Source organism: Poecilia mexicana, unplaced genomic scaffold, assembly GCF_051168715.1.
Source record: "Poecilia mexicana isolate PSO_F unplaced genomic scaffold, ASM5116871v1 scaffold_18, whole genome shotgun sequence".
Taxonomy (NCBI): domain Eukaryota; kingdom Metazoa; phylum Chordata; class Actinopteri; order Cyprinodontiformes; family Poeciliidae; genus Poecilia; species Poecilia mexicana.
In genome coordinates, this window is record NW_028263387.1 from 20654297 (window position 1) to 20921796 (window position 267500).

A 267500-nucleotide genomic window follows, 5' to 3' on the forward strand; every position below is an offset into this window, starting at 1 on the left:
CTTATTTTGCATGTATTATGAAAAAGAATATCTTAGGGAATGTGGAAAAAATGTAACAGAAGAAAAACCGACTGACAACTTTGAAAGGCAACCACAGAAAAAAAAACAAGAGTTGCCTTTGATTAATATTAACTGGAACATAATTCATTTAGTGTCTATTCCAAGTTTTCATCACTTCCCTTTATTATTCCACTGCAATGCAATGTTTCTTATTTGTCTAGCACTTTAATCATACAAAGTACTTTAAATTGGCTTGTTGCTGAAATGTGCTATACAAATAAATAAAAACTGAATTTACTGCACACATCAAACTGCAGCGACATTCAGGTTTCCTGCTACAGTGTTGGTTGGTGCTGGTGGTCTGAACCCGTCTTTGAACGGATCATGTCGGCCCGTCTGAGGATCCGTCTGCTCTCCAAAGCTACAATGTTGACTTGCATGCAGCCATCTGGGGGAGAAACACTCACTTAACACCAGATCTCTTCATGCCGACGGCTGAATTACTGAAACTGGCACAGAAAACATGAAATCTTTCTTTAGCTAGCGCTTATTAGAAGTGTCTCTTTAAAATGTTCTGACCAAAACTTCTGGAGTTTCATGGGGAAAAATCCAGATAGGGGGGAAAAAATCTCCTGCTGTTTGTTTTAATATTAATTTTCAGAGTTGGGTAGTAACTAGTTACATTTACTTCAGTAACTTGTTTGGAAGAAAATTACTTTTAGGAGTATTTTTACTACGCTGTACTTTTTACTTTTACTATGACGTATTTCTACGCTTACTTGAGTAAAATATCTGGATTTTCTACCCACTGATTGAAGAACAAACATGTTTTAACCAAAACTTCATCAGAAACAGACACACAGCTTCAGGTTTTGTAAAAGTTTCTTAAATTTTCTATTGAAAGAAACTGATTAGGAAATAAAATGTTTGCCTGATTTTGTTAGTTTTTTTTGTTACTTATATGAATTATTGTAATTTCCGTCTTTACAATACCAAAATTTCCACTCAACGTTATATTTTGGTCCATCTGATGACGCAATTTTTAAATATTAAATTATGATCATTGGATTATTTACTCAGTACTTCAGTAAAAAAAAAAACAAATACTTTTTTACTCTTACTTGAATAAGTTCTTGGATGTCTACTTTATATCTTTACATGAGTAAAAATATGTTAAAATAGTAAATTTTTATGTATTTTACCCACTTGTGTTAATTTTAAAGTAATAAATTGTTCACTGCAATATTTAAAGCTGCGTTCACAATCAGTGTTTTCAAATAAATCTATAAATACTTCCTAATGTAGCTTTATAAATTCTTCTTGAACCTGTTTGCAAGCATTTCTCATGGTTGAAATCAAATGATGATGTGATAAGCGTTTATTTACTAGTTGAAGACGTGACCACCGTTTCCAATGGCAACGCAGGTAACAACAAGGTGAGATGCCAAAGCAGGTTAAATTATTTATGCTAAAACATCTGTTTACATCTGTGTTGATGCACAGCAATCTACAAAAACCTGAACAGATCAGAGAAAGATCAAAGCATCTGACGGCAGACATTTTGAGGGCGCCGTGGAAACCCAAACAGCCTCTTTTATCACCCCGCTCCAGCATCTGTATTGGTCCAGCTTTGCTTTATCGATATAATCCCACCTCACAACTGGCTCTAGATGTCTGATTATTTCCATAATGTGTCTGGATGAAAAGATTTACCTCTTCTACCTCTACTAAGACGGGAAAATAGGAGAATAAAACACAGCCGGAGTGTCACAAATGCTCTCACGTATCCCTCAATACGATAAATGATCTTTTGTTTAGGGTGAGATGGAGCATTAGCCAGATAACTAAAGAGACACGAGCTTCTTGATGTGCTAATTGCTTTCATCGGCTCAATTTGTCCAAGTCCTCCTATCTCCAGATCTGCCCGAACAGGCCTGCGGGAAGTGAGAGGGCTCTTAGGTGCCTAAATGACAAAAATGCAGAAAAACACGAACGGCCCGAGGAAGTGAGTGAGACGGAGACAGAGACCAGGAGACAAGACGCGGGAACAAGCCGAGTTAAATCAGGAGAATGTGGGCTAATGAGAGGACCTGCCACGAGAGGGAAAAAGGCTTCCTGAGTTATTGAGTTTAGAAGTGGGAGCGCAGCAACGTCTCATTAGGAGAGGTTTCATCAAGTTCACAAAGAACCAGGAGCTCAGAACGAGACGGGCCGGCGCTGAAAACACTGGCAACCTTGCAATCACCGAAGATTAGAGAGACCATTCAGGAAACACTTCTGTGGATGCCGAGCGCACGGCTCATCCTCCAAGTCATTACAGGTTGCACTGCCACTCTCGGGACTGCAGGAATAATTAATCTCTAGCTTGTTTAACTTTATTGTGTAAGATTTTGACTTTTCAGAGCCGAATAATAACAATTTTCGCTAAAGTTGGCGAAAGATGGAAGTCCTACAAGTTCAAATGATCTGATTTATGAGGTTTCTGTCTTCATTTCTACAGGTTTGGTCAAGAGCTGTTGCCTTGCAGCAAGAACCCAGCCAGCATGCCTAGGTGGGCCCCATGTGGGGGAAAGGAGGGCTGATATATGGGTCCCATATGGGTTTGTCCGCGGGTTCCACGATGGCCCCACATGGGTTTGCCCATGTAGGGCCACAACCCACATGGGCCCTAAATGGACAAACCCATGTGGGCCACCACCATATAGGGCCCATGTAGGGCCCATGTAGGGCCCTACATGGGCCCTACATGGGCCCTATATGGTGGTGGCCCACATGGGTTTGTCCATGTAGGGCCAGAGCCCATGTGGGCTCTGGCCCTACATGGACCCTACATGGGCAAACCCATTTGGGGCCATCGTGGAACCTGCGGACAAACCCATATGGGACCCATATGGTCTGCCCTCCTTTTCCCCACATGGGGCCCACCTAGGCATGCTGGCTGGGTTCTTGCTGCAAAGCAACAGCTCTTGACCAAACCTGTAGAAATGAAGACAGAAACCTCATAAATCAGATCATTTGAACTTGTAGGACTTCCATCTTTCGCCAACTTTAGCGAAAATTGTTATTATTCGGCTCTGAAAAGTCAAAATCTTACACACCTTTCTGTTAAGTCTGATATTTGAGAGATTTGTGCAGTGATTTGGTAGATTCATCCCAATCATTTTCCTGTTCAGAGATTTTAATTTTACCTAGAAACGTTGACACTGAATTTTATCACAGTATTTTGTGGTAACACTGTGATAATGGTAAAAAATGATGATGAAAGCTAATTGTTATGTCTTTCTTAGGTAACTGCATGGCAGGGTGCAGCAAATACTGCTTTAGAAAAACATTTCCATTTGAAACGGACGCCACCGACTGGAAGAAATGATTTAAATTCACTTTAACTGTATTTAATCATAATTTCAAATTTACTTACATTTATTGATGCTCTTGTGGAACAAAGTAGTGAAAATAGTAAAAATAACATTTCCAGTAATGTCTGGTTGGTTAATATTACCTAAAATTTATCGAAACAACAATAAATCAAATTTCTTATCATAAAAAATTCATGATAAATGAATAAATAACAACCCCAATAAATAACAACCCCAATACAATATATTTTAAAATATTACAAAAATACCAAGAAAACAATATAATCTAAAAAAAATTTATTCCCCCATGTCATTTTCTCAACCTTTACAGAAAAATCCTACAAATTTTACATGTGAAAATCACAGGTATACATGTGGACGTGGCTCATTTAATGATACAAATTATTCCTATGTTTTCACATGTTTCAACATAAATATGTGATCACAAGTTATACGATGTGTGAAACATCAACCAGATGTAAATATGTGAATTTTTCAGTAAGTCAGTTCTTAATAAGTAGCTTTAATAAATTCAGGAGGAAAAAAAAACTCTGAACCTTTTCAGCATTTCCGGTGCCATCTTGCTGCTTTCGCACTGAGTTTACATGGAGAGGCAGAAAAATCGGGACCAAAATGAGGAGAGTGGAAGTGAGAGGAAGTTCATGCCACCTGCCAGTCAGCCAGCCAGGCGCTGGAAAGACTTTATTAATTCATCACTGAATTTTCTGCAATGAACTGTTCGCTGAGGACAAGGGCCAAACAAACTCCTCTCTGAGCGATTTTATTATCATTACTAATAATGTGGGATAATTATAGCTCCCTGCAACGCGCTCCGGGTCCCTCCAGCTCCTCCTCTCTCCCAGTCCTTACTGGTGGCAACCCGGATTAATAAATGGAAAATTAAGAAGTGCTGCTTCTGCAGGCGGCGGCGGCGGCGGCTCAGGAATTCACCGGGTCTATACGCCGCCCGGCCGGATCGACGCCGCCGTTCATCCGGGGCCTGATTCATAATTAATGGAGGTTATAATTGTGAAGCGAGAGCATGAGCGACAGACAGCGAGCAAGACGGAGAGAGAGCGGGAGAGAAAAAGAGCAATAATAAAGATTGAAAACACACGCACACACACATGTCTGACATTTTACACGGCTTTCATTTAGCCATCCCTCTATTCCTCATGTCATTAACATTTACACACACATGCACACAAACATGCACACTGAATGGCTAATGAAATCAGTGTCCTCTGCTTGCCGGTTTGAAGGTCTCTCAGACAACGAGGAAGGAGGTCGGGCGCCAACTTCCCGTATTAAAAGGGAAAGTTTCACGGAAAATGAAAGCAAATGAACAAATTCCTCTCTGAGAAACGACACTGAACACATTAATAATGTAACAATGTAAACTGTTGGTTCAGTTTAGAGCCGAACGGGGCTCTGCTTCGTCTGTCAGAGTCATTAGCAGACCTGTGATCCGTACGCAGGGACTGATACTGAAAACGGGGGGATTGGAGTTTATTACAAGCCATTAGCTGTTGCCATGGTGAGACCCATTCTTCCCTGGATCCACCGGCGGAAAAGGTCATGAAATAAATATTCCTAATATATTCGAACCGGAGAGTGTGACCCCATTCCTCTGAAGACACATTGTGTTAAAATGTCAAGATTCGAAACGAGTAATATGGACGAGGCTGTGAGGCCGAATCACCTCAAATTCATGTAATCAAGCAGAGAGTTTGATGCAAATGAACAGATAATCAGTTCTAGTTTAGGGCTAACCGGCTAGTTGAAGCTTTTATTTCCAAAGCTGCTCGTTCTTGTCGTTCCTTACATGTTAACATGTCTAAACACTCATTTTATCACAGTCTAAACATGACAAAACAAAGAGCATTTCTCATAATATGTCTTGGTTTGCATGTAAGCATGTGTGTTTCTTGTTATTTATGTTTAATGATTTACTGTGCGCTAGTGACACAGAACCAACAGTACTGGAATCATTTGGATCTTTTTTATCTTCTTCCATAATTAACAATCGACTGAACGGTGAAGTAAACAGAAAATAGTTCAGACTTCCCTGCCGTTGGAGCCACTTCAAGCATCCTGCTTGCTGAATTGAGGGAATCTTGATGAGTGCAGACCGAGCGTCTGCATAGCGTAGCATGAGATTAACTTACATGAATATGGGACAGCTTCCGCTTTTCCAAATTGGGATTCATCTAGTTTCATGTTTCAAATTTGATCTAACTAAATATTTCAAAGGTGCATAGCTGTGCAGGAGCATTACTGATTTGTAGAAACAAGTTTTGATGTGACGTAGAAACAGTGTGATGGGGTATCATGACTGCAATAAATACAAACTCAGTCATGTAGCATCCATTTAGAAGAAGGTGGTTATTTATGTAGAACAGAAAATTAAGAACTAACAAGATGATCTCCATTTGTACCTCTAACCTTTTAGTTTTCACTCAACACTAAATAAAAAGCATCAAAGAACGTAATGTTTTTGATGAATTTACAGGCTAAAATATGCGATAAAAGTAATGATCAGATGGTCAGTAAAGGGAAACTGAGGAATCAATGGATGCTTTATTAATTTAGAGATGATGAAGCTCTTTTATGGCGTACAATAAAACATACGCTCTTCATTTCATTTCGCTTTCACAGCCCATGATTTGACATAATTTAATTTAATATTCCATGGTGTGCTGTTAGTAAATATCTGCTAACTTGATTATTATCCATTATTCTCTCAACTGGTCCAGACATGAATCTGAACCACAATTATAAACATGTCAGAAAGAAATGTGTCTCTAAGATAAATAACAGCTGAGACTGGAGCCTCATAAACTAACAAAATAATTCTGTTGTACTAAAATGTTTGTTTATGGTAGCGATTGAACATAAAAGAAGAACATTAAGTCAGTTTTTAGGTAATTTTCAGTAAATGGAGCACCCGAGTGCCATAGTTTCAGTTTTCTTTGTTTGTTTTTAGGTGATTTATCACCAGAGAGCTCTGAGTGCAAAACATGTTAAAACAAGAAATGTTTAATCATCGCCACTGAAAAGGTGTTCAGTAGGCATAGAGAACCTTTTTGTCCTATTCTCATCTGAAAGTTGCTCAGTTTTCCCTCAGAAACTCATAAACAAGCTTCTTTTCGAGGACAAAACTTCATTCAGGTTTAAAAGCGGATCGCTCAGTTTTCTGCATCGTTATTTATAATGAATGCCATCGCCGAGAAACAACGAGAAAAGAGGCACTTCTCCTTGATTCCTTTCTTCTCAATAAAGGTAAAGCAGAACACTATCAGCTGACGAAATCTCCACCGTTTGCCATCGACCTTGAGAAGAGGCAGCGCCGGGGATGGAAGGATGGCAACGGCAGCAAACAAACACAGCAGCAGACAGAGGCTACAGGACGCTGATTTCCTTCATGTCGCGATCAGCAGAAGCTGCCTTCGCAGCCCGGCTGTTGTGACTGGAAATCAAAGGCTGAGCGAGGAACCAGAGATGGGAATGTTTCTCCCTCACAGGCGCCGTGACAGGGATGGTGTCTGAGCGCTCGCCTCCAAGACGAGGTAATCAGCAGGTACGTAATTGGGTCAATCTTCGCTCTCGAGTGCACCAACTCTTAAAACGGATAAATGGACGTTGATTCAGAAGCACCTGGCTGCCTTTTTTTACAAACACAACAGACTTCATCAAATTCTGCGACTTTATTTCTCTTCTATTAAAGCTCCTGACTTTATTTCTACATGAACGAAAGAGGTGACTGCATTGCATGCGTGCGCTTCACGGCAGCCGCTCAAGGCGGTCATGCGACAGCACGCATATTTACTGAAACAGCTCCCTAACCTGCTCTTTCAGCCTTTATAATTTCATGGCGGTTGCAGGATGATGGGATTTGACTTCGTCTCAGACCGAGCGTACAAACGTGTCCCTCATTGCGCCTGTGTGGTTCGTGAAGTTTGATTTTCTGACCCAGTGTGCCTCCTCAGCAAAGGAAGCTTTCACTTCTCTGTGAAGCTGCAGAAACTGGTCCTACTGGGTCACTGTTGCAACAAATCAATTTATCAGATGATGAGTTAAAACGAGCTCAATCGTTTCCATTTGGATCATTTATACTTTGTCTCATTTTCTACCAAAAACTGGTTGATAAAATTCTTCATCTGGTGTTTTGGTTTCAACTTAATCTTTTTTTTTTAAAAGGATAATTTTGTTTACAAAACTAATTTCATTTGTTTATTGTGGATATTTAAAATGCCTTTTGGTTCATTATAATTTAAAGTTTATTGATCTCTGAAAACATGTTTGCATCATTATGCCGTTACCATTATATTACTGGAAAATGGTCTCGAAACAACGATATTATCATTTATCGCGATAACTTCTGGGACAATTTATCGTCCAGCAAAACTTGTTATGGTGACAGATCCAGTCTCAACCAGGATGGAAAGAACCACAACAAGAAATCTGAAACACTAAATGAAGCCATTCAACCATGTAATTATAATAAATATGGTAATTTGTATCTTGATAAAAGTTGTAGTTTCTAACAATGATTTAATTCTGATGGGTCTGTTTGTAAAGTTTTAAAGTATTTCTGGATTTGTTTCATATTCTGACTGAAGAACTTCACAGATTTTTGGATCCTGTAGTAAACTAGCATAACTTTTTCTGTGTTTGTGATCTTTATTGTTCTTGCAAAGTAGAGATATTTTACAAAACATTTTGTTTTTGCCATGATGGTAGATTTAACAGAAACTGAGTCACAAAAAATATTAATCTACTTGTTTGCTTGTTTTTCTCATATCAAACATTTGGGGATTAAATATTTGATTCAATAGTCTACTTAATAAACATTTTGACCATAAAAGACCAATTTTTACCACGGCAACATTGGAAACATTTTCCATGGTTATTTTTGTCTTAATACTTTTTTGAGAAATTACACATATATGCACATATATATCTTTTTCATATCCATATAACTGGTTTTATTATAACTGGTTGGTTTCTTCACCATTTATCTTCTTCTAGTTTCTGTCTGAATAAAGATATTTATTTAAAACTAAGAAAATTCCACTTCTTAAAACCACACTAATGCCTAAAATGTCTATTTTTTTTACTACTGGATATTAATTTAGATCAAACCTCAGATAAAACAAAACTTTAATCGAGTTGTGAAGGAAAAAATAAAATCATTCTCTGTTTTATTCCTTTGGTAGATTTCAGTTATTGCTGTAAGGTCTGTTCTTTTATCCAGCATTTGTTTCCCGTTCTGTTAAAATGTTCTTGTTTCAGTAATCCTATCTGCTGATTTCTCTGCCTTTGTTCTTCAAACATCCCTGTCATTTTCTCATCCTGTCTTTAAGGCCGTCATTCATTCGACCTTAGTTTCTCCCTTTCTGAGCCTTATCTGTGTTCTCCAGAACATGCCAGCGGTTAAAACCTCCACATAATTTCTTCGTGGTCATGCAGCAGACATTAGTGTGAGCCAAGGTCATCCTGTCTTCATCCACGATGACCTTGGCTCCGATGATGAAGTATTTGTACCTGAGCCAGTAGGTTTTGTTAAATGCCGGCTTCAGAATTACGTTTGTGATTGAAAATGTGATGAGTTGATGAATGTGATGAAATGATGTTCTGGATTTGTAAAAAAAAAGGAAAATATTGGCTGATTTACCAGAAAAAGAGGTTAGAAAACAATTCCCTCTAATGACCCACGATCTGATTCTTCTGTCTCTTTGCTTCATATTTTGAGCTATATTTAGCTTAGCTAATGACTACACAGCTAAATGATTGATAGTGGGACAGATTGATTCTTGCATGATGAACATCACAACATGCATTCACTGTCAGGAAGTGAACAAAGCTAAACATCAGACCCTGGCGCCGTCCCGGCCCACTCCCCCGAGCGGCCGGCAGTCGATGAGCTGACAGAGGATGTGACACTCCTCTCTGTTCTTTGACGAGTGTCGGAGCAGTTATCTTTCTTTTCCTGCTTCCCGTCTTTCCTTTTCGCCTCCCTATAGATTGCTCTCACCCCTTGGGACACCTGCGGCAATCAAGAGGTGTTGATTGGTGTCTCTTTCACTTGGTTGATCTGTCTTTTCGAGTGGTGTCAGCTCAGATCCTTTGCACGCACTTTCTTGTTTTTTCAGCTCCCCTGCTCTCAGTGCCGCCCCTCATCAATGCTCATTCCCTCTGCAATCACTCTCACTGATAACTTACTCCAACACTCTCCTCTCTTTGTATTGCCACACCGTCTCTCTTTGCCACATTACTGTGGACTCCTAATGTCTTGAGCTGCTCAAGGACCACCGAGCTACTCAAACTTATAGAGTTTCTCGAGAGTGCTCCAAATCGTTCACATCTTCTGTGTTTTTGTGAAAATCTTTATTCGAAACTCAGTTTATCTGCAACTCTACACTCGGTTTGAAATCTCCGTTTAGCTGGTAATCGCTCAGTGATTATGAGCCGAGTTTTGACCATAAAAATAGATTAAATTGTAATTTGGAGATAAATCTGCTTAATGGAAACATGACAATTTAGAAACAACTCACGGTTTTTCAGCTGTGTCGAAATTAGAGTAGCTCACAAAAATGCAATGGAAACATGTTTTTGCATCAACAACCTGATGTTACTTCTGCTGAAAACAACAAAGAAGACGACAGGAAGTGGTAGGAGGAGGATGTTTTTAACGACTTATCGTATGAACAAACTTATCCGCTTGCGATTTTAATTGTGTGTCTTATATAATGGAAACAGCACAATTTTGAAATTGTGTTTTTTCTTCATTAGCAGAATATCGACAAAGTTTTGTACACGTTTGTAATGGAAATGCAGCTATAGATGCCACTCATCTATTCAGAACCTGTAAAAGGACATTTGACTGCAAAAACACAAAATATTACTAAATATTTCAGTCTAGTTTCTGGTGTAAAAGAAGACAAAACCAACTTACATGTAACATTTCAGCAAGATATAAGGGCCTGTTTTCAGTAAATAATTCTTCAACATGTGATTAAAAAGTTCTAGTTCACTTACAACAAGACATTTTTTCCATAATATAAATGAAATAATCTCCCAGTGGAACTAGTAGTTTTTAGCAATAATCAAGAATTACTGACTTAAACAAGCTCCCATATCTTTCTCCTATATTTTGCTGAAAAGTTACTTGTGAGTTAGTTTTGTCGTATCAAGTGTGCAAATATATTTGTACTAGAAACTGGACCACAAATACTTGGTAACAATTTGTGTTAATGTCCAACAAATACATTTACAGATCAATATCCTACCAATCAAAATGTGTAAAATAGCACCAGAACATTAGAAACCATATAAAGAAAACCACATGTATTTAATACGACACTCGCTCCATTTTAGCTTCAGGAATACAAAACAACCCCCCAGAAAAACCGAGCACCACAGTCACATAAAACAATGCGAGTCTTTTAATCCCGACTGCAGTGAGGTGGATTCACAAGAGCGCTCAGTCTGGCAGCCACTACATCACGACCCGGAGACCAGAGACATGACCCAGAAACAGCAGATAAAAGATACACTCTGCCAGATTCAAACGCTCCTTTGCTTGGTATCGATCCGGAGGGAGTTTCAATGTGAATGTTCCTGCCTGATAGTGTTGGCTGTCAGTAACCACGAGACTTTATCTGGGGGATCATTTGGTGTTTTCCTTAATGGTTGTTAGACAAAACCATCTGTAAAAACACCAAACAGCTAAAACCTTTTTATTAACTTCAGGTACAGAAGCTACACTGCAAATTGCTTGGTCTAGTTTCTGGTGTAAACATCTTACAATACCTGAAATAAGACAAAACTAACTTACAAGCAACTTTTCAGACATAAATATGAACTTTAAGTCAATAATTTCTTAATAAAATTTATATCTCCTAATATTGGAACAATATTATAAATTGGTTCCAATAATATGGGCCTTGTTATCCATATTATAAGTTACAATGTGGCAAAATGTCTTGTTCCACTGATTGTTTCACTTACAAGAGATATGAAACAAGCTCATATCTCTTGCTGAAAAGTTATTTATGTCTTATTTCAGTTGAAAGAAGATTAAAAACACTTGGTAAGATTTTGTGTTTTGCAGTGTAAATGCATTCAGTCATAGTGTTTCTGGCACGGTTTCTTCTGTAGTTTCTGCATTTATTAGTATGTATGTTTGCTGAAATATCTAAAACTATCAACAGTAACTGGATGACTCCTGTAAAATTTCCTGTAAAAAAAAAGGAGAAGATTTTTGGTGACTGTAAGACTTTAGAGAGACAAACTGGATGTAAAGCAGGAAAATGAAGGAGAATGATTCCCAGGCCATGAATGGATCTTTTCATTTGGAAAATAAGTAGAAGAAACAGAGAGATGAGCAGCAGAAGCAGCTCTTACTGTTTGTTCACAGGGACAATTGGCAGAAACTGAGATCTCCATCAGTTGAAATTATTAGTATTTGAATACAGAACCGATTCTTTAATGTAAATGCACACAAGTCACCAACAAACTGGCTTCTTTTGCCATAACTTAAAACTTCCACTTTCCACTTTCATTATTTTCAGTCTTCAAACCTTCTTTTCTGACACAAACGTCTCAGATTAATTTTGCCTGACACGGCGTTGCTGTGGGTGTGTGTTTGTTTTACGGCTTCGTACGAGGTGTAAAATGTGCTCTGGCCCGTCGTCCTGACTCTGCTGCCCAGCTGCGCCGTCAGTCACGGTAACAGGAAGAGAAAGCTGCTCCTAAATGGCTGCTAATGGGATACGACTCTGCAAACCTCAACACCGACCTCACTAACCGCTAATGTGAGTCAGTGCAGAGCAGAACAACTTCAAACTTCCCTGACTGTGCCTAACAGCTAGCATCACCAAAATGAAGCGGTTACCTTAGTAACAACGACAGAAGGTGTCAAAAATAGAGAAATAACTATTTCAGGATGAATGCAGACGTTATTTTACAGTATCTGCTTTTTTGAGCCCAGGAAATGGAAGGATAATAGAAGCATTATGTCAAATAAAAACCGGAGCAGCGATCAGCAGCGTGATGTGTTACAGAGTCATTGCAACAAGCTCGCTCTTAACAAGGACTCCAGATGTGTTTCGCTTTTTCTTTCTTCCTCTGTTACAGTTCTGCAGTGAACATTTTCATCATCATCTCTGCTTATGAAGTAGACGACGCTCCCTGCTGCTGCTGCTGCTTGTGTAAAGCCTCTGTCATGTTGGGTTGCAAAATGCTTCTCAGAACTTCTTTAAAACTGGATAACAACACATTTTGCTTTGGTTCTTTAGTAGAATATTTAGAAATGTTAAACTGGGGACAATTAAACAAGATACAATCAGAACAGACTGCATAACAAAAGCCCCCCAGAAAGCCGATGTTTGAGCAGGTTCTCGTCTAAGTCTCACGTCTTTCCACACGAGTTTAGAAACAAAGCTCAAGAAAAGGCATGAAAGTCTTCAAATCCAAGACATGCTGATCTCAAAGTGGCTCTTAACCGGGATCAAATTTATCAAGAACTTTGCAATTTTGAAAAAGAAAATGTAAAGGTAGTAAATAAATAAATGCTCGCCTTAGCAGATTCTCAAATGTATTTTATGAACTGACTGTTTTTGTGGTCATTTTCTCTAGGCTGCAAAATATATATATATATATATTTTTTTGTTTGTCTTTATGAAATTATGAAACATTTGAAGGTTCAATTATAGAAAATGTATTCATGCCCTTTTTTTTGGAAAAGTTTGATGATTTTTGAACAAGTTAAATATTTTTTCTTCAGTTTAAAAATAATGACTAAAACAAATCTATAAAAGATATTGTAAAAAAAAAAAATTCTTGAAGGTATTGTTGCTTTTGTGGCTCCAAATAACTTTGCTGAGACGGACAGTGGGCAAACATGACTCCAAACGTTTAATTTTAGGTCTTAAACAAGTCATTTGAAGAGGATAAGGAACAACTGAATCAGATATTTACATATATATATTTTTTCTTCCATTCCCCAGGGAAGACATTTCGGTTGCTCTGTGTTTTAGAAAAAAATTGCGATGGATCCAACACTCAACAAAATGGCAACACATTTATGGCACCTCTGGCGTTCCATACATAAGTCAATATTGGCAGCACGTCTGTATCCAGGGTTGCAATTAAGTATTTTCCAGAGGCATTTGATTATGTCTAGTTTTATACAAACTTTAGTAAGTTTAAAGTCCAAAGTCAATAAATTAGCGACTCACTCAGTTCTAAGTCACATGATTTGAGTCCAAACCTCTGTGACGTTTAAGGTCATTTAATTAAGAACTCTGCATCTTACTGCATTTAAAAATCAATTAGAAAGCCTCAATAGGGAAAATGTTCTTTGGCTATACTGCAGACTGAACTGAATGAAGATCAACAATCACTTTCCAATATAAAACCAACCTCATTATTGGGTTTAATTGCATGTGGGCTAATGCTAGCATTATGCTAATGCCAGCTGGTAGGAGCTTCTAGACTGCATTAGTCCAAATGAACATGCATAGGTGAATTTAGTGGGGAAAACATTTCGGATCGGAAGGAATTAATCTGAGAACGAGTTTCAAAATTATGTGGGAGCTGGATGCAGAGACAGATAGATGATAGACAAAAGAGAAAAAGACAAGACGAGAGCCAAAGATTAATGAACAGCCGGACTGCATGGAACGCAAGAAAATGAAGATGAATGATTCCCAGGCTATGAATGGATCTTTTCATTTGGGAAATATGTAGAAAAAACAGAGAGAGATGGAGTAAAAAAAAGAGGAGAGTGGTAGAGATGGATGGGGGACAGAGGAAGGGTGATAGTGATGGGCTGCATGGCACGAGGGAAGAAAGAAAGAGACAGATGAACCGTTAGAGACACAGACAGAGGGACAGCTTTTAGGTCCTGAGACATACGCATGGCAATGAGAGAAGACAGGAGGAACCCGTGATGGATGGAGGGCCAACACAGGGTTACAGCGGGAGGAAGAGGAGCTGACAACGGCCGGACCGAAGAACGGGGTGGAGGAGGAAGAGGAGGAAGTCACGGAGGTGGACCACAGCTGGAGGAAAGGCCGCGGCAAAGTGGAGGGAGGATACGGCGAAGAGAGGAAGGTGTATTCACACAGACAAGCTGTCAAAACAGGAGCTGACTGTTCAGCTTGAAGGGCTGAACCCACCTGACCCAAACACGGCACGATGCAGAGGACGGGAAGAGAGGGAGCGCAGGAAGAAGGTGGAGAAAGATAAGAAGAACCGGCTGGGTGGATTCATTTATTTAGCAGGTTAGACACTGAAAAAACACAAAATATTAGGACTTTACGTCCAGTTTCCAGTCATAAGAAGATTAAACTAACTTACAAGTAACTTTTGAGCAAGATAAATGGCCTTGTTTTAAGTCAATAATTATTGAATATAAATAAAAACTTTTCCACTTATTGGAGAAAAATCTGCCAGTGGAACAAGTACCTTTTTCTTTTGATCGATATTCATAAATTATTGACCTTAAACAAGCTCCTACACTGCAAAAACACAAAATCTCACCAAGTAGTTTGGTGCAGCTTTTAATGCAAATATCTTATTACACTTGAAATAAAAAAGTAACTTTGCAAATAACTTTTCAGCAAGAAATACAAGCTTATGTTTTCCTTCTTATTAATAAATAAGTGAAACAATCTGATTGGAGCAAGTCCTTATTCAATAATATTAAGGAAGCATTGACTTAAAACAAGCTACAGTTTTGACGAAAAGTTTCTTCTAAATTAGTTTTGTCTTATTGCAGGTGTATGAAGATATTTACACCACCAAATTCCTGTGCTAAATCAAATGTGAATAAACAGAATCCATCTTGTCAGAGTCAGAAGGTAAAAACACAAAACATGTGGATAAAAAATATGTTATTGAGAAGCTAGCGCTCTGTTTACCCTCTATGATGCAATACTCAAAGCACCTGTTGTTACAACCAGGTGATTAATATGCATCTGCTATTACAAGAGAGAGTTAAAGGTGGATTTCCTTAAAGCCGAGTATATTTGCATGCAAATAAAACACCGAGGCAGATAAACAACAAGGTTTGAATGGTTTTCCAGTAAATCTATTCACCCAAAGTCTGACCTGCGTGACCCGGAACGTCCCAAAGAGAGACAGAAACTCTTGACTGAGCTTCTCATATATTTTGGCAAGTAGAGAGATCGATGGCTGCACTGAGAGCGAGAAAAGAAAAGCCTGAATGGCCTGCAGAGCAGAGTGACCTGACTGCAACCAGATTCACACATCACACCGAGTTACATCAAATATGCACCTCTGGGAACTGAGCATGTTGGTTTGTTTTAAAACATTTAAAAAAAATGACCACTCATTCTCATAAGAGGACTCGAAGCTGTCCCTGATGGACAAAACTCGCTTTCAGGGATTTATTAAACCGTTTCCAGTAACAACGACCAACCGTGACGCCGCCAAACTCTGCTTCTGTAAACTATTCAGGGTTTTTAAAGACGTTGCAAATGAAGGGACTTAAATCAACATCGACGATGGGAAGGAGAACTCAGTAATCTAAATAAAAGTGGCAGCTGATTCAAGGACGTGCTTGTTGGATATATTAAATTTAATATGATATTCAAGGGGGTGGATGACTACAACTTGTTTTTTTTTTCTTTTTTGATTAGAAGTTCTGAGTGAAGTAGTAATTAGACACCGAGGAATAAAAATTGCCAAATTTATTTCCTCCCTCGGCAGACAAAACATTTGTCTGTGAAATTCATTAAACTTGCTGCACACTTAAGAGGGAAATAAATGTAAGAGGAACGCTGATTTACAGCGACAGGTAGAGAGAGCAGAGAGTCCTCCAGATGGTAAACATGTGCCAAAAAAAAAGATTCATGTTTTAATTTTAGCACATTTCATCTCTAGCCAATAAAGAAAACATGTTTGGGAATACTTATTTATTTATTAACAGATTATATGAAACAATGTAAAATAATGTAACTTCTCTAGTCTCTATTAACTCCTAGTTACCACAACGTTCTGTTTCTCGCGGGTATAAACATGATGCGACACAAATTGGAGCAGAGGGACATTTTCCCCACGTTGCCGTAGCAACCATTAGTCACTATCTATAGAAAATGTCACCCAGCTGAAAAAGGAAGAACTGAAAAAAGTATTTTCAGGCCAACTATGAAAAGCTTGAACACATAGAGTTCAAACAACGTGACTAAGATCTTAAATTTGTTAATTAACTAATTTGAAATTAGTGAATTTTACATTTTGTTTCTACAAACAACCCAAGCGCTTAAAGAAACACCCAGCAGTTTTTAAGCAGTAAGTTAATATTTATTGCTGTTTCAAAAACCTCCCAAATAAAAGTCACATTTGGCGAGTGTGCCGTCACCAAGCAACCCACGGCGGAGTTCCAGCATATTTGGTCAGCTGGTTTTACTGCTGTATCACTGTAAAATGGCTGCTGGAAAAGAAAAGTGTTTTGTGGTGGACTTAACATCCTGAAACCAGTGGAAATGGTTGAATGACCTCCTTAGTGCGCAGTAAACATCTCCAGAGTCCCGTTAATGACCCGACTATTTGATTCAGGGGTGTAGAAACAGACACATCTAAAGGTTGCCTGGAGTTGAAGATCTCGCAAGAAACAGAGGATTAATGTTTACGACAATCGTAAAGATGGTGGAGGACCTACTGCCTCTCCTAGAAAACTAAAAATTGGTTCTCACTTGGGGCTTTCAGCAAGATCATAACCTGAATTAACATAGAAATGGATCAACTTTCCTCTGTGGTCAGTTTTCAGACCTAAAGCCAATAGAAAACCCCAAAGCTGGGCTGAAGAGGTGACAGAAGAAGGAAAGACTCAGATCTAAGGGTATCACCCAAAGAGGATGATGTGCAAAGTCTTAACAACAAGAGCACAAAACAAATATTTGAACCCAATGAATAAATGTGCTGAAAGTAAAGTTGGGACTTTTCTATTATTATTACTTATTTTAACGTTGAGATTAAAAATCTTTTCTAGGAGAGAATCCTGTCAAAGACTGGCAGCAGCACAGAGTTTTCAAATCATTTACAGCAAAACAGAAAAAGTTAATTTCATAAATGAATTAGCTAAAAGACTCACAGACAGATTAATCTTTCTGAAAGTCCGCTTCATAAACATTTGGGTTCATTTATTTCTGCAAATGGCTCTAAGAATAAGATGGAGCAAAAAATGCAGTTCCTGATTATGCTCCAGCAAAAATGGACTTTTTAAACTTCACACAGGTGTGCCAACAGAGGTGAGACATTTTCAAGCAGAACAAAAACAAAGGTCAAGCTGGCAGGCGCCAGGCTTTAAGGGGTGAGTCTGACTAAAGCCTGGAACTTCAGGCATAAGCTGCAGAGATCTCTGAAGAGGAAAAGGAGAATAGACTGTAATATCATCCTCCAGTGCACATCATCTCAACCAGAAAATCACCCACAAGGAAAAGTTGTTTAAGTTTGCGAATTGGTATTTTTGACTCGCGAGTCCCTGTAAACGACGGAGAGGACACACGATCATTGTCTTAGCTGCGGAGGCGACACTCTCGGAGTTTCCTCTGAGGTACGAAGGGACGACTCGCAGCTCCCCTGCTGCAAAACCCGTTTTTGGAGTCGAGATTTTCTCTTGGAACGCTTGTGAATTCATGCACACACGCTGGGTTCGCACACTATATGAATAATACCGGAGGAGCTCCTCGGAGTCAGCTGTATTCGTGTCATGCATTAACCATGGCACCTCTAATGCATTTCTGAACACTGTCTCCTCCACGCCTCGTGCAAAGAAGCGAAAATGTGCGAAACATGACACATAAATGGTTCGCGTCATGTTCGCTTTGTAGGTATCATGAATTCGCATGATGTAAAAAAAAAAAAAAAGATGAGGCGGTTTGGAGGCTAACGCGGACGATAAAACGCTTTGTCTCCATTTGGCTGTCAATAACAAATTCTTGCGGCTCTTATTCAACGATGAAAATCTGAAAGCCAGCCAAAAAGGAGGCAGAAAAGAAAAACAGGAAAAAAAACAACAAATCCCCTCATCTTATTCCCATATCGGGCTGCACTCAATTTAACACACTCATATTGAGAATGGAGGAGAGGGTGAAAGCTCTGCCAAGTTGTAAGATCAGTTGCCAATTCCAATTTACATTTTCCACCACCCTCATCTGCTCAAAGCCCACTTAGAGTCAGCTCGTTTCTGCAAAGTCACCCAGACGTTTCGTGTTTACATTTGTTCGGCAACTCCCCTCCTTTTGATCACATTCTACTTCCTGCAGAAGCGCAGCGAGCGGTCTCCAGACTTTTATCTGTACAATAATGTCATCTGGATCCGAGCTCACCGGCTGAGGAAGAAATATTTTATTCCTTTTGCTCCTTTTGTCAGAGTTTTTGTTGGCTTTTTCGCAGCTACAGTAATCTTTTTTCCTTTGTTTCTCCAGAGCCAAATTAACTTGTTTCTTTCCAATTAAAATACAGCAAATTGAGGAGAGGAAACATTCGGGTTCCAAAAACAGGGTCAGAAGATAAGGAGTAGGAGGAAACAAATGAAGAGAAATAAGATAAAAAGGACACTTTGTGAGCACAATTACAAGGAGCAGCATGTATCCTGAAGGCAAGTAATAAAAAAGAATAGCAATTTATTAATTTTTTTTTTTTTTGTGGTGCCAGTAAACAAGAAAACAGCTTCCAGTGTGCAACAAAATCAAAGACTGAACCTGGTTTAAAGTTCATTTCACGACCACTGGCGTGGAGCCCTACAGGGAATTTGAGCGTTTTTAGCTAAAAATAAAAGATCGACGTGAACTGTAGGGTTAACTTTCCCTCTAAAACTCTGGAGGTTTGCTTTGTTTGGACTTCAGGGACGCGGCTTGTACTGTATGTGTTTCATTTGCATGCAAAGCATCACTGCCATGAATATTACATCAGTTTGATTATGCAACAGCGATCATAAACAAACTGTTTGCCTCAAAACTGGAGACATACCTCATACGGAGGGTTACAAGAGACACGCAAAGGTTTTAAGAGCTAACATTGTATAACAGCATATTGCATTTAAGCTCGGTTTAAATACATGATGTTCACAGAACAGATCGGCCTTCAAACTTCCACTAGGAAGAAAAACGGGGCAGCCGTTGGGTCGTCCATCATGCAATTTCCTTGTGGGTTGGACCCCAGGGTGCCGTAGTGCTAATGCTTAAGACTGCAATGTATGTGAATAGCCTCATAGCTGCAGGCTAGAATACATAACAGACTGCCTCTGTGTAAACCAAGGCATAGACGAGCATATACACTCATTGAAGCATGGTTTGGACCCAGATTAGCTCCATTAGAGTAGGAGACAGGTTCTGCCTGGTCTGTTGGCTCTCTCTCATGGCTGCTCACTGAGTAATAACTCTCTTTAGAAACGCTCCTAAGCCCATCAAGCGAGACATTTCAACTTGGTAAATGATGAAAAGTGAATTTACCAGTTAAAAATGGGGCTTTTCCGTTTCACATAAAGGAATAAAAGAGATGTAGGCTCAATTGTTCACAGCAAGAAACCAATCACGTCGAAGCAATTTAGAAAAAACAAAAACGTAACCTTAAACTTTAACTATAAACTTAACTTCTAATTTGTGAGTTTTCAAATAAAAGTTGGTAGAAACTTACAATAATCAAGTTTAACCTTTAATACTGTGGTATTATTGCTCCTATTCAATGGAAATATGAATCATAACATCACTTTAGGCCATCAAAGTGTGTCACTGTAGTATAACAGAAGGTTTATTAATAATACTATGTAATCTAGCACACCTGGAAACTACGCGTACAAAATGCTGAACCCTGTTATAGGCCTGCAGCGTGATGCAGCTGGCAGCACTGCTGCCTTGCAGCAAGAAGGTCGTGGGTTTGAATCCTGGCCTACATTGGGTCTTTCTGCTTGAAGTTTGGATTTTCTCCTCATTCCCACAGCCAACGAATATGACAGAAGGTTAATCGGTCTGTAAACTGCCAGAGATAGGCACCAACCGTAGACTATACATAATGGATGAATGGTTTCAACCCTGATATGAATGTAAAACATTGATTAAGCACTTCAAATAATCCAGAACATGGCAGTTTCCCATTCTCTTATAGCACATGTGTCAAACTAAAGGCCCGCGGGCCACATGTGGCCCACTATGTCATTTTATGTGCCCCCCCCAGCATTTTATAGGCTGATGATTGATGTAAAATAGGTTTTGAGCACGAATTGACTACAAACTACATCTCCCACAATGCATTCCGATTGTTACCAGCCAACATTACGGCTTCTCGCCACTAGAGAGCAGCAGAGTCACCTCAAGCTGCTTATTGATTTTCCCAGCGAATAAAACTGAGACATCGACAAGCTAACATCAAAACGTCCAAGAAAAGAAAAATCGATTTACAAGTAAGACTGTGAATGAAGATGTGTGAGTTGGTGTCAGGGCGGCAGGTCGCGCTAGACTTTTTTTGTTATCCGTTATCTTGACTGACAAAATAAAAAAAAATTGGTCATGTACTATTTTCATCCGTGAAATTACAATCATATTAACATCGGCTATTTAGCCGCATTTTATGCGGTTTAGTTAAACCGCATAAAATGTTACTGGTTGATTTTATTTTTGAACCATTTTTAATTTTGAAGAATTGATTTTATTTTTGAACCATTTTTTAATTGTAAAGTGTTGATTTTATTTTTGAACCATTTTTTAATTTTGAAGTATTGATTTTATTTTTGAACCCTTATTTATTTTGAGGTGTTGATTGTCTGAAAGACCTTAGACATGAAGTGACCAGTATGGGGTTTGAACCAACAACCTCAGCATTGCCAGCACGGTGCTCTAACCTGCTGAGCTAACTCACCTACCTTACAAACTGTTGAGTTTCCATGGATTTAAGAAGAACTTACATGATCTTACCACAATGAAGATTTGATAAAAGTGCTTATATTCCAATGTTTTTCAAAAACAACATACATAATATTTTATTTTCCAGAGATTTTGTATTTTGAAGTGTTGATATTATTTTTGTTGATTGTATTTCAGAGATATTTTTTAATGTGTTGATTTTATTTTATAGCAATTTAGCCAAGTCTCTGTAGAACCATTTGTCTCTGCTAATGACATTTTCTATATATTTTTTGATCCCAGGCTTAGTTTATTGACTGTAATGTGAAATTAGGCACAAGTATAAGTCTGCTAGTTTGTTCACCAAGTTACTGTGCTCTCTGAGAGGATCTGTGGCGTAAGTATTTGACATTGTTCCATGCTAATGGTTGACATTAGTCTCTAACAAAATGTGGATCATCTACCAGGAACACTGCAAAGAGCATGAGTTTCTGTAGTGTAGTGGTTATCACGCTTGCTTAACACGCAAAAGGTCTCTGGTTCGAAACCAGACAGAAACAGATTTAGTCTGTTTTATTCATTTACTAAAGGTCAACAAGGTTCTGTGGTGTCATGGTCTGTACTCTGAGTGCAAGCCTCAGTTGAAATTTTCATGCATTGTATCTCACATCATCAACTTTGGAACCTCAAACTGAAACAAAGCAGAGAAGTTCAGTTTCTGTAGTGTAGTGGTTATCATGTTTGCTTTACATGCTAAAGGTCTCTGGTTCAAAACCAGACAGAAACAGATTTTGCATGTTCTATTCATCACAGGTGTTTACTAAAGGTCAACAAGGGTGCACCATTTGTTAAATCTGCTGGATGAGTTACTCGCAGTGCTTGAGCAGCGGACTGCGCATGTTACAGTCTAATTAACTTTTGCATCATCATTTATTTCCTCAAGATAAACTACCGGCTCCTCAAATGGATTAACACAACGTTGCATTCTCTTTAGTTTTCTCTGGCCTGGAATGGAGACTTGAATTTAACACGCCATTTCAACCAAAGGTTTGTAATGCACTTCCTAACCAGACGCTCCAAAGCATCTGGTCCATAACTCTTCAACACGCTGTCAGCTCCCGGTCAGAAAGACACATTTAGTTCAGAGACCATGAGATGATATTCAGAAAGGATTTTTTTAATTAATTGATTTCAGTTGCCTCTGAGACTAAATCTTTGCGTAAAGTCTACAATGTCTGCCCATGTGACTTGTTTTTATTATTTGTTTGCCATTGACTCATAAGCCTCTACAGAACTGAATGAGGGAAGTCAACCTTTTGTCTGGGAGTGTTTTAGCAGGGATGCTCTCCTGATTTGTACCGTCAATGTGGCCCGTTGAGGGGGGCCAATATGCTGAAGTGGCCCTCAGTGAAATTGAGTTTGACACCCCTGTTTTATAGCATGCCAGAATTTTGTTTTGTACAGAGTGAAATCCACAGAGATGATAAAAATCATTGCAAATGAATTTTAAAGTTTGCAACACATAATCATGCATAGTTTCTTATGCATGCAAACCTGTAGAGGGTAAATGGATTGAAGCTACACTGTGATTTTCCAATCATACTGGCCATTTAAAGTGCTTTCACTACAGCTATATTTAGCCATTCGCACACATTCATACACCAACACAAAGATCGACAGGCAAATTAAGGTTAAGTGCATTGGCCATGAGCACGTCAACATGTTTTAGGCAGAAGCTGAAGTAAAAAAAATCCTAAACTTTTCGTTTGCCAGTCCCCTCCAAAGGCAGAAAGGATGTTGGTTCACTTGCACTGCTGTTAGCAGGTGCCTAAAAAGTCCCACTGCTCTTAAACGCCCCATGGAAGCTAAAAACCTACTTCTTGAATTAGCACCACCTACTGGTAGCTGTGGGTTAGTACAAGGAGTATTAAGTATTTTTTTTAAATAAACTTCTTTATATTTTCTTTACATTATCTTGTGCCTGTCCTTAATTGCAGAGGCATATAGAGACTCTGTCTAAACTGATTAAAGTGTGATATCTTCACATCTGGTAATGTTGCATGTATGATTGCATCTCCAGCTCAACCAAACTGAAAAAGAGTTTATTTAAGACATGTAGAGAATTATCTAGCATGTTTTTACAAACTCCCCACTGCCACACAGCCTAGATAAATGTCATGTGAATGCTGCAACAGACAAGACGAGGCGAGAAAGACGAGGCGAGAAAGACGAGGCGGGTCCAAAAAGGCCAGTGAGAATCACAGAGAACCACAACCCATTCGTTCAATGGACTGAATTGCTAAATTAATGATTTTATCAAAATGTAAGACATGGTGCATGTGTTAATGGTTTAATCAATAATTAAACAAGGGTTGTTTGCAAAACAGTTAGCTGTTTGCTGCAAGGCTTTACCTGGCTGATTGGATCTGCAGCTCCTTGATTTTGTGTCAGAGGATAAAGTATCCTCCATGGTCATTTCTAATTCAAAAGTCTGCTTTTATAGAGAAATGCTTGTAAGTAAAGTTCAAACATTAAAGTATAACAAGCAGAGGCTACATCATAGGGTGTAAAATGCCTTTGAGGGGTATGCAGGCAAATGTGCAACTGTATGCACAGGAATAGCAGACATTCTCTCTCCCTCATTCCTTCATGTTGTCCTCCAGTTTGAAAGCATTGAATTTTAATTAGTCCAGTAAATTTAAGCTTGTAATGTGAGATCTTAAAAGAGACTGGTATCTATGCTGTAGCTGTAAGACCTGTGAATCGTATCATGTGCTTTGAGGGTGTTGCATTCAACAAGTGTGACGGCAGAAACGCACCATGCAGGGGAAAATAAAAAAAAAAAAGGGCTCATTCTGACACAGGAGCTCAGCTCAGGCTTGTTGTGGCACCACTTTAGACGCACCATCTGCTGCACTCCACAGCTGAGCAGACTGCAGCGGCGGAGCAAAGGAAAATATTAACTACGTTCGGCGTGTCTGTGCCTGTGCACCCGCATGCATCCATCCACCACGGCGGCGTTTGAGGAACAAATAAACGCTCATTATCATCAGCTGCCTTTGTTTTAGTTCAGACATGTGCGTGTCAGGCCTGCAGAAAAGAAGCGCTGCCTTCCCTGTGGGCTAGTGAGCGCGGCTCGTTTGAGTCCGGCTGATTGGTGCCGGGGGTTGGTGCCTCTGCATAGGCTGATTAATTTGTTAATTAGCTCCAGCAGCTCTTAATGAGATGCCCATACCTCTTCATCCTCCGTCAGGGGAGGAGAGCTGGAGGAGCGCAGGTGGATAACACTTAGACCCCCTACACACACCTATACATACACATCCGAAGTGCTTAGCAGGGAAATGAGTGCAATTCCTCCGACGTGTGAGGCTGTCAATTAAAACTGCAGGTGCTTCGAGGAGCTGGAAGAGGAAAGTAGATGTTCACAACAGTTCAGCAGGGCTAGAGAAAGAATTCAGGCTCATAGGAAATCCACTTCATGTACGAAAGGTAGAGCGTAAAATAGCTGGTAATTCATGTACAAAAGGCAAAATCTGTGTCACTGTATTTGGCTTCAAACACTCAGGCTTCCTTGTAATGTCATTTAATGCTTTTAGTATAACTGCTGCTGTTTATTCAGCATTTAGTCTGCTTATAGACACAGACAGTATAGGGTCACTTGCTTTTTGCACACGCATGGACTTTAATTACATCCCAATCTCAGTATGACGGCTCTTATATAATAGCTTAATACCATTTGAGGAAACAGCAGCTTCAACTCTTCTGGAAAGGATTTCCACATGGTTTGGTGCTAGAGGGAATGTTTGACCATCCGACCAGAAGTGAATATCTGAGGTTAGACACTATAGGCTGCTGCATTCTCAGGAGTAATGCTCAGACTCTGATCGCATCCTCCTACTGCCTACATTTCTCATGATTATTCCTTAATCTCAATCTGAATGGAAACTACCAAGACTGAAGACCCCGTTTGGTGCCTGGTCCTGATTCTTCTCCACCCATCACTGCTCATCCTTGCACCTCTTTGAGCTGAGTCTCAACTTTATCATCCTTACCACCTCGAGTCTGCCTCAGATCATCGCAGCGTGAAGTACGCCAGATTATGTTGGGGCTTTAGCAACAAATTCAGCCAAAAGGTGTCCCATCCACTCAAGGTCCACACCTAGTCATCCAGGTTTGTAGGTTTTGCATGAAGTCTTGGGTCAGTCAGCAAACTGTTCCCACAGAGTCGGACACATAACACGTCTTGGTATCCTGACGGATTTAACGTTCAGGTCACTGAAACAATAGACCAGACCACAAGTCCTTAAAAACAGACCCAGTCTGTAATCTCCTCTTTATAAAACTTTTGACTCAATGCCTTGAGGCAACGCCGTTCTTCTGGCAACTTCCAACCTCACACTCGTCTACTGAAAGGTCAGGAAATATTTACCAAACCATTTGTCTGAACCAATCCAAAGTCCAGCGTGTTTTAAAAACCTCAGATACTCTTTGTCCTCTGTTCTTATCTTCATCTGAAGACTACATGAAGCTTGGAGGTTCGTAACTAGTCACTTTACAGACAGTGGCAAAATCTCAATCCTATGAGTCTGAGCGTCCGCTGACCCCGCTCTCTGATTTTACGTGCCCTACATCTTCCTTGTAGTACAAAAAAGACTTCCTTGAAATGCTTTAAAGTGGTCTTGATAACAGTTCCTCACGCTTCATGACGTGACCTTTGTGCTTCTCTGTGTGCAGAGAAAGTGGATTTTCTGGCCGTGAAGTGATCTGGCTGTGTGAGGAGGGAAGAAGCAGAAGCTGCGTGTGTTTTGGAGGTAAAGGAGCAGCAGGCGGAGGAGAGCAGGTGTAGCCTGGCTCCCACTCCGCTTGCAGCATCTGCTGCAGGGCCAGCCAGTTACTATAATCGGCCCATGTTTGGCACTTATGTGTGCGTGGAGGAGAGCAACGTCCACAGATGAGTGACTACCTTTTCTCACTTCTCTCCCAGGGCTCCCTGTTTGTTGTTTGATCCGTCCAGCTCCCCCTCCTGAAGTCCTGTGCTGTCTCATTTTATTATGTGTGCGACAGCCAGTTGTCCTTTCACCTTATCCGCCCCTGTCCCGTCAATCAGAGCTGCATGGACCAACAATGCCCTCGACATAAAGCAGCCCTGTCCTTGACCCCATCATTCGTCAAATGCAAATGATTTGCATTACTATTCAGATCGCCGGCAGGAATCTCACATGACTCACTCTCTCTCTCTCTCTCTCTCGCTGTGCTGGCCTCAGGTGTAGAGGCAGGTAGATTTGATAGGTTAATGCAGCAGTAATGTCGAGGTAAAAGCCTGAAACAGTCAGGGTTAGCAGAGATCGGCGTCCAGCTGTGTCCCAGGTTAAAATCCATGGAAAGTGGAGGTAAAATAATCCTGTTTTGCTCTGGGGAATATTTTTGCCTCGTAGTTTTTTTGTTCTCTACATTCTGTCGTGTTTTCACAGGTGAGGCTTGTAAAGCAAAGTGTATTGGAGAGGATTAGCAAATACTGGAATATCAGCGCTATGAGGCAAACATCCCCACTTTTCCTCATAATTATACACTTGTGAAAATCAGCTCCATTGTTCCCACTTCACATCTGTCTGTGGCCCATTGATAAATATGGGGGAAATGGTATAAAAAAAGCTTGTAACAGACGGGGTCATTACAGTCTGAAGGCTGAAATTTGATTAGATTGTTTGGTAACACTTTATTTGACTGTGATAAACATGACACCTGTCATGAACATGAAGAAGTCTTTATGAATGTTTATGACTCATGAAGTGTCATTCGGTAAATAATGACACTTTTAATGCAAAGTTGCTCTAAAAGTTGCATTAAAAGTGATTAATTTTAATCAGGATATCTGCAGGTTTCACCAAGTGAAATTTTAGATTTTTAAGACCTTTTTGATTCCTGTTTAAATGAAATTTAAGACTGAAAAAACTACAACTATAGGGGGGTGGCTCATATGGACAGAAGCAATCCAGTGACAAAAATGAACATCACCCACCCAACAAGTGATTCATTTGCAGTTACCCATGACAGATGCAAAGAAAAGCTAGCTAGCAATGGTATATTAGCAGTTAGCTACAGACCGTCTCAAGTCACAAAAACCAGTGAAGATGTCTGCATTAACTTTTGTCTGACTAAAACGTCCTACAAGAAAAAAAAATACCAGCTAAAGATTGAATGGTCCTGCCACAATTAGATTTAAGATCTATGATTAGTCTATTTAAGGCCTACTTACATTTTAAATATGAATTTATGGCATTTTAAGGCCTTAAAACTTAGATAAATCAATTTCAGACCTTTTAAGGATACATGAACACCCTGTTGATTTTCTGATTCAGAAAAAAAATCTGTTGTGTGTCTAGACTTTGCTCCCGCTGTTTTCAGAATAAGTGTATGAAAAATAAACCTGAGCTGCTCCATCCAGTCTGCTCTACAGATTAGTGTCAGACTGGAGGGCGACACACTAAAAGTTTTCAAATAAATGATCAGACGTGAAGATAGGCTTTATATTTTTGATTCCAATTTATTAGGATCAGATAACAAAAAGCAGGGAACAAGACTGGAGGCCTGATCACGCTGCAGGGACGATTAGCTGCTTTTACAAAAAGAAAATGTTGCAGGATTTCTACGCTATTTGCACACTTAAATTCTCCATCCATCCTTCAACTGCAGTGCCATGCCTACTTGAGATGAAAGTCAAGTTTCATCTCAAACAAATGATCCAATATGAATATTTTGGACAACAAGAAGCGGAGAAACAAGACTTTATCGAATCATAAAACACGGTGGAGGTAAGATGATGCTGTGGGGATGATTGGATGACTCTAGAATAAGAAGAAGGTTGTTATTTTCGGATCATCCATAAATCCATCTGCAGGAATATCTAAGTTCATATTATACTTTGACATTCTTACTTTAAAAATGGAAACAAATAACCTACAACTATAAAATAAAATACTAAATTGTGTAATTTTGTGTAAGGATCAACGTCTAATAGCAACAATATTCAACTTTAAATATTCATGCTGCGTAATTATAGCAAACGGCATGAAAACAATCCAGTACATTAGGCTTGAAAGGGAAAAAGAAAACACAAATTGTACAAAGTGCCTCGCTGCTGTTTTGTTCACCAATATGTTTGTCGCTTTAGGAGAAGCCGAACAAATTAAACAATTTGCAGAAAAAATGAACTCAGACTTCCCTTCCTTTTGTTCATTCGGGGCATTTCTTTCAGGAATACTGAGATCCGCCGGGAGGAAAAGCAAGAAAATCACTCAAGTAGCACAAAACTCAAATCAAAAGGGATTTATCTGCTGCTGCCGTCCAAGCAAATGTTCCCGTTTGAATAGAGCATCAGAGAAACCAACACGGCGCTAACAGAGCAGAGAAACATAAATGTAGAATCATGCCATATGTTAATTATTACGTCTTTATGTTGGCTGATCCAAACGGAGCTCAAAGGCGAACACAAACAGCACCGAGCGTCGCGGCAGACCTCGCATACTAATTCCAACTGCTTTCCCGTCTTTTCCTGCAGTGTGTGCGCTCGCTGACAGCCTGTCCTTATGGGTGCCAGTACGAACGTTCAGACACACTGGGGATGCTATTCTGGCTCCCAAAACAACACCGCTGTCCCCCATGGGAGAAGCGAGGCTCCCAGTTCGCCCCGTAGAGCCGAGCCGTGATTCAAACGCCTGTCATCTCGCTGTAATGATGATCCATCCGCAGCCATTACCAGCCCATGGTTTCTCACTTACAAAGCTGATTGTTTGACATGTGAAACATACATCAGCATAATCTGCCCCATTAGTCAGTTTTTTTTATAAGAGCACCCACAGCAAATCAAGTGGAAAGGAGCGGGACAGAGGAAGCTACGACGCACGAAACAGTCAGAGGGAACAAGAGACGTGAACAAACGAGGACAGAAGAGGGAGAATTTTATGGGACTTAATGGTGCGGGCGTGCATAATGTTCACAAACATATTTCCTCTCTACTGGAGAGCAGTTTGGGTTTTGTTGCTTCAGAATGAGACATTTAAATTCATAAATAGTCCTCTTCCACTGAATCCTGCTCCTATTAAGTATTTATATTTGTGCAGCAGCTCAGAGCAGACAAACTTAATCACAGCTCAACAGAAGCTACGTTTTGTTTTCTGTGTGTGTGTGTGTGGGGGTGTGTGTGTGTGTGTGTGTGTGTGTGTTATATACTTTACCACAAGATCTGACTGCTTACTTTAAAAAAAAAACTAACATAAACCATGTTTTCAGTCTGCTTTGATTTCCATTTATTAAAACTTTTATGTTATAAATAGACCTGCTACATCTTCCGTCTGGCTTTGTCTTTTCATTTTACTTTAACTATGAAACTTAAACATCTTTGAATTCAGTTTAATTCGATTCACTTCATCCATCCCACCAAAACGCAGGAGTTCAGCCACCCTGTGGTGAAAAACGGGAAAACTCTGTTTCCGTTTGACTGACTTTAACACCTCTGTATAAAAGTTTAAACAGCGTTTTAATTCTACCAGTAAAATACTCTCTAACTCATGTCTAAATCATCAAAATTTAAAGCTTATTTTGAATTATGCTCTCTTATATCTGCATCCGCCCTACTGGAGAAGAGTCAGCGAGTCGGTCCTGATCTCGGCATGCAACGACGGCGCCTCGATAAAAATACGGCTCTGGAAACAAAACGAAGAGCCAACTGCACTGAAAACCTCCTGATTTCTCCATCAAATATCGATTTCTGATCTCTTCCTGAGTTAAAACATTACTATTGTTGTTTCTAAATCAATATGAACTTGTTTTCTTTGCATTATTTGAGATGTGAAAGCATTGGATCTTTCTTTTTTTCTTATTCTGACCATTTCTCATTTTCTGCTAAAAAATATTAAATTTTTGCTTGAAATTTCAGAGACATGTTGTCATTAGTTTATAGAATAAAAGAACAATGTTCATTTTACTCAAACATAATCCTACAAAGAGTAAAATCTGAGAAACTGGTCATTTTAAGTAGTCTGTGTGTATTTATAGCAACACAAGATACTTTACAAGCAGGTTCGATTTAAATGTAGGTCTATTTAATTCCCTCAGAACCAAAACAAATGTCATTCTTTGCAAAACGGTCCTGTCAGATAAGATAACGATGTCCAGCAGTGACAGGGCAGATTAATCAGGCAGATTAAACCTAAAAGTGAGTAAAATCGATCAGACCAAATAGAGTCGTGAGTAACTACTGCTACAAACTCAAACTCTACGCCATAAAGATCAAGAGGAGAAAGAATCATGTGGACGTTTTAACCGAGTTAAAAATAACATTAAAGGTTACATTTAGGGCATCACTTTCAAAGTAAAAAAGCGCCTCTACAAGGACTTTACAAGCATTTAACCTCGTAAAGATTAGAAGAAAATAAAAACAGAATAAACAACATGATTCAAGAAGAGTTTGAAGACGATCAGCTTTGAATATTCCCGTGTGAAGGGTTTTGTCCATCCACAGGGACGGGCTGAAACCCTTTCATCCATGTTCTCCTTACATTCAGCATGAAACACTGATGTGAGGGTTTCCTGAGCCAGAGGAGTAAAACTATAGGAGGAAGCAAAGAAGAAACCAGGCTGGTCCAAAGGAGAACGGATGATTTACACAGTTGGATTTTGATCCAGAGAGTCAAACGTATGAAAGAAAAAACAGTCACTGAGCGAGTCGGCGTGTGAACTTCACCTGCTCATGGGATCGCACGTGTGTGACGAAGGCCGGCTGACGTGCTAATCACCTCTCGGGGTGGAGTAGAGCAGCCTGTCCTCGTTCTCAAAGTCACACTCCGCAGCACCCCGCACACACACACACACTCGCTCTCTTAAGACACCGCAGTCCTCCTTCCACCCTCCTCACAATGAGTCAATAGGACTGTGCTCATCAATTCTGTCGAGGGTTGCTATGGAGACTGAGAACAGTGTGTGCGTGTGTGTCTTCGGTGGAGGCGCGCGTGTGTGTGTCGGTGTGTGTCTTAATATCTTCTCTGGTCCCGTCAGGTCACGTTTCATCCTGATTTCCCCTCGCGCGCACATTAGAGACCCCCCACCGAAGCCTTGAGCAGGCATTTCTCACATCCACACTCCTTGAATACCGATAGGAAAATAACAATGTGTGTGTGTGTGTGTGTGTGGGTGTGTGTGCGTGTGTGTGCGTGGGTGTGTGTGTGTGTGGGTGTGTGTGTCATAGTGACGTTGAGGATTCCTGAAGTCACATGTGTGTGTGTGTGTGCAGTCGGTGTTCAAAAGCCGGTTGCATTGCTGCAGAAGATCTCTGCAGCATGCAGTGCAAACGTTACAGAACATGCACGGCTGCTCTGCGTGTGTGTGTGTGTGTGTGTGTGTGTGTCTGCATGTTCAGAAAGCGGCTCTGCAGGTTTTATTTTTAGCATCACAGGCAAACTGAGACCCCCCCCTCCATCCTCCTCCCTCCTCCCCTCCCTCTCCTTTTGCTCTCTGCCCTCGCTCTCGTCTCATCTCTCGTTCCATGCTGTGTGTATCTTGCTTATGATCACAAGCGCTGTATGCCGAAGCTTCAGCGCTCACCGCTAATGTCTGAATGAATGCAAGCTCTCACTTTCATCTCCCGCATCAGAAGAGGCGGCACGTACAAAACCTCGCAGGAGCGGAGGTGACGTCTGAACTGTAAGCCTCCCTGTCGCTACGGCAGCCAAGCCAAGGTCAAGTGCTCAGTGGCCTGGTAAAGCTTTTCATTACATATTTAAATCCACCAAATTCCCCACAGAGACCGCCTGCTGCTCTCCACTTCCTCCCTCCAAACTCGCCTTTTCTCTGTATTTTTCTAAATTCGCATATGGACAGAACGAAGCGGGTCCTGCCGTCTGAGCGTCGCTGTGATGGGTAACATTTGCGTGATGCCAGCAGGGCTGCAGATGCAGCTGTTTGTGAGGATGCCAGCAGAAACAGACAGGCGGGCGAAATACCACCTCCCTCAGTAAGCCAGATGGAAATGAAGACTGGGGTTTAGATTCACGCAAACTCAATTACCGCCACGCGCTTTGGGTCCGTTGGTTGGCCTTAAGTTTTCAAATGCATGCTCCATCAAATACACACACAACTTTCACGCTTGATGAACATCCAGCTCAGTACGACTCACACATTACGTTCATTTTCTGGTTTTTTCTTCTGCTAGAGCAGAAAATGAGTAATAAAAAGTGGGGTTAAAATTGATAGTTAGTCAAAGAAACATGAAGAGAAGGAAAATGTGATTTCTCACACTGTGAGAGCAAAATAACTGCTAAAATAAATCATATAACTCTGTAAAAAAAGCTGTGATCACCAGCCTCGCCTGCTGTTAGTGGCATTCCCCAAGGCTTCTTACTAGGCCCCCTTCTGTTTCTTATTTTTACATATGTCTTTGTCACACTTTTAGGAAATATGACTTTAATTCCCTTTTTTTGATTATTTTATTTATGATTTTATACAGAATAAGACATGCAGTACAATCAACAAGTCAAACAATACCGTTTATAAACTCCAATCCCTTCCCACTAAAAATAATAACTATAATAAAATGAAAGGTTATTAAAAGGGTTTAATGCACAGTGTGACAAATATGAACTGAAAAAGAAACCTGATGTTTAATATTTGAGGCAAGAGACGCATCTAGATGAAGCAGGCAAGGATCCCAAATCTTCAAAAAGATTTTGTATGTTTTTTCTTAGATTATATGTAATTTTTCCAGGGGAAAGCAACTAATATGACTTTAATTGTTGAGTTGTGTGATCAAACAGAGAACAAAATCTGTTTTGGAAAAACTTGTTAAAATGCTCTCGATTTATTGTCAATAAATAAGGTTATGAGTTCGTGCGTCCTTCTTGTTAGCGCCTCAGATTTTGAGAACCAGGAAAGCGCCGTCCTTCCCGTTCTCACTCTCAGTAAAACAAGCAGCTGTAGATGCAGGCGAACATGTTCTGGTTGAACCATTTCCTCCTCCGTCGACCAGACAGACTTCAGCTGGTGCAAAACGCAGCTGCTTGATGCTGCGACTCCCATCCTCCAACAACTTCCCTGTGAAATGCAATATCGATTCCAACTTTCAAGTCTCTCTTCTGTATATTGTTACTGTTCCGCCTGTCGAGTGGCGCCTCGTCTTTGGAAACCTCTGAGATGATATAAGATACTTTAATGTCCATGAAACTTACATGAAATGGAGCATTTTCTGCAAGAAAAGACGATACAGGCGGATTCTGTTAAATTAATCTTCGTCAATGCATCAAATTTACAACCCTGTATTTTTTTTTGCTCCAAAGCAAACATTTTTAATATTGCTTTTAATATTTCATTTTTGTTATTTATTTACACTGTGTTGACTATGTTCATGAGTGCCTGTATTATCAATTTGTCCTTAATTGACTTCCTTGGATGTCTAGAAACGATGAATATAATTAGCATTTATTATCATTCTTGTGCTAATTCGTACTCGTGTTATTATTACTATCATCAAAATGACCCCTAACAGCGATTGTGAACTCTGTCTCCAGCTTGTAAAGATGAAAGATCCAGTCGGGTTCGGAGGCTTGTGAAAGCCTGCAGGCTGCGCTTGGAGGCAGAGCTGTGATGAGGCTGCAGCGCCTTCAAAAAAATACAATTAACGGGAAGAAAGGGGAACTGGAGGACATGTTGGAGCAGCTGCAATCACTGACGCAGCGATCACAACGAGAACAAATCAGCAGGGTAACTGTTTCTGCATGTTTTTATTATCGATAGCTGCATAAAATGTGTCTGTTAAAATGCATGTAAGTGTTTATGAAGTCATAACGTTGTTATTAGATGATAGAGGGAGAAGCCAAAAGCCAAAGGTATATTTTTATTATCTTATGGAACAACCCTGAATATTTAGGCAAAATATTCAAATTCAAATATTAAACTCAGATCTTCCGTATTTAAAAAGGTAATGCAGCTATTCCATCCACACAGAAGCATTTATAAATCCTTTATAACTCGCTTTTTGACTACAGTGTGCAAACTTTGGGTTCCAAATAGTTTAATTACTTTGTGAAAGTACTAAAGGTAAGACGGGAAGGGTAAAGGGGGAAGGTCTGACGATTTCTGGACGAAGATCAAGGAGGATTTTCAAGTAAGTAGGACAAGCCTGAACCCCCGTTGGTAAGAGTGAAAAAAAGAGGATATTTGGAGGTGAAAGTGGAGGAAGAGTTGAGCAGAAATCTGTGGAATGAGAAGCTTTTATTCTGAAGGGTGAAGTCTGAGTGGGGAAGGTTTGGCTGTGGTTTCCCAGTTTTTTATTACTTTTATTAATGCTGCTTTTCGCGTTACAGCTTCCTTCACACTTACTGGCACTCGCACTAAAGATGCAATAAAATCCTTAAGATAAATTTAACGTGAAGCGATGAAGCGTAATTACACAACATCACTGGTACAAGGAATTGACAAGAAAGTTGATGATTCTTTTTAGTTTCAAACCAAGAGCTTTACATATTAAAGAGAGCTACCTAACTTTCCTTATTTATAGAAGTGCATCACTAATTCTGCCTCATTTTTAAAGATTTTAGGACTCCAGTGGCTTTATTGAGCCTTACATGACATAGTAGAGGAGAAGAAAAGTGTCGGGAATTGAACCCAGGATCACCAACTTTCTTCTAAAATCTGACAAATTAAATTATTTGTAGCTTCGTTTTCTTATAAAATCTTGTGTTTTGCTGCTCTAGGCTATTTTTCGTGTAGCTGTGAAGGAAAAAGTGGACTTTAGAATTGAAAATGTTGCTGACTCGTTATCTAGAAACGTTTAAATTTAATCTAAACCTCTAACTTATTCAAGTAAGGAACACAACTGGTTGCCTAAACTTGTCCTTATAGACGCTTAAAGAAATTTAAATTAAAACAAACTGGAAATTTAACAATGAATAAGATGAATAAATGGAGAAATAAACACACAATAGCCGTGTTTGCATTATAAATGTACACAAAACTGTTTTCAATGTTATGCTAATGTAGAAAAAACACAATTTTGCAATTGTGGTGTTTCTATTAAATAAAAAATAAGTTTGAATGAGTTTGTTCATGAGATAACGAATTAGAAAACACACCGCATCGTCTTCCTCGCGGTTTGCACCAACAACATTCGGTTGTTGATCATGTGACTGACAAGGTGTTTCCATTGCAGTTTTTCAAAATAAAACAATTTCAATATGGCCAAAAAAACACTAGGAGTTTTTTCAAAATGTTTGTGTTTCCTTTAAGCAAATGTAGTTTCAAAATGTCAAACTGTGGAGCTGTGTGGTCAGTGGAAATGCTGCTTGTGAAATCATTTCCAGCTGTATTTGTTATGCATATGCAGACGTTTTACCAGTGGCTGAAGAACTTAATGTTGTCAAAATACTGAAATAGTGAAAATCCCATCTTCCTTCTTGTTATCTTTTTAATTCAGAACAACAAAGTTGAAGTAAAGCCCTGCTGTGCATAAATGGTACTGATCAGTGTGTTAATAAAAAGTATTTTCAAGCATATAAATCAAATTTAGATCAACTTTTTTACAGAAATGACACGTGCTGCTCTAGTCAGTGAATCTTTCTCCCTTTGTTTAAGTTGCTGTTGGTTTTCTGGCTGATCCCACTTTGCCCAGCATACAGCTGGGAGAGGAACTGGTTTCATTTGGCTGCATGAACAGGGTGAGGGTCTGCTGAAGGTCTGGTTTGTCTGCTGCTTGGAGACGTGATGCGAAGCGGAGGCGGCTTCCCAGAAACAGATGTTTTGGCAGATTTGTTGTAAATCTGTCCTTGGTGTTTCTGTCAGAAAGGTTAAGTGGGATTTTTAAGAGCATGGTCTTTTCTTTCATTCCAGGTTTTCCTTTCATTTAAAGTTACATAATAATAAAAATAATAGTGTTGACATCTTTGGAGAATTATTACTTAATGGTTATGTGGAAAAAATTACTTTTTTCTTAATTTGAGTTTAATAAAAAAGAAAAAAACATTTTTTCTCTTCACAACAGGATTCAGTTTGTCCAAGTTCACCAAATACACAAACATCGACCGTCTGAATTCATTTGGATTCAGGCCATTGACCTTTGACCTAAAGTCTAGAAATTGTAATAATAAAATAATTTTTATTGACACATTTACAAACACAAACTGTTTCAGATTTAAAACTGTGGTTCCTAAGAAACATTTTTTAAAAACATGAGATTGAAACCAAAAAGTGTTGCAACAAATCACAAACATTATGTAATATATCGATACTTGTGGTATCAAAAGCATCTGTTTTCCTTACTTGTAGAAGTTGGAGTCACGAGTTTCTAACGTAACGTTTTGGGTTTGAAACCAAAGTTTGGGCTGCTATAAAACACATCTTGATATTCAGAGTATCATTAGCAGCACCCTGAGATTTTGTCCAATTAATCATTCTCGTCAATAGAAAATCTGCAGTGAGTTTAAATCTCTAAATTAATGAACTTTACAGACACAGTGATTGCATTCGGTTTAAGACTGATACTCGACGGCCACGACTCTCTAACACAACGTGGTTAGATTTCTGTCTGTCTGTCTCTAAACACTAAATAGCCACTATTCATTTGGTGTGAGTTTTCTCACGCCTGTATCAATAGTTCCTGCCTCGCCTTTCCAAATCGGCATGTCGGATTGCTGAGGCAAGAACGGCAAACAGCAGAAACCGTCACATGGCGTATCTGCAGCGCGGACATTGATATGCATGAGTTCGCGCCGCCACACGTGCTCAAAGAAAACCACAACACACACAAAATGCACATTTCCAACCCCTCACACACTGACTCCTCTGTCTCTGTCAAAGGAAAATGGAATCCATCACATACAGGATGCATGGGGGTGAAAGATTACTCACATTTCTCCCAATCAGAGCCAAATTGCTCTGGATGGCTCTCGTATTTGGAAGATAGAGCTGGCTGTGTCTTTGCATGCAAATAACAAAGTCGGCCTCTCAATTTGCTTTCTCCTTGACTTAAAGAACGTGTTGAAGGACTGTCGCTGAGTCTCTGCTGAAAACGTTAGGAATCTGCAAGGGAAGTAATTCATGCTGCAGATCGTACTGCATAAATCTGCTCATCATGATAAGATGCAGCTGGAAGGTGGGACTCCTGCCTTGCAGCTAAAAGGTTGAGAGTTCAAATCTCTGCATGAAGTCTGAATGTTCTCGGAAAGGCACGTAGAGGAACTGGATGTTTATAGGGTTTTATGTTTTTAAGACGTTTTGCAATCAGTTTCTCTTTTTCTTTAGGATTACTGCAAACCTCATAAAGAGAAACTCTAAAATCTGCATGACTGAGTTCTGTGGAGGAAATCTGTCTCATCAACACATTTAGTGGCAATTAGCGTCAGCCACAAATGGATTAAAGCATCGACAGAACCCTGAAACGAACGATGCCGTCTTCTGACTTCATGCAATAACGTTTCATTCCTGTGGTTTGGGAAGTAATTTCAAAGGAGCAGAAGGCATTAAAGGCGTGTTGGAAGTAAGTTCCTAAAAAAGACAGCAGTCTCTTACTGAAACTGCTGCACGTTTTGACGTAGCAACAACTCCAGGTTTCATTCTGCTCAGGAGGTTTCTCTCTACGTTGAGCAGATCAACCAACAACTGTTACTGTTCCAAAATTCAGAAAGTAAACCAGACATATTACTTTAATTACAACTTTACTTGCTTGGTTTTTAGACCATAATTTGAGTAAGCTTTTGCTCGACATCTTGTAAACATTAAGACAAGTACAAATCATCTAGAATATGTGATTGATAGGAGTGGAGCAGGAGCATTTATCGTGTGCTGCTCCAGTAAACGTCGGCATCTTACTTCCCTTCTTTCCTCTTCAATAAAAGCTGCCAACTCCCCTATTTAGACTGTAATAAGTAGATTAACACAACTTTATGCTGTTTGGCTTTCTGTGCGTTGCATTGCTGGCTTATTAAACGCGCTGCAGAAGCCTGAGCCCGGCCATCAAGCAAATAATGTTGGCCCCATTCTGAATTCCAGGTTTTCTACAGTGATAAAACTGAAACATCCGCAGTTTTAAACAGTAAAATGTGAAAAACGTTCACAACGATCTGGATCTGTTTGCATAAACAAGCAAAATGTGGATGTCATCCAACAAGCATTGAAAACCAACAAAACTGTCTTTAAAAGGAAGAATTAAACTGAAACACTTTGTCACATCTGACTGCGTTTTCATTTCCATTCAGCCCCAGCCAACAATCACAGCCAAAACTTTGGAAGATTTGGCAGAAAATACAACCTTTTGCATGTTTGTTGAGGAAAATCAACAACAGTATCAAACAAAAACCTTCAAATCACTTAAAAATAGACAGAATTATTTATAAGGGGTAATAATAAGTTAGCAGGTTCTGTCTGAAGACGGTTCTGATAGAAATCTCAGCTTGAACAGCCGCAGCTTCCTCCATCACAAACACTGTAAAACATTTCAAAGTGGTTTAACTTGAAAGTGAAAGTCCACCTGCTGCCTTGAAAATGCAATTTGAGAAAATAGTTTTTTGTTTTAACTCAGACATTAAAGTTCATGAAGTTGATTTAACAACAACAGACGAGTCGTCTAAACATTGTTTTTTTAAGTTCATTAATCTTGAATTGTGAGTTTTAACCTAATGCTGCAATTTAAACCAAACAATTATTTCACAAATGGCAAGAAAAAATCTGCCCTCACCTCGTTAAAGAGACGCATTTCTGTATTATTTTACTCACAATATCAAGATAAAAATAACCAATTACTTTCATTTAGAATAATTTAAATTCTTGTTTCAAACTGTATGAAGAAAATTTCTGATCTAACAATGACTTTTATTAAACATCACAACGAATTCAGCTCAGAAGCATTTAGTGTGAAAAGGACATTAAAATAAACATTTAATTTAACAAAACACAAGAGTCAGATCAACAACACACTTCCATCTCAGGATACAAAAACATGGCGCTTATTTTAAGTGTTAACCTGAAAATTAACAAAAAGTTATCACAACTTTATTACTCTAAGTTTGTCTTTCGCAAACTCACGCATTTAGGTTCGAGATCTAAAACTCACTAGATTTATTTGACTTAAAGAGTAAAATATATTAGACACAACTAAATATGACTCAAATGTTTTACAGTGAACAGGGCTGAGAAACGGGTCGATTCTCTGACGGCGTCACCATCTGCACTCATTCGCTAATAATCACATTACACATGGCATTTTCCTTCAAAAAAAAACTTTGAATTCAATAATGAAGGACTGCAAACCAAACACTTTGGATAATTGCATGCAAATGAAAATGTGTCACCGCTATAAAAGCAGAGTAAGTGCTGCAAAAACAATGTAAGAGCAGCACCAAACAAATCAGAGCCTGGCAGCTTCTTTCTTCTCCGCTCTCTGTTTCTTTCTGGAAGCAGCTTCCAGGAGCCCACTCGCTTTGCAGCTAATGAAATATCTAATGCACTTAGTTTCTTTTGCTTCGCACCTGCCTCCTCAGAGGCATGTTCCTCCTCTCAGAGCTAAATTACTTGATCTCAATGGAGCGAGACAGACTGCGGTGAGCAACAAATGGGCGGGGAAGACGAGCACTTCCAGCGAAAAGATGACGAGCTCGCCGAGGAGCCGCTAGACGGATCTTCTCCGGTTTGCATACGGCCGATCTGAGATCGAGCGGCGCAGGCTGCTTGTTGTTTGCAGCGTTTGGCCCGTAAAGCCTCCCTCAACACACGTCCCCAATCCATCAGTTTTCCTCTCTCTACGTCGAGAACAACAAAACCGAGTCCTGAACGACTCTCCGGGGGGTATCCCCGGCTTTCTTTTTAACATCCCTTCTCTTTTTGGAGAGACTTTTACAGCTATTTAGGGATTGGTGTTGTTAAAATTATTTATAAGAAGCATTTCTGTGTCTGATTCACATCCCGTTGACCCGCTTTACATCCCAGCTCACGAAGCAATTCCTGTGACCGGTGCCGTCGAGCAGATAATGCAGCTGCTTCATAGATATCAGAATTAAATCCACTTCATGGAAAGATAGCAGCGGAGGCCAGAGTGTATTTAAGGTCAGGAATATTTGCCCTTCGAGCGCACGGTCGTATTAAACAAATGTCAGCTGGTGACCCTTATTGCATTAAAGCTGAAAGGTCATAACATGAGACGACCACTAAAGGTTAAATATTTAGTGAGTTAGAACTGAACCAGCAGCAACATTGTTACCGACAGAAGCTAACGCTCGCATTTAGAGTGACTGAGTTCTGACTTGTGGATCTAAAACTCAAAACCAAGCAACATTTTTGCCCTTCCTTATTCCCAGACTTATTATAGTACTTTAAAGGCGAAGTATTATGTATTTTCCATGTTATAGCATAATGAAGTGACTATGTTAACCTCAGTTGTTATAAAAACTGAGGTTTTACTTCCTAATTTAACGCCTTGAAATTGGGCCTCTGTCTCTTTAAAAACTCCTGCTCTTTCTGAAACTCCGCCTTCAGGAAGTCATCACAACATGGCTCCTCTGTTAACCCTTTAACAAAGTTTCTACCAGCAGTTCACTGAGCAGTAGCTCCTATGATGAGCTCAGTAGATGCTCAGTTTCACCAGCTGTTTGCTAATTGCTGCTGGCTAGTCTGAAGGAGCCGAGTCACTGGGGAGTGCTGCTTTTTCCACAGCTGTCATGGAGATTAAATGATTTCTCAAAGCTGCATTAAAGAATCACGGCGACACTACAGCTTTGTTTTTGATATAACATTAAAACATGTCAATTTTACATAACACTGCCCCTTTAAAAGGTCCTAATCAAAGGTCATGAAAGACTTTTGGAAGTATTTTAAAAGCTAATTAGAAATGTGGGAGGAATCCCATTCCTTTGAAGACAAAGAGTGTCCAGAAACCACAAGTTTGCTGAAGTGAACCTTCAACAAACTTCTTTAATTACACAATCAGAGCCTTTAGAAAGAAATATTCAGCTGCTGATAGAACAAGCAGTTATGATCAATGTCTGCACTGGCTGTCATTAAACTGATGCATTTTTATTAAAGTCATCCATCATCAGCGTAATCAATGCAGATGAAAGATGTTTGGTCTGCTGTGAGAAACCGTCTGCTGTGTTCTCATACATAACTGATGAGCGAACGGGGAGCAAGCAAGCGAACGAGCGCGTTGGTGTGTGTGTGTGTGTGTGTGTGTGGATTGTTACGGACGGGAACGCCCGCAGGGGGTTTGATGGATCGCTCACCGAGCACGCCCAGTCGGTAGTTCATGGTCACCACGATCACGTTGCCGTAGGCGGCGAGGACGCTGGCGTCAAACATGTTCCCGGTGCCCTCCATGTAGGAGCCGCCGTGGATGAACAGCATGACGGGCTTCTTCCTGCGATCGCGGATATCTGCACACACAAAACACACAAAGGGTGAGCGCCCGAAGAAGCCAATAGATATGTTTGTGCTTCCTGTTTTGATCAAACATGTTGGGCTGTAATAAATTAACAGCAAATCGTTCAGGTGAGCGAACAAATGAATCTTTCCTCCTACTGGATGTCGGTGCTACAAAATGGATCTTTAATGTACTTGGAGCACCTTTTAATGTCACGATGCCTGCAGAAAAACATTTGCTGAAAAGTCCTGACTGACAGTAATGAAAGAGAAATGTTGTCAACAAACCCACGGGGAGAACTAAGTACACCCTAAGGATGGGAAAGAATTTAAAATGAAAAGAAGCAGCCAGCTGCTGCTAATGAAAATCATCAGCAGGTTTGAAAAGCTCTAGAAAAACAAAAGATTTGGGAGTTTTCTACAAAGAAGTTATCGATTAATTAGTTTAGCTTAACGATTAATTAATAAGCGTTCAACTTGTTTAAGATGTTATGGGCCATAATGGGCTAAAGTTATCATATAAGTATTAAATACTTTATGTAACAAAGTAAGTCAACTAAGAGTATTGATCAAATTATCAATCATTTCATTTCATATTTAAAAATTACAAAACCAGATAAACCAAAAGATAAAAGGTAAGTGAAGATTTCTGCATTTTAAGGACAAAAATGACAACAACTCAAAAAAGTAACAAAACCAATAAATCTTTCAATAAAAAAACTTATGAAACTTTAACAAAAGCTCCAGGTGTGTGTCTGCTTCTGGTGAATTTTGGTTAAACATGTTTGTTTTTCATTCAGTTGGAAGAAAATCCAGACATTTTACTCAAGTAAGAGCAGAAATACTTCCTAATAAAATTACTCAAGTAACAGTAAATGGTACAGCGAAGTAAAAATACTCCTTAAAAGTTTTTTTTTTTTTTTTTCAAAAAAAGTTACTCAAGTAAAGTTACTACCCATATAAGACCATGTTCACGTCTGCCTCTCAGACTCCACGGGACTCAGTTAACATTAAAGATGCTGACAGGGAAGATATAGAAAAACTAAACAACTACGGCCTGTGGTCAGGGTGGCCAGAAGACGTGTAGCGTCTGATAGTGCATTAAATCTCAAGGCCTCAGGTGCAAATATATCTAAGACAGAGCCTAAAGCTACGAGTGACCAAGATGGCAACGCATGGATGTCCATCAGCGCTTAAAGACGGTCAAAGCTACAGACTACAGTGTGCAGAGAAGGCAGCTGATGCATAACTGGAGCTGTATGTTTAAAGGTACCGACGTAGAATATGGGAGGAATGTCGGCCTGTAATGAGACGCTGTGTTCAAAGATCCGACTCTTTCTTGAACTGAAACAGATACTAACGTGAGCTTGTTTGAAATAAATCATCCCTCGTTCAAATAAGATTTTGTTGGAATATTCTCACACAGGCTTATTTAAAGGTGAGCAAACCCTCTGTAATACACGTCAAAAGTCTCTTCTTTTGTATAAAAAAACAAGGCAGCATGTCTAAGATTCACAACGTTGCTTCTTAATAAACACTCCTTACACAAACTGTCAAGAATGGTGGCAGAAAAGTGAAGATTTGTTCTGCAGTGAAGTCTGCTGTATGCCAACAGCTGACGTTTGTTTTAAACTGGGCTCACACTGGACAAAGATCCCAAACATAGAACAGAATTACTGGACAAGATCAATGTTTTGTAATGGACCAGTCAAAGTCTAGACCTCAACCTGATTGAAAAGTGTTTTGACCTGAAGGGATCTGTGAAGAAACGGATGTCTTCAAACCTCAACCTTCAGCAGAGTTGTACCGTAAAACACTGATAAAACCACAAACAAAATGGATTAATTAAGGCGTTTCTGACAAAAACCTGCTGTCATGCTGTGTTACATACAGCAATGCAAGCATATAGCATGAGCAGAAACAGAAATTTAAAGAAATAAACTTCCATTTAAGATTAAAAAATTGATTTTTTTTCATTTCTATGTGCCTTAAAAGTCCCAGGTGGAAAATCCAAAAACCCAAAAGCAAACAGGATACAAAAACAAAGCAGAAACATTAACATTTTTTCCATTAAAACCCAACATTATTACTTCATTTTGTAAGCAATCAGGATAACCAGAGAGAAGCCGACACATCCAGTGTCGAATAAATGTTCCGTATTTTGCACCTTAGAGTTTGAAACTCGCCCTCAGCTGCAGAAACAGACGTGTCAAACTTTTCACAGCTCCGTTTCCCTGCAGGGAATCTTCAGAGGACATAATTTTTTATTGTTTTTATTTTTTGACAGTATCAGTTTTACACCAGCACAGCTCGTTAGTGGTTCTAGCTTTGGGGTAAAACATGAAGAGATATTATAAATGTCTCACATATAAATGTCAGGTCAAATCTTGGAAGACCAGAATTAAGAGGAATGATTGATTATCTTCATTTAAAGTGAAGCATGTCACTTCATTAAGAATTCCCTTGATAGAAATGCCATTAGTCTGGTTTTCCTCATACATTTAATTAATCTTTTTCCATAAATCTTCACATCTAAATCCAGACAACTACCTTGGAAAAATGATGATACATAAAGTGAGTACGAACAAACCACATCTGGACATCTTGTACCACAACAACAGCATCCTGAATCTTCAAGACATGAATGAACCAGAGCTATTTATTAATATTATACCAATACATTCTGCCAGGCAAAAAATTAAAACCAGTTTGATCTAAATGTAACGCAGTTTTTTTTTAAACCCAAAAAAGCAGCAAAAAAGCCCCTTTTCTTCAACTCACAATCAATCCTAATATATATCCCTTGATTACATTTATTATTATCTGGGTTTCCCCTGATTGAAGAGCAGTCATGTACTTGAAGCTGAATGCGTCTTAATTTTAGACACATACAGAGCCTCTTCACCTCTGAAAATTCGACATAAAGATCCTTCAAGGTGAAGACAAAGAATCTTTTTCGCGTTAATGTGAGCTGTAGCTGATCTTTTTTATGAAAATGCCACCCAGGCCACTTGGACATCCGACACGTATCCAATCTTTTCAAATGCGACCAGCGTCTGAACGGTCAGGTCGCATTCATCCACCTGACCGTCATTGTTACTCGACAAACGTCAACATCCTGCATCCTGATGCGCACAAGCGGGAAGAAAAACAACAACATTAATGAGGATTAAGCTGTTAATGTGCTGCTCTGGTCAACTCTAAAATGCTACACCATTAGCATCCGTGTTTACTTCCGCAAACACTGAGCACGCGCTCTCTGTGTGACGTCACTGCGCCCTCTACTGCGCATGCGGGACACCTTCAGGTTGTTTACAGTTCACACAGTCGCCTATATTTGGAAATGTGAACGACCACGCAGAAAAAAAAAATAAAAAATCCGATTTCACAAAGCAGTCATATTTGGGTCACTTCAGGCTGCAGTGTGAACGTAGAATCTGTTCATGCTGGTAAAGTGTCTCAACTGCTGCAATGATTTTTGGCTTTTGCCGTTAAAACTACGTAGCTTCAGACTGAACCCAGTTAGCGGTGACGGGAGTTTTCAGCCGGAGCCAGCTCCTGCGGCTCTGTGTGTTTGCGTGCAGGACTGTCCCTGATGGGCCCTCGTTGGCCTTTGAACCGTTTCTCCCAGCTGACCGCGGGACGCTCCTTCCTGCCAGGAGCCGACGGAAGCATATGGCACACGAGACTCCGAACTGTGGCACGGTGACAGCCCCGGATGGCTTCAGTGTGAGCATGTGCTAAGTGTGTGTGTGTGTTTGTCTGCAGGCCTGGGGGTTATGAGGGAGCAGTGGAGCAGATCAACCACATAAATAACCATTACTGCATCTGTTACCGAACGGAAGAGAGATAGAGACGCTCGGAATCCCTTTGAAACCCTCCTTTATGTGCAGAGTAGCTGCTGAAATATGGATTTAATGCTTCAAAGTAATGATAAGCTCGGGTGTTAAAGAGGGAAAACTCTTAAATCACTCCTAAATTGGTTATATTTAACCTCAAATGAGACCAAAGTTATAATCTTTTAAAAGTTTTTTTTTTTTTTTTTTTTTTTACATATTTCATCTCTTAAATAATGAAACCTTTAAACCAGGACTTATTTATAAGTCAGAAAAGTATTCACAACCTTTGAACTTTACCACATATTGTCACTTTATCTCTGCACACTGGGCTGAAAAACCTGTCATGATATAAATGTTTCATATCGGTCAATATTGATAATTATTGATTACGTTTTTGTTTTAAATCTCTGAAACACTGATAAACTGGTGATGTGACATTTCCTGTTTTATCCACAGTTTTCACTCCACACCGTTTATTTTTAAGCAGTTATGAGGCAAAACCTTAAACTGCTGCTGTGCCAGTTACTTAACAAGTTGTTGCTAGGTAACCAAAAGTTACTAAACAAGTTGTTGCTAGGTAACCAAAAGTTGCTAAACAAGTTGTTGCTAGGTAACCAAAGAGTGAGTCAGTAGATTCCACCACCTTTGTTTGGAAAAAAGCCTGTTTTGGGGACACTTGGGATGAGCTGGAGGTTCACCTTCCAGCAGGATAATAACCCTAAACATAGAGTGACAGATTCAGATTACACCGTTAATGTAACATTAGTTTACATCACTCTTAGGTATAGATGTGTTATGAACTTTATCTCTTATGTCTATATTTGTACTATTAATATTTAACACCTTAGATGGAGTAGCTTGTCAGTGAATAACCAATTTCCCCTTGGGGATTAATAAAGTATAAACTATCCTATTCTAAAGCATTGTCATGAGTTACAGTGGTCCAGTTAAAGTCCAGACCTAAATCCAATTGAAGATCTGTGGTAAGACTTTAAATCTGATGCTCAAAGCTGAATCAAAGTGACTGGGTAAATTTACTACTTAAAGCTGCAGAATGTAACTTTTATAAAATATGTTTATTAAAATTATCACTATGTGGTGACAGTAGCCTGCCATTAAAGCTAATGCTAACTAGCTAAGGCTAGTTAGCATTAGTTTTTCTGTAACAGTAAGTTGCTTCTTCACCTATTGCACATTTAGTAGCAAGTACATGAGAGTGATTGACAGCACTAAGACCTTCCTCCTGGCTCTGATTGGTTGTTTCTGACAGGAAGTGGTGGTTTTCTTCAGATGGTCATAGCAGCTCAGGGAGGAGGAGGAGATCGATCTTTTCAAATCGTAATGTTACGACATGGTGACAGTTTTAACAAATATGCAAAAAGAAGCATATTTTTGTAGAAGTTACTAACTTTAGCATTAATCAAATGGGGATCGAAGGTAGAAAAGGTGAAAAAGCCCAGGAAGTACTGCAATGATCAGTGAAAACCTGGTGAACTAACTACCAAAAACCTGTCAGAAGATCACAAACCACGTCCTTGTCTCCAGAAGTAACGTGCAAAGACATCAGCAGAGGTCTAAAACTTTTGCACGACACTTTAAAATGAAACACAACAATCCCTCTGACGGGGAAATAAATTTACAGGCAGCTGCAGCAGAGAGTCACTATGGCAACTGCTTCACGTTGACTCCTTCCTCCCTCTCGCTCTCCTTCCCTCCGCCTCACGTGGCCGAGGTCTCATTGACTGTTGCCTTGGCAACATATTGCTCCAGCGCATCTCCGGCCCTCCGATGCCCTCTGCCCACGTCGCCTACCTCCGTGTCATTTCATTAGCGAGCGACTCCCGGCGTACACACACACCTGCAACACACGAGCGTCTCTGCATCCTGCGAGCTGACAGGCGGCGGCGCGGCGGGGACAGAATGCAGATGCGCTCGTGTCGCCTCCCATACCCGGCTGTGACGCGCACACACACACACACACACACACACACACACACACACACACACACACACACACACACACACACTGAGTGGGCTGTCATGGTTGACCTGTGCACTTTGTGTCCACGGATCACTTACAGGGCGAATGGCTGTGCCACACTGACAGATAGGACTAAAGCCCTCTGGGGGCTACAAGCTCCATCCCTCTTCTCCTCATTTCTTCCCTCCCTCTCTTCCCGCCTCTGGCGTTGTCGTGTTTCTACCTGAACCCACGTTTAGCATGTAGCGCCCGCAGTCAGGAAAACGGTCAGGTTTGCAGTCTTGTGCTCTCTCTCTCTCTTTTTTTTATTTAATGAAATCCTCCCAGAGCAGATTCAAACATTTATAGTTTGAAAGCACATACTATGTTTTTTTAAAACTGAAACTAATCAGCTCCGCAGGGAGAACCTGAGCTGTTGTCTGCAGGCAAACATGACAGCACAACCGAAGGGACAGTTGGTAGAACGGGACTGCAGCACTTTTTCTATTTTTTTTTTTTTTTTTTCATGCAAAGCTCCAGAAAATCCCAGACATTGTATGACTGATTATCAGCAGATGGTCAAAACTTCCACATAAGCATCAACGGATGCTTTGGAAGGTGCAGAGTACAGACTCTCGTTTCTACTATGAAAGTTTTACTGATAATGCCTTCATCATACAAGTATATTTTATCATTACTTTGGCAGCCTTTATTGCCGTTAATATGGGTCATTTTGATGACCTATATTAAGCCGAACATTAAAATTAAACATCATTAAACATCGGCAGATAACGTTTAATGGTGTTTGATTTTTGCGAACGTCGTCTGCTGATGTTTGCCGAAAGTTCACAGCAACGCTAAGGGGGACGTTAGTTCAACTTTTAACGTTAACAACTTGAGTATTTGGATTTTTAAGGCGCTTCTGTTTCTTTCCAATTCAGATTTTGTGAGTTTTGCAAACTGAGCATGCAAACAAGACTTTGATAAATCATTTTATACCAAATAAAGTGACGTTTATCCTGTAAAATTACAAATGTACTACAGTATAAGTATTAAAACAAAAAAGCTGCACTGACTTCGCTTCATGAATTTGCACACCCTTAAATAAATACTTTCGATTTAACCCAGTTTCAGTTAGTTTGAAATTAAAAGATCTACGATCAACCTAAAAGAAAGTTCAGCTGTCCTAGGACTTCTCCATCCATCCAGTTTTTAAAGGGTTGAAACTTTACAAAGGTATCAGTAAGGAGAAGGATGCCAACACAATCCTTAACATTGTCATTCTGTAATGAATTTAAAATAAAATATGGGACAGTAGTGACATTACAGGATATGGAAATATTGAAGAAAATGAATAAAAACTAAGTCTGAATGTGGTCAACAAAACAGAGTAGTGTTCTTCAAAAGAAAACACCGAGGTCTGGTTCCTAAACTACGAGGCAGAAAGTGTTTGATGAAAACAAGCTTGATTTTTGGGCTGCAGTCCATAAGGTTTGTTTGGTACAGAAAATGCTCCAGATGTCACCAAAACAACAGCAAAGCATGGTGGTGGCTGAATCGTGCTCTGGGAGTCTTTACTTTAGAGAAAACTGAGGCTTTAGTCAAAATAGGTAAGTACAAAGTTCTGAATTTTGACGCAAAATAAATTTGATTTGTTTTAAGTATCTGTAAATCAAAATATATATCCAAAATTAAACAGAATGTTATGTTTCGTAATGTTTCCAAATGTTTCCACATTTCTACAATTTGAACCACAGAAGCAGGATGTGCAACCTGACAGATCTTACAAAAACCACATCTGAAGGCAGTGAGTAATTGGGTGGAGGGTTTCAAAAGGTGAAGAAACTTGAATAACCCAGCTCTGCTCTGTAAATAAAGAAAGGAAGCAACGGAAACAAAGCAGGATGGCAGAGAGGAGCGGAGGGTTGGCACCCGGAGGAGCTTAACCCGACTGCTGATCCTCTCAAGCAGAACGGAGACAAAGAGACGATTAGGCCTGGACTTGTGTTGAGTGTTTCAGTTTACTGGCCCACCCAGCGCGGCCCACTGAGGCACTGCCCTCTCATTCCTTCACGTTTGCGAGGCGATTTGGACCTTGCTCTGAAACTGATGCTTAAACGGGCAGAGATATCATCTTCTAATAGGAAGGAAGGCGTTCTAGGCTTTTTATTTCCAAAATTGGTTGTTTATTAAGCAGCATTTTCTTTTCTTGCATGTCCGCCTGTCTTGGTTTTGACCCCGTTTCTATTTTCATTAGTCTCCATACGCCGCTGAGGGAGGTGGAGATAATAACTGACCTTTTGCATGTGCTCTCCACACTGTAATAAGAGGGAAAATTTGCTCCCAGCAAACCAGGAACTGTCATCTGTGTGTAAATACACGGCGGCCCTACGTCTGAGTGCTCCAATTAACAGAAAGGTTACAGAGGAGTGAGATTATTGCAGCGGTTTAATGGTGGGAATATGTTAAAGATTATTTCCAGTTAATCATTTTTCAGCAACAAGGCGCCTACAGATGGTCCGATTCAGCTCGGTCCATAACTGCTGTCCGTTTCTGAAGCAGACCGTGACAAAGCATGAATGCATGAATGAGCAGCCGAAGCAGAAGCTTCTTTCGTTTGTGGCAGAGGTGATAATAAGGAACACGTTAGTTTTGCTCTAACTTGTAAAGAAACTGAAAATAATTTAGATAAATACCTGAAAGACCTGATCCGATATCGTTCCCTGATCCGATATCGTTCCCTGATCCGATCCGATATCGTTCCCTGATCCGATATCGTTCCCCACTCGACTTTTTAGTAACCCAACACAGACACTGGTGACTGTTCACCAACGCTAACCAGAAAACAAACAAACAACACAGCAAAACTACATAAAAAATATTTGTTGGTTTAAAAAAAAACATTGTACATCACTGTACATGACTCTACCTGCAGTTAGTCCTCCAACCACTAGAGGCTCCGTGTTTTTATAGAAACAAAATTAAAAAGATGGCAGTCTCAAAATGAGAAAACAGAAACTTTACAAAACTATATCTATAATCTTCAGATGAAACGTGTGGATTTATTATGATTACCATGTTAAAAATATGAATTTAAGCAGCTTTGTCACAAAAACCCAAACTCTCACTGTTTTGATTTATCAATGCTCTAATTGTTTATCATGGCTAATTATTACAACATCCTTAAATTTAACTGAACTGAATTAAATTGTAGTGAATTGAAATAAACTGAACCAAAATTAACATAATTCAACTGAACAAAAGTGAATTGAACTCAAATGAACTGAACCAAGTTCAACAGAATTTCAATAAAAATATTTTTGACAGTAGAGATGACAGCAACATTCATTCCTAAAGACGGAAATCAAACACAAGAAAGCCAAGAACTTTTCTGTTCACACAACAAAAGACACAACAAAACCAAAACTGAGGGGAAAAAGAGAAAACTTTAAGAAGTAGCGCTTCTAAAGGAAATTAATTTGGAAAAAGAAGAGCAGAATATACAGAATTACACAGAATATTCAAAAGTAACATCCATAACTTATAATATTTTAAACCTCAGGAGGATTTCTTTTGCCTCAACGTTTGTGCAGCTAAATTAAATGCAACTTTTTCAGCTCAACTTGAACTGCTGGTTGTTTTATCAAATGTGAAACTTTATCCCACTGTAAAGCTGAGCTGGACAAGAATCTCCTCTTACCCATAATAAGGTTTTTAATTTGGAGGAGGAAAAAAAGCACTGGTACAATTTTATCAATTTTAAAAGCGGGCGGCATTTTAAGATAGTTCCTGTATTGTGAAGCGGCGTAATTTATCGAAGTGCTCAGAATCGCGACATGCGGCTGGCTTCAGGACGACCCTAATTAATTTACTTTGTTGTACCAAGAATCGGCGGCACAGTCAAAGTGACCCAGCCAGAAAGTGCAAAGCCGAAAACCTCTTTCTGAGTCGGGAAATGAATTATTTAATTTATTTTTATTCAGGCATTTAGAGAAACCTCCTCAGTCAGACACCTCAACACAATCGAGGCTCTTTATCCACTCTGTGCTTTTAATTATACTCTCTCCTCTTCAACTGTAAAACCTAATCTGGTTTTGCTTTGTTTCCATTCACGACCAACTAATCTTGGTTTGTAAAGCCAATAGAAACGTGTCTGTTTTTCATGTGCTGTGTAACTTTGGAGGTGTTGGTCTCTATGTTGGCGACGGCTTGCATTTACCGGAGCGTTCTCGTCCCCAGAGTCTCCGTTTCATGGCCAAACGCACGTCGGAATAAAAAAGATTCATCTTGAAACTGTAAATATTTATCTTCCTTGAGTCCAAACTGAAACCACCAGAGTCCGTGAGAATGTTGTCTTTTTGAATATTCAGAAGAGAAACCTCAAAAGCGTGTGATTTATACATAAAAGATTTCTCGTGATGCCCCAGATCTGGTTTCGAGAAAACAGTCCGCAGTTCTTCATTTTTATAAATTGATTTTGTGCAGCGATGGTCAGCAGAGACAAAAAACAAAACAAAACAAAGGAAAATGTAACGTGAGAAGCTGGAACACAGAAGCTGCGGCGCTAACGGAGGCTAACGGAGCAGAAGAGAGGAGCCTGTTTATGTGTGGGAATCGATGTGAGGTCAGGGGTCAGCTGCTGTGATTCGGGCCGGGCGGTGATGAATGGGACGTGATGAGATGCACAGCAGCAGACCTGACCACCGAGAGAGGCTGAGGCATTCATTAGAGCTCACTGGATCCAGCCAAAGGCCAGACGGATCCTCTGTGTGTGTCCAGGCACCGGGGCGATGGTCCCACTGGGAATCACTGGTTCCCACTGGGAGGCTGGGGAGTTGTTGACTTCCAGTGTGAATCGTTGGTAACGAACCGACCGATGAGAGAAGATCAATTAGTGCTTGAATGAAAATCATTTCATAACAATACAGGACTTTAAAAAAGGCTTAAACTTAATGTGTCTTAAATTAAGGCCTTAAAATCTCTGAAATTAATTTTTAAAAATTGTAAGTCACAAAGCCTTACATTTTGTAATGGCAAGACTATTTAATCTTGCATACAGCTGAAAAGACATATCACAATATCAGTAATTATTGATTAGTCTTTTGTTTTAAATATCTGAAATATTGCCAAACTGGAAGTGTGACCGTTCCTGTTTTATCCCGTTTTTTAAATTTTTGAACAGCTATGAGGCGCGGTGGCAAAACCTTAAACTGCTGCTGCGCCAGTTACTCAACAGACTGTTGCTAGGCAACCACTTGTTACTCAACGGGCTGTTGCTAGGAAACAAAAGAGTGAGGGAGTTAGTAGATTCCACCAACATTGCTTAGCTTCTCTTCTGCCTTCATTCACTTGTTCTTTTATTTGACATTATTGCATTTTATAGATCTCCTTTCATTCAGTCTGATCCTAATAATTTGGTTTGGATTTAATAAACGTAATAAATCAGGCAGCTGGCAGCGCTGGTGCCTTGCAGCAAAAAGGTAAAGCGCCCAACCAACACTCACCCTTTACTCAAATACACCACGGGCAAAATAAACCAAAACGTGCATTAGGACCAATCCCCAGATGGATATGTGTGGGGAATGTGTACAATGGCTGCAGGTAGAGGAGCGGATGTGTTTGGTGCCACTGCCAGTGACAGAACAAATGTCAGGAGAAGGTAAAAACGCAGCGAGAGAACAGAAACACACTGTTCCCTCTGTCAGCTTACGAAGCTGAGGCTGTGGGGACCAGCATGGAGCTGGACGATGCTGGCAGCTCCGCTGTTTGTCCACCAAACCCACCGCCTGCCACAGCAAGCAAACACCCGCCTCTCCGCTCAATATGCTGCTGAAGATCACACCAACAAAGTCCACAGGCCAAACGCAAGCAAACACATCCCATACGTCCCCCGGCATATCAGCAGCAATTACTGCACAGGAAAAATGTTAGCGAGCTAATCGCTAACCTAGAAAACTTTCTGCACCACCCAAAAAAAAAAAAGGAAAATTCTCTACATTTGGAGAAGAAGCCCTCCTGAATTTCTCCCCCCCCCCACAAACCAAACAGCCATGTTTCTTGTTTCCCTCAGCAGATTAAGTGTGGGCGAGGAACAAAGCAGCCGAGTGAGCAGGAACGAGAAGATGAGTCGGGCAACTGGGAATCGGAGTAGCCGGCCCAGACTGGTCTGACAACAACACGGCCTTATTAGACTCAGTAGATCAGAAAACACAAGAGCTCCTCTCTAACTTTCTCCCTCTGTTCATTTATCGCTCTGCCTCCCTCCTTTATTCACTTTTCTACCTCCAGCAAACTCGCCGCTGCTCGCAACCTCAAAGCCTCCTCGCTTTAATTTTCCAGAATCCTCACATTTTCCATCTCCCTCTGTTTTATTCAGCGAGTTTCTCCGGGGGTTTTCATCTGGAATTTCTCTCGGCAATCAGCGGCCGTGTCTCCGTCTCTCCCCTCCTCCGACCTCTGCTCTCTCTCCGTCCTCGCCGTTCGCGGCCTGAGCAGAACCCTGACTCGGGCTGACCTTTTTTGTGTTTTCCTCGGTATTAGAAAGAGGATCAATTCCACAAATTGAGCGAACGGGGAGGAGACAAAAACCCCGCAGATGGCTCCCTCTGTTCTGCAAAATGCCACAGTGACAAAGGCAACACAAAAACCATCCATTGTCCTGTTTTTCCAGAGACTCGACTCGCAGCAGCCCTCTCCTCTTTTTTTTTTATTCCATTTTCTTTTTCAGCCGAAAGCCATCTGAACTTGCGCTGACCCCCTGTCTCCTCTTTCTTCTTTTTCGCCTCTTTCCATTAACTTCTACATTTTTTATGGTTGAAAATACAAACATTTGCTCTGAATTCAGCACTCAAAAATCTAATTGTGTGTCTCGATGTCATATTTCAGTTTTTGTTACCAAACTGGCAATAAAGCACTCAAATATTAACTTTGTCCAAGTCGTTTTTCATGTCAGATTTTCCCAACGTCCCCAAATTTCCAGAAGAGAGGCTCGTTTTTATCCTGTTCGAAAGATAAATACTACATTTTCCAGCAAAGATTCTCTAACAATGTAAAATCTAGAAATACTTTTTTGAACACAATATGCATATTTAATCAAAAATCAAATTTCAACTTCATGACTTTGAGTTCAAGAATAAAACATAAAAGAAATGTTTCCCTTCCTAAAGCATTTTTAATTTAAAAGTCGAGACGTTCTTCTTGCATTCAGACTAAAATTATATTTAAGCTGGAAATATACATTTGAAGCCAAATGTTTATATTCACCATATGAAAAAGACCTACATTCTTTCCCTCACGCTGATATTTTAAATGAGTTTACTTTTTCTGTTCTAGGTCAGTTAAGATTATAATAACTTGAGGATTTTGCTAAATAACAGAATAATTGACCGACATGGCCTGAACAGCCACACAGCAAGGAAAATAAAAAGCAAATGAACTAAATCAGAGGAAAGAAAAAGAAAAGAAATGTTCTCTAAAAAACAAACATGTCCCTGTTCGGCTGTGATTATTTTAAAAAGATGAAGCCAAAATGAAAAAGACTAAAAGAACATAAAAGAGCATCAACTTTCTACTTACGCAGAAAATAATAACTGTTATTAATAGTTATTAGGTTCTGCATCACTGTAACCAAACATGGAGAAGCAGCGCTCAGCTTCCACCAATCTACACCATAAAATGAAACACTTGAACAAATTTAATGTTTTAACTGTTGATTTTTTTGTGTTTTTATGATGCAAAGCACTTTGAACTGCCTTGTTGCTGAAATATGCCATACAAACATCCTTTATTGACTGATTAACTGGTATCAGCCAGGCTTGTTGCATTGTGTGCATCACAGCTGATAAGTAAGTATTTGACTTTTCAACGCTTCGTTTTAGACGCTGTGGAGCTTCTGACTGAGCACACAGGTATAACAGCAACAGCACATCTCAAGTTTTCACTTGCACAAAGTGTCCACAGCATGTCTATAAATAAATTGCAATCAACTGCAGCCCAGTGCTCGTCTGTCCTGATGCAACCTCTCATTATCTCCGCTCCACCTCCCTCCTTCCTGCCCGCCGCAGCGTCCCTCCCTGCTGTAACGATCGGGTCATAACTGGGGCCGCCGCTCCGGCTCAGGTTTCACGAGGCGTCGGGGGTCTAATTGGGGCTGAATGAGTGCGAGTGTGTGTTGCCGTCAGACTTTATTGACTGGGGTTGGCTTGGTCGTTCCGTCCCCAGCGGAGATATACTCTGATTTTATCTTTGCCTATAAACACACGCTTGGGAATGAGGAGTTTTCAGCATCAAACGGGGTTTTTATCTCTTTATTTTGTGCAGAACTAAAATAGATGCACTTAGTTTTGCATTAGAAAACAATGCATATATGTGTTTCCTGACACTTTAGCGCTATGCTAAAGCCAATTGTGATCAAGTCGTGCATGAACTAAATTACATGTGAGCCATCAAAATGCTAAAAATCCCATTTGAAGCGTTGAAGCTTTCTGCTGCTCAACGCCCGATTGTACATTTGCCGGATGTTTGTCTGCTAACAAGGATTATTTATGCATGACATAAAATCCTGGCTCACTTTCACTCGAGCGTACATCTGTGTGTAAACACCTGCATTTGTATGTAAATAAAATAAATTCCTCAGCTTCGAGCAAAACCTTTTAATTAGAGGGCAATTATTTTTACTGATAAATTCAAATGAAGTATTTCACACCCTGAGCTCTTCATTACAGCCACAAACTTCAGCGTATTTGGCAGGAAAATTATTCATGGTTTTCACATTTTACCACAGGACTTTGACTGGACCGTTTTTACAGATGCATATGCTTTTAGTTTAGTTTTGTTGCACCTTTTGGGAAGGTAAAAAATATCCACACCCTTAGACGTTTTGCACAATTTCTTGCTCTTACAAATCAATCATGATCAACAAAATGTGACTTTTTTGATGAATATTTAATGTGAAATAGATCGATTCTCTTAAAATTGTAAATTATGTCAAAATTAAATTGGCATTCGAGGGTTCTGGTCTTTCAAGGACAGATATAATTTGAAATGGAGTTAGCATTTTAGCATTAGCTTCTACTGGTGTTGGTGTCGTTGCTTTAGCGTTAGCACAACAAACGTTTAGTCAGCGGTGGCCACAGGTGGCGCCATCATCTTTCCTTGTTCAGGATGATGGATTGGACTGTTCTCTGTAAGATATTTAAAGATTAGGATGTTGACTTTCAATCTAAACCCTTTAAGATTCTCCACACCTTCAGCCACGACCTCTGATGTCTCTAAATGACTTATTGTTTTTTTTACAAACGTCTGCGATCTTTATAAAACAGCTGAGATTAAATTGCACTAAGGCTCAACCAGTGCAACCATTGCATTTTATTTAAGGGTACAAAGGTAAAGAGGTTTGTTTAAAAAAAGCATGCTGCACTGTCATCCATAAGGAAACTGTTTTCCTTCCACATCCAAATGAAGCTGTAAATAATTTTCCAAGTCGCAGCAGTTGGACTTTAAGAGTTGGAGAAACGCATAATGAAATCCAGCAGAGCTAAAATGTTTTTACAGCTTTTATGTTTTTATTTATGTTCGAGACGTGAAAACTAAAACCAAACCGTGTGACAGAATAATTTTACACAATTTGACTCGTTCACACCTCATTGTTGAAGCTCCAAATTGATTTTCTGTTGCTTCTCCAGATTCCTGCTGTGATTTTGCTTCATTTATAACTGAGCAAATAAAAGCGTACACACTTTACGTTCTGTCATGAACAAAGTGCGTTTCCAGTTTGTGGGTGAGGTGCAGCAGCAGAAACAAAACGTTGGGTGCTGACAGTCTTGGCTGTTGTCTCGGTTTAGACACCAGTGTTCCCATTAAAACCGGCTGTCAGCTCCGTCGCTGCAGACCACTCTCTATTTTACACAAAACAATGCCTCCCTAATTGGGATGCTTATGCAGCAGCACCAAATATCCGAGCACGAACACGCATTGTCAGAAAGAGACAACACACCCTGGAAACTGGTTGCCTTGTTAAAGAGAGAACTTTTCTAAATCAACAAAGCAACTTGACTCAGCGTGCAGCGGCAGAAGTGCGTGTGTGTGAACAGTCGGAGGAAGGATTAATCTTTCCCGCTGTTGGTGTCGGGGCTGGATGTGAAAGCGACTCCCGCAGCGTGAGCCGCAATGTCTGAGATCCGCCTCCTGGCTGGCTACGTCGCTGGCGCTAAGGCAGCAGCTAATCTGTAATCAAACAAATGCGCGAGCTGCGATCCTCCATGTTTGAGCTCCGGCGAGGATGAGGACTGTCAGCGTCGTGTTTGTCCTGACAAACTGACGCTGGGAAAGCGGTTTCTGCTACTACAGCTCCTGTTATCACTCTGATTGGTTTACAAAGGCTCTACTGATTAGACGGCTTGTAAATTCAACTTTTAGCTCTGGGTTTTATTTAAGGGCATCAGGAATGAAAAGTCTGTTGAAATTTACAACAAAAAAATTTGTTTTATTTGGGTTTGACTAATCAAAGTTACTCCAGGAGAAAAAATAAAATACGCCATAGAACTGGTTCTGAACAGATAGAGGTGTTTTTAGGCAAGAGAATTAAGGCCATTGGAAGAAAAACAAAAAAGATCCGATTTTAATCTCAGAAGTCTGACTATAATCAAACTTCAGAATTCTGAAAAAATCAGAATTCCAAGAAAAATGTCTGAATTCTGAGAAAAAAGTCAAAATTCTGAAAAAAAAAAGTCAGAATTGCGAGAGAAGAGTCGAAATTCTGAGGGAAACTGTCTGAATTCTGAGAAAAAAATTAGTAATAATTCTGAGAAGAAAGTCTCAATTCTGAGAAAAATTGTGAAGATAAATTTGACTTTTGCACACGTAGCTATCTTGATCAGGAAGGCAGACGGCCTTCATCACGGCCTTAGATTGAGCTCAGACATTATTTCCTTCCATAGATGGTCAAAGAGAAACATTTTTAACCATCTGTGATTACATGACAAAATATTTCTGAAAGTGAATCATGTTATTGTTCAAGTTTAGGAGTCAGAGAGCTTTTCAAATCAATGCATTGTTGGGTTTTGCTGCTTCGCTGTGAGTTTTAGACCTTGAGCACAAATTGCCTTCAGCCAGTGGATGTTATCTGCTGATTTGAGACCGACTCTCCCTGAACACAAACAATAGATGTTAAAAGAATAGTGGATGTTTTCAAACTCTGTATAAACTTGCATAATCTGCCATAAATACAGTTTTTAATGGCGTTTAAAACAAAAGGTAGGTAGGGGAACTGCAACCTACTCAGTGTAGAGCTGCAAATAACAATTAATCGTTAGAAAAATCGGTCACTAAAATAATCGATTAATCGGATAAAAAATTGGCATATTCTGCAGATTTAAGCCTTTTACCTAATACAAGAAACACATTAAAAGAAGCAAATAATTAAACTCCTTTCTTGAATAAGAAAATAAAAATAATATTGTTTAAAATGCAATAACATAGCATTCATGTATGATTGATCATCTGTAGTAAATGATGCATCTGAAGCTAAAACATGTTGTCTACTAAGATGTTTAATAGTTTTTTGGATAAACTAATTGGATAATAGGGGATTTTGTTTGACAGAATCTGAAGCGTGTAAAGTTAAAATGATACTTGAGGAGTTCTGTGCAGAAAAAACGATACACAAAACATGTATATTTGTACAATTTTGGCTTAACTGCTGTGAGGGTGCTGTTTTTTTGTTGTTGCCGTTTTGATTTGTTTGTTTTTCAAAAATTGTGTCATTTTTAGAGTCTGTATACTCCTGTTAGAGATTAACCAATTACTAAATTAGTTGATAGTAGTTTAAGTAACTGATTAATCATGATTAATTCAATTAATCGATTCAGCCCAATTCAGTTTTGACCCAGAAAAGTGTGTGAAATTGACTGCCAAACACACACAACTATCATCAAAACCTTTGGTGCAATCAAAGCAGCAGCATTATGTGTTTTCCAGTCATTTTATTTCGCAATGAAGAAATTATGTCGCCCTCAGTTTTCATGAAAATGCTCAATATATCAAACAGAAATTAAAAGAAGTTTAACTTTGTAATATGACGCGTGAAATTAGGCCTCTGTCTCTTTAAGAAGCTCCTACTGATGTCATAATTACTGAAATTTGGTACAATATGATGCAACATGATACGATACAATGTGAGTCAATATATTTTGATGTTTTATTGCAGGAGACTGCAACTCTAGTCCTCCAGTGCAGCCGTCCTGCAACTTTTGGATGCATCCCTGCTGCAGCACACCTAAATCAATGGTTAATTACTGCAAAACTTCCTCACCAGCCAGGAAGGTAATTCAGGCTTTTGATTTAGGTGTTGGAGCAGGTATGCATCCAAAAGTTTCAGGACAGTGACTGTCTATGACTGGAGTCGCAGACCTGTCCAGTGCTGCCTCAGTATATTATAGATCTATGAACAACAGAATGGACACGACTGCCTTAAACTCTGTCGCCAAAGTGGCACCGCTTCTAATTTATAAAAAAAAAAGTTAATCTGATACGATCCACTATAAATTTTAATGAATGTCTAATTAGAGATCAAATTCAAATATACTTTATTGATCCCAAAGGGGAATTAAATGTTGTAACTCATTTTAATTCAAATTCTTCAGAGTAATTGATTATTCTGATGATTAATTTATTAAAAAAATGATTGTTTATTTAACTACTTAAGCTGTTTTTATACAATATAAAGATGCAAATAAACAAATAATTAACATTTTATTGCCTAAAATTCAATAAGCGTTCATGTAGTGAAAGCTTTGTCATTTGAATCTGCAGCTAAAAACAATACATTTTATATCAACATGTGAAAAGCTCAGTACTTTCTGCTGAATTTAACATCAATAGTGTAGAGCTAATATGTTGACTATGTTTTAATAAACTGACTCGACAGAAAAATATGATTTTTATTTAAATTACATTTTAGATAAAACTTCATCTTAAGTGCAAAATGTACATATTTTTTGTACAGTTTTGGCTTATTTAGTGTTATTCTTACAGCAAATGATCCTTTTTTGAGTCTGTGTACTCCAGTTAACTATTATTAAATTAGTTGATGGTTATTTAAAAACTCGATTAATCACGACTGAACCGATTAATCGTTTCAGCCCTAATTCGAACGTATTGAAAGGGAAGGTATACTGTGAGAATCCACACAGTATAAAAGCAACTGATGACTCATGAATTTTATTTCCTCTCAGAACTGCAGAATAACCAACCCAGAGTGTTTAATCCTGCCACGCTTCACTGCTAACACCAATCTCAGTGATGCCTGCTGGGAGGTCCTTTCTGCAACACAAGTTGACAATTCTGGGCTTGATTTGTTTCATTGAGTACTTTTAAGTTTATTGATTTGGATTATATAGACCCACAATGGCTGTTTGGGGTATTCACTGAGGTCCAGCAGTGGAGAAGGAACTGAGCCAGAGTCCCTAAATCCCTTATAAGCATCCCACCTGACGCTGAATGCAGCCAAGTGCAAGACCAAAAAAAGATAAAAAGGAAAGTCTTGAGCTTTTTCCCGAGCGCTAAAGGAGCTGACGAGCCTGGAGTTGCCAGGCGGTCGGTTCGCTCTTCCCCAGTTTTCCGTCCAAATCTACCTCCGGGTGGCTTCCGATCCTTTTTCCATCTCTCCCTCCTCTTCACTTTCCTTTGGTTTGTCAAAGGGTTTCAGGCACAATGAAACACTATCCGTCATTGCGCGGCGTAGTAGGTGTGCAGGATGCGGTATCGACATAACCTTGACTCGACGTGGGCCGAGCACAGAGGTAATGGGGGAACCGGGGCGGCTCGGCAGCAAATAGCCGACAGGCCCACCGAGAAGCGCGATGATGGAATGGGAAAAGAAATTGGGTCTCTGTAGTAATGTTAAAATAAAGTTGATTTGACAGTGCTGTTGATCCTCTCCCTGCATCGGATTCAATTTGGTGCCGCGCGGCGCTGCACCGCGCCGCCTCATCCTCCGACACGGGGGAGTTCTCCGCGCCCGGCAGTCCCGGTTTGTTATGAATTTCCTGCTAAAGGGTTCTGCTGGAATATTCATCTCCCTGCCCTTCATTGTTTTCCTTTTCATTCTTCTTTCATCAATTTTTAATACACACCACTACTCAATCTTGTCCCCGTGCCACCTCATTTCATTCAAAATCCTCTTATAAAAAGTCATTTCTGCTCAGCACATAAGGATGCAGGGGGAAAAAAAAATGAATGAAATCAACAATATGATGAATGCAGTCTCTATTTCTCATTTCTTGTCCTTTCTGTTTTTTGTCACAACTTGGAGAGTTGGCGTATTGTCGACTGTCCGCATCGTGAAAATCCACCAAGAAATGTGGAGATTTAGCAGGACAGCATTTCTCAAGATGCACCCAATTATGTGGAAAAGATGAAAGGCGCCGCGCGTCCATGCATGCATGGCGCCGCTTCCCAAAATAAGGTACTGCTAGCAAGATCCAGCGAGGAAACGTTTTGAAGTGGAGAGAGGAGTCCAAGGACCAGAGATCCAGCATAATAAAGAGAGAGAGAGAAGGACCGTGTTTACTCCCTCGCTAACTACACCATGTGAAATAAGTAAACGCAAGCAGAATAAGGAGGAATATATAAGGCTGAACAGCCGAACGCATTGGCTGCCTGTCAAAAATATGCTTCTGTCCCACAGGGCAGCCAGCTTACAGCGTCCCACTGATCCTTCCTCATCTTGAGTCGCTGCCAAGTAAAATTTTCCAAAGACAACAAATGATTAAGTTGAAGAATAATAACACTTTCTGAATGATATCCAAATCCCGTCTGTAGAATAATGAATAAAGAGGCAGTAGTCTGTATTTTCCAGGCACATGGTGTCATTTTATAGCACAAATAATATGTCTGAACTCTTCCTGAGTTAAAACATTAGCATTGTTGTTTCTCAATTAATATGAACTTGTTTTTTTGTTTGTTTTTTTTTTTTGCATTATTTGATGTTTGAAAGCTCTGCATCTTTTCCTCTTTTTGACCATTTCTCATTCAGTTCAATAAGTAAGAATGTTTTAACAACAGATGTAATCTATTAAAAAAAGAGGTAAAAGTCATATTACGTTTCATCTTTCACCATAATATAAAAAACTTATGTACATATAAGCAAAAGCTTGCAAAAGTGTTGTAAAATAGTATTTTTTTACCCATAATACTAACAGAACACAGAAGGCTCTACAGATTTTACAGTAATAAGCCTTTAGTTTCTGTGTGCGTTTCTTTTTCCTGTTTTAAAGCCAGCAGTAGCCATCACTCCCAGGTTTATCTCTGCTGCTCCAGAGCAAAACCGTTCTCAGACAGAAGCAGAAAACATCAAATGTATAAATAACCTCCACAGTGAAAGATTAATGAGACTGAATCCAGCTGCAGAGAGACATGAAAATAAACTTAAAAAAAAAGATCAATACATAAAAAAGCCTGAGTCCGTCCTGTAATATTTATCATCTTGTTTTTCTGTCATAACTTCCCCAGAGGTAAAACCTTTCGCCCTCCTGCTAATAAACACTTACCCCCCATGTGTTCTTTGCTCAGATCAAACTATCAAACAATCATTTGAAATTAACTCCCGAATCCGAACTAATAAAATCAGCAGCCAAATGGCAGGAAGTGACACGTCAATAAAAACATCGAGGACGTTTTCATCTGTTGTGACATCTTTAATTAAGATCCATTATTTCAGTGAACTGCGCTCATTCATGCAAACCGTAGAAAACAACCTTTCATTCTTACAGGCTGTTCAGCATCACACACACACACACACACACACGCACACACACACACACACACACACACGCGCACACACACACACACACACACACACACACACACACACACACACACACTCAGAGCCATTGTCCTGCTCTGAGTTTTCAGCACATTTTACACATAAACTTTTACAAGCATTTTGATGATATTCTCTTTGAACGTAGTAAATACGGCCTCGGATGTTTTCGCCAGGCCGTTGTTTTCCTGTGATCTGCTTCTGTATATCTGGAATAACAGGAAGCATCAAGTTTCGTGTCCAATGATCGTTAGAGCCTCACAGGGTGCAGAGACAATCAGTTTAATGGTGCTCTGCTGTGGCTCCATGCACCATTTTGTGGGGCTGTTATGTAAATCCTGCAGGCTTTTACTGTTGATGCTGGAGACGTTTTTTTACACAATAATTGCCTCTGCTGTGTCTAAATACCGTCTTCTGTGTCTGTGAGTGAAGGATTATTCAAAGTTATAGCCAGTAATAAGCTGTCAAGATGTAGGCGTATGTATATTTTACCTCTGTTTGCATGAATTTTTTTCCCAGTTTGGACGTGAATGTGAGCGTCAGCGTCTTAATTTTTGTTTAGTTTCTCTTGCATTTCGTCCCAGAGAAACCGACATGACTGAATCCTACAAACAGGAATCTGAACAACCGTAAGTTTTCTGCTTTACTATCACTAAGGTCCTCCGTCTCAAAGAAACCTGCAGAAAACTGAAATCTGCTTTTTCACAGCAGGAACCTTTTCCAGGAACCAGAGTTACTTTTTTATTTTTCTACCCATTTCCTGTTATCACCGCGGGAAACGGAGCCGAATCAGAAAACCAGCGTGGGAAACGGGCCTGGCTGGGAGGCAATGCATTCTGGATTAATCCTTATATAACAAAATGGCAGCAAACAAAAGCTTTCCTTCCTCTTTGGTAGCCTCTATCTAAGCTGCGCCCTACAGAAGGCGTTCCCTGACGTAATTTCCTTTCGCTTTAGCTTTGCAACTAGCTAAAAGAGACAGAAGAAAAACACAGAATTATTTATTCTCAACAGTAACAAGTCAGTGTGACTTAATATTTGTAATGTTCTTGAAACTGCTTATTTTTTAGACACCAAAATACAGCTGAGTGTTTTTTTTTTAAAGTGCTTGGGTTGATTTTAGAAGCAGTCGAGATCCAAACGGAAGCACAAAAAACAAACAAGACGTGAATTTAAACCAAACCTCACCTGAAACCGACGGTTTCATTTGGAAGTAGCTTCTGCCTGAGGTGCGAGGATGCAAAGGCGAAGAGCTCAGGTTCGGCTTTTAGACAGATTGACGCAGCAGCCAGCGTGTCGAGCTGCAGCGCGTGAGCACAGAGAGGAAGATGATGGGATTACAGACTAAAGCGAGATTGAACAAAGGGGAGAGCGGAAGCATTCGACTTTTATGTTTTCCTCCGACGATCCGGAACCACCTGAGCCCCGAATTGGGACCTCATCGCTGGCGAGGAGAGCCTCACCTCCTCTCTGATGAGCGCAGACGCTCATGAGCTCGGTGAGACGAGCGCCCGCGTCAGGGCCGAGGCGACAGAACGGATGCAAACTCACAGCGAGCCGAATCAAAAGATACAGAGGGAAATTAAAATGGCATCACACGTCGTTGCACAGTAAAGTGCAGGAATTAAATTTTAAACCTCCTCTCCAACCAAATGCTTGCTTTCAATTACAATCAGCTGGTAGATAAAACTATTTGAACACATAAGGGAGCAATTATTTCTGCACCATTTACATCACAAATACGGCGTTTAGATGTGTGGAGATGATTTTATACATGGAAATCCTCACTGAGACATTCAGAAGAAGTTTGATTTTTATTGTATTTTATGTTGAAAGAGGAGCTCAAACAAAAGAAAATTTCAATATACATCCTTAATCTGAAAGCAAACATTACTTCTTTGGATAAACATTTACTTCCAAGTAGAGAAAAAATTGCTCTGCGCTCTTAGAGCCATTATGATCAAACTGGGAGCTGAAAATCAGACATTTTATCCCTCAAAGAGGAAGTTATAAAACTTATTTCTGATTTGTTCCTGGTTCTGTTCTGTTCAGCGATGAGAACATGATGAACTGGTAGCAATTCAAGCTAATCACAAAGCCTTTTCAGAACATTAAGCGTGTAAAACCAGCAGCACCAAATCCATATTTGATTTTAAGATGAGTTGCTCAAATTTGTCCAAACTTAGAGACGTTTTCCAGTTTATTTTTTCAACTTGGGATCGGAAATGTGTTATTCAAATGTTTTTGGAAGCATCCGTTCGTATTCTGATCAGGAAGAGAGCTCAAATAAAAGCTAACGTCCAAAATTTGTATAGATTTTGTCACTTGATAAAATTCATAATGTTTAATGGAGCTTGCTAAAAGAATTTATGTTCGGTTTAAAGGGATATTATGGCTATTTGTCATGTACTGAACCTTAGGGCTGTGTATTACAGTTGCTAAGTGACACCTGAAGTATTGCATATAGTATTATAAATGTTCATTTCACAGAAGAAGAATAAACCTTCCTGTTAGACGCTAATGGAAGCTCAACGGGTGTCTCATCTTTTCTGTATCACACACTGAGAGGACAAAATTACCTTCATCCCATCCAAGGTTGCCGGGTAACATTAACTAAAAATAAAAGGGAGTGTCTCAAAGTTTAAACTCAGAGAGCCTCTAATGTTTGTTAGCTCCTAAAAGTAGCATGTCAGAATGGACCTTTGTATTTTGGTATCCAATAATCCATGAATTCAACTCACTGACTCTTCTTCAACCTCATACATCAAGAACTTAGCATGGAGAAAAGATAATTCTCCAAATTACTTAGCAACACAAGCGTAATCCAGCATGTTTGGTCAGCTGGTTTTATGTGCTGTATAATGGCTGCTGGATAAAACCTAACACAAGTATTTTGTTGCTCACTTACCATCCAGAAACCACTTGCTGCATTTTGCAGCCATTTTCACGTAAGCGTAAACGTTAAGTTGGGATGCAAGGCCATCTCCAGCTTACCTGAATTTAAAGTGACAGAGTCCCTAAAACAGAACGGACCAGACTAAAGTCTCATCATCTAGGAATGATTTCGTGCAAAAAAAAAAAATAAATAAAATGTTTTGTATCGCCCATACACCTATCCTAACCACAATACATCGACTTTAAAACTGCACCAATTACCCTGTGAGCAGAGTTTCGTCTCCCCTGCGGATTAAAAATATGGTGGAATATTTTTTTTTTTTTTAGAAAATGGACGCAGAAAAGCAGCCTGGACTGAGAGGGTCCAGGTCACAGCAGTGAGTTGGTTTCTAAGCGTTTTCCTTCGGGGAACGACTCAGAGCAACATTTGGATTCTTACACGACGCATCCCGGGTAGCAGAGCCACGTCGGCTCTGTTCCCACGATAATGAAGCACCTTTTCTGCATCCAAACAGGCTGCTGCTTGGAAGGAAAATCTCCTGGGTTTAAACGCATAACGATGCTGTTTTGCTACGCTGATCCCCTTTCACTTTTTCAGACTTTCACAGCGACGATAAGTGGAAACGGTTGACAGCGAGGAACACAAGATCTCAGCAGGTTCCCTGAAACAACGGGGCGTTTCAGCAGCTGTATTTATGTCTGGAATCGTATTATTTTCATAGAAAATTTAGGAAAATATGATTTCAATATGAGACCGCAACAACGATAAATGCTAGTAATGACGTTGTTTTCCAAACTGCTTAGTAATTTAAATTAAAACTGAGTGAAATCTGTTACTTTTGACCTTGAATTTAAATTAATACAATCAAAATAAATTGAGATAAACTGTTAAAGTTATTTGCTTTTTGTACGACAATACGCCGATTGTTGTAAACGGGTCACACTTAAAGAAATCAGAGTTGAAGCAAATTCAATTAGACGGAACTGAACAGGCTTAATTTAACTGAACTGAAAGCAAAGTGAATCAAATAAAAGAACTGATGAAATCAAATGGATTCAATCTGGTTTAACTGAACTGAAGTTAGTTAAACCTGACTGAATCTAATTCAATTCAACTGAAAAGAACTGAACCAATCTCAATGATGAACTGAAGTTATCTCAGTGGAACCGAATTTAATCGAACTAAACTGAAAAAAAAAATTTAATGGAACCAGATTGAAATGAGATAAATAAAGCAGAATCCAAACTAACCAGATTTAAACCAAAATGAACAAATTTAGTGAATTGAAGCTTAAATTGAATCATTTGGAGTCGTGCATAACGTTACTGAACTGAATCAAATATTTTTGATGAAGCAGAAATGAACTGAATTCACAAACTAACTCAAACAGTTCATTCAAAACAAACTGGGCTGAATAAAATTCAATAGACATTTACCAACAAAAAATGATTTAAGTCTAACTGAGCAGAAATGAACTGAACTAAAACTGATTCAGTTCAATCCAAGTCAATTCAGCTCTCCTGTTAAACTGAACATTCAGTTCAGTTCTGTTCAGGTCGCTTCAGTTATTTCAGTTTAGTTTTCCTGAAAAGTAAAAGATTTGTTTCTATCTGCTGTTTTAAGCTGTTTAAATATTTTGAGTTCATGTATTTTTTTTTCTCCTAATAAAGGAAAAAAATCCTAAACCAGTTGTTTGAAGGTGAATCCAGACTAAATTATTATTTCTCTGTTCTTTTTCATGGAAATTATTCAGCAGCAGAAGGACGATTTATCTCCAAATAAAACCTTTATAGTGAGCAAACAACTGAATAAAACATAAACACAGCAAAATAAAATATGTTTTAGCATGAAAAATGGTTTTTATTAGTGGAAAACCTGGTTATTGGTGGAACTAATGATCAGAAATGAAGTTAATGTCACAGGGAAGAGGTTATTCCTCAGTTTCCATCAGGGGTAATTATCATAATCATTAATTTTAAAGCGTCTTTTTAGCTTTAACACCGAAGCGTATGCAGGAGATGGAGCTGTTTAAATAAGTTTTATTCGACCTTTGAAGAGGATTTAGATGCAGGTTTGGGTAAATGGAATCAGAAATTTCCCTTCAAATCTGGTAAAATGTATTTAGGGGAGACGAACGAGGGGCATCTTAGCCGTTTCCCTGCTTTCCCGACTGCGGCAGCCCAAAAAGACGACGCGTCTGCGCCGACTCGTTTGATCACCGAGAAAATCCTCTCGTGTCAAACTTCCCCCGACTTCAAACTTCAAAATAAAAAAAAGGAGAAGAAGAAAAAAAAATCCTTAAATCAAAGAGCATCTTGGAGTGAGGAAAAGAGGAGCACAACCCTTAAAAATAGAATCAAAATACCATCCGTCATCTTTTTTTCCCCTCCATGAAACGAGGAGAACAAAGACGGGAGATGAAAGTGCGGACAGCATTTCCGCTCGGTGCAGCAGGTGGGAGGTAAACTGAAGGCCGGCTGGACGTTTTCCTGCTTCCTCCCAGCAGCAGATTAGACCCGCAGCCTCCAAAGTGGGACACGAGTGTCCTTGGATGTTCCTCTTTTTTAACTCCGCTTGATGTTATCATCCCTGACTCGGACTAAGTACGGCTTAATACTTCGTCCAGTAGCAATTTCAGCCTGGAGAAAGCGGCTGCGGTGAAGTAATGAAGCCTCATTGTTTGCTGCGGCTTCAATGGCGGCTTTGTTGCTCAAAAATCTGCACAATAATTTGCTTTTTTTTTTTTAGATATCTGGACAATGTATTTTCAAGGGCACAGAGCTGATGGTGTTTGTTATTTGAGGGCAAGATAAGCACCTGGAAACAAAGGTGAATGGTTTTATAACGTTTCATTAGACGGGATTGCTCAGCCAAGGTTATATAAGGCTAACGATTAGCATTCAGACGGCAGCGTCTTTAATTGAAGTGGTCAGCAACACATTTGTTCAGCAACACATTGGTATGCATCTGATATGATGAAGGTGTTTGACCCGTGTGTGTGTGTCTGAATGTGAATGCATGTGTGTGTGTGTGGATGCATATGCGTGTATGTGTGTGTGTGTGTGTGCATACATCCCCCAAAAAAAGACTTTCAAAACAAGAAGGAAAAAAAGGAAAAACATGCAACAAAAATACCTTCGTCTCGAGGCTTGTTCATTGAAGATTCATCAGTTTTTTTTGTGAGCGGACCTAGGGTTAAGAAAAAAAGGGGGGAAAAAGAGAAAAGAGAAAATTTCAAAAAAGATTACTGGCAAAAACCGATTAAAAAAAAAAAAAGAATATCAAAAAAAGAAAAGAAGCAAGAGTGAAAAAAGGACAAATCAGTTCAAGAGTTCATGTTTGCTTATTGTGTTTTTTTTCTTTAAAAAGAGCACAAAAACAAAAAAAAGGCATCACAGACACAGATTTATCACAAGAAAAGACACAAGATCAAAGAAGGAATCGGCTGCCATGTTTGTTTGGTTTTATTCTAAACCCTGTTTGCTCTGTTGGTGAAACCTCTGGACGCTGACTGGGTGGTGGTGGGGTTTGAAGAACAGGACCCAAAAACGAACTGACCTCTAAAAAATGTGTAAATAATAAAAAATTAAAAAGAAAAACCCTGAGGAAGAACGACAGGTTTGGGTCCTGATGCTCAAACGGGTCAGAACACGGTTTCTTATGGTGAACGAGTGAGAAAAACACACCGGAGACAAAGACAGCTTTAACAGGACGACACGGAGCCTGTAACGGTAAACAGCATGTTAAACATGTTCCTGATGAAACAGAAAGCAGGTGCTTTGGTTTGGGGTTTTTTATCATGTGTGAGGTATTCGGTGTTTATTCCTCAGGCGGGAAAATAATTACATGGCGCAACAGCAGCAGCTCGTCGGCCCGAAATGACAAGCGAGCGTCAGGCTGATTGCAGAGAGGATTCTGGGTAAGAGGGGAGCGCGGCCTGACCCCCGTCTGCCCACAGGATGTATTTTTACTAAATTAAAAGAGTGGCATGAAGAAAAGTGGAGAAGGGAAATGACCTCCTCTTTTATTTCATCCATCGGTGTAAACAAACATGAGGGAGAGCCGATTTTTCTCTCTCTCATCCTTCGACCAAAAATGTAACAAACGTGTGAAACGTTAAAAACGGTTTTCCGTCTGACGTTTGCTCACTGAAGAAGCTCTCCAGATCATCTTGCACAACTTAACTCCTCCCATTCTGGATGTTTCTTGTGAAAATAGTTTGACCTTTTCTCACCTTAAAACAACAAAATTCAACGAACTTTGTAGGGATTTTAAGTGAAAGTCGAAGTGAAAACTTCTGAGCAATTCTGGTTTTCAGTGGCAACTGTTGAAAGAAATGCAAAAGAAGACACAGCAACCGTGTAGAAGACGATAACATTTGACTTTCTAATCTGAACTCAAATGTTTGGAGGAAAAGAAATGATCCTCTTCACCCCAGAAACACCACCTGCTCAGGCGAGCATGGTAGTGGCAGTGTCATGCTTTGTAGAAGCTTCTGTTTGCCAAGAACAGGGAGACTGGTCACAGTTTGAAGATGGAGCTACAGGGAAGGAAAACTGTAAAATATTTGAGTTTCCAGAAGAAAAACAACCTTAAACATGCAGCTGGATCTACAAAGTGTTCAGAACTAATAATATCCTGGTTTTAGAAAGGCCTAGTCAAAGTTCTGACCTGAATTCAATTGAGAATCTGTAGTAAGACTTGAAAACTGTTGTTCCCAGATGAGCAGCCAAAAATCTCATTCCTGATGCAGAAAAACTGGTAGAGATGTTTCCCAAAGAAAATCAGGAGTGAAAGATGCTTCATTATTTATTACTTGATTTTTTAAGCTAAAAAAAACCCTATTATATTCTTTTCACATCAATTTACTATTTTAATTGGTCCATCACTGAAAATCCCTGTGAAAAACACAAAAACGTGATAAAATGTAGATATTTTTAAGGCGTTTGAATAAAACAGACAGTCTTTGTTTTCATTCTACAAATGGAAACTCTGCGAGTTTTAAATATCGGCTTTTTCCCTGAAATTTTAAAATGATCTGCTGTTCAACAATGAAACAGCTCAGCCTGGAACATTTAATATTCACTAAAGCACAAAACCTTCACATGAAATATTTAATATTTAATATCAGATGTTTGTCTGAACTCAGCTGGAAACCTCTGAGGAAGGAAGTCGGAGTTTATTAGTTGGTTTGACTCTTAAAATGGACCAGCTGGACGGGACTCGGTTATTTTTTCTACTTTTTGGTATTTTTGTGCTGCCACAGCAGTTAAACCAAAGCCTCTCCAATTATGGACATAAAATAAACTCATGAGATCCGAATAATGTCTCTAATTTTTGAATAAACAAGTAGGGAACAGCTTGCTACGTTAAACTTTTACAGACCTTTATGTTGTAAAAATGACCTGATATTTAAATCAGAACCATTTCCTCTGAAAGTTTGATTCTTCAGAAATGGCAGAAAACTCTGATGTAAATGTGCAGAGACTCTGCTGGGTTGATGTATTGATCTCATTAAAAATATATTAAAATAAATTTCACCAGATACCAGAATTAAGGTCCATTTTTTGTAATAACTGTCACAGCCTAAAACGACAGGCTGTCATTTCAACATGAATCACATTAAAATACAGGATTACATTCATATGTGGCAAAACTGGGAAAATTCCTCATTTAACTGGATGGTTTCCGCCTTTTGTGTTCTCTTAATTTGATTTTTTGGGGGTTTTTTCCCCAAGAACAAAAGTGTAAAAATGAGACGAATTTATGCATTAATCTGTTTAGTGTCAGGAAAATTCAGATTTGGAAAAACTTCAGGCAGTTTTCCATCACAACATCTTGCAGAAACATCTTTTTATCCAAGCGCTGAGTCCAAATGTGAATTTCATATGATCCAAAACTGAATGGCAATTTCTTGACTCGGACGTTTCTCAAACGTAAAACAGATTTGTTTTGGTACTCAAAACTCTGAAAAGGGCTACAAATAAAACAAATGTGCCCTTATCTGCAGTCAGAGTTTTATTTTTGTCAACTCAAGGATTTCCTGGCACACCACAAGATGTTCCAGGAAGTTGGTACATTTTGATTTGGCCAAATTGCTCCTCTTAAAACGTCTTGAATCAGGATTTTTCTGCTTTTTTTTTCTCCCAGTAAAGGTCACAAAAAGTCCCTTTGTTGCCATTCATCCTGCAGCGCGGCGCCGACGCTAACCTTCCACCCAATCACATTTAATTTCAGCAGAACCAAAGTGGAGCGCCGCGTTGCGCCTGATAAGTGGACTGGAGACGGTTTTCTGAGTGGCTTCGGCCGAACGCATTAAAACATGCAGCAGCAGAAACGCAGCCAGGAAGTTAATTCACGAGGAGTTTAAATCTGACGAGTCCCGGCGTTTCCTGCAGCCACACAGTGCAAACTGAGCTCATTACAAACTCATTCTGCTCTCTGTTGCTTATTTTAGAGGGACTTTTCTGAATCAAGGTGTCTTCTGGAGTTTCAGGGAAAAAGAGATCAGGATGATGATGATGAGGAGGAAGATTGTTTGGTTTAAAGTCTGGATGTGGATTAGAGGCGAAGAAAAAATATGTTACTCCTACAGAGAATCGTAATTCGTAGTCCTGGGAATTCAGAATCGATTCAAAATGCTTAAAATTACTAGATGTTGAACAATACAATGATATTTTTTCTACAGGAAAAGCCGGGCAGCTAAGTGAACCTAATGCTGATCATTTGAGTTACAGACTTAAACCCAAACCTAATTCTGTTTAAATATAAACTGATGAAATTTGAAACTTTATAGAATCGTTTTAAATGTTCTCTTTGTTTACAGTTTGTTTGTTTTTTCTCTCGTCAGTTTCATAACGTAAACAGCATCCACGAAACGTTTGATATAAAATTCATTTCTGTATCGAATCGTGACATAAAGAAGGTTTTCTTCTCCAACGTGGATCAGCGTGTCGACATTTCAGACCAAACGCACATCTAAACATAAAAAATATTACACAATCTATATTTTCATAATTTGTTGCTGTGCTGGGATCAAACAAAACATTTCCTTGCAAAATACAGAAGCAGGGAAATTTTATCTTATAAGATCCCTCGCAATAAGTTAGCAAACACAAACTGGTTCTTGTTTTTTGTACACAGTCACAGAAACAAGAAATGCTAAATTTAAATTGCAACATATATACACTTTTAAAGATCTTGAGTCAAAACACATTTTATTCTGAACTCTTTGGTGCAGAAAACTGGTTAAAATGCATCTATTAACTGCATGTTCATGTTAGTTTGTGTAAAATGGAGATGAGACTGCACATTTATTAGCTACTCAGACTGAGAGACAACAAAAACTGTTCGATTGTGACATCACCCTGTGAAAATAACTGAAAAAAGTTCCTTATTTTCTTCTTCAAAACGTTTTTGTCATGTTTTATTTGTGGATTAAGGATGAAAATCCCATGTTTGATCGGCTCTCGTCCATTATTTTACAAATCTCCAAAACCAAAAGGCATGAAATAAATAAAAAAACACAAATGAAATATTAACAAACATAGAAAAACATTGCAAAACATTATATTGAAGCAGAAAAACTTTGAGTATTCAAGATGTTGCATGAACTGACCACTAGATATCGCGAGAGAACGCAAAAGACGAAAAATCCCCCATGTCCACTAGGGGGCTCTGTTGAAACGAAACATTTTAGGTTTAAAACAGTGAAAATATCTAAAAACCTGTAACTATTAATCCATGGCTGTTTCCCAGGTGTAAACATGACAGGAGGTCATTTATTTAAGTCACTGGATGTTATGAAAAGTAAAATAGACCTGAAAAACTCACTGATGAAGAACCGAAGACGTGAGGGTTCTTGAGAACCCGTTCAGAATTCAAAATAATGAAACTGGAACAAACATAAATAAGCTTTGAATGTCGACAAAAGATAAAACAGTACTTACGATGTTTCTGTTGTTGAACTGAAACAGTTTGTGCTACAAAATTTAGCACACCTACATAAAAACTAAAAAAAATCAACTTTATTTCATCAGTCAGAGATTAAAGCCATAGAAAACCTGTGAAGGGGTAAAAGTGAAGACCTGATGATATTCAGGTTTTTGCACACAGGAAAAGTGAAAGATTTCTCTCTCTGTAGGACCAAACCTGGAGAAACGTTCTCGGTTTCCCTTCCAGCAAAATCAGAACCAGGATTGGTTTTACTGACCAAGACAACAAATTAGACTTTGGCTTTCAAGCATTCACAACATATAAATATGCAACCTTAGAGGAAGTACAAAACGGATAAAAATAAATTAAGACTGACGAGACGAGAACTTCAGTGGAGATAATATAAGAAAAGTACGGACAACTTTTAAAACTCTTTAAAAAGTTGGATTTGAGCTCCAGGTATTTTTTTTGTAACTTTTTTGTCAAACAACATGATGAAAGCAGCAATTAACACTGGAGCCAATGGAAGCAGAAGCCAATAACAGAGGTAACCGTCTCAACCGTCTTTGTGTTTTATTGATGTGCATCAAAAGCTTTTTGTCAAAAAAAATCTGTAAAGGTCTGAAAAGGTTTGAATATCGAAGTGACTCTGAAATAACTGCAGAAACCCGTTTTTATTTCTTCTTTTTCTCACGTGAGGCGACGACATCGGAAAAGCAGAAATCAAGGAATCATTACCGAAAAGAATCAAGGTGGGGAAAGTGGGAAAAAGAAAGCAAAGCCTGATTGACGTCTTCTGCAACGAGCGGGCGAGGCGGTTCGAATCAAGCCGTGGGGGGGAAAAATAGCTTTTTGTTTTCTTGACATTTTTAAAAATCTTTCATCCAATCAAAGCAGTGATGAGCAGTTTCCCGAAGCCCCCAGGAGCCCCGTAATCGGCTTTCCACACCGCAGCGACCTGCAGACGCCAGAAATATCAGGGCTTGTTATTATAATCGGGACAGAAATGAGCTTTTTCTCGTCTGGTTTAATGAAGGATTAAACGGGGGGGAAAAAACCTGCAAAACACAACTTTATCTTTAACTACCGTGAAAAGCCCAATGAAGCCGAGGAACGTGTTTATTTTCTACGACGTTAAGAAAAATTTAAAAATTTCCTATCGTACGTGTTCATCCGTAAAGCGACGCAGGTTCAGACCTCGAACTGATCTTCTTTACACACAAACAACACAAACACTGGGTAAAAAATTAGAAATGAAAAGTTTTTTAAGCATATTAAAGTCACTTTGTTTGTTTTTGACCAAAATTTTCAGTAAAAGTGGCTGAAAATCAAGTGAAAAAATTGAGGCTCCTTGGAGTTTAACGGCTCTTCATAACTTTGACTAAAAATGATACAGAACCAAAAAATGTATTGAATCATAGTTCCAGGAACAAATGCAGGTTTAAGCTGTAAATGCATTAAATTGCCACAACAGAAAGACTAACAATATTCTTCTAGTTGTATTTTTCTTGTATTTAGGTTGGAAACTATGTTTTCTTTGCCTAAGTTTTCACAGAAGCGAAAAGTTTTATGTCTTTCTTTGGTTCATCTTTATAGATACAATCAAGGAAGTCAATATGTTCACATGCGAGGAAATTTAATGGCTCATTTGAGCAATTTGAGGAGGTCTGACATGATGTATGTGGGCGTAAGATTTAGTCCTGACAGCTTATAAGCGAGTGTTGGCCGTGATGGATGACTTTTTTTTAGAGCTGCACATGTCATCGTATGTCTGCGTGTCACAGAAACCCCAGAATATCCTGTTGGAAATAAAACTTTCTGCTGCAAATGAAACGATTAACTCCAAAAGATCTGAATCTAAATTAGTATGCAAGTGAGAAGAAGATGAGCAACAGGGATGAAGGAGATGCCGTTCCTCCGAGAATCATTCACCCTTATATGCATTCCTCAATTTCTCACAGTGTCATGCTCTAGATACTCTCTCTCTGTGTGTGTGTGTGTGTGTGTGTGTGTGTGTTTAATAATGCAAGACAGTGGGAAGGTGTTCAGACAATGAAGCATGCAGGCAGGCAGGCAGACGTACAACTGCCAATCTTCTGCTTCATTATCACACAGTGCAGCTCCCTCAGCCGCTATAAGCTCTGCATACCGGAGATTTGAGTGAGGATGTCAGACGGGCAGCTTGGCTGCACCAGGAGCAGCCGTGACGTCCGTTTTCAGGTGAATGGCAGCTCGAGTCTGACCTGAGGACAGTTCCTGCAGCCTCTGTCCTGCAAGGCGCTAATAAAGTCTGGCTTTCAAAGACGTAAAGTCTTAGTTCCCATTTTTAAAAAACAACGATATGAGCAATTGTTTGGAAAGGCAGAAAACTGAACAACTTTGGCAGGATACAGACGTGTTGATGTTTGATGACTTCCACTTCCACTATGATTGTTGCAAGAGAAAAAGGAAAATTATAACATCTGTTCATGTTGCTATTATGCTCCTGTTTACCTTCCAACCAGCTAAAATTAACTCAGGAGAAGAAAAAACAAACCAGCTGACTCTCTTCATAGTTACAGGAGGTTATTAGCTGTTGCATTTTGGATTTAAAAATAATTCTGGCAGGAAAACCTAATAAAAAGTAAATATTTTGTTTACTGGAGCCATTTATGCCTCCAGTAATCCGTGTTAGGTGTTTACTTTGTTAAATAAAAACTTATTACTGAAAGTTATAAATGTTTAGTGCTGCTGGCTTTAGCTTGTGTTGGAGCTAAAGGTAAATTTAAAATGTTTACAGTTTAAATTTTAGACAAAATGTAGTTTAAAATGTTAACTGAATCACATTTAAGCTACATTGCAACTTAGACGTGAAAAGTCAGAACTCTGAATCAGTTTAAATGTGGCAACAATGAGCTGTTGATGTTAGCGCTAGCATGCTAATGTTAGCATTAGCCAATTAAGTCGATTAAAAAGCGACTTGGAGTAATTTGGCTTCTTGTATGTTGTTTTTATTATGCATAGTGACAGTTTTATAACAGTGTAGCAGAGAAGGACAGTTTTGGTTTTAGATTTTATCATTTAAATGTGGACTAAAACTAAATTTTGACTAGAAATTGCAATGAGTGATGATGAAAAACATAAAGGCAGGTCCGTTTATATACGATGTATTATGTTGTCCTTTTTTCTATTATTATATACAAATAAAATGTAGAACATTTCACCACAAATCCTTCTTATAGCTATGGCTGTGCAGAAAAAATGATCCCATCTTATCATACGTTGCTTCTTATTACATGCTTGTATGAGGACTATAGGGACCTGTTTTTTTTCTCCTATGTCCATCTCACTTATTACACAGTGACCTTGCCTGTAGCATTGTTCAGTGAATAATAGGCTTTTGGGGGATTTCGAAGAACAGCAGAAAGAGCGATGAGACTGTCAGGACGCTGCCAGAGCGCAGTAAAATCTGGCAGCCTGGTGGTCCACCGAGGGACGACGCAGGTACAGAAGGTTATATGAACTCATACGCTGTGATTTATGGCTTTCTGTGTACTCACATCTTGGGGAGAATTACAAAAACACAAGTGCTGTCTTGATTCTGTGTAATTACTATCATTGTCTGAAGAAGAAAACTGCTAGCAAGGAAATAACGATAGTAAATATAGGATTATATAAAGTACATTCAGAGCCCACCGCACTGAACCCGACTGAAAACCTCCTGGTTTTTCCATCAAATATTGATTCCTGATCAGTTCCTGAGTTAAAACATTAGTATTGTTGTTTCAAAATGAACATGAACTTGTTTTCTTTGATTATTTGAGGTCTGAAAGCGCTGCATCTTTTTAATTATTTTGACCGTTTCTCATTTTCTGCTAATAAATGCAAAATTTTTGCTTTGAATTTCAGAGACATGTTGTCAGCAGTTCATAGAATAAAAGAACAATGTTCATTTTACCCAAATATAAACCTATAAAAAGTAAAATCAGAGAAACTGATAATTTTAAGGGGTCTCTTAATCATTTCCAGAGCTTTATATACAGTAGGAGAATTTTGATAATTAAAAAACTACGAGAACGTTAATTTCAGTAACTCAGTTCACCAAGTTAAACCTATTAAATATGTAACTACAGGATGTTTTCAAGCCTTTATTTCTGTTAACTGAGAACATTTTCTAATGAAAACATGACATATAACATTAGAATATGACACTAAACTAATAAAAATACATTTTTTTAAACAAAAAGTATGTTTGATACCTTCTTACACTGCAAAAAAACTAATATTTTTTGGTCTAGTTTCTAGTGCAATTATTTTAGTTCACTTAAAATAAGACAAAACTAACTTAGAAGTAACTTTTCAGCAAGAAATAGGAGCTTATTTTAAATCAGTTGACTAATATGGATGAAAAAGTACTAGTTCCATATGTCTCCCATGTTATAAGTGAAATAATCAACCAATGGAACAAAAACTTCATCAATATTAAGGAATTATTGACTTAAAACAAGCTGCTATTTCTTGCTTAAAGGTCCTTTGTTGGTTGATTTTGTTTTATTTCAGGCGTGATAAAATATCTGCACTAGAAACGAGACCAGGGATGTCCAAACTTTTTATCACATGGGCCAAAATTGTCAAGTCAGAAGTACTTATGGATCAAGAAAATGAAAAAGAAAAAAGAAAATCAAGCAAATGAAGCAGTGATTCGATGTAATTCAGTTTCGATCCAAACATTTAAACAGGATTCAGGACGTTTGCTGTATTTAAAGAAATGCATCAAGTTGATTTGATTTACTCAGGTTTCATAAATTAGATTAAAGTTGATTTGGATGCAGAAAAGTCACATTTTTATTAACAGACATGGTTATAAAAGCCTGATTACAAAAAGAAAAACTTTGGATTGTTGTAAGAAAATTATGTTGGTTATAATTTTACTTTCATCACAAATAAAAAGTCATCAAGTTTGTGTTGGTGGGCCGCACAAGATAAATTCAGGGGCCACAAATGGCCCCCTTGCCACACTTTGGACACCGCTGAACTAAACATACTTGGTAAGATTTGGCTGAGTAAAGGTTCCGATTTTCAGAATGTCATTTTAATCTGTTCTAATCTGCAGAGATGAACATGTAGGTTGTTTTCATGAGAAAACTGGGATTATTCAGCTTTTGGTGAATAATCCAAAAGCAACGTGACGCAGAAATAAAACATCTATAAACGTCGGATATTCTGAATGATTGTCGACGCGTCCTTGGAGAAAAATCTGAATCTGAACCAGCCAGTCAGTGAGTAAAAGCAGCAAACTGAGTCACATTATGTAGATTTAAATTTAATGTTGAACGAGAAAAGCATAACGATGCTTCGTATGAGTCTGACAAGGTTAAAACTGTGCGGTGCATATTCCCGCGTTTCGTTGTTTTGGTCACAGCTGCAGCTTTTTGATTCAACTTTTCCTTCAAACGGGCTGCAGATTTTCCCCTTCGCATTCATCCATTTAAACCAGCCCGCTACTCTTGTCACTTAAAATCACTCATCAGTTTATATAATTTCACGAAAACGACTGCAGGCCTTGACATTTTCAATATTAGACATTATTTCTCTGTCCTTGGCTCTGAACGCAGAGGGGATACAATAAACAGAAAACAGGCTGCAGCGCATGCAGTCATTTACTATGTTGACGTATAAATCACGAAAAGCCCGCGCAAGATGTCTAGTTACTGCACAAAAAGCAAAAATGTATTCAAATAGCCAGCTCTTTCTGTTATTTATTTCCATATTTTTCCTCTCTAACCTCCCATTTTTCTCTTTCTGTCATCTTTCTTTTGTTTTGTTTTTTTCTCTTCACGTCTCTGGGAGCCTAGTTCCGAATCTCGAGATGGAAAGCTCGAGAAATATCGATCAACGAGTCTATGGGGAGGAAGAGTGTGGCAGGCAGAAAGAAAAGAAAAAAAGAGGAATGGAGGAGGCCAGGAATGAATGGGGTGCTGACACAAGGGTTTCCAACTGGAAAAAAACAGACAGGAATAATAAGACGAAGCAGAAAATAAAAAAGAAGCTGCTATTTGTTCAGATGTGGATTGCTAAAACCGTCCGGTTTGGCTTCATTAACGGACATGAAATGTATCCAGAAAAAGAAGGAGCTACGTTACAAAGCCGGTAATTAAAAACTTTCACCTGAACCGATGAGACGGACAGACCCTGTGAATCACGGAGAGAAAACGGAGACATGCGACGCGGCGGGGGAGGGGGGGGGGCGCACGGAGTGACATTTACAGAGCGCCGCCGACTGAATGAGCATGAAGGTTACAGCCATTTTCTCCCCTCGTGGCAGCGTGGGCTCCACCGTTCAGGCAGCCATGAAAACGCTGCCGGGACAAATATGTGCTTTCCAGCTCCGTCGACATGATCCCAGTTACAGGAGGCAGAAAGCATCTCACAGCGGTGCAGCAATTAGATCCAAGGGTTGCATTTCAGATTGTCTATTAATAATTAACAATGCCGTAAAAACTACAAAAACCAACCAATTTAATGCTTCTTAGCTTCTTTAAAATATCCAACAAAAGTTGAACTTTGCATTTTTTCAAGGTGTTTCAAAGTTTTTGGACTTTGTGTACTAATTTTCTTTTCATGTTTGACTTTGACCAGAAGCTCAAAGGATGATTTTCTGTTGTGTCAAAAAGAATCAATTTAAACTTGAACTTTCCACATTTTGTTTACAAAGACACATTTTGATCCCATTTCTTCAGCTGAAAAACAGCAGCTACTTAGCATCATAAGCTTAATCTTATGCAATGCATCTTTCTTGCATTTCATTGTCCCCAAATGCTCACTTTAAAAAAAACATTCTTCAGCTTCTTCTTCCTGCACGTCTAACAGTGAAGAAGGATGATTCTAGGTCAGAACTCTCAACTAATAAAACATTTAACAAGCAGTTGAATTTCGTCCATCTCAAATGCTGCAGCAGTGACCCAATAATAACGCTGCATAATCTCAAGCTGCGCTGTGCAGACGCTCTGTCTGCACTGATGAAAATTCACTCACTGCAGCATTTTGAAGGTTTGGATAAATCAAACCACACTTTTCTGCTTAATTCAGATCATATATTTCAGCCTAAAAAAGTCGTGAGCCGAGCCTTCAACACGACTAAAGAAATAAAACTGTCAACAAAATAAATAAACAAGCTGTAAACCGTTACAAACCAGTCCAAATAGACACATGCACTATTTAAAGTAACAGCATGTCATAAGCATCACGTTATATTTCACAAAACGCCCAAATGAACCCATTAAATGTCATTTAGTTGAATAAAAACAATCTAAACTTACTGTTTCTGGACTGAAGGAGGAATAACAGTCAGAAAATCTGAGTGTAGAAATATTGTCATTACTTTTTTTTTTTTAATTATCATTTTCAAGCATCCTGTTGCCATAGAAACACATTGGTCTGATTATGACTGGGGGAAATAAATGTGAAGAAAGCCTGTAAAACTGTCGCTCAAAGCTGCTGCCACAGATTTCAGGACAGAACGGCTGCCTGGAGGAAGAATCTGGAAACAGTAGCAGCGATTAAAAACAAAACGTGAGTTTTACTGGTGGAAATCGTGTTTTTCTGTTTCCTCTGAGCAGATCTCCAGCCATTTCCCCCTGTTGCCTCCCTGCTCTCTCCAAGAGGAGCGCCCGCTGTTTACCTGCTCCTGCAGGAGACAGCAGTTGAGTTCGGAAAAGCCCGTATTTTTTACACGTTTTGACATTTTTCTGTTCCGTGAGCACGGCTAAGCGCGCTCCTTATTAAGCCAACCTTTGAAGCCGAGGAGTTCTCATGTTGTCTGACATGGAGGCTGAGGCTGGGGGAGGCGAAAGGGGGAAAAAAAGAATATTTTGGTGAAAGGTTGTTATGTCGAGCGATCAAAATGCCATCAGGCGCAGCGATGCGGCTGCCATTTCATTTAGTATTTCATCTCTGCTGTAATCTCTGCGGGTGTATTGTCTTCCCCTCTCCTACGTCTACGAAAAACAAAAAAGGAATCAATCTGTGTTTGAACAGCCATTCAGGCTCTCGGCTGTTTCTGCTGTAAATAAAGGCACGCTGTTGATCTGTGCAATAACCTTCAAACGCAGTTCAAGATAACTGATGCTATGAGCGGCCGTGAGGTCTTCGACCTCTAATGTCTGCTGCAGCGGAAGGCATTTCCCACCAGGAGCAGCGGAAAGGTTTCTCCTTCAATCGCTTCGGCTGGCCAGTAGCATGTGGCAATTACTGAGCTCCCTAAATACATGAATAATAATGTAATAACAATAAAAGTGACAATAAGAACTATTTTTAACTTCTATTTTAGGTAACTGTAGCTGTGTGTCACAGTAATTATAGCCCCCCAAACACAATTAATGCTCTTTAAAAATGTTCCCATTTGTAGCTTGTTTGTTGAAAACGTCATTTAGATAAAAACAAATCGTAATTTGTGCCACTAAAATGCCTTTCTTTTTGGTATTTATTGATGCTTTCATTGAACAAAGAGTGGAGAAAGTGTCCTCACTATCAGTCTGGATATTAAGGACAGTTACATCATTAACTGGAGTTTATTGTGACAACAATAAATCAAAATTCTTAACATAATCAGCAATTTATCGCGATAAACGATACAATAAATGCTACTTTTAAAGTTCTTACAGTAGTATTAGTTTTATCTTTTCACATTTTGTCACTTTGCAACCACATTTTGTGTGATAGACCAACACAGATTGGTGCATATTGATGAAGTGAAAGAAAAAGGTACATTTTAAACAAATACATTTATATTTTAACGTCAAGAAGCTGAAAAACGGACCCAACTTTCTTTACAAAGCAGCACAACCTCAGCCAGATTATATGGAAAGCTGCTATTCTCCAGTAATTTTCAAGACCTGCCAAACTTTCTCATTGTGCTCGCCTCCGGGCTTTGACTAAACCATTCCAACACATAAAAACACTTTGATTTATACCAACAGTGTCTTGTCCTCAACGCCCCTCTCCAGTCTTTGACAGAGGGGATGATGTTGTCAGAACGTCGCATGGAAGCCAAAACGTTAAAGGCTTCCTCTCTCTGATTTAAAATAAATCACTGAATGGTTCAGTTTAGTCAATGTTCCAGACCTCTCAGGTCTTCTGGATCTGGTTCTGCTCTGAAGAATCAGAACCAGAAGCAAACATGGAGAAGCAGCATTCTGCTTCTGGAAATCTGGAACAAACTTCCAGAAAACTGCAAAACAGCCGAAACCTAGAGTGCTTAGAGCAGCTTTTGAACCAACGGGACATCGATCAATATATTTGATGTGTATTTGCTTGATTATTTTAATTACATTTGGCAAAATATGATGTTTATTTGTGATGTTTTTATAAAGTAAAGAACTTTAAACTGCATTGCTGATGAAATCTGCTTTACAAATAAACTTAAAGAGCCTTTTTCCACAGATTTTTTATTTGTTTCCCTGCATGGCACATCTCTGCAGCAAACTGCAAATTTATCATCAACGACTTTTCTACCCGACACTCTTCCATAAAGCCAAGATGCATGTACACAGGATCCCTGCAGCTCCTCCAGAGTTATTGCCTGCTTCAGATTAAGAGAACAGCCATAAGTAAAACCACATGCTTTTATTCTGAAAAGCAAGCAGCACTCTCAGAGAGTGGAAACATTTCTTCGCCTTGCCTCGTTTCTTTGTTGAACTTCTCTCTTTCCATCCAAATCCATCGCTGCCTCCCAGATGAACCTCGTAAGAGCTTACTCCACATCGGGCTGCAGCAGAGGGACGGTGCTAACCAGTGAGCGGATGAGCTAAAGCTGCTAATGCTGACGGAGTAAAACGCCGAGGGACGGGCCTGAGCAGCTCAGGTCAAAGAAGCAGGAAGGACGGCAGGAAGTCGATGCAGGCCTGCATCTGTTTTCCATTTCACTCTTATTACTCTCTTTCATTATCGCTTCAATCTATTACAAAAAAATTCCACTTTTAAGCCCGTCAATGGTTCCTTTCATTAATATTAACTTGTCTCCTTAAATCTCCTAAAAGGAAAGCCTGTTGGACTTGAAAAATACAGGAGGCGTTGGGGAAATAAACTGGAGCTGACATCAGTGGTGAAGCAGGACGTATGTTGTTCTAATGAGTTAGGACAGTTCAATCGCCGTCGCTCTCTCTCCTCTGAGGCGCCTTATCTCACTGAGCTACAGCAAACCGAAGCTCTAACAGTGTAATCTCTCCTGTTACCTAAAGACTGAACCTGCAGCTGCAGCGTAATGGGCTGTGAGAGCCGAGCAGAATACTGAGGAGAAGAACGGCAGGGTCCGAGAGCAGAAGGAAGAAAAATGAAATATTAAAAAAATTAAATATTCAAAAAAAAAAAAATATAACAAATAAAATATAAAAAAATGAAATAAAATATTTTAAAATAAAATATTTAAAAGAATTAAATATAACAAAATATTTAAAAATAAAAAAGATGGTAAAATAAAATAATATATAGAATAACTTTAAAAACAAAATATTTAAAAATAAAAATAATAAAATCATTTATTAAAATGCAATAAAATATATTAAAATAAAACAAAATAAAAATAAGGAATAAAATATTTATTGAAAAATAAATATATTAAATAATATTGTGGAACAATAAATTAAACCAATTTAAACTATGGAAAAAAATGTTACACTTAATATGATTTAATGCATAAAAAAGTTAATCAAATTTAAAAAAAAATCTAAATCATTGAACATTTAAACAAATTATTTAAATAAAAAAATTAATAAAGAAAATATTTAAATTATTTAAAAATTTAAGTTTAAGAAAAACTTAAATGATTAAAACTAAAAGTAATAATTAAAAAAAATGAAAGGTTGATTAAAAAAGAAAGTCAATGAAATGATGAATTGTAGATGATTAAAGCAAATTAGACAATTCCTGTGAAGCACTTTGTATTGCCTTGTTGCTGAAAATGTGCTTTATAAATAAAATTACCTTTACCTTTTTGCCTTTAAAGAAAAGTCTAGTTTAACAAAAGAACATGTGGTGGATAAACTTCATTCTATACGCGTTCACAGGTTGAGTTTATTTTCCTTTCCTGCTTATTTCATAATTCTTCAGATTTGCATTCAGACACCTCTTGCTGTCGTGCCTCTGAAGCAGAAACCCTGTCAGATCACGGCGGACTCAATGATTTATGACAAGCTGTGTACAAGAAGTCGCCATCTGAAGGCATCGCAGCAGCAGATTGCGCGGTGACAGACACTACGCTGACCTCACAGCTCTAATTGTGCTGCGCGTATCACTGCGAACGGGGAAGTCGCTACACCCACAGGCGAGGCGGAGGAAAAGCTGTGAAATGTTTTCAGCGTCGGTGTTGATCCGCGGCGGCGCTGTCTGTGGTGCTGAATGTTTAACTGGAGCTATGAGTGAGCAGCAATCTGGCCAAATGTTACGCAAACTGCTAATGCAGTCGGCTTTGAGGAAAGAGCAACGATACGGTATGATCTTATTTATTTGCTGCAAACTGCATGGCAACGTATGGATGCACTTTGCTGGACAATAAACTGTCTCAGAAATTTTTGTTGTAAACAAAAATATAGTTTTTTTCTTAACAAGTAACATAAATGATGGTACAATAATGTAGGTTTGCTCTCTCAAACATCAATAAACTAACACTTATTGTTCAAAATCCACATCTTTCACATTTTTGTGTTTCCATTTGTGCCTCAGCTGCTTCTAAAAAAACAACCCAAGCACTTGAAAAACAAACAGTACCTTCATCTTTTTTGGTACCTAAAAAATTAGCCACTTAAAAAAAAAAAAAGATCTCCTGATCATTAAGCACTGCGCAGTTGCCTAGCAACCCCAGCCTTATTACCTAGCAACCGAAGTGGAGCTCCAGCATGTTTGGTCAACTGGATTTTATCGATGTATGAGTTGTACAATGGCTGCTGAAAATGACAAGTGTTTAGTTGTTGACTTATAATCCAGAAACCCATTGATGGATTCCTGTTGGTTGTGCAGAAGGCTCCACTTCTGCTCTTCAAAGGCTTACGGTTGTATGCATCCGTTTGCAGCCAATTTCACATGCGAATGCAAAAAGTGTAATGAACATGTTTATAACACTTAGAGACTGATCCCAACTTGTTCAAGAAAGCATGGCAGGTCACCTTTAAATTTAGCAAAGAATACTTAACACTGGAAAAGATTTTAAATATCCAAAAATACCAAAAACAACAAAATGAAGCAGAAATGAAAACCCACACAAAACAGTATTTCTTTATTCTCAAAAAAAAAAGGCCTTTTAAAAATATTATGAAACTTATTTCAACTCATAATGAGATTAATTGATTTATTGCAACAGTCGTAACGTAGCTGAAATACCAAAACGTCCGACTTTTCCAGCTGTCTGCAAACTTGCATTGAGGCGCAGAGATCCAATGATGGCTGCCTCCACTCCATCCATCCATCCATCCATCCATCCATCCATTACCGCTTCCTGGTTCAAATCCCTCCTCTTCCTCTCTCATTCTCCAGGCACCTTCCATTCAGAGCTGTAGGAGACTCACTGAGCAGCAGGATCATGCAGAGGGAGCCCTTTGTGCGTGTGCGTGTGTGTCTCTGCGTGTGTGTCTCTGCGTGTGTGTGCAGGAAGGGTAATTTGCATGCATTGCTCCTGGCCACCTCAGCCTCAGAAGCCCTGAAGAGATGGCCCTTTGAGCTGCATTGAAAGCGATGGGGTGTATTATTTATGTGGGAGCAAGAGAGAGTTTGGAGGATGAGAGGTAGGAGAGCAAAAAAAAAAAAAAAAAACGTGAGAAAAAGGAGACATGACTTGTACTGTATAATGACGACTACGACCTGTCAGCCCGTCTTCTATCCAGAATGGCGAACATGTGAATGAACGTATGTTTGCAACCATGTAGACCATAAAAAGTCAGCCTTGAGGTGAACTCTGGCCCCTGATTTCCCCTGACAGCTGAGTTTATATTTTGGGTTTGCCTCCCAGGTAGCCGGGCTCTTTGATCCTCTAATAATTTTACTACCACAGCTTACTCAAATAAGAGTCACTGCAAATACAACCCACTTCTGGTTTCCGGTAGAGGAGTCTGAATGAGCTCTAAAACGCCTTATAAAACATAAAAAAAATAATAAAACTTTGTTCTCTGAGTGGTTCCTCTTTCTGTGCAGCATAAAGGATTACAATTAATATCCTTTCATATTTGCAGGGTAGCTATTTAACGTCTTTTTAGCTCATAGATGCATACATAATGAATTAATTCTCTATTTTTGTTCAAGGTTATCTCTGCTTCACAGTATTGCAGGATATTTTCCCGGGGCTGCAGGTTCTGCTAACACAACGCTGCCCAAGCTGCTCTGAAACGGCCGAGTCAGCATTTCAAAATGTGAAGCGTATCAACAAACTGAATGATTAATGACAAAAGATGAGAAAAGTTTATGACTTTTTATTCCTACCCCCATATCACTGCATATGAAATCTAAGTGAAGCTGTGGAAGAATCAGCTGACGTGACGCAACGCTTCCCTGCACCAGACATGGCGAAACTCACAGACTCAGCTGGAAGTTTGGCATCAGATTGTTGTCAATTTCCAAACTGCAACATCAATGTTTGGGCTTCATTCATGTATCAAAACCAATTCATTTACACTTGAACAAAACACTTGACCATTTTTGTATGTGTTAATCTTGAGCGATTTGATGCCATTTAAGTAACACATGTGTGTTTATCTTCATACTTTGTTGGTCAATAAATTATATTTTATTCCATTCATCTCTAAGCAGAATGTTAACCTGCAGCCAGTGTGAGGAAAATCTGCACAATACATTATTTTTACTTTAAATGTTTTGCAAATCGGCACTTAAAGTAAGTTAGAAGTTTAGGTTTATGTATGATCTTCCACATGAAATATGTTTCCAGTACAAATGTTTGCAAAGTTTGATATTCTGATTATGTCCAAAAAAGCCACAATTTTGCAATTGTGGTGTTTCCATTAAATAAAAAAAACAATTAAAATCGTATGTGAATGAGTTTGTTTACGCGATAAATCGTCAAAACAAAATGCTGCGGCATCATCCTCCAGCCACTTCCTGTTGTCTTCTTCATGGTTTCCACCAGTAGTAACAGCCAGTTCTGATGTGAAAGATGCAGTTTTGGAAAATAAACCAATTTTGATTTAGCCAAAGAAAAAAAAATCACCTCCTCCTAGTGCCAAAACTTATCCAAAAACAAGTTTCAAAATTTATATTATATTAGAAATGGCAAATGTAGTCAACGGAAACTACATTTAGCGAAAATTTTTTCTATTCTTAAATGAGTTGCAAGTGAGTTCAAACCAAAACTAAAATGCCATCTGGGGTTCCTGTATACATACAGTATGTATAGCAAGTATTAAATTATATCAAAGTACTCACATTCTCTCAAATACTAGCATCACTTTGACATAAATGTGATAAATGTTGCTTTCTTCCTGCAAAGCTTAACAGGCCAGCAGGTAAGAGTTACCCAGGGACGCTCCAGTCCCCTGTAAGGTCTGTCAGTGTGCGCTGGTTCTTAAATGGGATGCTTAATTGATAGGACAGCCTGTATCAGACTTCATCAAATCCCATTAGATGCACTTCATCAGTCCCAGTGTTAAATAAGATGATATCCCAGATTGCGCTACAGAAGCCGAGCCAGAAGAACACGGGCGGCCAAAGCCTGGGAGCTTATTATCTAAGCACTGTTAAAGTCGGCCCAATTCCCCGCAGGCTAAAAAGATCATTTAAAATGGACTCTGTGGTGCTGGATCCCATTTCTGCCTTCACTGCTCATCCACAGCATACAGAGGTGACTGGGAATCTTTGAGGAAACCAGAGGGGATGTGGGGGACACTCACACGAGAAATGACTGCAGAGAGAGTGGAAGGAGGGAGGACAGGCATGAATGAAGCAAAATGAGACAGAGATTGTTGTGATCATGTGATGCAGGGAACTAAAATCCACCCACGCGTGCATCAACGCTCATATTCTAACCTCGACTTCTCTTTATTCTCCCCGTCTCTCTCTGGCGTTTGGGCTATAAATAGTCTGGAGCTGAGCTGCTGCTGCTGTTAATTCCTTCATTCAGAGAGCAGGAAAGGCAGAACACACCGGGCCTTTCAGGCATTCAGGCCCAGCCCAACAGGAAAACACAAGAACAGACCCGCTAGGCTCCTCCGCAAACACTTCCTGCAGCTTCCTCTCAAAGTGTTTCCTTTCTGAAGATTCCAGTGTGTTCACCGTTGATCCTTCAGATGCAACCAAAGGAGTAAATATTGTTTAAATTAAAGTACTGCTAGGGCTGCAACTACCAATTATTTTATATATCACTTCTATCAATTCTTCTGTCGATTAATCCATTAAATCTGACTTAGTACGCTTCCTTGGACAAGTTAGGATAATTCTATGGTCTACACAAAACATGTTCAGTAATTTTTTTTGCACTAAATCATTCTTGGATAATGAGATTTTAGTCTCAATTTTGAGCTGTTTTAGGGCGTCTTGTCACTTTAAATCCAAATAAGCTGCTGCTGGTCACGCCTCCAACTCAACATTTACACTCACATGTGAAAATGGCTGCAAACAGACGCACAATTATACAACCGTACATCTTTGAAAAGCAGAAGTGGAGCCTCCTGCACAACTAACAACAATGTAGCAAGTGGTTTCTGGATGGTACATCAACAACAAAACACCAGTCGTATCCAGCAGCCATTGTTCAGCGCATACAGCAGTAAATCCAGCTGCAACTTCGCTGGGGTTGCTAGGTAACGGGCGGAACTCTGCTGGGGTTGCTAGGTAATGGGCGGAACTCTGCTGGGGCTACTAGTAACGGGCGGAACTCTGCTGGGGTTGCTAGGTAACAGCCGGTGCCTGCTGAAATGTGATGGTACATTCCAGAGGTTTTTAAAACGGCTCATTTTCCAGGCACCAAAAAACATTAACTTCTTGATAAAAACTAGCCGGGTTGTTTTTTTAAGAGGTTGGGTTGTTGTGTTTAGAAGCAGCAGAAACCCAAATGGATCTCTGCAGACTGTAAATTTTGCATAATATGTCCCCTTTAATTGAATTGAAAAACTGGCACTTTCTGCAGACTTTTTATTCAGCCGCTTCAAGACTTTTTCCAAGTCCATCCATTGTAAAAAGTGAAGAATTTTGATTTGCTTGGCCCACTATTACAACAATAGGATATGTGTATGTTTGGTTCTGAATAAGTCTTTGGACTGTTAAGGCTTACCAGGAAATGGGAGCTATGATTTTCTTTTCATTATTACGAAGATATTAAATGAAAGATTTTTCAGTCTCCAAAATCTGACAGAAAGGAAGTTTTACAACTTAAATGTGATCACTTTAAAACATAAGATATATAATAAATGATATACAGCTGTATCAGATCTTATTTCTTTTATGATATTTAATATCAGTTTGGAGATAGAGCATCATCAAGGCAAGTCCCAAAGAGAGAAACTCAGAGTTAGAGCCAGACATGGAAACTAAAAGCCTTTAAAACCTCTGCCATGTTTTACCATGCATCACTTTTTATCTTTACATCTTAAAGCCACATTCGATTCGTCTGCACAGCTCATGTCTGGATTTAACACCTGCAGCTGATGTCGGACGTGTACGAGTAACGAGGACCAAGGCAGGAAATTCTGACAAACCTCATGTCTCATTTTCTGGCAGGAGGAAGTTGGACTCTCCGCAGTTCAAACGGACTCACTAATGCTTCTGTTCATGCTCAGCCATTCACAACCATTTACCTCACATCAGTTTGATTTTACAGGATAAATCTGCAGAGAAAAATCTCACTTCTTTTAGGGTTACAACCTCCTTCATGGTTATTACCCGATTTGCAAAAGACCAGTAAAAACCCTAAAATTAATATTTCTTCTTAATCCAGTTTTTAATTTCAGGCTGTATTTTCCTTTGCATATTTTACTATCAGCAAAAAGGTAAAATTTTCAAAAATCCACAAATACTGGACCGTGAATCAGCTGATGTATAAAACTGCATTCAATTCACTTTCTTTCCAAAGTCGAGGTACATTTAATATCCACCAGAGGGTAATTTGTATTACAGCCAGCAGAAAAAGCAACAAATAGAGTAAATAAGATAAAAACCATGACAGTAGAGACATAAAAACACAACTACTGATAGCTACAACATTCAAGAAGAACAAAAATTAATACTTAAATCTGTTGCTTCTGCAGATTTTTGTATAAATAAACTGAATAGAATTTCACAGAATGAGTCCCCACATGCTTGATTACACTGATGAATATAAAACTCTGCTGGTTTGTTCAGACAGACAGATTTGTAATTATCATAATATATTTAAAGTTAGAATCAAACATGGAGAACCAACATTTAGTTTTATACTTTTAATATCGGAGCAAGACCGAAAGAAACTCCTATTAGTTTATAAATGATGAACTATTTATTCTTATTAAACATGGGGAGCCAACGTTTAGTTTTATACTTTCACCCTTTGGTTTGTTGTTTTGTTTGTATTTCCTTCTAATTCACTGAACTGCCTCCTTGCTGAAAATGTGCTACACAAATAAAACTACCTTACCTTAGTTAAAGTTAGCAGATTATATTCACTCGGAACAGTTTCCAATGCAACAAACTGAACTAAATGTCACTGAACTTCTCTCCAATGTGATGTGAATACAACTGACTTTTGTACTTTTCCAGAAGTTGCATTGTTTCTATGTGGAATGAACAACTTTCTGAAAGGCAAACAGAAAACGCGGCGTTGCCTCGTATGGCAGGAGAGAATGTCAATAAGCAAAAAAGAAGAACAAGAAGACCACATTCACTTCAGGTGCAAAGACTGAGACGGACTCCATAATTTGACAGGAAGGCTGCAGGTGTTCTGACCTCCAGCCTAATCTCCAGATCCCAAACTTCAATCAGAATCTGCTTCTTGTCATGTCCTTGTCTATTTTATTAAAGACTCAAGTTTGTCTTTCAGTCGTGGAGTGCAGACTTGCATTAATGAAAACTGTAGGGTGTGTGATGAAGGGTCTGTGAGCTGCACCGTTCATTCCTGGCTACAGAAAGATGTATGATCTATATTTTCCCGCCTTTCTCCTATCTTTGCACCGTGACACGTATCCACTGAGCCTGCCTGGAGAGAGTGCTGATACAAAAGAGCTAGAAGAGAATAATCAAGGATTTCTCCGACATGAGAAAGAATGTATTTCATATTTCCACTGCTGCTTGCTGGCATCCTCGTCTCTCTTTCTATTATTTATCTCTTTGTTTTCATTCAACTTCGGCCCTTTTGACGATGCCGCAGCATGGCCCAGCGGACGCCGTGAGCATTATTGTATTAGTATTGAACTCCTCTTGATGAATCTCCACAGAAAATTGAAGTATTGCAGGATGGGGAGACTCGGGAGTTTGAGCTTGATGCATGGAGATAGATGAAGTATTGGATGGAATAATTTATGGGGCGCTCTGCTCGCACCCTGCGGCTCAGCCAAGGAAGCGCATCACTGACAACGCTGAGGTTAGCAGATCAAATCTCCAAGGGCTATCTGGCAAAACCAATGCGACGCCTTCTTGAGGCGACTAATTGAAGAGAGCGAACATCTTAAAAGGCGCCTTTGTAGCAGTTTATTGGTATGAAACCCAAGCTTACCACACATTAGGCTGGTTAAAAACGTGGTAAGTGGCTGATTTGGCTCCAGACAATGAATCTGCTGATCAGCAGTTTTAGAAATGAGCTGAAAAAACGATACGGTCATCACAACAATGGTGCTTACAGATAGTTTAATGGCCTGAAAGACTAATTAATAGCTAAATCCCAAATGTGTTCTTAAATTGATGTCTTAAAATAAGAAAATACTGTTTGACTGATTAGCTGCCGAAGCTCTACAATAATGAATCCTCCGCAATTGGCCACTGTTGCAGGGTACAATGCTGATCAATTTGACTTTTTTAAAATTAGGTTCATTTATTTTGATTATCTGCATTCATAGGATTACTTAATTTGATTTAAAATGTGCAAAAGACAAGAATTCAGTGGTTTCTGAATGGCAAGCCAACAACAAGCAGCCGTTGTACAGCACATGCAGCGGTAAAACCAGCTGACCAAATGTTCTGAAACTCAGCTTGGGTTGCTAGGTAACGGGAGGAACTCTGCTGGGGTTGCTAGGTAACGGGAGGAACTCTGCTGGGTTGCTAGGTGACGGGCAGTGCCTGCTGATTTGTGACATTACATTCCAGAGGTTTTTGAAACAGCTTTTTTCACTAAACCACAAAAAACATTAACATATTGCCAAAAACTACCTGGGTGTTCTTTTTAAGAACTTGGGTAGATTTTAGAAGCAGCAGAGTCGCAAATGGAAGAATAAAAACGTGCAAGCTGTGAATTTTGCACAATACGTCCCATTTAGTGGAATTGAAAATCTGGCACTTTCTGCAGATTTTTCATTTAGCCACTTAAGCCTTTTTCCGTGTCCAGTAATTGAATTGCCTTTGTGGGGAAGAGGGGTGAGTTTAGCGCTGTGACTTGCGAGATCCACCAGGGGGACTCAGGAGTATTGAGTGCTTTTTTTCTCACTCAACACAAGAGTGTGAGTAGAACAGCAGTGATTTTGTTTCCTGCAATCATTTCATCATTTTAAGGTAATTAGTGGGGTAAGAATTGTAAGAGAACGACATGAGGATGTATGCTAGCCCTGTATGTATTTAGTTTGCTTTGCATCACAGAGTAGTTTGTTTGGTGCTAATGTGCAGCGTGAAAAGTCTTCAGCTAACTAGTTTAGCTTTACTGCTAACGGCAGGAGGCCTCGTGTCCCGTTATGGCGTCTGGCAGTTTGATTTGTTTAAATAAGAATAATCCGCCGCCTATTAATTATTTCTGTACAGTTGGTACAAGTAATGTAAAACACTTGGCTTTGTTGAAAAATGTAGTTTAAATAATTTGCAGTTAGAAAGATCATACAAAAATGATGGAATTATAAGATGCTCTCTTTGTCATGAGAATATTTTTGTTTTGTTGTCTGAAACACATTTTGTGTGATTTTGTCTCCTGTGATCATTTCTCTTGCTATTTTTCTTCTTTTAAGGGCTAACACTACCATTTACACGTTTACACTAAAATCAGCTTCAGCTCCGTGTTAATGGCTGCTGACTGCTGAGAGAATCATGGGTTTTTCTGCGGGCTTGGGGGCGGTGGGGGTCCTTCCTTTTCCCTGCCTCGTCCATCGATCCAGCGTGACTCCGAATGAGCCACACGAAAACCTCTTTCTATGATTTATGGGATGTTGTCTCCAAGGGAACCAATGGAGACCCCAGCCTCCCTCTGCTTGGTGAGAAAGAGCACCCTGCCAGCTTCCCTTAGGCCTAAAACATAATATTATAGAACCACAGGAAAGGTGAAACAAGATGGGTAATAATTAACATCGCACATAACAGTTGAACTGTGAAGTTAATTTTCTACTGCAACCGGTGGAAATCCAAGACCATCCATCACTAACCCAGGGTGGTGAAACATAATATTTATAGGGTGGAAAGGTTACAGGGAGTATTATGTATTATATATGACTATGCACAGCAAAGGGATAAAGCTTTAAAAACAGGACAGGATGCATCAGGCAGCTTGACAGGTTGGTTGCCCCTAGCAACCTGCAGAATTCATCTCGATCTTTGGGTTTTTAAACCTGGAGTGATGGTGAGGCACAGATTCTTACCATACCAACTTTATTTATAAAGCACTTTAAAACAACCACAGCTGATACAAAGTGCTGTACATTAAAACACAACATGACAATAAAAAAAAACTAAATAAATAAATAAATAAATAATAATAAAAACCAACATACAATTTAAAACTAGATCCTGCTGGAGTTGAAAGCCAAGTAAAATAGATGGGTTTTAAGACGAGCTTTAAAGTGGACAGTGAAGGGGCCTCTCTAATTTGCAAAGGCAAGTCGTTCCATAACTTGGGGCCCATGATAGAGGAAGCCCTGTCCCCTCTGAGCTTCCTTTTGGATCGCGGTACCTCCAAGAGCAGCTGTCTAATTAGCCATTAGCTTCACAGCTAGGGCGTTAGCTTGACTCCCTTATTAGCGTCTTTATGATTCTCAGAACTGAAGAAAACTTTGCTACCTACTGCAAGTAAAATGCTTCTTTTGTCTGTTTCATGGTACTTCAAAACAACGTAACTGTATTTTTAAATCAGATGATTCTAGAGTATAAATAATGTTTTATTTTTCCAAACATGCTAAGAAAATATTGGCATTAAGGGGGTCATATGTTAAAAATATAACATTAAAATCTTTTTCCAGAGGAAACAGTAGCAACCGATGAATTAAATCTTCAACTGTTGTAATCTCACCAACACATTCATGCACGAGTGGGAAGGAATTAAAAATAATAAAAACACACGGCTTTCTTTGCAACATTTGTTAAACATTTAAGTATTAGATAAAGAGTCATGAGTAATTGCCAAATGATACCAAACATGTTTATCTATAAGCAAGCATGCATTCATGTCAGTGTTCCACTTTTTTCCCCTTTGCAACGACGGCAGCATTAAGAAGTAATTCTGCAGGATTAATCCACTTAAAACTGGAGGAGATTTTAAAGGATTCTGTCTAAAGGGTGCCCTAAAAAAGGAAAGGAGGATTCAAAACGAAGCCTGCGGAGGTTGGAAACTATGAAAAGAAGCAAATAAAAACTGGAGCATACTCAATGTATATGTGTCATTATGCGACAAGCTCAGATTTATACTGCCCAAAACCTGATGTTATCTTTGTTCCCCTAATCCAATTTACCAAAGTCCCTACACTGCAAAAATACAGAACATTACCGAGTATTTTTGGTCTAACTTCTAGTGCAAAATCTTAGTGCACTTGAAATAAGACAAAACTAAATTACAAGTAAATTTTCTCAAGTTTAATATTGATTAAAAGCCAGATTATTTCACTTATAGCAAAACATTTTTCCCACAAGTGAAACAATCTGCAAGTGGAACTAATATGTGACTGACATGACGCTGTCATGAAGGAGTCTTCATAAATATTCATCACTGTTGTCAGGAAATAATGCAACTTTTAATGCAATTTTGCATTGTCATTATTTACCGAATAAGAAAAAGTTGACACTTAAAATAGAACTTTAATGGAAGTTTTAATGCAACTTTGCATTAAAAGTGTAATTATTTACAAAATAAGGCAAAGTGGACATTTAAAATAGACTTTTAGGGTGCGTTCACACTGCAGCCTGAAGTGACCCAATTCTGATTTTTTGGCAATTCCGATTTTTTTGCCGGGGCCGTTCACACTGCCAGTAAATGTGACCTGTATGCGTTCTGCAGTCTGAACGGGCAAATGACCTGAAAGTGTCCTGCATGCGCAGTAGAGGGCGCCATAGCGTCAGCGTTCTAAGTGTTCTGCCAACTGCCATAAAAAGAAGAAGTGCTCAGTGTTTGCGGAAGTAAACATGGAGGCTAACGGTGGAGCTTAGCTTACATATTTGAAGTTGTTATCCTGCCGGAGCAGCATATTAACAACTTAATCCTCATATTGTCCGTCATGGTTGTTTTTCTTCCCGCTTGCGCGTATCAGGACGAGAATAGTGAGATTTCTTGAGAAACAGTGACGTTCAGTTCGTATGAAGGCGGCCTGAACGTTAGGTCGCATTTGAATCGGATACGTATCGGATATGGGTCAGATTCGAAAAAGAATCCGACCTGTGCTGTTCGCACTGCCATGAAAAGATCGGATACAGGTCGCATTACGTCAAAAAAATTGGAATTGGGTCACTTCAGGCTGCAGTGTGAACGCACCCTTATTGGACACTATAATGTAACTTTGCATTAAAAGTGTCATTATTTATCAAATGACACTTCTAATAAAGTGCTACCGTTAGTTTTTGTCTTATTTTGAGTATACTAAGGTATTTGCACTGGAAACTAGACACAAAATACTTTGTAAGATTCTGTGTTTTTGCAGTCTGTGTCCTCCTCTCAGCAGGAGCTGCAAACAAAATATTCAGAACAAGAGTGGGAGGAAAAGAGGCGGAAAACAAAGAGATTAACCTGCACACACCACACTAATAATGATTTCTGGCGCCACTCAGGATGCTCCGTGAATACTGAAACTCCATGCAAATTTCCACAGTCAGAATCCGTTTTACATCTGTGTGACATTTCCACCAACAGGACAGGATGTAAGCAAGCTGCTGGTACAGTATGTACCGTATGCGTTCCTGTATGTGTTATTTTACATTTCATCTCAGGTGACGGGGAGGAAGAAGTGTGTGTGTGTGTGTGTGTGTGTGTGTGTGTGTGTGTGTGTGTGTGTGTGTGTGTGTGTGTGTGTGTGTGTGTGTGTGTGTGAGATGTGATGCGTGGCGTCGTTGTGCTGTTTGAGAAGCTGAGAGTGGCCGTGACGAGGTGTTGAGGGCTGCAGTGTTGGAGAGGAGAGGGGGAGGAGATGGTGCGTTAGAGCTGTCAGGAGACGGGAGAGCAGAAAACTTGGAGTGAGGGAATGTTCAGAGTTCGTTATGACACACAAACCAACCACTTCAAGCAAGGAAGCAAACAGGACAGCGTGTAAATGGTCTTGAATTGGACCAATTTACTTCTTGGCCAAAGTCCTGAGATGGATTTTGCTGGTATTTCAAATGTATTCCTCTCAGTCTTTATTTCTCGACTTTGACTGGGCCATTTTAACACACGCGCATGCCTAATTCTAAGCAATTTCTTTCCACACTGCAAAAATATAAAAGTCTTAGGTATTTTTTCTAGTGCAAATATCTAAGCACGCCTGGAATAAGACAAAACATACAAGGCACTTTCTAGCAAGATATCGGAGTCAATAATTCCTTAAAGAATAAGGAATTATTGGCATTATATATATATATATATATATATAAAACATGACATTATATATGATGTAATAATGTTACTCCCTCATCAAAAACCAGCATGTTTCAGAAATACTTAAATCTCCATGGCAACCATTCAGCTGTGCAAAACGCCTGGTTGGGCAAAGCTCCGCCTTCGAGACGCAGCTCCTCCTCGGAGCGGCAGCTCCTGAGCTTCTGCCCTTCCCAACGCAGCTCCTTCAGACTAGCCAGCAGCAGTTAGCAAACACCTGGTGGAGCTGAGTAAAAGCAGCAAACACCTGGTGGAGCTGAGTAAAAGCTGAGCTCATTATAGGAGCTACTTCTCAGTGAATCGCTGGTTAAAAAAAAAACTTGTTAAAGGGTTGATAGAGGAGCGATGTCATGAGTTTTAGAAAGAGCAGGAGTTTTTATGGAGACAAAAGCTCAATTTCAAGGCATTAAATGACAAAGTTAAAATTGTTTTAAGTCATATTTGATATATTTAGCATTTTTGTAACAACTGAAGTTAATATAGTTACTTGATTTTGCAGTAAAACTCAAAAACACATAATACAGCCCCTTTAAAATAGATTTTTTAAAAAGTACAAATTCTGCTTTGGTTCAGATTATTTTACTTATAATGAGTACTTTTTCACTCATTATAACTAAATTAAGGAATTAGTCAATTAAAACAAGAGCCTTTCTCTTCCAGAAAAGTTACTTGTAAACCAGTTTTGTCTTCTTTCAAGTAAGACATTTGCACTAGAAACTAACAACACTTGATAAGATTTTGTGTTTTTGCAGTGTCGTTCTGGCTGAGTGTTTAACTTTGTTGCCCTGTGTGAATATAAACATCCACCCCAGATAAACGTCTGACTAGCAGATGTATTTTCGCTACAAGCTTCATGTTGTATTCCTGCGGATCAGAAACTTCCCCCAGCATGATGATGCCACCACAGTTTTACTTGGAGCACATCTGTAATGAAAACGTGACTAGAGATGTGTAGAGACACAACACCTTGGGTTTGGCTTGCAGAGAAAAATGTATACAAACAGAGAAATGTTTTGATATGGCAGTCACCCAGGGCGGCTTTACAGAGGGGGGGAGCGCCCAAGAAATAGAAAAGAAAATAAGTTGTTTTTTTTAGGGTATAACAGACAATTACCTGGCAGAAGGAAAACAGAATCAGTTTTTTTTTTTTGTATTTCTATGTTTGTATAACTCTGCAAAAAACGATATTTGACAGAATATTTCCTTCGTAAAATTGACTCTCAGGTCAAACGCTGCATGTTCAGCCTGTAAAATCTGCAGCAGGATTCCTGCAGACTTACAGAAAGCTTTGTGTAGCTCATACAGGAGATAAAGAAGAAGCATCAAATTCCTAACATGTTATCAAACACACTGCGCTGCAAGACGGAGCGCTGATGGAAGCTGGGAGACTTCTTATCGGTTCCACTGAAGAAAAAGAAATATTTTTCGTTTTTATTGCTTTCACTGCGAGTTGTGACTAGGCAAACAAAAATCTCCACAGAATCAGCAAAAAAAAAGGGTTCATGCCACAAAAAACCGAGATAAAAGTCAAATATTTTTCCTCATAAATCACCTGCAGACTCCAGAGGAGTCAGACGAGCTATTATTCAGTCATCAGCTTATTTCAGACGTCCTCCAACAGAACCAAAGCAGATTAAGAGTCTCAGAACAACGCTTATCACATCTCATAAGTAAAAACACAACTGCACTGATTTTGTTTGCGATTTATCATTTGTGTTTTTCTGTTTTTGCAATAAAATTTGGTTAGGACTCACTGGAAGAAGTGATATTGTGCATAAATAGAGCACAACTGTTTGAAAAAGGCAAGATGAATGCAAATAATTAATAGGCGAGGTAAAAGAAAAGGAATATCAGAGCTACTGGTGTGTTTCTTTGCTGAATATCTTCCCAACAAAGCAGATCCTGTAAGAGATGTTATGATGAGGTTTGTCCTGGGATTGGATTAGGGAAATTAAGACTCCAGCAACTTCCTGTCAAACTGTGTAAAATAATCTCCTTCTGTTTCTAAAACACATTAAAAAAAGCAAAACACAGACTTTCTGCTGGAATATAAGAGGAAATACTGAAAACAAAGCAGCGATAAAGGAATCTCTAATGATTCTGTCAACACTGAAAAGGATTGGTTCTTAAAAAATATCTTTATTCTGCAATTGCAACTGTGATCCAGATATTTACTGGATTTGTGTAAATAAACTACAGGGTTTCTGAAAACTCAAAAACAAATTGTAGCTTTGGGTCTAAATAACAAAAATGTAATGGATCTCATTTTAGAAATGACAAAAATTCTAGAAAAAATATTAAACATTGAATTACCTTAACCTCTTTTATTTGAAAATTTGCCTCTAATCACCTTCTGATCTTAATCAAACCTAATGCCTGTTGATGCATATTCCACACATACCAGTAATTAAACACTTTGCTGCCATCTAGTGGCTGGAGGATTCCTCAAACATGTCTGACGTGGGTAACTAGCAAACTAAAACTCAACGTTTTTGTCTATCGCATGAGACGTATTAATAGTTAAACGCTTCTGAATTTATCATCTACTCAAAAGCACAATAAAAGATTTTGTTAAAAACATGTAGATTAATTTGAGCAGAAATTAATATTTATTTTGAGTAAAATATAAGCACATCTGATTTAAGGTCAGTCAGATATTCCAGTTTCAGCTCATCTAATTTATTAAATGTGGAAATAAGTTGCTTTGTATTCTGTTTTTCCTTTTATTTTTAGTTTAACTATGAAGTCTTTTCTTTTTTTTAATGCTGTTGTATTAAAATTCAAATAAAACTAAACAAAAACTAAAAGACTATCCTGATTTATCAAAAATGCTGATATGAAACAAATAAACATTTAGAGAACAAGCGGCCTTTTTTGAAAGACTGCCTACTTATTATCTTCTTAAACAAATAGTCAAGAAAAAGTTAAATAAAATATAAGGACAACTGAAGTTTTACAGAACTTGAATGTTAAGACTTTTCAGATTATTTTCCGTTTGAATACTCACAGATGGACAGCAAGTAATAAAGTCACAAATACAATTTTTCACCAAACCTGAACTCCAGCAAGACAACAAACATTTTCTTTGTGGAAGTCGTCATGGAGACATTTTGACTTTATTTAAAAGCCTGCTTCTCAAAATGCACACAGAGATGCTGCCGGTGCAGCCAGCATGAATTATTGATGATTTCTCATGCCAGAAATGGCATAAAAATACATTTTGCAGAATGATCTTATAGCACAACCCTTAAAAAGAAATTGGAATATGAAATATGTAAATCAAGTCAAAGCTGTAGAAAAACAAAGACCAGAAATCAACCAGAATCTCTGATTGCCGTAGCTCTTATGATTTCTGATTAAATGCACCGTTAGACAGAAATCACAGTTAATTTTTACAAGCAGGAACACTTTTGTTTTTCACAGTGAAAAACCAACATTTGCTCTTCTTAAAATGAGAAAAATTTCCCTCAGCCAGCTGACTGACGGTGTGCAGCAAGTGCAGAATTAGACTTCGATTAATCTGTCACCTTACCTGCATCCCCTTAAAAGTAGAAAGTCACAGAAAAAAGTAGAAGTCACAGAAAAAAGTAGAAGTCAGAAATTATTGGGACATTTTAGAAGATATGAAACTGAACTTTTCTTTTGTTTTCTATTTTAAGCACGCACTTTAAAAAAACACAAATGGTGCAATTTTTACCTGTTTCTTTTCATTTGAGCAGCTTTTTCATTCAAACTCCAAACATAAGTGGCAGGAAATGCTAAAAACATTTAAGTGGACAGTTACTGTCCAGATGCAGCATTAGCATTAGCATTAGCACTGTGATCACCTTTAGATTGATTTGATTTATATTGATGCCACGTTTACCAATCGGTGGTAATAATGCCTTCTGATGTTCATATTCTACCTTTAAAGTCTGAAAATGTCTCGTCTACAAACGAGTTTTGAACAAACAAAATCTTCCAGACCAAAAAAGAGAGAGAGGTCTGCTTTCTCTACCAAAAAATTGATGATGAAAATGTATTTCCTTGTGCATCTAGAATAATTTTGTAAGATTGGAAAGCTTGAAAGGCACAGACACAAGAACTGGAGCATAAACGCTCAGTAACACAAACCCATTTGTTCTTTTCTCCACCAACGCCGTCACGTCTCAGAGCCAACTTACCGTCCTCTGTGGGCACGTAGATGTTGAGGTAGAGGCAATCCTCGCTCTGGTTCTGGATGTATCCCGCCGCCACGTCCAGGTTATCCGTGAACCAAACCGGAAGCATAATCTCCGGCAGAACGCCGTGGACGTTCTGAGGGCAAACGGGGGCAAACTGGGTGGCGTTGCGGATCTCCTGCCAGGACCCCGGCGCCTCCGGCGGCTGGAACCGCCGGTCTCCGATGGGCGCCGTGGCGTAGGGAACTCCAAGGTACTGCTCCACCGGGCCTAAAATCTCATTGTTCAGGTCCTTCTTGACGCCTCTCAGCTTGCCGTAGTTGGTGCTGACTATGGGATGCTTCGACGGGTCCATTCTCTGGCAAGAGGCCAGGCTGAAAAACAAGACGAGGCTCAGCACCGTCATGAGGCAGCAGTCTGTCACGAAGCTGAAGGGTCTGGTCCTGGGCAACAAACCCCGCCGACTCTGTTTACTCAGAGGTAGTGGAAGGTTGTTCATGGCTGGAGTCAAAGGGCTCAGCCACCTGCTTCTAGTCTGTTCTGTCAGCTCGGTCCGGCGGTGAGGAGGGAAAACCATAACAAGATAAAACACCAAAATCAGACGGACTCTTCAACCAGCGCCAGGCAGAAGGTAAGACGTTGCTTCGGCCCTCGGTGTGAGATCCAGGTCAGTGGTGAAACTGATTAGAGGCGATCCAAAACACTTCTCCAGGCATGGTTCTGTTGCGTTCCATGCCTGTCCTTCTCCCGTTGTCCGGATAATTGGGTTGATGAAGGACTCTGCAGAGTGAGACAGAGGAATGGGAGGAAGAAAAGCAGATAAGAGTGTTTTCCAGGCACACAGTGTCATTTTATAGCACCATATTAACTTCAGTTGCTATAAAAATACTACATATCAAATATGACTTAGAAGAAGTTTGACTTTGTAATTTAACACCTTCATATTGGGCCTCTGTCTCTTTAAAAGCTCCTGCTCTTTCTGAAACTCCACCTTCAGGAAGTCATCACGACATGTCTTCTCCATTAACCCTTTAAAGATATTTTAACCGTTGTTTCACTAAGGCGTAGCTCACGTAATGATCTCAGCTGATGCAGAGGTTTCACCAGGTGTTTGCTAATTGCTGCTGGCTAGTCTGAAGGAGCTGCTCAGAAGCTTGAAAACTGCAGCTCAGAGGAGGAGCTGCGTCTCGAAGGCGGGGCTAGGTCCACCCAGGTGTTTTGCACAGCTGAATGGTTGCCATGGCGATTAAAGGTCTTCTCAAGCATTCATGGAAGAATGAAAGCAAAACTCCAAGTATGTTTTTGATTAGGTAACATGATATAAAGCTCAAAAAAGTCAATTTTACATAAAACTGCCCTTTAAATTACCGATTAAACTCAAATATATTCAGTTTTTTTTCCATTTTAACTGAGGAAAAACGCTATGAAACCAAAAGACTTTCTAAATCTGGAGACGGCACTAAGCAGATCAAGCAAAAGGGAACATTTATCATGGAGATTAACATGTTGAGGATCAGTTGACATCCATTTTTTACAACCTTTAAAACGTCTCATTTCTCACTTTATTATGCTGCCCCATTCAATGTGGAGATTACCCATTATAGACAGATTTTAGTGTTAGCTTGGATTTAGACGGAAATATCTTCATTTATACGCTTAAGAACATCAGAGTAGCCCCCATAAGACAGATGCCTCCTGGATACCGTGAGGGATGAAGCTCTTATTCCACCAGAATCTGAAGAAAACGGCAGTAATTCAATATCAATCATCGTTTTAAACCTGAGAAGTCAAGCATGGCGAGTCGATTCATCTGTCCGTTCGGTTAGCTTAAGATCTGAAGCACACATTGCTGACGCCTCATTAAGTTGTTCTTGTCCATTTTCGTTAAAAACCTCATTCAAACACCTGCACTGGAAAAAGAAAACAAGCGATGCAACTAAAAGAAAAAATAGTTCATTTGTTACTAATAATCAAAGTAAATATATTACATTTATTTGGTGAAACACACATAAATTAATTAAGTCTGGTAAACTTAATTCGCTTGCATGTAACAAATTAGCTTGATTTTTTTTAAGTTGGAGATAAAGTTTATTTTTTAGTGCATGACCTGTCAAAGTTAGACAAAAATCAGCCTGATTTAAGCTTGTGTTTTAATTTAAACATACTTATTATTCTTTATTTAACTGATAATTTAGTTTTTATGTCCAAAAAGAACTGAAACTAAAACTGTGCTTGATTTATTTGCTTTTGGGTTCATAAGTTAAAGAAACAATTTTACTCATTTTGTTACACTAAGCACTTTCTACAATTATAGTTTAAGAAAAAATATATGATAACATTGATCGTATTAATTTTAGAAGGGAGGGGGAAATTTTTCAAAACTAAATGGCTCCCACTACAGTTAAAAATATAATAATAATAATAATAATAATAATAATAATAATAATAATAATAATAATAATAATACATATTTCTGTATTATATGTATATAATACATATAATATTATTATATATAATATAATATAATATAATAATATTATTATTATTATTAAAATAATAATAATAATAATAATAATAATAATAAAAAATAAATAAAAAATAAAAACCTGCATCAACAATAATAAAGAATTATTTTCTTTAATTCATCTGAATTAAAGAAAATATCTTCCAAACTTTTGCTTTCTGACCAGATTCATCTTAAATTTCAAATGTACATTTAGATGAAAGAATCCATATAAAACACATTATTAGAGGATTTATTTCCACCCAGTTTATTTCACTATCAGAGGAAAAACCCATACAGTGCACGTCTTTATTTTTTACATAATCAGCACTTTGTGACGCTTTAAATCCACATATCTGCCATATTGTGCTGCTGAACCAGGATCTGGACATGTCCGTCCTAAGCTGGTGTGACCTGTACGGGGGCCAAATCCTCCCTGGTTGATCTGTGTTTAACATGGCCGCTCACTCCTCCATATTACACGCAAATCTCCACGGGGAGCCGACGCCGTCCAGAGCCACGTCGCCCGTCCTCCGCTAACGACTCGGCTGCTGATGATTCCTGGATTTTTTTTTTTTGCGGTTATTAATTTCCTGGAGGCTTTAGGGTTTGCCTTTGCAGATAAAGTACAGTAGAGACGAAGGGACGGAGAGCAGAGGCTGGAGATTAGGGCGATCCTTTCACTGCCCAGTAAGGTCAAAGGTCAATAATGTGCTCCGATAAGCAGCTTAAAAGAGGCGGGGCATTTTTCTGGCTGAGCGCAGACAGAAGTCGGATGCTTTTGGTAAGCCTCAACTGACCCACAGATGAATGAGAGCCCACTCGTAGTAGCACAACCATTCATGTAATCTGAAGTGGAAATGTTCAAATCCTCGCGTAACAGAACCGGATCAATAAAAGGACGAGGCACGGCAGAGATTACACCAGCAGAACATGACACTACCGAACAGGACCGTCCAGGTCGGGTCAATCCGCTAAAAAGATCTTTTCCACATTTTGTCACGTTGTAGTGCCAAACCTCAAAGTCTTTTATTTTGCTGACCAACACAAGGTTTCTCAGGCAGGAATCTCTCAAAAGATGAAAATAATTCAATTTGGGGAAGATGTTTTCATTTACATTTAATAAAATATACCATGTGAGAAAATATTCATGGCTTTCTCACCCATCAGTGGAAAAACCTTTCTGCTGATGAGGTTGGAATGCCTCTTTGCCATCACCCTAATCTTCTGCTCCATATTTTCTTCATCGCATGTGAATCAGCTCTCTGGCTTCAAAACCGAACCACTTCCTCCGACTCTGGTCAAGACCGAAGATTTTAACTTCTGGAAAAATGGTTTCCAATGTTTGTATTGATGCTTATTAAGGTTCATCATTTCTGCCTGGACTATTAAAACAGGCCAGCAGATTTAGAGAAGGCTGGAAGAAGTTTGTGATGATTGTCAGCATTATAGACAAAGTGACTTTTGTAGATGGAGTAAAAACAAATAAACCAGATTAATTTTGCTGTTTGACAATGGAAAAGGAATTTATGTGAATAAAATAATGCATTTGGACTTCATCCATTCACTTCACTCATTGTGTTTGTGAGGGGAGTAAGAGAGGATTAAACAGATAAAGAGGAAATACTGATATAAATTTCTTTTCAGATGAAATATGACGAACAAACAAGAATCATTTCATGCTTCATGCTGTGAACTTAATCCAGAATGTTTAGAAGTTCAACTATGATCAAACATTTATGTATTTCAGAGCCGGGACATTAATGCATTTTTGATTAATTGATCACAGATTAATAGATTAATTTTAATGCAGTTATTTGCTCTTTTTTTTCTCTGTTTTTACATATGGAAGTCCTGAGTTGGAGCATGTATTGTTGTTTGACGCCCAGTCGACAGCGATGGACGACGAAGCCGCGTCTCCTGACTCAGCTGGGATTAATTTTTGCTTCAAAAAATGGTCTTTGAACGCTGGAAAAGGTTACTGTTGTGTTCAGGTTGTGCCAACAGGAGTTAGCCTATCAGTGAAGCTATTCTAGTATAAAATAAACTTTTATTGCCGCAGCACAAACGTCCACAACTCTAATGTGAGCATCCACATCTCAGATCTCTAAAGATGTTTTCAAACAAGCTCCATGAATATTCAGGGATTCCTGAAACGTTGAAACCTGAATGGTTATATCAGCGCTTTGCAGTAATCTGATAGTTTAATAACTTAAATAGCAGATGAAAAACAATAAATATCTTTGTTGTTGAGCTTATGTCTTTATGTATAAGCTCAAAATGTTGCTCATTTTGTCGTTATGCGGTTTTGCGACTCCTTGACTTAATTTAAAGCTTTAGTAAACTTGATTGAACTGAACTAGTTTATTTTCCAGATACAAACTGTCAGCAGGTAGGCTATGATGCAGCACACATGCAAACCAAAACACACACGGAAACACACAGGAAAACAAAATAATTAGCTCTTTTTTTAATTCACCTTCCTCTCTTTTACACACTCTCCCTCTTGATCACTATAATTATCCATTTTAAGGCCATCATTAACTGAGTTAATGCTCCAGCCGAAGCACTTCTGCGTTTTTGTTGTCTCTCTCGTTTTTTTCTTTCCCTCTACCTCTCTCAAAGCCAATAAAGCCATCCGGAGGAGAAAGTATGAGGGTTAGATGTCCTGAGGCGAGACAGCAGATAATTGGAGTCTATAGACTGATGAGGAGATAAAACGAGCGCGGCTCCTTCATGTAGCAATAAAGTTTATGTACAACAAGATCTTTGAGGGGAGAAAATCCCCGGAAACGTATGGATTCTCTGAGGTTGTTATAATTGTGACGCAAACTACAGCGTCTTTAATTGCTCATCGTCTCTTTCTGGTGCAGTGGGTTCAGACGAAAATACGCCGCAGCCTGCCTTTGTTCTCCTCAGTGCGGACTTTGTTGTGCTGCCCACGCTCCCTTTCTCTCTTTCTCTGTGTGTGTGGATGTACATATATGCTCTCAGAGAAGCAGGGCAGCACAATGCACGCTCTAATTAAACCGCCGAGAGTCTAGAGGCTGGCCTGCTTTGAGCCGAGCCCCCTCGCCGACAGAAACTCAGACACATTCATACATAAAAGAGACGGCAAGGCCGAGAGGCAGAGATGGGAAAAAAAAGAGGGCGACAAACGGCAGATGAAAGGTGAAAATGCAGATGGAGAGGAGACAGGTCTTGGTAATGAAAAAGCTTCTCTCAGGTCAGCGGAGGCCCTTCAGGAAAGGCAACACAAGGGCTGGAGAGTGTCGGGAAGTGGACGCTAATAGTCCCACTTCCACGGGAGGATGCTGTGGAAGCGCTCACTCTTAAACATCACACCTCCAGCCTGAGTGGGCAGCAGAGCACTCCTCTTCTTCTGAGCGAGCATCTCTGGTGAGAAGCCAAGACGCTGGCAGACTCCAGCCTTCCTGGAAGGACCTGCAGAGTTTCTGGGTGCATCTGAGTGTTTAATTGCTAATTGGCTCAATTAGAAGGTTTAATTGGTCCAGCTTTGCCGTGAGCCGTGGGAGAGCTTAAGTGATTGATGAAGCAGAGAGGGAGAGGAGAAGGTGATGCTGAGGCAACAAACGGTATGAAAACGGGAATGTGGCTGATATTTCACTGTCATACCCTGCAACACTTAAAACATGTATCTTAGGTCTCGTTTCTACTAAAAAGTTAACTTATAAGCAACTTTTCAGGAAGATAGGAGCTTGTCTTAAATCAATAATTTCTTAACATATTTTGCTTCTATGGGCAAAGCAAAACATTGCTTTCTTTGCACATAATCATTCTAAAAATAATGAGATTTTACCTATTTTGAGCTGATTTAGAACCTTTGTCACTTTAAATCCAAATAATTAGCTGCTGGCCACACCCCTCTAACTCAACATTTGCACTCACACATAAAAATGACTTCAAACAGATGCATAATTATACAACCTTACATCTTTGAAAAGCAGAAGTGGAGCCTCCTGCACAACCAACACAAACGCAGCAAGTGGTTTCTGGATGGTAAGTCAACAACAAAACACTTTGGTTCAGCAGACCAAACATGTTGGAACTCTGCTTCAGTTGCTAGGTAACTGAAAAATATATTTTTTTGGCAATAAATTAATGTGTTTTGGTGTCTGGAAAAGGAGCGTTTCAAAAAACCTCCAGAATGTGATGTTACAAATCCTCAGCCCGTCACCTGGCAACCTAGGCGAGGCCTAGCCCAGAAACAGTATATACCCCAAAAATTACAAAAACAGGCAAAAGGTGAATTTTGCATAATACAACCCCTTTTAAATGAATGGAAAACTTCTACTGGCAGATTAGTTCACTTGTAAGTTAGTTTAGTCTTACTTCAAGTATATTGAGATATTTGCAATAGAAACTAGACCAACACTACTTAGTAAGATTTTGTGTTTTTGCATCGTACTCTCAAAAACAGCTTTAAAGGAACGGGCCTACCCCCAAAAATAGAGCAGCGTTCATACACTCGGCACTCTTGCACACACATGGACCCGCACACACTCATCCATGATTCATGTCGGAAGCAGAACGTTTTCCTCAACCTCCCAGCGGGGTTAGAGAGGCAGGCAGACCGCACAGGTCGCTCAGCCGAAGACTGAACAATAAACCCCACTTCCTTCACCCACCTCCTCTTATTTCGGGATTCAAAATCTAAGGGGAGAACTTTATAAGAGCCACTCTACAGTTTTTCACGTCTTTATCAGCCTCTTTACCGTTGGTAAAGGCTTTTATACGTCTGTGTCACTGGGAATAAAACAAAGAAAATGATAGAGACCTATTTTACTGCAGATATTTTCTCCAGAAATAGGACTCGCTTCAGCGACTGAGTTTCACTGCTAAACCTGTGCATGCTGGTTTTGTTTGCTGAGTATTTATACTCCTTCAGCTTAGTTACAACCAAACACTTCAGTGGTTTTATTTGGAAAAATCAATGTGATTAACTTGCTTAAACCCCAAATTTCTTCCTGCAAACTAACTGCATGCATTTCAATCCTTGCACATATATAATACGTTTAAGATGCATGGAAAAAAAACAAGATAAAAAGAGCAAACAGCCAAACATTTGCTAGCCAAAACACCTATCATAGCGCCTTCTGGGTATGCTAACGGAAACAATGTTGCTCTGTTTACATGAATGCAGGGATAAAATTCTTATTATACATCAGTAGAAGAACATATACAGAGAATATTTTAGCTATACTTGTCAAAGTATTTTATTCATTTTGTTTTTTACAAGTTTGAGATAGGCGTTTCCCTGCAGCAGCGCAGGCAGGAAGTAAAGAGGGCCCTTCACACAAGTTACATGAGAAAACCTATTGTTTTATTTCAAAATTAAGGCCAAAACAACATTTTTGAGATTCCAGAGGTTAAAAAAGTTACTTGTTTTAAATCAATAATTCCTTCCTGATTTTTACAATGATAACCTGGGAAAAAATGTAGTGTTGTGCTTTCTGTCTATGATGTGTTGGTTGGTGGACCCAAAATGTAGATAGGTGCTGGGAGCATGAACTATGTTGAATGTTATAATGAGAAAAATAAAAATTACAGGGAACACAGGGAACCAGAGGCAAACAAAAACAGCAGAATAATCCGTGGAACTAATAAAGTAATGGCATAGGGGGCGAGGGAGAACACAACAGAGAACTAGATTATTATTAGATTAATTTTTCTACACAAGGAATAAACAAACTTACTAGAATCACTGAGAAAAGACTGAACTAAAGTAACAAATCTAATGTAATCAAAATAAGAAACACGGCAATAATGGAACACTTTCTTATAAAACCTGCTGACCAAATGTCCCGGAACTCAGCTTAGGCTCCTAGGTTACGGGGCTGGGCCTTGCTTACGTTGCTAGGTTACGGGGCTGGGCCTTGCTTAGGCTGCTAGGTTACGGGGCTGGGCCTTGCTTACGTTGCTAGGTTACGGGGCTGGGCCTTGCTTAGGCTGCTAGGTTACGGGGCTGGGCCTTGCTTACGTTGCTAGGTTACGGGGCTGGGCCTTGCTTACGTTGCTAGGTTACGGGGCTGGGCCTTGCTTAGGCTGCTAGGTTACGGGGCTGGGCCTTGCTTAAGTTGCTAGGTTACGGGGCTGGGCCTTGCTTACGTTGCTAGGTTACGGGGCTGGGCCTTGCTTACGTTGCTAGGTTACGGGGCTGGGCCTTGCTTAGGTTGCTAGGTTACGGGGCTGGGCCTTGCTTACGTTGCTAGGTTACAGGCCTGTTGATTTGTGATGTTACATTATGGAGGATTTTGAGATGCTTGTTTATTTTTCAGACCAAATATTAATTTATTGCCAAGAAATTGGCTGAGTGTATTTTTTTTCAGTGCTTAGGCTGTTTTTATAAGCAGTAGAAACCAAAATGGAAATATAAATACGTGCAAAATGTGAATTTAACATAATACAGCCCCTTTAATACTGATGAAAAAGTATGTTTATTTAACTTTGTTACATGAAAGCAATATCTGATTGTAAGTGAAATAATCTGCCAGTGGACCTCGTACTTTTTCATAAATATTAAGGAATTATTGACTTTAAACAAACTCCTAAGTTTTTCTGAACAATTATAAGTTAGTTTTGTCTGACTCACTTGAAACTAGACCATAAATATTTTATGAGATTTTGAGTTTGCTCCATGTCTTCTAACTTTCTCTCTCTACCCATTTCCTGTCTGATCTACTGCAAAAAAGATCACCAAGGCCAGAAAAAAGGGGAAAAATGCATATTATGGTAAATGTGTTAATAGAAATGTGCATCATAAGTTGCACATATCCCAATTATTAAATACTTGTATTTCCTTTGCACATAAAATGCCAATAAAAAACATTGATGATTGATGGTGATACAGAACGTTATACAGAAAATCTGCAACTCCATAAATTAAAGTCAGAATTTCTCCCTCCAGTTGGGAGTTTATAAAAAAAAAAGTCCAGAATATGAAAGGTTGGAGTTTAATTTCAGTGACATGTAAGGGCAACTATCTGAGGCACAAAGGTGGCCAGACACCATCAGAAGAAAACTAATTATGGATTTTGATCACAACATGACAAACTATTGGGCCGGGACTCCACACAGATCGATCACGAATGTCCCACCTCTGTGAGAGCAATTATCGGATTCTGTCACCGGTCGTCATCGCCAGACGGTTTTTGATTACTGCTGCCGGAAATATTCCCCAAACGCCGAGAATGACGACCGAGATTAGTTATTTACGGTCATCTTCAGTAGTGCTGGACCAATCAGCTGGTCTTCGACTGAAATCGATTAATTTCATCTCCATCGGTTCTGACAGATAAACGTTTTTGTCACTGTAAAACCACAAAATCTTACTAATTATTTTATAGTTTCTGGTGAAAACATCTTAGTAAGCTTTAAATAAGACAAAACTAACTTACAGCTTTTCAGTAAAATACAGGAGCTTATTTTAGGTAATAATTCCTGAATATCGATTAAGAAAAGTACTAGTTCCAGTCTGGGGTTTTGTGTTTTTGCAGTGCAAGGACTATTTTAAAGTGTACCATACTGCATTTATGGAGAACCAAACCTGACGTAGTTAAAAATAAAAGCACAAATATAGATATTTTATTTTTCCTCTTTCTTAAACACACTTTCATCAAGAAATGTAAATATTTTCATTTGCATTTTCCTCAAGCATGCATTTTTTTCAAGAAAATGTTTTTTTTATTTTTCGTAAACGTGTGGAAAATGCAAAATATAATATGTTTCTTGACAAAAATGCATACGTAAAGAAAAGGAAAGACAAAACATTTATATCTACATTCTACTTTCATTTTTAGTTATGTCAGTTTTGGTCCTCCATATCCATACACAATTTCATTATGTAATATCTGCCTGATAATATGAATTTAATAAATTAAAAGTTCCAAATCTATTTTCTTATATTAAATTAAATCAGTGGGACAGATTACATAATATAATCTCAGTTTATGAATATTCCCTTAGTGTAACCTTTTCCTCTAACCTGAAGGAAAGAATAGATTAAAATACCTCAAAAATGCTCCAAATTGCCAATCAGGCTTGAGGCAGTGCATACATTTTTAATTACTTTTTTTTTTTTTGCATTGATGCAAAAAAACAAAACAAAAAACAGAGCATTATTATTACCTGGAAGGCGCTTTGTGACTGGATTTGTACATTTTAGATTTCTAAATTTTCTTCGTTTAGAGTCCTGCTTCCAAAATTGTTTTTCATTTTCAACACAGAAGCTTAAAGTCACTCCTTTCTGTGACAGATCATACAAACCTGACCTGAATATTCTGTAAATTCCCCCAAAATATTAAGTATAGATGATTTCTTAAGGAAGTAAGAATCTGTAACTGAGTTTTGAAACTCTTCTGCTGAATCACCTTTAATGTCCTCCTCGAACCATTTAACTTTCTTCTCTTTTCAGCTTCCCCCGCCCCAAGACTCTGCTTATTATTATTATATTAGATTATAACTAAACTAATCTGCCTTTGCAGCAACACTGTTTCTGTTTCTACTGCAATTAGAAACAGCAAGAAACTTACAGGAGACCATAAAGACTGAGAAACAGTCTTACTAACCACAAAGCCTGCATAACAGGGGGGAAAAAAAGCAATCCTGAACAGATCATCAACCAGAGCAAAACAATTAAAGTCTTAAAAATTTGTCGTCTGGCTGCAGAAACTATTTAAGAAGTGTGAAATTTGCTGCACAGACAATTAAATTTCGTTTTGCGGGTCTTCTATTTTTAATGTCGCCCTCGTCTGCACATGTGTGAACAATTTTCTCCCTCATTAACTACAACAAGTCTCAGCAGAGAAAATGTTGCACGATTTATTACTTGTTCAGACTGCAACTTCAAGCCTGATGTTAGACTTTTGATGTTGCTGCCAAGAGAGGCGGAAAGGTGGAAGGTTCTGGGTCTCAGCTCTTATCCAGTAGCATGAAAATTACAAGGAGTTTTTAGCATCAGTCTCACTGTTGTTGTCATTACAGACAGGCACAAGGCAGGGCAGCTTTGTTACGTAACGTGAAAACAAGCTTACCCCACTTTGGGAGCATTATTAGTTAGGATTATTGAGATTATGCCTCTTCTGTGCATCTAAAGAAATTAAATGTTTTGATTAAGATGTTTTGTTGACTCAGGAATTAGAAAATGTTTGATTTTTGCTGTTTCTACTTTTATGCATTACATATAAAAACAAGGTAAAGTTCAGACAACATTCAGAACTCCTCTTTCAAAGGTAAAATGCTCGAATATTCGGGTGTTTCTGTTTTCTGTGTTGTTATGGCTTCTTTCTTTAGTGTTTGTTTATTTTTTATGTGTTGTGTTAATTGTTCCTTTCTTTGTGTTTTTGATTTATTGGTTTATTTTTCTACTTTATATTATACATGCAACTGTAAATCTTTGAAAAGCAGAAGTTGAGTCTGCACAACTAACAAGAATGCATCAAGTGGGTTCAGGGCAATGTGGCAACAACAAAACATTTGTCTTTTCCAGCAGCCATTGTACAGCGCATACAACGAATGGTAAAACCAACTGGCCAAACATGTTGGAGCTCTGCTTGGGTTGCTAGGTGACAGAGCAGCCTCGCTTGGGTTGCTAGGTGACAGAGCAGCCTCGCTTGGGTTGCTAGGTGACAGGCAGTGGAGGTTTTTGAAACACTTGTTTTCCAGACACCAAAAAACATAATTTTTTTAAGCTCTTAGGCTGATCTTAAGAGCAGTATTATTCCAAAAAAATTTAATATTGTGATTTAATATTTGAGAGGCTAAGGTAGCTTATAGCTTAAAGATATTTGACCATTTTGGAGGTTTTTTTAAGCTCTTTGGCTGTTTTTAGAAATGGTTGAGTTCCAAATGAAAGTACAAAAATCTGAAAAATGTGAATTTTGCATAATAGGTCCCCTTTAAAATGCTTTGCTCTATAAAACCACATTAACCGTCGTCATTTTCTGCTGCTGCTCATCGTCTTCAGAGTTTGACTTGCTGTGTGTTCGGAGGCGACTATTTGAAGGCTGTATGAGCGGCTACTGCGGCTAATGTGGTCAGAACTTTCTATTTTTTCAGTTTTACGCCAGGTTTGATTTCAAAAACTACAATTTTACCCTTAAATAGTAATAATAAATGAAATCACTGTTTGGATCCTGAGTCCTTGTCTGATATAATCACAAATAAACCAGATGTGAAGCTCTCTCCTGAATGTGGCTTGCAGCTGCTGGGCTGAGTAAGTTGGAGCCAACCGTTGTCGGATCCTTGGCTGGTGGATCGAGCCAAAACAAAACACCTGCAAGCCTCGATTTCAGATGTTACCTTAACCTATTCTTGGCTGGAACGTTTTATTTCTTTGGTGAAATTAGCATCACAATCACATCCATCACATTTTGGCTGCGAGGCTTGCTAGGAACGGTCCAAAGCTAGCAGCTGCAATAATCCCCGCTGTAACTGTTTCCAGCCTCTACCTGACTAGTAAAAACACATTCAGTGTCAAACTCAGATCTGGTCCACCAGAGCTGTTAATGTGACCCGCCAGACTCCAAATCACATCAATAAGTCCCTCCAGTTTTTTCACAAACCTATAAAATTCACACAAAATCAACAAATACCCACATTTTTCCTGATTTTACTGCAATTTTTTCTCAAAATTGGTCAAAAACATTTTGTTTAAGTCACTACTGCCTCAGACTCTCTCATGTCAAATTATAGTCCATGATCGATACAGTGAGTAATAAAAATTCAGATCTAACATCATACATTGTGGTGCTATTTCTAAATTAGCACCACAAAATCTGAGATTTTGAATGCAAAAAATACAAAACAATCAAAATCAGTGTAAAAAGATGTTCAGTATTGTTTAATTTTAAGACACTTATTGAGAGCTGAAACAAACAGCTATCCATTGATATTTTAACATCTTAATGGGTTTTTACCAATGCAACCGGCCCTTTAAGAACATTGAGATTCACGATACGACCCAAAATGAAAATTTGTTTTAACACCCTGATGTAAAGTAAACAGGCTGACAGGTTGAGAGTCAAAGTCAGCATCACATAGAAAAGGAACAATCTGTGCCTCTTTTTAATTACAAATCTGTAAAAATGTGGGATTTACTGACAGTCTGCAGCTTTATGACATGATTTGTGGCGTCCTGAGTGCAAAGTAACTCTGAGGTTAAAGTCGGGTCGACGGCGAGCGATTCAACAACGGCGGCGCGGTAAAAAGAATCCGTTTGATCTCAGCAGATGCTCCATTATTGCCCGTGTTTGGCAGACTCGTGTTTGTATGTTTTCCATCCAGCTGACAGCTTCTGTGTGGGCTGTGAGTAGAAAAGAGCCGGCGGCCAGGTCAGTGTTTGCTCAGGCTGCTGTCAATCTCGGGCTTTTTTCTCCTATTATTTATCGCCCTGCGTGTGTCAGCCTGAGACAGAAGTTATTAAAGTCAGAGCAGAGCTTAACAGATCCAAAGCTGAAGGGAGGACATGCGCTGAAATGAAAGCAACGCTTCGAATATTTGCATGTACGCTGTAGAGCTCCCTCGCTTTTCCGAATATCGTAAAATATTCCAACACGGTTTCACAACTTTTATTAAATTTCAGAGGAAAGCAGCACTGCTATATTTTTATTTCCAAACCACAGAGATAAACTCTCTCCATATCTGTGTAATCTGCTATCAGTTACCGACAGCTGTTCTGGTTTTTACTGCTCTCCATGGCGGCTCTGCAGGGCGTCCAGGATTTGCTCAGAAAATAGTAAAAGCTGCTTTTTTTTTTTCCTTTTTATTTTTCTGGCCTGAGAGTAACCTTCACAGAAAATACAGATTTGGTTTTCTCTGGCAAAGGTCAAAGCACTTATAAAATAACAAAACAAACAGTGCGGCGGCTATTTGAATGTTTCTGGATTCATCATCCCTCAGTTTTTGTCTTACGGTTTGTTTTCCTCATTTTATGCTCACTTTTCTGATTTTCAAATGGTGACAGACTTTTACCTCAACTGACAAAAGGTAAATAAATGCGAAATAAATGTGAGACATGGGAAATTAAAATTAAAATCCAAATCATACCTGATTTTTTTCTGTGTACTGAGTTGTTTTATGGTGCAAAAAGTAATCTCTGGTCCGTCTGCAAACCGCGGTTTCTATTCGGCTGAAGTGAATTCTGACGCAGTTTGAATGCAAATGTGAACGCCAAGCGGACCGGAGACCACCTCAAAAGCAGGAAGTGGACTTTAGTGCAGGGCATTCTGGGTAAATACAACCAAAACAAACACGAGTCTAGTGCTAGAAAGAGAAAAAACAAGAAATCCTACAGCTACTAAAATCTGACGCCACTCCATTTTTGTTTACATTCACAGAGAAGGAAGTTGCGCGGTGTGTCGTTTCCTTCAGTGGTTCTAGGTGCAGCGCCCCCACAGGTGAGGAGGGGAACAGGTTTTTCATCTAGACTGTTTGTTTGACATAGTGCAGTGTGAAAGAGAACCACACTGAAAATGTAACAAATGTTGCAACCTTTGACCTACTGTGTGAAAACACCCTAAAGCAACTTGAAGTTACCCGTTTGTATGAACTGACCTTCAGACTCTAGAGGTGAAGCGTCATCGCTCTATAAACAGCTACAGGACAAGCAGTACATGCTTGTTTTATTAAGAGATCCAGCTGCAGGTTTGGTGCTTTAGCAATGTCTGTTTGATGAATGTTCATGTGCAGGTATGTAGGTCAAATGTAGAGCCTGCATTCACCCCATCCCTGCAACTTTATTGCATCAGAAGCCAAAAAAAAAAGCTAACATTTCCTCTGTGCTGCAGCATCCCTGCAAGCCAACCGTGTGTCTGTCTCCATGCATTGTCCATTGTTGTCTCTCCTTCCTCAGACTCCATTCAGTCTATATTAAACCAGACTGGTGTGACGGTGGAGACAATGGGCTGATAGACTGCCAGCTACAGAAGAGGCACAATGGGATGGACAGAAGGCGGTCTAGACGGAGGAGGAGCTGTCAGCGGATTCACCGAGCGGACGCAGGCAGCAAAGCCGAAAGTGAGATTCTACAAGTGTGTTTCTGAGCGAAGGAAGCGATGTTGGGGTTGCGGACCAATGAAGCGTAAAATTGGAAACAATGTGTCTGCAACAGTTAAAAGCAAATATTTACAGGGCTTTAATTTGTGCCGAGCTTCCAGCGTGGGTCAGAGCGTCTGTGCGGTGGACGCCGAGGAAGTCGGAGGGGCGCGGGCGCTAATTAGACGCACACGGCGGTAGATTAATCACAGGCTGACAGCGGCCTGCCAAGCAGCTCCATCACCTTGTCAAGCGGCGAGGGTATCCAGACTTTATTGTCTCTTAAAGGAGTAGTACGTGTTTTCTAGACACAATCAAGTAACTATGTTACCTTCAGTTGTTGTAAAAATGCTATAGATCTATGAAAATGTAAAAGAAATTTGACTGCAAAATTCAACATCTAGAAATTAGGACTCTGTCTCTTTAAGAAACTCCTGCTCTTTCTGAAACTCTGTCTTCAGGAAGTCATCACATTGCTCCTGTATTAACCCTTTAACAATGTTTTTACTGAGAAGTAGCTCCTATAATGAGCTCAGCGTTTACAGTTCAGCCAGGCGTTTGCTAATTGCTGCTGGCTAGTCTGAAGGAGCTGAGTTGTGGAGTTGGAAGCCTGGAAACTGCAGCTCTGAGGCGGGGCTGCGTCCTTGTAGGCGGGGCTAGGTCCACTGCTGAACGGTTGCCATGGAGATTAAAGGATTTCTCAAACATTCAGAGGTATGTAGTCATTTTACATAACACTACCACTTTTATTTTACTGATGTTTTTCGAACGCTGCAAAAACACAAAATCTTACCAAGTATTTTTAATCTAGTCTCTAGTGCAAAAATCTCTTAATCTCTTACACTTAAAAAAAGGCAAAACTAGCTAACAAGCAACTTTTCGGCACGATACAGTAGCTTGTTTTATGTCAATAATTCCTTAATATTGGTGAAAAGGCTTTTATTCCATTTGCAGATTATTTCTCTTGTGATAAAGGAAAAAGGTTTTGTTATGTGTAATAATCTGTCAATGCAATAAATACTTATCAATTTCAAGGAATTATTGACTTCAAACAATGTCTTACATCTTGCTGAAAAGTTACTTGTCAGTTAGTTAATTTCAAGTGTGCTAAAATAATTATTGCGCTAAACAATGATCTTGCTGTTTTGAGACCATTTCCAAGTAACACATTGATAATGGCATATAGTTCAGCTTTTCAAAAACCAATAAACTTTAATTTAGTAAAATATCTTCCAGTTTTACTTCAAACTGAAACTGGAAGATATTTGAAATATCCAAAATAAGAATATGACAATCAAAAACAATAAATAAATAAATAGATTATGAAGAGTCTGTAAACAAAACTGCCCTTTAAAAAAATTTATAATCATCAGCTCATTTTAATTTATCAACTCATTAATTGACTAATTGCTTATTGCCACAGGGTCAGCTAAGATATTTGCAGTAGAAACTAATTATTACTTGGTAAGCCTTTTTCAGTGTAACACGTGAACTGGCGCAGACTCTCCTCCCTGTCGTCTTGCTCTGATTACTTCCTGCTTCCTGATAAATCACCAGCCATAAATCTCCCTCCTCACCTCGTTTGAGGACAAGCTCGCGATCTGACCCAACATCTGGTCCAGCGGGAGAATCCGGGACAGGCGGAGGAAGACACGGCGCGGCCCCGACGGCGCAGAGGCCCTCAGCGGGCCGGCGGACGCCGCCGCAGCATCAGAGCTGCATAAACACGCCGCCATTAAGAGTCGCGGCTAAACGTGTTCCATATATCATCGACGTTTTACCGTCTCCTAAGTGGCTTTGACCTTGGATCGGGGTAATGCAGGTTGCTACACGGCACGCGGGAGAGTTTTAAAACCTTTAAGAGAGTTTTGGAGCGGCTCTAATTAGGGGAGGATGAAATGGGTTTTATATTAAAGGGGCTTCTGTGCATCTGATCAGAAACTTTCCTAAGATTCGCTCGCGAATGAAGGACGCTGAACTTCACAGAAGGACACTATCAAACGCTGCGATGCTCAGAAGAGCGAGCGTCTGATGTGAGCTGCTCTCAATAGATGCAGTCATCAGAAACTCGATGTGTTCAGATAATTAAATTTAAAAATTACTGATATTCCAATAACTATCCCAGCTGTAGATGTTTTACTGATGCTTAATCCATGTGTTTAATCCATTTTTATAAAAACTATTTCTGCGTGTCTAAAGACAATAAATAGGGCGAAATTGAATCAGGAAATAATTAGTTATTGTTTTCTCGTAACATCAATAACCTTCCCAAACAGTTCCACCCACTTCAAGCATCTGACATAATGAGGCGAGTGAATCTTCATCAGTGCAGACAGAGCATCTGCACAGTATAGAATGAGATTTGGCAACGTGTGTATCTGGTTACATTACAGTACTGACATCTATAACTGTAACACACATTAAGTTCAGCTGCATTTAGGAACTTTAACAGAACTGATTCATTAGCGAACATCAGTTGATTCACTTATTAGCTAATCGGCTAAAGAGCAGATCACTATTGTAGGTTGGTAATAGGCAAAAGACAGAGTATTGGGTCATACTTGGAAAAAACTAAAAAAACATTTAAAAATGCAAATATGAGGATAAAGTCATTTTTGGGGGAATAAAGAATAAAGTCACAATATTCTGACTTTATTCTAGTAATATTATTGCTTTAATCACATAATTTTATTTTTTATTATTTTATGAAAATTAAAAAAAATGCAAGAATTTATATATATAAATTTATATATATAAATATAAATTTATATATATATATATATATATATATATATATATATATATATATATATATATATATATATATATATATATATATATATATATTTTTTTTTTTTTTTTTTTTTTTTTTTTTTAATTTGGAGTATTAGGGGACATTACGCAATGCCCTAATACTCCTTTCCATGATATAGTCTGGAGATACGCTTACAAATACAGATGTCCACACTTTTTCAAACTGTGTAGGAACTTTAGTTTCATTCAATATGATAAAATTAATATTAAATTAAGGGCTTAAAGAGACTAAAACATAGAACAGAACCTTTAGATTTCAGTACAATGGTGCATAAACAGCCATAAAGCTCAGTGGACCGAGCTTGTTTCTGCTGTCCAAGCTTCTAAACCCAAATATTTTATAATATAAATGCACAGAGTCAGATCGGGCCGGCGCTCCGGGCAAGGATTCACTAAACTGCAGTAACACAGATCCAGACCCAAACCAACAGAGGATAAACAGAGGGTCAGTTTTAAACTGGGTGAGTAGGACACCAACGGGGAGGATGGCGCCAATGGCACCGCGAGGCACAGAAGCCTCCAACTCCGTACTTGAGGGTGAATGAGGTCGAAGCGGGCAAACGAACGTCGCTGAGGGGAACCGAGGGCGAACGGGGACAAGCGGCTCTCGGTTTACAGTCGGCCGGGAAACGGATAAAATCATCACATCGCCGCATTGATTCATGGATCAGGCAAAGGCAGGAAGGTTGAAATAAGTCAGCGGTTTTCTGGCCGTGTGTCTCCAGAGGGAGCAGAAATCAAGACGTCAACAGACTAATTAGAAAGTTTTATCTGAATTCGCTTCTGGAGAGCGATCACGCAACAAGCGCAGCTCAGGTTGTTCCTCTGCCGCTCCGGCGTCTATTCTGGACTCTTTGAGAGAAGGAATTCAATCAATACGACCGTTTCTGACTGTTGGTGCTTTTATATAGCATCAAAGGAAGATTTATCTGAGGCTCTGACAGGTGTTTTGATTCTCTCAGGTTATATTTCGTGTTGGTTTTCTTTCCTTCAGCGCACGGAAATGTACTTGCTCTGCTCCAACATTTGCTCAGAGAAATACCAAGGAGGTTTTTCTGTCTTCTTCAATCAACAAAGCACTGGCAGCGGGATAAACTGTGTTGACGTTTGATAATTAATCTGCCCCTCACAGGCAACTGGATCGTCATGGAAACGTACACGAATCAGGGAAGAAAAAATCTCGTCTTTAAAATAAAAACAAAACAGTTCAATACATGGATGGTGTTGATATAGTGGAAACGATTGACCTACAGTCTTTTATTGATTAAAACACCAAATAACACTTAATGAATACGCATGAATGGCTATGACTGCTGTGATGAATGTCATTTAGTAAATAATGACACTTTAAATGCAAAGTTGCATTAAAACTTACATTAAAAGTAATTTAAAGTGTTAACTTTGCATTTTTTTGGTAAATAATGACAAGTTAAATGCAAACATACACTAAAACTTGCATTAAAAGTGCACTTTGAATGCAAAGCTAAAAGTTTAAAGTATCAATTTTGCATTTTTTCAGTAAATAATGACACTTCAAATGCAAAGTTGCATTAAAAATGTATTAGAATGGTCAACTTTGCTTTTTTGTTGGTAAATAACAACCATGTAATGCAAACATACATTAAAACTTGCATTAAAAGTATCAATTTAGCATTTTCTGGTAAATAATGACACTTTAAATGCAAAGCTGCATTAAAATTTGCAACAAAAGTGCATTAAAATGGTCAACTTTGCATAATTCGGCAAATAATGACACTTTAAATGCAAGGTTGCATTAAAACTTGAATTAAAAGTCCATTAAACGTGTCAACTTAGCATTAAAACTGACATTTTTTGCCAAATGACACTTCATTAGAACATTCATAACCATTCATAAAGACTCCATCTTGTTCGTGGAAGATGTTATCTCATGTTTATGACAGCATCATGTCAGTCTTCTGCACACTTCTTCATATAAAGTGTCACCAAAACGCCTTTAATCAACAAACGGAGCATCAGAGTCCTGCGTCGTCGTGGTTACGCGCCTTCATGGTTGCATGATCGCCAACGATGCCTCATGAGGCTCTGGGCCGCTTAAAATCAGGTTACCAAAGATCTTACAAGGACATGATGCTGGCAAACAAAGTTACTCTCATCTGACTGTTACTGATCAGCTGTGAAGCTGCAGTGGGAGCGATACATACGGGTGTGTATGTCTCACACACCCGACATACACACCGGGTGTGTGAGACAGCGAGGACGACGGCGTGCTTGGCCAGCCGCCATCTTGATCCTGCCGTCCCACACAGATGGTCAGGGAGTCACTGGAGCAGCCGATGTGTTTGACTGTCTGCTTCCCAAACACGACGGCCTAAATTAGTTAATTTCCCTGCAATATTGAAAACTGTCCTGCTTCCTTCTGTGGTTCGCATAAAAAGAAAGGCCAGGGTGAGAATATCCTCCCAATTATAATCGGCGGCAATAACAAGCCGCAGCGTCTGAACGCATCCAGCTCGCTGCTGCAGAGCCGCCTGTGGCGATTCATGCGTGAGAAATGAATATTCATCCAGGTCCTTTAATCCACAACTGAGCTCATCTAGAGGAGCAGAGTTTGTTTTGCAGCAGGAAGAGAGCTGCAGACTGCTCCTAAATATAATCAGCACGATAACAAAGGGTTTCTTTGTCGCGGCGATGAAACGAGAAATCATCACGAAAGAAGGCGTTTGTTCGATCCAGTTGTTAATAAAACGGTTTTCCACGTGAGAAAATTCTCACTGATGAATTTCCATCCTTTACAGTTTAGCAGATCGTGGCTACATGTCGAAATAAGCAGAAAACAAAAATGTTTCTGATGTCTGAAAACTGTTGAGTAGCAACAGGAGATTACAGAGAGCAAAGAGGAAAACGTAAAGGAGGAAAACAAGCTGCGAAAACACAAGACTTCATCAGATTTTCAGCCACTGAAGCTGAAGGAGAAAATACATCAGGACTGCAGTTTGAAGTTAATGCTGGAAAATCAACCAAGACATATTTACTGCTACACATAATTTCAGAATTACTCTCTCTGTCTCTGGAGTTTCCACTGATCGCATAATTGCACAATTTGACATTTCGAAAAGAAAATTCCTTGATAGAAACAAGCAAATTTAAAAGAAAAACTAATTTTTCAATGAAAGGTTCTCCTAGTGAAAGCTTTGCGGCTGTAACAAATTTGGTTTCATTCTCAAAACTTGAAGGGAAACACTTTTTCCTCGTCACACACGACACTTCAACCGGATGTTGCCGCTGCTTCAAACCACGAAGAAGACGACAGGAAGTGGCAGGAGGAAGGTTACGCTGTAGTTTTTAAATGACTTATCACATAAAAACACTTATTCATGTGAGATTTTAATATTATTTCTTCTTTAATGGAAACACAGCAATTACGAAATTGTGTTTTTTTTTAAGTTTTGTTTACATTTGCAAAGGAAAAGCAGCTGCTGTGTCTGGCAAACAACAATCCTCCACCTGATGAGGAGGAGGTTTGAACATTCACACCTGCAGAGCAGAATGACTGAATCAGGTCTCCAAACCGAGGCTCCTGCTTTATCATCATCATCTTCTTCTCCAGGCAAAACGTCGGTTCAATCTGTTCCTGCTTCCATCTCCAGACTTCTTCCTCTTCTCTGACACTTCCTCCCTCCATCTCCTCCTCTGAATCTTTGCCTCCTATAATCCGTTTCCTCTCGGCCGCCTTTCCTCCGCGGCACCGGAGCTTCAGTCTGAGTGGGTGAGCGGCGCGTTTGGTGCAACGCAGCGGGATACCAAACGCTGCCACTGCATCCTCTCTCTTTTTTTAATTCCTCTGAGTTCGCCACAAGCAACTCATTCAGCTGCACTGCAAAAACACAAACTCTTACCAAGGATTCCTGACTAGTTTCTGGTGCAAATGGCAAAACATGGAACAAAACTTACATGTGAAATAATCTACTAATGGACCCAGTAATTTCCCATCAATATTAAGGAAGTATTGAATTAAAACAAGCTTCGATATTTTGCTGAAGAGTTGCTTTTAATTTAGTTTTGTCTTATTTTTTGTACTAAAAAAATAGACAAAATATTTGGTGGATCCAAAAATATAAACATAAACTGCAAAAATAAAATCTTACCAAGTATTTTTGTTTCAGTTTCTAGTGCAAATATCAAAGAATACATGAAATAGGACAAAAATAACTTATAAGCAACTTTTCAACAACATATAGGAGCTTGTTTTAAGTAAATATTTCATTAATATTTATTTAAAAAACATGGTAGATTATTTTACCTATAACATGGGGAAAATTTCTTGCTATAAGTGAAATAATCTGCCAGTGTAACTGGAAGGAATTAGTGATCAAAATAAGAAAACTACCTTACAAGTAACTTTTCAAGAGATTGTTTTAAGGAAATAACTTTAATATTGACTTTAAATAGATTATTGTTATAGATTATTTAACGTTGTGAAATAATCTGTCAGTTTTTAAGGAATTATTGACTTAAATGTTGCTGAAAAGTTACTTGCAAGTTAGTTTTATCTCATTTGAACTGCATTAGACCAAAATTACTTTTGATTTTTTGCAGTGTAGGTGTCAGTTTGCATGCATGTCCCCAATTGCTCCGTTTTTTTAGGTCATTCCTTGCTGTTCCTGAGCATCAATTACTCTCCAATCTATCTGTGAAAGCAGCTCCATGCAAACATGCAGCGAAATTAGCAAAAAGTAGGTTAGTGTTGTTTGTTTTTCACTTCTTCCTCCCCAGCACAGTTTTTGTTGGCTTTCCCTCACTTCCTCCGCACAGCGTCATAAAATATGTATAAGACAGCGCAGCCTGTTTGATCCCCATATGCCATAATTTGAATGAGATGGATGAAGGACGAAGGCGAAGTATGACCATAAACCCGTTCCTCCAAAGCCGAGCCTCAGCTCTTTGTTTTCATCCATTTTTCTTTGTCATTTTTGCGAGCTGCCTTTGTTTTTGGCAGCCCTCCTTTGTTTTGGCCTCGCTCCCTGCTTCTCTTTTCTTTTTTTTTTCCGCTTTTCGCTCTCCCCTGGGTGCAATTTTCTCAGAGCTATATTCCACGCTCAATACTCATCTACTTTTCTCCTAAATCTTGGCGCCGGTGTGCGTTTCGGCCTCTTAGCATGTGGCTGCTGCGGGCCTTTGACCACAAGGAGAGGACAAATCCCGCAGCTCATAAACCCGTAATCTTTACAGCCTCCGACAAGAATAATCGTCCCGTAAGGCCGGCGCTAGGTGCTAACTGTAAACTTTGACTCCTGTTTTCTGCTGCACGGAAAACAGCAGCAGAAAAAAAACTGACGACCTGATGGAAACGATTTCAACCAGAGATAAATCAGTGAACAAACTAGTTCAAAACCAAGCTTCAGCTGACATAAAAGGCCAAATCGAAGTGTTTTCTGAAAGATTAAGCCACAAAGTTTGATGGATTTTATTAAAATATAATCTGACGGACCAACATGTAGATGTGCATCACTGTAAAGTAAAGAGGATTAATTAATTCCAGATTTATTTAACTATAAAAACCCCAAAACTTTTAACTGTGATTCTTCTAAACCTGCAGCTCCAGCTCTTGATAATTTTAACAACTTAAAATTATTTTTAAATCATTTAATGTTTTAAATATACATTTAATATTAAAGGTGGTTTAAGATGTTTTTATGTAATAAAATGATTTTTCCAGGATAGAATCACTAAAAATATCAGCAGTGTTAGAAGTATTTCTTTTTTGTAATGAAGTTGGAACATATGTATTTAGTTTTTTCATTTTCTATAGGCTGTTAACATCAGAGAAATAATGGATTAAGATAATGAAATGTACCTCTTCTATTTGGCAAAACATAAATAAATAAAACGAGGTTCTTTAAAAATAAGAACAAGTTTCCTGAAGTACGCATTTATGAATTTCTTTCTTTATTTATTTATTTAAGATCATACAAGGTTTGTGGATCAAGTTTTGTTTCGCTGGACTGAATTCAAATATGGTTCTAAATTTCAGTAAAAATCCAGTCCAACTGCATGGTGAGGGCAGCATCATGATGTGGGGATGTTTGTTTTCTTCGTCAAACTGATTGGAAGAAAGACTAACCCTGAAACCAGCAGCCGCATAGCGATACACAGTGCTGGCAGCATCATGCTGTGGGGACGCTTCAGCAGAGTTACTGGCAAGATGGGTGCAGCTAAATAAAGGAAATAAAAACCTGAAAAACATTCCCGACTGGAGTTGAGGCTCACTTTCCAGCAGAAACAATGACCCTGAACATGCAGTCAGAGCCAAAGTGGAATAAACACAAGAGCAGGATGACCTAGTCAAAGTTCAGATGTTTGGTTGAAATTTTGTGGCAGGAAGTTAATGTCTACAAATGTTCAATCTGACTGAAGTTCAGATGCTTTGCTAATTAGAATGGGTGAAGTGCTTAGTCTAAAGCTTGTATCCAAAAATAAAAGCCTGCCACACTTTTCAGATCTTCATTTGTTTAGGTCAAATGAAATAATTTCTACGTTACAACATGACAGAATGTGAAGAACTTTGCTTTTTGTGTTTCTTTGTGTGTTTTTGGTAAAGAAGTGGTCAGAGTTCAGTCATCCAGCTCCAGCGAACCCAAAACCCAAAATATCGCCACAGAAGTCAGAGAGCGATCCAGGATTACGGCCGCACTGAGCCGCTATAATTAATTACAGGAGCCAATAATAATTAAGGCCGGAGAGCAGAAAACTGGCGGCTCATCTGGCATCGGCGTGCAGCCTCTGAGCCCTCTGGGCGCCGCCGGCCATGCTAGCACCTGCTCACAAACTAGCAACAGCAAACAGCTTGGTGTGTAAGAACGTTGGCCAGGGAGCAATTTGACATGGAGAGAGGCAGAAAAACCCACCAGAATCAGCCACTGGCACCAGCCAGGCGTCATTATTATGTTCAAATTTAGAATCCAATTAGCAGAGTTCCCAGTCTGTAACATTAAATGTCATATGGACAGATAAAATGACAGACAGAAGGATGGATAAACCTTGAAGCGATTAAAGGTGACCCATTCCATGAACAGGTTAGGATACATTTACAATCCATACAAAACATGTTCATTACATTTTAGGCACAAAAGTAATTTTCAGATAATGAGATTTTAGTCTCAGTTTTGCCTATTTTGAGCCGTTTTAGGGCGTCCTGTCACTTTAAATCCAAATAGAGTTGCTGCTGGCCACGCCCACAACGCAACGTTTACTCTCACATGGCTGCAAACAGATGCGCATTTATACAACCATACAGCTTTGAAAAGCATTAGTAGAGCCTCCTGCACAATCAACAAGAAGGCAACAAGTAGTTTCTGAATGGTAAGTCAACAACAAAAAACTCGTCTTTTCCAGCAGCCATTGTACAGCGCAAACAGCGGTAAACGCACTTTGAGAACGTTATTAGTAAGGATTATTGAGATTATGCTCATTATGCTCAACAAATAATCTTAATGTTTTGATTCAAATTATTTGTTTACTCAGGAGTTAGAAAATGTTTGACCTCTGCTGTTTCTACTTTTATACATCACACATCTAAAAAACACAAGGTAAAGTTAAGACAGACGATGTTTAGAGCCCTTCTCTTTCAAAAGTAAAATATTCAAATCTTCCGGTTTTTGTTTTGACCAGTTTTTTAGTGATCATTTATTTTCTTAGATGTTGTCTTAATAATTCCTTTCCTTATGTTTTTGATTTCAAGGTATATTTTAGTATTTTATATTATATAAACAACTGCAAATCTTTGAAAAGCAGAAGTGGAGCCTCCTGCATAACAAACAAGAATGCAGAAAGTGGTTTCTGGATGATAAGTCAACAACAAAACACTCGTCTTTTCCAGCAGCCATTGGGGTAAAACCAGCTGACCAAACATGCTGGAGCTCAGCTGGGGTTGCTAGGTAACAGCAGGGTTTCCCCTAGTGTATTATAAGCCTGGCGGGCCACAGGGCTTTACTTTTTTAAAAAATGTTTTAATTTTTTAAGGCTTTGTAGTTGGTGTTCAGATATCAATCTTCCAATAATACATAATTATCAGGTGATATTTTAAAATTTTCTGTCAGTTTTAAACATTTTTAACTTAAAATCATGGCTGGCTGCTGGATGAATGGCTGCTCTGGCGCTCAGAGGAGGTTACTAAATCTGCCCACACTTATGTTTACTATCATTACATCTGTGTGTCTAATTAAAAAAATTTCTAATCCAATTAAGTTTGACCTGTAAAGCTTTCCTTCTCATTTTGGCAACTATTTCACTTCAAATAATGCCTTAAATACTGACTAACACAAAGTCTCTTGGAGAAAAACTTCCAATCAAACTCTGGTCATAACCTAATTTTGTGTGTTAAATAATTGACGCAGTAACTTACAAACTAATATACAAATTAGAAATCTGAAGACGTTTATCCCGGTATCATTTCCTTCTCTGCATAAATCCAGTGCATTAACCTCTGACTTTGCATCTGAAGCAGATCTAAAAGTGGGTTTAAGATGTTTCTTGACACCTATGCAAATGAGATGTTTGAGTACTTTAACCAATTCCCACACAAGAACATCCCAGAAGTGTTTCTGTTTTATTAGCTGCTTACATCTGGACCAGCTATGAAAAAATAAATAGGCATCACATGTTCTGCATTAATACAGACGGGCTTGTTATCTACACCTCATTTGGCAAACCTCATGCCAAACTCAGGCAACTGCCAAAATACTCAGCGCTAATAGCAGCGAATTTAAGCACATTTCTACCCTCTTCCTGTCTCTGAGAAATCTCCCCTGTGAGCATCTGGCACACTTTGCAGAAAGGTGCAAAACTCACCTGATCTGGTCATGAACACAACTTTCAAAGTTACCCAAACTTTGTGAATTCAATCCCAGTTTAACCTCCTCTCTTGTTTTCAGTTCTGGTCACACTGGAAGGATATTTTAGGCCTCAGTCAGATTCAGAGATGCATTTTAATCAGCAGTGGCACATGTTGTTAATTAGCAAACAGTCAGAATTGAAAAAAAAGTGAAAATAGGCAGTAAAGTGACGAGTGGGAGTAGAAAACATAAGAGCAAATTAGAGAGCATATGTGGCCTGCTGTCCTGACGCTCGTTAAGCAAAACAGATTAAATAAAGAAACTAACCCACACAGAACATTAACCTTCATTCAGATTCATTCTCAATATTATGTTTCACAGGAAAATAAACACAAAATGAGAATTTAGACCCGTTTCTTTTGTGATTTATCTTCGAGATTACAGGATGATTATGAACTGAAAAGAATCACAAAATAATCCAAACTGAACTGAATCAAGTTGAACTGAACTGAACTAATCTGAACGTTGCTACTGGCGAAAACCACAAAGAAGAAGAAGACAGGAAGTAGTTGGAGGAGGATGGTGCGGGATGTTTTTGTAATGACTTATTGCTTGAATAAGCATATTTACGTGGGATTTTTAACTGCGTTTCTTATTTAATTAAAAAACCATAAATGTAAAACTGTCTTTTGTAATAGAAACGCAGCTACTGTTCCTCTTCTTAATGTTTTATTGCTACTAACTTGTTCATTTTATTGCTTGTTGTATAAATTATGCACAAAGTATCAAAACACTGTTTTGTCTCTCTGTGTAAATAAAAGTATAATAATTCTGCAGAAAATGCTAAAAATCCAAAACTTGTTCAACATGTGCATAACAAAATGTAAACATCTGTGTGTAAAACACCAATAATTTTCCCTGTCATGATAAAATTATGACAGGGATAAGATATCACCATTATGATAAGATATCACCATGTAAAATGGAAACTGAGACCAATTCAATCATCCAAATGCACATAATCAAGCTTGTTTTTATTTATCATGCAACTTACATATTGATTATTAGGATCAATAAGTTCGGCTGCAAGAAATGCTGCTGTTAATTCAGAACAGAAAAGGAAAATAAATTTAAATAATTAAACTGTGCAATTTTTGTTTTATTTTACCTTTAAAAGAAACAAAGAAGCCAGAAGGGAAATATTCTTATTCATCCTGCCTCAGGGAAGATTTATTAAAGTTTCACCTCGTTGTGCTGCGCAGACTTGATTTGTTACTAATTCAGTGAGTAAAACTGGTTTTAAACTTTAAAAAGTAGAAAATTAAACATTAATTTTATCTATTTTATTAATCTATTTTACATTCAGCGTTTTAAATCGGCAATGCATCATGTGGCAACAAAAATAACACAAATCCATAACAGACTTGCTCTGCAGGACACCTTAAACTTCGACTTTATCATCATTATTATGATTTTACTTCGCAGTGTTTGTGAAGACAAGCTCACATTTCCAACCTAACAGGTCGTTTCAGTTTTATCTCCTTTGCCGTGAGAAATGCGACAGAAACGCGTCGACTCCTGGGAAACGACGCGGCTCCGCCTCCACCGGGCGAGCGAGCGAGCGAGCGAGAGAGAGAGTCTGCCGCTGTGACATTGAGCCCGATTTCAGGGATTAACGCCATATTTGGGGGGAGAAAACGGCTGCAGAAGCAGAGAAGTGCAGCTGGACTCCGACGATAACCGAAGCCACAAAGAGTCGCTATTAATCTGAAGATGTTTCAAATTAAATGTGGTGAGGAGGAAAAAAAAAAAAGAAAATTCAATGAGGAGATTTCTGTATAATTCATAATGATAGATATTTCACACAGACAAGTGGCTCCGCTTTACCTCTCAACGACGCAGACATTTGTTTGATGAAAAGAAAATTGTGAATAATAAAAAGGTTAAAGTGAAAATTATCTTGCAGCTTAATTACGACCTGGAATACTGAGACTCGCGGTTATTAATGTAACACTTTGATTAGAGGCGAGTCAAACATTTGTCACTTTTTATCCACACTGGAGACAAGAAGTTCATAATATCCCATCCCTCCGTTTTCTCTGTTTGACAACCAATCAGACGCTCCAAGGAAAATTTATGAAGGAAAATTGTAAATGTATATTTCCTCACATTTGGATAATTTATTATTCTCCACCGAAGAAAAAAAAATGAGTGTAGATGAGGAATTAAGGCAAGTCAAAGTAGGATTTCTTGGTTACATTTGGCCAAATGTAACTAAAAATCCTCTGAGTGCATATTATTATCCACTTTCCCGTCTTTTCTGAATGTTGAAAAGATTCTTAAGGGATTTATGCAGCACATTTTCAGCAACAAGGAAGTTCAAAGTGTTTTACAGGAATTAAAAGGAAATAAAACAACAAACCAAAAGAAAGACAAAAAAGTGAAAGTATGAAACTACATATCGGTTCCCAGTGTTTAATAAGAATAAGTAGTCATAATTTATTAACTAGCAGAGGTTCCTCTGGATTCTTGTTCTGATAAAAATAAATGTTGGTTCCTGTTGTTCAGGATTTGTATAAAACTAAATTTTGGTTCTTGTTCTGGTTGTTAAGTAGATGCTACTGTCTAAGTTTGTTCTGGATTTGTAAACTAAGAGGATTTTCTCCAGGTATTGCTCTGGTATTAAAAGTTTAAAGCTAAACGTTGATCTAAGGTAATGAGTCCTCCACAATTTCTAAAAGTAATAAACTAAACAGAAAGACGGTGCAAAGAAACGACACATCAGGAAAAATAGGCCCAGGTCATTGAAACATGATCGAAGTGTGTGTGCAGCAGGCGCAGTCTCTGGTAGTTAAATTTAACATAAAAATCTCACTAAATCTGGTCATATTTGTTCTTTGCTTTTCTACAATTGCGCAAATTGGAGTTATGGAAATAAACAACACACCAATTGCAGGGAAAAAAACTCAAATTCTTCAATAAAGCGTTTTTTTGCGCGATGATGAGATGGTTCATGACATCATACGAGTCACATGATCAATGACTGGAAGTTACTACTGGTGAAAACAACAAAGAAGAAGACAGGAAGCAGATGGAGGATGATGGCACGGCGTGTTTTTAATTCTGTTATTTTTGGTTTCTATATTTATTTCACATTGGCTGTCCTACTGCTAATATTTTTGTATTTAAATGTGTCACACTGGTGCAGAGTTATGAAATAAATTTGTAAAGCAGAACATTTATGTCTGGGTTCTTTAAGAAAACGAAACATTTTAAGTACAGCGATGTTTTTCTGTTGTTTTCGGTGTCGGCCGATACCAAACCTCAGATATCAGTATCAAAAGTGAAAATAGTGGATCTGTGTTTTCCTGTTTTCTTTCTCTATTCTTGTGTTTCCATTTAATGTATGTGAATTTTTGTCCACCACCTTTTCCTTTATAAGGTGCAAAGCTGTAGCTGCTCTTCAACGTAAAATAATACAGATTTTGTCATAAAAACGTGGGTCGGTGCATCCCTAAGTCCAAGCAGGAAGTTAGATGAAGAAAGCAGGTTTATTTTGTCCTCCATCTTTTGTCCAACCGACTCCAGGAAACCATTTAAGGTGAAATTTCATGTTTTCGATTTAAACCACACAAGATGCTGCAGCAGCAGGAGCAGCAGAGATCGTTTCACTCCCCACATCCTGTCCTGGTAAACATAAATCATTTGGACGTAGAGGTTCGGTTCTGTACGCTTCCAGAAAGCACCGGGTTAAATCAGGGACAGTGTGTGTATGCGTGTGTGTGTGTGTGTGCGTGTGTGTTTCTCCTTCATGTCCACATCTGAGACGAGTGTTTGAGCGCGTCCGTGGCGCCGAGTGTGATGGCCGAGCGCTGGGAATAATTAACTCCGGTGACCCGGCCGCCGCAACTGCTGTGACTGGAACGCCTGTCAAATAGACTGGTCATCACACTCTTAGGCAGCAGATGAAAAGAAGGAGCCTCACACACACACACACACACACATCCAGCAGAGCTGTTGTGTATTAATTAACACATTTAACACCTCGATAGGCAGAACAGAAGCAACCAAAAACGCTCTATAGCTCCTCATAAAGGAGGTATATAATTTTAGTACGTGTCTCTGTCTCTTTAGCACACTTGGCACATCCACTTTCACACCAACGCTACACACACACACATGGGCATATGGCAAGAAGCTGGCTATTCCTTAGCACCCCTGACATCTCTGACAAATTGACTCCTTTATACGAGTGGAAGTGTGCAGAAAGGTGGCGGCGGGGGTGAGAGGATGGAGGCAGGGAGGGCGCTGCAAGGTGGATCGTCTCATTCACACGCTCTGAAGGAGAGACGTATCATTCTGAGACACACCGACTCCACCTGTGACTCCGGCGGCATGCACAAAGAGCCGCCGCCGTAATGACGAGCCAAGATGGAGGGAGGCAGGAGGAGGGCGAGGAGGAGAGAGCGATGACGAGCAAAGGAGTGAAAATGATGAAGCTTTCACTGCAAAAACACAGTGAACAAAGTTTTATTGGTCTAGTTTCTAGAGTAAATATCTTAGTACACTTGAAATGAGACAAAAATGACATACAGGTAACTTTTCAGCAAGATATGGGAGCTTGTTGTAAGTAAATAATTTCTTGAAATTGGTTTTAAAAACGTATTAGTTCCACTGGCAGAGCAATGTCTTGTTATAAGCTCTTTACTAGAACATCTCTATCAATATTCAACAACTAACTTAAAAAAGATCTTATATTTTACTGAAAAGTTACTTCCAAGTCAGTTTTATCTTATTTAAAGATGTTTACACTAGAAACTTGACCAAAACTTGGTAAAATTTTGTTTTTGTAGCGTAAAATTTGTAAATAGTTTCCTTTAGCTTCTTTATCGGTCAACTATATTTGACAAAAATAATGAAAAAGCAAAATTATATCAGATTTATTTTATTTTTTTTGCTCTACACCAATATTAGGTTTAATAATGAAGCTGTTTGGAATCAAACTGAATATTTATTATATTTTTTTCACCTCATTTTCCCTCTAAAGGAATTTATTAAACTGTATTTTAACAGCAAAAACTGAATTTTTTACACATTAAGCAAAAGAAAAATCAACAAAAATGTTTATTAAATGCGTTTAACAGCACAGAGAAGCAATCAAGAAAATATGTTTTAATAATTAACAAACAAGTAGTGACTAAAAAGCAAAACGTAACAATCCCTCATGTAAATATCCAGATTGTTTCACACAAATGAAGCACATAACTAAATAAATCCTCATTTTTCTGATCTCTAACATGTTTAAACCTTTTTTTTCTCATGTTAGACGTTACTGGATTAAATTATATCCATCTTACTCTCATTTTCTCTTTATCCAATCCAAGATACGGAGTGAATTAAATTGATTTTTATCTTGTGCTCTTTGTGTGGAGTGAATTTAGCTAAATTTGAGATTGTTTAGACCCGTCATGTGTGAGGGGTTATTTGGCAAAGCAGCCATTGATCGGGCTGTTATTGATCGGTGTGAAGCTTCAACATGGTCCGTTTAACCAATGAGAAAAACACCATCATTTTGTTACGTTTTCTTCTCCAATACTGGAACAGCTCGGATTAAAATGGGTCCCAGTTTGAAGCAAACACAGATTCCCACTGTAATCCAGCTGTAATCTGGTAGAGAAATCTCTTGTTCAGCAGCAGCAGGTTTCTTTGTTAACTTCATTATCAGTGCAGCTGAACGCTCCTTCCAGACAGACCTAATTCGCTTTTATCTTTTGTGTTAATCACTCTTTTTTTATTCCATTAAATCCCAACTCGTCTGATTCACTCACTCTGGACTCCAGGTGTGAAACTGTTGGCAGCTCATTTAAACCACACAAAAAGCAGCAAAAAGGAGAAGTTTAGAGTTGTGTCAGAAAGCTAGACTGTCATCAGTTCACAGGCACATTCTGCACAAAGCAGAAGTTTGTATAAAGAAAACAGAAAGGGAAACCGTTAAATCGGTCTTTTTCACACAATTTTCTCCAAAGTGCCACAGAACCAGGGAGATAAAGGCGACGCAAGAAATCTGTTTTCAAATTACAGCAATTACTTACGAATGCTACAGAAGCCGCTCACTTTTAGCTTTCTCACAGACTAACAGAGACAACAGTCGGGTTTCATGTCTGAAGCGTGTGAATATCAGAGCTACACACGTGAACTAACAGAGGATTTTCATGGGGAGGAATGGGAACTGGGATACCGCAAACATTTCCCTGTCATTTCTCTGCAGAATGATTTGAAGAAAAGTTTGCATCATTTTCATGAATAAAAATACAGACATCACAATGTTTTAACTAAGAAGCATATTTCAAATATGAATGTTTTTAAGAACAGTATTTGTGTTTTGTGTTATTATTAATGCTGTCACAGACATACAGTTATCTAAAAAAATACTAATAAATCATTTTTTATCATTATCAGAATGGTGCCACAAAATATTGCAATAAAAATCTAAATCTGTATAATTAATATTATTATTATTTATTACTTTAAAAAAGCACTTCAAATGAACCTGGGGAAGTTATTGCCTCCTTTGTTAAATGATACATTATGCAATTAACTTCACTAAAGCAATAAAGTAGAACCTGTTTGACGACATGAAGTAGGCAACAAGATGTCAAAAGAAAACAGATTATTCTGCTTTTTTTAGGTTACAACAGAACATGACTCTCCTCCAAACTAAGAAGCTGCAGAACATTAATCACTCTCAGGTGAAGCTAAATGTCTGAACGTCACAGTAATGAGGCGTGTAGCGTCTTTTCAGGAGACGTTTAACACTTGGCGCCAAAACTCGCCCTGCAAACGCAGCGCAGTCACGGCTGTCGGCGGCTAAAGACGCGCGCGCCTTCGACGAAGTGATTACCTCAGTTTTGTGTCATGATGAGCTCAGCCGTCTGCCTCTTTGTGCGTTTTAATCTTCGTCTTGTTTGTAAAGTTAAGACCCTCAGCGGCTCCACGCTGATGACAGTAAATTTGAGGATTATGAAAAACGTATAAAAATAAATAAAATGAAAACACCTGAGGTAGACAGAGACAAATGGATGAGAGGAAAAGGATGAGGAACGAGACAACCTCACAACTCTTAAGCAATTCCTTCGGCGCGGCGAGCGTGATTCATATCCGGCGTTATGAGGAGAATGATGAATCTAGTGCCGTCAGCGATGCGCCGTAGTGTCCTGAGCGAAGAGGAAGAATGTTCCTGCCATCCAGAACGAGATCCACGCTCCGTCAGGCTGAAGTTATGGCATTACGCTCTCCTGTCAGGTTAAAACTAAGTACACCCTCATTCAATTATGAATCAGGACCAGAGTAGTAAATAGTTGCATTAACTTTTATTTGACAAAACTTATTTTTACTACGATTTTTACTAAATGAAAAACAAACATGTTTTAACCAAAAAGTCACCAGACACACAAATGCAGTTTTTTCTTAAAGTTTCATAAGTTTTTTAGTGAAAGAAACTGATTTGGAAAAAATTAATTTTGCCTGATTTTTTTTTTTGTTACTTATATGAATTATTGACATTTTGTCCATAAAAACCAAAATTTCCACTTAACTTTATATTTTGGTCTGTCTGAATATTAACTTTTTTGATACTTTTTACCAGATACTTTTTTACTCTTGTTTGAACAACGTCTTGGATGACTACTTTTTAATTTTACTTGAGTAAAAATATGTTGAGGTTGTGCTACTCTTACTTGAGTAAAAAGTTTTGGATACTCTGCCCACCTCTGATCAGGATATAATAAAAGAGATCTGGACTTTTCTGGGTTTTCAAATAATTTAAATCAAATCCTAAAGTTTTAAGGACAAAATAGCCGACTCCACCACACAAAGCGAAAATCTTTGTGTGCAAAACTCAGTACAATTAGCACTTTGTACACATGGCTTAGTTAATTGCAGAACTACCTTCAGGTGAAGTAAATCCCAGAAGATGCCTTATAGTACTAGTTTTGTACTAAAAACAATATTAGTTTTTAGTGCTAATTTGCCGTTTGATGAGAATTATGCTCAAACAACTCAACTTTGGTCTCCTCTGTCTGAAAAACCTTGTTCCAGACGTCTTGACAGTAAATCAATAACAAAATAAATAGTTATAGACACATGATCAATATCAATAGACAATACGTCTGACCTACAGAATATTCCCTGGACTCCGATCAAGAACCCCACAGCATTCTGGGAGATTAAGGCAGAGGAAAAACGTCAGCCGCTCTCTCAACCGCTCACTGCTAGCTAAGCTATGTTAGTGGAATTCACTAACTCTCTCACTCTTTGGTTGCCTAGCAACCCGCTCTTTCTTTGGTTACCTAGCAACGACCTGCTGAGTTACTGCCACAGCAGCAGTTTAAGATTCCACTTAAAAATGTTAAAAAAATAAACAGCATTGAGAGAAAACTGTGGATAAAACAGGTGAGGTTACGCCACCAATTTGGCTGTATTTCACTTATTTAAATCAAAAAATAATAAATTGATACTGACTGGTTTGAAATGATTAAATTGTATATTTTTCAGGCTTAACGTCAACATTTAGGGACCAAAACTGTCTGCAAATGGTTGAAATTAATGAATATCTGAATAATCCTTTTATTAATACGAACATTGGAAACTGCCTGTATTTTCTGCAGAAAATTATCTATATGTATTTACGCAAATAGGTGAATTTTCCACAAATAATTTAGAGTCCACAGAAAAATCCCCTTATGTAGTTGTCTTTAATGTTCCCCATTTGTTGTTCTTGTTCCAAAATGATGAACTTGTTTAGAAATAAACTTCCCAGGTTGATGGAAAGAAACATTTGGCGTTATGTTAATAAACACCTTAAAGCTTCACACCAACAAACTGCAAAAACGCTTGATTTAATAGGCGTGTTCATGCAAATATAAATATCTTTATCAGAAACTCTTAAATCCTTTGGAAACAGCAAGGCTATGCTTAGTTTTTTCAGTTTGTCTTTCATCATTTATATTATCCGCCGATATATAAAATAGCAGAACTTGAGAGAGGGCATACTGTCTTTTTTACCTTGACAGGCCATAAAATGATGGGGGGGGGAAGCAAGAAAATGTACGATATTAGGCGTATTTCGGCTACATTAATTTAAAAGGTGAACTGACGATAGAAATCAGCAGGTGCGTGATAAAAAGAGGCCATAATTTTCCTGTAATTAGTCCTCTCTGTGAGTCATTTAACAGCTGGCTGATCATTTTTAAAAGAGCCTTCTAGAACGTAATCATGTAATTAATGTTCAATTTTATTTGTGGAATAGTTTAATTTGCTAAAAAGTGGAAGATTTTGCGTCAGGCTTTTCAGAACTACTCTTCAAGGTATCCGCGCCTCGTCTCGCGCCGGGGTGCCGCCATAAATAATGACGCAACAACAAGTAAGACAATCTGCACCCTCATCACGTGTTTTTCCCAAGAGACGTGCCAAACGTATTAAACCTGTTATCTGGATTTTGTACCAGTGTACAGTAAAAGGAGGACACAGCTAACTGATGTAGCGTTGTCTTTTTTTTTTTATTTTGCAGGTTTTGTTTGTGCTCTCTGTGTTTCAGACGCCCTGAGGTGGCCCTGGGCCGTCTCGCAGCGCCTGGTGACGAAAAGTGTTTGCGCATGGCGGCTGCTAATGGCTGATGCCGTTTGATATCTTGGCTGGAGCCTTATCTTTTTTGGCTGCTGCGGTTGCTGTGATATCTTGAAAAGCAGCTCGGTTTGGGGAGCTGTCAGTGACGCGCTCCTTCCTGTTTCTCCACCGCCGTCGCCGCTCTCGTCAGCCATTTTAACGGCTCGGATCGAACTCGCGCGGCAGGATTGTGGCGCTGAATGAGTTTAGTTTAGAGCTAAACTTGTGAGGGAATATTTGAAATGAGGTTTAAAACTGCGCAGTGATTCCTGGTCTTTCATTTAAAGTCACCATGAGCCTGCAAATGCAGCTGGAGAGTCATAAATCAAGTGAATAAACGTTAACATTTCTGGTGCCACCTCTCCAAGCTGTCTGTTTTCCTCATTATCTTGTCCACATGGAAAGCTGCTAAAGATACAAACCTATCAAGATTGATTTGGGCGTCTTGTTTGTGTAATCCAAGGAGTTGGTTAGCGCTAAATGTGTTATAGGTTCCCGTATAAAAAAAGAAGGTTTTTCAATGCTGGGCTATCAAGATGTTCGTTTAAAGGCTGCCACATACTTCAGAAAGGTCATAACATGCTGATTCAAACACATAAATGTGGAGTAGCAGGTGGCTAGCGCAGCATATGGTCGACATGGAGGGAAATCGACATGTGGTTCTCTTAATAAAAAGGAGATAAAAACACAACATTACTGCAGGCTCTGCAGTGAGCCCAATGCTGCTGCCTTATGCTTAATTAACACTGGCAGTGCTGGAAGCCGAAACGCATCATGAAACCTATAAATGTAGTTTATCACAAAACTGTTAAAGAACTTAAAGAGGAAACATGCTAATATTAGCATGCTAGGAGGCTAAAAATGTTGATACTGGATATGATTGAAGTTTTATTTTTTAGGATTTTTGCTAAATGCTAAACTAAGCATGCTAGGATGCTAAAACTGCTAATATTGAATAGATTACTCACTACCAGTCATATTAGCTTTTTAGCATCACAACATCAACAGTTTAGTCTTGTTTACATTAAAAGCATGTAGGTATTTTTAAAAGCATTTTTTTGCTAAATGCTAACATTAGCTTTCTATGTTAGACTGAATAATTATTTTACACTGTATAGATAAAATAGCTTTACTACAATTTTAAAATAGTAAATGTCATCAGTTTACTGCTGTACTTAGATTTATTTTCCATGACAACATGGACTGCTGCATGTCAGTGGCTCAATGCAAACTGATGGGTTTTCTCAGACAGAAAAGTTTGTAACCACTTTATAAAATAAACTGAACTCGACTGCATTGTATCATAACGAAAATCAATCTGGAATAGATGTTACTGACTTGGTATCAGTTTTAATGAGTTGATTGACTTTATCTGTAAAATGCCTAGAAATGTGAATCCATGCCAAATAAATGAACTGAATTGAGTTGAACATCCATTTTTAAGAAATGTACTTTTTTTTGCCAAATATGACATTTTAATGGCAAACATATCCAAGTTACAATGCTGAAAATGCTAGTAATTGTTTTTCAATTGCATGTCCAAAATGACCTATTTAGCATCCACAGCACATTAACATTACCATAAATATTGTTTACATGTAGGTTTGCAAATGCATTCTCTACAAGAACATTGATAAACATAGTTAGCAATAATGTGCTTTTATGTTGTTTTTTTTAGCTAAATGCACTGCTAACATATCAGTGTTTGATTCTGTAAATGCTTATTTTGGATAGATGTTTATTCATGAAGATAGTTTTTCTCTTTTGTTGTGGTTTGTGTGTAGATGAGCACGCTAGTGGGGAAAAAACGTCAAAATATTTGGATTTGAATGACTGGCTTCATAACATTTGCTATAGACTGAAATGTCACCAGCTAAGTAGGCCTTTTTGTTTAAGGTTTCAGTATTTAAACATATTTTCTTGAAGAATACTTTTTGAAAGTAGCTCTAAGCAAAAGATGATGTAAAGAGTTTTCAAAAAATGTCAATATTTAACAGCATGTGTTATTTTATGGGTGATCTATCATCATATCATTGGAATGACTGACTTATAAATCAGTTTTTAAATATAAGGAAACCAAAACAGTTCCATTTATTCCACCTTAACATCTACCATGTGTGTACGTCCCTACCTGATCTAGTGCAGTAGCTCTATGTGCATTTCCCTCTACGCCTGCAGACTATTTCTACGCTGTTGCCTCTGTCACCTCTGATAGAAACTGACAAGTGGTTTTCCTTCTAAGTAGCTTATTCTTGGCTTAGATATCAACTTCATTTTTACATCCCCATCTGTAAGTCACTTTCAGTAAAAGCATCTGTCAAATGCATAAATACAGACTCTCAGATAGCTTTGTTAAATAATACTCACTGAAGCTACATGCTAACCTGAAGCATCACTGATTCTTTAAAATACCAAATGTTGATCTGGTGAACAAATTTAAGAAATTTGTTTTTCAGGATTTGCTAATCTGTTCTCTAACTTTCATATTTCTTTAATTCTGTGCTAAGAGTTAAAAGTGCTAATAAAGACGTGAAGAAACAACAGTGCATGCTATTTATTTATTTGAAAATTATGATTTCTTTCAAGTCAGAAAAATAAACTAAAATGCCCCATAACATCAAGACTTGGGCTTGTAGTCTAATGGTTTTATTAGCTGCGTTTTCATTATAAATGTGAGGAAATCATTGTTTGTATTCCGCTAATGTTGAAAAAAACACAATTATGCAATTCAGGTGTTTCCATAAAATCACAAGTGAGAAAGTCAGTTCACGTGATAAGTCATTAAAAAACACACCGAGCCATCAGCCTCCCACTACTTCCTGCCGTTTTCTTCGTCATTTCTGCCAGTAGTAACATCCAGTTGTTGATCACATGATTAGTGTCATGGAAAAATGTCTTTCCATTGCAGTTTTGCAAAAATAAACTAATTTTAATACAGCCAAATAAAACATCTCATCCTAGTGCCATTTTTTGTTTTTGAAAAACATCATCTTTTTAAATGTACATGTTTTTATTAAGCAAATTTGTTTTCATAATTCCAATTTGTGCAGGTATATTAGTCAATGGAAATGCAATCCAAAATGGCTCCCACAAGTTTTAAATACAATAAGTGCAACAACACAACATTTTACAGAACATGGTGAAACAGCTTAAATGTAAAAAATGTTTAAAAATAGATGGACTCGCACTGCTAATTGCAAATAACTTCAGCAAAACATTTAGCATGACCAACCATTTATTGGCTTCAACTGTAACATTGGGTTGATTTAATGTCTTGTACAAAAATCTGAGGTTCTACTTGAACACAAAGTGGTTAAACAACTTCAACTTGCTCTCTTAAAACTATTGTCTTTTTTTTTTAGCTTTTGCCAATTATGTAATAACAACTAGCTTAGAAGTATTTTTACAAAATTCACATTAGAGTTGATGTTATCACCCTAAAGAGTTTAAAATTTATAGATCTGACGATGCAAACCTGGCAAAACCTCAATCTACAGAAAGACTAAAAAAGATTTTGCAGGCAAAGCAGAAATTAATTTCTTGCTTCCCCAACTGTGACAAACTTGCACAGTAACGCCAATAAATTATGTTAAATTGCCGTTTGTGAATAAAAATAACCTCCATTTTGACTGCGCTGGAGACGCACAAAAAAAGTATAGAGTGCAATTTCCTTGACTCACAGTCATCTACTTTCAATTTATAATGCTAATTATTTATGTACATCGCTATTATGTTCATAAAGAGAACAGCCGTGTAAATTTATGTTCAATTTACCTGATGGATAGCGACCGCGAAGCCGCTTAAAATTCAGCAGGAACAATCAAACCTGTGGGCAGAGCATCGCAGCGCTTTAAATTTCCAGGCTGCGGCTCTAAACAAAGCAATCAGCTGGTTGAACTCTATCAGAGCAGCTCCAGAAAATGAGACTTAATGCCTCTAACGCTTTCCGTCCTCACTTCCTTTTTATTTTTTTTTCAGCTGATCAGAAACGCCGTCACACCACATTGCGCCCTGTAATGGTTTTTATGTCTGGACTCTGAGGTATTTAAATGAACAAAAGGAAGCGCAGACTGTGGGTAGTCTGCCTATATGTCTCTGAGTGGAGGGGAGGGAGCGGACTCTTAAAGACGGATGCAGGAGAGATGAAAGATTGACTCACCCAAATAGGGAATGATTAGGACAAGTGGTTAGGACACAGTGGACAAATCGATAAAAATCGGCTTTACTTGTAGTCAAAGAAGTTAGCGATTAGTTATTCAGCTTATTTTCGTCATGTTTTTGCTTCTAGATTGATGTTTTTGTGTCTGTGTGTCACACGGTTTTTAACATCAAAGCGTTTCTATAAATAGCCGCACGCCAGCTACGCAGCATAATGCGTTATATAACCGAGGCGAAATGCATTCGGAGGCCACATCAGCATCAACAACAGCACTGCTACCTGTTATAACCGCTGCAAGGCAACAAGCCCGCTCCTCTTTCTCATAAGAAACAAATGCAGATTACACGCTCCTCTTCATTATTCATGCAGCGTTTCTGTCTTCGCTCGAAAGTCTGCTCGGAAAATGGAAAACGACTGAGCAACCTTCTGTAAGTGTTGCTCCTAATTATGAACCCCGCTGAGAAAAATCACCCACATTTGAGGTTTTCTCAGGACTGACAGATAAGTTGCGTAAGACCTGCCAGGCCTTGTACAGCTGATGAGCCGAAAGAGCGCTTTCTAAAGATTTATCAACTTAAGTGACATCTTTGTTCAGACTCAAATGTTGAGATTTTTAAAGAAAAATACTAGAAAATATCAACCAGGTCAGTTAGAGGTGATATGTTATGCTTTGCTGACCAGGTTAGGATGGCCTATACAAAACATTTTTCTGCACTAAATCAATCTTAGACAATGAGATTTCAGTCTGATCAGTTCTGCCTTAAATCTAAAGAACAGCTGCTGGCCACGCCCTCCTACTCAACGTTTATAATCACAAAATGGCTGCACACAGCTGTGCAGTAATACAACTGTGCATCTTTGAAAACCAGAAGTGGAGCCTCCTGCAAAAAAAAAAAATACAACAAGAAGGCAGCAAGTGGTTTTTGGAAGGTAAGTCCACAACGAAATACTGGTCTTTTCCAGCAGCCATTGTACAGCGCATACAGTGATAAAACCAGCTAACCAATCGTGTTTGAGTTCTGCTTGGGTTGCTAGGTAACAGGCTTGGCTTTGCTGGGTAGTGCGTCCTAATTTGTGACGTCATATTCAGATGATTTTTGAAACAAAAATTATTAATTTATTGCCCAAAAAAGCTGGATTTTTTGGGGGGGGGAGGGTAACGGTGTAAACCCATCGATTGTGACTTTGCCATTGGAGGGTTTTTGAAACATCTCATTTTAAAGACACCAAAAAATGATTGGTAGATTTTGTTAAGCACTTGCCTGTTTTTAGAAGCATAGGAGTTTTTAGAAGCACATTTTCAACATTCAAAGTGAGAATTATGCAAAATTCTCATTTCCTTGTCCTTTAAGATGAGGGATTTGCTGATATAGAAAACTAATCCAGTCTCTCATATAGACTTCCTGTTTTCTGTTGATCTATTTTTGGGAATTGCTGCAGAAATATGGGGTTAAGTTGAATGGCAAAGGTGACATATATTGCTAAACATTCCTTTTTATCTTTCTACATTAAACACCATAAAGAATTAGATGATTAAATTGATCAGATATTACCCATCAGTTAATGAACAGACTTTATAAAAGTTCCATTTTGCAAAGAAAGTGACAAAAAATAACGGTTGAACTCCGTTTCCTTTTTCCATCCCCATTCAGATCTGGAAACCATAAAATAAGAAACTAAACTACAGCTCTATAAATTTCCCGCCTGGGCAGAAACCCTGTCAGCGCTGATCTCTTCATCGCAGGAACATGTGGAGAGTCAAATCGAGCTGAAAATAAATTGGACTCCATTTTCAACTTACCAGGTGGTTAACTTGGCGGATTTAAAATGGAGGCTGGAGAGAAAAACTAATTATTAAAATTAATACAAATGTTATCGGCTCCTGCTCAGCCTTCTTCATGAAAACAGCGTTTTTGATGAGAAAATACAGAAACTCTTCCTCTGTAATGTTTTTAATGTGATTTTGATTCATCTGTGTTTGCATGGGGAACGATTAAGCTTTAAACACCAACAGTTCATCACTTGGTGGTCAATCTTAGTACTATTCTGATAACTTTTTAAAAAGTGTTTGCTCCAGCTTATAGAAGAAGAAAACAGAGATACCCCTCCCCCACCTGTTGCCACTCAGCTGGCTTAAAGGAAAACTATGTCACTTCTTACTTGCGTTACAAAAAAAAAAAATGAAATATGCAAAGCATTTCCACCCATCATCAATGTTATTAAGCTAACGCTGTTTGGGAACGAAAGCAGAAACTCCAAGCATGTTTGCTTAAAAAAATAATCAGATCTCCTCGAAAAATGTTTATAGCTTCCTATTTTAAGAGTGAAAACACCAAATATATCATAATACGCAGTGGAAACTGTCTTAGCGCTAGCACAAAAGCTAACATCTATAATCTTTGTTATTTCTGCTTTGGTGGTTCAGCCAATCAGCACCAAGGAAAATAAATGGCGCTTCTGGATTGGCTGGTTTTCAAGCATCAGCCAATAGTACGTCAAGAAGAATTAGGCAAAGGTATCTCAGTTTCCTAAGCAATATTTCTTTCTGCTCTCCAAAGAATATGCAAATTTTCCACAAATAATCTGGAGTTACTTACATAGTTTAACATAAAAACAGACACAATATTAAAATATGCAGTAAAAATAAGTTCAAAATAGGATTTAAATAAGATCAAACAAAATCAAATATAAATTAATTGTATTATTTATGAGAAGAATCTTCAGTACCACTGGGATGTTAAGGAAAAGTCAATAAATATATCAATTGATAAATAAGAGATGGTCAGGATTTAGGGCAACAACATAAATAGTTTTTTCGTCTGTTTGTTCTTCACTTTATTGAAACTCAAAGAATAACTTTAAGTAATCCAGGAGTCGCCATTTGCCTTCACTTACAGACAATTTCAACATTTAAGGGGGGAAAAAGAAAAGCCTTTCAGGAACCAGTGGTTTTTATTTCACGTTCTCAGTGAGCCAGAACACAGCATGCGGATTAAAGATCCATAAAACACTCAGCACTTCTCGCATAAGGAGTGAAATACGCTCGCCGACATGTCCGCTCACACCGATTCCCGCCCGTTTTTATCACTCCGTCGGCTGCGGCGTGATTCCTCCGCTTGCTCTTAATGCAACGAGCGGCATAAACATGGCGCCCCGCGGCGAAAGGGGGAGACGTCTGAAATAACAGCCGTCACGGTTCTGGAGAACCGGGCCCTACGGGGGGAGGTGCAGCCTTCAGAGGCGGCACAGCGTCGCTTATCGTTAACTACTTTGAGACTGAATTAAAATGTGCTGAAAGAAACAAAAGGGAGGAAATAAAACGCCTGAAATGAAGAGCTGAAGTGTTGAGGCTTCAAATGCACAGCAGGTTTCTGCACATGGACGGTAATCCTGAAAGGACTTCCTGGTTAATTAAAGGTTAAATAAATAAATAAAGTAGGAAAAAGCAAGGATTTTTGATATTATTAGGCTTCCATATCAATTCTAGCTTGAGGTAACGTCAAACCTCTTTATTTTATTGCTGCTTTTATGGTGTTTATTGCTAATTAAGATGTTAAGAAATGGAGAGCATAATAGGATTAGCGCATTTATTATTATTATATCCAAACCTTTAAGAGGTTTTCATTATTACCAGGGATTAGAGATGTAAGTTATTGATTAATGAGTTACACTAAAGTTGATTAATCTTATTGATTAACTAATGATTAATTAATAAGCGGCCATTTTATTAAAAACTTGAGTTTTCTAATATGTTGACGTTGCTCTGTCATGAAGGAGTGTTAAGGGGAAGATTTAGGAGTTTTTATAGAGTGTATATATTTCATAACAGAACCCAAATCGGACTTTGTTTGGACCGTTTCTCTTTCCCATTCTGGTATGGTGCCGCCATCTTTAATTCTGTATCAACTGACTCCTCTTAGAATGACCAGCGGCGCCCTCTTCTGGATGGCAGTCAAACTACAACATTAATGTTGCGTTCACACCAAACGTGATCTGAGCGTCCTGGTTTACATTCAGAGTCGACGCAGACACACATCGTGGCTCATTTTGCTGCACGATTGAAGCGTTTTGAGCGTTTGACGCTGGAGTTGAAAAATCTGAACTTCTGCCGCTCGATGCGCAGCGTCAGCCAATCAGAGAGACTCCGCTTTGTGACACAGTGATCTGTAGTTGGTGTCCTGCCTGGAGATGCAGGCACCAATGTGGGTTAAAGGTCGTCAAACTGGGCTCTGGTGAGACAAAAACAGCACTGATAGCGACCCATGTCGGCGCCCACAAAGCTTGTGAAACTCACAAAACCTGAGAATTATCTGGCATATTCAAGCACGAGCCGGGTGGCCACATTCTGCTGAATTCAGTAAATAAAACCCAGATAATCCCAACATTTAATCCACTATTGATCAAAGTAACCGGGAGATGAAAAAAAGCCCGTAGTGTCGTTATCAATAGAAACTGAACACAAAATGTTCAGGAAAGACATCCGAGTCTCCGTTATGATTGCAGAAGCTTTCACTACATAATATTTTGGTATCAGTTTCATCCGCCATTGTACAAACAGACCAGCTCCTCTCAACGTTCGCCTACTGCACACACGTCCAACTTGAAGCGTTCGGTGTGAACGCACCATAAAAGAAGGTCTAAGTGGACATTATTAGTTAATCAATGGGGATTAATTGTAATCTAATAAACCATTAAGTGTAAGTCGATTAAATGTTTGTTCCTGGAAGAGATGCAAACAATTAATCGATTTACAATTCACTTTTTCCATTTTTCTCCCTCTTGATGTTTTTCTGGTCCCTTGTTGTTGTGGTTTAGTAAATTCACAAAAAGCCAAACCTCAATCTCTTCACCACACCTGGACACGCGCGCGCGCACACACACACACACACACACACACACACACACACACACACACACACACACACACACACACACACACACACACACACACACACACACAAAACACTAACACAAACCTCAACGTTGATTTTCCCGTTAAAGTGGCGACACTGTGCTGCTGCAGCCACGGCAGCCATCTTGATAAATGAGTTTGCTGCCTTTAATTAGTGTCACATTAATGATCAGTGATCAATTATTCAGTAAAGACTTCTGAAGCACAAATTGTACATTTTTCCTCCAGCCAACTCTCTTGTTCTAACCGCCTACATTTGTTTCACCTACATTTAAGGAAACGCGAAGACGTACTCATGTTTTTACTCAAAATGGCTGCTTCTGCTGCTCTGCTTTTAGTTCAGTCATAAATAAAACATGTTGCCACATCGTGAGCAAGCAAAAATCTAAAATAAACACTTTTAATCACAATAACAAACAAAATGTGGGAAAATCCAACTTACTCAGTGGTTAAAAGTCTGTTCTTTGGTTAAAAAATATAATTTATTTATGCGAAATAGATTTCATCAAAGCTTTGTGATGATCTGTCAGTTTTTAAATACTTTCCATCTCACTTTGAACTTTGGTAAGAGTGCATGGCATCAGAAACTCTTTGATATATCAGGATATTTTAGATACAAATCCGGTTCAACTCTGGATTTGGGTCTCTTAGCAAGATATTAATCCAGATCAAATCATCAGAAATGGTTGCAAAATCCACCTTCCTTTTATTCAAATCCCACAGAAATAAGAAGGAACCATTATGTACAAAGTGTTTGCATTAAGGATGCCAGTAAATGTGTTGAACATGATTTCATGGATGTATTATTTTCAGTGTAGGATTATGCTGCTGCAGTCACAGATTCATATATTTTACGCCTTTTTAAGGATTTTTACCAGTGCTACCAATAAGGCAACAGACCACTCCATATAAAATCATTTTTTATTGTGATTTCCAGATAATTAAATAGCATGAAGCTTACACTGATAGACATTGTTTCCAAAGAAAAAGCATAGAATATGAGATCAATAAAGAGATGCTTACAGGCCTGAGACCCGAGTTTTGACCGTTTCTGGTTCTGCAGTGGAACATTAGCATGTAATTTCTCTCAGTTTTCTCTCTCCCCTTTGCTCAGGCCTTAGAGGGGCGTGCAACGAGCTGCCGTCCACTCAGACCGGGACTGTTGAGCGAGCATAGGAAAGGCAGGATACTGGCTAATTTAAAAGACAGAACCCGCAATGGCAGCAATTTTCAAGCACAGCATAAAATGTTAACGAGTTTTTAACCAAAACACTGAGCTGAAACAAAGCCACAGAGAATTACATCACTCAATGTTTCTGGTTTTCATCAACAGGATGAAATGAAAAGCTGTGAGCCAGCATTAACAGTTCATACATGCTAATCGTTAGCATTACAAAGCTAATGCCTAGCAATCTGCAGCTCTGGAGACACAAGTGACTCACTTAATATATTAAATGATGAAATGTTTTTTATTTGCTTCATTCTTTTGTTTTGAACCCTGAGAAACAAACAATGACCCCACCGTGACCCCCACAGTAAAACGCCACTGTTTACTGCTAATCGCACTTAGCCTAGTCATTTAGCACAGCTATTATTTTTCTGTTGATTGTTTAGTTTATTGTTTTCTGTGTAATACTGTTATATCCTACTTTTTTCTGATTTAAAAGCAATACTGCAATTGTCTGGAGAGGCTGTTAGCATATTTATGCTAGTAGCAGTTAATGGGAATGCATTAGCCTTAGCTTATTAGCTGCTAGATGGTAGCTTCTTGCTACACAGAATAAAATTCAGCTTCAGTAGGAGTCTAAATAGTGTTCCTGTTAGACTGTAAGTAGTTCTTATGTAGCTTGTTAACTCTAGTTGCTACGATATTAGGTCAGCTAATCATTGCTAAAATTAGCATCCCCCTTATAGCCTCATCCAGCAGCTAAATAGACTTTGTTTTCTTCCTTTTAATGTATGTTAGAGTTATTTAAAGCAGCTACTGTCAGGAGACTATGGTGTAAAATATATTTTCATGTGTTTTCATGTTTTTTATAGCCTTGTTAGCATGATCAAAACATGTCTCTGAACTGGTCCTTGAATGTGGCATGTCCAATAGACTTCCTATCGACTGTTTCTGACAAAATCATTAAATGGCAGGCGATGTTTAAAATATGCAAGATTTAGATGTTTTAATTTGACCTTCTTCATGAAAAATTCATTGTTTATCTGATTCTGCTAATGCAACCTGAGGCATATCTTAGTTTCCACAATGTTAATCTTAGCGTTTGCATTCATTCAGGAATGCTTGATTAAAGTCTGGTTTTCAGTAATTCCAATAGAGTGGCTCTGTTTTTCACCTGAATCATGAAAAGACAGACACTCACAGCCTAAATACAACTGTTTTCAAGGTGATCTCAGACATTATCATTCACTAAGTCTGTTTTGTCTAATGGCTTTTGACTTCATTTTGACTTTAATTTGCTGGTTACTTTCCAGAAACCCAAAGCTTTTTGTTTAACATTTCAGTATATTGTCTTAGGACCAGAGGATTTCCGAAAACCTACATTGTTCATTTTGTTGCAATATCTTCTAGAAAGGTCAAATCTCCTTTGGAAAACCTAATGTCCTAAGAATAATTGGATCTTAATGTTAAAGACTGACAGTCGTTACAATCCAGTGCACAACGCCACCTTTCTGCTGAAGTATTGAACAGCAGAACGGTTTTAAAACAACATCTGCCCAATTAGTACAGTGCAACATTTATTTATAAATGTCCACCACCCATTAGTCCCAATGCCAATATTGATATTTGGGATTATTCTTCAGCTAAATGCATAGCTAGTCTCTTTAATCACTCCCAAAATGCCATCTGTAAAAACAGGAACCTGGCCTCACATTTTATTTGTGTAATGGATATGCGCAGCATTACTCATATGTTATGCTTGGGGGACATTCCCAGACGTAACTGAGCTGGAATGATAACAGAAGAATTGTGTGATTGAGACAAATGGAGCTCGGCTGCACAATGCACAGTAACAATACATCAGCCACCAGCAGCAGGTATGTTTCTGCTAAGAGGATTGATGGAAAAATGGTGAGAAATTTCTCTTCTCTGCACAACAACATGCCAACATGTCCAAAAACCCTGGATCCAGGCCCATAATGCATGCAGGAGCCCACTGGGAATATATTAGCATGCGATAACCGCCACTGGCTTTCACTGTTAGATAAAAGGTAGGACATAAGCAAAGAGGAAGATCTAACCTGCCGGCTTCTCCAGATATTCTTGAATGAGTTGACCTCCAGATTTGTTTTCTCAGGTTTTGCAGTCACTATGGGGTCCTAAACACAAAAAGGCAATTTGTTAACAAACAGAACATGGGCATAAAAAAAAACACTTACAGCTGTTTTTCTTCTACAAAGTTGTGGCTTTTTATTGGTTCCATTTGAGCAAAACTGATATTTGATCACTTCATTAAGCAGAACCGTGTAAACGAAACCACAGCCCAATACAACAGCAGCTCTGCCAGTAACTCATAACTTTAATCAAGCTTGTCCCTTTTCGTTTTTAATTACACTTCATGTTGATTAATGAGGCCCACCGTCTTTACATAGATTTTTAATATAATAACCTCCGGTATATTAGCAGAACTCCATGTCAGACTTTTTCAATAAACTTTTCTCCAGGTTCATAAATGCCTTTAAGAATTAAGTTCATGTTTTTTGGTGTTTGGGAAATGAGGTCTTTCAAAAACCTCCTGGTTGTTTAAGGCACAATCAACGCTACCTCGCAACCGAAGCTGAGCTCCAGCACGTTTGGTCAGCTGGTTTTACCGCTGTACAATGGCTGCTGGAAAAGACAGGCGTTTTGTTGTTGACTTACAATTCTTGTTGGTTGTAAAGGAGGCTCTACTAATGCTTTTCAAGGATCTACAACTGCATAATTACACGTCTGCGAGTGTAAGCACTGAGTTGGGGGTGTGGCCAGCAGCAGGATGTAAAGGGACAGGACACCCTAAAACAGCTCAAAATGGGCAGAACTGATCAGACTGAAATCTCATCATCTACGAATTATTTAGTGTAAAAAATATAACAAACATGTTTTATATAAACCATAGACCTATCCCAACCCGTTAAAGGGAGCATAATAAGCCACCTATATCTGATGTTTTTGTTATTGTTGAATTGCAGAAATACAGATCTGGATAAGATGAAGAGCCCACCACACTGAACCCTGTTGAAAAGTTCCTGGTTTTTCCACCAAATATTGATTCCTGATCTCTTCCTGAGTTAAAACATTAGTTTTGTTGTTTCTAAATGAACATCAACTTGTTTTCTTTGCATTATTTGAGGTCTGAAAGCCCTGCATCTTTTTAGTTATTTTGACCATTTCTCATTTTCTGCAAATAAAAACTAAATTTTTGCTTTGAATTTCATTGACATGTTGTCAGTAGTTCATAAAATAAAACAATGATCATTTTACTCAAATATAAACATATAAAGAGTAAAATCAGAGAAACTGATCATTTTAAGTCATCTCTTAATGTTTTCCAGAACCCCATGTCCCATTAGAGGTGGAAAAACTTATTTATTTGCTGTATTTAAAAACCTGTTAGTACACTTTTAAAAAAAAAAAATCCCATAAAATGTCTAATAAATCCTTACTTCCAGATATTTTGTGCGTACATGGAGACATTTTAGTTGCTATATAAGACTCGACTTGAATGTCTAGCTTCACTTCCCACCAAAGTCAACTGGAGCGACTTGGTTGACCTCTGGGGTCAAACTCGTCATCTGTAGCTTCTGTACAGCAGCGTGAGCCATGCAACAGTGCGCCCGGAGCGGACGTGCAGTAAGACTGCATGCACAGCCCTCTGAGCTCTCGCATGAGCGCATGTTAGCATATCTTTGTTGGCACGTGGCTCGTCCTCCAGCAAAGTTGCCCTTTCGCCCACTCTAGTACGGAATAAATAAAAAATAAAGTCTCATTGAATATTAAATACGCGTAGCAGTGTAATGATGACAGAGACCCAGAGCTAGCCTCTAATTATTCAGGCTTCCACTGCTGACTCAATGAGGCTCCCACAGGGGCCTGTGGAGCCTCCCTTCAACGCCGCTTCTCCTTCAAACAGTGGCGAGCCGCAAAGTCACCCTTCCACTTCACTTTCCTTAAAGGCTGCCGGTCTCCAAATGCCATTAAGCACAGCACATCAGCTGCTTGTTTACAGCCGAATCGGTGTGGAGAGGAGCTGTATTTAAATGACTTCGCCACCCCGCTGTTAGAAGTCGAACGGCGTCGCACAAGACGAGTCGGCGGCGGCAGCTATGAATATGCAGCCGAATTTGCACAGATGCAGATGTTTGCATCTGTGGGAGTAAAAAGGGAAATGAAGGGGAACGTTTTGCTGAAATGAGCCCGTTCTCTTTGCTAGAAAGCAGCTCATTCTGCGGAGTGGTGCAGAGCTGAAAATAGACGCACAGTGGCCTGCTGAATAAAAGATGACAGGACAGCGCGGCCGTGCACTCGCAGTACCCTTCGCAGAGGCGCTGCGTGTTTGTTGCATGTCCAAGCGCACGCGCATTTGGGCTTCAAAGGTTCTTTTTTGGGTTTTTTTCCAGTTTTGCTTTGCCACATGCACACGAATAATGTAATTATATACTAAAAAATTAGAAATAGGTGTCTCCAAGAGCAGCTTTTATCCCCGTTAGCACGCATGAGCAACTCCTTTTCCACTACACCTGACCAATGAAGCGAAACGCTGGAAGAGGATTTGGAAAAAAAAAAAAAAGAAACTTCTTTTTATTATTTGAATTAAAAACCTCCCAACATGACAGGAAATTAAAGTCAAGAGCTCATTATTTACACCTAATTTCTCTTTTCTTCTTCCAACTTTTTTTTTTTTTTTTTACCAAAACCTGAGGGAGGATGTGATGAAATGTTTATCCACTTCTCTCTACACACCCAGCTTTGGTATCTAAAGCGCTACCAACTTGAAAAGCGGCGCGATGTGGCGGCGGCTGCTTCCCATTTGGCTAATCTGTATGCTCTCTGATAAGAAAGCTTAAATCCTCCATCCTGCCTCCGTGCCATGAAAAACAAAGGCTTTACCTAATAGCAAATCCGAGCCATATTTCACACAGCACTTTGATTTTGCTTTTGCTCTCCAAGCACGAAGTAGCTGGCTGCACCGGGGATTGCTGAGAGGGAGGGATTGGAGTCCAGGGACAGAAACAGAGATTGTGTTTGTTTATTCATCAGAGTGTAAGCAGGTAAGTATGACGATTCCTGCAGAATGTGTGTATGCTTTTGTTGTTTCTAATTTGTTGACTCATAATAAACAAAATTGCAGCTTTTTAAAATCTGATCAGGGTGATAGTGAGAGTTTCATGTCAGGATAGTAACTCACATCTGCAAGCATGACTTATGTAATTATGTCAGCAGTACTAAAAGTCATCCATGCGCCCCTGGTGAACATACATAGTTGATTAAGAAACTTAAATGTACAAGAGCGTATTAGAGTTGTCGTAGATAGAAAAAAAAAGAGTAAATTTCTGCCAAAAACTCTAAAATTTTCTAGTAAGAACAAGGACATTTCTGAGCTCCAAAAGTGGAAAATTTGCAAGAAAAAAAACTCAGAAATCTCAAAATAAATTGTGGAAAAACCTTGAAATTTTTCTAAAAAATTTCAGAGACTAATCTGAAAAATTCTGATTTTTTTTTACAGCATTAGGGCCATTGTAGATGGAAAAAAGGAGTGAGTTTATGCCAAAAGCTCATACATTTTCTTGTTTCCTGAGAAGAAAAACATATAAATCTAACCGTCCCATTCTGTGTGATTTGGCTTCCTAAAAGCAGATTTTGTCAAATCAATATTATGCTGTCAATGCAACAAAAGCGTTTGTATTGTTTTTTGGGGTTTTTTGTATGTAGAAGAGGACAAAACGTGGACAAAAAAAAAGCGGAGAAAATAACATCTCTTTGCAGCAGCTCTTTGTAGTGAGGGAAAAAAGGCATGCTGAGAAAGAAAAGAGTGCATGGTGAATCTATTATTCCAGGAGACTTCAGATGTTTTGCTTCAGGCAAGTGTGACTTTGCAAAAGCCTGTTTTTCACAAAGGCTGTCGATTCTGGACTATTTTAGGTGTCTATCTGGCCGAGTCCCTCTCCTCTGCTGCCGTCTTCTTCACCTCCGTCCGTCCCTTTAATAAAGAGAGGAGGGCCACTCTTACTGCTAACCCACCTCTGTGCACACAGTACCGCTCAGGCTTCACAGTTCGCCTCAAAACTCGGACTCTGACTGAGTGGAAGTGTGTGTCTCAGAGTGTGATGGACAGGTTGTGTAATACAGCACTTAAAATGGCCTTTGCTTTTTTTGTTCTCCAGCCTGTCCGAACCGGTTATTCACAAACGGTCGAGCCCCAGCACCCTTGATTAATGACTTCTAAAATAGTCAACCGGGAGAAAAGAAAATCTCTTCAACTAAAAAGTGAGAACAAATTGGAGTGGAGAGCTAATTTTTATGACTTCTCGCACCAGCAGTAGGTGGTTTTGGCTTTTAATAGACATAGGAACTTGCTGAATATAAGCGAAAGCAATCAAGTCCACAACAGGAAGTGTTGGCATAATACTCATTAGTGGGGTTTATTTTTGGAGAAGTGTAACAAAATGATACTGCAGTCAAAACTCAGCAAGGTCCACACAAAACAGTATTTATCCACCAAAGATCCAGCTAGAAAGCATTTACTTCATGATTATTTTTCTAAAATGTCCTAAGAAAAATAAGGTAGGCATTAAAATAATAATTTAATAATAGTCTTCCAAATTGAAAGCCTTTAGAAAATGATTTTAGAAAATGAATTGTTCCTCTAAAATAAACAGTAATATTTAAGAAAAGATTCTGAGAATGGCTAAAGCAGTGCTAGGTTAAAGATTCTCCCAAAACAATTGTACTTTGTGCTAACTTTGAAAATGTTTCCCTTTTTCTAAGCAGATTTTAACTCCTTTAGCTTATATTTGAAGATTATTAATCTGTTCTGGTTTATTTTTGTTTTGCAGTGTGCATGCAGTGAAAGTGTTTTTCTGACTCTCTTCTTACACATTGAAACCCTGAATCACATAGGATTAGCATTAGCAATAACACTAGCATGCTAACTTAAAAGTCTAGACAACATGCTGTAGTTTACTGACAAATATGTTACTGAAAAAACAGTAATTTTGATAAATATCGAAATATTAACCACCTGAGAGGAGTAGTGATGGGCTAATTTAAGAGTAAAACCTGTTTATTGTCATGTTTTCCCTACGCTAAAGCTAGCTAGCTTAAAAACAGTGTGGATTATGAGGAAATTAAAAGCCAAAACAGGAAATAGATAAATGATATTAATATATATTTTTAGGCTTAATAGGGACCTGAAATAGTCATAATTATGTCCATAAGAATCCAGTGTTTTATCTGAATACTGAAATTAACTTGGGCTAACAAATTTGCTGAAAACTCAGTTTTAATGAAAGTAAGTAAAACTTACAGCTCCAGTGTCAAAATAACATTTCTATTTACTATTCTAACCAAAAGAAACCAGCAACAAACTATCCAAGTCATATGTTTTTCGTCTCTTGTGGATTTAGCTATAATTTCCAGTAGAGGACAGCCAATGACATGACTGGCGCATCACAAATGCGTCTCTACTTTACGGGTTAATGATTAAATCATCAAACGTATCAAACTTCAATTAGGTCTGTGGAGACCGCACAATGTTGGAGAGTCTCTCGCTTTCATATTCTTAATTCTGGCTTGTTTGCCAACTTTAAGAACCGAAGCGACAGAAGTGGGAGATTTTAATATTTATCCCAAGGTCGAGTAAAGTTTATTCGATGCAAGAGGCGAGACTGGATGATCTGGTGAAAAAGCGAACACGAGGGGTCACGATGGGGTCAGGAAGAGGGGGAAAAAAACACAGAAAAGATGGCTGCAGAGGAGGGATGCTGTTGTGGGGCAGTGTCATTCTGGGCTTGGCAGCTGCTTGGAGGGGAGATGAGGGAGATGTGGGAGGCAGAGAGCAGGTGTGCGGGTGTTATTGGTCAGGACCTGATGCGTCCCAGAACAGAACCGCAGACATCCCGGCCAGCTGAGCCAAACCGACTCTGGCTCTGTGCAGCCACACTCCTTTCCCTCTCATTTATCCCGTTTTATTTACTCACGGCTAATTTCAGATCTGCTCAGCGGCGTGAAACGGCCCGCTGCTCTGACTGGCCCACAGAGGCCGTGGTGAAAATGTGTCAACTGAGTATTTGTCACTGTTTTCATTCTGAATATAAGTGAAATGTAGGAAAAAGATGCAAATGTAAGCAATTGGTGAAATTTAAAACTTCAACAGGGTCCACTCCTCCAGAAGGCAATTAAACTAAACAATCATTTTAGTAATCAACCTATCAAGTCTGCTGATGATTAATTGAATAAAAAAACTTGATAAAAGAAAATATTGATAAATCTTGGCATAACAGCAGAATTAACAGTTATTCTGTTAATTCTGAATAACTGTTATTCAGAACAGTTATTCTGTTCTGAATAACAGAATAACTGTTATTCTGTTATTCGAGATATTGCTCTATAATCTATTTAATAAGGTGTTAAACAGTTGTTAAACAGTTTAACAACTGTTTAACAGTTGTTAAACAGTTGTTTAACAATAAACAATATTGTTTATTGTTAGGGATAAACAATAAATTGTTGTTTATCCCTAACAATCCCTATTGTTAGGGATAAACCTGGTTTATCCCTAACAATCACTTTTCTATAGCTTAAGAAATTTACCTGAAACAATGAGTTTTACTTCTGAAGTCAACCTTCACAAAGATACACAAAAATCTGAAATTATATTCAATTTAATAAAAAAAAAGTAAAGCAATAGGCTGAAAAAAGACACTTTTCATAGTTTACCTATTCATGTTCAGTCAGTTTAACAGACAAACTCTCACTCTGAACAGCCATTTATCACTTTTATGTCCATGTGAGCGACTGGATCTCTGATACTTTCATCACACACACAAACACACATTTAAGGACATCTAAAAAAACTATAAAAACACAGACAAGAGGACATTTGGTCACACTACGTTGTGCTAATAGCGCTTAATATTCCTCAACAACTCACTGGCAGAAGTGAGAGCGTTGCGCAACATAAATAATATCCGTCCGAAACAGTAAAACATAATTTAACGAAGCTTCGAGACAGGTAGGTGATCTTCCTCAAGATGTAATAATCAAGGCTCTTGAATCATTGCAGGTCGAGTCCAAGCCCTCCGGATGATGCAAAAGAGGGTAAAAGGGTTTGAATCCCAATCTTTCTGCATGGATTTCACATTTTCTTCTCATACCTGGACAGGTTCTCTCCATTTTCCACCCACACTCCAAACATATGTATGGTTTCTTAAAACTGAGATATCTCAAAATGCACCAGTGGCAATGCCAGTCTATAGTCAATATTCCACCTTCAGTTCTGATTTCAGCTACAATAAACACTTCAGGATTAGATCTGTTTACGCCACAGTGACCGACACAGTGCCGTCCCCCACCAGTGTCTGACCAAGCATTTCAGGGACACATTTGTTAAATTACTGAATGTCTTGTTTCTACAAACAATGATCGTCCAACTCAATAAAAGACAGAAAAGTGGCAGAAAAACATGTTTGGCATCGACAGAAAGGCTACATGGATGAAGCCAACACCATCAACTCTGCTGCAAATCTTACAAATGTATTTACTTAAATGTGGGAAAATTAACAGGCTTTCTGAGAAACGATTTATGTAACCCAAATTTTCTTTTTTTTATGCCACATTATTAGAAAATGAACAGATTTTTTTTCTTTAAGCTGCACAGTCACGCATCTCTGCCATTGCCGCTCTTCACCTTGACTTACGAGGACACAAAGATCTCTATTAGTCCAGGAGTTTTTGTTACCTCGCCGGCACGATATAAGTGCAGCTAAAGAAAGCCAGAGCAACACGCCGTGAAGCCTTTCCCATTTACCCCTGAAGCACAAAGCGCACTGCGACTGATTCCAACTTCTTGGATCGATAAGTCATAAACAAAATGTCCTTTTCTGACTGTCGGTAGCCGAGGAGCTACAAGCTGATTTTCTATGAAAATTAGTTTTTCCTCTGGGCGATGTGAATTACATCGGGGGAAATTAAGCGTCCGGGTGGTGCAGAGATGAATAGGAGCAACACTTAAAAATAAAATTTGATTTTTGTTAAGATATACCAAGATACAACGTATTGCTATTACAGAGGGGGAAAAATGACAGAAAAACCTCAGAAGAAGACACTGAGCACAACTTCCTTCTTCATAAAATGTAAACAAAACGTTGTGACGTCAGATTTTTGCGGCTGTAGGATTTCTCTTTTGCTTTTGGCAAAAGACCAGAAGCCATTTCTTCCACCAGAGAATTTGTTTTGGTTTTATTTACCTAAAATGCCCTGTGTTGTAGTCCACTTCCTGCTTTTGGAGCGGTCTCTGATCTGCTTGACGTTCACATCCGAATTTGGACTGCGGCAGAGTTCACTTTAATCAAACCGAGATTGAGGATTTTTTTCGTTTGATTCCTCCCAAACAAACTGGACTTTCTGGGCAAACAGACTAGAGTTCAATTAAATCTGACTGAAAAACGGTGATGTGAAAGCAGTCTAAATCAATTTCTGTTGCACTGGTTAAAAAATGTAATAGACATGAATCTGTGCGTCATGTTTTGGTTTCTGCTAATTGGAAATAAACATGAACTATCCAAGGTGATTTTTACTCCTATGAATGATTTCTGAAGACCTTCTTTGCTTCCTGCACGTCATTAGTGAAAGTTTGTGAGCTGTTTATTGAAACAGCAGGAATTTGATCTCCAAGTCGATTTCTTCGTTGCTCAATGGGTCGCAGAGAATCCGTCCTCGTTCAATCCGTCCCTCCAGAAGGCTCATTTACAGCCTCCGAGTCGATCCGTCTCTTTTTGTTTGCTGTCCTTGGGTTCTGCCTCTGACTCACTTTCTGCCCGGCTCTCCTTTCCCTTCATCTAATCCCTCTACACATGCACCGGCGCTGCACTGGCTCAAGCCCTCTTAGCAAAGGAGGGAAATGAAGAAGAAAGAAATAACAGGGGAACAAAGCAACAACAACAAAAATAGAGAGACCTGTGGTAAAATGAAAGGAGTTGGTGGTGAAAAGGATGGAGATAAAGTGGGCAAACACAGATGAGAGGGATGGAGGGAGGCTGCGTCACCGCTCCCATCTGATATGACGGAGAAACACGCAGAGAGGGAAGAGAAGCGGAGCGGCGGATTGATGGGTTTAAGATGTGGAGAGCCGTAAAGAGGCAGAGGTCTATTAAAAGTGCAGCGTTGGGACGGTGGTGATTTAAATGAATCGTTTCTGCGTGACAGCGGTCCGCTCCTGCAGTGTGTTTTGTACTTCAGCGGCTATTTGATGTGTGCATATCCATGAGTCAGTGTTTGTTTATGTGTGTGGAGGGTGCGCTGATGAGTCAATACCGTTAGTGAATATTTAGCTTCTCTGTTTGAAGGGTTTTTTTTGTTTTGTTTTGGGTTTGAACATTCAACCATCAAATATCAGAGATGAGAAGATGGAGGGGAAGAGAAACGCAGAGCAACATGGTTCCCAGAGAGCAAACCGCAGCTCTGAACTTATTTAATCCTGCGGTGCTGACGTTGGCCGGAGAAATAAATCTACTGCGGCAAAAGGTTTTTCTTCTGCTTGAGTTCTTACTTTCAAACAAATTGTTTCTACAGACGTGTGAGTCTGCAAATCTGTATGTGCTGGATGTACAGCGCTGTGGAAGCCAGCTTCTTTTCCACGGCGCTGCAGCGTTCCGGCATTGAACGTTTCCACATCCTGTCACAGTGCAAACGCAAAATCCTATGTTTCGTCTGGAGATTTTGTGAGATGGAACAGGAACTGGTTGGTATTTGGGCTTTGGTTAGGAGGGGAGCGAAAATGATGCAAACTTTTCTTTTTCTTTTACCAAAAATGTCTTTCTGGTAGTGTTTCTCTAACAGGGTTTTAAATTTTTGCTTAGTTTTTGTCTAATTCAGATAGGTTTTAGAGCGTGTTTGCTAGTTAAATATTGTTTAGTTTGTTTTCGTAGTTTTAGTTTCTTCATACTTTGGTTCATTTTTTTAAGTGCAGAATTCAAAATGTATTGATTATGTTCACATTGATTGGGTAATGAATACTCAACTTGAGACAATTTTCAAAAAATTTAATCATTTATGGAGGAACAACAAACTTTTGCTGTCGCCATTCAGTCAGGCTTTGACTAGGTCAGTGATTCCCAAAACCTCCCAATTTGTGACCTACAAAATAATGTAATTTAATATAGTGAGTCAAATCAAATCGGAAACAAGGCAATTCGAAGCTTTATACCATAAAAACATAAAGAAACAAGAAGTAAATGTTATATTTCCTCAAATTCCATCATCAAAATCATCAAGATTACACATTAATTTAATTTACAAGCAATCAAAGGTGGTTCTAAACAAGCTTTTAGACCTATAAAAGAACTCAGTGTTTCAGCAGTTTTTCAGTTTTCTAAAAGTTTGTTCCAGATTAGAGGAGCATAAAGAGCAGAGGAATAAACATTTATAAAGCATTTTGAAAACAATAAATGATTATCATCCTGCTTTTTGTTGATCGAATTTCAATAAAATAATTTAGAAGTTTTTGTTAGCAGTGTGACAAAAGATTCGAAAGTTACGACAAGCTTTTTCAGGAAAATTTACATTTATAATGAAATTACTTGAACTTTGCTGGAACGCTGCAGCAGCAGCTGATTTCCTTGGAGTATTTATTTTGTATACGTGCACAAAAAGGTTTTATATCATCAATATTGTACAAAGATCTGAGTACCTGAAGGAAATACAAAGCGGCGCTGAAAAATCTTCCACCTTGATCCTTTATTATTTACGCTACATAAACAACATCCACCACGGACCCCTGATACCAATTTCTATGCAAATTAAACAACACTGTACGCACAGTGATCCTAATAGTGTTACAGCATCTTCTAACATATTCCTGCAGTCTCAAAGATGCACTGGTCTTTTAACCAATAAATGCACACACAGTAAATCACTTTGTTTACCAGCCCTATTAGCATTCGGCTGCTCTCCTGCAGTAGGAAGGATTCGGTTAGGTATAGCAAGGTTTTAAAAGTTAAAAGTTGGTTTCAAAACCCATAAAACCCTGGTTTAAAATGCATTGAATGAAAATCCAGAGAAGGTCTGGAGAATAAAGTGATGCAGAAAGTCCTTCTCCACTTACTGCCGCTTGTAAGCTAATTGAAGCTGCTTAACTTTCTCCTTCTTACAAAAGAGGATAATTTTGCTACTTTTATGAAACTTATGTTGCTCCATAAAACAGTAAGGAGGTGCCATATTGAGAAATTTAACTTAAATTGTAAGACCTTTAAGTAAATATAATCATTCAATCAATTAGAAAATGCATCCCGATCAGTCTTGCTCAAGTGAAAATTAAATATACTTTTCATTAAACCCACATTCTCATATGTGTGTAATTAATCCACATAAAGTGTTTCAGTTGGTGAGAAAGTTTCTGAAATAAATGAACTAACGTTCTAAATTATTGAATGGATCTTAATTTGACACATTTACTTGTGAATATCAAACATGATTGTGTATTTTTAGGAATTTTCAAAGAAAAAGAAAGAACAAAAAAGGACCAAAGACAGAAAGGAACAAAAAAAGAAAAAGAAAAGACCAAAGAAAGACAAAAAGACCAAAGGAACCAAAGAAAGAAGCAGAGAAAGAAAAAAAGGAACCAAAGACAGAAAGAAACAAAGAAAAATCAAAAGAGCCAAAGACTGAATGGAGAAGAAAAAGAACTAAAGTAAGAAAGAACTAAAGAACCAAAAGAGACCAAAAAAGAAACACCCAAAGGAAGAAAGAAAGAGGCCAATATTTATTTAGATAAGATATTTTACCTCCTTTACTGTCAGGCTTTTATTTTGGTAAATGAACAGAACGCCACTTCTCTTGGGCTCCACTGACACAAATCAAACTCCACGTCTCCCATCAACGTATAAATAAACCGTAATGTTTGCTTCACAAAGAAAACCCTCAGTTTCTGAGTCCCACTTTGATTAAATCTCGTAATACTTACAGCTATATATATTTTTAAAGCCAGATTACTGCGGCGGCAGCGGCAGGATGACATGTAATCGGTTCTCCTTCCTAACCTCGCTTGGCGACGGCCTCGGATGTCCTCGCCAGTTTCTGCCCTTCACTGCCCACTGATGCCCAGCCAAGGCTCCTCCCCCCCCCGGGGCCATTCTGCTGATGGCGAGGCCGGCTAATATCTGCTTATCTGGCTCCCAAACCACGCTCTGACACAGGGACGGTGGTTAATGGCTGACCAGGAAGTGCCGAGTCAGCAAAAGTGGAAGCCAAGGTGGAGGAAGGGGGGGAGAAAGTGTCACTTGTCATGAAATAGTGGCATTTTTTACTGGGCTCCAGGCCAGTTTGCATCAGTATCTTCCCGTGTTTCAGATGTAGAAAAGTCCAGACAATGGACGTTGCTTTTATATAATTTAGAGGTTCAAATATTGATTTAAAAGAAAGGGGTTACCAGCTACGTAGCACAAGAATCTAACATATATTAAAAGCCCCATTTCCACAGACTTGGCATTATGCTTCATAACAGGAATGTTGAACTCATTTTCATTTTAGGCTGTTCTCAAAGGACCGGTTGTGCCAGGACGTATTGATAAAACCCATTTAACAAACTGCTAAAATATTAATAAACATCTGTCCCTGTGTTCAGTAGGTACTTCTTTAGATTAAATAAAAGTGAACATTAATAACTCCCGATTTTGTGTGTGTGACTTTTGGCAACCAAAATCACCAAAATTTCACAAATTTTATTTTAACATAATAGATGTGAAGTTTGTCAACATTTGTCTCTTCATTCTTCAAATTTGCCTTGTTTAGTAAAGTAGACTTTGTTTCTCCAGACATTTACTGGCGTACTCAGTGATGTTACAGTTGGTGGTTACCATAGCAACCAGTAACTGTTAGCTCCTCCCCCTTTTTTTTTCCTGTCGCTGTCGGTAACTGTTTTCTTTACAAGTATTTTATTTTAGACAAATTTAATCACGTACAGTGATTCATGAGTAATTTTGCCATGTTTTTTAAATGTTTTCAAGTGTTATTATTAATGTTATCCATTTTAGTTGTGTTTAATTTTACAGCTGCTGATTGGGAGATATTGTGCTGTAGTTTGTTTAGGGTCATTTATTGTATTTTATTTAATGTTTAGGGGCAGAAGCTGCTGGACTGATGTTAACCACCAACTTGATTTATCTACTGGACCCGGACATTCATGTTTGCCACAGTTGAGTAGTAATGTGTTTTGAAAAAAAAAAAATATATATATACTTTTAGGAGAACTTTTACTACACTTTACTTTTTGCTTAATTGAATAATTTTATCATGAAATGTCCCTACTCTTACTTGAGTGAAATTTTTGGATTCCCTACCAACTGAATGAAAAACAAACATGTTTTAACCAAAAATTAATTAGAAACAGACACAAACCTGAAGTTTTTGTTAAAGTTTCATAAGTTTTATATGGAAAGAAACCAATTTGGAAACATTTTTATTTGCCTGATTTTGTTATTTTTGGTTACTTGTATGAATTATTGTCAAAATTTCCACTTAACTTTATATTTTGGTCCGTCTGATGGGGTAATGTTTAAATATTAAATGATTGATAATTTGATTAATTACTCAGTACTTAAATAGACTTTTTAACAATTTTTACTTTTACTTGAGTAAAAAATGTACTCTTACTTGAGTAACTTTTTGTGTACACTACCCCCCTCTCATGTCTACCATCCCAGACAGGGGACCCCTCCACCATCCTTTCAAGCTGCCTTTTACTCTGTTCTAGTCTTTTTTAGCTTGTTAGGCTGAACCACTGCAGCTTTTAAGAGCTTCTTAACCTGTGAAACCAAACACCCACCCACCGACCACTCCAGCTCTCCTCGACCGCTTCTCCAAAGCTGCCCGCCGTGGCCGAGGGCTGCTGCAGCAGTCGTTATCATCTTCTCCAGAGAAGGAGAGCTGCCTAATTAATCGGGGCCCATCTTGACTCCAAGCCTCCCTGACCCTCGTCTCCTCTGCCACTGACAGGTTTTGCTGTGAAGTGGAGAGTAAGAGGTAGGAGCGTGTGGCTGTTTTTAGCATCTTTGCAGGGAGTGCATCTCTTCCGCTGCATGCAAATGAGGATTTTGTGAGGTCTTGTTCTCCTTTTCGGTACGTGCGCCTGAATATGTGTGGCTGCTCTCTGCATGTGTTCCCAAACCCTCTGGGGCCTCTTAGCACCTCTCTCTAAGTGAGTTTCTGTAGCCGGAGTGAAACACCAGAGAGTTTACCCTCAATAAACGCAGAGAGCGGCAAAGCGAGTTACATTTGGACCGCCAGGTATCCATCTCAGTTAAACGCGTACAAATTGGATCTTTGACAAAAACCTACGAAAAAAAAGACTTTTATCTTTTGTGCCACTGACTCACTCAATATCTTGAAACTGCAAGAACATTTGATAGCAATCAATCTTTTTGTTACATTTTACTTAACTGTGTAATTTACCATCTGAAAATTTGCTAATAGTTGATTTTTGAAATTCACCCTATTAATATAAATAGTCATTTATGCGTTAAAGAAAATAGAAATAATAAAACCTGATATCATCGACTATTTGAGTGGCTCAAATAGCATGTTTTTTGTCCAAGTTGATTTTCTGGAAGTTACATTAGCATGTTAGCTCTCTAGCAGATCAGGTAAATGAAAGTTAGCACGGCTTATTATGCTGTGAACTAAATCTGAAAATTGAAGACTCTTCAGTTTTCCAAATAAACTAAATTCTCAGTTTATTCTTTTTTATTTTTTCCTCTAACTTGAAACTTGATAAATTCCACCTACTGAATACGTACATCTAAGCCTATATTATGCTACAATTAGCAGGGTAAGGTAATGCTGTATTATTCTGAAAACTTATTAGGATAAAGTATTAGCAATGTTATGACAAGTAACATTAGCATGCTTAGCTAAATGGATGTCTGATGCATTCTGACTGGGTGTACACCCAATAAGGTTATCGCTAGAATTAGTATAGTAGCATTAGCAATGTTAGCAGATTGAGTACTGTAACATTAGCATCTTTAGCTAGCCGAGTCTCTGATGCACTCTGACTCAGCCATATTACTTTTGACGTAACTTTCCCTGTTCTCACTGTGTAAGAGTTTATGTGAGCGAAAACATTACAGAGGGGATTTTCAACATTCCCACACGGTAGATCTACAGTCAGTGGACATAGTCTGGCCATGCTAGCAACCCCAATCTTTTGAGGCTACATGTAGAAGGAACTGCAATAATTTTGAGCTCCAATCCTGTCAGCGATCATAAGCTGCAATATAAATAGAGCACAATATGCTGAGTTGCAGATTGTCCTCTAAACTACTTTTTTTCTTCCCACAAAAAGTTATGTTGTCTCAACTTATACCCTCCCTTCTTTACATGACATACTGCAGTGTCTTCTGTCCAACTGTGAGCCAGCTCATTAAACTGCTATAGCACCTCTGGACTTGACAGCAGGCATAACCAGTAGGAGCTACCTGCCGTTCCACTGCACTGACATCAGAATGCTCCTTTCTGCAGCACTTCTCCCCAAAATCATTATAAAACACAGCAGTGCAGTACTTTCAGAAAAAAAATTAATATATTCCACTTTAGCATAACGGGGAACCACTCTAGTAACTATATGTTCAGTAATCCCTTTTGTACATTCAAAGTCTGCACTTCATTATTCAGTCTGTTATTAAGAACTTGTCCTGACATTTTTATTTGAAATAAATACAGCATTTTTACGCAGATATTTAGGATGTGCAAAAACTCCAACATGTAAAACGCAAATATTTACTTATTGGGTAAAAACATCAAGAAATCACAACATATCTACAACCATTAGACAAAATCTTCACACCAACTCTTTTCAGTTGTACCATCTATAGCAAACTCTCCTGGGACTTGAACCAGGAATGTATGCTTTGGGTGACTAATTTTCAACAACAAACAGCCAAAGTTGGTCTGGCATAAAATAAAAGATCAATATATGGAAAAGAAACCCAACTGTAATGCTTTGGATCCTGGGAAACCAGTGAAAAGTATCATAAACTATTCAAAATACCAGGATTTTCAACAAAAATCTTGTGAACTTTTACAGCAAAATGACACAAATTGCCAAGTTACTGCTAAATAATGTAAAATATGACTGGATAAACACAGAAATGTTCCTGCTTTGCTACGACCATCTCAACCACAGCACTAAAGGTGTTTTCACACCTGATAGTCTGGTAGACTTGGCTCAATGGGGGACTAAAATTGAAACATTTGTTACATTTTCAGCTGAGGCGGTTCACTTTCACATTGCTCTGTGTCAAACAAAACCAAACACTTTGAAAAACCTGTTCTCCTCCTCACCTATGGGGGCGCTACAACAAGAACCACTGAAGGAAATGACACAAAAACCTCCAAAGAAGACATGACCGCAACTTCCTTCCACAAATTGTTAGCAAAAATGGAGGAGCATCAGATTTTAGTTGTTGTAGGATTTCTCTTTTGTCTTTGGTAAAAGACCATGAACCATTTCTACAGCTAGCTCTAGACTCACTAGGCTGTATTTACCCAGAATACCCTGCATTGTAGCGGTCTCTGCTTTTGGAGCGGTCTCCGGTCCGCTTGGTGTCCCCATATGCAATCGAACGACACCAGAGTTCACTTCAACCGAGCCAAGACCTAGGTTTTTAGGTGGATCAGAGATCACTGTTTTGGTGCGTACCAGAGTTTGAGTTCGCATTCACACTTCCACAAACAAACTGGGGTTGGATTAAAACAAATTAAACAATGCTGGTGTGAGTTTTCCCTTAATCTCATACAGAAAACCAAATGAGTACACTGAACAGAACCTGTGAAGAGTAGACATGGACCCAGGACTAAAGACAATCCAGATCAGTGATGTTAATGGTCAGTCCTTAAAGTCTGATGTCCTGAATACTTTAGATCTCTTCCTGGTTCAACACATCAGAATCAAGTTTATGGATCATTAGCAGAATGCGGCATAACTTTAAGACATTCTAAGTGGAAAATTAACCCTTTTAAATCAAATCTGAAACATGCAGAAGTTGCACACTCCTGAAATATAGATATTGCACATCGAGGAACGGTCAAAGACTGTTACCTCTGCCAAAAAGTGTAGAAAATGCTGCAAAATATGCCCTAAAACTGCCAAAGGAGGGACTGGAGTTATTATTTACTGCATGTTTCCCTCTGACTGACAGCTCATCATCTACACAGGCTACCTGATCAGCTGTCCTGCCCTGTCTTCTTTCCGCTCTTGTGAACAATGAATCACGAAAATATTAACTGTCTGACTTGATTAAGCCAAGAGCGGTGATTTGAGGACATCTGTTAACTGAGCTAACAGATGACACTGGATATCCTTGTTAGACCTCCGTACTGTCACACATGTAGAAATAGAGTCTATTTAAACAGCAAAAATAAGGTTTATTCTCTAATGAGAAATGAGAAATTATCTAATGTTGACTTGATATGGTTTTAAACACAGGTGAAGTGTGATAAAAGACATAAAAATTGTATAATTTCCATTAAAAACAATGAATTTTTAATGAATTTCTATCCATTGAACTACAATATTGTAGCTCGGAATAATAAAATGGGTGCAAAGAAGAATCTAAAGTGTGGAAAATGACAACATTTACCGAACACCTGCTAGACAAACAAGTTGTGACATTTAATAATGTAAATTTCAAGGAAAATCACAATAAATGAAGTGCACTTTAAAAATGCCAAAGAAAGCACAATGCCCAAACTGGGCTGATTATAATTGTTTCCAGTCTGTGGTTCTGTATTTTTCATAGTCCTCTCCTCACAAAACATCACTGACATTTAGTTTAATTTGAATTTTTCCCGTGTTCTCCAAACGCTCTGCTCACCAGCAGCTCCAGCCTCTTTGATCTCTAAGAATATCATCAGAGAAACAGCTGTAACGCCGTCTCATCTGACCTTGTTGCTGCATTTATTCAGACTACATTTGCATATATCTGCAGAAACAGTCGCTAACCCGTTGGTTTGTGGCAGACGTGACGTTCAGACCCCCTCAGATCGAGCGTAGCATCAGAAAAGGCCATTTGATACACAGATTATAAGAAAAAAACAAGCATTCTGACACAAAACAGAATATTTTATCCATAAAGCTCCAGATTACAGCACAACTTGCACCTATTTATTCACTTGCTGCCTGCTCAAAGATGAATACAGCACTTCAAGATTCAACAGTTTTCCTCAATTTATTAAAACGGCTACATTTCAGCTTAGCAATGTCACAATAACAAATTTTGATGGAAATGATCAAAACCACAAACAACCAAAACCATGAATAAAAAAATATTTAATTTCAGAATAAAATTTATTGAGCTCATTTTAATTTATCATCCGCTTAATTTTTTTTATTGCTTATTGCAACAGACTTGGTTGAGCTGCCAATGTGTTACCATTATTTCACATCTTCGTTGCATTAGCCTTCGTAAACAGAGATATTTAAATTAAATAAACTTTTACCTGTGCATTTGCATACTTTCCTGACATTTCTGTCCAATAATGCTAGTTTTACAAATTTACTGGTTCTTATTAATAAATAAAGAACTAAAATCAAATCTCAAAATACTTGGTGAACTACTACCACAAAACATACCAGATACAATTTCTCTGACCTAAAGTTTAAATAATTTGTCTTTAGCGTTTATTGTAAATAAATTATTAAGTGAGTTTTTTTGTTGTCGTTAGTATTTTATTCTTAAATGAGGTGATTTTTGTCGTCTTCGGTTCATGACGTCACTGTGCCCCAGCGAGCTACTGAAACGACGATACTGTCTGGTTGTTTACAAGAAGAAATGGAAGACGAAGCCCCGTTTCTGCATGTGAAGAAATACCGGAAGGCTTTATGGGAGTAAATTATATAAAACCATCATCGGTGGAAGACCCTAAACCGACCGCCGGATGTTCAGAATCGAGTGAAAACGCTTCAGATTTCGATTCTCGCGACCAGGACTGTCATGGCTGACAAGACGACGCGCATAAAGTCCGACACGGGAACGTAAAAACGGTCAGAACCTATTATTATGTCTAAAGTACAATTTGTGGATTTAGTACATTAATATGAATTTATATTCTGGTGATTAAATGCAGCACATACCTGTATAACACGAGCACGGAGATAAGCTCCTCGTTGTTTCGTCTTGTTGTCTGTGGTGACGTCATCCTCCCTCTATTTGCCTTTGTTTTTGTAAGTTCGTGTAGCAATTTACTCGTCGGAGCTTACATATTCAGTTCTGACAACGTTTTATATGTATATGTATTTAAAGTAGATTAAAAAAAAAGACTCCAGTCATATTTTTTGGTCGTAAAGGAATAGGCTTTTTATCCTCCAGCGCTTTGCGCATGCGCTAAATATCCGGACGTAACAATAACGTAAGGCGCCATATCGCGTCCATATTCATCCACTCATTGAAATGCTATTTGTAATCCGGAAAATATGTATTTTCATTTTATGATACGCATATTTTGTGATTTTTCTTTCACCTAATGCTATTTCAAAATCTATAAGTTTACTCTGGACTCATCTATAGATTTATAAATTCACATATTTCCATGTACATACTTTATTTCATTTTATTAATTCGATTTCATTTACTTTATATTTGGGTCAGATTTAGATTACTTGGGATTTCACAAATTTTATATCACCCATGGCTATATTTGTAATTGCTAATATTTAACACTTTGGATGGGAGTAGCTTGTCAACAAATAAGCAATTTCCCCTTGGGAGTTCAATAAAGTATTTTCTGATTCTGATTTTATCTTAAAACCTCTTCAGTTCTCCTTAAAATATAAGTTAATACAAATTTGTATGTGTGTGCTGGATACTAGTAAACAACAAACCAACTCAGGATGAGATAGAAACCCAATTAAATCAATGAAGGGTTCAGCACCTATTACCACCTCTGTATGCTCATGCGTGTGTATCCCATCTGTGGATCAATCCACGGCGGACAGAAATGGACAGAATAATGACCTCGGTTTATACCTGCACCCCTCTCTGCATCCTTTTCCTGCTGCCACTCCTTCCTTCTTCCTCCCTCCGTTACTCTACACTGGTCTGGCTAATTTCAACAGCTGTTTCTCCTTTGACCAAAAATAAATATGCTTAGTGGGAACGCACCAATTTCAAAAGAACTCTCGCTTTTAGATAAGTTTTGGTGCTGGGATGAAATTGGTTCATTTCACAAAACTGCAATGGAAACTCTTTTTTCACATCACACAAGTCACATGATCAATAGCCAGACATTACCACTGGCAAAAACCACGAAGAAGAAGGCAACAGGAAGTAGTTGGAGGACGATGGCACACATGTTTTTTCATGATTTATCACATGAACAAACTTGTTCACGTGTGATTTTAATTATTTAAATCTCTTATGATGGAAACACCGCAATTGCGAAACTGTGTTTGTATTTTCAACGTTAGTGAAATAACGGCAAAGCTTTGCGCACATTTGTAATGGAAACGCAGCTACGGTTTAAGAATGTCAGAAATTATTTCCTAGAAAGGACCGAGAGGAAACTGGCCTCAACTTTCCGCCTGAACTTTCAAAATCTCCTTCAAACATATTCAGTTTCTTCGTCCTCCTGTCACATTAATCCAGAAATAACTCCTCTGGGCTGGCTAAAAATCCCACACATTTCCTCTTTATTCTGTCTCTTCTTCATCTTACATTAATCTCTTTTGTTGTAGAAAAGTCCTTTCAAGTGACCCTTTCTACTCTTCCTCAACCCCCAGTAGCTTGAACGGCCCGCTCTTTGATGCATCTTTCATGGTTTTGTTCCCTAATGCACTCCATCTCTTTCACAGCCACACTATCAAATCTGCATCACTGGCTTTTATCTGGGATTCCAGCTCCTTTTTCCAGCCCTTGTAAATTCTTGCCGTTGCTGCTTCGTACGTCTTTTCTGTTCCTTCCTATGCAGCAGAGTTCAGTATCTCGCTTCGTTCCTCCTCTTTCAGTCCCGTCTTTTATTCGCCCTCACTTCTATCTCCATCTATTTCCCCTTCCTCCTTCACTTCCACAATAAGTCTCTCATGTCTTCCTTTCCTTTTGATCTAAAAGGATTCAACGTTGACCCTTTCCTATATCTCTCGTGTATTTTTTGTTGAGTCGGCCGCGGTTTCAGTAATAATGACCTGTTATGTCAGCAGCTGAACGCTCTTCTTAAAAGCCATCTTGACCATTAATTTGCTACGCATTCATGCAAATGTACGCATGTTGGTTAAATGTTGGACTATTACAGATTTCCTACCAAAGAAGTGAGGGTCACTGAAAGAAAAATCTGACTTTAAACTCCGGATTCTGACTCCGATTCAGAAATGTTGTTTATACACCATCAGGCACATCAAGTCTTAAAACTCAAATCTACCAAATAAATGTGGAGAAGGCTTTCATTGTGAATAAAATGCAGGTTTACACATCCTATGACAAGGAATAAACAGTTATGTGATGATTTTTATATTCTAACAGCATAATTGACACCAAGAATCTCTGGTTATTTATTTGGATTTTGACATAGAATTAAAATTTTGAGCTTTCAGTCAGATTTCTGAGAAAAAAGTAAGAATTTTGAAACTAAGTCAGAATTTGTTTTGTTTGTTTTTTGATGGCCTTAATTCTCTTGCGTACTTTTCCGTTTTGTCAGTTTGCAGGAAATATTCGCAGTCGGTCCATTAAAACAGTGGCTTGCGAAAGTATTCGTATTGTTTAAATTTTATCGCGACACATTAAACTTCAATACCACATTAGGGTGGTTGTCCAAGTCCATCACAAGGCCTGTCACAATAACACATTTTGCTGGACAATAAATTGTCTCAGCATTTACTATTATTAACAATGATAAAAATTGTAATATAATGTAAGGTCACTCCCTCCAATAAACTTTAATTTTGTAAAGAACCCTCCATACTGGAACTGGGAGTTATTTTAAATATCCACAGCAAAACACGACAATCAAAATCAACAAATAAAATGGTAAAAACTAACCTGACTAACAACCAAACCCTTAAACAAAACGAGTTATGATCTCTGTGTAAACAAAATTGGCCTTCAAAAAATATTAATCATCAGAATGGGAATTATCAAGCTCATTTTAATTATTTAATTAGTAAAAAGAAAAAGAATTGATCCCTCACTTTTATTCATCTCCTTTTTTCTGTTACGTAATACTTTGTGTTGGTTTTCCAGATAAGGTTCCAATAAAATATAATGGAGAAAAACGACGATATGGTCCAAAGGTTACAATACATTTTAAAGTTTCTGTAAATAAAAACTCTATGCAAATATTTTCTTTCTTCCTAATGCAGCAGGAAACCAAGACGCTGAACAAACTGCAGGAAAAAACTCATATCTCCATCTTGATTCCTGGGTAGAAGAGATTCCTTCCACAGAGCATGTATGCATATAAAATCAAATTACCTACAACCTTAGAGTTGCCATTTATCAGCAAACGCGATTCTAACGCATTAGAAACACTAAATCTCCACCAAACGTGCTCAGACTTTCCCAGCAGAGCAGAAACACCTGAACAGCTGACTGACGGAAGTGTGTTAATGTGAGACTTTTACCGTCCACCTGCGCCCAGAAATAGATTATAGGGGAAAAAATAAAAAATGCAATCTCTCTGCAACACCTGCTTTGGGTCTCTTACATCACTGCAACTGGAGACCACACAGAGGTGCAGAGCCAGAATGGTGGATAAAAGATAAAGCAGAAGTTAGGAAGCGTCTGAGCTTGTTGGTGTGAATGCAGGAAAATGCATTATCCTATAATCCCTCCCGTCGACTGGAGGATGGTAAAAATCTTGAATATATTCAATGTATTGCTTGTTAATCCACCTGAGATGTCTGTAATGGCTCCGGTTTGTCAGAGGAAACATGGTCACATCAGTGTTTTAGGGGATTTTACTGTCAGTTTCCAGCGTTACAACAAACTTATCAACTTATTCTAATTTGTGAATAAAGTTAGAGTTTAAATCAGAAGGAAAGTAAGAAGTAAAGATCAATAAATTCACCAGCAAAAGCCTTTAAAACATTTAATAAGATTAACAAGGATACAAACATTGTTGAGCAGGAAGAATACTAATTTCATGTCCTATAATTGGTAAGGGATAAATGTTAAAAATGTCTTAAATAGTTCAGATGATAGATTTTGTTGGATGTTATTGCAGTATATGATAATATTGTTGTTTTGAGAACATTTAAAAAATTCCACCATTTCCACCAACTAGTGGAGGAATAGTTGGTTTCTCCACTATTAACTAAATTAAAAATCTTTTTAATTATTAAAGCATGTGTAAGTGGTGCTTTCAGCTCTTTTTGTACATGGTACAGGGTTTTTAATTTAATGGTTTTGTGTTTTACATTTCAAACTGTGGATCCTATGTTTATTGTTTTTCCATAATTATGAAAACTCTGTCATCAGTTTTAAAAAATAAGTTTACTATTCTTGTTCTAAAATGAGAAAGTAGAAATACATTTCCTAAATTTTCTAAAATAATTTTAAAAAACATTTAATATAGCACAAATTTATAAAATTTACCTTTTTCCGTGGCGCTACACGAGTTTTTATTCTTTTATTTTTTCACATTGTTGGTAGAAACTCGCAGATCCCTGCCTGAGCTTATAAAAAAATTATTTGCAGTGCTTAGCATTTTATTTTATTTTTCTTAAAGCAAAACTTAAATTAAAATTGTATCTCAGGTCCAAATAAACCCTGGCGTTTTCAATCGCACACCCCGGCGATTTGAAAACGTATTTTCTGAAACATGTCGGAAAAGAGAAAACGACAGATATATGGGAGAGCGATGAAAAAAGCTCTCACCCTGGTCTGACGCTCGGTACTTACAGCTCGGCTTGTCACGCTGGCGTCAGCTGAAAAGAGCTTTATGACGGCGGCTGACAGCGAGGCATAATTTACCGCCACTTCACTGCTTCCAGGTTGAGGATAATGATGGGGATTAAGGAGTGGTGCGTTAAGGTGGTGGGCGTTTGAAGAATCAGATGTCACAAAATCTGCTCCAAGAAGGCCACCGCTTTAATCTCACTATGTTCATCAAAGATTGTGTGCTTATAAATTATACATCTGGCTTTAGTAATGAGGGAGTTGCTCTATTATTCAGTTGTCTATGGCTCATTTTGGGAAGGTACTCATTTCTGTGTCAGCTGCTTTTTTTTATCTCTAAAATTATGCAGAACGTGCAGCAAACCTCATGAATCTAGGGCTGGAACGATTAATCGCAATTAATCAATAAGTGACAATCACTAATTTAGCAATCGATTAATCGTGAACTGGAGCACAGACACTGAAAAATGCAAATTGCTGAAAGGACATAATCAGAGCAGTAATTAGGCTAAAACTGTACCAAAAATATACATTTTGCATTTAAGGTAAAATTTTGTCTTTATTCAAAACGGTGGCAGTTTTAGCTTCACTGTGTTCAAGTCTGTTAAAAAAAAATCCTATTAATCAAGTTTTACAATACAGTTATTAATCGATTATTCCAAATTAAATCAGAAATCTGCAGAATTCGCCATTTTTTCCAATTAATCGAATAATCATTTAAAGGAATGCTGTTATTGCAAGTTAGGCAAGAAATGTTTACTTTCTTATTTAAAAAAATGAAGTATTTATTAATATGCATATTTTAATGTTTTTCTAAAATTGTTCAAAAAGACTTGAATGAGAAATCTGCAGAATTTGACAAAAATGTTTTAACAATTGTCAGAAAAATCGATTAAAGGTACAATGCTATTGCAATTTAGGTAAGAAAATGTTTCCTTATTTAAAGAAAGAATAATTTTCTTTACATCTTTTAATGTATTTCTAATATTCTGTAAAGTAGGCCTAAGTGAACAATCTGCAGAATGTGCCATGTTTTCATCCGATTAATCACCAGAATAATCGATTAATTGATAACAATCATTAGTTGCAACTCCACATCCATCACTTTTTTCTAAATTTGTTAAAATTATGTTCTCAGCTCCACAACACAAACAATGGATTTAAACCTGCTCAACCTTTCTTTATCTTCTTGGTAATTATGTTTAAGTAACCCATTTTGCGGAGGTTTCTAAGAAGTTGAGGTCTTTGTGAAATCTGTCATTTTCAGGTATAAAAATGAGACGATGGTTAATGTCAGAGCCTCCCCTCCCTCCTCCACCAACAAGCCCCACATGAGACAGCGTGACCTTGATTTGTGCAAGCCTCGGGGAGTGTATTTATTTGTGTAAAACCACAATGTTTAACTTGTTCCGTGCTAAGCATCGACTCTAAATCCCTGCTTGTCGTGACTGACCTTGAAGCGTGGCTGTGACCGGAGTAAATGTAATTGCGTTGTAACAGTAGTAGAGACAAAGACTCTCAAACAGCACTTGGTAAATCGGATCGTTGCCTGAAACACATCTAGTCTTAAAGGTGACCTATTATGCTCCCCTGAATAGGTTAGTATAGCTCTGTGGGATGCACAAAACATGTTCATTACATTTTTTTTTTTTAACAAAATCATTCTTAGATAATCAGATTTTAGTCTTCAGTTCTTCCTATTTAGAGTTCCTTTCAGAATGAGGGTTTTAGGGCCTCTTGTCACTTTAAATCCAAACAAGTTGCTGTTGGCCATGCACCCCAAATCAAAGTTTACACTCGCACGTGAAAATTGCTGCAAGGAAACGCACAATTATACAACCTTACATCTTTGAAAAGCACTAGTAGAGCCTCCTGCACAACCAACAAGAATGCAGCAGCTAGTTTCTGAAGAGTAAGTCAACAACTAAACACTTGTCTTTTACAGCAGCCGTTGTACAGTAGTAAAAACAGCTGACTAATCGTGCTTGAGTTCCGCTTCGGTTGCTAGGTAACGGGCTGCGCTTAGCAGGGGTTGCTAGGTAACAGGCTGGGCTTCGCTGGGCAGTGCCTGCTGATTTGTGACGTCACATTTGGACACGTCACTTTCCAAACATCAAAAATCATTAAATTATTTCCAAAAATATATATTTTTAAGTGCTTGTGATGTTTTTAGAAACAGTTGAGACTCAAATGAAAGTACGAAAATGTGAAAAATGTAAATTTTCCATGATAGGTTCCATTTAAGTTGCGTTAAAAACAATATATGGGAATGCACCTGAGGCAAGTGAAATCAGCACACATGCGTGACAGGATGAGACAAAACACCCAGAGGGATCCGGAGTCCTGCATGTGCAACACAAGAGCCTCCAGCAGCAGAAAGGAAAAACTCTCGTCTTTCAAACTCCTCCAGATAATAAGAGCTGGGGGTAAAAACTTGATTCTCCTGAACGCTGCAGAGACAGAAATGCCAACTTTTTTTTCCCCCTGCTGTCTCTAAAACAAAGATTTCCATTATATACACATAAGGAGATACATAAATGGATATAAAAGATATCCCCCTGAGTTTGAATTCCCAAGGCGGAAAATGACAAACAAGTTTCAGGATGAGTCTTTTCCCCAGCCTTGGGCAGCAGTGGGCCACCACACAAGCAGAAAGGAATCCATTCATCACACCCCTGGCTTCGCCCGACTCTTCTCTGGCCTGCAGGCTTCCTGTACCTTTGAATCTTCACAGCGTTCAGCTCCTTTATGTTTGCAGGGGGGCCATGAGGGACGGCGCCAACTCCTGTATTTTTCATTACCTCTGTAAGAGCTACCCTTCCAGAGCAAGGGAGGAAGGAGCGCCTCCACCGTGTCAAGGTTACAAGAAAAGATGAACGCAAAAGACAAACAGTGACGCCAGAGGTAGAAAAGATAGATCCTGGGGTCAGTAATTATTTTAGTGAAGAAAGGGGCAAACGTTGCCATTTTTAATGCCTGACCTATAAAGCTGTTTGGTTATACATTTCTGAACAAAGGTAAAGTAAGACCAAGTGGTTTGTTTTAGCTGAGAAACGGAAACATTCAAACCCTTCATGTAATTTATAACTTTCTACCGATGTCAAATTCATTTTAATGTTAAAAAAAAATTAGCCATTCAGCTGCTTCCATTCACTGCTGCTATGTTTTCCTGGACAAATTCCCCCATAAATCGTAGGGCTGGACAGTAAATCTGTAATCTATATCAGTAATACGTCTGATAGATTACTCGATAATGAGTGTAGAAAATCACTGTATTATCATGGCTAGCTAAGCAAGATTTGTGGAATCAACTTACTCGCCTAGCAACCGAGTTGTTACCTAGCAACAACTCGCTCACTCTTTGGTTACCTAGCAACGGCTTGTTGAGTAACTGGCATGGCAGCAGTTTAAGGTTTCGCTTCGTAACTGCTAAAATATAAAAAAACAACTATTATTTTATTAGATTGACAATAAACTGATCTGATTTGTTTTGAATTTGATTGTGTATAAGTTGGACTTGCTTGTCTTGGCAAGTGACGTGGGATTAAATTTGTGCTGAATTGGCTCTAATTAAATAACAAAACATGAAGTTAAATACATTTTTCATTTGTTTTGTTTGCATTTAAGAAATGTACTAAAATTCAATATTTGACCAAAACAGAAAATTCTCAGTTAGCTACATTTCTTATTACACTCCAAATAATAAGGGTACTTTTACTCCTAAAGTGATTCATCAATAGTTTAATTAGCTAATCTAAAGTCAGTCGACTACTTTCTTACAAGAGTTTTATCTTGTATAAAGAGACAAATAATTGTAAGTCAAGTAATTATTTCCACCCTTAAAGGCGATATTTAACTTGTTTTATAAATTCAGATAGTTTATACCACAGATTTTCTGAGTAAAATAAACTTAGTTGAGGGAGGAAGCTTTAATCAAACTACCAACATTTTGCAACAGAGGCAGCACTCACAGGTTACAGTAGAGAAACTGTGAGCCATTTTCAGGTTTAAATTACTTTGTTCTGTGACGCAACAGCAATAAAATGATTAAAAATGATTCCGGGCAGCAATATAACATGAAAACCAATTCAAAGTAAACGGCTGCGACATTTACAGCGATGTAATTTGCTACATCAATATCAAGGCAACGTCTGTCCTGGTGTAAATAAATGGGAACAACTGAAGCCGTTTCAGTGTACGACAGAAATGAAGGAACTGACCTCCTGGTTTAACTGGCTTTGAAGGGTCCTCTATATCATCGAAAGCCTTGTTATACCCACTCCTCTTTTACGATTCCCTCATCTGTTCATTAGGAACCAAAGAGCTTCACCACAATTAGCGGCTGTAGGGCTCTGGGGAGACACAACAAGGTCCACACAGTCCTTCTGAGACCTTCGACACGCGGCCAGAAAAGGTTTGATGAAGTGCCTGGCCAGTTTCCCTCCCAGATGACCTGCAGTAGATGTGTTGATGGAGAGCCCAGAGAAACGGGAAGCAGCAAATCCAGCTCCGAGTGAAACTTTGGTCTGACACAAACAGGGCTGGTTGGAATGTGAAGGACATATTTACATTACTGTGGGCAAAGCAGATATTAGAGCCAGTTAAGAGTTAGGTTGATTAAACAAAACCCAAATTTGTACAAGTGATTTACCCTCTTACAGATTTCTTCTTTTTCTGCTTTTTGGTTACACCTGAATGTTTTAGATCATTGCATTTAATAAAATGTGGTTTTCAAAGGATGAAAGCCAAAATAAAAGTTACATAAACAGGCCTGATCTTGTTTAAAAGAGGAATTGCATCCCACAGCTTTTTATGACTTTAGTTAAATCATAATCTTTGATAGTCTAGTAGATTCGGTTTGATTGTGGACCAAAATTGGAACATTTGTTACATTTCAGCTGCTGCAAAATAATGGTGCGTTCACATCAAACACGTTTTGTACGTCTGGTTTACATTCAAATCTATGTCACAATCGCTCTTCCTGGCCTATTTGTCAGACATGTTGGACCCGGCAAACGCTCCAAACACACGACAACGGACCCTCGGCGCACTTCCACGCAGATTTTAATGTAAACCAGACGCGCCTAACGATCAAAACGTGTTTGTTGTGAACACACCACAAAACGAACCAAACCATTTGAAAAGGCTGTTCCCCTCCCTGCCTGTGGTGGCGCTGCACCAAGAATCACTGATGAAAACAACACAAAAATCTGACGAAGACACTGAGCTCAACTTCCTTCTTCACGAAACGTAAACAAAAACGGAGTGGTGTCAGATTTTAGCAGAAAAATTAAAAGGTCTTTGGTAAAACATCAAGAACCATTTCTCCCGCTAGCGCTAGACACTCACAATTTTTTTTGGTCATATTTACCCAGAATGCCCTGCACTGTAGTCCACTGAAAACACCAAAAATTATACTCCAGAAAGAGCAGCACTACTTCAACATATTCAAGTAGCCGACTAATAAATTACTCAATTTAGAGTAAAAAAGTGTTTGGTATAAAGTCTACTCAAGTACAGAGTAACTGATCAAATTATCAATCATTTAATACTTAAAAATTACATCATCAGATAGAACAAATTAGAAAGTTCAGTGGAAATGTATAACAATTCGTATAAGTAACAAAAAAATAACCAAACAAGGCAAAACTATTTTTTTTCCAAATCCGTTTCTTTCAATAAAAAACTTATAAAACTTTAACAAAAGCTGCAGGTGTGTGTCTGAGTCCGGTGAAATGTTGGTTAAAACATGTTTGTTTTTCATTCACTGGGCAGAAAATCCAGAAAGAAAAGTAAGAGTAGAAATACTTCATAATAAAATTACTCAAGTAAAAGTAAAAAATAGAAAAAAAATACTCCTAAAAGTACAAAAAAGTTCCTCCAGTGAATGTAATTGAGTAGATAATGGTAGTTAGTACGTGAGTTAATGTATAAGCTGCAGCTGTATGTCTGCGGCGTTGGGGCAAAACAGGAGCAGAAGCAGAGAAAATGTGGAGCAAAAAGAGGTTAAAGTGAAGAATGACAGAAGGCCGGTACTTATTGAAGGAACACAAGAGACGTAAACAGGAAAGAGAGTCAAGAGACGAGCATAAGAGGCCTTTCTCCATAATGATCTCAGAGCTCCTCCTAATTGGACAAATCTCCGGGTAAAGCGCCTGGCACTTTGCTCTGAAGAACAGGTCAGACGGAGGGGAAGGAGCGAGGCGGAAGGAAGGGGGGAAACGCTCACGGACACAAGGGCCCTGCCATGAAAAGGTCGAACTATGCCAGTGTAATGAATTGAGGGGTTGTACACGGACCTGAACCCGAGTCCCCGATCTGTACCGGCATTTATCCCTCATCCCGCCTCTCATGCCAGCGCAATCCTGTTACAAATCTACAAGGAGCTGAGTCCACGGAAATTCAGAAAAATGTTCAGGAGAGGTTGGATCCTGGAGGGTCGGGAGTGGAAATGAAAGAGAGGAGAAACCTAAAAGAATTGAAGTAATATGGTGAAAATTAAGATTTGTGGTCAGAAGCTTTGAGGAGCTCCAAGTGCGCTGCAAAATAAGTAAATCTTATCAAGTATTTTTGTCTAGTTTCTAATGCAGATACCTGAAATAAGACAAACTAACTTCAAATATAATTTCAGCAAGATACAGAAGCATGTTTTAAGTCAATAATTCCTTAATATTAATGAAAAATATCATATAAGTGAAATAATCTGCTAATGCAACAATATATGTTTTCCATATTACAAGTTGCACAACAAAGAAAGATATAAAGAAAAAAATATCCACAAAATAGACCAAAACGTCCATATAGACTTTATTCAACTGAACGTTTACAAACCAGTGAAGTAAATTAGCGCGTTAGCATTTTTAATCGAGGGGAAGCTAATGCTAAGTACGCTAAACATTTTCAAAATTAGCCAAACACTAAACGAAAAATGAACTCCGATGTTAGCGTATTATCAGAAGTTTGCCTACTGATTTTCATTATTGTGCTTTTGTTTTGAATATTTCCTTTAGGGCTTGCCATATTTGGATTATTATTGCTAGAAAGGTCTTGCCATACCAGTTCTTCCCTTTATGTTTAGTTTCTTTGTTTATTCTTATGTTCTGCTCTTTTTTCCATTTGGATTCGGTTTTCTTAGGTCAGCTTCAGTCTTTCTGTGTTGGTTTGTAGTTTCTTTGTTTATTATTCACCTTCCATCGATCTGCCTGTTCGCTCTCCTCCACAGCTCCGTAGTTTCTTGATTAATTCGCCTGCATTCAGTGGCATTTTCCTCCTTTTACTCTGTTCAAGTTTTTACAATTAAAATCTCCCTCATGTTAAAACATTTATCTGCCCAGGCAGATTTTATTTAATCCAGGAGTTACCATCTTTTTAATCACAAAATTAGAGACAAATCAAAACAAATTAAAGGTTTTTAGGTTGATCGCAGGTAAAATCAGCCTTAAATATCTCTAGCTCAACTTCTGATATCTTCTGTAAATTATTTGACTTTTTCAATTGTTGGAAAATAAACACCCTTAAAAGTGAGACGCAGAAGTCAAACAGTAGAACCGGCTAAATCCGCTGACGCTGCCCAGCCTTCCTCTGTCTCCTCGTCCGTAAATCACATTCCCAACTGAGATAATGTCTGGAAGTTAAAGGGAAAGTAAAAAAAAGAATTAAAGTTCTGCTGACTTGCGACCTCTTCCTCCATTTCCCCACATCCAGTGTTTTCACGTCTCTGGAGGTGAAACTGTAATGGAAAGAGACCGTTTCGTTTTGGCACCGTGGGAAGTCTCGTTACCGTCTTCCAAGGCCTTGGCAGCAACAACCCGGCTCACTCAGATGTCTGAAAACTTCACACGCCAACGTACATCCCTGAGAAGCAAAACATCACTCATTAAGCGTTAAAGCGCTGAGCATGTGATGAAGGTTAAACTCTAACTAAGGCTAATTGGAGTGGCAACACCCTGTTAGACTCAAACTCCCATGTTTTACATTCTGGCTGGATGTTTGAGGTGAACAGATTCGATTCTCGAGGACAAATCCTGCAAACATTTTAATGTTTTTTTATTTCACAATACAACTACAAGCGTCTGTGTATTTTAGACTCTCTAATTAAACACTTAAAACCACTTTCTACTCACCGCAGACATTTTTCTTCCATTCCTCTAAACAGCTGAATTTAATTAGCAAATCAATCTTAATTGAATATATTTTTTACTTTTTGTCCTGACTGCCTGTTTTTGCTTGTATTTGTTTTGTTTGCTTCTTAAGCTTCTCTTACTTGGTTTAAAATGAAACCGAGTTACATTCAGCAATTGTCTTTTTAAAATAAAAATAATACATAGTTATTAATAGATTTGGCTTCTTTAATTAAAAAGGCAATAAAAATACATCATTCCTGCCACAAAAACAATGTTAAGCTTATTTTCCAACCCAAAATTATGCATTACTTAGAGTTAGCTTCCACATTAAGATCCAATTGAAACCCAAATAAAGGTTCTGATTGTAACACGACTTGTGACATACTTGTGTAGGATGTTTATTAAAACTTTTATCTCTTTTAGCTATAGTTAAACCTAAAAAGGGAAGGAAAGTCACTCAAACTAATTTGGTGGGTGGGACTAAGTGTGTTTTAATCCCTGATAATCTGGTCGAATATGTTGATTGATTACGGACCAAAATTGCAACATTTGTAATATTTTCAGCAGCTGCGGAATAAAATGAACCAAATTCTTTGAAAAACTTGTTCCCCTGCTCGCCTGTGGGGGCGCTGCACCGAGAACCACTGGAGGAAACGACACGGAAACCTCTGAAGAAGACACTGATCTCAACTTCTTTCTTTACAAAATGCAAATAAAAATGGAGCGCTCTCTCTCTCTCTCTCTCTCTCTCTCTCTCTCTCTCTCTCTCTCTCTCTCTCTCTCTCTCTCTCTCTCTCTCTCTCTCTCTCTCTCTCTCTCTCTCTCTCTCTCTCTCTCTCTCTCTCTCTCTCTCTCTCTCTCTCTCTCTCTCTCTCTCTCTCTCTCTCTCTCTCTCTCTCTCTCTCTCTCTCTCTCTCTATATATATATATATATATAAAAAAAAAAAAATTCCCTTCTCACCCTCCACGGGTGGTCTCTTTCATCCTCTGAGCTCGGGTCCTCTACCAGAGGCCTGGGAGCTTGAGGGTTCTGCGCAGTATCTTGGCTGTGCCTAGAACTGCACATTTCTGGACTGAGATGTCTGATGTTGTTCCTGGGATCTGTTTGAGCCACTGCTCCAGTTTGGGGGTGACTGCCCCGAGGGCCCCGATGACCACAGGCACCACTGTGGTCTTCACCTTCCAGGCCTTCTCCAGTTCCTCTCTGAGGCCCTGGTATTTCTCCAGTTTCTCATGCTCCTTTTTCCTGATGTTGTGGTCACTTGGTATTGCTACATCCACCACAACGGCTTTCCTCTGTTCTTTATCCACCACCACAATGTCCGGTTGGTTCTCCATTACCATCTTGTCTGTCTGGATCTGGAAGTCCCACAGGATCTTAGCTCGGTCATTCTCCACCACCTTTGGGGGTGTTCCCCACTTCGATCTCGGGGCTTCCAGTCCATATTCTGCACAGATGTTCCTGTACACTATGCCCGCCACTTGGTTATGTCGTTCCATGTAGGCTGTCCCTGCCAGCATCTTGCACCCTGCTGTTATGTGCTGGACAGTCTCAGAGGCCTCCTTGCACAACCTACACCTTGGGTCTTGTCTGGTGTGGTAGATCTGAGCCTCTATTGCTCTGGTGTTCATATATATATATATATATATATATATATATATATATATATATATATAAGCTATAGCTTGAGATTTTAGCGGTTGTGGGGTTTCTGTTTTGCCTTCACGAAAAGACCACCAATAATTTTTCCCGCAATCACTAGATTAGTTTGTTTGTTTTGGTTGTATTTACCCAGAATGCCCTGTGTTGTAGTTCACTTCCTGCTTTCTGGTCTGCTTAGCGTTCACATCAGAGTGATCCAGGTTTTTAGGCGTACCAGAGTTCACTTTTTTGGTCGAATATGCCTTCACACCTCTCCAAACAAACCAGACTTTCTAAGTGGACTAAACAGCACTGGTGTGAATGCATCTTAAGAAAGCTGATATAATCTAATCACAAACTCTCCCTTATTTCAAACTCACAGAAGCTGCTTCAGCATTGCGAGAGCTGTAATGAACGGGTTGCTGTTCTATGAATGACTGAGGTCGCACATGCTGCGTCTCTAAATATAAAGACAAACAAAATGAAAGCGCGTCTTTGTGGGGCCGCTTCCAAAGGGGAAAAGGAGCAGGAAAAGTTTTCCAGCGGTTTGCTTTGAGCCACCGTCTGCTATCGTCATGTGAGAGCGTAGCGCCGCCGGAGAGGAGTTTACTTCGCTGATCCCGACAATAACGGCAGCGATCATCGTCCGCTGCGCATCATCAGGCGCCGGAGTGTAGCGCCGACATTTTTGGACTCATTCATCACTGTCAAGACTTTGCTTTCCTTCATAAGCACAGCAAACACACACACACACCCAAAACAGAGGAGAATGAAGCGAGAGCCTGTCAGCCAGGAGACATCCTAATTCACTGTGTGAAGCGGTCTTTATGTTTTTTCATTAGCATCCTGCCATCAGAACAGCCGACGCCCGGCAGCTTAACAAAGCCGGAGCTGCAGCCTGACAGCAAAGAAATGCCCTGTTTATTTAAAAAGTAAAAATCCCCCAAAATAAGACCAAAAGTCAGGCATTCAGTGACAGAGAACAAAAAGTACCTGATGGTTGGTGCCTCTGAACAACTGGGAACTAAATAAACAGGTTAGTTTGAAGTTATTCTGGTTTTCACTGTAAAACAAAAACACTGTAAATGTATGTGATTTTATTCTTTCACCATTAATATACAGACCCATTCAATAAGTACATAGATTTTTTTACACAGATAAATGTTTGAAACTCTTTATTTGTACATTAAAATTAAAGTGTTTCAACTAGAAGTTAATAGAAAATTCAAGGGGGAAAAATTACAGTTAATAATTTGTGGGGCTAAAATAAATTAATACTCCCTAAAGTCATTTATAACCGACTATTTTTTGTGTCCAAAACTGTAAACGTACACTTCGTAAACACAAAATCTTACCAAGTGATATCTTATTACACTAGAAATAAGACAAAACAACCTTAAAAGTAGCTTTTTAGAAAAACGGGAGCTTGTTTAAAGTCAATAGTTCCTTAATATTGATGGAAAAGTACTTTTAGCAGTTTTAGCAAGTCATTTTTCCCATCTTACAAGTGAAATAATCTGCCAGTGGAACCAGTACTTTTTAAAATTAATATTAAGAAATTATTTACTTAAAACAAGATCCCACATTTTGAAAAGTTACTTGTAAGTTTGTTTTGTCTTATTTTAAGTGTGATAAGATATTTGTACTAGAAAGTAGACCAAAAATACTGGTAAGATTTTGTGTTTTTGTAGTTTGGATCCAAAATATTAACGTCGTCTGGACTGAAGGTGTGAGTTAAGTTCAGTTAGTTTCAAACGGCGACAGTCAAAACAGCTTATGTCAAAATTGGGTGCTGGGCTAGAGCGGGCGCCAAAACTATGGGGTAAAAATTATTTCTCCAGCATTTTCTGTCTTTACCGGCTGTTAGTGGGAGTGTAAATAATGTGATTTATAACAGAGGCTCGCCTTTAATGTGTTGGATAGTACAAAGTAGCGCCCCTGTGCCAACAGATGGGCATCAAGTGGGCAGCGGCGGAGCCAGCGCCGCAGAGCCTCGTTACATCCGAGTGACGGAAAAAGAGGAGCATGTGTGTTTTGTAACCAACCGCAGAGATGACACTCCACCCAACGCTGCTGCTGCTGCTGCTGCTGCTGCTGCTGTCTGTGTCTGCATTACCATTCAACTGGTCCCTCTCCGGCTGGTTGTTAGGGGTTTCAGCTGACAGCTCACACTAATATATGTGGCGGCGCGACAGCCCATACTAATGCAGGAGCAACAACAGGGAAGAGGTAGCATATAGTGGGTGTTAGCGCTGCAAAATAGAGATTGTAGTATGGTAATGCTGTGGCACTTCTAATCTTATTCTCCCTGCTGAATATATAGTGCTTTTCATTGCATCTCTTCTTCGCTTTCAAAGGGTTTTTTTCTTATTTTACCCTCAACAGCATTGCTGTCTGACCTACGTATTTGCAGCCCTTTATACAGCCTCTGAGCTTGTTTTCAGTGCGAAAGGTTTGCCATTAAATTTGTACAACAGTCTACCAGGGTTATTGTATATGGGGAAAATGGAGGAGTTCATTTCTGTCAAAAAACTCAGAAATGTTGAGATTAATCTCAGCAATTTTCTAGAAAAATAAAAAAAACTCTGCGTCTAAAAGGTCAAATATTTGCTAGAAAAAACCCAGAGATGTTGAGATTAATAACATAAATTTTCCAGAAAGAACTTGAAAATTTATGAGTTTAAAAAGCCCAAAATTTGCTAGAGAAAAGTCAGGCATTTTTAGATTAATCTCAAAAAATTTCCAGAACAAAATGTGAAATTTCTGAGTCTAAAAAGTCAGAAATTTGCTAGAAAAAAAACACAGAAATGTTGAGATTAATTGCATTTTTTTTTTTCAGAACAAACTTGGAAATTTAAGAGTTTAAAAAGTCCAAAATTTGAAGATTAACTTCAGAAAATTTCCAGAAAAAAAACGAGGAAATTTCTGAATTTAAAAACTCAGAAATTTGCTACAAAAAACTGAAATTTTCAGATTGTCAGAATTTTTTTTTAGAAAAACCAGAGTTGTCTGATGAAATTGCAAAATTGCAAAAAAGAAAGCAAGGAGGAAAAAAATCAATTAAAATTGGATTGGTGTGAAAAAAGAATTGGAGATTTTATTTTTAAGATATATCACTGACCTTGAGACACTGTCAATACCAGAGCTCGTTTACTACCTCCATGAAGACGTCTATACAAAAAGCCACCAACGTGATTGATACAGGTAGACGTTCAAATAAAAAAATGAAAATGGAGGGAAGTCACCCAGCTGGCCAGAGGGATGAGCTGCAAAGCTCCGAGCAACACGGATTCTGCGCGTTACGTCAATCTGATTGGCAAGAGAGCAGGATGTATTTAATCCGGGCTGCTGCTATTTCCAACCACGGCTGATTCAGCTAAATCTGTTTCCGTGCTTTCTGTTCAGGACTCATCAAATCCCATTGTAGTACTGCAGATTTATTTATATCTTTTGAACAAATAACGATTTTAATCTCTGGAAGCTTTTTCTGTATACATGAGGAGGAGCGGCTGAGCTGTAACCCACCTGCACCGTCAACATCGCAGTGATCTGGGTGATTTAGACGTCTCTGCTTTGGCTTTTACGTTGCCTGTTTAGGTTTCGTCAAATACAAACCCAACTGATTTTATTGAGATTTTACATGACAGACTGTCACAAAGTTTTGCATAATAATCGAGTGGAAGAAAAATGCGAAAATGAGTGTTTTAACTTCTGATAGTTCAGTAAAATCCGTTCGATTGGGGACCAAAGTTGAAACATTTGTTGCATTTTCAGCTGCTGCGGTTCTCTTTCACACCACACTGTGTCAAACAAACCAAACCCTTTAAAAAACCTGTTCCAGAGAAAAATGTTTATCAGAAATTAAACTTTATTGATCTCCAAGAGGGTGTAATTGCATAATTATGCCATTACCATTATCTTATTTAGAAGTGGTCTAAAAACAACAATATAGTTATTTATTGCAGTAACTTCTGGGACAATTTATCATCCACCAAATTTGTTATCGTGACGGGTAGTATTTGGTTGTATTTACCCAAAATGCCCTGCGACGTGCACCAAAAGCACTTCCTGCTTTTGGTGCGGTTTCCAGTCCGCTTATTGTTCACATATGCTTAGAGTTCACTTCAACCGAACTGAGAGCGAGGTTTTTAGGGAGACAAGTCTTTGCTTTGCTTGGTCGATTCTGCGTTCATACCTCCACAAACAAACCAAACTATCTAGACAAACGATTAACCGGATTAAACCGGTCTGGTATGAATGAGCCTTTGGAAAACTTGAGAAGAGGTAAAGGAACGACTCTCCTTATATGATGAGCCATCTCAGTTTTCTCAAAAAGAGCAACAGAAATTAGTGACATAACCATTTAGCGACTGTTGCCAGTGTGAATGTGACCAGAAGCCAACATTACCAATGTCACAACAAAACAATCCCACCACAGATGATTCCTCTCATGCTGCGAAAAGTGATTATCCAAAGGGAATCATGAAGATATTCACGTTGTTGAATAAGAAACGCTGCAGCACTGCAGTCAACCGATGTACAGAGATCAGATCATTTTTTAATGTCTTTGGAGGCTTTATAAATGTTGTCGCGTGGCAGAGCACACACACACACACACACACAACACACACACGCAGGCCAAATGAAACAAAAATGAACTTCTGATTCGAAATCTATACAAGGACTCTTCTTCCTAAGAGGCGTTGCTATAGAAACAGCACAACAAAGGAGTGTTCATTTGCTCCAAGAATGGAAGGAAACAGCCAGGTTCACTTTGCACCTAATGAATGAATCTGCCACAAACAGATGGAGACGAGAAGCAAATAAACACGTCAGAATCAAACGCAAGGAAGGAGTCGGACTGAACGGGTCCAGGAAATGCAAATCATGGTTCAGCTCTGCTTCAGATCGCTGAGAAAGAAGCAAGCATGGCCGAAATCAAAATCCATGAGAGGGAAGGAGATCCTGAACGGAAAATTGGTAGGAAACAGTAGTGAGGCATGGTGGTGGCTGCATCATGCTGTGAGGATTCAAAGAAGGATGGCAGAGGAGCATGGCCATCCATGAAGAAAACCTTCAAGAAGGACAACCCTAAACGAAGCTAGGCAGAGCTGCAATGCTTTAGATCAAAGTTTCATAATCACACAACCGTTTATTTCTTCTTAGAGGATTTGTAAATCTGCATTTTATCTAAACTGAAAATCTCTCAAATTTACCGGGTAGATTTGAATTTTAATACCAGATGTGCCTGATAGTGCATAGGTAATTTAAAAAATTCAATTCTGAATCTGAGAAAAAAAGTCTAATCTATCAGATTAAAGTGAAAATTGTGAGAAAAAAGTCTGAACTTTGAGATTAAAGTCAGAATTTTGAGTTGTAAGTTAATTTTTGAGAAAAATCTGAATTTTGAGACTAAAGTCAAAATTGTCAGGAAAAAAATCAGATTTATGAGATTGAAGTCAGAATGCTGAGTTTAAAGTCAGGATTTCTAAATCAGAATGAGAATACTTTTGGTCCTCACCCTCTTCCGTATGAATGCGCTACTTCATAATGTTCATTACAAAAAACATTGATCGAAACATGAAAGCTGTTTTGCAAAACAGTATAAAAAACTATTCATGATTTTTTATAAACTCACAATCCTGCTCTGCTCTGTGATGGAAAAACCAGAATAAAACAAATAAAACAGACTGCAGGCTGAAACAAATCAGCATTTGTAATAACTGGACAAATTAAAATACTCTGCAGCCACAAAGGAAAACCAACTCCTACAGACGTCATAAAACGATTTGATTACTTCCTGTCGCCCGTTGCTGGTTGGACCCAAACTCTCTCCCAGCAAACGGTTAGCCGTGTTTTTCCTGTTTGCATTCACACCAAGAGAGCCACAGTTTCTGTGCGATGCTTCACCTTCCAGAGGGTTTTATGCAAATAGCTCTCGGTGATGCAGCGCGGCGCTGAAAGAGGTGTTGGCCTACAAGTGAAAGCATTTTTCTGCAGAGTGTTTACTTTAATACAAGTGCACTCACTTTGAATTATTCTGAAATAACTCGTTCTACATGAATTGGCGAACAATCTTTTTTTTCACTTCGCAGAAAAATACATTTCCATCTAGCTGCGCAGTTCATGGAAATCACAGATCTTTCAATCAGCCACAATTACTCAGCATTCAGGAAAACATCTTAGGAGGAAATCCAGTGTTTCATGTAATTAATTGCATATAACAGGAAAAATATACATTTGACAAAACTGCTGATTGATGGGACAATTAATCTAGAACAAACACAACTGGCGTTTTTATTCATTCTTTACTTTTCGCTTTGGAGTTTGTATGAATTTTTAATTAGTAAATTATGGCTTCCTGTTATCATGGGGTAAAATTATGACATCATACTCTTCAAAATAGGAAAGACAAGCGAGCGAGCTGCATGTTAATCTTCATAAGAAGTCAGAAAATGGTGACAAGAACATTTTTACTCATCAAAGCTTGCTTAATTGTGACTATTTTTGTGAGCATGCTCAGTGAGCTGGATGGTAAAAAAATAAAATCTCCATAGCAACCTTTTTTTTCAAACTTTGTACCAGGGATTTTTCTTCTACTTTTTGGCTTTTTGGCTTTCGGACATCTGTTGTGATCTGCTACAATGCGTAACCACGGAAACAATGTAATTGTTTTAACAAGTGGGACTAAATAACCCCTGAACTACGACCCCAAACCTCAGAGGAGGTCTTCCCAATCGGTTATAATGGGAGAGAATCTTATCCCCTACTCCAACATCTCTCTGCCCGAGTTTCTAACCAAACGTAGAGATTTACAAAGAAGCGGCAAAAGCAAATGAGATGGATTAGCAGTGCTTTCCAACAGCTGCTGGTGTCATCCAGGACGTTTAACTGAGGAATATCGTTTCTGCTGTTATCACATGCTAAAGTCTTCAGTCAGAGGCCTCTTGGGGATCGTTTGCAGACTGACTGCTACTGCGAATCACAACGAATCTGAAAATATTTTTAAAAATAAGACTTAGGAGAGCATTTCATTTCCCTTAGGTAATTTAGCTGAATTGAAATGATGCCCTTAAATAAAATTCACTGCCCCAGTTGGCTTTAGAAGTCACCCACTTAGTAAATGACGTGTTACTGAACTGAACTGAATTGATTTAGACACCATTTGCCAAACACTTGTACAGGAGGCAGTTAGTTCAGTAAAATGTGAGATTTTAACTGGAACCATTTCCTATTGTCAGATCTAAGATTGAGGAATAAATTGGTGAAAAAACAGCTTAGCACCACTGTTTAGTACGGTAGAGGATCTGTGGTGCTGTGGGCCCATTTAAAGTTGGCCCTAACTTAATTTTTCAGTGTGAAATTAAGCTACACATTAATTTTATATTGTTGCCAGGATTGCCAGCAAACGTTCCCCGTTTAGTTTCTCCTGCCAGGCGGAAGAAATGAACAGCAGCCCCTCCCTGAGGATCTGCTCTCGGCCTCGCTAATTCATCCAAACAAGAATTTAATTTCTCCAACACTCATCCGTCACAATCCTCCAGATCTCTGCTTCTCTGAGAGACTCCAGACCCCTAGAGTTCAGGAACTACGACTGAGAATCAGGGCCACCTTAGATAGAACGGGAGGAGAACATTTCTGCCAAAACGCTCAAAAGGAAAAGGAAATTTCTGATCTTAAAAACTCAAAAAATTGGCTAGGAAAAAAAAACTTAAATTTTGAGATTAAACTCAGACATTTTCTAGAAGAATGAAAATTTCTAAGATTGAAAAGTTGAACATTTGCTAGGAAAAAAAACAGAAATTTAAAGAGTAATCTCAGAAATTTTCTAGGAAACGATAAAATTTCTGAGCTTGAAAAATCACAAATTTCCTAAAAACGTTTCTTTAGACTTTGAGATGAGTCCCAGAAATTTTCCAAGAAAAAAAGAAAAAAACAAGGAGCCTGAAAATTAGAAAGATTGCTAGAAAAATCTGAGATTTTGAGGTTAATCTCAGAAATAAAATAATTTTGGAAATTTCTGATTTGAAAAGTGAAACGTTTGCAAGAAAAAAAATCATAGTTTGAGACTAATCTCATAAATTTTCTAGCATTTTTTTAAATTCTGAGTTTCAACAGTGAAAAATTTCTAATTTTTTATGAAATTTCTGACTGCAATCTCACAATTTCATTTTTTTCATTTTTTTTTTCTTTTCAAACTGAGAAGTTTCCATGTTTTTCTGAAATTTTTTTAAATTTTTTTCAAAATTTCTGATTTTTTTTAAGCTAATATTTCACTTTTCAAGTTCAGACATCTTCATGTTTTTCTATAAAATTTCTGAGATTAATCTATTTATTTTCTATCAAATTTTTAACTGTTTTAGCTCAGAAATTTCCCTGTTTTTTTCTTGAAAATTTCTGAGACTAAAAATTTCTGAAATTTTTCTATTAAAGTTTTTTGACTTTTCAATATAAATTTCTACACTTCCCTAAAGAAAAAATAGAAATTTATCTAAAAGTTTCTGATTTTTTTATTTTATTTTATTTTTTTTGGTAGCAAATTTCAGACTTTGCAAGCTCACAAATTTCCCGTTTTCTTCCAGAGAATTTTTTTATTTCAATCTCAGAAATTTTGAGATTTACCAAAAAAATTTCTGGAAAATTTTTGAGACTAATCTCACAATTTCTGAGATTTTCTTTTATTAAATTTTTGACTTTTCGGGCTCACAAATTTCCCCATTTTTTTTCAGAACATTTGTGAGATTAATCTTAATATCCCAGAGTTTTTTGGCAGAAATGTGCTCCTCTATTTTCCGTCTGTCTACGTTGACCCTAATGACATCTGCTTTGAAAATTTTCCATCTCCTTCCATTAACGCCAGAGGAGCGGCTCCTCTCCGCTGGCTGCCAAAACGCCCGCTCCAGAGCCGGGAACAGAGCTCTTCTTGTTCCGGCTCCGCTCCTCCATCCAGCAGGGCCCTGCAGGTCCAAACGCAGCTCCCCCCTCGTCCCCCACCTTCCTCCCTACAACAGCAGCCGCAGCATATAAATGCGCCCTATTCTTCTTGCAGTGTGTGCATTTATTTGTGTGTCATGTTCTCATGGCCGTGGCGTTTCCTGCAGGGTTCCTCTGAGTGAAAAACAGCAAATGAAGGCTTCGCTCGTATGAAGTTGAGGAATGATTCAGCTGTTGAAAGGAGGCTTTTGTGCATCCGTTCACTTGTAAATGTTCCTCTGTTTACCCTGGATAGTTTGTTGCTTCTTTTTGCAAACAATTACAGCAGACCACCATGATTTCTGCAAAGAAAGAGCGATGCAAGAAGGCACGCAGATGAGCTCAGCCTAATTAAAGGTACAGGAGATGCATTTTTTTCCTCTAATTTATGGGGAATAGCTCACCTGCATGCTGCTTCCAATTCCCAAACCCCTAAGCGACTAGTTTCAGTCCAAAACTTGACACATTTTTTGTGAAAATATGTAGAAATTCAGGTGTCAGTGTAAGCCTACCTGTTAATCTGTGAGCCACTGCTGCAGGTCTTCGTCTTCCACCACAAAAAAAAAAAAGTCAAACAGCCAAAAAAGTGCCTCATCCAAGGTTAAAAAGAAAAAAGAAAAAAAACTGGAGGTAAACTAAAAATGCAACATCTAGGCTGCTCTTCCTCTCTCAATCCAGCTGCAGGTGGGACCCCATGGTAAAAACAGAAATTAACGGGTCTCTACAGATCGACTCGCTCCTCAGTGGATCCGCGTTTGATTTTTATCTTTAAACTAATCAGGAAGCACATTTAACAGCTGAACTCCTGATTAGTAATGATAATATGTATAATTCCTGCCTCTGTGGGAAGTATCACCTGGGCTGAGCGGCGGTCTCAGCTGTCTGTCTGCGGCTGTAACTCCCTGTTTTCAGTCACCGGCGGTAAATCCACGGTAGTTTCCCTTCACAGCGGAGCTCCGGCGGAAGGCGTCGGCTTGTCGGAGCTCATCCCGGCGGACAATCAGTTTCCCGGCGCTCCGGTTGCTGCTTCTGCTGCTCCTGCTGCCGCTGCTGTCGCTGAGGATGCCTCAACCGCTCCGGCTCCCGCGAACGAGCGGCGCGCTCCCGCCGCCGCGGTGTCACCCTGGCAACGCTTTCCTCTGACCTCAATACGGCCGCGTTTCCCGTCCGACGCGCGGCGGGTTTTTAACGGCGAGCACCGTTAACAGATAGGCCGCCTCGGTTTTTATCTGAGGGCTGGGAGGGGAAAAAATTTACAGCCGGCAGGGTTTTAGTTTTATTATTTTGTCTCTTTCCGCCATACCTCCCTTCCTCTCCTCCACGCGCATCCATCTGCATCAGCGTGACGTCAGAGGACGTTTTAAAACACGCACGTTAATTTTTTTCTTTCTTTCTTTTTTTTTTTTTTTTTAGATTTTCCTTAGCTAGTTGTCTTGTACATTAAGCTACTTAAGGGCTTAAGGGCTCATTAAATAAATAACATAAATATTTTTATGGACAGCCATTTAATTAAAAAATAAATACATATGCTATTAAAATGAATTAATAAAATTTTCATGAAATAAACATTCCCATGGAATAAAACATTTAAAAATGAATGTTTATTTTCCCCCTCACGTTTTTTTTTATTAAAAATCTATTAATAAATATTGCATTAAATAAATAAATGTTCCCATGAAATAAAACATTTAAATATGAATGGATTTTTTTTCACCATATTTATTTATTTATTTATTTATTTATTTATTTATTTATTTCAGGATTTATTTTTTATTTAATTCAAGATTTTTATTAAAGAAAATGAACATGTCAATTTAAATGGTTTCTTTCTTGGGAACATTATTTATTTATTGGAGATGTGCCCCTTCAGTTAAACAAGCTGGGGGTTTTTTTGTTGTTGTTTTTCACCTTGAGATTACCACTACACTGTAAAACACTGTAAGTGGAGTTTAAACATTTATGCAAGCTCATTGCCTTAAAAAATTAAATTCTGAAAACTTAAAACGTTAGTATGTGTAACCTGTACATCGTAAATTTACACAATTCACTAAGTTGATCATTTTGAGTAAGTTACAGTAAAAACAGTAACTTAATTGTATTGTAAAAGCTTAATTAGTTCTGCTTACTGTTTTTTTTAGGCAAACTAAATATTTTTTTTAGTTTTCATGGAATTACCTGATTAAATAACATTAACTTGTGCAATTTTAGTGAGTGTAATTTAAGCTAACTTAATAAATCGGAGTATGTTGTAATTACTTGTGCATTTTGTTTGCTTCAATAAAATTGTGAATGTCTTATTTTACAATTTGAGCAAGTAAAATGATAAATGTCACATAAATGTTGGCATTTAATTAAAAAAATGCTTTCAACTTGACAATTTTGGCCCTCAGGACAAACAGTTAGGACTGAGAATAGATAAATAAACATTTTCTACATTAAACCTGCATTATTAATGTCCTCAAATGGCTGACTGCAGCAGAACTTACTGATAAAACTACATGTTGACCTTTCAAAATATTAAAGTTCTACAGCACTTGCTAAAATTAAATATTCAACATTTTTCACAGCGATTTAGCTTGACATTTAGGATATTTTTTTGAGTGCATATCTAAGATATTAGAACTTCTTATTGATATAAGCGATGTTGGCAGCGGCCCAGGGTGGCATAAGACAGGAGGGTGGACACGCACTGGTTAAAAAAATGAAAAACTTTTCTGTCAGTTTCAGTTTAAATGTCTAAATATTCTGTGTTTTGTGCTTCGCACTGATTTTCATCCCACCCAAGGATTTAGAAAATTTGCAACATTTTAATTGAATAGTATGAATGCACAAAAGTGAAGAAAAGAAGACATAATCGCCTCCCATAACTATAACTCTTTAACATATCCAGATTTTTATAGTGGGCCTCAGACTTCAGCAGCTTGCACAATTATTAGTTTGATGTTTTTTCCCCCCTTTAAGGGATAATAACGCTGCTACATCTATCATGCCCGAGTCCCAGATCTCATCAGCGCAGATGGTAATGGCAGCGTGGTGGCAACACCTGCTCCTCTGGACCCAGCACAGCCACATGTCTGTCTTATTACTGAGGCCGTAACACAGCCAAACATCTGCCTCAGTCACTATCCCGCCGCAGAGTCATGCATCCACGGTCAGTGGGCTCAGGCCTGCCAGGAAAACCCGGCTCACACCGCAAAACAAGCCAAAATCTGTAGTCAGCTCAGCCGAACGGAGGCTAATTTGATTTGTTACTTTTCCCAAATCTGGGAAACAAGTTGCTCCTTCAATCATCTGAGGCAGGAAGATGAGGCGGAGAAAAAGAGAGGAGGGAATCTTCGACAAGGTGGCAACAAATCATCCATCCCATCTAGCCAAGGTTAGCAGATATGCGGCCTGTTTGTGTGTGTCGACATGTGCAGGAGGTGATGAAGTCCCGCTCTTGATAGTCCCTGTCCAGGTACCAGAGGTAATGGGCCTGACAGCTGAGCCCACATCAAGATATACTCATTTACCCGCACACCTCAGCTGCCCGTCCCTGATGGACAACACTGATAAAGTCTGGGCGAAAACACATGCATCACTCACACACACACACACACACACACACACACACACACACACACACACACACACACACACACACACACACACACACACACACACACACACACACACGGTCCGTTTGGTGGCAGGAACCTGCAGCTTCACAGAGAACATGTGTTGCAATGTTTAGATAAGTTTTTCTCCTTCTAGAACTTTGTAAAAGCTTGTTTTGCTTGTTTATATGGAGGACTGAGAGTGACAAAATTATAATAAACTACTTTAAAATGTATTAAGTGATATAACGTGTCCTTAAGTTATTAATAAGCATAACTTTTTAGCGTTCATGTTTTTTAATAACACAAAATTGACACAATATTAAGAATTAAAACATTAAAGAAGAATAAATGTTAAATTACACACCATAAAAAAAATTTGCCTGACGATAAATTGTCCCAGAAGTTATTTCTATATCAATAATAGTTATTGATGTTTTGAGACTGTTTTTAAGTAATATAATGGTACAATAACGCAAGAACACATTATCAAAGATCAATAAACTTTAAGTACTAATGAGCATTTAACACTGGAACTGGAAGACATTTTAAAAATATAAAAAAATAAAGTTTCTGTAAACAAAATTAAAAGAAAAAGGGTATTTGAGACCAAAGCACCAGACTTAAGACTTTTATCATGTAGGTTTTGGTGGAAAGAGGGAAAAGAGAAAAACAATAAATAATGCAAATGGAAATTATTGAGTTTGTTTTATTTTATCGTGCAAGTAATTGATTTATTGCTCATTACGACAAGCCTGTATACAATTGGGTGAAAATATATTCTTATATCTTTAAGTACCATGTACTATTATTTAAATTACATTAAATACTTGAATTGATTCATTTATCTGATTTCTTTATAATTTCCATTCATTTTTATTTAAGTATTTATCCATCTTAGGGAGGACTGAAAGTGCCAAAATTCACAAATATGATCTAACTATATTAAAATGTGATGATTACAGTAATGTTTGGATCTTTCTTATATCTAAATTCTATGTTTATGTTTAATTCTGTCATCTTATTGTATGGAGCACCAAACTCCATACTTCTTAGCAGTTGTCAAAATTAAGAAAAAAAAAATGTTAATGACCATGTTATTATTTTATGATAGTTTTTTTTTTTTACAATAATTATGACTAACTCCTACCACATACCACCTTATCAGCTATTTCAATATTTTAGTCTCAGTTTTTTACTGTAATTTAAAAAAACTATGACAAGAAAATAGCTTTATCCACATTTTCCAGTTTTCATATTTTATGTTTGCTGCATTGTGCCTTCTGCAGCACATTTCATCCAATTGTGTTTCCATTGTTGCTGAGATTTTGCTGAGATTTCAATAAGGTTAATGTTCTGGGTACATTAGCCTTGACGTAAGTAAACTATATTTATGTAGCACCTTTTACAGGTCTAAAACTACTAAGTGCTTTACCATAAAACACAGAAGATAACAGTAACAGGATATATAACTTCATGCTGCATAGAAATATTTACGCTGGATAAATAAATAAGTATTTGGAAAATCAACACCTTCCACAATCTGGATGCCACCATTTTGAAACATTTAAAATGGTGAAATAAATGATCAAATGTAGCAGCAGCGAAAGTGGAGAGATTAAATTTGAAGTAATGTGCTGCCTCTTTTGTGTTTTGGCTGAAAGCCTTTCTGCTCATTCTGATCTGAATGGAGAAGGTCAAGATCCTTCTGATTCACGCAAACACACAAAAAATGCTTTTACAATAATCAAGACATGAAGATGAATTAAAAGCATGAATAATCATCTACTTCTGCTTTTGATGCCAAAGTTTGACACTCAAATATTTCTCAGCTGACTAATCCACAAGAATGGCACTCAAGAACAGCAAGATTTCAGAAGTTTGATCTGCTATTCAGTTCTCTGAGGTAATAGTTTAACTCTTATCAGTCACTTTTTGCAGCCGTTTATGAAGAAGGACGATTTTAAAGTGTCACTGACTCGCCAAAAACAAAATCGTTAAAAAGATGAACTACTCTGATTTCATTCTGTTTACACAAAAGGTTTTAATTATAAAAATGACTAGTCACAGATTACTATAGATGCAGTGTCGCTGTTCTTGTCTGTAGTGACTGAGTCAGACGCCATCTTGTGATGCAATGAGGGTAAGTCAAAACGTAAACAACTAAAACTGAATACAAAGACGTGGAGGAAGATTCCAACTACGAATAATTTAAATAATTAGAAGAAGAAGAATGAAAAGCTTGCTTTCTTTCTGCAGGCAACATATTACATCAGCTGATAATTCCTCCAGTTTGTCCAACAGAAATACAATACAGTTATACACTGGAAAAAAAAACTAGTTGAACCAAGTTACTTTAATTCCTTCAATTGGTAACAAGTAATTCAATTAAGTTTATCCAACTCAATTCATCTTTTTAAATAATGTAATTGATCAGTGACACTTTAAAAATTTAACTCAAAGAGTAGAACGGAACATCATCAGCGTAGAAATGATAAGACAGATCAGAAATCTGCTAAAAGGGGAAAATATGCAAAAGAAAGAGAATATATCCAGAGGCTGAGCCCTGTGGTGCCCCACTGAGAGGTTAAACCAGGGGTCCCCAAACTACGGCCCGTGGGCCGGATTTGGCTCGCCTCCACATTTGGTCCGGCCCCCTGAACAATACCAGAGAGCATTCAGATTTTTTTTCATTTATTTTTTGGTTTATATGTGGATTTTTCTTCAACCACCAGGGGGCTCTTTAGCAGGAAGTGTGTCCTGTAAACTGTGGGTGTTTTGTTTTGCATGGCGTATTGCTGCCATCTGTTGGACTTTTAGGGAACTGCTTGACTTTTATGTTATTTAATCAGTACGGTTGTTTGTTAGCGGTAGAGCAGATGAACACACGTGTATGAACGCCGCATTACAGGTCGAGTTCTTCGAAGCAATGCCTGCAAGTAGCAGCTTATACTTCAAAACGAGCCTTTATGTTAACATATGAGAAATTAATATGTTATAGTTATATTCCCTCAATGGAATATATACTAGTCAGTCCCAGTCACCGTTTCATTCATGGTTTTTGCCCATGTGCTTTCTGGGTAAAAATCAATCGAGAAAGCCCCCCCACCCCCCTCAACAATTCTGGTCCCCCACCAGAGAAGGGAAAGGTTATGTGGCCCTCACAGGAAAAAGTTTGGGGACCACTGGGTTAAACCATTCAAGATCAGAAATACTGACAGAATAATAAACTACAGTGTCAAAATCAGATGTAAGATGAATTAAGATTAAACGAGATGTAAAATATTTTCATCTTTTTTCAACTTTTCTCATTTCTGTGTTCCTCTTTGTGCCAATTCAAACAAACACACCTCTTAAAAACCACCATCGCTCATAAACGCACCTGGGCATTTAATGTTTCATGAAATAACAGCTAAATTCAGCGCTACAGCAGTCAAATGATTTGTTTGCTTGGAGGTGTTTGCAATAATAAGCCTTTGCATTCTCATAAAGCCATTAACCTTTCTGTCTGAGGGACACAGAGAACCCATAAAGCCCATTTTCTCTCTGCCTAATTTACTTCCCTGCAATCCAATTCAGGGCTGAACAACACAGTGTCCTGGTGATGAAAACACACAGCTGCAGATAAATAAGCACATATTCCCTCTGTGGGAAAATGACAGAGCCGCACGATGTCTTTAACTAGAGTTAAGGTCGACAATGAAGTGCCCTGTAGAAGTATTTCACTCCTCTTGAACCTTTTACACATTTCATATCAACAAAACAAAAACTCTAATGTGTTTTTTTGGGGGGGTATTTAATGATTCAGACCAACACAAAGTGGTGCTTCATTTTGAAGTGGAAGGAAATTGATGCCTGGTTTTCAAATTGTTTAATAAAAATCTGAAGATTGATGTGGATTTGTTACTTTGAAATATCGTTAGCATGTCATGAAGGTCAACCAGCGCCACTGAGGAATGATTTAGATCAATTTATGTTAAATTGGCCTATTCAAAGTCCAGATTGGAATGAAATGGTGCAAATGTTTCACAAAAATATTTACTAAAAGAGTAACAATCTAGAGTCAGCATACGTTCAGCGATCAGTCCCGAAATATGGGTGTAGTGATGGATGAACCTTCAGAGTCACATAAAGACAGTTACAAAATCAGCCTTCTATCACCTGACGGACATTTCACTGGCTTCTCATATCTCAGAGAACACACTTTAAAATACTTCTACCAGTTTATAAATGATTAAATGTCTCAGCACTGCAAAAACACAAACTCTTACCAACTAATTTAGGTCTGGTTGCCAGTGAAAATGTCTTAGTGTATTTGAAATAAGGCAAAACTAAATTACAAGTAACTTTTCAGAAAGATATATGAGCTCGTTTTAAGTCAATGATTCCTTAAAATTACAGAAAAAGTTCTTCACTTGTAACAAGATATTTTTCACATGGTTCAAGTGAAATAATCTGCCGGTGGATCTAGTTATCTTTCATCAATATTAAGGAATTATTGGCTTAAAAGAAGCTCATATATCTTCCTGAAAAGTTACTTATAAGTCAGTTTTGTCTTATTTTTGGTTTAGTTTGTACTAGAAACTAAACCAAAAATATTTGGTAAGATGTTGTGTTTTTGCAGTGTTTACCAATACATGTTTTAAAAAACCCACCAGTTACATTTATTTATTGGGAATGTACTTTAAAACACTGGATTAAAAGTTGGATTCTTCAGATTTTTTTCCATGAGTGATGATGTTATTCCAGTGACAGGTATTTTGTATTTTCGGGCTTTTTTAAGCATCTTCACCAGAGATGTCGATAAGTTTGGAGCAGGAAGTTGCCAGGTTTGAACAGAGCCACTTTTAAACCAGTCAAAACTTCCACTTTCATCCAAACATAGCAGCATAAGCTCTTAATCTTGTTTCTTTGTTATTACTCACATAGTTAGCTGTCGGCGTAAATAGACACACCTTCCATAGATGACGACGTTTAAAAAGGCAGGAGAGACAACCGTTTAATCTCTCCTTTTCATTGAAGTGCTAAGAAAAGAAATATCAGAATATGACGACGATATTGCTCCTTTTAGATAAAATAATTCCCCTTTCATGCTTTGAAGCTTAAGGCTCCTCCTCAGTCTGAGTAAATAATCCCGCTCCTTTACCTGCTGGAGATAATCTGGGATGCAAGAGACAGACCTTGATACCAGGAGGTAAAGAGCACAACAGGAGACCAACTACTGATCTGACTGACAGCTGGAAACAGAAAAAGGAAAAAATGTGAAGCTGAAAGTAATTTGGGAAATATTACCGAGAAAGGAGGTGGAAATTCAGAGGTTTAAAGGTGTGAACGCGGAGTCAGAGTCGAACGAGGGATAGATAATCGCTCCTGCAGGAAGATGAAGCTGCAACTGCTGGACATGTTTTATAAATTTCCTCCAGAAAGAGTCCAGATTTGTGATGCATAGAAGCTGAATGCTGCTTCTCCATGTTTGGTTCTGGTTCTGGTTTGGAAGACAGATGCAACAACAGCAGATGTTTACATTTACTTTAGTAACTTTTGGGGATGAAAAAGTACTTTTGACACCACTGTACGTTTTATTTTTACTTCAGCACTATTATTATGAACTATTTCTACTCTTACTTGAGTAAATTTTCTGGATAATCTATCTAATGCACAACATCAGCAAACAAAGAAACATATTTTAATCCAAAATCTGTGGGACACAGACACACACCAACAGTTTATGTTGGAGTGAGACCTCTTGTTTGTACACAATCTTTGTTTTTCCTAACGTTATTTTTTTTTATCTGCTGAGCCATTTGAATACGAATAAAATACAATAAACTCTACATGTTGTCACTGTTTTGACACAGTAGGTATTAAATTTTATGTAAAGTTTATTCAAATAAAGTTGAGGGGGAAAAAAAAGAAACTGCCATTTTGGTAGGTAGTTGCTATGACAACAATAAACAAGCCACAAGCTTAGAAAAAAAAAGTTTTATGTAAAGTATTTAAAAACGCATTTTCTTCTGCCTGAATCTATTTTATTATTTGTAGTTTTTTTTATATTAGTATTTTAAATGGCAGATTTGCATGTTGCTTTATATTTTTTCAGTTTGAGATATTATTTTAAAAAAAATCCAATCAGATTATGCGATCAGTTGCTGTTTTTACCCTTTCTCGAGTAATTTCTTGCAAAGCTACTTTCGTTGAATTTTTCCCCTCCTCCTGCCTGAAACCACCATCCGACCTGCAGCCGCTCTTCATCCACTCGTCGCCAGATTGTTGGTTCAGCCAAAGTGTTGGATCACGATCTTTGGTAGCTTCTAATTGTTCACTCTTAGCTTTTGACACTCGTGTTGTTTTTGTTAATTGGACTCATCCCGGCCTCCCTGCGCTGCCGGGTGATTACATGCCCACCTGCCTCTCTGCGTGCCGGGCTAATCAGTCTTCCACTATCCCCTCTCTCTGCGCTTCTCCAGCCGCCAAGCTTTATGGAGGAGCTCTCTGGCTTCCATCCCCTCGGAGCAAACCGTCTGATTCATCATGAGTCTTCTCGCTCTTCATTAGTTGACTGAGTTGTAATTATTGAGATAACTCAGCTGCACTTTTCTCCACATCAGCCGTTAAATTATTACTCTTAGTTATTGTTTCATTTCTAGCCACATTTACATTTTAACGTTAAAAAATTCTAATGTTTTATTTGTCCTGAGATTAATCTCAAAATGTATTTTTTTTTTAGCAATTGTTTAGTTTTTCAAACTTATAAATTTCCACGTTGTTTTCAAGCAAATGTCTAAGATCTGTCTGAAAATTTCAGGGCTTTTTTATTTTCCAGGAAATTTTTATGCATTTCCAAGTTTTTTTCAAGCAGACTTCTGAAATTAATCAAACAAAATTAAAAGTTGTTTCTAGCACATTTTGAACTTTTCAAACTTCTTTATTAATTTTAGAAATGTCTAAGAATAATCTCAAAATCTTTGAGATATTTTTGGCAAATTTCTGACTTTTTGAGTGCAGAAATTTCAAAAATTTTTCAAGCAAAATTTTAAAATCAATCTTAAAATCTGAGTTATTTAGCATTTTTTTTTACCTTTTAAACTCTAGAATCATCTTGTTTTAAGATGTTTTTAGATTAAATTCAAAATCTTTTTTTTTCTAGAAAAATTTTACGTTTTCAAACTCATACATTTTCAGGGTTTTTCGACCAGATTTTTAAGATTGATTTCAAAGTTTCTGAGTTCTTTCTAGCAAATTTTCAGTTTTTGAAACTCAGCAATTTCTTTTCAAATTTTTGACATCTGAAAGTATTATTTTATTTTTTTCCTTTTTTTCTTGCAAATTTTTGACTTTTTAAGCTCAGAAATTTCCTGGGTTTTTTTTCTACAAAATTTTAATCTCAAAATTCGAGTTTCTAGGTAGAAGTTTACTTCTTTACTTTTTTCGTTTTTCTACTTACAATGCCCCAAATACGCCTTTGTAGAAATACATTTAACACCTAACATTCCTGAAGAATAAATGTATAAAGCATAAAAGCAGAATCGATTGAAGACTTTAAATGCAGGAAGCAGCTTAAAACCACAAAGAGTCGGTGGATTTGTATCAGGAACAATAGAAACCTTTTGGTTTTTTACTCATCCATCATCTTATCTCTACTTTTGCTCTCCTGAAATCCCTCCACCATCTTTCCTTTGCTTCATTTTTCACCTCGGCAGCCACATATACCTTTTTTTGTTGTTATTGTTTGGTTTCTAATGCTTGGCTCTTTCCCAGGCTTCCTCAGAAATCCTCCTCTCTGCTCTGTCAGGACGGTTAAGTCCGCTCCCTCCATTCACTTCTCCTTTATCTTTGCTCTTCAGAGCAGCTTCTGCCTCGTGGGGTCGGGGATGGGATCCCTCCTCTCTCATCTGAAGCAGCGGGGAGCCTTCACAGATTAGCTGCAGACGCTGAGGTTCCCATCGCGTGCCACACACATTCAGCCATTTAACTGGAGCAACATCTGCTTTTAGCACACCCATCTGAGCATTGGGGAAGCCTTTATATTCACGACTCAGCTGATTGCAGAGCCACATGTCCCGTCAGTGCATACTGTGGATATTTGAGATAAAGTTCTTCCTCTGAATTAACATTTTTTTAATGTTTGGTTACTGGTCTGGGTTTAAATACTCGTTTATAATCATTATTAACATGTTAATTAGGCTGAAATCCTAAATAAATAATAGCTCATAGGTATGTTATTAATTAATCTCTAAATACTTTAGAAATCACGAATAACTGTTTATCATACATTAATTAAGGGCAAAAAGGAGACACAATCTACTAGTTTCAAACTAGTGTGCAGAAGAAGAACGCTGACATCACACAGCGTCACACTGTTTATGGAAATAATAATGGACGTCAATTTTAAAATTTATTCAGCAATAAAAGTTAAAAGTAGCATCAAAAAAGTTTTATTACGACGAAGGAAGCTAATAAAAACAAAGCACAACTAATAGCGATTTCCTTCTGTAGAGAAGTTTGGTGGGTTTGTGATGTGACGCAAATTTCTTTCATAATTTAATTATAATCCGTATTTAGACAACGTAAGAACAAACCTGTTGGATTAATTTTATTCTCAAAGTTCTTCATGAGTTTCCATCCAAGTAATTATCTGGTTATTACAGGAAGTAAAGCGGCTGTTATTTAAAGGCACATTCCCACAGATGCAGAGTAATTAGCCAACCAATCTAGGGTTTCTTTCAGAGATGATTATGTTAGTAATGATAATTGTCTTATTCCGGGTGGAACCGGCTAAACTGAAATAATGACTTTCGTTGGGAAATAAAACATTGTGATGAGCCACAGCGATGCGTGTGAAATCAGCACTTTGCCTCTAATAAACGCGGAGGCGCAAACACCAGTGTGAGCTGAGCTGTCCTGCAGGCACGACTGTGTGTTCCTCTGCACACTCCATTATGAATAATAAGCAGAAAAGAGACACAATTTTACAGGTTATTAGGCAGGCTCATCCTTGCCTGACATTTTGCTGGGTGTAATCCGTTTTGATGTATTTAATTCGCGCGCCGTTCGCATTTCAGTGGTGTTTGTTGCAGCTCGCTGCGAGCGAAAGAACGAATGGAGACGCAGCAAAACAAGTGAGGGTGGATCAACATAATTAGAGCGGAGGGGGCTCCTGTGGGAAGTTAATCCAGGTGGCAGACATCTCCACAATCTCCGTCACGGGGAACGTCTATGTTCCAGATGGATGGCATTCATCCTAAAGCAATTGTTTGCTCATCGTGTGTAGAACAAAATCATTAGATTAGGTGATTAGAAACCCTAATGTTCGCTTGTGGATAAAATGGATCCGAATGAGAATTAAAACAAAAGTGCAGAATGAGCACATAAAGGCTTTCTGGGGAGCTGAGTGAAAGGATAAGCAGTGGGATGATGTTAAAGTGAATGTTTGAACAATTCAGCACATTTCAGACACAGAGCAGGCTGCAGAGAATGAGGACTTTCTCAGGTTTAAAGAGCCTCTCTGTCGGGTCTAGTGCCATCTAGTGGGCTAAGGTAGAAACTACTGTTTATGTGGAAGTCAGTTAAAAGGGAAGTGTTATGTAAAAGTGACAGTTTTTGTTTTAGCTTCATGTCATGTTATAATGTTTTTCTCTCAACAGAAACATATTTGGAGAGTTGTGGCTTTGATTCGATTCTCTCATGAATGTTTGAGAAATACTTTAATCTCCATGGTAACCATTCAGCTGTAAAAAAAAATGGCTGGTTGGACCTAGCTCCGCCTTCGAGGAACAGCTGCTCCTCTGAGCTGGAATCTCCAAGTTTTAGAGCTTCTTCCTCACAGAGCAATCTTCCATCACTCAGCTCCTTCAGACTAGCCAGTAGCAATTAGCAAACACCTCCTGAGCTCATTACCTGAGCTGCTTCTCAGTGCAAGGCTGGTATAAACGTTGTTAAAGGGTTAATAGAGGAGCCATGTTGTGATGACTTTCTGAAGGCGGCGTTTCAGAAAGAGCAGGAGCTTCTTAAAGAGACAGAGCCCCAATTTCAAGGTGTTGAATCAGGAAGTAAAATTTCTTTTATATGCAGCATTTTTATGACAACATGAAAGTAACAGTTAAAATTCTTCAGATCTTGGCATGATGTGTTTGTTTCTGAGATCTCTATCATGCTGTCAGATTAGTTATGTTTTAGTAATTTCTTGATTTTAGAGATCTGGCAGCTTTCAAAATTTGTTTAAACGCAGTAATTTCATGATTTCACAATTGAGGTAATAACTTATATATATATATATATATATATATATATATATATATATATATATATATATATATATATATATATATATATATATATATATATATATATATATATATATATATATATAGGACCAAGTTGGTTTGGAAAGGTTTTTTTCCCCTATTCAATTAAATCATCAGTTGAAAAGGTTTTATTGTACTTACGAAGATAATCTTTGTCTATTTGTAACATTTGCCGAATTATGTGATCTTAAAAGGTGAAAAAACACACAAAAGTAAATGTTTAAGAGGAGAAAATACTTTTTTCTCATGAGGATGTAGTATAAAAGTACAGTGAAAAAGACGTTTCTTGGCTGTGAGGCTGAATTAGGTATTACTCTTGTATATCCACAAATGGTGGTTCAGGTAAGAAATTCTCTGCTTTTGTCTCATAAATGGTTTCCTATACAGTCTGACCGAGAAATCTCCCACTTTCAGATATCTGCTCCTTTTCTTTTCGCCACAATTATTTAAAATGATTTCTATCTCATCTTTTTTTCCACTTTCCACAACTGTAGGAAATACATTTACAGAAAAACGGTCTCTGTGTGTGCAAGACTGCATTGATTTAAAGGAAAGAATAATGCTCCTTGCTGCTGTTGTCCTTGAGTAACACTAAAAAGATTATGAAGTTTTACCAGACTTAAGAGTGGTAGCTGTGGAAAGCTGTAAAAATGTAATTTTCCAACACAGCAGAGGGCTGCAGCGAGGAACTACTTGATGTAATTCGACTAAACAAGAAATTCAGTGTTTCACAAGTTCATTACTCTTTTCCTGCAGTCCAAATCGAGGTTTCTTTAGCTGAATTTAAATATTGTTTCAGCTCCATTTATGAAGAGCTACTCATCAGAAAACTTCATGAAAGATTCAGTTTTTGAAAAAGTAAAGAGCTTAAGTTCAGATCAAGTATCAGGACTTGAGGGAGGAAGAGGGAAGCTAGCATAACTAGATAATAAAGTCAAATGGTATTACATTCCACAGGTCGTTAGTAAAAATAATGAGAGAGAGAGAGAGAGAGAGAAAGAGGAGAGAGAGGGAAGTAGGTCTGCTACGCTAGCCTGACTTTGATAATCTTAATATATCTAGTGCTGCAGAATTTGGTGAGTTTTAGTTCTGTTAAAAAAAGGTGACAAACCAATTCATCAGTAGAGCAGGTGTTTAAATTAGCTAATCTACCACCGCTGTGTTCAAACGATCACTTAGAATTAATCGCAAAATAAATAAAAAACACGTAAAACCTGAAAACATGCTTCTGTAGCGGATTGAATGTCCTGCTCTTCTTTGTGCGGGGAAATGTTTGCGTTTCTTTCACTGTTGAATCCTGATACACCAGTGGAGCTGTTGTCAGTCGGTTGCTATGGTAACGGGTCTGCGCGTAGAGAGAGAAAAGGTAAGAATACCGGTAGTTTTGAATTATTCTTCAATGGCTTTTCTGCGTTATTTTTCCCTCTTCCGTGGTGCACTGAGCTGAATTAATAATATCCATCTCCAGGTTTCATTTAGTTAACGGAGTTGGTCTACCTGTTCTTAGGCTATGGAAGGCATGTCATGTGTGAAGTTTCCAGATTTAAACAATAACATGCAGCATGTCAAAATGGGCGGCAAAAAACAGTAGCTTTGCTTTGTGAGAGCCTATAAAGAAAAAAGATAAAATCACATTCCTTTCAAGTAAAATATGCACGTATACTGGTTTTAAAATTAACCAGCAGTGTTGGATTTGCCTGTCTTTATTTCTACTGCGCTACAAATAGCTTTTTTCCCCTTCCATCTGGCTGTCTGAGCAAAGCAAAACCAAATAAGAAATCAGCAGGCTGGATTTACCGACGCATGCATTGTTAAGATGTTGCTCTGATGCTTCTTTTAAGCAGAAAGAATAAAAGCATCCCCCATTTTCAGCCTCCCTCTGCGAATACGACAAGCCATGAGGCTCCCGTTGCGCTTTCCCTTCTCTTTTTCAAGCAAATAAGAAAGAAAAGTAGTTGTACCCTGAAGAAGCCCCTATTTATATTCCTCCCTGCTAATTGGAGCTGTCCAGCGCCTCGGTGGACAGCAGGGCTTAACTTCCAATCACAAGTCTTCCTCCTTCCAGCCAAACCAAAACCAGACCTGTTAATTAACTCCTCTGATGGCTCTCAGGCTGATGTGGAGGGGAGGGGGGAGATGCTGTTCACCTTTTTAGCCGACATTTGCCTCGTTAGAATATTAAAAGCTTCATCATATCGAACCTACGGGCACAAACATCCATCTCGTTCGCTGTCTTTTCTCGTCCTCGCTGCCTTGAATCTACCTCCTGGCAGTGGCCTGTCCATCACGGGCGGCGCCGCCGCGGAATGGCAAAGCATTGCTGGGAAAACAAGCATTCAGAAGGGGACTCATTAGAGGCGTGAAAGCGCACTCATGAAAGCCTGAAGATCGGAAAGAATAAACGAGGTGAGGTGAAAGAGACGGACGACCTGAGTCACGCCACTGCCTCCCGGTGATGAGAGCTTCGTGTTGCGTAACAGCTCTGATTAAGAAGCTTTTTCATCAAACACAAAATTAGAGCAAAACTTGATCAACACTGGGAATGTCTGCTCTAGATCGGGGGTGTCCAAACTTTTTACACCGAGGACCAAAATCCAAGTTGAATGCCTCAAAATTAGCTTTTTCTCTGCTGTAAGTAGTTCTCATGTGACGTCACACATCTGGGTACTTTGTACCTCCGCGGTTGCTATGGAGTTGCTATGACAACAGTGAACAAGCCACAACTAGCTTTCACTTTGTTCCTAACATACAAACAATATTACATTAACTTTACAACACTACAACTATTACTTGATTACAGTTTTAGTACTCTATCCACTTTTGTGTAATACTAAGATCAGTATCAGTGATATTTACTGTAGTTATCACTACATGGCTATTAGCTAAGCTAATTTTGCCGAACTAGCTAAATTAGCCTAGCTACTTTTATCTGCTAGCTAGTCGTGTATGTTACTATGTGTACTTACTCTGCCAGTCAACACATTGTTATTAAATTAGCGTTATGGTGTTTATTCTTGGTCCTAAACTCAAAAAGTTACACAAAATAATGTTTCCAGTTTCTTCTGCAGCATGTCAGAGACTGCGAGTCAAGAATAAGATTTATTTCACCAGACTGTTGATGGTGATACACAAATTAAAAAGCTATTCAAATGGAAAACTTTAGCAACAACACAATCATGTTCTTGTAACCTGGAATCCGTCTAAACTGGTTTACAAACTCTCTCAGTGTACAAACCAGGTTAGTAGGTTTCATTAAAATATTTTGTATTTTATTACAATTCGAATTGTTTTTGCATTTTTCATAATAAAAAGAGATTTTAAAAAACTGTGACACATCTAACTTATATAAACAACAAATGAAAAATCCCTCCCACTCCAAAAATAACAATAATAAGAAATGAAAGATGGAAACATAAAGTTAAAACTGGAGATATTTTGCTTCGTTTTCAGTTTTATCAACCAACTAATTTGACTTGGAACTGAATTACTAAACTAAAATAAAAACATGGCTTGTACTGATAATAAAATAAATATTTCTCAAAGCATTAACAGGATTTTAACTTTGTTTGGATATCAGCAAAGAAACGCAGAAGTAAACATCTGAGTAAAGTCGTTTTGTTGCTGCATTTTCCTACTGAAACTCTCCTTTAGAATATAAATACTGTATACTCTGTTAACACAATTTGATTGAATATGTAAGTAAACAAAAGCATTCCTCCTTTGCTTAATCACTAAACCACAAACCCAATGGGTAACCAAACCGTCTTGGTGTTGATGAGTCCTTCAAACTAGGATATATTTTTGGCCTAATGGCTAAATCCTTCCCATTTGCATCAATCTGCTTTGAAGAGAGATGCAGATGAGCTAACGAGTCTGCTAATTATGCTCGCCTGCTGTATCTGCTGCTTTGTGTGCATAACTGAGTGTGTCTCAGTGGGTATTAGACACTGTAAGCAAGTGCATGGCTGAGTGTTAGTTGCTGTATAAACAATTAGACAGTAAAGAAAAAGGATGACCTAATATCTTTTGAATTGATTAGTCGTTTGTATAGGCTTTAAAAATAATTACTTTGGTATTTGAAACAGTTTGGTTTCCTACCAAAAATGATCATGTTGCTCAAGATGTTTGAACTGGAACAGAATACTTTGGTTTGGTTTATTTATTTATTTTTTTATAATGTTTTGGGAGGAAGCAGTGTCGAGTAGCAAAGTGTAGCCAGTATCTTGCCTTCGGTAGACGCCACTCAGAGTAAATAAAGTTTAGAGAATCAATAAGAAAATTTTTATGAGGGAGTCGAACTGACAGCTACTTCGGCTTTAACCAAATGGAGACTATTATAGGTTTTACGGGAAAAGTTTTTTGTTGTTTAGATGGTTCATCCGCACAGATGGAAGAGAATTAGGGCCACTGAAAAACAAAAAATAATTAAGATTTTTTTTTCTCAGAATACTGACCTTAATCACAGAGTTTCGACATTGATCTCAGAATTCTGAATTTTAAAAAAAATCTAAATTCTGACTTTTTTCACCACATTTTGACTTTTTTATATATCTGATTTGACTTATTTCTCAGAATTCTAATTTTTCTTAGAAATCTCACTTTTTCTCGGAATTCTTACTTTGACCTCAGAATTCTAACTTTGATCTTAGAATTCTCACTTTTTTTCTCAGAATTCTGACTTTGATCTTAGAATTCTCACTTTTTTTCTCAGAATTCTAACTTTGATCTTAGAATTCTCACTTTTTTTCTCAGAATTCTTACTTTTTCTCAGAATTTTGAGATTAAAGATACAATTCTAAGACAAAAACTCAATCTTGTATGTTTTGGATCAGTTTGTAAATTAATAAATTAACTGAAGTCAAAGGACTGTGTCATAATTGCTCCTCTGAAATAGAGAAAAGAACCCTTTAATTAGCTGGGCGCGGGTGTTCGAGCGTGCCACTCTTCCAGCCGACGTAACGTCGGTGACTGGTGTTGTCTCTCTTGGCAAACAATGGTCTGGACTCCGAGACTAGATGCCACTCGACAAACCATGGCTCTTCTCTCTCTCTGCTGCTCTTTGCTGAAAGCGATGTAATGACACAGAGGCATAACACAGAAAACCCAGACATTGTCCGCACATTCTGCGACCAAACATCTCCAAGACGTGAAATCACCCGAAAAGATAAATAGCTGTCTGAGTCTGCGGCTCTCTCAGAGCGAGCTGAAGGCAGCGAAAGCCTGCGACCATCAAAACACATCAAGGTTAAGGGAGGATTTTTAGACATACTGGCTCCTTTTAAGGACCCGTGGAAGGGAGCAGGGGAGGCTTTCAGCGCTGAAAAGAGTCCTTGCTCGGAGGAATAGCAGACCTGATTTCCTGGATCTCTGAGTGCCACAGCAGAGGAAATGGATGACACTTCTGACATTTCCGACAGTAATACAATGCAGGCCTCCTATTTCAGACAGCATCACTCAAGGTACAGCTTGTTTCTTGAAATAATAACGTCTTCGGGGTCTTGCTGTGGTGTTTCAATCTTTGTTGTTACCTGCAGAGGGAAAAACAAAGTCGCAGCTTTATTTCCATGCTGAAGAGGCAGCCAGTTTCCACTTTATTTGTTTTCGACTGAGAAGAAATCTATACCGCTAACAAGGCAGGAAAATTGGATCAAAACAACTCTGTATTATAATAATATTATACAATATATTGAAAGAAAGTGTGAATCCTGGTGTGTATATACGGTTGATAAGTACTGAAATAGATGAAAAGAAAGCAAAACCTCTGTTTCTGAATGGATACAACAGAGAAAGTATGAAATAGTTTATTTAGAGGCAGTGGATATAAAACTGCAAGATTTTCTGTAGCTTACTTTTCATTTATTATTTTAAGCTTTTGCATATTGGGCAGTTCGATTCTGGGGTAAGCACTCCTATATTTCTTATGCTTTTGCTTTTTTTTGTCACACTTGTATGTTTTTTGTTTTTCAAATTATTATTTCATTTATCAGTGGAAAATTGCTGCTTAAACCAAACTGTGTAAAAGTAATTGTTCCCTAAACCAGCAACAACTGGTCAAGAGTTGGTAATAGCTAGCAACAAGTCTTTAAATGGAGGAATTTGGTATACTGTTTGCAGAATTGCTCTAAATCAGCTTAACTAAATTAAGTAAATAATAGAGGCTCTATTGTGGAAAATTCACATCCTGAACATTTTGTACTTCCATTTTAGTCTCAACTGCTTCTAAAAACATCTAAAAGTGCTTTTAAAAAAAACTGTTGTTTTTTAGTGTCTGGAAAATGACAAAAATCTCCCAATTGTTGAGTCACATGTTACCTAGCAACCAAGGCTAAGCCCAGTCTGTCACCTAGCAACCCAATCTGAGTTCCAGCATGTTTGTTCAGCTGGTTTTACCGCTCTATGTGCTGTACAATGGCTGCTGGAAAAGACAAGTGTTTTGTTGTTGACTTACCATCCAGAAACTGCATTCTTGTTGATTGTGCGGGAGGCTCTAGTTCTGCCTTTCAAAGATTTACGGTTGCATAATTGTGCAGCTGTTGGCATCCATTATTTTCATGTGCGAGGCTAAAGTTGAGTTGGGGGGCGTGGCCAGCATAAGCTAATTTGCATAAAAGTGACAGAGCTCTAAAACAGCTAATTCTGAAAGGAGCTCACCATATAGGCAGAACTAACCAGATGAAATCTCATTATTTAAGAATGATTTTGTGCAAAAAATATAATGAACATGTTTTGTGTAGGCCAATAACCTGTCCTAACCTGTTCAAAGAGGCATAATATGTTAATTTTAAGGTTGTGGGATGACCCCAACCTCACCAAGACTGGCAATATATCAACTATTCCTAAATGTTGAGTCAGTGCAAAAAAGTAATCTCCACATTTCTGCTGAGAAAAGCTGTGAAGTATTAAGTCATAATCAACTCCAGTTCTTTTAAAACTCCACCCTGAAAAAGAATTGAAATTTTTGTTTAAATTTTTACCACTAATGTGTGTAGTTTATCCGTTTTCTTAAACAAAAGTGAGGATTAATAACAACATTGTGTGTTTTTTTCCCCCATGAGTCTTGTATGTGTCCGCGATGCGAAGCTCAATCACTGGAAGACAGGCCAAACGATCTGAGGAGATTGGACACGTACATGCAGACACCTCGGCTCAAACACTCTGGAGTCACTGGAGAGCCGGGAGGAAGACAGACGGCCGGGCGATCTGAAGTGAGATGGATGGATGCTCTTGAAGGAATCTCCCTGAACACGGCTGCAGGGATTTCACATAATTTGCTACGTGTCTCTGGAAACAAGATGTAAAAATCATGTTTTATTGCCGTCCTTGAGGTCCCTCCTGACCCGAACTGAACGAAACGGACCTGAGAGTGACCAACCACCCAATGCCAAACAGAACCTCCATTTAACCAGACCTGCCTGACAACAGGTCCAACGCACAGTCGGCAACGACAGCTTGTGACTCATATGGCTTAAATTTAATTAGCAACATGGTCATTAAAATGTGTTAATTGCATGCATTGTGGTAATTCTGTGTCAAAGTCAGCAAAGGACGAGGCTTGATGGGAACTGTGGTTTAGTGGCTCCGTAATGCAGTGTGACCTGCTGTAATTTCAATATGATAATTGGAAGGAGTCCCTCTTCCCCCTTCATGCTCACAGGCTTAAACTTCCCCAGTGAAGAAGTAATATAGCTCCCCCTGTTGGTGGGAACTCAGCTGGGCTTCAAGCTTTGTAGTTACAGCTACAAAAAAAAAATCAACATTTTAAATCCACTTTATTAGGGATTTAAGTGTTGCACTTAATAGATCACTGTGTGGAATGGATCAGAGAATAAAATTGTGCCTAAAAACTCCTGTATTTGAACCATTTATCGAAACAAAGTATTTTAGGTACCATTTACACTTCAAAAATGTTGTTGAATGTTACTAAGAATAACTTAAAATCGAATAAAGCTGTGTAATCATTAAACTATAGAGTTTTAGAAAATATCATATTTTCTCCGTCATTAGATTTCAACATTGGTAGATATTTACAAATGTTAAAAACTGCTTTTGCTGTGTTTTCTATTCTGTTTTATTTCTTTGTTGTTGTTTTGGTTTCTGCAGCTGTCTATTCCTTTTTGTATTTGTGTTTACTATCATTATTTTATTTGGTATTATTTTATATTTATTTTCCTCTTTAATATTTTTATTTTATGTTTTTTTACATAGTTTCTTTTGCAGCTTTCAGTTTGGAAGTGTATAGGTTAAGGACAGTATATGTATACAGAATCTTTATTTGAAAGACTAAATAAAAATGTATTTTCTCTTCAAGAACAGGATCTTAGTTTCACCCTGGGCGTTGAAACTGTGGCATCTGAGCCGCCATTTTGGCTCACATTACAGCACCTAGTGCCGTTGCGTTTGCTTGCTTATTAGATAGATTTGGTAAGTAGGAGTTGGCATCAGAAAATTGTTCAAATTATAAGTAAAATAGCTCCTATTAAGCTTTACGATGTGCTGATTTCATTTTAAAATCGTTTAACTCTGTAGCTCCATTATATTAAACTACGAAACGGCTAATTGAAATGAAGGCGGCGCAGACATTGGAGATTACTTAGGGTCAGTGAAGGCAGCACCACCATCACTGGCCACTGGGAGTAAAACATGGCGTCTGTTTTGGTCCGAAGGTTAGCGGCTCTGTCCGGGACTGCTGCGGTGGGAGCGGGGGCTTACGGAGCTCACGGTAAGAAAATACCACTTAGATGTTTTATAAAGTGATTTTATTTAATGTTACATTTACAAAAAGCAAAGGGCTGTCATTTTAATGCTAGCCATTCCAGTCTCCGACCGCAAAACAGACTATTATATATTTTCCTTCTTTTTTACATGCTCTGATTATTGGAATTTAAAAATCTTTACTCCTGTCAATGTATGTTAGGACTATACGCTCTTCGGCTTCTTGAAAATGTACCAATCAGTGGATTATTCGTGTAAATGACATTATTTTGTAATCAAGGTGATCCGCCTCCATAGTAGTAATAGTTCAACTAAAAGTGATTCCTGATGTCATTTCAGGCTTCAAAAACAAAGACCCGGATGACTACAGAATAATGGTATGCATTTACTGTGTTGCATACTTTTTATTATTATTAATACAAATTTTTGTCTTGACGTGTATGAGATCATCTGATCTCTTTTCATCACCGTTTTAAATGTTGTTTTTATTTCTCAGCTCTATGAAACTGCCAACAAATACCACTTCTACCACAGCCTGGCCCTGCTGGGTGCTGCACACTGTGGGAAACCTCTTTTGGTGAGTACAGAGTATGGATGGCGATATAAACTTAAAGTTTTATCACAATATTTGGGAGAATGTATTCCTTTACCCATTACCTTACATGAAAATGGTCTCAAAACGACAATATTATCGTTCAATAACTTCTGAAAACGGGTCTATTTTTCAGGCTGGTACCATCCTCCTGGCGGGGATGGGCATGTTCTGCGGCCCGCTGTACCACCAGGCTCTGACCGGAGACCCCAGCCTGGGCAAAGTGGCTCCCGTGGGCGGCGTGGCCATGATGGCCGGCTGGCTGGCCATGATCCTCTGAATTGTCTCGGACCTGGACCGCAGAGTTCTGATGTCACCCGTCCAACGGCCGCCTGCTCGGCAGGAGATAATGTTGTAAAAAGGATTATCACTTCTCAGCTGCTGCTCAGACTCCAACGGCTGCTCTCAGACTGTTTTGCGAAACTTTAGAGAATGAATGAAGCGTGTTTGAAACGGGTCACTTCTGATGAGCTCAGCATAAATTACACATGCTGTGATGTGTTTTTCTGTACCGAGGTCGGCATTATGTTTAAGAAAAATGATCTTTTTGCTTGTCTTGGCCAAAGAAAAAGAGTTTAAGAATCATGAAATATTATGATGATGATCATGATGATGTGTTAAAATCACTTGAAATAAATTCTCAGAAAATTATTCTGCCTAAATTTGTTCTTTTGGAATTATTTTTTAGTCTTTTAATTTTCATTTTAGTCTTAAAACAACAAGTATCTGCACATACGTTTCCTTTTTTGTCAGATGACATATTTTACAATATGAAATCAAATGTTATGATTAGTTATTGAGGAATTGCACTGCAAAAACACAACATTTTACCAAGTATTTGTGGTCTAGTTTCTAGTGCAAATATCTTAGTCTTATTTCAAGTGTACTAACTTACAAGTAACTTTTCAGCAAGAAATAGGAGCTTGTTTTATGTCAATAATTTATTATTATTAATGAAAATGTTATAAGTACAATAATCTGCCAGTGGAACAAGACATTTTCCCATATTGCAAGTTAATGTTTTGTTCAACACTGAAAAAAGAGAATGGAGCTTGAGATTAAAAATTAAGTTTGGCAAATTTAATTTATTTACGTTTGTTTAACAGGACAGCTTTATAAACATATTTACTTGGATAAACTTGATTTCTTGTAACACATTAACTCAGTTTTTTAAGTTGAATCTCCTGTTTTCTTTTTTCAGCGTACTGTAATGTTATTTAACTATTTAACTTTCGATTTTAAGGAATTATTGATGTAAAATAAGCTCTTATTTCTTGCTGAAACCTTACTTGTAAGCTAGTTTTGTCTTATTTCAAGTGAGCTAAGATATTTCCTCTAGAATCTAGACCAAAAATACTTGGTAAGACTTTTTGTTCTTTTGTTGCGTAATTAGTCTTTTTAAAAGCTATTTACAAAATGCTCTTTAAAATCTTTTACATTTTACTTGAATTTAATATGTTGTGCAAATTAATACAGAAAATAAATACATGTACATGCCGGTGTAAATTTAACAAGTCATCTGCGTTTGCTGCACTTATAAGTTTTATGTGTTGCGTTCAGGAAATGGTGTGTTTTTGAGTTCTGCTCCGTACTTTTGATCCACTTAGTGTGGCAGCACAAAAAGAGGTTCATTACCGGTGTCGTCCTCTCAGCAGCGGAGAAAGAGAAATCTGATGAAGTGCTAATTTCCACCCTGACTGCCGACATGTGAATGGGAGAACATTTGGAAAACGGCTGAAAACGGCTGAAAGCGTCAAGGTTCTGCTCACAGAAAGAGGAGGAACAGACGCAGAAATGATTCCCGATGAGTTCTTCATCACGACATATGAGCTCCTCATTACTAAGCAGCTACTGGGAAAAGTTCTGTACGGAAGGAGATTAGGGCCACTGGAGAAAAACAGAATTCTGACTTTAATCTCAGTATTTGGACTTTAATCTCAACTCTTTATTTCAGAATTTTGACTTTTTTCTCTCAGAATTTTGACTTTTTTTCTCAGAAGATTAAAGTCTGAATTTTGAGGAAAAACAAGTCAGTATTTCCCGGTGTTTTACTGAGCTGTGCCACAGTGAAACACAATCACATGGAGCTGACTCACTACTTTTCAATTTATGAGACATTCGACTTAACGTTACAAGATGGCCTTGTGCTGTCAGGTGAATATTTAAAGCTCCCTCATCAAAATTTCAGCTTCTCTTTTCTTTTTTTTTTTTTTTTTTATAAAAAAAACAAGATTCAAGCAATGAATTATAGACCAGCCTCACAGAGCAGTGTTGTTTTGGGGGGGATTTAACATTCATTACCTGGCTCACACAGTCCTCAGACAGACCAGTGTGTTTGCACATGGAAGAGAAGCAGAAATGAAAAATAGAAGAAGGTAAAGACAGAGCTCTGTTTTGGAACCAAACATCTATGGCAGCTTAATTCAGAAGAAAGCAAATCCTTTCATCGCCTCAATGAAATGTTCTTGTTCCCACTTTATACTGTGGCTCTGCGGCGCTTACAAGACAAAACATTTGAATTACTAATAGGAAATCTGACTTCTCAGGAGGGATGTTTTATTGAAGGCTCTGCTTGAGTAAATCCCCATGCTGCGTTTATTTCACCCAATATTGTTCAGAGAGGAAAGCTGAATCTCCTCATTACCGCATTCGGAGGAGAATATTTGGCTTTCTGCTCCAAACCACACAAATATGATTTAGAAACGGGCCTCGCGTGTTTGGACAATAAAATCGACTCAGATAAGCTCGGTTCATTCTCTGGAAATCTAATAAAACCGGTTTAATCAAATTCTCTGACAACTACAGTAACCGTCCTGCACAAGTTTGCTCCTGATTGCTTCTTTGCAGTGTCTGTGGAGCGAGACTGTACGTCTGAGTTCATTTGTAATTACATTTTATTGCAATGACGTTTTTCAATCAATTTGTTCAGTCCTTCCTCCAGATAACTACAACAGTTTTCAGGGGGGGAAAAAATCATCCTAAAGTCACATTTTGGGTCTTAAACTGCTGGTAGAAAACTGAAAAAAATCATCATTTTAGATTTTTTTTAGGTTTTTTTTTTTTTTTTTTTTACTGCATCATGATTCAATTAACTGAATGTCATACAGCTCTGTTAAATCAATTATATCACCAAAATTTTAATCACTCAGTTGAATATAATACAAAATATTGCTTCCTTATAAACAGACTGATATATTTCAGACATTAAATTATATTATTTCTCAGACAAAACCCCAAAATTTAGGCTCTCAGAATGCTTGGGTATTAGATCAAATCAATAAAGATGATTTTCAATATGGAAATTTGCTCCTATACTGAAAATATGTTCATGTGCTGCTCAGTACTTGGTTGGGGCTCCTTTTGCATAAATTACCGCATCAATGCAACATGGAACCGAGTGTCCAAAGTATTTGCAGATTTCAGGTCTTTGTAATGCTGGTATTTGCATGTCAAACTAACCTAGCTGTCCACACTTAAAAAACAGCAAAGCTGGGTGGCAACTTTGATCTGGTTGAGGTCAAAATACTGTGATGTAGCACGTACTGTTGATACATGGTGGGTGTCAGTATGATTAACATTAGCACTGTAGCGTCTTTAGACTTCTGCTAAACATTTTGCTGGTATAATGTTTTAGCATTAGCAGAACTAACGCTTAGTGCTGTTGAGTTAGCCACTAACATTTTAGCTAGCAGTTCCCACCACTGCAAAAACAGAGCAAAGTAGTTACACCTAGTTTTAAAGCTACTTTTATGTCACGGTATAAAACAATAAAATACTTATAGACTTTTTACTTTCCTGTTTATTCTTTAAGAGATAAACCTCTCTGCAGAGGCTTCCCTAAAGGCAAATTGAATGAATCGCCCTCCACCTCTGTCTGTGACCAGAAATAACACAAACACTGATACTAACAGCATATAATGTTAATTATACCCAAGGAGACTTCCTCTCCCTCTTTTTCTCCACAGGAATATATTATTACTCAGACTGAAAATGTTTCCCCTTTTAACTCCCTTTCCCTTCTTTTCCATCCGATGGACTTAAATTGCATCAGCTTCATCTGTGGGAAGAAAACAGCTCCTCGTTCCATTGATTTCTCAGTCTGGGTCTGTTTTGGTAGAAATAAAGAGTAAATCTGTGTGAGAGTAAAGTAATGGTGAGCTTATGGGAGCTGATGGCCTGGCTCTGGACGGATGTGTATACTCCATCAAAGGAGCTGAATGAAACTCTTTACCCTGGACGCCTGACTGGATTAAATTCCTCCGTCTCATTCACAGGGATCGGGCGGCACCAACACCTTCCCTCAGACGCACCCAAGCAATACTTTACACCGCACGCTTCACAATACACACCGAAGAAACGCCAAATCCTCTCTGAGAGGCTTCAATCAGCCTGTAATGTCTGTTTCCGGAACCATCACTGACCTTTCAAAGCCACTGATATGGTGGTCAGCGGTATCAAAGCCTATCTCCTCCCTTCAATGGACACCACCTCTTTTTGTTTTGTTTCTTTATACTCAGTCATCTCACTTCGGTCGGGAGCGCCGAACGAATGCAACATTAGATGGGCTAAAAGGACGACACCACCGGGAGCCGCCATTGTTACCGTATCATAGTAACCGCTAACGGCTGTCAGCAGCAGCCAATCTCACGGAGAAATGTAATGTGCAGACGGAGATGTAATGGCTGCGGTTACGTTGGGGAAAATGACATAAATGACATAAAATATGTTTTTTGCCTCGTTTAGCTTTCGGCACATTTGAATCGCTAACTCCATCAACCGTCGCCTCACGCGCACGCCTACCATACGGGAAGAACCCCGTCTCCATAGCAACGTAAACAACATGTCTAAACTAGATTCAAAAATATTTGTACTAAACCTAAAGGGGAAATAAATATCGTAACTTATATTAAATAATTTTCTTCTTCTGAAAAACTAGATTCTGTCCAAACATTTTGTCAAGAGGGCCAAAATCATCAAGCTAAAAGTTATTTGGGGCCACAAAAGTCATTTCTTTTTAAATAAATAAATAAAATTGTTGCTTTCTTGTTTTTATCTGCTCAATAATAAACTAAACATGCAAAATTGTTTTAAACCAAACAAAATAGTCAGGTTTTCGTAATGAATTGGAGATCTGAAACACATAACATGGCTGGAATGATTGTAATTATGACTTTATAGTTGAGATGAATGTAGAAACCAGGTTCATAAATGAGGATTACTTTGTGCATTGACATTTTTTTTAATTTATTTTAAGATTTGATTTGTGAAAATGCCATCCAGATAAAATGTTGCTGAAATGCACCTGTGATAGTGAGTTAAATTTATTGTAGTTAGGGGTCACTCAAAATCAATCTGAGGGCCACAAATGGCCCCTAAGCTGCATTTTGGACATCCCTGCCTTATACAAACTTCCAGAAAACTGCACAACTGCTGAAACACTGAGTTTCTTTAAATCAAGGCTACAAAACTCACTTGAATCTATTGCCTTTGATTAACAACAACTGGAACAGTAACATATATTTGATAGTTATTATTATTTATGATTTTGATGATGGAATTTTACAAAATGTAATGTCTGTTGCTTGTTTCATAGTTGGCTAAAAAAAATTTAATTATTGTGGATTTTTTTAAATAAACCACAAATTACACATACAAGCTCAAATATATATACTCAGAAACATTTTTCTGGTTTCTTTGTTTTATTCTTTTGTTTCGTTTAAAGGATATCACACAATATTTTTTCCCTTTAATCCTATATCCCTATTACACTCCTGTATGTTTTTGTCTGTTCAATCCAAATCTTTTATCGCTCTTCTCTCACTCACTCTGCAGAACAAGAACAGACTTGGAGCTGGAGACTGAAACTCTGGGTAACAATGCCACAGCATGCCAGCAGCTCATATCTGATCAAATACAAAAATAAGAGAAATACAGAGTAAAGCTAATCTTAGAAATGTGTTGGACATGCTGGGTGTCAAGAAAACAAGAAGTGTTGTTTTTGATAGAAAATAAAAAATAGATGAACAAGTAGAAGTTGTGAAAGCCAGTTAGAGCTACTGTAGATAAAAAAAAGGAGAAAATTGTACATTTCCACCAAAAATGCTCAGAAAATTTAGATTAATCTCAGAAAACTTCTAGAAAAAGCTAGAAAATCTTAGAAAATCTCTGAGTTTGAAAAGTCAAAAATGTACAAGAAAAAAGTTGAAATATACAAATCTCAGAAATGGTTAGATTAATCTCAGAAATTTTCTAGAAAAATACAAGAACATTTATGAACTCCAAAAGTTGAAAATTTGCAAGAAAAACTTGGAGACCTCACAGTTTGAAAAGTCAAAGATTTGTGAGAAAAAAAAAATAGAAAGTTTTAGCTTAATCTCAAAAATTGAGAAAAAACTTGGAAATATTTGGGCTTCAAATGTCAAAAAATATGCAAGAAATTCACAGAAATCTTGCTGAAAAAAGGACATTTCAGAGTCTGAAAATGTGAAAGTTTCCAAGAAAAAAATTAATACATTTTAAGAGTACTTTGAGAGATTTTCTAGAAAAAGTTTTTAGAGAAATTAAACATTTGAAACTCAGAAATTTCCAGGTGGGGGATGGGGGTTCTAGAAAATTTCTGAGATTAATCTAAAAAAATTGGCGGTTTTAGGTAAAAATTTACATTTTTTTCAATCTACACTTTTCCCAATTCCACTGTATTTGTAGGTAATTGCTGCAAAAGATGTGCATTAGATTTAACAACAAGCTAAATTCCCCATAGTTGTGCTCTAAATGATAAATCAGGCTCAGGAAAAACATAACAATAACTGTGCCCTATTACTTGGATTAATGAACAGCCTGTCCTCGTCTGCCCTCAGATAATTCCCACACATTCATCAAATCTCCAGGGCATGGATTCCACTAATTCCAGCAGCATTACCATAATAGGATCTAGTTTTATGAGCAGGTGTGACAATTGCTTGTATATTAAATAGCATTTTTCTCAGTTACTGTACACATGCTGACAGCTTTGGATCAGCATCCATGTCCAAATACGGCAGATGAGGGATTCATCTCTGCTATGGAGCCATGAAACCTCCCTGTTCCTCCTCTAGCCAAACCTGAACTCTGCATTTTATCTTCTCCACAGGGACACAGACCCGTTTTCAATCATAACTCTGACCTCAGACACCCGTGTGTGTGTGTTTTTCTCCACTCAGCGTGGGGCGTACACTCCACTCCATTCCACCACCCATGCTGGCTAATCCCTGGATCCTGTGAGTAGGACCATGATTTGTGGGACTGTGTTGCCAGGGGGAAGGTGGTAGCGGTGGTGACGCTCGGATCCTGTTGGAAATGACAGCTGAGGAAGGCGGATTGGAGCTCGGGGACCAGAAAAGCAGCAGAGGCAGGAGATAGCGAAGAAAGTGCCGCACTTCGCCGTTTTCAAAGGGTGTGTTTGTGTGTGCTGGAGAGCAGCTTTTAGCCTCTCGGCAAATCATTTGTCATGGATCAGTGTGCGCATGTGTGCGTGTCGTCTTGAAGCTAAACGAAGCCGTGTGTGCGTGTGGGGATACACGCATCTGTATGTGACTGTGGATGTGTGTTTGTCTGCTAACATGTCAAATCTGACATGTTAGCTATAGTGCTAATTTACCAAAGCTAGTTGGCTAATATCCTAAATTAGCTCTTTCTGGGTGCCGCCTGAATGCAACATGTCCAGCTGTGTGTTAGAGATATTGTAGCTATTTTAGCACCCTTGCTACAACAGTTCAAGATAATTTCTTATATGAAAGGTGTATTAGGTGTCAACTGTTGGACAGCAAGGTAGGCTAATTTTGTCGGCTAATAGCTTAGCAGCTGGCTCGCTAATTGACCCAGTTTAAAGGGGCAGAGGCCGTGTTGGCGTTCCAACGCGACACAAACTTTGTTTACAACTTTTCTCCCCCGCCCCTAATTATTTTGTTACACTTTTCAACAACAGTTTCCCATTTCAGACCCAACACCCTGTTTTCAACTCTGAACCTTCAGGTAAAAGTTTTCGTTCTGCTACGTAAACTGTTTTTGGACTCGTTTAGCTCTGGGTACATTTAATCCGCTAACTCCATCAACCGTCGCCTCACGTACCCGTCTACGCTGCAGGGAGAATTCACGTTTCCATAGCAACGTAAACAAAATATGTAAACCAGGGTGAAGACGTGTAGATTATCCATTACATATTGTATTAATCCCAGAGAGAAAGTAAATGTTGCTCTAATTTTTTTTATAATATATGGAGTCATTGTACATGCTGATGGCTGTGGGCAGGAACCATCTACTGTAGCAGTCTGTGTTACAGTGTATCGGAAGAAACCTCTGACTGAAGACACTGTTGTCAAAATTAAAAATTTTTAAAAATCCTTAAATTGAATATTTTTTATGATAGATTTATTAACGACAAGCCTAAAGGGATGTATGTAAAAACTATTTATTTTAAAATATAATCTCTTATAACAAAATTTAAATTATGCAAAGATCATGTTGAGGTGAATTGAAATCACAGAGCTGGTTCATTGTTCCTTTGTTTCATTAACTCAATTCGAGATATTAAGTACTATATTACTAAAGTACAGCCTTAGTTGTACTTTAGTAATTATGCCAACTCCAAATTCACTTTCTCTGAAATGTAGAAGATCTTATAAGATTAAGAAATATTTTTTATTCAGAATATTTTTATTCAGAGGCCTGATTTTCTAAGCTTCTTATGGTTTAGAAAATCATACGGAAGAAAGCTAATTCTCCACAAAGAGGATAATCCACACAGTCTATAGTGCTGTAACCAAGCATATTTACAGAAAGTTTAGTGGAGGGAAAAAGGTGGTAGAAAATGTTGCACAAGCGATACCTGCATAATTGTAAACAAATCACTGACTGCCTGTAGAAAATACAAAATTCTGGTGTAATAAATGCATTTATGCTAAAAAAATTGACATTAGTTTGACCTTTTTATATTGCCTTGAAACTTTCACAAAATGGTCTTTCCTTAATGTTCTACTCTTAGTTGCTCTTTGCCTGTTTTTCATATAAAAGTTTATTAATGTTACAAAACTATAATTTTGCCAGTACCGTAACTTCAAATACAGGGAGCCCAGACTCACTAATACTCATTCACAGTTAAAATGCCTAAACATTGAGAATACAGTTAAAATGCTGGGATTCAAGCTCAAACTGGAACCATTAAGATTAAACCAAACCACCAAGTCTGCAAAAATCTTCCCACATTCTACTAGAAAATGAACTATAATAGATGGACAATGTCAAAATAGGCTTAAAATTATTATTGTTTAACACATTGTGATTACAAGGTTGAGTTGTTTAAAGAAACAAAGCCTTGTATAAATGTCACAAAACTTTGTTTTTATGTTCATTTTTCCTTTGGTTTAATGTGTTATGATTCTCTGTTCTTCTGCACCAACAACCCTCAGAGTCTCATGATTAACACCAGGCAGCACATAACAAGTCAAAACAATCAAAGCTCTTTATTTAGATAGAGGGAAATTCATTGTGTTATTTTGGTACATGGAAACTCTCAGAAATCGTAACTATTCAGGTAGAGTCAAAACCTTTCTTTTAATTACTTAAAATAAGTAAAAAGGCATAAATAAAAACTGTACGTAGTGGGTTGAACTCTTTCTTTTTAAACAAAGCTTCCTGTTTTTCTTCTTCGGTCCTCAGGGTTGCTGAGATGGAGTCGCTGATGAACGCGGTGACGCCGCGCTCGCCGGCCCCCGTTAAGAAGCTGTCCGAGGTGGACTTCCGCTCAGGGGCCACGCTGGAGCAGCTGTCGGCCCAGGTGTCGGAGCTGGTGCTGCTGGAGCAGGGGGAGTTTGGAGACCAGACCGCCTTAGAGGTCCACACTGCCAAGGACTTCATCTTCAACATGCTCGGTAAAAAAAACATTTATTTCTCTTATGTAACTTTTACACATTTACACAATGTGTCACCATGTCGTGGCATTATGAGACAAATAATCTACCTTCTCCCAATGCTAACTGGAAACAACCAATCAGAGGCAGGAGGCAGGTCTTGGCGCTGTCAATCATGCCATATGCGTGCTGCTCACACTCTCCCAGTTGCTCTCCCCATCAGCATAGCCTGTTGTGAATGCTGAGGCTATTTAGCATGGCCACCAGTGACGGCGAATAAACGTTTCTCCTTTAGCAGTAAGATGTTTTTCCGCCTTTAAACATGTATCTGCGCGTTCATCAGGCTGATTGACGGCGCTAAGACCCGCCTCCTGGCCCTGATTGGCTGTTTCTGGTACATTTCTTCAGATGACAATAGCAGCTCAGGGAGGATATGGAGGAAATGGATCTTTTCACATATTATCTGTTTTATATCAAACTGTTACAAAATGAAGACAGTTTCAATAAATATGTAAAAAATCTATTTTTAATAAAAGTTACATAGTGCAGCTTTAAGGTCAGATAATCGATAAGGACTCACCGTAGTTTTTAGGGCAATGCGTCCTCTTGGTTAATTACGTAGTTTTTAATCAATCAAGTTTATTTGTGTAGCACATTTCAACAACAAGGCACTTTAAAGTGCTTTACATCATAAAATCACAAAAAATCAACAGTTGAAACATTACATTTTTCCAAGTCATTACACATCAAAATGTTAGGCGTATAAATCCTTGCAAACAGTTTCTCATGCGATTATTGGCTTTTTCTGGTAAATTTGAGAACAAATCTGATTGAAACTTGGTGAGGCTCAGATACTAATCACTCTGACTAATCTTCAGGTTTGTACCTTCCTACTCCATAGTGGCAGGGCAAGCTTTGGTTATTCTTGTCCAGCCTTGTTTGCTACAGTTCCAAGTTGTTTTAAAATATTCAGTTATTGCTTTGAATGTGTAATGTCTAGGTTGGTACGTATCTTTTGGGGTAGCCACATTGTGACTGGTTGAATATTAAAACCATTCAAATAACAGCAGAAATGTAAACAACTTACTGAGCTGCTGGGGGAAGGATCTGTGGTAACGCTCCTTCGTGCACCTGGGATGCAACAGTCACTGAAGGAGCTTTCCAGTTCTTTTTTTTTTTTTTTTTTTTTTTTTTTTTTTTTACTAAATTAAGAAATCATGTCAAAATGCTTTGGTGAAATTACATTTTTGTAGTTGTTTCAGCCCATAGAGATAAACATCATCCCTCCAGATATGACTGGGTTGTTGCACACATTGAGGTTTGCAGTTCTAAGAAGAAATAACCTGTCATTAGCTTTAATCAGTCCAGTCTGCAGCGTTTCTCTCTGGTTTTCCATTTCGCAGCTGGGACACGGTTAGGTCGGGTTTGGGGTCTTTCCCAGATTCACTCTCTGGCTCCAGAGGTAAATAAATCGGCACCGGTTCTGTTCTGTGAGTTCTGGAAATGTTCTCCGCTGCATTTCTGATTTGAGTCGTTTCTATGGGAAGAAAATAATCAGCGAGCCAGAACAAATCGTCTCTTTTTCTGTTTCTGCTTGTTACTGGTTGTAGCTTGTGGCACCGCAATGTTGCAGCTGTAGAAGTGTGTATTTGGTCATAAGGTTTACAGTGTTGTATTTATTTTTCCAGGTTTATTAGGAATTTGTTTTAGTTTACTGTGACGAATAGGGAGCTTTGCTGCTCTGCTTTTTCTAGGATCATTTGAAACATTTTGCAGACAGATGACAAAGTGGTTGTCAGAGTAGATACAGTAAAAGGAAACAAGTTATCCTTCATTGGCCCATTTTTTATTTGATGTAGGAGTATCTGTATCTAAGATAAACACACCTGGATAAGTTGGATAAATAAATATTAAGTTAAACCCAGTAACCCTCGTATATAGATTGTGTTGATTTGAATCTACTCTGCAAACTTTGCTGTAAACCTCAGAAAACTGATGGCTAGTTTTAGCTTTTTGCTGCAAGTTAAAAACACAAGATGACATATGAAAGTGTGTCCAACAGGTGGCACTGTTTCTCCTTTCTCTCTTCTAACGCTCATCTTCCTGGCCTCTCTCGTTGGTGTTGATATAAACCAGTTAAACATTAAAAGACGGCTTGTTTAGAAGCCGTTTTTCATGCTCAGTGTTTCCGTATCTTATTAGCCGGTTTTCCTCTGCAGTTTGCTGGTTGATGGATCGCTCTTCTTCTCTCTTCCTCGCCTCACCCAGTGAGAAACGGCACAAATCAAACTGGGATCCAGCCTCTCCTTTCTCATCTTCTTGCCGCCGCACGCAGACACACATCACTCCCTTCCCCCTGCAGGAGCCTCTTTGCTGCTCCCGTCGTTTTTTTGAACATCTCCTGATGGCTCCTTTAGGTCTTGCAGGCGGCTCAATCACCAGCGGCTCACCGGTGCGAAGGAGGGAACAAATAAAAGTTTGACACTTTGAACAGTTGGAAAGTTTGCGTTTAGATTCTGGGCTTGTAAAGCTGAACGTGCGGCGGCTTCGATGAAAGGAAGCAGATATCGTCCTGATCTGGGGGAGTCGTATTTCGGCGCGCTGGGCTGCTCTTTTCTAAAGTTTGAGCTGCAGACGGATTCTCACTTGGGCTGTCAAGGAAAAGGCAGGAGAGGAGATTAAACTCGCAAACAGACACAGTGATTTTCCTCACAGCCTGACAGATTCTCATGCTCTTATTTACCTCATGTTTGGGTAAACAATTCGGTCTGCCTTCTGGGGGCTACTGTATAAATCTTTTAAGATGAAAAAGAAGAAGAAACGGATCCCCACTGGTGGAAGAACGAGGAGGAGTTCAAAGGTCATCCTCTCTCTGATCTACGGGAAGACTGCTGCTTTCGATCGGATCTTCAGAAGTCATGAACATCTTTCTGTTTGGGTCCAGAGATGGACGTTTGTATAAAAAAAAAAAAAAACAGATTAAAAGCTTAAACTGCACTGCAAGGAGAACCAGACATGTCCAGAGGGATTTCCTCTTTCTTCTTTACAGCAGATTTAAACTAAAAATCAAAATCAGCTGAAAGAAAAATCAACTTCTGTGATTTTTTTTCTACTCCCAGTGAGGCAAATTCACAGGTTAAAATGTGATTAGTTGTGAAGAAGGTGAATTAAAGATAACAAATTCAGAAAACTGAAGAAAAAATACAGCTGGAACTTTAACATGTTAATTCCATTTAATTAAGTACATTGATTTTAACGCATTTTTGTTTTTACATACAAAAGTTCTGAGTGGAACCTTTGTGTTCGTGTTTCTGGTACGCCCGTAAATCTGACGCACAAGCGACATCCACAAACAATGATGGACGACAGAGCCACTTTTCATGCTTTAAAAAACAATAACCTAGGTAAAACATTAAAAAGAATAAACATATTTATTGTTCTTGAGCTCATATGTCTTTTTATTCAGTAATGTAGCAACAAAATGTTGCTTATTTTATAGATATACAGAATCCTCAGCTTGAACAGTTATCTGCAGACCCCACACATTCTGGACACAAACTGTTTAGACTTTTTCTTTCAGGTCAGCTTCCACAGAAACAGTTTTAGCATATTTGTACTGTTAGAACTTGTAGTTTTTATTTTCTATATGTAAAATAATGGCTCTCCATACACATAAATGCTTTTTCCTTTTGTCCTTTTTACGCTTGAAACTAAATCCTTTGATTGTTCACACAATGTTGGCCAAAAAAGCTGATTTGGATTCTGAACCAGCCCAAAATGGCAACTAAAAAGGACAATTTTAAATGTTTAATTAATTTAATTTACTCCAAATCAATTTGAACCTTGAATTAAATCATTAAAAGACGATAATTATGATGAGTGGATGCCAATTAGAGCTTCTTATTCTGTGCAGAACGACCCGACCGCTGCTGAATATTTCACCTCATTTAAAGGAAAAAGTCATTTTTTTATTCCAGATTTTCTCCCTTCATGGAGGCGTCTTTCTGATCCAGATGTTCTGCGTCTCGGGCGTCGAGGGGCCGGGCGCCAGAAACCAGCCTCCGCTTTATTATCGCACGCCCAACTAACCCTCCGTTAGCGCCGTTTCCGATTTGGGAGCACATCTTTGCTGGGCAGCTGGGACCAGAAGACGAATCAAAATCCTCGTTTGATTAGCCGCTCTTTGTTTGTGCTACAATTTTCATCAGCTCAGACGCGGAGCCCAATCAGAGCCAACGCTGTTGTTTGGCTGACAGCGGCGTTGAGTCTTTACGGTTGGGGAAGCCGGCGTGTCGGCGAATCTCCCAGCAGATGCTGATGAGTTCGCAGCCTCCTGCTGCAGATCGCACAGCTGTCTCTGATTGAAACGGCGAGCAGCGTCTCCGTGGCTCAAGGCGGAAGATGTCACATCTGATCCGTCGTTTTAGGAGTCTTCTCGGCTCCTAATTGAACATGACTGGGGTTTTGACACCGCATGACATCGTTTGACAGAGTCTTCAATTAGACGATTAAGGGTTTAAAAATCTCCAAGTGTTCCTGCGGCAGCAAGTGAAACGATTAGCCGCCATCAGAGGATGACGGGGCCGTCTGACCTTTTGTCTGAGTGTTCATGAAAAATCATCATCTGTACCTCAGATAGCTGGAAAATCTAGTTTGGGTCGTCTTCATATTGACTCATAAGCTGTTGATTTTCTCTGAACATTTTCCAATAAGTTGTTGTTTTTACAACTGGGAGAAGCTGATTAGGAATCCAAAGCCAGAGGATTTTGAGGTTTTATGGATGCAGAGCAGAGACAGAAAGAGGAAAGGATGATATCCCCAACTCAACATCTCTCTGTCCAACTCTTTAACCCTACAGATAAATAAAACTAAGGTTTCATTCACACCAGCCATGTTTAGTCCACTTTAATCAAACTCCAGTCCGTTTGTCTTTAAAATCTGGTTTATTTGGGGAAGTGTGAACTCTGAGGTGGACCAAACACAAACTCTGGTCCACCTAAAATCCACTGTCTCTGTTCGATTCAAGTAAACTCTGGTGTGACTTGAATGCCAAACTCCAAAAGCAGGAAGTAGACTACAGCGCAGGGCATTCTGGGTAAATGCAACTGAAAACAAACAAGCTAGCCTAGCGCTAGTGAGAGAAATGACGCTTGATCTTTTAACAAAGACAAAAGAGAAATCCAACAACCACTAAAACCTGATGCTACTCCGTTTTCATGTTGTTTCCTTCGGTGGTTCTTGGTGCAGCGCCCCCACAGGTGAGGAGGGGAACAGATGAAAGCGAACTACAGCAGCTGAAAATGTAACAAATGTAACTTTGGTCCCCAGTCGAACTGAGTTTACCTGACTCAGGGTTTCCTCCAGTGTACGTTAAGCCTGGCAGGCCACCAGGATTAACTTGCTCCCCACCAGGCTAAGTGTTATTAATTTACTTTAAATTTCTAATGTTTTTATACGCCAATAACATTCACAGTAAAGAAGGATTAAGCTAGGCTTTCATTTGATGCGTTGAACTGGGTTTGAGGGCCCGTTGGCTTCACACGATTTTATTTCCAAATTATGATGCCAGCTAGTTCACCTCCACATTTTGTAACTTTTAACATTTTTTAACACAAAAACACAGTTATGCTGTTAGCATGTAATCTTATAGAAATGGTCTTTAGTCAGAGGCTTCTTGAGAGTCAATGCAACACTGACTGCTACTGGATATACTTTCTGTCCACTGAATCACTTGGTTGATGAGTGACGGCAGTATTTAATTTCTTTTTTAAGATAAATAATTTAGCTTACTTCCAGCTGAGGCGTCTCAAACTCTTTTTGTGTTTCTGTTCTTCGATGTGACATCTGTATCATTTGTCTTAACATCCAGTTTGTTATATTTATGTAGAGAACCTAAAGAAGTAGTCAATCGAGACCTGGAGAACAGCTAACGTCTGCAAAACAGATTCACTTAAAGAAGTCGGGGGCAACAGAGCTGCTGTAAAAATCTCAGCCCGCCATGGTTTTTCTCCTCTTCGCTGATAATTCACTGTCATTTAGCGACGGGTAAAACGGCGGCATTACCGAGATCAAAGCAGCAGAGAGGAACCGAAATGACACCGACGGCTTCCTCTCTGCAGGTGGTTCAGACACACCACGTCTGTCATTTCTCATCCCCATCTCACTTACACACACACACACACACACACACACACACACACACACACACACACTTACACACACACAGAGCAGGCCTTTTCTGAAGCATCTGTTTCTGAGCTAATCTCCTGCCGTAGTGTGAAATCATGACCAGCGAGGTGATGGAGAAGATGATCAGTCTGAATTAGACTGGAGATGAAGTCTGGAGGTTTATTTTGCTTATTTTTGTTTAAACTGGGGGTCGGCAGCCAATGTTGTGGCCATTTATGTTACATTTTTGTGAATCATAACTTCTGTCAGTTTAGTTTTTTCTTCAGGCAGTTAAAATGTTTGGAACCAAAATCTGTTATTTTAATTTGTTGTTACTTTGGAAACTTTTAGAAGCTCCCATTAACTCAGGGGTGACTAAAGTGCGGCTCAGGGGCCATTTATGGCTCCGGATTGACTCTGGGTGGCCCTTGATCACAGTTCATGTAGTTGATGCAGATTTGAAAAGGATTAAAATGAAAATTGTAAGGTACAACACAAGATATTCAACTAAGTTTTCTGCTTTTAATTTCATTTATTAGTAATAGGGACCAAAAACATTCAGATTCTTTGACTGAAATGCAGTTTTGGGCAAACCTGTTTAATAAATTTGTCAGAATAAAGCATGTCCTGTCCTTGTTGCTAAAGAGACGTTGGACTTTTTTCGTTATTTCATAAAAATATTGAATGTTTAGTTTGTTTATTTAGCTGATAAAAATAAATATAATATTTTTAAATTTAAAACATTATGAAAATTGAAATTTTGTGGCCCCACTTGACATTTTTGGGCTCGTGCTAAAAAGTTTGGTCACGACCGCATTAATTTAAGAGATTACAGCTGCATTTTGTAGCTTTTATAAAACATATTTTTTACACATTTGTTGAAACTGTCACAATGCCGTGACAGTTTAGTATTAGACTGTGAAAAAATGTAGATCCCAGTGCTAAATAGAAACTACCAATCAGAGCCAGGAGGCGGGTCTTGGCGCTGTCAATCATGCCCGTATGCTTGCCGCTCTCCTCTTCTTCGCTGCAGCTCGTGCAGAATGTCGCGAATGCTAAGGCTAGTTAGCATGGCCACTGATGACAGCGGATAAACGGTTCTCCTGTAATGGTAATTTGTTTCTCTCCCTTTAGCACATTTAGAATTGTGTACATGAGGTTGATTGACACCGCTAAGCCCCTCCTCCTGGCTCTGATTGGTTGTTTTTGGCTCAGGGAGGAGGTGGAGATCAATCTTTTCACAGATTATTCCTCATTCTGTCACGACATGGTGACAGTTTCAACAAATATGTAAAAGACATTTTTTTTAAATAAAAGTTGCATATTGCAGCTTCAAGTGGTTAGATGAAAAATCTGCAGAATGTGTCGCTTAATGGTGTGAATAATTGATTAATCGATAAGTATAATCATTAGTTGCAGCCCAGGTCTAAAGAGCCTCATGCCTGGTCTAATGGATATGGAGGATTTCCCTCTTTAAACAACAAATATTAAAGAAATGCCTAGTTTCTAGTTAAAGTATGGATGTTTGAAGTAATAACTTTGCTTCTCACTCTGAGGTAAATCATGCAGGTTTCTTAGCAATCACTCCCTGTTGGGCGCTTGGTGGTTAAATGGAGGCTGTAGAAATGACTGTCGCTGCTGTAATGTGAGTTTAAATTCACTGCACTTCAGCGTAACTTATGATTATAATTTACTGAAATTCTGCCTGGTTTTCCCTCTGATGGGACATGAAATGAGTCTTTTGAGCCGGGAAGGCGTCCTCTCCTGGAGACGTACATCCGTTACAGGATTAGGGTTTAATCCGTGGCTGTGAAAGCAGCCGGGACCGGCTCCATTCCAGCTCCATTTTCCACATTCGGACGGCGCTGGGAGTGTTTCCGTGTGTGTGTGTGTGTGTGTGTGTGTGCGCGCTGGTTTGTCCTGCTGAGTGTTTAACAGTTTCCATTTAAAAAATTACATTTTCTTTTTTATTATTTTTTGGAAGAACTTCAAACTTATAGCGGAAAGCGTGGCGCTTGCTAATTGATACGGTTTTTTACATCTTCTTGGCTATTTGACCCAATTTATTAAAGGCCAATTAAAGCAAATAAATCAGAGCAGACTCTGCTGCAAACCTGCTGAGCTGTTATCTAATGTCTGCTCTTCCTCTTCAGCTTTTATCCACCCTTTTTCCTCTTAACTGATTTTAAATGTTGCAAATCAGTTTGAAAATCTGGAAACTTCACCTTATCTGTGATCGGTGTGAAGAAAAACATCTGCTCTCCATTGCTGCTGTAGTTAAATCTGCTGTGCTGCTTTATCCTAACTTTACAAATTAAAGTTTAGGAATAGTTAGAAATATTCCAAAACTGTAGAAACTCATTAAACTCGATGAGTTTAAACAGCCTGGAGCTGGAAAAATAAAGCGTGAAACCAGTGAATGTAGAATAACTTCATTTTTCCTCATCACTGAATCTATTGCTGTCTTTAAAGTAATTGGAAACCAGAAAATGTTTAATTATGAGAAGGTCAAAGGTTGATGGTTGGAGGACTGGCAATGGTAAAATAACCAAAGAATGAATTCAGCTGCTGTTCTTTAACCCTTCAGACTAAAGACAAAAGGTTGGTCTCTGTCAAGATGTCAGTCTAAAGTTCTCATCTTTTTTCGCCTTACGCCATTTTGAAATCAGCAGCAACTCTGGTATTTGGCCACTGATCTCCTTGGATAAAAAGTACTTCAATATAAACATGTATGAGTCGTGTTGGTATGTGGAGAATTAAATATTCTCTGTTGAGAAGCAGCAGATCGTTAGCTTTGATTTGAGTTTAAAAGTTCTCAGTGGGTTTGAAATCAGTTGCGTAACAAACACCAGAGGCTCTTGGTTCACCGCCGGGATCCTGCAGTTCAACTTTCAGACGATGTTTTTCTTTCTTAAAACACCTCCGAAGCGCTCCGGCTGTTTTTATCCAAAGAAGCAGAGAAGACAATGTCCCACTCATTAAGTCTCATTTCTCCTGCTCAGATGTTAGATTAAAACCACTTTCACTCAACGCTCGCACCTGTTTGATGTTCGTCTTAGAAACAGAATAAAATCCGACTCTGTGTTGAACACAGCTGCACAGAAATGCAAAGAGAAACGGGAAGCTTTGGTTTAGTGCCGTCAAATAAGATGCAGTTTGACTCCTGTAGGGGTTTATTTTCAATCTCTGGATGTTCCTCCGTTTTATTTTTGCTCGATTTTATTTTACCTTTAATGACGTGAGGCCATCCAAACAAGTTAATTGGTGCATTAGCAGTGAAATAGATGCTAACAACAAGAGAATCCCCAAAATCCCCTAAGTTGAAAGCCCTCAGGGGCCAAAATTACATTTTATATAAAGACATAAAAATAGTTTTATTGTGAATTCTTCCTTTTTTACATCCACAACAATAAATTAATCTACTAATATCTTAATTAAACATTAGTATGACGTTAGCCTTAATCTTTACAGTTACTTAACTTTTTGTTGGTACATAAAATGCTTTGGTTCTGGTGGGTCCAAACTTTTTGCATCAAGGACCAAAATCGCCAACTTCAAATTCCTTTGAAGCCAAAATTAGCTCTTACTCTCCAACTGAAACACAAAAATGATAGTTGTGAATTCTTCTGCTGGACAAACAATAAATTAAACATTATTTTTAATTAAACCATCATTTGTATGACATTTGCTTTAGTTTTTACAGTTATTTTAACTTTTTGGGCCAATTATTAATCGTTTTTGTTAGTCTATAAAATGATTTAGTTCATTTCCAGCGACAAAAATAATCTTTATATATATATATATATATATATATATATAAAAACTTTTCCTGTGTTTAGCCAAATATAAGTGATGGGTGTGCTTAAGTGTGTTTCTGGGTAAAAAGTTTCTGGAGGTTTGTGACATGACTTTCTATAAAGTTAAACATTTTCTGTTGAAGAAGATTTGAGCTTTCTGTGTAAATCTCATCCAAAAGCAGTTACATAAATTGTCTATGGCGTATGACTCCATACGCCATAGAGCCACATTTCCACCAAACTTCTGCGTTTAGCTGCTATTTGTAATTTAAAAGAAAAACAGACTTTAGTTGCATTGGTAAAAACAAACATTTTCAGTAGACATCCCAACATAATGTTATATTAGGTGTTCAGATGCAGTTAGTCAGCGCGGGGCGCAGCTCTGGACTGTGTATCGTAATAATGTTCAAAAACAAAAGTTCTGCAACTCACCCTGAGAAGCTTTCCACCGGTACCTTCAGGCTTTCTTTTAAGTGACCCGATCTTAAGCCATTTGTCTATTATTATTTTCAAACACAATCTTTTGGTAAGCTAGCTGTAGCGTCGCTCATGTCATGGCAAATTAACAGTTGTTTACATGCAGTACCTCTCGGACCACAGTTTGAGGAAGATTGTCGTAAATCCCCTCTGGCTGATAAACACCCTTCCTCAGCGTCTCTCCCCTGCGTCGTCTGCATTTCACCTCCGACCTGAAGCAGGTAGCAGTCGCCTGTGGGCCACTTCTCCATCAGACCAGGCTTTCTTCTCGGTTCTCTCTTTTTAAATGGGCTGAGATAATTTACTCCAGGGGGGTTCCCACGGTCCCAGAGCCCGAAAAGTACACAACACAGCTAAGTAGTCGTGGAGGGATTTGGAGACTTGAGTTTCTCTGTCAAAGTTTTCAGAGTGAAGGAAAGAGTGGTTTCAGACTCTGGGGAGTTCTGGTACTGGCAGGATTTAAGCTGCAACAGGAAAACGATGCATCTCGTGCCTCTTCCAGATGCTTCATGTCCCGCTGTGTGAGGTTGACTGGAACGAGCTGCTCTGACGGTGATGCGTTATTCATAACTGTGTTTTCTGAAACCTCAAACTATTTATCTCTGCCAGAAAATGAAGCTTTTTTTAGTACAGGAGCCCAGAATGGACAAACAATGGGCATGATTTTTTATACTCATCATTGGTTCATCTGCTGGTCAGTCTACCACTTGACCAGCAGATGTCGCTAAAAAGCCAGGAAAAATAACACAGGAATTAGTTCTAACTTACCTGATTAAATAAAAATCAAACTTTTGCTTTAACACTTATGCCAGTGGGTTAAAATATAAGGTGATCTCTAATTTATTTCAATAATTGATTAATCGTTTCACTATTAGGGCTGGGCAATATGGCTCAAAATGTATAACGATAAGGCTTTCATTTTGGTTGATAATTATTTTTGTTTTCTTTTGTCTTATCTGACTTATTGCCAGACCTTCCCTTAGTGGAAGGTCTGGCAGTGGACAAACCTTAAACTGCTGCTGCGCCAGTTACTCAGCAGGCTGTTGCTAGGTAACTGAAGGGTGAGTGAGTTGCTAGGTAGCCAAAGAGTGAGTGAGTTAGTCCTTGTTACTAACCTAGCTTAGCCGTGATAGGCTGAGCAGCTAAAACCTTTCTTCTGCCTACATTTCCCAGAATGCTGCGCAGGTCTGGATCGGAGTTCAGTGAAATTATTGAATATTCTATCAGACGTATTATCCATTGATATTGATCACATGTCTAAAGTGATATATGTTATTGATTTATTGTCTGGAGCTACTTAATATTTTAGTCATTGTGGTACTCCTATGCAATCTACAACTTCACCAGCAGATGTCACTAAAGTCCAATAAAGAAAAAGCTCCTTTTAGTTGAGCCTTAAGCAGCATAAGGTTGGAAAGGAAAATCAAAATTAACTAAACTAAACCACAAAAGTCGATGCTGATTTGTTAACGGGGAAAGCAGCTGCTGGTCAGTGAGCACTCCGGCCGGATCTGTGTGACCTATGACCTTTGGTGAAGCTATTCTCCTCTGCTGAAATCACCAAACTCTTAACTGTTTCTCTCCTCTCCAACCCTGCCAGGTTTAGTCCAGAAGGTGGACCAGCGCCTCCCGGTGGCCAACGAGTACCTGCTGCTGTCCGGCGGCGCCCGGGAAGGCGTCCTGGACCTGAACCCGGAGGACCTGGGCGAGTACGCCAAGGGGGCCGACTTCGACCTGGACTTCACCCTGCTGGTTCCCGCCCTGAAGCTGCACGACCGCAACCAGCCGGTGACCTTGGACATGAGGCGCTCGCCGCCGTGCCACTCCTGGCTCAGCCTGCGCCTCTGCGACTCCAACGTCCTGTCGCGCTGGAGCGTCTGCTGCCAGGAGGAGAGCGGGCTCCCCGCCGAGGAAGACGAGGACGAGGAGGAGGAGATGGGTGAGAGAGAGAGGAAGTGAAAGACGAGCGACTGGATGGAATAAACAAAGATGAAAGTGTTGCTGCAGATTGGATTGAGAGCGTGTTTTCTTCTGATGCACGACGCTGTGATGCAATTTCAGCCCGCAGCAGATGGGCTGTTTTTCACAATAAAAGCCCTCAGAAAGGCTCTGAGTTCAACTTATGAAGCAGAACTAAGCGGTGGAAAGTGCAAGATAATGCAGCGGTTTGCAGATTACTCCAGAAAATCAATCTGCGGCACGCTGGCGAGGGCGGAGGGGGGAGTAATGACATTTATTGATATGAATCTGTTTAATTTTTAGCAGTTTGGGACGAAGCGTCAGCTGGATTTTCTGGATGTGTAATAACATTTCCCACCAGATTTCAGGGAGCTGTAATTGTCGAGGCAGGGGAGCTGATTAAATCAGGGTAGATGACAGAAAGTGTCGCACCAAATGTGTCCCTGAAAGACGAAAAAACCCACCTGGGTCGATGGTTCCCAGTGGAATAATTAGATTTTGACACCTTTCTCTGAAAAGTGTTCACACCCCCTGAACCAACACATCCTGTCCTGGTGCAAGCCCAAACCTTGATGCTTTTCATGACATTTACTTGACAAAGTAGTGCTGATTGTTAATTTATAAATAGAAGAAACATAAGACGGGGTCAGTGAAATCTGTCAGCTTTGTGGTAATTTATTCATTAGAGTTCAGCACATCATCCCAAAACCAAAACTTTTATGTAAAATGAACTTTTTTGAGCCAAGTTTCAGTTTTGTCATCCGATTTTGCTTCATGTCACTTTAGAGTTGGCATGAATAGTCAAAAACAACATTTTATGGCAATAATTTGGTTAAAAGGCTAAAAAATGGCGTCCATCTTGAAACTGTCATTCTGAACTTTATCATAAAATGAACTTTTTGAGCTTCACATCATGTTATGATGTTATAATGTGAATCGGACCTGAAGTGTTGCTTTGATGCGTTCATGAATGTTTGAGAAATCCTTTAATCACCATGGTAACCGTTCAGCTGTCCTGGTTGGACCTAGCCCCGCCTCCTGGGAGCAGCTCCTCCCTACTCAGTTCCTTCAGACTAGCCAGTAGCAATTAGCGAACACCTCCTGTGCTGCTTCAGTGAAACGCTGGTAAAAATGATGTTAAAGGGTTGATAGAGGAGCCGATGTGTGACGACTTCCTGAAGGCGGCGTTTCAGAAAGAGCAGGAGCTTCTTAAAGAGACAGAGACCCAATTTTAATTTGTGATATTACTATGGAAAATTTATTTCAAGTCGTATCTGATGCATAGAGCATTTTTATAACAACTGAAGTTGACATAGTTACTTGATTATGCTATAAAACAGCACAATGTGACTGGAAAACACAGAAATACCCCTTTAATTAGTTTATGGGAAACATGAAAAACATTTTTATGCTCACTGAAAGGTTTCCCGGTAACTCTGCTGTACAGGTAAAGGCTCCATCCCGTCGCTGGGCTCCCCTCAGTCCCTGGACGGCTGCTACTTCTCGCCCAGCCTGGTATCGGACTGGTTCTGGGGGGTGGTGAGCGAGGCTGTGGAGGAGCTGCGGCGCAGCCCGCAGAGAGGCATCCCGACCGCGGAGCGGCTGGAGAGGAACGGGCCCCTGACCACCATCATCCTCCAGGTACAGAGCCGCTGCTGCCTCCTGCACTGAAACTGTTATAAAAAAAATAACAAATGGTCGGTTCTGTTCTGAGATTCAACAACCTCCATTATTTAAATTCCTCAAGGCAATTTATCTAAATTGTATTTTACTATTTAGCGCCATCTGCACCGACCAGATAATTATTTGTGTTGGCAACACTTATTTTAATTTTGCTTTTTAATTTTTAAAAGTTAATGTTACTTCTCATCTGTTCTGCACTTTATCTTTTTTCCCTAAACTTAAAACTTGAGACTTAAAGTGAAGACTAAATAGTTTATTTATCATTTTCTCTTTTCTCTTTGGTGTATATATTTTACTAGCTTAAGCACACTGCAAAAAAAAAAACGACAAAAAAAATCTTGCCAAGTATTTTTGGTCTAGTTTCTTGTGCAAATATCTTAGCACACTTAAAAAGAGACGAGACTAACTTAAAAGTGGCTTTTCAGAAATATATAACAGCTTGTTTTTAAGTCAGTAATTCCTTCAAATCGATGGAAAAAGTTTTAGTTCTATTGTCAGATTATTTAACTCATTATTTAATTTACTTTTTCTGCAATTTTAACGAATTATTGACTGAAACAAGCTCCTTTAACTTCCTGAAAAGTTATTTATAAAACAGTTTTATCCTATTTCAAGTGTACTAAAATATTTGCAGTAGGAACTGGACCAAAATTACCTTTTGGGTTTTTGCAGTGTAAGTACAAAAACATTTGCTGAAAGCAAATCATTCATAATGTCTCCTCTGAGTCTCTTATTCTGGTTTTATTCTGGTTTTCTCTCTGTTGGTTAGTTATTTCTTGTGTAAATGTTTTCTTTTGTTGATGTTTTTTTTTTGTTTCTTTTAATTGAACTATCTGTCCTTTGACTATTTCGGGGGGTGTTTCTGCTTAATTGTCTTAAAACAAAGGATGAATTTCATCTATTGTGCTTATTCCAACATATTTGATTAATGTTCATTTTCCTAAAGAAATAAATTAAAACAGAAACAGCAAAACGGGACTTTTTAAAAATTTTATTTGATCACTCGATTAATCGTCAGAGTAATTGTTTCCATCAGTTCTGTGCGGGCTTTGCAGTGGCGATAAAACCGTGTGTGTGTGTGTGTGTGTGTGTGTGTGTGTGCGTGTGTGTGTGTGTGGGTGTGTGTGTGTGTGTGTGTGTGTGTGTGTGCGTCCTTCCTGCAGGCGGGCTCCAGCCGGGTCCTGTACGACCTGCTGCCGGTGGTGTCGTTCCGGGGCTGGCCCGCCGTGGCCCAGGGCTGGCTGACGGCCAACCACTTCTGGGACGGTAAGATCACGGAGGAGGAGGCCATCTCCGGGTTCTACCTGCTGCCCTGCTGCTCCCCGCTGGGCGGCCGGCCCGACCGCGAGTGGAGGCTGGCCTTCTCCCGCAGCGAGGTCAGGAGACGCCCAGCCGTCTTTTCTCACAACTGTAAAACATATTTACAGTTGAACAGATATTTTCATTCACCCAATAGAAAGACACATGTACAGTTATTTCTCATTGTCTGAAGTTAAACCAGATCAAACTTCAGTTATTTATATTTGCTAAATGCTTCAGAACATTTTTTACCAGAGATTTTTCTTTTGTTAAGGAGCAGGAAGATCATTTACCTTAAGATTTGCTTGATTTAGTGTCATAACTATTTATTATTCCTAATGACTCAATGACAGATAAATCCATGTAATCCAATAAAGGCTGTTTTATATTTTCTACGTTAACATTATTGAAATTGGAAGATTTTATTTTTTTGTTAAAGGTGACCTATTCTGCAAAATTTCCTTTTTCTGCATTATTTTTATTCTTCCATTTGTGTTTCTGCTGCTTCTAAAAAAAAAACCCTGAGCATTAAAAAAAGAAACACCCAGCCGTCTTTTGGCAATAAGTTAATGATTTCCTGGTGCCTGGAAAATGTTAAGTCACATCTGACGGGCATTGTACCGTCACCTAGCAACCCCAGCCGAGACCAGCCTGTTACCTAGCAACCCAAGGTAGGATTTAATGCTGTATGTGCTTTACAATGGCTGCTGGAAAACACAAGTGTTTTGTTGTTGACTTACCATCCAGACACCACTTGCTGCATTCTTGTTGGTTGTGCAGGAGGCTCTACTTCTGCTTTTCAAAGATGTACGATCATAGAATTGTCCATCTGTTTGCAGCCATCATTATGTGTGTGGGGGGGGCGTGACCAGCAACAGCTTAATTGGATTTAAAGTGACAAATGGCCCTAAACCATCTCATATGAATATGAAAGAGGAACTTGACCAGACTAAAATCTCAATATTTAAAAACGATTTTGGGCAAAAAAAAATGTAGCAAACATGTTTTGTTGTTGCCCATAAACCTGTCTGACCTGTTCAAGGAAGCATAATAGGTCACCTTTAGATCAGTGTTTTGTTCTCTGACCAGTCTGGTGTGTGAGAGAGAGACTCTTCAAAACATAAAAAGTACTTCTTTTTTATGTTTATCTTTTTTATGTTATCACATTATTAATATAAATGATACCAAATAGCAGTGAATTGAAACGGTTGTTTTGTCTCCAATGTCTGGTGATGGAAAGGCTTTAAACTAACCTTGAAAAGTTCCTGAATTTTGCTGAGGCAAACTTGTGTGAGTCTTGACTGTAACCCGGCTCCTGCGCGGTTCTGATCCAGGTCCAGCTGAAGAAGTGCATCCCGTTCCCGATGGCGCAGGCCTTCCAGGCGGCCAAGGCGGTTCTGTCCCGCATCCTGGCCCGGCCTCGGTCCGGCCTCAGCCTCTACCACCTGCGCACGCTCCTGTTCTGGGCCTGCGACCGACTCCCCGCCGCCTACCTGTCCTGCCCCGAGCCCGACGCCCCGGGCCGCCTCCTCCTGGGTCTGCTGGACGACCTGGCGCACTGCATCCTGGGTAAGAACTGCCCCAACTACTTCCTGCCGCAGTGCAACATGCTGGAGCACCTGAGCGACGGCCAGGCGCTGCTGGTGGCCAGGAAGCTGGCCCACGTGCGCTCGGACCCCAGCGAACACCTGCGGGCCGCCCTGGACCAGGCGCGGCAGGCGGGCCAGCTGAAGAAGGAGCTGGCGGGCGGCGCCGCCAACGGACACGGCTCGCCGGGACTCCACCCGGCCAACGGCATCATCTCGCCGTCGGAGGACAAGCTGGCGCAGCGGCTGCAGCAGCTGGTGACAGAGAACCCCGGGAAGTCCATCTCGGTCTTCCTGAACCCCGACGACGTGTCGCGGCCGCACTTCCGCATCGACGACAAGTTCTACTGAGAGTCTGGAACTGAACCCTGCTGCTCCGTCAAGGCAGGATGTCACTTTTATAAAAATATTTGTTAAAACCGTCATCATGTTGACAGTTTATGAGACAGATAATTGAGATTGTTTCAGTGCAAACAAGAAACAACCAATCAGAGCCAGGAGGCAGGTCTAAGTGCTGTCAATCATGCTTGTGTGCTACAATACAGCTTGTCAGCAGAGCCCATGGTGAATGCTAAAGCTAGTTAGCGTGGCCACCAATGACTTACCTCGTCACAATAACAAATTTACTTTGTGATAACGTCGGGGGCGATAAATCGTCCCCGACGTTATCGTGATAAATAATATTGTTTTGAGAACATTATCAAGTTATAGAGATAATAATGCAAGAACACATTCTCACAGACCAATGAACTTTAATTTCTAACAAACATTTTAACACTGGAACAGGAAGACATTTTAAATATCTAATATAAATAAACAAATTAACATAAACAAGAATTTAAAAAAAAAACCCACCAGACTGAAGAGAAAAACAAAATGTCATCCAAATAGAAATTACTGAGATTGTTTTAATTATTTGATTTATTTCAACAAGTCCATCGATGACGGCAGATAAATGGTTTTCTTGTAATGGTGAGTTGTTTCTCTGCCATTTGCACATTTATGTGGTTGATTGACAGCGCTAAGGCCCTCCTCCTGGCTCTGATTGGCTGTTTTGGTTCTTCAGTATTTCTCCAGATTATCTGTCTCTAGTGACAGTTTTAACAAATATGTAAAAAAAAAAAATAAATTTAATAAAAGTTACACACTCCAACTTTAAGTCTTAAAACCAAAACCAAAACATTTCCTCCTGGAAACAGGTGTCCAGTAAATTTGCTGTTGCCACGGCGACCGTCGTCTCCTAACGAGCTGGCCTTAAGGAGACCGAACAGCTGTAGCCTGGACGTGAAAACACCTGTGTTGGTCGTTTTTTTTTTAATCGAGAACCAGAGACTGTGTGTTCATGTCTGCCTTAGGGGGTCCGAACACGGCGAACCCTCCACAGAACCCTCCTGACTCGCCCCGTTTCGTTTCACATCGTAGCGGCCGACGGATGAGTCAGAAGAAATCGAGCTGATGAAACAGATTGTAACTGCAAAGTCTGCGAGAAAAGAGTCTCTCTTTTGTTTTTAAACTACTTTTTTGTTGTTTTACACTCGGTTTGTGCGACGGTTTGTTTGACTTCTCTCAGGTATGCACAAAGTTTCCTGTTTTTATTCCTTTCTAAAGCCTCTAATGACGTTTTACGTCTTCCAAAGAGCTGCAAATGAATTGGTCTCACAAAACAGAAGCACCACAATCAGAACAAAAAGGTACGTTTTCCTCCGTCAGATGTCAAATAAATTTAGTCAGTTCATTTCTAAGAAATCAGCAGAACAAACCGACTTCCTCCAAAGACAAAGAAACACTCCTTTCATTTCAGGTTCATTTTTATTCTAGCTGATTAGCTTTTTAGTGTTCTGATCAATTTAAGCCGCTCTGCAGAGGACTAAACTAAAAATATGATCTGTTAGCTCTAACATTTACAACAGCGTTTTAGGGCGACTGTAGATAAAAAAAAAAAATAAGTTTTGCCAAAAAACTGAGACAAAGCTCAGAAATTTTCTAGAAAAAACACATTTCTGAGCATGATGAAATAATATTTGCTAAGAAAAACTGAAATTTTAAGATTAATTTTTTGTTTTGTTTTGTTTTTTTGAGAAAAACTGAAATTTCTCAGCTTGTAAAGTCAAAAATGTGTTAGAAAAAAATGTGGAAATTTCTGAGTTTCTAAGATTTGGGTGTTTGACATTTTTTCAGAATTGAATCTAAATTTTGAAGTTTTTTTTTCACATTTCTGACTTTTTTCTTCTGAGATTAAAATCTGGATTCCAGCTTTAAATACACAAATCAATATTTTTCTCAGAATTTTGGCTTTTTATTTTCTAATAATTCTGACTTTACTTTTCTGAGATTTAAGTTGGAATTCAAACTTTAATCTCATAAATCGGATTTTTTGTTGTCAGTATTCACTTTTTCACATAATTCAGTTTTTTTCCACAATTCTGACTCATTTCTTCTGAAATTGATTGAATATTAGAGTCTAATAACTCAATGAAATAAAAAGTAATTGCACACTAATTTAATCCATCACTGATGCAGAACAGGCTCTGGGTACGCTGCAGTACTGTGCAGAAGTTTTAATCCGCTCTACATTTCTTCATATATTTGCTTCCAAGTAGCCAGACATTGCATTATTTTAACTGTTTTCTTACAGTTTATTTTTTCTTTGAGCTTCGGCAGCTTTCTTTTAAATCCTGACTGAATGGCGTTTCCCACAAAGTGCCCAGTTTCTGCTCGTATCTTGGTATTTTTGACACATCTGTTCGCGTCATGTTGGACAAACTTTGCTTCTGTTTGAGACTCGACGGATTCGGATAATCGTCCCGCGCCTCCTCCGCTTGGTTGGTCTCTCTTAATGAGCGTCATGCATCTTGTAAATGAGCGGATGTGTCTCCCAGATGCTGCACGGTGAATTATTTCCCCCTCGGTGCGTTCATGCTGGTTGGACAGAAGCATTCAGATCCTTCTTCTGGAAAAACACCTTTTTTTAAAACAAAAACTTTTTTTCCCCTGTTTCATTTTCTAATAAAGGAAAAACGAAGCTTTTGACTCTTAAATCTGCTCTGTTTATGCTGCTGCAGAGGAATTCATTTAATAGTTTTTTAGTCTAAGTGACTTTTGATCAATTTTAATCAGTTTAAACTCTGAACTAGTGGCAGAGCAGGGTAGTGACTGAAGTATCAGCATGACGGTGGTCGTTTATTCGTTTTCGGTGAATGTTTCCCTTATTGGACGTTGTTAAAGACTTTATTTGTAGCATCTACTAACACAGATGTGCGTACTACTGAATTATTCCGTTTTTTTAACTGAAGCGGATGTAAACCAAAGCGTGTTGTTGACGCGGTACAGAATGTTTTCAGCACTTTTACCCCCTGAAAAAACATTAAAAACATTCAGATTAAGTGAAATAACTAATGATGGGATTCATCGTAGTTACTGTAAAAAAATAAAAATAAAAAAAAAAGATTTGTGTGTTGGGTTGGAGATCAGACACTGGAAATGATCGTTTCTGTTTTATTTTTGCTTGATTTGTACGCTTAAACTCTCTGAGGTGTTTGAAATCTTGTAAATGCAGATATGCAATCAGGTGGAGACGCCGGTCGTTTACAGACCCGCTGGAGCAGAGCGGGAATTTACTGCTGTAAATAAAAATTAGAGGAGGGGAGAGGCTGATCCAAACAGGGCATTGAAGAAAGAGAAAGAAGAGGAGCAAATTTCTGCCAAAGAAAACACAGGAAGTTTTCCAGAAAGAGTTTGAAAAGTCAACAATTTGCTGGAATAAACTTAGAAACTATTTTTTAGAAAAAACTCAGAAATGTTGAGAACAATCTCTAGAAAAAAATTGGAAAATTGAGTTTAAAAGTCAAATATTTAAAAGAAAAAACTTACATTTTGAGATTAATTTCACAATTTTTTTTCAAGAAAAACATGGAAATATGAGGTTTAAACATTTTCTAGAAAGAACTTAAAAATCTTGATTGAATTTGAATTTGAAAAGTTGAAAATTTGCTAGAAAAAAAATCAGAAATATTTAGGTTAATCTAAAAAATCAAACCAGAAGTTTGACTTTGAAAAGTCAAAAATACGGTAGGAAAAAAATAATTTCCAAATTAATCTGAGAAATTTTCTAGAAAATTTTTTTTCAGACAAATCATGAAAATTTCTGAGTTTCACATCAAAAAATTTCCCAAGTTTTTTTCTTGAAAACATGTGAAATGAATCTCAAAATTTCAGTGTTTTTTTCTAACAGATATTACTTTTAATTCAGAAATGTCCCATTTTTTTCTAGAAATTCTCAAATTAACCTCAAAATTTGAGATTTCCAATAGATTTTTCGACCTATGAAACTCAGATGTCCTTGTTTATGTTTTTCTAGAAAATTAGTGTCTTTGGTAGAAACGTAAACTTCCTCCTCCTTTTTTCTACCTCCAATGCCCCTAATGTTGCAGAGTCAGGATTATCATGAAACTCACTCCATAAATGTGTTCTTAAAGACCTTTGATGAATCTGGATTCGTAGCAAACTGAATGAACTGAATGTATCCGTCATTTCTCTGTTTTTTTGAGAACAAGTCGCTCTGCTGTGTGGAAGCCCAGCTCCATATCTGTTCTTAACCTGGGCTCTTCCTGCTGTTTTTTGTAAAAACTGTTGACTGATGATTCTTTTGCTATCTTTGTTACTGCTCTTTGTTTCCCGGGGGTTTATATTGATTGATGTGTGAGCTTCAGCATGAAATAAATCACTATATTTAAAGCTGTGTGGTCAGACTGTCACTGCAGCTCCGCGAATGAGCCAACAGAGGGCGCCAGAGGACCGCAGCTGGCAGAGCCGCCGCTGCAAAGGGAACTGATCCTGGATCTGATCGTCTCCAGCGAAATTAAACCGAGGTAAAAACTTTCTCTATCTGTTAGTGGGTCAAATATAGAGAAAATAAAAAGCAAAAACCCAGGATGAAAAGTAAACACACCCTTAAGCTAACACATTTTTAAGGTTTGACGTGAAATAAAGTTCGGTTAAAGCTAGGATTATTTTCTTGAGCTAAAGTTTGGAGATGTGAATCTAAATCAATTTTATTGATCAAGATTGTGTTCACTAACATTCTTATATTATGCTATAATATATACGCTTTATATACAATAAAATAACGATATGTTTTTGCTGTAGTTTGTTTTAAATTATCAACCACAGACGATGTAAATGTAGGTTTCAGAGGACATGATAAAATGACTAAAACATTCATAAAATACGTGACCTGTTGACAATAAAAAACATTTTTAAACTTTCTAATTGTTTTTGGTGTAACAGACTGTTTTATTCCTTTCTAAGGACTGAATAGAAGTCAGGTTTATTTGTGTAGCAGATTTCAAAGTTCCCTATATGATAAAGCAATACATTGTAATCCAGATTAGATTTAATCCATGTTCCGGTCCTTATTAATCAAAAGCAACTCTAACCAGGTGGGTTTTTAGTCTGGATTTAAAGGAATTCTGGATGTTTGTTCCAGGTTTGTGGTGCATAGACGCTGAATGCTGCTGCTCCAGGCTTTGGTTCTGGATGTAGAACCAGAACCAAAAGACATGAGAGGTTCTGGAAGGTTTGTGTTCAATCTGAGTTTGACTCCAAACTGAAGCTTAACAACAGGTAAGGTACTGACTGGTGATTACTCCGTAGACCGACAGAGGATTGGGGGCATAAAAGAAATAAAATTATGAGGATAAAGTCAAAATAAAACAAGAAAAAGACCTGAAGTAATGAGAATATAGTCATAACTTTATGAAAATATTCAAAATAATATGAGAATAAAGTCAGAGTACTGGCAGTTGAAATAATGAGAATAAAATGGAAATAATCTTAGAAAAAAATATCACAAGAATAAAGTTGAAATATTAAAGTCAAAGTATAAAATTGTACTAATATAAGAATAAAGTCAAAATAATCAAAGAATAAAGTGGAAATATTAAAGTTGAAATAATACGAGAATATGGTTGAATTGATAGAACAGTCTAAATATATTGTTTAAACGTCTCATAATATAATTCTCACAACACTACGACTTTATTCTCATAATTTCATGGTTTTTATTTTCTTAGTTTGTCCCTAATATTCCGTCATACTGCAGAAACATGCTTTATTTTTAAAAAACTTGTTTTTCCTGTCTTTCTGCGGCGGCCATCTTGGCTGCTTCCCTCTCTGTCTGTCTCAGCATCGTATCCACTGTTAACTTTGTTTGTTTGCGTTCGGTGAGCATTAATCTCCATCGCTGCATCGCGTGTCGCCGCCTGCAGGGAGCGAGATAGGAGGACTAAGCAGGACGGGGGCCCAGCGTGCGCCTCTCTGCTGCTTGGATGCTGAGTCCTCAGTGAGTCTCATCACCTTGAACGTACCGAGCCGTTTCTGTAAGACCCGAATCAGGGCGAATCGTGAAGTTAAGCATCACCAATCTGAGGTTCGCATCAACTGTTGCATATTTTTCCTGCTTTAAAACAGTAAAAACTTGTCTTAGTGAGAAGAATTATTATTATTTTTAAAACAAATTCAAATATATCATCCGTAAGATGCTGCGTAATTTAAACTGGGTTGGATAAATCATCTGTTCCTGCAGGTTTTATCAAAGGTCAGCTCTCTTTCTGGGCTTTGGCCTCCTCAGCCTCCACTTCAGCCAACATGGTGGCAAACCTTTTGCTCCAGCTTTGATTTGTTGCAATTAAATAAATAAATTTAAAAAAAGCTGGATCGCATTTTCACCAGTCGTGCATGCAGAGCTAAAAGCAATCCGTCTTTTCCAGAGGAAGTTTTTTAACGGACCTCCAAAGATTGGAATATAAGGAGCAGCAGAGCTGCCAAAATCGTTTCTGTTCCCATTGATTTTATAGCCGGAGCTTTTTGTAGCTCTGAATTAAAACCTTCAGCGTTTTTCACTCCCTTTACTGGTTCCACTGGCGTTTATTTCACTTAAAACATGAGAAAATGTCTGGATATAAGTGACATAATCTGCCAGGAACAAGTATTTGTTTTTAAATAGATAAACTGCTTATTTAAATAAATACTTATTGCCCCAAATATTCAAATATTTATTGAAAGAAATACTTTTTTAAAGAAATAATCTATTTATAAAAAAGGAATACAAGCTCCAAATCTCGAAGGCAAGTCAAATAAAAATAATAAAAATAAGTTTATCTCGATAAATATAAAACACATATATAGAAGAAATACACAGAAACAACTGAGATGTTAAGTAAAAATAAACATTTATAAATAGTTATACTAAATTCTGAATATTTAAATCAGAATTAAAATTTTTAATTCTGATTTAAATATTTTATTTAAATCAGAAATGTCTTACAAATATATATATAATATATATATATATATATATATATATATATATATATATATATATATATATGTGTGTGTGTGTGTGTATATATATGTATATATTCTAAAAATAATATATATTTATTCATTTATATGTGACCCCTGTCACACACAGTCATATATTTATTGAAACATTCAGTAAAATTGGTAGTAAAGTTACTAAAATGAGTCTCTTCCTAGGGAAGTTGTCTCAGGAACATGTTTTTTGTTTGGTTTCAATGTTTGTTCCTCTTTGGTTCCCCTCCATTCCGGTTCCCCTCCGGTTCCCCTCCGGTTCCCCTCCGTCTCCCATTCGCTCCTCGTCTCCTGAATTATCCCGACGTTCTGATTTCCCTTCAGAGGCAGTGGCTGCTGCTGATGCAGCTCTCCCTCCTGCCTTGTCTTTTACTCTGTCTGAGTTTTTATTTCGTCTTCCCCTCCCGCTGTCTGCAGGATGAAGGACGGTTTTTAACGTCCCGTGTTGAAGGATGAAGAGGAGGAAACGTTAAACTCAGACAGAGGCGACCGTCACGTTACAGATTATTAACCCCAGCTCAGGCTTACATCCACTATCTAAAGTACGGGACTTCATCACTAATCTCTCGCTCTTTCTCTTCTTCTGAACAGGCAGTTCAAAGAGCCGCCCGCTCCTCTCTTCCTGTTCCCACATTAATTAAATCTGCATGTAATTACTTTCGTCAAGAAGGGGAATCTGAGACGAGCGGGGAAATTGGTCAAGGCCTCGCTATCTTTGAAGTGAAATTACTTGAGCAAACTAGACTATAACAGAACATAAAGATGTTTCTGCCACTTCATCGTCTGACAGGCCGAGCTGGAAGGGGGCAGAAAACGTTTACCGTCTCTTTAAGAAAAAACACCTGTGTGCTCGTTCACATTGTTTGCAACACGTCTTATTAAAATCACAGTTTTCAATGTGTTTTAGCGATGCACCGATACCAAAATGTGGGCTGATAGCCGATATTAATATTGCCTTCAAGGCCGATAACTGATATTTAACTGTATTATATGTATACATCACTACATTTTGACAAACTTGAGTGAAAAAAATGACCAGAAACGGACAGAAACAACATGAAAGTTTTATCGGACTAATACTATATGTTAAAAAAATTACTAATACAGCCAATACCGATGTTAGCGCCGATATATTTAACATCCCTAATGTATTTATTGGCATTTCATACAAAAAAAAAAGTCAAAATAAAAGCAGTATTTTGAGTCGACACAAAGCAGCACATAATTTATGTGTAGCCCCATTAAATCTGACGCTCAGAAATAAAATTAATTCAACCAATCGCTTTTGGAAAGTAAATCTGATTCACAATCTGCGTTTCCATTGACCACATAATTATGACAATAAATTTGCTGAACTGAAATATGCCAATTTTGAAAAAACCTAATTTTTTATGTTTTTGCACCAGGACTATATCTTAATTGGTTTATTTCTCAAACCTGCAATGGAAACACTTTTTTCGCATCACGAGTCGCATGATCAACAACTGAATGTTGCTACTGGCGGAAACGACAAAGAAGCAAATTTATTTTTGTAATTCCAATTTGTGCAATTCTTTAGTTAATGGAAACATAACTAATGTTGCCTTGCAGCTTATTAGTCTCTAAATTTCCCTCAGGTATGACTGTGTTCAGGTTTGTGCGTCTCTTGTTTCCATTAATGTTTTGTTTGTTAAATACACATCTAAATACTTTCCCAACCACTGGCAGGAACAAAACCTCCATTTTCTGTCTCCATTTTTCTGGGATGTGAGGCTCATGCAGGTAAAGAAAATTAATAAATTAATATTCCTTATGAGAATCCATCTGGATGGGGTATTGCTCGTACACTCGAGTGTCTCTTAAAACTCCAGATGTTGTCTAATTAAAATGTTTCCATTTCATCGTTTTCCACCCATACTTTTAACGCCTCATTAAAGATGGCGGACGCCTCCTTTGTTTATGCATTTTTCCCACCACAGACTTTTCAAGTCGTCTTCTCTTCCTCCACGCTAACCTGCCGACATCCACTTCACTCCGTGATTATCCTCCTTCCTCCCTCTCTGCGAGGCGGCGCTCCGGCTGTGGGAGAGCGGGAAAATGAGCGATCCTCCAGCAGAGAACATGAATTTATTCCTGCACTTAGTTTAATGGAACAGCTGATAATCGCTGTTTGTTTGCGCTGTGAAATTATTTCAAAAATCCCCCCTTTTCTTCCCCATTTATTCCTCTCCTCCTCCCTGCCGCTCTGTCGTTCTGCATAACTAACTTCCTCCGGCATATTTTTTAAAAAATTAAAAACAGACGTTTGACTTGACAGCATGGTAAAAATATAAAGTACAGCCTGAAATGCGGAAGCTTAACTAAAACTGGGCCGTGAACAAACTAAAATAATATAAGAAAAATAAAAAAATAAGAGAGAGCGATGAAAACATACCGGAAACAGCTACAGTGGACCGTTAGTATTAATGGTGTTCGGGGCTACAGCCGTCCACGAACATCTGAAATCCACAAAAGAGAAATAGAGACTTCCTCAAAAACGATTTTAATCGTTCAAACACGAAATATACCGTAGTGTGTTTGTAGAAACCGTAACCGCAGAAGCTAACGGCTACAGTCTTCTTTATTTCCGCGTTTTGGAGGACGAGGTTCAGCCAATCAGCGCCAAGGAAAATAAATGCCTCTTCTGGATTGGCTGGTGTGCAAACAGCAACCAATGGCGATTCGAGGAGCTTTGCGGCTCGGTATTTCACACACAAACACAATCAATCACTCTGCAAGATAAAAAAAAACAGCAACTAGCTTTTAGTACAGTCGTCATTATTGATCTTTTCTATTTTGTTCCGCTTTTACGGAAGGATCGAATAATCTGTTTTATCTGAATTTATTTGACAGGTAATAAAATAAAATTGAGAAGGAAAATATTGTAGAAGAATTTCCTCGTTTTTCCCGTCTTCACATGTACCATTTATGTCTGTGCAGATATATTCTGTATTTAATCGGTATACAGGCTCCGTCTGTTCATTATGAGTCTCTCCTGCAGAGCCGATATCTGGGCTCGAGGAAATGCATTTCAGATAAGATTTAAAAAGGCAGGTAATCCATTTTTATGAGCAGCTTTTTTTTCCCGCCTGTGTTGGAGCAACAAGATGGGAGGGAGGAGAGATGAGCTGATCGCAGAAATCTGCAAAGTAGGGCAGAAATTTTCTCAAAAGTTGCAAAGTGTTGCTTTTGTATCCATTTCCCTACACTTTGTTCCCCCTAAATAAATATTATCACTATTAATATTGCGATTTTAGAGGGTTCCAGAGGTTTATCAACTGTCTTTTTGGTTTCACACCAAATTCAAAATACTGAGTGTTACAGAAAACTAACACTTAGGACATGGTGATGGCAGCAATATTCCAGGGGAGATGCGTTTCCTATATGTGTTTTAACTGTTAGCAAAAAAAAAACATCAATCTTATTGCCCTGTGTAGAAAACAAACACATCTCGAGAGCGTATTTAAAATATAAGTTGACTTTTTACAAAATATAAGTTGACTTTTTACAATTTTCTGGGTTTGAAAAGTTTAAAAATTTTGACTTAAATTTCTGAAATCAATCTAAAAATTTCTGAAGTTTTTTTTTTCTTTTTTTGTTGTTGCAAATTTCCAACTTTTGGAGTTCAGATAATTTCCAAGTTTTTTCTTTGAAATACGTGAAATTAATCTAAAAATTGTTTATTTTTTTCACATAAATTTACAGCTTTTCAAGTTCAGAGAATATCTTTGTTTTTGTTTTTTTGAAAATATGTGAAATTATCCTCAAAATTGCATAGTTTTTATAGAAATTTAGACTGTTTCAAGGTTGGAAAACTTTAGAAAAGTTTTTCTTGAAAATATTTAACGTGAAAATAAGAACTTTTTTAAGTTTCTTGCTTTTTTCTTGAAAATTCTAATTTCAAGAAAGTGATAAATATGCAAGAGAAAACTGAGAATTTTTTAGATTAATTTCACATATTTTCAGGGAAAATACTTGGGAATTTCCTGAGCTAAAAAAAATCAAAAAACTTTTGGAGCTCAGACGTTTTTTCTTGAAAATATGTGAAATTGATCCCAAAATGCAAATTTTCCTTGGAAATTTATGACTTTTCGAGCTTAAAGAATTTTCTTGGTTTTTCTTGAAAATTTCTGAGATGAATCTCAAAATTTCTGACATTTTATGGAAATGTTTCCTCCTTCTGTCCCACCTAAACGTCCCGTCCATACAGAGGAGTAAAAGGCTGTGGTGGATCTCTGGATGCTGCCAGATTCCCCCGTCAGTGTTTTTGTTTTCCTGCTGTCGGCCGCAGACGGAACATGCGCTGCTTTTTGTCGCAGCCGCTCAGCCCTGCTGTCCGTCAGCGCCGGGCCCGACGGAACCGAGCCACGGATCGCTGCCTGGAAGACGGAGCAGAGGAAGGACTGAGAGCGGCTCACGTCTTCCTCACCGTAGGATGAGTCATCCTCGGCACTGCGCTGTGAATGAAACGGGACGGGGAGGGAACACCTGCAGGGAGGAGGAGGAGAAACATCAGAGAGTTTCTGTCAATGAGAGAGGGAGGAGGATGGAGGGATGATGATGTCAGAGGGAGAGATGAGTGGATGTGATGAGGAAACAGCTGCTGGAGGAGGAAAAATACAATCAGATACAGAGAGAGGGAGGAGGGGAGGGAAGAAGGGAGAGAGCTAGGACACAAGGGTGAGAACAGAGGTAACAAAGGAAGGAATAAAGGAAGGAAGGGAGAGAATTAGGATGCAAGGAAGGAAGCAATAAAGGAAAATCAAGGAAAGGAGGACACAAGGAAGGGAGAGAACAGAGGAAAGGAATGAAAGAAAGAAGGGCAAAATGAAGGGAGGGAATAAGGAAGGAAAGACAATAAACGGAGAGAATTAGGACACAATAAGAGTGAGAACAGAGGGAAGGAAGGAAGGATGCAAATGGAGGAATGAACAAAGGAGACAAGGATCAGATGAAGCTAGGACACAGTGAAGGAGAGAACACAAGGAAGGAAGGAAATGAAGTAGGACAAAAGAACTGAAGGAAAGATTCAGAACAGATGAAGTTGGGACACAATGAGGACAGAAGGAAGGGACAGAGGTAGGACACAGAGCTACGAAATTGTTAAAAATTTCCAAAAGGACATGGAAATTTCAGACTTCCAAAAGTCAAAAGGGTCAAACTCTGAACTCTTTCTAGCAAATGTTTGACCTTCCAAACTCATAAATTTTCACCTTTCTCTAGAAAATGTGAGATTAATCCATAAAAATCTGAGTTTGCTTTGGCAGACATTTACTCCTCCTGTTTTCCTGTTACAATGGCTACAATACGCCATCTTATCTTTAACGCTTTGTTCATTTAGAGGTTACAGATCAGCGTCACAGGGTTAGATACTCTGCTCTGATTGGTCAGTTTTTGGGTTTTCCCTTTTTATCCTTTACATGACGGAGAGGGAATATCCCTTTGATGCTCGTCTTGTCCTGCCGCCTCAACCAGGCAGATACAGTTCAGCTCCACTGTGAAAGTCAGAGGAGGCGAGGCGAGTGATCTTCAGTCATTTAAGGCAGAGCTGCTCATCCGCGACCTCTGCAGAGGTCACCGCTGCAGTCCCAGAAGCCCCCAGGCCTCTGAAGGAGCATCGATCACCACAAGCCTCTTTTCTCACACCCAGATGCTGTAGGACAACCGCGGCCACCGCTTTCATCAAGGTACTGCTGTTTCCACAAATGATAATCTCAGTAAAAACTCATCAATTTGTCTTTGAATTCTCATAAAAGTCTTTTTTTTCCTGAGCTATCAGAACAATCTGGGTATTTTTTCATCCTTTAGTAGAGCTTGAAAATAAATCAGTAACAAGGCCTAAGTTAAGCTAGGTTGGTGGAATCAACTGACTCTTTCTGGCTGTGGTTACCTAGCAACCATTCATTCTGTGGTTACCTAGCAACCATTCATTCTGTGGTTACCTAGCAACGGCCCACTGACGCAGCTGCAGTTTAAAGTTTCGCCACTGAAACAGAAAAGGTCAGAAAAGGTCTGTATTCCCTCTAGACATTGAAAGTTTTTAAATAACTTATTAAATGAACAAACTTATTCACATGTAATTTTAATTGTGTTTATTTAAATGGAAACACCTCAAGTTGCAAAACTGTATTATTATATTTTTGACATTAGTGGAAAATTGACTAAGTTTTGCGTATATTTGTAATGGAAACAACTAAAAATTCAAGAGAACCATTGGACAACCTGTACAGATACAGTCGGATGTCATCAGCATAGATGTGATAGGAAACATGATAAGAGGGCAGAATAATGTGAAATGGAAACTATAGTGGGCCCAGAACTGAGCCTTGTGGAAATCCACACCTAAAAGTCCCGCAGTTGGAGGAGAATGCGAAGTTTAGGTGAGCCTGGTCAGCCAACTGGACAAAAACAAAGGCAAAGTTCCCATGTTCCTTAAATGCCACACATCCCAGGAGGCTAAGCTTTTCTCCAGGCGCAAAGTTGTCCAGAGCAAACCAAACACAGATGCTGCCGTGTAGATTGCAGGAGTCGTGGCTCCCAGCTCAGCATCTGCGTAGTAAGAGCTGCACACATGACTTTAGCTCATCCCAGAAGCTGAAGCCATCATCTGGTGATAACAGCAAATATGCTTATGCTAATTTATATTTTATTTTCTAGCCTTTGCACACAAAAATAGCAATGAAGTCCAAATGGGCAGCAAGTCTAGACCAATAAAAAACAAATCTGGGCTCATTAAAAATTATGAGAATAAAAGCTGCTGTTCAATCAATGCAGCTGATTTTATTTCTGTTCAAACTGTAAAACAACAGAAATATTATGATAAATTCATCCTTTAATCTGAATGAACCTAAAATGAACTCAAGGTTAATGTTTTAACGACTAAATTGGACTTTGATTTCTGCAACATAAACAGAGCAGATGCTAATTTTTCCTGAGGTTTTGCTACATCTGCTACATCAATAACAGGTTTTATTAAAACAATAAAACCTGTTAATTAAGAACTGATCCAAAGGAGTCGTTAGGTTCTTCCCAACTCTTTTTCTTTTTCCAATCCTAACACAGTGACCAGATCCTGACAATTTTATGACTTATTTACTTACTATGGCATCTTATTTTGCTGCTGCCTCGGTTTCTGAGTAAAAAATCTTTGGATTTATTTACATTAAACACGTAGTTGGTACAAATAGAAACATATTTTACACGGATCCAAACATAAAACCCAGTTTGTGAAACATTTTCATGTCTGTGAATGTGTTGAAGTCTCTGTTTTTGTTTAGTGTGCAGGTTTTAGGATGATATATGGAAGACAAATCCCGCCAAAACTGGCAATCTATAAATTAATTACTTGAAAAAGTAATTAATGTACTAGATATGGCATCCACAAATAACTTTAAAAAGAGCTTTTTTTCATTATACAGTGTGTCATAAATGGATATTTTATGTAGTATTAATTTAACATTGTCACCATTATATATTTTTTTATTTAATTCCCAAATTTAATAAATACTTTCCTTTTATTCAAAAGTTTATTCTCATTTTTCAGTATTTTCTGAACATTTATTTCATTATTTTATTTACATTTTTTTCATATTATGAATTTATTATTAATATTTTTAATCATGATTTATTTCTCCTCTCATAGGTTTAGAAGGCTGACTTTGTAACCGTCTTTATGTGGCTCTGAATGTCCAGGTCTGAATCCAGCAGCACACACAGATTTCAGTAGTTTCTAGCTTTAATAACTGGAAAAAATGAAGGTATATTTGTTGTTTGAACTATTAAGAAAATACATTTATGAGCCTTTTTAGAGGAAATCACAAGTATTTTTGAATTTTAGCCATTTAAAAGCAGCTGTGAATACCAGGGTTCCCCTTGTACTGGAGCTAATTAGGTTCATTTATTGCGTTGTTTAGATGTTGTGGTAAAGGTTAAACAATGACAGAATGAGATTTGCTGACTGCACAAACAGAGGAGACCTGCTCTAATAAACAATCGGCTTCCTGTCCGGATGCTGCGCACACTGTAAAAACCACTGTATGATTTAAGACTGTAGCTTTATTCGCCTCATGTGACCGTTTTAATGTTCGGCCGCCGCTCAGGGTTTACAGAGGGGCAGCATCCTCATTCATAAAGGCTAATCCTATTTATTAAATCCCCACATATGGATCCTCATGCAGTATGGAACGAACTTATTAGCATGCATAAGTGGGGAGACATTTTAACACAGCGCTTTGAGACCATTAAAGGTTCTAAATATGTGCTGAGCAGGCTGGAAAATAATGATTTACATCTACAAATAAATAAAATATCAAAAATGATCAGACAATCGGCACACAGGGGAACTTTATGTTCAAGTGGGACGAAACCTAAGTTTATTTGTGTGTAGCAAAAAAAGGAATAAAAATCTTCCCTTCCAACCCATTTTCAGCTGCAGAATAAAAAAAAATCAGCTTTGAAAGCTCCCGTCCCTCTTTTCTCTTGTGTGGATCATGGCAGACTAATCTCAGTCTGTTTTGCTGTGATATCACACAACAGCTCCACGGCCAGGCCGGCGCCAGCCCGCTTGGCTCGCCGCTCTGCCAGCCGGCATCAGCGCACAAAACACCGCTCTATCGAGGCTGTCCTTTGGCGGCGTCCAAACGCTCCAGTCTGCAGCGGCTAAAGTGTGTCTAAGCCTCCACTTCTGCTTGTCATCTCCATTTCCAAGAGCATCGCTTTGACATTTCCCACAAACTCAGCTGCTTTGTCTGGTGAAACCAGCTCAGAAATGAACATAGAAATATCTGAAAAGTGCTTCAGACGTCAAAGATTTTCTATCAGAAACTGTTTTTTTTTCTTTTTCAAATACATTTCAGTGAAAAATTGAATTTAATCTTAATTTTTCTTTAACCAAAAAATTTACTCACTAAAAATTAAAAAACAAAAAAAACTACTTTTCTTTTAAAAGTATTTTTAGAAGGAAAAAAAGTATTTCTTCTTTTAAAAAGAAAAATGTCTTTATTTTTGTACATTTCTTTAAATAAAAAAAATTACAAAAAATCTATAACTGTTTAGGAATTTCTTTATAAAAATAAAGAAATATATTTTTATTTAAAAATAAATGGGAGCAAATCAATTCTATTTAATTTGGTTAATAGAATAATAACATATATTTTTTCTTTTTTAAAGTTCTTATTTTTAGTTACTAGTTAAAAAAAACCCAGGCCACATAAATTAAAAAAATATATTTTTTAAAAACTTATGAAACTGTCCGCCATCTTTTTTTGTTTTATAAATTTTTTTCCTGAGCAGATAAAAATAACAAAAATCACAACATTTTTTTACGTTTTAAGTTGGAAAAACAATATGGCCGCTTAGCTTTTTCAACTTTAGCTTTTTAACCCTTTTTTTGCATAAAGTTTGTACGCCTCTCCTCAACAGCATAGAATAGGATGCACTTACTTTTTCACTGCGATTGTTCTGGTTTTGATGGGATAAAACCAGAATTGTTCTATCCCGTCAAGCTGAATAAAACGATTTTACTCGTTACATGTTGTAAGTTCAGCAGCCCAGGAATACGAAGGACGTCTTTTAGGAAATTGTCATTAAAAGCTTTAATCTCTAATTAACATTCTGAGCTCAGCAAAGTATTAAAAAGGGAACATCAGAAAGAGATTAAGGTGAGCACACCTGGGAAATCTCACAGAGGCGGTTACAGAACGTGCTCCCGTCTTTTTCAGAGCGCACATATGGAAACGTTGCAACAGTTAATTAAAGTTTTCACAGTGGAGCTGTAGTCAAGACCTGCCTCAGCGATAATTCAATAAACTTTTAAAAATGGAGCGTTTTTAAATGTAAGACACCAAATTAATGTCAAATTAACAGAATAGAAACAGCAAAGTGACAAGAAAATGGATAAATATAGAAATAAAAGACCTGCAACTAAGTAGAGTAACTGTAAAAAAGTGCTACATGTTCATGTATTTTTGTGGATAAGATCTTGACTAATCGCAAGACATTTAAAAAAAAATTAAATTCAGAGCAGAGATTTAAAAACTTATTGAATCTGTTGGGAGCAGTGATGGTTTTAACAGCTGCTGCAAAAACACAAAAATTTACCAAGTATTTTTGGTCTAGTTTAGAGTAAATATCTCAACAAGCTTGAAATAAGACTAAATAACTTTTCAGCAGTAATAATTCCTTTATATTTATATAATCAGTTCTAGTTCCACTTGCAGATTATTTGACATTTTTATGATGTTAAAAGTGAAATAATCTGCCTGTGGAAATTGTACTTTTTATGTGAATATTAATGAATTTCTGACTTAAAACAAGTTGCTTTGTCTTGCTAAAAAGTTATTTTTAAGTGAGCTTTGCCTTATTTCAAGTGCACAAATATATTTACACCGAAAACTAAACCATAAATACTTGGTAAAAGGTCTGGTTGTGGCAAATAAAGCCCAAATCATCACCCTTCCACCTCCATGTGGTAAAATTAAAGGGGCAGTATCATGTGTTTTCCTGGCACATTTTGCCACTTTAATCAAGTAACTATAAAAATACTGACTTAAAATACATTTTACTTGATTTAACGCCTTGAAATTGTGCCTCTGTCTCTTTAAAATAATAACATCACTCCTCTGTTAATCCTTTATCGTTTTTACCAGCGTTGCATTGAGAAGTAGCTCCTTTAACGAGCTCAGCAGATGTTCGGGGTGTTTGCTAAGTGCTGCTGGCTAGTCTGAAGGAGCTGAGTGGGGGAGGAGCTAAGTCTCGAAGGCGGAGCTAAGACCAACCAGCTGAATGGTTGCCGTGGAGACGAAGGATATGTTTTTGAGCTGACATTACAACACGACGTTGGTTTTTCATGATGCCGGCCCTTTAAAAAGGTTTGAATGAGCCGTCAAACAGTGCAGTCTGTGTCCTACTTCCTCTTTCCAGCGAACCGAGCTGGTTTGGGTCTCTGAACTGCAGAGGGATTGCTTGGTATCTCCACCAGACAGCGGGTCGGGTCGGGTCCGTCCCCCTCCATGTCTTCAGCTCCTTGAGAATTCAAAGCTGCTTGCGTTTCTTCCTCCCCTGCTTTCTGTCGGCTCAGATGGATCTTTTCCTTTTTTTTGGTGTCCCTTGTCAGCTTCCCTTCCCTCATCTTCCTGTTTTTGTCCTCTGCTCCTTTCATCTCCTCTCAAGTCGTGCTCTGCAGAGTTCTGTCTCAGGACATAATGTCAGTGCCTCCTGGCCTCTGTCCTGTCAGGTCCTCTCTTCCCGTTTTTAACCGCCGCTCATGTCTTCAGACTTCTTGTCTGTGATTCTGCTCACTCATGAATATCCAGGACACACAAAGAGACAATGTTTACGACGCCGGACGGTTTAGAAAAGATCGGCTGCTTCACAGATGGAGGCTTCGCTGCAGGGAGCCACAGGTCTGATCCTCCGGACGTAAATCGTTGGTCGTATCGCTGCTGGGATGAATCGGAAACAAAAACTTTGTCAATATTCTGCTAAAGTAAAAAAAAAAAACACAATTTCCAGTTGGAGTGTTTTTATATGTGTGGCGCAATAAGAAGATCTGGTTTGTCCGGAGTCCACCAGGTGTTTGCTAATTGCTACTGGCTAGTCTGAAGGAGCTGAGTGGGGGAGAATGGTTTCCACGGGAGATGAAAGGATTTATAAAACATGCATGAAAGAATCAAATCAACACTCCAGATACTGGCGACTCGTCTTGTTCTTCATTTATCACTGAAACCACTCACTTAAGCTTCAAACTTCAGGTTCTCCTCCAACGGTACCTCTTGAGTACCACAAGGCTCTGTTCTAGGCCCACTGTAATTTTAATTTTACATTATTCTGTATTTTTATGATGCTTGCTGACAACATCCGACTGTATCTCTCGTTTAAACTATACCGCTTCACAAATTACAAATGTGGGCAAAACTTTGTTGATATTTCACTAAAGTAGAAAAAGCAAAATTTCACAATTTCTGTGTTTCCGTTAAATAATAAACGCAATTAAAATCACATTAAAAACATGCTACGCCGTGACACTCCTACCACTTCCTGTCGTCTTCTTCGTCATTTCTGCCAGTAGCAACATCCAGTTGTTGATTACATGACTTGTGTGATGTGGAAAGAGTGTTTCTGTTGCAGTTTCTTAAATTAAACCAATTTTGGTACAGCTGAAAAACCACCTTGAGCAAACACTACAACTTTAAATACAAAGTGTGAGTATTTTTCAAAATATAAAATTGCGTAATTATATGATCAATGGAGAAGCAGCTAAAGAGTCAGTTTTGTTCTTCGAGTTGTTTCTTTGAAGATTTAGTTTTGTTTTCTTTGTCAAAGTAGAAATCTTCCTCTATAAGTCTGGTTCTAATTTAGATGTTTATGAATATCACATAAAATAAAATAACATTTTTTGGTGCTGTTATATTTCCAGAGTCGACAGTTTTTCCTTTCGGTCGAGGCTCAGACTTTCTGCGCTCACATTGAGCCTCATGATGGTTCTAGTCTGCAGACTGGGACATCGCTGGCAGAACCATTAGCGGGAGCTTCAGTGTTGTTACTCGTCTTGTAGAACAGACAGAAAAGTGGAGGAAGTGACGCTTTGCTGCTCTCACATAATCGCTTGGTGGGGAGAACATGAACCTTCCTCTGCGCACATGGTCACAATTAGAGAGGAAAAAACTGACAGTCGGATGAATAAGCAGCAGCTAACGAGGTTAGAAACTCCGTCCAATCCAACGTCTGTAAATCCTGTGGTTTTATGAGCCTCGATTTGTCGTGTAACTTGGTCAAGTTACTTGGAAATAGTAATTAGTTACTGCAAAACTAAAAGAACATGTTACCAAGTAGTGCAATTGACATAAGAAAAAAACTTATAAGTAACTTTTCTGCAAGTTATAGAAGCTTTTTTTAAAAGTCAATCATTTCTTAATATTGATGAAAGAGTTCTTGTTCCGTTGGCAGATTTTTTAACTTGTAATACGATGTTTTCCCCTTTCAAGTTCGTTCAAGAAAATTTCCGAGATAAATCTCAAAATTTCTGAGTTTTAAGCAGAAATCTACGCTTTTATTTTCTGTCTGCAGCAGCCCTGACAAATCATAAGAAGTAATAATATTACAAGAATAAAGTCATTATATTATGAAAATGAAGCCATGATATTACGACCTTGAAAACTTGGAAATTTCTGAGTTTGAAAAATCGAAGATTTTCGAATTTCCCTACTCAGAATTTTCCAGTTTTTTTCTAAATAAAAATTTGAGATTAATAAAAAAATAAGCTTTAGCAGAAATTTACTCCTGTTATTTTTGTCTATCTACAATAACAAATAAATCATAAGTCATAATACAACTTCATTTTTATATTTATTTTGTAATATTAAGAATTTATCTTTGTGATATTCCGACTTCATTCTCATATTACAACTTTATTTTCATATTATAACTTTATTCTCATACAAATTTATTCTCATAACATGACTTTATTCTTGTGATGTCATGACTTTTTTCTCATATTACATTATTTTTATAATATTTTTACTTTATTCTCGCAATATCCAGACTTTTTTCTTGTCAAACTCACCTTGGAGAACCTACTGGAACTTGCTGGTTAAAATCTAGCACCATAAGAAAGTCTGGCTAATTGACAGAGCAGGATACATGTTACTGGTTTGGTTTATAACTTTTGCACGGTCTGACACGCTGCAGCGTCCAGCAGATTTATGTGAATCTGTCGACCCAATCTGCAGCAGGTGTAGTAAAACCCGGCCACCATACCTCTGCATTCCAGCCTGCTCTCTTTCTCTGTCACCGACTTTTATTTGCAGCATCGAGGGAAGTCAGAGTGGCGGATACCTGCATTATGTGTTCATTTAAAGTTCCCCGCAGGAAAGCCTCCATATCAATCCCAATTTGGGGCCCATTTGTCTCAGGCTTGTGCCGGTTAACAGCCCCTGACTGACACACAGGAGCAGTCCATTACTACATTATCTGAGACAGTGCTGTGCCGCCGAGGTGTAATTCAGGGTCTAATTCACTGCTGTGCCTGGAGACTTAGCGTTATACATGGTTTGACTCAAAAATGGAGCGCCGTCCGCCGACAGACCGACGTAAACTCATGATAAACGTGAGCAGCAACATGGCTCCACCGTAAACTTTCCGTCTTTATTGGATTTTATTTATTATTTTTTTGTCTGTGACACCAAAGACTTGGAGGGATGTTGGTTGAAATATGAAGTCATAATACATCTGCGCCCTCAGCTCCCTTCATGCAATTCCCCATGTCGAGATGACAAATCCTGACTAATAGGTTTGGTATCTCTACCATTTTTTATTCCTCCAGATGCTAAAACGTGATTTAACAACAACCACAGTCACGAACGGGATGAATGGAAAAACTGGAGCTGCTCTGGGACCAAAATCAATTTGAAAAGGCCAAATGGTTAAAGCTGGCCTTGTTTATCTGAGGTTATACGCTTTTATTTTGGTAAATCTCTGGTTAGGCTTCTGTACCATAGCAACCCTGTTCAGTTGCTATGGTAGCGGAACATGGTTATATCTGAAAAGGTTAACAGAAAAAAGTTTTAAAAAGCTACTCAGTTTAGCTTCCGTTAGTCCTGCCACGATAACAAATTTTGCTGGATGATAAATTGTCTGAAAAGTTATTGCGATAAACGATAATGTTGTTCTGAGACGATTTTCAAGTGATATAATAGTAAAGGAAAAGTAATGCAATAAACTTTAAATTCTAATGAACACTTAACACTGGAAGAATATCCAAAATAAATAAACAAAACAACACAAAATGAATTCATAAGTTTTGTTAAACAAATTTGTTTGCATAAAAAAAATGGCCAATTGAGACCAGAGCACCAAACTGAAAACTTTTATCATCCAGTTTTTAGTAGGAAGAGAAAAAAATGAAAAATTATACATCATAAAAATGGAAATTATTGAGTTTCTTTTAATTTATTACCCAATTAATTGATTTATTGCTTATTGCAACACATGCTCCAGTCGCTAAGGGAACAAGGTTTGCAACTGGGATTGAAGCTTAATTGATTAATCCGAAATATTTAGAGAAAAATCTGTGACTGCTGATTGTAATTATTATTTATTCTTGTCTAGCTCTTAGGTTTGTTAATGAATGTTATGGATGGCTGTAATAAATCATAATTTAACCTTCAGTTCTGGCCTTCTCAAAACTGACTGGATGCTACATAAATGAATGTATAAGTGGAGCTGGTCAATGAATCAGTAGCAATATTTATTGCAAAATTTACGAGATCAATATTAATAGATAATACATCTATTAGAATATTCAATAATTTCACCAAGACAAAGACTTTAATCTCTCACAGCCAGTGAGAGTGAGAGCAACTCATTCATTCTGTGGTTACCTAGCAACTCATTCATTCTTTGGTTACCTAGCAACTCTTTCATTCTGTGGTTACCTAGCAGCTCATTCATTCTGTGGTTACCTAGCAACAACACGTAGAGTAACTGGCGCAGCAGCAGCTTAATGTTTCACTACTGTGCCTAAAAATAAACTGCAAAAACACAAAATCTTACCAAGTTTTATTGGCCTAGTTTCTATTGCTATACCTGAATACACTAGAAATAAGACAAGACTAACTTTTCTACAAGATATAAGAACTTTTTTTAAGTTAATAATTCCTTAATAACGATTAAAAGCAATATTATTTTGTTTATAACAGTCTACAGGTGGAACTAGTACTTATTAAATCAATATAAACGGAACTATTTATTTTAGAAAAACTCCAAAATGTTCGTAAAAAAAACACAAAAAACTTTTAAGTTAGTACACCTTAAATGTGATAAAACTAAGATATGAGCACCAGCAACTAGACAAAAATACTTGGTATGATTTTTTGTTTCTGCAGCGTAAACAATAACAACATGGACTGAAAACTGGATAAAACAGGAAAGCAAGTCTTTCAGATATGTAAATCAAAAAAATCAATCACTATTGACTGATATGTAACTCTTATATAGTGATACATTTTTCAGGCATATTGTCCAGCCGTATGTACAAGCAACACATTTCAAGAAAATATGTCTTCTCAGACTCACACCCCAACAAATTGGCTATGAGGTCTAATCCAATCCTCTCTGTCCCTCTTTGTTTTATTGTTCCTTTGTCTCCGTATATCTGTATCTTGGCCAGAGTTTGTGTTTGTCTCCT

At 38.4% G+C, this 267500-nt stretch overlaps 3 protein-coding genes and 1 non-coding gene across 5 annotated transcripts; 3 read left to right on the forward strand and 1 right to left on the reverse strand.

The window, feature by feature from the left end:
* Positions 1–335: 335 nt before the first annotated feature.
* Positions 336–151378, reverse strand: LOC106928770 (neuroligin-2-like). The gene is made up of 5 exons (XM_088016049.1): positions 151299–151378; positions 102136–102912; positions 69268–69321; positions 41482–41631; positions 336–448 (listed from the first exon to the last, which is right to left on the reverse strand). The coding sequence occupies exons 2-5, from the start codon at positions 102707–102709 to the stop codon at positions 336–338; spliced, it is 891 nt and encodes a 296-aa protein (XP_087872175.1). The 5' UTR covers positions 102710–102912; positions 151299–151378.
* trnav-aac (transfer RNA valine (anticodon AAC)) lies at positions 21717–21789 on the forward strand. The gene has a single exon. It is a non-coding gene; the product is annotated as a tRNA-Val (tRNA).
* Positions 151379–216355: 64977 nt separating the features above from the next.
* On the forward strand, positions 216356–217726 carry tmem256 (transmembrane protein 256). Of its 2 annotated transcripts, XR_015766194.1 has the most exons (5): positions 216356–216490; positions 216823–216860; positions 216980–217060; positions 217212–217444; positions 217566–217726. XR_015766194.1 is itself a non-coding variant. In XM_015005259.2 (4 exons), exons 1-4 carry the CDS (start codon positions 216412–216414, stop codon positions 217353–217355), a joined length of 342 nt encoding a protein of 113 aa, XP_014860745.1. In that variant the 5' UTR covers positions 216356–216411; the 3' UTR covers positions 217356–217726. The 2 variants fall into 2 exon arrangements, 1 of the variants encoding a protein (XP_014860745.1); XM_015005259.2 differs by having other exon boundaries at positions 217212–217726.
* Positions 217727–224124: 6398 nt separating this feature from the next.
* Positions 224125–245874, forward strand: tmem102 (transmembrane protein 102). Its single transcript, XM_015005263.2, has 6 exons — positions 224125–224507; positions 226769–226980; positions 239002–239340; positions 240808–241001; positions 242207–242419; positions 243677–245874. Exons 2-6 carry the CDS (start codon positions 226779–226781, stop codon positions 244277–244279), a joined length of 1551 nt encoding a protein of 516 aa, XP_014860749.2. The 5' UTR covers positions 224125–224507; positions 226769–226778; the 3' UTR covers positions 244280–245874.
* The last annotated feature ends 21626 nt before the right edge of the window (positions 245875–267500 follow it).

Bases quoted from the DNA above. Each gene is read 5' to 3' on its own strand.
- LOC106928770 (XM_088016049.1), bottom strand. From the start codon at position 102,709: ATGGTTTTCCCTCCTCACCGCCGGACCGAGCTGACAGAACAGACTAGA. The intron at 69,322-102,135 runs GTAAGTTGGCTC...TCTTAACCCTAG, and splicing joins CTACGTGCCCACAGAGGACG to GTCCGCTCACAAAAAAAACT. The intron at 41,632-69,267 runs GTATTTTTGTTG...TTGTGTGTGCAG, and splicing joins GAACAAGCCTCGAGACGAAG to ATATCCGCGATCGCAGGAAG.
- tmem256 (XM_015005259.2), top strand. From the start codon at position 216,412: ATGGCGTCTGTTTTGGTCCGAAGGTTAGCGGCTCTGTCCGGGACTGCT. The intron at 216,491-216,822 runs GTAAGAAAATAC...ATGTCATTTCAG, and splicing joins GGGGGCTTACGGAGCTCACG to GCTTCAAAAACAAAGACCCG. The intron at 217,061-217,211 runs GTGAGTACAGAG...TCTATTTTTCAG, and splicing joins ACTGTGGGAAACCTCTTTTG to GCTGGTACCATCCTCCTGGC.
- tmem102 (XM_015005263.2), top strand. From the start codon at position 226,779: ATGGAGTCGCTGATGAACGCGGTGACGCCGCGCTCGCCGGCCCCCGTT. The intron at 241,002-242,206 runs GTACAGAGCCGC...TCCTTCCTGCAG, and splicing joins TGACCACCATCATCCTCCAG to GCGGGCTCCAGCCGGGTCCT. The intron at 242,420-243,676 runs GTCAGGAGACGC...GTTCTGATCCAG, and splicing joins TGGCCTTCTCCCGCAGCGAG to GTCCAGCTGAAGAAGTGCAT.